This window comes from Symphalangus syndactylus, chromosome 18 (assembly GCF_028878055.3).
Source record: "Symphalangus syndactylus isolate Jambi chromosome 18, NHGRI_mSymSyn1-v2.1_pri, whole genome shotgun sequence".
Lineage (NCBI taxonomy): Eukaryota > Metazoa > Chordata > Mammalia > Primates > Hylobatidae > Symphalangus > Symphalangus syndactylus.
Genome location: NC_072440.2, coordinates 66,089,988 through 66,333,780, shown reverse-complemented (window position 1 = coordinate 66,333,780; position 243,793 = coordinate 66,089,988). Strand labels below are relative to the sequence as shown.

Below are 243,793 nucleotides of genomic sequence, written 5' to 3'. Positions count from 1 at the left end.
CAGCCCTGATCTTTCATTCTGTTGTGTTTTTGACTTCTTTTTTTTTTTTTTTTTTGAGACGGAGTCTTGCTCTGTCCCCCAGGCTGGAGTGCAGTGGCGCCATCTCGGCTCACTGCAAGCTCCGCCTCCCGGGTTCACACCATTCTCCTGCCTCAGCCTCCCAAGTAGCTTGGACTACAGGCGCCCGCCAACACGCCCGGCTAATTTTTTGTATTTTTAGTAGAGACGGGGTTTCGCCGTGTTAGCCAGGATGGTCTCGATCTCCTGACCTCGTGATCCGCCCGCCTCGGCCTCCCAAAGTGCTGGGATTACAGGCTTGAGCCACCATGCCCGGCCGTTTTTGACTTCTTATATTTTATTTTTGTTTTTTGAGACGGAGTCTTACTCTGTTGCCCAGGCTGGAGTGCAGTGGCATAATCCCAGCTTACTGCAAACCTCCATCTCCCAGGTTCAAGCAATTCCCCTGCTTCAGCCTCCTGAGTAGCTGGGATTACAGGTGCATGACACCACATCCGGCTAATTTTTGTATTTTTAGTAGAGATGGGTTTTCACCACGTTGCCCAGGCTGGTCTTGAACTGCTGACCTCAAGTGATCCACCCACCTCGGCCTCCCAAAGTGTTGAGATTACAGTCTTGAGTCACTATACCTGGCTGACTTCTCGCATTTTCTTTCTTTCTTTTCTTTCCTTTCTTTCCTTTCCTTTTTTCCTTTCTTTTTTTTGGTGGTGTCTCACTCTGTCACCCAGACTTGAGGGCAGTGGCACAATCTCAGTTCACTGCAACCTCCACCTCCTGGGTCCAAGCAGTCCTCCCATCTCAGCCTCCTGAATACCTGGAATTACAGGTTCATGCCACCACACCTGGCTAATTTTTGTATTTTTTAGTGGAGATGGGGTTTTGCCATCTGGTCTTGAACTGGGCTGGTCTTGAACTCCTGACTTCAAGTGATCCACCGCCTCAGCCTCCCAAAGTGCTGGGATTACAGGCATAAGCCACTGTGCCCGGCCTTCACATATTCTTTAGATTCTTTCTCAGAGTGTCTATCCCTGTTTCCATTTTCTGTCTGTAATCTCATGTTGTCCACTTTTTCCATTAGAGCCCTTAGCATATTAATCATAGTTGTATTCCATTTCTTGGTCTGATAATTCCAACATCTCTGCCATATTTGAGTCTGGCTCTGATGCTTGCTGTCTCTGCAAACTGCATTTTTTGGTTTTTATTATGCCTTGAAATTTTTTGTTGCAAGCTGGACATGCTGCACGGGGTACGTGATAAATGGGCTTTCTGTGTGAAATTTTTGTTTGTTTGTTTGTTTTTGTTTTTTGAGACAGAGTCTCACTTTGTCACCCAGGCCGGAGTGCGGTGCCGCCATCTCCGCTCACTGCAGCCTCTACCTCCTGGCCTTAAGCAATTCTCTGCCTCACCCTCCCAAGTAGCTGGGATTACAGGCACCCACTACCACGCCCGGCTAATTTTTGTATTTTTAGTAGATGGGGTTTCACCATCTTGGCCAGGCTGGTCTTGAACTCCTGACCTCGTGATCCACCCACCTCGGCCTCCCAAAGTGCTGAGATTACAGGCGTGAGCCACCGCGCCTGGCCTGTGTGAGGTTTTATGTTGCTCTGGTTAGGGGTTGGGCCATGTGTGCTGTTTGTTCTAACTGTAAGTGTCAGAGGCATAAACTTCCTCTGATGTCTTAGTTTTTGTCTCCCTGTTGTCTTTAGGGTTTCCTAGACATTTCTCAAATAAGTTGAGACGGGCCATTCTTTCACTTGTATCCCCTGTTATTATACAGGAGCCCTGTTGATGTGGCAGGAAGATGTGGGGAAGAGGAGCTGGAGCAGGCTGGGATTGGGTATGTTGCCTTCCTCCCTGGGGTTGGGTATGTTGGCATCTGGTAAAATCACAGTTGGCCTGGCTCTGGTGAAATTTTTTTTTTTTTTTTTTTTTTTTTTTTTAGGGCAGGCCTTGTAAAGAAAGACATATTTCTTTTTTTTTTTCCTTTTAGGCAGCATCTCGCTGTGTCACCTAGACTGGAGTTCAGTGATGCCATCATAGCTCACTGCAGCCTCGACCTCCGGGATTCCAGCAGTCCTCCCGCCTCAGCCTCCCAAGTAGCTGGGACTACAGGAGCACACCACCAAGCCCGGCTAAATTTTTTTGTTTTACTTTTTATAGAGACAGGGTCTCACTATGTTGCCCAGGCTGTAGAGGATGCCTGAATGAGTTTTATTATTTTATTTTTTCTTTTTTGAGACAGAGTCTCCCTCTGTCACCCAGGCTGGAGTGCAATGGCGTGATCTCTGCTCACTGCAACCTCCGCCTCCCGGGTTCAAGCCATTCTCCTGCCTCAGCCTCCCAAGTAGCTGGGACTACAGGCATGTGCCACCACGTTCAGCTGATTTTTGTATTTTTAGTAGAGAAGGGGTTTCACCATGTTAGCCAGGCTGGTCTCGAACTCCTGATCTCAAGTAATCCACCCATCTGGGCCTCCCAAAGTGCTGGGATTATAGGCATGAGCCACCGTGCCCAGCCCTGGGTGCCTTTTAAATCAGACTCTACTCACCCAGGAAGAGCCAGCCACAGGCCCCGCCCCAGTTGCCCACCCCGCCCCTCAGCCACGCCCCTTTCCATTGTGACAGGGGCAGCATGGCCACTGAGCCAGGGTGCAGTGGCAGCGGCTGTGTAGTTGGGGGTGGCGACATGAGCCGTGCCAGCTACCCTCCCACCTGGTCCCTGGGATTTCAGGTTATGTCACATCCCCCGCAGTGCCGCGGGTCTGTGGGCGTCCAGATCGACCAGCAGAGGCAGAGCCTGGACTTGGACCTGGGCCTGCAGTTCCTACAGCAGCAGTACTCGGAGTTGCTGGCTAAGCTCCACGAGAACATCGAGCACCTGAAGTGGGAGAACAAGGGTGAGCCCAGACACAAGGGCCTAGGCCTGCCCTGCCTCCCCAAGCACCTGAATACGCTGGCAGCCCGCAGAGCAGAAACACAGCGCATGAACTCCAGCACCTGCCTGGGCTCAGGGAGGACACAGGGCAGCAAGCTCATGCTAGGTCCTGCCATGCTGAGCTCTTCCCCTGCCCCAGGATGGAGACCCGCCTAGGCCCTGGGCGGTGCCCTCCTTGTCTGCCTGTCCCACCGGGGCAGCGTCATTTCAAACGCTGACCCCGCCAGCCCTCCCCTCTCCCGGCAGGGTCAGGTACACCTCTGTTAAAAACTTTGTAGAAGGAAAACATGCCCAGTGCCAGTGCACAGCTCAGTGAATTTCCTCCAACTAAACACCCCAGATCAGGAGCAGGCATGACCCCGGCTTCGCCTGTGCCCACACTGTCCTCGGGCTGGGCCTTCCTAACTGCACCCTTAGCAGCTCCTCACCCCCACTGCCCACCAGAGCAGAAAGAGGGCCCGCCAGGATGTGGCTCTGCTCCTCCCTCCCTGCTTCAGCAGAGGCTCCAGCAAGGGCACCAGTGCCTGCAGCCTCATTCCCTCCCCGCTCCCTGGTGCTGCCTTACCTGGGTGCTAAGTATTCCATCACCAGGCATCTGTTATGTCAGGACCCCCCTTCCCCATGTCTTCTTGAGCCTCTCCCCAGTCCCTGATGCCCACAGGGTCATGACACTGACCGCATTTGCTCATCCATGGCCAGGGGCTCCCGGAGCTCACCCCTGTACCGCTGGGGCCCGGGTCCTGCCTGGCTCCATGGGCGTCCTGTAGTCCTCTCAGATGGGAGGATGAGGCTGATGTGCTGGGTGGGCTCTGCCTAGGGAACAGGCAGGGTCATTCCTGCCCTCACATGCCCACAGCAAAGGTGTGGTGGAGAGCGGGACCCATAGGGCAGGGCCCAGTCAGCCAGTGGCGAGCCAGGACTCTCGGGGTTCAGCAGCGGGCAGTGGACAGCCCAAGCTTCTCTCAGAATGGCTGTGGCCTCACAAGTGATGAGAAGAGCATGTGCTTGATTTCAGATCTCCATTACAAGCTCATAATGAATGAGTCACAGGAGAAAGGTGAGACTTGGGCCCTTTCGTGCCTGATGGGAAGCTCCTGCCACCCTGGGGAGCCCCTCCAGACTGTCCTTGCCCACCTGGCTGCACTGGCCCCTGTATGCCAACCCAGTGAGGACAGGTTCTGAGGGACCTGGACAGATGCTGCTGCCCCTAGCCATGGCTGGATGATGTTATGCAGCCAAGCACAGCATGTGCTGCTCTCAGGAAGCCCAAGGGCTGTGGTCAGTGCAGTGGTGATGGTGGGCACAGGGTGCTTCCCAGAACTTCCCTTTTCTGAGCAGAGCTCCTGAAATGGGAGGGGACTCTGGGACAGCCCCTGCCCTGCTGGGTCTTTGCCTCAGATTGCTGCTGTGGCTGGGCCTAGGATCTCCAGCCTTGTGGCTCTGAGTCCTGATACCCTGGGAGAGGGGCTCTGGGCACACCCCATCCAGGGATTCCTTCCTGCCATCTCGGCAACAACTGCGGGGACGGGGGTAGGGGAAGTAACCAGAGTCCTGCTTCCCTGCCACTTGTCCAAGGCACTTCCCCATCCCAATGGTGGCCCCCACCCAGCCCAGGATTCTGGTTGAGTTCTTGAGCTCACTCTATTACCTTTGGGGCCAGGGCTGACATCAGGAGGACATCTGACTGGTGAATGGAGCCAGCCTGGGAACGTCCCAGCTGGGGCAGTGTCCAGGGTTCTCCCTTTTAGGGAGACATGGAGAATGGGGTTGAGTGAAGGCCCTTCCCTAGCTGCTGTGGCAACTCCAGTGAGCTGTTCTGGGCAAAGTGTGGCCCTGCAGTGCCGGGGACCCTGACAGGACACGAGAAGAGGCCATGCTCTCCCTCCAGACCTGCTGCTCCATGGGTCCCAAGCCCTCCCGCTTTCTGGATGGCCCCTCAGGAAACAATCTTTCTGGGGCCTCTGCTCCCTTGGGCACGCGCTGGGTCTGGGGCTGCCTCAGTGGAGTGTGGGTAGAGCAGGGAGGACACAGGCCTGCAGGCGGACGGCGGGCTCCTCCCTCAGGCAGGTGTGCGGGTGGCAACTTCCAGTCTGTCAAGTCCACCTCGAATTCAACGGTGTCAGGTGAGCAGGCTGATGTCCTCCATGTGCTCACAGGGGCGAGTGCCCCCACAGGGACCCCAGCCTGGGTGGTCACTAGGGGTGCTGACCAGGGAGCTGAAAGTCCTCTGCTGGGCCAACCTCAAGGATTTGGAGGTGAACGGGCAGCTGAAGGGAGCCCTGTAAGCTGAAACCACCAGGAGGGGCCTACAGTGGGGTGGGCAGGACTGGGGGCCAGTCACAGGGGCTGTCAACGCAGGGCAGCAAGGCCTCGCGGCAGGCACCCCAAGCCAGCACAGTAAGCGGTCAGGAGGGGCCTCTCTGGGTGGCCTTCTAGGGAGAAGGATGTACCCTGGCTGCCTGGCAGAGGCCCTGCTTGGCCCACGTCCCCCTCCACAAGCAGGATACAGGAGGGATGGCGCTGCCCACAGAGCCCTGGGCTCACGGCATCTTCTGCAGAGTGAGTGGGGAGTGGAGAGCCTCTTCTCCCAACTCTGCCTCCACTCGAGACCAGGCATCTTCCTCAGCCCCAACCCCGGCCCCTACCGTTCCTGTGATGGGCCCAGGCGTGCGATGGGCCTTGTCCTTGCAGAGGAAACCCATGCAGGCTTAGTCCCAGGCCTCGCATGAAGTTTTATTTTACCCAAAACGGAGCCAGCTTCCACTATATTGACTGTTCTAGAATGTTCACAGGCACCACCCATGGGCTTCACCCTCAGAACCTCATTTATTCCTCCCAGAACCCTCCAAGGCAGGCTTCCCTTTACAGAGGAGGGAACTGAGGCAGGGGCAGGGGCTTCTTGGGCACACACAGCTGATCCTGAAAGACTTGGGCAGCGGCTGTTGTTGCCTGCAATGACTAGCCCTGTTGGGTCTGACCTGCAGCCAACTCTCAAGGCAAGGACAGGCCCCAGCCGGTTCCTTCAAGAAACAAGACTCTAAAGCTGACTACCCCAGAAGGCAGACCTTGAAGAGGAGCCGCTACTTCACAACAGCAAGCTGGACAAAGTTCCTGGGGTGCAAGGGCGGTCCAAGTAAGGCTTGCCTGCACCCTAAGGGCCCCAGGACCACATTTACTAGGTTCCCACCCTGCAGTCAGCCAACTGCTGTGCCCCTTGCTCTAGGATCCTGTCTCCAGGGCTCATGAAAGCAATGGCCACGCTCTGTCCCTTGGGTGGGCACTGTCTTCTTCCCCTCCCCTGGGGTCCTGCAGATTACCTGTGCTGACCTGAGCCCACAAGAGGTGGCAGCAACAGCCCCTAAACCACTTTCTCAGAGAAAAGAAGACAAAGGAATCTTTTTACCAAGAAAAGTGAGTTGTGTTCCTGGGCCTGATTAGAATGGAGCTGGTCAGTGCCTGCTGCCCCTGGCCACAGCCTGCCTTTGGAGGGCACTAGGCTAGCAGGACCAGGCTCTGGTGCTCCCCAAGTTTCCGGGCTGCCCTGGGACGTTGCAGAGTGCACATTTTGAGCAGTGCAACCAGCAGGACAGGCTCCTGCATCTCTGCACATCCTGAGACCAGCCCTGAAGCAAGAAACCCCACTGGGTATAGGGTCATGACCAAGGGCAGTCTGGCAGCTAGCTGGTCACCCACTGAAGCACATCTGACCCTCAGGGCACCTTCAGAGGGTAGGAAGGGACAGGCCCCAGTCCAAGACCCCCATCTGGCACCCACAGCACTCTGGTCAGTGGGAGAAGGGAGCCAGGCCCTGTCCCCCACACTGGCCTGGGCACTGCCTGAGGAAGTATGCTGCGTGGACGCTCAGACCCACCTGGGCAGGTGATTTCTGGCTACTGTAATGACTTTCAGAGACTGGGAAGCAGAGGCCTCTAACACAGGGGCTGCCTGTTGGGTGGGCAGCCAGCACAGGGACAGGCAGATGATGGCATATTCCCCGATGACCCTGTCCCCACACCTGCGAAAGCCCATACTTCAGCAGTGCGAGTGGTCATCCACCAGCTGTGGAATATCAACCTCCTGCAGGCCCAAGAGGTGAGGCCCTGGGTGGTGGGGTGGCCCTGGGCAGCCTGGCGCCACCGCAGGCCCCACCACACCCCTGCCCCTGCCTTTCAGCTGCAGCACCTCAAGTCCCTCCTGGAAGGGAGGCAGAGTCCCCAGAGGAGGCTGCATCCAGCTCTCCCAAGTGAGTCCCCTGGTGCACCCCTGCCCCATCCCCAGAGGCCTGTCTGCTTCTCTTCCTTCACCCAGGAACCAGCAAGGCATGAAGTTCCCCAGGGTCTCCACCAAGAGCCTCTCCAAGAAATGTTGAGTCCACTGGCATGGGGATAGTGGAGCAGCCCTGCAACCTGGGTGCCAGGGAGGGAGGAAGGGAGGGAGGGAGCACAGAAGCAGAGCAGGCCCTGGCCTCACTGGGCCCTGGTGGAGGGCCACACAGCCCCGACTCCCAGCACACTCCACTCCTGGGGATGCTCAAGGTGACAGTCCCTCTCCCACCCCCAGCCTGCTTCTGAGCCCCTTGCCTGTGGTAGCACCTGTCATCTTGCCTGCATTGAAGCCAACCCTGAAGAACACTTTTGTCTCTCAGCAAAAGAGGCTGCAGGCAATGCGGACCAAGCGCCTGCACCACTCAGGTCCTTTGAGAAACCTGCATCTATGCCCACGGCTTTCCACTGCCAGGCCCACCAACCTCCAACTGGATTCTGGCTCTCTATAGCATTTCCTACTACTTTTAAGGCTGGCTAACTTCCAAAATAAATGACTCAAGATAAAGTATTTGATCTACAAACTGACAAAATAACAGCTAGTTTATTTTCTAGCTGTTATTTCGCTATTTGGCATTTACACAAAAGCACATGATGAAGTAACTAGCACCTTATCTGTTGAAGACTGAAAATAAAGCTTGTTTCTTTCCAAGTCGTGTGCTTGGATCCTCACTATTAGGTGCCCCTTCCCAGCCCCTGGTCCCTAGCCCAGCCCCTGCTATCTGCAGGGACCTGCCTGGGCAGCCAAGTCTTGCTCATCCCGGGATCTGGCAGCTGTCCTGGAAAAGAAGCGTTGCCAGAGCCGCGCCCACCCTCCCTGGAGGTGGGAGAGCTTTCCTGGTCCCCTGGCTGGGCCAGAGCTGCCTTCGAAACACAGGATCGCTCTGGGTCTCCTGCCCAGACTGCATGCTCCTGGGGGCAAGATGCCATCCTCTCCTGCCCTGACACAACACCGCAGATAGGGGGTCCAGCCAAGCTCACCTTCCTTCCTGGAGGGCCGTCTCCAGAGTGCTGTGGCCACACCTGCGCCACCCCTCCCACTACAGCAGCAGCTACAGCTGCGTCCATTTTCTGGGGGTGGCCAGCTTAGTGCCTACCCTTACCTGGAAGCACACAGTCTTCCCAGTCCCACGGCCCCACTTCCTTGGCATTAATCTCAGCCCCTTCCTACTTCAGGGAACAGGAACTTTGCCAGGAAGCTGGGGGATCAACCAGGCCAAGGAATGGGATGGTGTGTCAGACAAGGGGAGCTAAGGTCCGGGATGTCCAGGGCCAGACTGGACACTGCCAGCCCCAAGGCTGACAGCATCCTGACAGGACAGCGAGCCCAGATTCACGGAGAAGGGGACACAGTGATGAACAACTGACAAACACAGGAATAATAAATTTATTATAATCACAGATGATGGGGTAGTGCACGTAAAAAGGGGGGAACCTCTTCTCACCAGAGGGCTGGTGGCCGGTGCCCAGAGTGGCAGACAACATAGGGAGGCGCTCCCTGCATGGCCCCGGCCTGCTGCCAGGCCCACTCTCTCTGGGTGGCTCAGTGTGTGATGCTCTGAGGACACGGGTCCTGAGGGCCTTGCTCTTCATCCTTCACAGTGGGGACACGGCCCTCATGCCAGTGGCACAGGCCCCAACGCCCCTGCTCCCTGGATGCCCCACGGTGCTCAGCAGGAATGCCATGAGGGCTGAGGCCCAGCTGGTGGTGGGGAGCCGGCAGCGCCTATGGGCCAGCCCTCTCTCCAAAAGGCAGCCTGTGCCCTGGACTTGGGGGCTTCCCTGGGGGGGTGCCCCACCTGCCCAAAGCAGCATAGCCTGAACCCAAAACTGTGACCAGAGAATCCCATGTGTGTTTTAAGGGTTTCCTATGTCCTCTGTGTTCTCCTATAGGAACGAGTAGGGGTGTGTCTAGCACACACAAGACGCTCTAACAACACCCTGAGTGCACCCTCACACTGCTGAGATGGACCTGGACCGTGGACAGGCCATAGTGAGAGCAGCCCGAGGATCGCATCCCGCTCCTTGGAGGAAGTCACATGGAGGGCCTTCTCTAAGAAGTCGGCCAACGCCCCCCAAGCAACCCGCTCCACTGCGCCTATCCCAGTTCTGTACAGGTGTGGGATTTCGTTTGGCAGGTCCCCAAGGCAGAAGATAAAAGCAGGAAAGCTAACCTAACCCCAGGCTCTCTAAGGAAGCCAACACCTAGAAGTGCCTGACAGGAGGCATGTGTCCTTGGCCCCGATGAGGCTGCGGGCCATCCCTGCAGTCTTGGCTAGGCGGCTGAGAGGCAGGCCTGGTGGACACTCTGGGCCCAGGTGTTGAGCAAGGCAGTGACCGAGTGCTTGTCCGGGAGCTGCAGCAGCCTGGAGGTCATGCAGCGGTGCACCGACTGGAGGAAGGGGTTGGCGTCTGCAACAGAGCAGCGGGTGTGAACCTAAGGTGTCCAGCGCTGCGCTCGCTCCTGGCACACCCGGCAGTGCTTTGGGAAGGGGTAGTCCCAGGCTCAGGCCAAAGCACCAGGAGGTGATATGTCCTGCACGCTGCCCGGCCTTCGGACTCTTCTCCCAGAGCCTCATCGTCAGTGAAGAACTGAATCTGAACAGGATCTAGGGCTCTGCCTCTAACAACCTTGGGGACCCAGCCCAGCTCTGCTGTGTGCCAGCTCTGGGCTCAGGGAGACTGCCCCCTGCCACCGTGGTTCTCTCTAGAGCCACATCACCCAGATGGGGCCCTGTGTGCCCAAGCTACCGGTGGAACCCGTCAGCCCTGCCAAGGTAGTGGCCTCTGGGAAGAGCAGGGACTGTCCTTGAGCCATGGGCTTACTCACCCCTCTCCCACTGAACACAACCACCCTGGAGAGCTGACCTGACACAAGTTGAAGAGGCGAAGGGACACAGTGGGAGCAGAGACCCTTTTCTCTCAGGCGACCACTGGAAAACCCGCTCCTATCCGTGCAGGAGGAGCCAGAAGAGGGGAGGGAGGGGCCTGAGCTGGGGAGGGGCAGGAGCACACAGAGGCTGTCCCTGCTGCAATGGAAGCCTGGTTTTCCACAATGACCCCTGCTTGCCCTGGGTCCCCAGACAGCTCCTCTGGGTCTACCCACCGTACTGCCACTGCCGGTCGATCCACAGTGGGCTTTGGGCAGGATAGTCAGCGGGCACACTGAGCTCCAGTGGTGGCACACTCGGGAGGTCCTTGTCATCTGCAACACAGAAGGCTCTGTGACCTGGACAAGCCCCAGCCTGCCCTGCCTCACAGCCCTGCTCTGGAACAGGACTCTTCACACCCGAGGAGGTTCTGGTGAAGCTTGTGGCAAAGCCTGGAGGAGGTCTCTCTGACTCTCAGATTTCCAAACGTGAAGCCTGGAGTGCCCTGCATTGATGGGTGCCCAGAGGTCCTGCCTACCACCTCCCTAGGGCCCCAGGCAAGCAGAGCCACATCTGTGTTGGGGAGGTGAGAGTGTGCGGGCTCTGGCAGTGGGGACTGAGGCATGGCCAGGCTGTCTGGGGCCCATGTGTGTGAGGATAGAGCAGACAGCCTGGCGGGGCATGAACACAGGGTGGGTTCTGGGCGCTGTGCCCTCTGGCTCGGACAGCAAAGCCCTGGGGCTGCGGTCAGGGCCTGCTTTCCCACGCCAGCCCCGGCCCTCTGGACACTCACCCAGCTTGCAGATCAGGTGGACAGTGCCATTGTTGCTGCAGTGAGAAGGGTCCAGGTTTACCAGGAACTTGGGGTCCAGCCTGGCCACCTCGCCCTGGAGCACACTGGGGATGCTCTGCCGCTCATCATCCTCAAGCCTGCGCTTCCGGGTGCACACCACTGGGGCCCTGGGGAGGCGGCATGGTGACCACACCGGGCACACTCGGCCCAGGGCTGGCCGCCCTCCACAAAGCCCAGCCCAGCTGGACATACGTGATGGGTGGGCCGTGAATGGCGGTCATGGCTGGAACGAATGTGCGGTACAGGGAATGGTTGAAGACAGGTGAGCGGATGTTGGCCAGGACGGCATCCAGGAGCGGCTGGCATAGGTACTGCTGTTTGGTCGGTGGCACCGGGGGCGGTGGGGGAGTGGGCTGGAGGCAGGATGGGCACGGTCAGCAGCCCGGGACCCGAGGGTTCCCCATTTAGGGGGCCTTCACACCCCTGGCCTGTCGTCACTCACAGTCAGATTCCCGAGGCCTCTCTCATAGCCTCCTCCATTGTGCAGACAATGTTGGCTGATCCTGGGAATGATCCCCCACCCCCACAGCCTATCCTCTCTACAGTCCCTGCCTCCTCTGAACCGGGTGGAGGAGGCGCCCACGGGGGCCGTAGACAGAGGGTGACTTCTCTCATGTTCCCACCCAGCACAGCAGACCTGGCCTGGAAGCCTCGTGGGCAGGGTCCAAGATCAGGCCCAGCCCCCGCTCAGATGCCCTGACCTTGAAGGCCCCTCTCAGCAGCGCTCCCAGGAGCTCTTAGGGGAGCCCTGGTTCCCCTAGGGGTGTCTGGCATCCCACTCACCACCGCCATGTCATTCTTGAGTTTCTCCAGGGCAATCTCACACTTTTGCAAGGTCTTCAGGGGACACCTGCAGAGAGAGAGGACTTGGGCTGACCTCTGTGCTGAAAGAGTGGAAGACATGGCAGTTCTCAGGCTCAGGTCTGGGATCCCAACTACTGCCACTGGGCCTCGGCCATCAGAAACCTCTGCAGGAGCTCCTACCAGTTGATCAGCTGTTCCAAGACCCAGAGTTGAAGGCAGGCAGCCCTCAACCCCAGGAGCTGCTTGTCCCTGGTTGGCAGAGTGAGGCGATGGGTCAAGAGAAGGGACAGTGGCCAGGCCCCTGATCAGGCTGGGAATGCCTCATTCTCATGTAGGCCAGTCCCTGCCCCGCTCATCCCTATAACCCTAACAAAGGATCAACCCATGAAGGCCTGGAGGACCACCCAATAGTGACTGGCATTCTATCCAGACAAGCAGAACAGAGACCCTTCTAGACAGGGGTTGGGGGATAGCCTGAGTTGAGGTGAGAGGGAGGTATATGCCAATGCCCATGCAGTTTGGAGGCACTGCCCGAGCTCTGATCCTCATAGCAGCCTGTGGCCAGCGGCCCTGCCTTCCACCTGCTTCTCACCAGCGCTATCCTGTTTCATTTTCATGACAGCACACATGGGCTATAAGTGGGGTAACTGAGATACAGTCGCCTGCCCATGGTCACCGGCAAGTCAGGGGCAGAACTCCAGGTCAGGCTCAGGCCCATCAGGGCCAGCTGATGGTCAGGCCACTGCAAGTTGGCCCCTGGCTGCTGGCTGGATGAGGTCTGGCTGTGATGGCCTAGCATGAGGGCCACAGCAGCAGCTAGGAGTAGGGCAAAGGCTGGGCACGGGCCAAGATGAAGCCTGGGCTTGAAGCCCCAGCACACACCAGAGTGGAGCCTTGGAGGCCTCTGGCCAGGGCCCAAAGAGCTGCCTGGTGCCTTTGTTAAACCCACATCATCACCAAGTACCCATCCATGGCTGGGCTATCCGTGCCCTTGTGGACCCTCCGTGGGCTGTGGGCAAAGCTCACCGCTTCGAGGGGTCTGTCAGAATGTCCAGAAGGCTCTTCATCTTACTCAGGTCCTTTTTTCTGTCTGGGAAAGGAGAGGGTACACTAAGACACAAGCCCGGCAGTGTCCCCAGGGTGCAGGCCCCTGCACTGGCTGCAGCCTACCTTCGTTCTTGTCGATCTTGTTGATCATGCGGCGCAGGGGCTCAATGTACTTGGACAGCTGCTTCAGCTTGTCCAGGTACTGCTGCTCCTCAGCCTGGCTGGAGCCGGCTGGGCTCATGACAGAGCTGGGGTTCACTGCAGGACACAGGCGGGTGAGGCCACAGCCCTTGACCCTCAGGTGGGGAACTTGAGCTCTGAGGGCCCCAGAGCTCGCACACCCAGTATGAGCTGAGGCCTCGTAAAGGTGAGGGGTGACCTCAGCACCTCAACCCGCCAGGCTGAGTACAGGTCACACGATGGGCTGTGGACCCCAGGCCCAACTTACCAGGTGTGTTTAAAGGTCCAGGTGAGGGGACACTGAAGTTCTGTGGGGTCCGTGCCGTCACTGGGCTCTGGGAGGGCTGCGGTGAGGGGCTGGGCAGGAAGCTACTGGGGGACGGGGCAGGGCCAGAGCTGCAGCCAAGTGAGAGAAACATATGAGCCGGGGTCCAGGCAGGGCCGGCCTCGAGGGCCAGGAAGGGAGGGGCACCCCAGGCCAGGCCTACCTGACGTTGGAGTTGGGCTGTGAGCCAGGCTGGCCGGGCTGCGGGGACGGCTGGGGGGGAGGGGGCATCGACTGCGGGGTCTGCACCTGCTGGCCCGGTGACGGCGAGGACAGCATGGGGAGGCTGCTCTGGCTGACCTGGAAGTGGAGGGGCTCAGCCGGCGCACTGCCACACGCCCGCCCGCCTCCACACCACCTGCCCACCGCACGCATAGGCCCGTCCTCCCGCACAGCCTCACCACACACCTGTGTCTTCATCCAAATGCCACCTGGACATACACACAGGCACACTCCCCCAGCCTGGCACACAGCATGAGGTGACCAAGGGGCTGGCGGGGGGTGGGGGCGCCCAGGCAGGGCAGCCCTTGCTCCTTGGCCAGGGGCCCACAGGGACACAGGCTTTGAGGGCTGTGTAGTGGGAGTGTGAGGAAAACGGCAGTCTGGGAGGCAATGCCCTCGGCTGGCACTAGCCTGGCCTTCCCTGACACGCCTGCCTGTCCTGTGACATGCTCCTCTGTGGGTTGGTGAGGACCCTGCTCTGCTGACCAGTGGGACCGTCTTCCCACATGCTCCCACAAGCCCCCGCAGCCCCCAGGCTGACTGCACCAAGGACAAGCCCAGTGGCTATGGCCATCTGTTGTGGTTAACACATACAGCTGCAGGGCTGGTCCCAGGCTGTGTCCCACCTGGACCTGCTTAATTGGAGTGAGGTGGCCCAGGGAGCCACACACACACCCATGGTGGCACTGGCATCGGCCCACACCAGCACCCCTGGGAGAGGCGAGCTACTCAGTGTCAAAGACACCTGGGCCCACAGCCTGGTTCTGCCATGCAGGTGTGCACCTGAGTCCTCTGAGGCCCTGTGTGTCTGCAGAGCAAGGCTGCTGCTCTGCTCCCCAGGCCTTGCTGGCCACCACACAAATAAGATCAATCACCCCAGTGTCTGCACCAGGGACACCACTGTCTTCATCCGTAAACTCTAGGGATGAAACCACACCACCCAGGCATCAGGGATAAGCATGTGTGAAACACCCACACCTTCCTGGGGTAGAGCACAGATGGCAGCTTTGATGGGGAGGACAGCTGCCTGCCAGCCCTGGGCGTCTGGCCTCGCCTAGAGGGACTCTCAGCAAAGAGGGATGCCTTGTCACACTGCAGGAACCCTGAAGGCCCTGCTAACTTCAGAGGCCCCCAAGGGCCCTGGTGACATTTCCCACACCCTAGTCAACCCCCTGCATGCCGAGCATCCCCTCATAGCCCGTCTAGGAGCCAGGCCCCTGGACCATCCATTTCTGTAGACCAACTCAGTGCTTCTCCTGGGGCACTCTGGCCATGAACGCCTGTCTGGGGCCACGACTCACACCACCCCCCAAGCACCTCCACCACAGTGCTGTGAGTACTGGGATAGGACAGCTGCATTCTAAGCTCCTTAAATTGGGGACCAGGCCCAGAGCCCCCAAACAGAACGCTGCCCTCCTCACCACCCCACCAGGCAGCAGAGGGCAGGGTGGCGCTGCCCTTTCAGCGCCACCTGGACCAAGCTCCTGGAGCAAAATGCTCTTTCTGTCCTGCCTGTTCCATAGGGTGTGCCTGACAGTGCTGCAAGGGATGCTGGGTGCAGGCCGCTCCTGAACCATATGTGCTGGGAGACCAGGGGGTGGGGGGCTAAGGCACAGGGCGTGACCACAACAGGGCACTTCCAGCACGGCTGGGTCAGAGGTCCCTATCCAAAGCCACTGGCCCAGTGGGACATCAACCGATGGAATGGACTGTTCCCACTGTTTTGTGGTCAAGACACCTCTGCCTGGGAGAGGAGGGGCAGAGTGCAGGAGCCCCAGCCTCGGCCTGCCAGGCCTCATCCATCACTCTACCTAGTGGAGCAAAATGGCTCGTGGTGATTCTCGCAAAGGTTAGCAAGGTCAGAAACGGGGAATGATGTGACTTCATTTGCTAAATGCTGAGTTGAACAAGTACAGAGATTTCTCCCACCAAAGTCCTGTGCATTCACGGTGCTGGGGTGCACAGAGCCCTAGCTGAAGGGGAGTGAGGGCATGTCCCAGACACCGGAACACATGTTCTAGACTCATCCAGGTGTCAACAAAATCCCAAGGCCAGAAAATTCCATACAGAGAACCACAGACGGCACCGAGGAGTGGGAAACAAAAACTCTGGGCCCCATGCTCAGCCCAACTCTGCCTTTCCTGACCCATGCCTGACTTGCTGCTACTCTCTATCTGCACCCAAGAAAGCTGTCTCACAAGGTCACCTCTCTTTCTGCTTGAAGGTCAGGGCCCCTCCCCTCGCCTCTCCCTGACTGCCTCTTCCAGAGAGGCGCCTGTGCCTGAGCAGCTGCCCCTTCTAGAAGATGGTCAGCTCTTTTCTGCAGCCTAAAGCTCAGTGCTTCTCTGAGGAGCAAGGCAGCTGCAGGCTGGGCAGAGGCCGCCAAGCAGGGAAGGCCACCACACAGCCCTCATTGCCACTCAAGAGTTCTCATCTGCTCTCGAACCTCAGGAAGCCCAGCACCCACTTTGGCCCTGAAGCGACAATCTCACCAGCCACGCCTGTGGGGCCTCCAAGCACCCACCCAGAACTTAGGTCTATCTCAGTTCTTCAGCTGCCCCAGGCCAAGGCAGCTGGTGGCCAGCAGAGACCACAGGATGGGAGACAGGGAGATTTCTAGTGGGAAGAAAAACAAACGAAGGGCACCCTTTCATTTCCAAGAGCACGAGAGCAGGAAGCCAGGCCCTGTGCCCAGGTGTGAGTGGTGGACAGTCCAAGTCCAGCACCTGGGATGAGAAGCAGCCCCCCAAAGACTCATCTGAAGACAGAACTGGCTCTAGGGAGGCAGCCAGAGAGGTTGGGCGCCGGTGTGTCACAGCTAGCAAAGGCCCCAGGACAAGAATGTCACACCTCCTAGGGAAGGAGCTTCTGAGTGCACACCACCTGTCACCTGAGTGTCACAGGTTGGGAACAGGGAGCTCAGAGGGAAGTGACTTGCTCAAGGTCACCCTAGTGATGAAGGGAGCTCAGGCACGCTAAACATCAACATCCCAGCAACACCACCCCCCCAGCAACAATGGCATGAACTGCATTTCTGGGAAAGGGACCCACACAGCAGCCTGGAGCTGAAGGCAGGTGGACACCGAGTGGGCCAGAGAGGAGGTGGGAGGGCAGAAAGGCTGGTCCAGGGAGCTCCATCCCACGAGGAACCCTCAGGCAAGGCTGGCGGCACTGCATGCTCCCCACGCCCGCTCCCACATACTGGGAACCGTTCCTTGCTCCTGGCTCCAGCACTCAGTGTGTCCCCTGGAGGCACTCCCCAGGGTGCAGTGGAACACGGGTCTCACCCTGGCAGCTGGCAGCCAGCAGAGCCCAGAGGATGGGAGGCAGGGAGATTTCTAGTGGGAAGAAAAACAAATGAAGGGCACCCATTCATTTCCAAGAGCACAAGAGCAGGAAGCCAGGCCCTGTGCCCAGGTGTCAGTGGTGGGCAGTCCAAGTCCAGCACCTAGGATGAGAAGCAGCCCCTCAAAGACTCATCCAAAGACAGGCTCTAGGCTCTAGGGAGGCAGCCAGAGAGGTGAGAAAGAAACCTCCCAGTCCTTGGGCTCATGTCAGGTCTGGGATTGGAGCAGGGAACAGTGCCTCTCTAGTCAAAGGACAAGCCCCTAGTGAGGAAGACACTGCCTGCTTACATCTGCCAAGGGAGGATTGTGGCATGGGCCATGCCACCCCCTGGGCCCCTGTGCTGGGCACTGTGTCCAGAATGCACCAAGCACAGAATCCTGCTTGGACCTGGTAGCCTGAGTCTGTGAGGCATGCCCACCGTAACAGGAAGATGCAGCCATGAGCCATCAAGACAGAGGGAGGGAGCCTGGGCCCTGCCCTCTGGAGAAGAGCCCATGGGGCACGTACGTTCCCACTCTTTCAGCTCCACCTGTTTTCTTGGACCCAATTTGTTGCCACAAGGAAAGAACAAGAGCAGATGGGCAGTGTAGTCTCCAGACTGTGTCCTGCTGACTGCTGAGGGCAGGTGGCTGGAGGGACAGTGGCCACAGGATGGCCACCTGGACACACTGGAGACAGCAGGTTCTGGCTCCTGAGAGCTCAGATGGGACACAGTGGGGCAATTCCTGGTGAGGTCAACAGATTGTTCCTGAGATAAGCTCTCTTTTCTCGGAAGGGACTGGATTGAAAGATACTGACACAAAAGCAGCAGCACACCTCTGGAGCCGCCTGGTGTGGGCAGGTGAATGCCCTTGGTACACGGGGCCCAGCATGCCTCATGTCCCCAAGACTGGCCCACAGCCAGGTGTGGGAGGCTGTACCAGGGAGCCTGGTACTGCAGCCCGATGTAGAGGGCTGAGCTGGGGGAGGGCCCTCTGCAGGGAAGGCCAGGACCAGAGAGGGCTGCAGAGCAGCTGCCTGGGCAGTAGGGAGGCTTCCACTCCAGGGTGTCCCTCTATTCGCTTTTCTCCCTCCCTTAACTCCTGCCAGTTTCCTTTCTTGCAGCTAACAAGCATGAACAAACCTGCTTTAAAAACACAGAACAAGGCTGGGCGCAGTGGTTCACGCCTGTAATCTCAACACTTTCGGAGACCGAGGCGGGTGGATCACCTAAGGTTAGGAGTTCAAGACCAATCTGGCCAACATGGTGAAACCCCATCTCTACTAAAAATACAAAAATCAGCCAGGTGTGGTGGCAGGCGCCTGTAGTCCCAGCTACTCGAGAGGCTGAGGCAGGAGAATCGCTTGAAGCTGGGAGGTGGAGGTTGCAGTGAGCCAAGAGTCCGCCATTGCACTCCTGCCTGGGGGACAAGCGCGAGACTCTGTCTCAAAAAAAGAAAAACAAACAAACAAACAAATAGTAACAACGACAACAAAATAACAGAACAAAACCAGAACCTTGCCCCAGTTCTGTGACTTCCTTCCTCTTTCAATAAATCCTGTGGCTTTTGTCTACTGCCAGGACAAGGAATACTTTCTAAATGCTGCCACATTTGTCCTCAGTGAACAACCCCAAAGGTTCAGGGGTGCGTCCCTCACTGCCAGCGTGAATGGGCGGAACCTGGTGACTAAATATGTGTGCAGTTAGCCGGCATCTTCCCATGACAGCGCTCTCACCCCACACAGTGCGATGAGGACAAACCAGAATTCTCCATGGCATTTATTCCGAGGCACTAACTTTTTCGGCTTCATCATCTATTTCTCTATCCTTCCTCTGCTCCACCTTACCTCCTTGCCTTTGGGGGTTGGAAGCTTCTAGAGAGAGTGAGACCTATTAGCTGGCATAACTCAGGGCAGACTTAATCTAAGGGCCAGGGAAGGCTGGGGAGGGAAAGACTGAGTGGGTCTGGGAACTGGTGGGAAGGATGGAGGGAGGGGCCGCCTGTGAGAAGTCTAGGTGGAAACACCAGCAGCTGGGTGTGGGGAGTGGCCAGCCCACAACAGAGTATGGGCAAGCCAAAGCCCAGGACAGAGCCTGGTCTTGTGGGGGCATGGAGGGAGCCCATCCAGGAGTGCCCAGTAAACAAGGCGGAGGAGCCAGGCCATCAGCCCAGCAGGAAGGGGAGTGAGGAGTTTCCAGAAGAATCCTGCTGAGAGGCCAAGGCGTAAGGGTTTCACTTGAGCCCTCGATCTTGACTTGGTGGCTCCCTGGGGGCACTCTCAGTCTGTAAAAGGGGCTAAATGCTCAAACTATGACCTGCTGCAACAAGAAACAGTGAGGCTCTGTACACAAAGAGCTTAGCTCAAGGTCTGGCACGTATCGCACACTGAAAACATTGGGGACTTTTTATGTTTATAAAAATCAGTCCTGCATGCTGCTACTAAAGTCATTCCTCCACATACAGCAACCCAATCTGATTCTGTGAACCCAGTGGATACTGAGCCGGAGGCTATAGGAAAGGAGGAGAAGCAGTTTTAGCAGACAAGAGCACAGAACCCAAAAGGGTCTGGTCAAGGAGACACCAGCAGCATGTGAGCAGGTCGTGGAGCTCACAGCCTCCAGGCCATGGGGAACTGCACCCTGGCTTCTGCCCACACTGGCCTCCTTTCCACCACAGCTACACAACCTACTCCCTCACCCCAACTCGCGCTCCTCTGGAGAGCTCTTTCACCAAAGCCTTTCTACCAGCAGATTCCAGGCACTTCCTCCCGCTGTAATTCAACAACTACCAAAAAGGAAGTCCCTGCCAAAGAACCTAAGTTCCAGTCAGTAACTATGTGAATGGCACATCTGGGGTAACCCAGGGGCTTAGTATGCAGGGAGGGCAAAAGCTGAACATGCCCCAATGGGGGCCCAGGCCACTCTCTTGGCAGTGTGTGGTGTGTGGCACCGGGCTTGGGGCCACACGGACTAAGGGCCATCCTGGCTCAGCCTCCACTTCTTCCTCTGTAGAACAGAGCTGCAGAGACGCCACTGCACAAGCCAGGGTGGTGGCAGTGCCTGCACCTGGGCGTTCAGGGATGGGCAGGGACCACTGTCTGCTAGGATTATGGAGGCATTTCCCCTAAAACAGAAACTGAATTGTAAAGTTATTTTGGCAAATTTGAGGTTTTCATAACAAATCCACTAAAATGGAAAGCCTGTATGATGAGAGAACTTCAGCATAATTTTATTCTCAGAATCTTAGCACAGTGCCTGGCACACAGAATGCATGTGGTAACTATTTGTTAAAAAAATGACTATGCCATGGAGTAATTCCAAATTTCATACAATAAAAGAAGCCGGGAATTCATATCTCTGAAAAGCATAATGTACACAGAAGTCTACCTCTACCTAGAAAGGGGATGTGTGTTACAAATTACACACTCTACACAGCAAACTCTACAACAGCATGGCCCAATACCACTTTGGCCACACTGGCCACGTTCTGGAGTCTGTGCTGTCCACTGCAGCAGCCACTAGCTTCCCTGTGGGCAAATGAGGGCTTAAAATTTATTTGGTGCGACTGAAGAACTGCATTTTTTCATTTTATTTAATTTTAGTTGACTTGTAGTTTTTTTTTCCATTTTTAAAATATATATATTTATATTTTTTTTCCATTAAAAAATACATAATTAATTGGAGATAGTATGTTGCTAAGTGAACCAGGCTGGTCTCAAACTCCTGGCCTCAAGTGATCCTCTCATCTCGGCCTCCCGAGGTGTTGGGATTATAGCCATGAGCCCCTGTGCTTGGCCTAATTTTAGTTAATTTAAATGTAAACAGCCACACATGCTTAGTGGCTACATTATTAGATAGCACAGCTCTAGAAAGCAAAACTTTTTCTTAGCTTCCGTTTTATTTTTACCATGAAAATGCGTACAGTATAACTATTTTAAGCTGAAAAGACCCAGATATTTATTCATATCCTCTCAAGAAGCACAAGCTGGGCTTGGCTTCATTTAAAAAAAAAAAAAAAGGGACTGTGGGTTTGGCACTCTGAAAGCCACCATAAAAGAAGTCACCGGTGATGATAATGACAGGTGCGCTTTACAAAGGCGCTCAGAGGACGCCCCGAGCTCCCAGCCGTGCCCTGGGTGCTGCCCCGTAAATACCTGTGACATGGGCTGTCTGCCCAAAGGGATGGAGCTTGACGGGACGGCAGACACAGCGGTGGTGGGCGGGAACCGGGCTCTTATGTGCATCCCACCTTGGGCCAAGGCTTCCGTGATCATCTTTGAGGACAGAGGGACAACAGACAAGGTGATCACAACAAAGAAACTCAGTGCCTGGGCAGGTGGAGAGGGCACCTGTAGCCTCTGCAAGAAGGAGCACCAGGGCGAGGAAACCTTGGGCAGCTCGGGGCAGCCTGGGAGGGGAGGCCACCCACATGTTCAAGCCCACAGCACCTCCAGGTCTGTCTGGGCATTGGGAATCTAGAAGATTTGCCAAGAATGCTGCTTCCAGACCTTTCTATTCTACTGGCTGCTCTCCTGCACTGGTGTCCTCAACACACTTCTGAACACACCTCGCTAACAGATCAGAATCCTACAGCCCACAGAACCATCAGAGCCAGACCTTGAGGGCCTGAGCTGGTGTTTTTGGAGACCAGGCTCCTGGGGACAGACGTCAAGAGTACATTCCACCAAAGCCTGTGATAAGAACACTCGACTCCCACTGAACCATGAGCTCAGTTAAGCCTGCTCACAGCATCCTTCCTTCTCAGTGGCACACCTCTTACAGCCCGAACCCAAATCATCCTCCTCTCCTCCTCCAGGCCTGAGGCTGATGGTCCTGGTATCTATCGAGGAACTGGTTTTCTTTCATAATAAAAATGGGCAAAGGTGAGCAAGAGAAGCCTGGGGGGACTGCTTGGCAGGCCTCCGCCCTGACGAGGAAGTTCACCTCTACAGGGATGCGAGTCAGGAACTCCAGCATGAGCCAGGACCATTCCCCTCATCAATGGACACTTCTTGAACTACAAAGGCAGCAGGGCAGCTGAGCACTGTTGTGGGCCCGGGCCCGACCACTCTTGCTCTGGGTTCTGAGTTGGGGGTAGAGCCTGAGTCTCATCCCTGGAGAGCAGGGCCTACAGGCACTTAGGACGGTAACAAACTAGAACAAAACACGCCAGGCTCAGAAAGGAGGACTGATCCACAGAAAAACAACACATCTCATGGTGGGAGGCTGTGCTCTGGGTCCCAAGCTCCAGGAGGTGCTGTCAGCCTTCGGTGCAGGCAGTGACGGGTGCCAGTAACAGGGCTCCAGCAGGAGAGTGGCTGCAGGGAGACCCGTGGCCTCACACACGGCCCACACTCACAATCATGGGCACACACAGGAGGCACTAGAAGCTGGGGTGACACGGCATAGCAGATGCCAACCAGAACCTCACTCATTCCTCCTGCAGCCAGAGCAACAAATGAACTAACTGGGGGTGAGAAACAAAGAAGCGATCCCAATGGGGTTAAGAGTCTATTTACCACTACCTGCGGCACTTCGGAGGAGCCCGTCTGAGAGTGCAGCAGTGCTCAACGGCACTCGTTCCACAAGGGAGAAAAGCCTGGAAGTAAGTCAGATGGTATGAGAGAAGCAAACTTTTTTCCAGGAAGAGAAAAACAAAAAAACACAAGGAATGCAAAGCTTAAGTCTAATGTACTGCTGACTGATGTTCTTATAATGGAGAACTGATAAGGAAAGCCCAATTTCTTTCAACCCAAACACACCAGTTATGTTTACTGGATCAGATGAGCCAGGCAGCTATCAACATTTCACTACTTCCCAACACACATCTACCCAGAGAGGAATCCAAAAAACCTCTCCCCCACCCCCAGGTCTGACTCTCCCCACTGCGGTCACTGTGCAGAAGGGTCCAGCAAAAAGAGAGAAGGTCCTCCAGGGTGGCCAAGGCTTCAGTAGAGCAGCTGTGAATCAGCAATGCCACATACATGTCCATAATGGGAGTCTGTCTTGGATAATTCTTTGTGACTTGTAAATTAGAGTTAGGTTTTCACATACTAAAAGAATAGAAAGTTAAACAACAAAGGTATAGGGACTGTTTGAAAATGAGATGCATGGCCAGGCACAGTGGCTTACGCCTGTAATTCCAGCACTTTGGGAGGCCAAAGCGGGCACATCTCTTAAGGCCAGGAGTTCAAGACCAGCCTGGCCAACATGATGAAACCCCGTCTCTACTAAAAATACAAAATTAGCCGGGCATGGTGGCGCATGCCTGTAATCCCAGCTACTTGGGAGGCTGAGGCAGGAGAATCCCTTGAACCCAGCAGGAGACTGCAGTGAGCCGAGACTGCACCATTGCACTCCAGCCTGGGTGACAGAGCAAGAGATTCTGCCTTAAAAAAAAAAAAAAAGAAAAAGAAAATGAGATGCATTCTGTCCTGTTTCTTGCTTTTTTAAAGAGACAAGAGTTTTGCTCTGTCTCCCAGGCTAGAGTGTAATGCTGTCATCACAGCTCACTGCAGCCTCAAACCCCTGGGCTTGCGCGATCCTCCCACCTCAGCCTCCCGAGTAGCTGGGACTGCAGACATGCACCACTCCGCCCAGCTAACTTTTTATTTTTATTTTTTTGTAGAGACAGGGTCTCACTGTGTTGCCCAGGATAGTTTTGAACTCCTCGTCTCAAGTGATCTTCTCACCTCGGCTTCCCAAAATGTTGGGATTACAGGCATGAGCCACTGTGCCTGGCATGTCTTGGTTTTATAGGGGAGAAAGAGAAGTCTGCTGTGTCCTGCTAAATCCCCTTGTGGGTGACATCGCCCTTCTCAGCTACATAAATAACACTGGAAAGAGAACCAGGTGTGCACAGCACAAGGCTGAGCAATTTTTCTAGAATACTCAGTCCCAGGCTACCCTTTACCACACCCAACACCACAGTACTGCAAGGGCCTGACAGGGCGCCTCTCTTTGGCTCTAAGATGGGCTTGAGAGACAGGGCATGGAGGGCTGCCTGCATGGGGGCCCCCAATCCCAGAATTTCATTCATGAACTCAGAGGCCTGTTTCTGCAGCACGCAGCAGCTCACACATACAAAGCTGCAACACGTGGTCACCACGTCCTGATGTCCACTGTGTGAACAACACAAGGGGAGCTCCAACCTGCATCTCTGACCTCCTGGTTAGATGGCGGCTGATCAGATCTAAGGCCCTCAAAGTGAACCATTAACTCACCTCCATCAGCTTCAGGAACAATCTAGGAACAATCTAGGACATCAAGATATGTGTCACTGGTAATAGCAAAAAATCGGAAATTATTACAAGGTCCAAGAACAAGATGGTAACTGAGGATGGCAGGAGACATTCACAGAGGGGTATGACAAAGAGTCCCTTGGCGTCGACCAGGGCTTTCTAATTAAAGGAGGACATTTCATCCCATATTGATGTGGAAGATGCTGCATAAAAACCCCAGGATAGCATGGCCTTGACTATGGGAAAGAACCAGAAAAGACACCAGACCTTCTCTCTCATGGAATGGTTCTCTTCTGTTCCTCTCCACTTTCTGGGTTCTACAGTTACCACACATACTTTTAAAGTTTTTAGATCAGAGTACTGTAGCCTCACCTGGTCACTGTGCCAATTCAAGTTTCGAAAGAAGATCATGAATCCAGATGGCCCCTCAGAGGGCTTGCTGTGCCCAACCCTCCCCATCCCCCAGCAGGGGGCACTGCTATTGGTGGAACAAGGTAGTGAGGGTGCCCAATTAGCCCCCAAGAAACTGCACTGCTTGCAACAAGGCAAGACCAAGCTCTGAGAGAAAACCAGCAGAATGCTGGTTACAGAATTTCAAGGTGCCACATCTGGACTGAGAAGCACCTCACAGATATGCCCTACCCACTGCTGGACTTTGAGAAACTACAAGCCTCCTCTGTCACTAGCACTTGGGAATCCCTTGCATGGCAGCACGTGGTGCCACAGGGCAGGTGGGCAATGATCCTTAAAACACCAAACTCAGCAACGAACCACAGTGGTAACCACTCTCCATCCTCCTTCCTGTGCCAGCCGGGCGGGGACGTCCACCTGAAACAAGGGGTGGAGAAACCGACAGGAAGACCAGTGGCCCAAGGACAGGCTCAGCATGGGCCATGAGCACACACAGCTGGCATCCTGCTTCTGGAAGGTGATGGGATGCCAGCGAGACTGCAAAGCGGACACTTCCTTGAGCTAGAAGCCTAACGAACATACCAGCTGGGCCTGCACCAGCTGAAAACACTGGCTGTTCCATGGCTATTCACTTTCCAAATACCAAGAAATGGAAAGAAAAGGAAAGTTCGGCTGGGCACAGTGGCTCATGCCTGTAATCCCAGCACTATGGGAGGCTGAGGCAGGTGGATCACTTGAAGTCAGGAGCTTAAGACCAGCCTGGCCTATCTCTACTAAAAATACAAAAAAAAAAAAAAAAAAAATTAGCTGGGTGTAGTGGCGCACGCCTGTAGTCCCAGCTACTTGGGAGCAAAGGCAGGACAATCGCTTGAACCTGGGAGACACAGGTTGTAGTGAGCCAAGATTGCACCACTGCACTCCAGCCAATCTAGCCTAGGTGACAGAGCAAGACTGTGTCAAAAAAAGAAAAGAAAGAAAGAAGAAAAAAGAGAAGAGAAGAGAAGTTCTAGGCTGGGCGCGATGGCTCATGCCTGTAATCCCAGCACTTTGGGAGGCTGAGGCAGGTGAATCACTTGAGGTCAGGAGTTCGAACCAGCCTGGCCAACAAGGTGAAACCCTATCGCTACTAAAAATACAAAAATTAGCCAGGTGTGGTGGTGTGTGTCTGTAGCCCCAGCTACTTGGGAGGCTGAGGCACAAGAATTGCCTGAACCCAGGAGGCAGAGGTTGCAGTGAGCCAAGACTGCAAAACTGCAATCCAGCCTGGATGACAGAGTAAGACTCTGTCTCAAAAAAAAAAAAAAAAAAAGAAATAAAGAAAAGAGCAGTTCTCACTTTCCTGCTGGGCTTGACCTGCAGTATAGAAGTTTCCAGCCGGGCACGGTGGCTCATGCCTGTAATCTCAGCACTTTGGGAGGCCAAGGCCGGTGGATCACGAGGTCAAGAGATCGAGACCATCCTGGCCAACATGATGAAACCCTGTCTCTACTAAAAATACAAAAATTAGCCAGGTGTGATGGCACGCGCCTGTAGTTCCAGCTACTCGGGAACCTGAGGCAGGAGACTCATTTGAACCCGGGAGGCAGAGGTTGCAGTGAGCCAAGATCGTGCCACTGTACTCCAGCCTAGCGACAGAGCAAGACTCCATCTCAAAAAAAAAAAAAAAGTTTCCATGAAGTGAGGTCCTGAACAGAGGATCAACGGTCCAAAGAGGCAAAGGCAGCAGCTTCCACTGGCTGGGCAGTCACTATGTACCACCACTAAGCTGACTGAACACACCACATCCTTCCTCTGCATGAGACCAGGACAAGGGAGCCCCTCCACGAGGCCTGAGGACATGCTGAGACACACAGGGAGGTGGCAGAGACCTCCAACCTCATCACACGAAGTGGTCAGCCTCTCCTAGCTGTAAGTAAATGTGAGTTCTGTGGTGTGTTTCATACAGGGCTCCACCTAAGTAAGAATGTGACATGGGGACCCTGGCCCCAAGTCATTTGGTGCCATGCCAAGGTGGGATGCTAACCTCAGCTGCAGCCAAACACCTCAGATTCCCTCCTCAGGCAGCTCCCCAGAGACTTAAAAGAGGTAGCAGGCACCATGAAGGACATTACTGAGCACCCCCCAGGTGTGAGATGAAGCCTGCCACACGGCACTGTGCACCCAGGCGCTGCACCCAGCAGGCCTGCAGAAAACCACAAGGCCAGGTACCCTTAAGACGACAGCAAAGTGCAAGCGCACTGCCAGCTGTGGGCTGGGACCCAGCCACAGTCTTACCACATCAACTAGCACATTCTGACTCTTTCTAAAGCCAACGCCCCCTCCGAGTCAGGACCAACAGTGTTTCCACCATCACGCGAAAAGAGGAAAAACTGAAGCCCCAGACTGTACGTCTCCCCGCAAGAAGGAGAGGAGGGGTTATAGGAGAAGGGACAGAAACCTTGGGCCTCCAATCCCAGGACACTAGGAGGCCAAACAAGGCCATCTGCATTCCACTGACAAGTGACACACAGAGACACACACACATTCCACACATGTGACACACCAGCAAGCTCAGCAATGTGGGAGCGGCACGCTTCTCACCACACAGCACCGGAGTCCCTGAGTGCAGGTGAGCACCAGGATGCCCTCTCCCACGCTCCTGATGCATGTGGCTCCCATCTGCTTCCGAGTGTCTAGAAAGCTGCCCTCCACCCTGGTCAGCTCTGTACTCAGACTCTCAAATGGAACATGAGAGGTGAGGAGAAAACTGCAGCCTTCTACTCTCTGATACATGTTCCCAGAGTCACTCAGAGTGGCAAGGAAGACGGATAACGGATGCCCAAGCAAAGCTGGAAATGACACGCACTATGCGGCTGGTGGGTCCTAGACATGACCAAGCACAGCTGCCCACCCCAAGGACTCCAGGGTTGTCTTGCAGAGTGCAAGGGGAAGAGAAGCCCCTGCTTTACCAACTTAGCCCCCAGCCCCTAATCCAACCAGAACCCTCGCTGTAGCACTCCATGCACAGGTGAACACGCACCTGCTGGTGACTATGGAGCCCTCCACCCCCAGGCCCTCACCTGGACTCCGGGAGCCACCATCTGGGCAGCCTGAGCTGTCTGTACTGCTGTCTGCTGCTGCACCTGGGGCTGCACTGGGGGCTGCTGCACCACCATCGGAGCTCGGACCTTGAGGGAGAAAAAGAGAATGTGATTTGGAGCCACCTGGATCAGAGAGCAGAGCCCAGTCTTCCTGTGGGAGCTTAGGAAATGGAGCCTTTCTTGAGATGAGGAATGGGACTTTCATGACCTCATGTGCTGTGATGTCACCTTACTGGCCATCTAGGATCCCATTAGCTCAAATCCAATTCTGGCAAGTGGCAGCATGGCCCTCCCACTGGGATGTCTCCACACATCCCTCAGCACCAGCTATCACCACAAGCACTGACGACTTCCAATGCAGAGCTTACAGACTAGCCTGCTCATCCTCTGAGCCAAGCATGCTGATGGTCTACAAGAGCCTCACTCAGCCTGATTCCTTGAAGGAAGGCTGGGTCAGCCGGCCAGCAGAGGGCAGGGTGTAGTAGCTCCTGTCTGTATTCTCAGCATTCTGGGAGGCCGAGGCCAGTGGATCACTTATGCCCAGGAGATCAAGACTAGACTGGGCAACACGGCCAAACTCCATATCTACAAAATACACAAAAATTTGGCTAGGTGTGGGGATGCACGCCTGCAACCCCAGCTACTTGGGAGGCTGAGGTGGGAGGATCGCTTGAGCGAGGGAGGTCTGATCACATCAGTGCACTCCAGCCTGGACAACAGAGAGAGAGACCCTGTCTTCAAAAAAAAAAAGTGGGGGTGGGGGGCAAGCTTGGGCAAAAGGGGCAACTGTGGAGCCACTGCATGGAGGGGCCTCCAGAAGGACGAGACAGGCCCGCGCCACCATGCGGGGGGCTCTTAGACATCTCCAAGCCACCAAGGCAAACCCTACCAGGGCACATTCCACCATGCAGCACACAAGGGTTTCAGTCCGCACAGTCCCAGGGGTCAGGCAGTGTGTCGACTCCCAGGTGACAGATGAGTGAGCATATCTGCTCCTCACAACTCTCCTAGACTTCCAGCCTGCCTATGAGGCCTCTTGTTCACCCCCACACTTGCCTCAGGCCCCATTCCACTCATGAATCACAAACAGCAAAGGCCACAAAAACCAAGGGAGCCAAAGAGTTGTCCAAATGGCCCCTTGATGCAGCTACCTTCATCCTGGTGATCATACTCTGTCCTCTGTGCCTGTCACTGAGTAGACTGGCTTTGTGCAGAGATACAAAATGAAACTGGGAATAACAGTATTTTATATTAATATTCCTCTCAAAAATATAGTAATGAACTTTGTTCTCCTGAGACTTGGCGAGTGTACAGGAAAAAAAAAAAAGATATTTGCTTAGAACATTAACTCTAAGCAGTTGGCAAACCACCAGATACTGACAGAGCTGGCACATCCTTTCACGTGGTGCTAATGAGTCGAAGTGCTCACACCCTGAAAGGGCCCACAGAACTGCTGCAATCAGCCACACTGCTTGGAATGCGACTTGGTGCCACAGCAGCAGCAGCAGCAGCACCAGCACTCTGTGCGGGGTGCAGAAGCAGCTCTCGGAACACAAAACACAAAACACATGCTTCCCTGCTGAGCCATGCTAGAGTCGGCAGGGCTGGCAATGGGCGGGGGCTGCCTGAAGTCTCAGCACTTGAAGAATAGGACATGCTAACTCTAGCCAAAGAGCCTAGAAACTACTGCTGACAGAGCCACAGGCTGCACGTGCTCCACTGCGGGCCACAGGTACTCACAAATTTCAGTGGTGGTTGGGTATACAACATTTGTCCAGGGAGAGCTTGTGCCTGCGACACCAAAGGCTGGGTCTGCGACTGTGGCGGGAGTTGTGATGGTTGGTTCTGAGCAACTGGAGGCTGCTGGGGCTGTGGTGGTGGCTGGTGGTGCTGTGGGTGATGCATCTGCTGCAGCTGCTGGGGCAGAGCCTGGGCGGGCGGAGGCTGTGGCTGCTGCATCGATGGCTGCTGAATTGGCGGCTGGGGCTGCAAAGCCTGCTGCTGCTGCTGCTGCTGCTGCTGCTGCTGCTGCTGTTGCTGTTGCTGGAGCTGCAGCTGGGCCATTCGCTGCAGCTGCTGTTGCTGCTGCTGTATCTAGAGACAGAACAAGCAGCACTCTGTTATCACTCATCTGCCTCTGTGGCACCAGCTCCTCCCTGTGACAGTCTGGGCCCCAGGAAGCCCAGGTGGCCATCTGCAGAGCCATCAAGAAGGCCTTCCTGGCTGGGTGCAGTGGCTCGCGCCTGTAATCCCAGCACTTTGGGAGGCCGAGGCGAGCAGATCACCTGAGGTCAGGAGTTTGAGACCAGCCTGGACAACCTGGCGAAACCCCGTCTCTACTAAAAATACAAAAATCAGCCAGACATGGTGGCTCACACCTGTAATCTCAGCTACTTGGGAGGCTGAGGCAGGAGAATCACTTGAACTGGTGGGGCACAGGTTGCAGTGAGCCGAGATCACGCCACTGCACTCCAGCCTGGGCAACAGGGTAAGACTCAAAAAAAAGTCTCAAAAAAAAAAAGCCTTCCTGGGCTGACAGGCTGACCTCTCACTCACACGGGGAGGGGTACATCTCCTACAGAAAGGCTCTGGGCCCCCGAGACCAACACCAGCTGCCTTCCTGACACCAAGGAGGCACCAAGTGTGTGCCTGGGCTCTGGTCTACCATTCTACTAGGATGGTTCAAAGGGCATATCTAGAAGCTTCAGCAAAAGGTGACAATGAATAAGTACAGCTCCATGGAAGCTAGGATAAAAGCTGCGGCAACTGCAGATTTCTGAAGCCTCTGCAACGGTGCTTGCTTTGCCCCTATAGGTCAGTGGCATAAGCCTCACGGTGACGGTCAAGGTCTGCCTGTCAGCATGAGAAGGAAAAGTGTGGCTGCAGATGCACTGTCAGCTCTGGGAGAGGGGCACCAAGATCCAGAGAAGCCCAGCAAGCTGTGGCCTGAAGGGGTGGGAGGGTGGTGGGGGCCCTTTGGGGCTTTCCTCTCCCAACCAAGATCTGCTGTGAGGGCAGATGTTTAACACGTCTAGACTCTCTATGGAAACCATGGGAAGCTGAACAACTTCTGAGAAGCAGTGCTGCTAACATGACATCACCGTCACCTCACAGAACACCAACTGGAGGTTGACTAACACTGAGCCCAGAACCCAAGACAGAGAGGTAAACAGGAGGCACACGTGTCCTCAGCCAAAATGGCCCACAATGGCTCAAGTAGTCCCAAGCCTCAGAGTGTTCGTCTCACTTCTTGCTTCAGCTCACTCTTGTTTGAATCCCTCGCAGCCCCTGAAGCACACAGGAGGCCCACCGCCAGATGCCCCAAGCCCAAATGGAAGGGCTCGATCACAAAACCTTCCTAGTGAGTCAGGGCCTGTTTCTCCTGCCTGTCCCAGACTTTTCTTTTCCCTTTTTTTTTTTTTTTGAGACGGAGTCTCGCTGTCGCCCAGGCTGGAGTGCAGTGGCGCGATCTCGGCTCACTGCAACCTCCGCCTCCCGGGTTCTAGCGATTCTCCTGCCTCAGCCTCCCAAATAGCTGGGATTATAGGTGTGTGCCACCATGTCCAGCTAATTTTTTGTATTTTTAGTAGAAATGGGGTTTCACCATGCTGGCCAGGCTGGTCTCAAACTCCTGACCTGGTGATTTGCCTGCCTTGGCCTCCCAAAGTGCTGGGATTACAGGCATGAGCCACTGGGCCCGGCCTTGTCCCAGACTTTTTGAGAAGCCCATGGAACAGGGCAGGCACACATGTCAAGAGAACCCTCGGCTGGCTCCAGGCACTGCACCCAGCATTGTGGCTGATGCCAGCCCAGGGCTCACACTGCAGGAGGGAGGCCAAGAGCAGGAACAGGGGACCTGGTACCTGTTGCTGATTTTGATGATGCAATTTAATTAGATGCTGCTGCTGCTGCTGCTGCTGCTGGAGCTGCTGCTGCTGCTGCTGCTGCACTACTGCTTGGAACTGCTGCTGCATGGCACTCTGCTGAGCCTGGAACTGCTGCTGTTGCTGCTGCTGCTGTAGCGCCGCCTGCTGCTGCTGCTGGAACTGCTGCTGTTGCTGCTGCTGCTGCAGCGCCACCTGCTGGAGCTGCAGCTGGGCTGAGAAAAGACCAGAGTCGCCAGTCAGTCCACACGGCAGATTCCCAGAAACGCTGCAGGGCTGCACAGCAAGAGACAAAACAGCCAGCAAAAGCCCCACTGCCACGGCTGCCGCTGGAATCTGAATGTTCCATTTACCACAGACAGAAAGATAGAATATGAAGTAGCATTTGTGTTGATTTTGGGATTTCCTATCATGAGTTACTCTATAATAACCAAAGAGAAAAGAAAAGGGACAACTAAGTCTTTTGGGTAGATAAGAAGCCTGGACTCTGGCAATCAGTAATCACCTCTCTGTCTCTATGGATTGGCCACTTCTGGACTCTTTGTACGAATGGCATTGAACATGTACTCTTTTGTGACTAGCTTCTTTAGCATAATATTTATGAGTTCGCCCATGTCATGGCATGTATCAGTTTTTCTGTGTTATTTTTATCGCCAAATAATATTCTACTACACCGATTTCCTGTGATGAACATTTGGGCTGCTTCTACTTTGTGGCTATTATGAAAACTGCTTATATGAACAGTCAATTACAAGATTTTCTGAGGTGAGGTTTCTTTTGGGGTGAACATAAAAATGTTCTAAAATTGTGCTGATGGCTGCGCAACTCTGAATTACACTAAAACCTACCGAGTGGAGCACTTCAGATGGGTGAATTGTATGCTAATGAGAATTATGTCTCAATAAAGCTGTATTAAAGAAATACAGAGAGATCCTTTGTATACTTTGCCCAGTTTCCTCCAATGGTAACATTCTACAAAATTACAAGGAACCACGATGTGTGCTCACTTGTGTGGGTGTGTGTACTAAGTTCTGGACAATTTAACCACCTGGGTGGGTTCAGTCACCACCAGTCAATACACTACACAGTCCCCACACTACAAGGATCCCTCGTGTTGCCACCTCTCTCAGCAACCCTGACCTGCAAACTCTGGCAACCACTGCAGCATCCTCCATTTCAAAAATTTTGTCATTTCAAAATTATATATAATATTTCAAAAATGGAACCATACAGTATGAACCTTTTTGGGATCGGCCTTTTACATTCAGTATACAGGTTGTAGTTCTAGCAACAGTACTGCCAGGGTATTCCATGGTACAAGCACCTCACAGTGTGTTTAACCATCTAAATGAAGGATATTTGGGTAACTGTAGATTTGGGCTACCACAAATAAAGCTGCTGTTAAAATTTGTGCATGGGTTTTTATGTGAGGTTTTCATTTCTCTAGGAAAAATACCCAAGAGTATAACTGCTGAGTTACATATTTCATTTTGAAAGAAGGTAAAACCACTTTACATTCTCACCAGCAATATGAGTGATTCAGTTTCTCTGTCACCAACACTTGAGGCTGTCACTATTCATTTTAGCAGTTCTGATGGGTGTAAGATTTTTTTTTTTTTTTTTGAGATGGGGTCTCACTCTGTCGCCCAGGCTGGACTGAAGTGGTACCATCGTGGCTCACTGCACCCTTGACCTCCTGGGCTTAAGTGACCCTCCTGCCTCAGCCTCACGAGTAGCTGGAACTACAGGTGCATGCCACCACTACCAACTAATTTGTAAAATTTTTATAGAGACAGTCTCACTTTGTTGCCCAGGCTGATCTCAAACTCCTGGGTTCAAGTGATCCTCCTGCCTCGACCTCACAAAGTGTTGAGATTACAGGTGTGGGTCACCGTGCCTGTGAAAAATTTTTAATTTATTTTGTGACAGATTTCTAACTCTACTTGACATTCATAAAACATGTATGACCAGTGGGGCGTGGTGGTTCTCACCTCTAATCCCAGCACTTCGGGAGGCTCAGGCAGGAGGATCACTTGAGGTCAGGAGTTTGAGACCAGCTTGGCCAACATGGTGAAAACCCATCTCTACTAAAAATACAAAAATTAGCGGGCATGGTGGCGCGCGCCTGTAATCCCAGCTACTCAGGAGGCTGAGGCAGGAGAATTGCTTGAACCTGGGAGGCAGAGGTTGCAGTGAGCTGAGATCACGCCACTGCACTCCAGCCTGGGTGACAGAGTGAGACTCTGTCTCAAAACAACAACAACAAAAAGTATGACAATACTTTTAAATTTTCTGAAATTGTTGAAGCTTGCTTTATGATTTATTTTTATAAACATATTGTTCCATCATATGCTTAGATTAAGTTGTTCATTACATTGTTCAAATTTTCTGTAAATGAATTTTTTGGTCTGTTTATCAATAACAAAGAGATGTAATTGAAGTAATTGCCCAATACATCTTTCTTCATCTTTTTCTGTTGTTGTTGTTTCTTTTTTGAGATGGGATTTTGCTCTGTCACCCAGGCTGGAATGCAGTATCTCCATCATGGCTCATTGCAGCCTCAGCATTCCAGGCTCAAGCAAGCGATCCTCTCATCTCAGCCTCACAAGTAGATGGGACTACAGGTGTGTACCACCACACTCAGGTAATTTTATTGACTGATTGATTAAGATAGGGCCTCACTGCAGCCCAGGCTGGAGTGCAATAGTGCAATCATGGCTCACTGCAGCCTTGACCTCCTGGGCTCAAGTGATCCTCTTACCTCAGCATCTCAAGTGTACCTACAGGTAATTTTTAAATTTTATGTAGAGATGGGGTCTCCTATTTTGCCGAGGTTGGTCTTGAACTCCTGGGCTCAAGTGATCCTCCCGCCTCAGCTTCCCAAAGTGTTGGCCTTTCTTCATCTTTTATTTTTAAATCCTTCCGCATGTTTTATTGTAGGTGTGTGTTTCTTCTAACAATAAAACAACTGTGCTGTTTCATTTCCATTTGTTCTCACATTTCCTATCTTTCAGCAGAAAAGCTTAGTCCACTCACATTTATTATGATTACTTATATTTTTAAACTTATTTCTATTAATATTTGTCTTTCCTTTTCTTTTTTTTTTTTTTTGAGATGGAGTCTCATTCTGTCGCCAGACTGGAGTGCAGTGGCGTGATCTCGATTCACTGCAACCTCTGCCTCCTGGGTTCTAGCAATTCTCCTGCCTCAGCCTCCCAAGTAGCTGGGATTACAGGCGTGCGCCACCATGCCCAGCTAACTTTTTGTATTTTTAGGAGAGACGAGGTTTCACCATGTTGGCCAGGATCGCCTCAATCTCCTGACCTCGTGATCTGCCTGACTCAGCCTCCCAAAGTGCTGGGATTACAGGCGTGAGCCACCGTGCCCAGCCTTTGTCTTTCCTTTTCTAAGCTTCTTTGTCTTTTTTGATTGCATTTTTGTTGGATGATTGGATTGAACTTATCTGGATTTCTGCCTTATCCTATTTTTTCTATTGATCTTAAATTTTATGAATTATTTCCATTGTTTTAGCAATAATTTTTCAATTTTATCACGCATATTTAACTTAAAGTATAAACCTCATCAATATTTTAACATTTCCCAAATTTACTACTTTTTAAAGTAGATTTTATATGTACACGACAGAACCAATATTCACGCTCTATCTCCCTGCTGACCTGCATTTATTTCATATTTTGTTGATCTTAACTCTTCACAGCAGACATTCTATTAAGAGGCTGGATGGATTTGAGGCTAGGGATACAGCCTCCTAGCTAGGCTGCCTGGACTCCAAACCTCAACTCTGTCACTGCTCATTGCCTCAGTTTCCCTGTTAGGAAACGCAATAGTATCTACTCCACACACTGGACTAAGAATTAAATAATGTATTATGTAAGTAAAACACTCAAAATAGCCCCTGGGGTTGGGTGCCGTGGCTCATGCCCGTAATCTCGCACTTTGGATAGCCAAGGCAGCAGATAGCCTGAGCCCAGAAATTTGAGACCAGCCTGGGCAACATAAGGAGACCCTAGCTCTATAAATAATAATAATAGGCCAGGCACGCTGGCTCATGCCTGTAATCCCAGCACTTTGGGAGGCTGAGGAGGGCAGATCACAAGGTCAGGAGATCGAGAACATCCTGGGCCAACATGGTGAAACTCCGTCTCTACTAAAAATACAAAAATTAGCTGGGCGCAGTGGCGCACGTCTGTAGTCCCAGCTACTTGGGAGGCTGAGGCAGAAGAATCGCTTGAACCTGGGAGGTGGAGGTTGCAGTGGGCCGAAATTGCACCACTGCACTCCAGCCTGTTGACAGAGCGAGATTCCATCTTAATAATAATAATAATAATAATAATAATAATAATAATAATAATAGATTGCGCCACTGCACTCCAGCCTGTTGACAGAGCGAGATTCCATCTCAATAATAATAATAATAATAATAATAATAATAATAGAAAAGAAATGAAATCGTGCTTGGAATGTGGCAAGTCTGTATGGAGGTTAGCCTGACTGTTTTATTTTACAGAGGTAAATTTTTATTTACACCAGGGATTTTCAACCTTTTCACTACTGACACTTGACCCAGATGATTCTATGTTGTAGGGGGGCTGGCTGTATTTGTAAGATAGTTAACAGCATCTCTGGTCTCCACCCATTACGCACCAGCAGCACCCCCACAGTAGTGACATCCCAAAATGCCTCCAGACATTGTCAAATATCCCCTGTGGTGGAACATCACCCTGGGTGAGAATCACTGGTTTAGATTTATACACATTTACTATCATCTATGCTCAACGTTTCTTTTCCCATTTTACCTTGTATCACCTGAGAGGGAAGAGGAGAGGATAAACAAAAGAATATATCTAAGAGTACAAAAGGCTTATTGGAAAAAGGAGAAAAAAAGATATATCCTTTAGAAGATCTTTTAGTGACGGTCTCTTTATCTAAAAAGCTTTATCTAAAAAGGCTTGCTTTCCACATCCTTGAGTCTTGCTGGCATACAAATGTGACTGGCAACTCTATTCTCAATGCTTTAACAATATTCTATTATCTTTCTGACTCCACTGCTGAGTGTACTCATTGCTCCTTTGCAGGAACTGGCTATTTCTAAGATATTCCTCTGGCCTTTGGTGCTCTGCAGTCTCACAGCAGATGAGATGGCTAAATTGGTCGGGGCCAGATGGGCTTTTCTCAGTAGTTATCCCCTCACATATTGTTTTCTTCCATTCTCTCCATTTGATCCTTCTGGGGCTTTGCTTGGATGCCAATTAGAATTTCTGATCTTATCCTCATTTCTTACCCTTGCTTTCACATTTTCCATGTGCTCTTCTCTGTGCTACATTCTAGATAATTTCTTCAAATGTAGCTTCTATTACACAAATTCTTTCTTCAGCTGTATCTAATGAGCTGTTTATTCATCCACTTTCTTCGTTCAATAATTATATTGCTCATTTCTACAGCTTTCATTTGGTTCCGTTTCAAATCTGCTTCATCACTCCTGATGATACTTTTTCATTAGAATTTCTGCTCTTTCTTTTCTTTTTTGTTTTCTATTTTTTCAGAGATGGTGTCTCGTTCTATCCCCCCGGCTGGAGTGCAGTGGTGCAATGATAGTTCACCATAGCCTCAAACTCCTGGCCTCAAGCAATCCTCCTGCCTTAGCCTCCCGAGTAGCCAGGAGTGTAGTTGTGAGTCACTGTGCCTGGCTCTCCACTTTATTTCTTTATATACCCCATGGCCCATATCTAACAGTTCCTGCATGTGTGGTCACTGGGCATGCCTACATGTGTCTATTATTTCTGTTCGCCTTCATGGTGTCTCTCCTTCCCTTCATGACTGGTGATCTTTGTATGCTGATTGCTTGACCTTAATGTGCAGCTGTCACAGGTCTTACACTGGGGACATGTTCCTCCAATCTGCACCTGCTCCAATCTGCACCTGCTTCTGGGGGGTATGGGGGGTGACACAAGACCCAGCACAAATCCTGGCTGATTAGAGGAATCCCAAGCTTTCTTTCCCCCACCTTGCAGCAGCCGAGGCTCAGGAGGACAAAGCCTCCCCAACTGCTGCAGGCCAGCATTCCAAAGTGCACCCTAACCAGGACCTAGTTATCCAGGAGGAGGACATGTCCTCAGCACCCTAGTCCATCACACAACTGGCAGTAGAAATTATTTTTAAAGTCGGCTTTACATGCACGTTATGTAAAACTCATTGAGAAACAAAAATGCACAGAGTGAAAAGCTTTGCTTCCAACTCTGTACTGCAGCCCCAGCCATAGGAACAACCAGCAGTTTCAGCCTTTTCCGACTAACCTGGGTCACCTGAAAACTATCACAATGTCCCCTGGCCTACCCTTTGAGAGTACCTGGCAAAACCTCTGACCCAGGCTCTGTCCTCTTGGTGGCACTAGATGAAGATCTGAAAGGGCCTTAATCATGCAGTAGTCTTTGGTAAAGGTGTCAAGAAGGGGTATCAAATGCCCATCAGGCAACACCATTAGTTTCAGGGAGACCAGGGAGGCAAGTGGTGAAGGGCAGGGAGAGTTGGTCTCTGACAAAGGTGGTAACAAGATCCTGAAGTAGAGAATCCACTGTAACTTTTTCTTTTTTCTTTTGAGACAGAGTCTCACTCTGTTGCCCAGGCTGGAGTACAGTGGCACGATCTCGGCTCACTGCAAGCTCTGCCTCCCAGGTTCATGCCATTCTACTGCCTCAGTCTCCCGAGTAGCTGGGACGACAGATGCCCACCACTATGCCCGGCTAATTTTTTGTATTTTTAGTAGAGACGGGGTCTCATTGTGTTAGCCAGGATGGTCTCGATCTCCCGACCTCGTGATCCGCCCGCCTCAGCCTCCCAAAGTGCTGGGATTACAGGCGTGAGCCACTGAGCCCGGCCCCCACTGTAACTTTCAACTAGTGCCACACAGAAGACCAGGCCCCTTGGAAGCTAAAAACAGGATGTGGGCCAAGGTCAGACTGGGGAGGGCGTGGGCAGGATATCAAGCTTCACCACTGAACTTCTGACAAAGAACTGGTTTAAGACAAAGTCTCTGGAGTGGGATGACAAGGCAACTCATGTGAAAATTCTAAACTCATACATTTAAAAACAATTTATTATCAAATATAAGTTCATGATTAAAAAAAAATGCACCCAGAACACAAGAGTAGAACATGACAAGGAACTTGAGCTGGCACTTCTGTGGGTCCTCCCTAAACCCAGCTGGTGTACTTATCTGATGTGCTAAAAAGAGTGAGGTAATGAGAGCTTGGGACGAAGAACCAGGCATATTGTTCTAGGATGAGGAAACCAGCATGTGCTGAGAGTCAGACAACAGGAAGTAAGAGGAGAATTAAGGTATGAGAAGGGAAGGTGGTTCGGGATGGAGGAAGATTCCAGAGCAAGAGTGGGTAGAAATGAGGATGCCTATGGCCTCAAAGAAGAGGAAACCTGACACAGGATAGGGTAGGAGTGTGAGGATGGGGTCAGGCAGCAGCTTCGATCCCAGCTCTTGGCCTGGGGTGTGACTCCAGTTCTCGTTAGCAGCTGCTACACTGACAAAGCAGAGGGGGTGATGCTGCCCTCTTCATAGGGTTATCATGAGGGATGTGTGACAAAAATATATTGAAGCACTGAAGCCTGTACAGAGATATCCACAGCAGCTTTGTTTGCATAATAGTAGCCAAAAGCAGGAAACAACCCAAATGTCCTTCATGGGTGAATAAATAAGCAAACTGTGGAAAATCCGTTCCATGGAACACTACTTAGTGATGAAAAGGAATGAATTACTGATAAAACCTGGGTGGATCTCAAGGGTATCAGACTGAATTTAAAAAGCCAATCTCAAAAAGTCACATATGGTATGATTCCATTTATACAACATTCACAAAGGGACAGAACTACAGAGACACACAACAGATCAGCAATTGTCAGGGCTTAGGGCTGGAGGGAGGGTGTGATCTCTGAGAGGTAACACAAGAGAGTTGGTTGGTGGTAATGGAACAGCTCCGCATGCCAATTGTGGTGATGGCTACTTGATTTGACATGTGGTAAAATCTCACAGACCTACCCATATACATATATGCAGCCCAAGAATAAGTGTAAAAAACCGATGAAGTTGGCCGGGCGTGATGGCTCACACCTGTAATCCCAGCACTTCGGGAGGCTCAGGAGAGATCACTTGAGGTCAGGAGTTTGAGATCAGCCTGGCCAACATGGTGAAACCCCATTTCCACTAAAAATATAAAATTAGCCGGGCATGGTGGCAGGCGCCTGTAGTCCCAGGTAGTCGGAGGCTGAGGCAAGAGAACTGCTTGAACCCTGGAGGCAGAAGTTGCAGTGAGCTGAGATCACACCATTGCACTCCAGCCTGGGCAACAAGAGTGAAACTCTGTCTCAAAAAAAAGAAAAAAAAACTGATGAAGTCCAAGTTAAGTCTCTAACTGAGGTGATTACACTGCCTCAACATTAATTTCTTGGTTTTGACAACGTTCTATGTAAGATATTATTATTGGGGAGAGCTGGGTAAAGGGCATGTGGGAACTCTCTATGCTATTCCACAACTTCCTATGACTCCTAAACTATTTTAAAAATAAAAAGTTACATGAAAGGAGAAAAAAAACACTAAAGCACTTTGCAGTGGGCACAGCACACTCTAAGAAATGTTGACGGGACCCAAGGATACATCAAGATAGGTCCTAAGGGCGGGCGCGGTGGCTCACGCCTGTAATCCCAACACTTTGGGAGGCCGAGGTGAGTAGATTGCTTGAGCCCAGGAGTTCAAGATAAGCCTGGGCAACATGGTAAAGTCCCATCTCTACAAAAAAATACAAAATATTAGCCAGGTGCGGTGCTGTGAGCCTTAGTCCCAGCTACTTGGGAGGCTGTGGTGTGAGGATCACCTGAGCCCAGGATGTCCAGGCTGCAGTGGGCCGTGATTGTGCCACTGCACTCCAATGTGGCCCACAGAGTGAGACCCTGTCTCAAAAGACAGGTCCTGGAAAGAAGAGGGAGGTTCTTTGCCTCCCCTTAAGAGCAGCTTTGGTTCACCTATAACACCTCATCACAGCCCAGTTTCCCACCACGGCAGCCGCGTGGAGAGGACACAGAGTCTCCTTCACAGAAAGGAAGCCAGAAGATAAACATGGCTGCAAGCCACACCCAGGGTGACCAAGGGGCAAGGGCAGCACTAGAAGAGATGGTGCCCAGAGCTCAGGCAGACAGTGGAGTTGTGGTTGCTGGCATTCAGCCCTGCCTTGTGGCTGAGAACCCTCTGAAACACACTATTTCAGCCACAAAACACAAACCTTTGGATGGAGTCTCAGGCCATCCCCACCCTCCTGCCCAGGGCTAGGAGGAGGAGGAGGGCCCAGGATCACTTAACCCTTCAGGGAGCTCAAAGAAAATTGGAAGCCTTTTCTCTCCACATACAACAAAGATTTAAAAACAAAAACAAAAAAAAAAAAACAGAGCGATTTGGAGCTTCTCCATGCTTTTCTTGATACCATCATAAGCACAGGAATAAAATGTGTTGTTGTTTGCAAGGAAAGTGGCAAATCCTCCAAGAAGCGTGGTACTCACTCTGTGGAGTTGCCGTAGACACGACAGTCATGCTGTGAGGGGCCATCCCCGAGGTCCCAGGAGGCGGCTGCCCTGAGAGAGACATTGGCTGTCCCATGGCACCAAGGCTACCCATCCCGCCCAGAGACTGTCCAGGGCCCCGAGGAGGCATGCCGATTCCGGCGGCTCCCGCGGCGGGTCCGCCAGTCAGGCTCTGGAGTGCATTCATAGGATCTGTGGGAACACAAGGGCAGAGCTTCTCAGGAAAGGGCCTACCGGACTGACCATGGCTTAAAGAGCGTGAGGCTCACAGAGCACAGATCTCTCCTACCTACAGGCTAAATCCCCTCACAGCCCCAAGCAGTAAGAGACTAGCCTCCTGGAGACTCCCAAATATGAATGGCTAGGACGCCAGGTGTGTTGGTCACTGCACGACCCATACCTCTAGCCTGGCCTGAACCAGGGTCCTAATGTTAAGGGACAAATGACCTCTCTGATGCCTGCAGATGCACTAAAGATGGGCTGAGGCCTTGAGGGCAGGTGGCAACCCCTGCCTCTCCTGGCTGTCCAGCCCTCCTGCTGGGTGAGCATACACAGCACGATGGGCCCTTCTGAGCAAGCGGAAACACAGTGGCCAGGGGATGCTCTCACAGGGAGGGCACAAGTCCACAGGCACACACAACTCCACTCCTGCTGTTGCAGAGTCCAACTCAGCCTGGGCCCCTGTGTGCAGGGCCACCATGCCAGGACAGCTGAGGGGTGCAGAGGAGGGCTCCACAGAGCACTGAGGAGAAATGTCCCAAGCCCACCAGGTCAGCAGCTCAGTGAGCAATGCCACAACCAAGGACAAGGATGCCATTGTCACAACAGTGTGGACTTCATAGCAAACAGATACCCACAGACAGGTATGCCCTGGCAGGACCGCCATGTCACACAACTGGGTGGTACCCAGGACCCCATGCTCTAATGCCAAGGGGCCCAGATGTTCTGGTCACATGCCCTTGCTGCTGCTCAGCCCCAGTTGGCCAAGAATCCCTGTCCTGGCTGAGAGGTGAGACCCACACGGGCAGAGACAGCTGGCATGTACAGCTCTACTGTCTAGGGCAGGGCAGACAGTGGCGTGCAGCCTGTGAGGTCAGTGCACTCCCTTCCCAATGGCAGAATGCAGTTAGCCAGGCTGGATCTGTTAAACCCCTTCCCTTGCAGCTTAGTCAGCAGAGACCAAGGCTGAATTGACAGAATTCCCCTTATGTGATAAACCCTGAAATTTAAAAATATGGATTTCTAAACTTTTTTGTTTTTTTTTGAGATGGAGTCTCACTCTGTCACCCAGGTTGGAGTGCAGTGGTGCAATCTCAACTCACTGCAACCTCAGCCTCCCAGGTTCAAGCGATTCTCATGCCTCAGTCTCCTGAGTAGTTGGGACTATAACGCGTGCCACCACACCCGGCTATTTTTGTATTTTTAATAGAGATGGGGTTTTACCATGTTGGCCAGGCTGGTCTCAAACTCCTGACTTCAAGTGATCTGCCTGCCTCAGCCTCCCAAAGTGTTGGGATTACAGGCATGAGCCACAGCACCCAGCCAGATTTCTAAATTTACAAAGAAACTTTGTAACTTAAAAAAGTGAATTCACAGCATTTTCTCAGAAATGCTACTACATATTACTATACTGAAAACAGCATAATAATCCTCTATCAGTGAGCTCAACACTTTTGGATAATGTCTTAATAGCTTTGTGAGTGTTTATCTTTTTGCTGGGCAAAGGCAGCATTTGTGTGAAACCGGATGGGGAGGATCACGTGACTTCATAGTCTGCAGGAAGACAAAAGGCTGGAGAGGTCAGGGCACAGCTGATCAGCCTCCTCCCTCCAGAGCTCTCTCCACAAGCATTCTCCTCTAGTGACAGGTTAACCCAGGCACATGAGGCATGCACTATGTCATTCTTGCCACCTCAAATCCAAAGTTGGGAGAAACTTTAACTCAAAAGGGAAAACTCTTACCACTGACGGAAGCTTGAGATTTCTTGTTATCTATATGAAAACACAAACAAAAAAACCAAAGTAAACAAAGTTTTATATAACCACATATTTCCATGGGTAGGTCAGTTCTGTAGGCATTTGCCCAAGCCTCAATCCCCACGGAGCTCCTAGTACTCCCCGCTACTGGGGAAAGTGTTTCCACTCTTGGCAGCGCTGACCCCACAAGGGACCTGGGGCCAGAGGGTGCAGAGTAGCTCCAGGGTCAACCTGGGGCCTTAGGGAGCTGCCCCCAGGGCTGAAGCACTCTGGGGTTGGGGACCCTGGGCCTACTCTGGCTTTCCTTTTTCCCAGGTCCAGAGTCTCAGCTCAGCCCTGAGCAAACAAATAACAAGAACACTACAGGAACCCACGGCAGGGCTGGAGTGGTGCTGAGACTTGACACTGCCTCCCTCTGCAGCCCACTCTGGTGAGGCAGTGTCTCTGTTACCTAGATGAGGAAACTGAGGCTGTCCACGGCCAGCTGGAAGCCAGTCCAGCTGACCCCAGTGCCCAGCGGAGAACTTCTGTAGCAGTCATGGGGCCTTGAGCCTCCTGCTCGGCTGCTCCCCATGACCCCATGAGCCCCACAGGACTGTGTGCACCAGCCGGGCCACTGTCCCTGAAAGCAGAACATGTGGAGTCTGCCAGCGCATCTGGGCCAGATCATCTGGGCTGCTCCTTCTCCTCTTACACATCCCAGCGACTTTCCAACACCACAGAGAAAGTGAGATCAGTGAAGTTCACTTTGCTGGCCATTCTGGTGAAAAGTTAGTGTGGAAAGAAGAAAAACCTACCAGGCTCTGGGGTGCTCAATGTCTCCCTTTGACCCAGCAACACACTGAAGGTACAGCTGCCTGTCCCTAACCCACAGGGGAATAGCAATAGGACTCGCCAGGCACGTGCTCCAAGGACAGGCCTATGTCAAGAGAAGCCTGCTCTGGTGATTATGCAGCGGCAGGGGGCAGGAGCCATTGTTGGCTGAAAACACAGAGCAGCTGCTGGCCCCAGTTTCCTTCATAGGCTGTGGTCATCCAGGAACACTTGGTGTCCATATACTCCCACGTAACACACACAAGCACCAAGACCCTGGCCCTAGGATGCAATGACAACTCACTTCTGTAGAGCTGGGGCCACTGCCTGACTGACAGAACCACACTGGGCCTTCTGAATCAGAGGAAGCACAACATGAGGTGAACACGGGGGCCCTCACCACAGCAGGGAGCCAGGGTGCAGACTCAGGAGGTCCTCCTCAGAAGCTTCTAGTCTGGAGGGAACATATGCCTAAGTGTCTCTGGCCTCCATGGGTCAATAAAATCAACTTTTAGGGAAAAGAGTTTCTGTTCCAGGGTAAACAGAACTTCCCAGAAGTAAAAACAACAGCCGTATGAAAAGGGAGATTAAGTGAGCAAGTGAAACAGCAACCCATTTAGACCACTTTGAGGACAGCATTTCCATGATGCTAGAATCAGCATTTTTGAGGCCAAGGCTCTGGGAGGATGGGGGATCTGGAATCAAATGCGAGGCAGTGAAGAACTTCCCAGAAGCAAGTGAGGTGACACAGACCTTCTGACTCAGGCACCACGGCCTACCCAGAAAGCTCCGCCGAGGCAGCGTCAGGGCTGGCCTCTCACAGAGATCTCAACAACCCAGAAATGCGAAATCTTACTTACGAATGTCTCGAAAATGGATAATGAGCCTGGCCACGAGAGAAAGGTATTCATCCTAAAAGTAAAAACAGGAAGCAGTTTAATCCCAGATGAAGCGCAGTCATCGGACTCCCCCTTCCCACCCCCTCGCCTGCTGGCGCCGAGCTGCAGCCCATCCTGCAAGGCAGACTCAGACGCTCGCTGGGCCTCCTCTGGAATCCGCCTCTCGGAAGACAGCCGTCAGTGCTCAGCTAGGCCGGCCAATAACAGGCACAAAGAAACAAGAAGGGGACAGAGAGCCTCCAACGGCCACTCCTCTCCCCTGATGGAAAGGCACTCAGCTGAGAGAGCTGGGAGCCATCTCGAGTGCCCTCTCTTGTCACAAAGGGGACAGGCAGGTTGGGGGTGATGAGGCACTGGCCTGAGGGCATAAGGCCTGTCAGAGGCAGCTGTGGGTGGGCCGCTGTGTCTTTGCACTATCTGTAGAGAAGGGCTTTCGTTTCTCAGCCCAGCCTGTTGCTGCCTTTTCACTGATGACGCAGTATCTGCTGCAAATCTGGGCGGCCCTCCCCTGGCTGTGCTTTCCGGGAGAATCTGTGTTCATCTCCATTTACGCACAGGCAAGGGAGAGGGTGAAGCCCACTCTCAGGTGAGGCCCGCTATGTGTAGGCTGCTGTGTTTCTGGGATTGCCTTGCAGGGCCTGCCTCCCACCCATTGTCCTCTTTGGCCCCAAGGACACTCACTCCCAAGTGTTTCAGGGAAATCACTACTGTGAGTTGGTCTTGTGGTCAATACACGGATGTCTGAGGTAAAGTCTTATTTCAGAGAAGCATCCTTGTCTTCTGCTGAAGTGCCCATCCTTCTGGCTGGGCAGCCTGGAAGGGGCAAAGCCCCGGCTCCGTGCCCTACTCACTCAATCTTCCTCCTCCTAAGTCACTGTGACACTCAGAGTCCATCCACTACACTCATAAGATGGCAGGGCAGAGGGAAGGATGATGAAAAGTGGTCTCAGATGAGTGTAAAAATATAAAGACACTTCCGAAATCTTTATCATCCCACATCTATCTCCAAACTCTACCCCGCTTCTTTTTTTCGGCTCGGGGAATTAGCACAGGACAACATGAAGAGGAAAGGCCCAGGGGAGAGGAAAAGCTGGGATAAGCAGCGGGGCCCGGCCAGAACAAGCAGACAACAAGGCGGCGGTTCGGTCAACACGCCCAGCTTCCGGCTATCCCCATCAATTCCTGATAGGAAAGCTGATGTGCGTGCGAAGGGGGCCCACAGGAAGCCTGTCCCTGAAGGACAGTGGTATGAGAATGGGGGCAATGGAGGTGTGGGAACCTGAGGACACTCAGGAACAGAAGAGAGGTGGCCAGGTATGAGGGGAGAAGGGCCTGGGGGCTAGCCAGGTCAACACTTCACAGCTCCTAAGGCCCTGGAGCATTTTTTAGGTCTGCAATACTTTAAATGAATTTGTTTTCTCCACATCCATAAAAGGTAAAACAAGGGGAAGTAGGTTTCAAAAGTAACAAGATACTTCTACTTAGACATAAGACACTCAAACAAGGCTCAGGACCATGTCCCCAAAGCCTTTCTGCATAACACCGGGGCTGAGCAAGACCCACTGCCAGCCCAGCACCTGGAATGCAGTGGGCAGGCGTCATCACCCTGCAGTGCCCAGCACCACTCCTGACCCACAGTAGCGGCAGCCACTGCCATCTGCTCCAGCTCTGCTACCAGATCAGCGTGAGGAAGCTTAGTGGAGAGCAGGGAGGGAGGGGACGCCTGATGTGAGAAACAAGCACAGGAAGCTGTCATGCTGCCAGCCAAGGAACTTTCTTGTGGGCGATGATACTTCCTACATTCCCCCAAAGGCAGGTTTATCTAGGAACATCTAGGGGCTGAACGCAATGGGTCAGCCACAACAACTCCTTTCCAGGGGAGAAAGCCCTGGATCTGAAACTGCGCCTCTGATCCCCCTGGCTGGGCTCTTTCACTCCTGACTCCTCACCATCTACCCCCACCCCCATCCAGATGGACAGATTATTATGCTCCTTTCTGCTCCAAAGCACACCAACTCCCCTAGAAATGCTGCAGAAAAAAAGAGCTAAAGAGTCAGGAACCTCCCTTATCTTCACTCGGTCTGCTCCATCTCCCCTGCTGGCTATCAAAATATGTGTCCAGCTGCACCTGAGGCTGAGTATTACAAACCATAAACAATGAACATCATGACAGTAACAGCTAGCACTTGGCACTTTATGGTGCCAGGCACAGGAGTCAACAATTCACATGCATTATCGCCTTGATTTCTCCCAACCACCCAGAGGCAGGTACTACTAACACATCCAGTTTACAGATGAGAAAACAGAAACGTTAAAAAACTCCATAGAGGCCAATCGTGGAGGCTCACATCTATTATTCCAACATTTTGGGAAGCCAAGGCAGGAGGGTCCCTTGAGGCCAGGAGTTTAAGACCAGCCTGGGCAACATAGTAAGACACCATCTCTACAAACAAACAAACATTATCCTGGTGTAGTGGCACACGCCAGTGGTCCCAGAGTGGGAGGCTGAGGCTTGAGCCTGAGAGATCAATGCTGCAATGAGCTGTGACCACTACACTGCACTCCAGCTTGGGCAACAGAGTGAGACCCCACCTCAAAAAGTTAAAAGCTTCATAGAATTTCCACACTTGCTTGACATGTGGAAATCTTGCACAAGTGCCTCACAACACATTGTGGAGTGAACACAAGAAGGAGAAAGGACAGAAACACGCGCTCCATGCCACATACACTGAATGACATACACCTTTTATATAAGACCTGGGGAATCTAAACACACATATTTGCTTAAATCTGCCATGAGAAACACTGGAAAGATACACCAAAATTGAAAATCGACAACCCAGCAAGTATCAGGAACTGGGCTGGAAATGTGCCCTCTCTAAACCCATGGTGTTATGGGTTTTCACTTTAGAAGCACATAAATCTTTTACTATTGAGAAGATAAAGCCAAATCAGTTCGGGCACGTTGGCTCACACCTATAATCCCAGTACTTTGGGAAGCCAAGACAGGAGGATCACCTGAGGACAGGAATTCAAGACCAGCCTGGCCAACATGGTGAAACTCCATCTCTACTAAAAATACAAAAAAAATTAGCCAGGCATGGTGGCACATGCCTGTAATCCCAGCTACTTGGGAGGCTGAGGCAGGAGAATTGCTTGAACCCAGGAGGCAGAGGTTGCAGTGAGCTGCGATCACGCCACTGCACTCCAGCCTGGGCAACAAGAGCGAAAGCTCTGTCTCAAAACAAAAAACAAAAAACAAACAAAAAAAACAAATCAAAGCTAGGCACAGTGGCACAATCCTGTAATCCCAGCTACTTGGAAGGATAAAGTAGGAGGATTGCTTGCACCCAGGAGTTCAGCCTGGGCAACTCAGGGGCAACTCAGTGAATTTTATTTCTCTAAAAAATATATATATTTTTTGAGATGGGGTCTCACTCTGTTGCCCAGGCTGGAGTGCAGTGACGCGATCACGGCTCACTGCAGTTCAACTTTCTGGGCTCAAGTGAGCCTCCCCACCTCAGCCTCCTGAGCAACTGGGACTACATGCACGCGCTACCATGTCCAGCTAATTTATTTATTTATTTATTTATTTATTTATTTATTTATTTTTATTTTTATTTTTTAGACGGAGTCTCGCTCTGCGGCCCAGGCTGGAGTGCAGTGGTGCAATCTCAACTCACTGCAAGCTCCGCCTCCCAGGTGGTGCAAGCTATTCTACTGCCTCAGCCTCCCAAGTAGCTGGGACTATAGGCGCTCGCCACCACGCCTGGTTAATTTTTTGTATTTTTTAGTGGAGACGGGGTTTCACTGTGTTAGCCAGGATGGTCTCGATCTCCTGACCTTCTGAACCGCCCACCTTGGCCTCCCAAAGTGCTGGGATTACAGGCGTGAGCCACCGCGCCTGGCCAATTTTTTGTATTTTTTTGTAGAGACACAGTTTTGCCATGTTGGCCAGGCTTGTCTTTTGCTCAGTCCTCAACCTCCAAGTGTTGGGATCACAGGTGTGAGTCACTGTAGCCAGCCTAAAATATTTTTCTAAAATGAAAAGTATAGCAAATCAAAAGAAAAAGGTACAATTCCTAAAAATTCCAAATAAACTAAAACAAATGAGCTGAATATTATGTTGGTGGCAGAATCATATAGGGAAAAGAAATCTTTTGAGAGGCTTTTTAAAAAAATGAAACAAAAAGCAAAATGTTCTCAATAAAAGGGATACATTTTAAGGACAATTAGAACTTCATGGTAATCTTAAATGTTTGGTCTACCTTTTGTTATCAGTGGTAATATAAACTGTTTATTCTGAAATGATTTTAAAGCAAAGCAAGCAAGTATGCTAATAATATTAGAAACCAAGATATTCATAGTAACAGAAAAGACATATGTTTAAAATGAAAGAAGTAAAAACCCTATATATAAGGTTAAATTTGAATTAGAAATATTAGCGTAAAATTATGGGTTTTTGTTGTTGCTGTTATTTCAAAAACATGTTTTTTCTTAGTTCTGTTCACTAACAGGCCCAAAGCAACGAACAGACCAGCACCCACGTAGCATGCTCCAAATGCCACTTTACCGGCAGAAGTCCCCAGGGTTCACTCCCTAGAGGAGCAGCCAATCTGGGTCTAAATGCCAACAGATTAAGAAAAACTAAAGAGGTTGTGTGAGGGCCCCAAGAGACAGGAGCTCCTGCTAGATGAGGATGGGACCATCTAAGCATCAAAATGAATGACAACAATGGACCAGAACACCCCAGCTACACAGCCCTGAGCTCAAAATGTCACTCAAAGAGAACCCATCTGTGGCCCTTGGGGGAACTCCTTAGACTGGAAAGATCAGAAAAACAGCATTCCTGGAGGTCCTGAACACACAGGGTTTCAAACAATCATCTAGCCCTGGCTGACGAAAGAAAACCTTTTTTGACAAAAAAAACCCAAAAAACTCCATGTAATGAATGTGGGAGAAAAGCCAGAATTAGTCTACAATCCCTAATTAAATGATGAAACCATCGGAAAGATAATAGGAGCTTTACAAGGGTCAGGCTGTTGTTGCTCTCCAAACCTCCAAATTGTGGTCTTATGGGAATATCAAGATGCCCAGAAATACAAATTAAGGCAATACTTCGGATATCTTTTTGCTAAAAGACCACGGCACCCTCTCTGCTCTTCGATTTAGCACCCAGTTCATAAGAAGGAGGGGGCAGGCAGGATGAATCAGGAGCTTGGGAGACATCAGAGCCCATGGGGAGGGCCGCAGGACAGCTGGGCTGCTCCTTCACCAGGCTGGGTGGGGCCCGAGGGGAGAAAAGACCCTCGTTTGGATCCTGATTCAAAGAAGCCAACTATTAGGAAAAAAGCGTTGAAACTTGAAAGAGGCCTTCCCATTGATGACAATAGTGACTCCATGTGATTGTCAGGTGGGGCCCTAGCACAGGCCAGTGTGGAGACACTCAACAGAGATACAACCCTGAGGGTGGGGATGTGCCCTCGACACTTCAGGAGGGACGCAGAGACAGCCAAGGGAAAAGTCACCAAACCACAGCAACTGCTGACTCTGGATTAGAGGAATATGACACCTCTGTGCTTTCATGTCTCAGTTTTCCTAATAGATTTTGAAATACCATCAAATTCCAGAAAGAGTGCTTCCATGATAGTATCCGTAGCCCCATGGGACCTTGGCCCCAGCCCATAGGACACACCATCAGAAACCATGCAGGGATGCGGCAGCCCCAGCAGTGCATCACATGGCCCTGGAAATCACATGGCCCTGACCTGGCCACCAAGGGAAAACAGACCTGTTATTCATCATTTTCACTCGTTCCATTAAAAATATATGTAATAGGCTGGCTGAGATACAATTCGCCCATTTAAAACATGCCATTCAATGGTTTTTGGTACTACATTCAGAGTTCGGCAGCATTACCAAAATCAATTTTAAAGCATTTTATTTCTTTTTTTTTTTTTTGAGGTGGAGTCTCGCTCTGTCACCCAGACTGAAGTGCGGTGGCACCATCTCAGCTCACTGCAATCTCCACTTCCTGGGTTCAAGTGATTCTCCTGCCTCACCCTCCCAAGTAGCTAGGACTACAAGTATGCGCTGTCACCCCCAACCGATTTTTGTATTCTTAGTAGAGGCGGGATTTCACCATGTTGGCCAGGCTGGTCTCAAACTCCTGGCCTCAGGTGATCCACTGGCCTCGGCCTCCAAAGTGTTGGGATTACAGGCATGGGCCACCGTGCCTGGCCTAATTTTAGAACATCATCTTCACTCCAAATGAAAACTCCATTTCCCTACAGCACCCTTGGCAATCACTAATCAACTTTCTGTCTGTGGCAGGCTAGATAACAGTCCTTAAATCAGGTCCTATTCCCTGGAACCTGTAAATGTTACCTTATTTGAGAAAAGGGTCTTTGCAGATGTGATGAAGTTAAAGATCTTGAGATGGAGGGCTATCCTGGGTTATGCAGGTGGGCCCTAAGTGCAATTGCATGTATCCTCCTAAGAGGGAGGCAGAAGGAAAGTTCACACACACAGAGAAGGTGATGTGAAGATGGAATACAGAGAATGTATTTACCTCGTGATGCTGGACTTGAAGACTGGAGTGATACAGCCACAAGCCAAGGAGTACCAGCAGTGACCAAAAGCTAAAAGATGCAAGAAACAGGTTCCTCTCCTATAGCCTCCCTGCTGCCACTGTGATTTTTACCCATAGTACTGACTTTGAACTTCTGGCCTTGAAAACTGTGAGATTAAATTTGTTGTTTTTTTTTTGAGACAGAGTCTCACTCTGTCGCCCAGGCTGGAGTGCAGTGGCGCGATCTCAGCTCACTGCAAGCTCCACCTCCCGGGTTCAGCCATTCTCCTGCCTCAGCCTCCCGAGTACCTGGGACTCCAGGCGCCCGCCACCATGCCCGGCTAGTTGTTTTGTATTTTTAGTAGAGACGGGGTTTCACCATGTTAGCCAGGATGGTCGCAATCTCCTGACCTCGTGATCCGCTCGCTTCAGCCTCCCAAAGTGCTGGGATTACAGGTGTGAGCCACCACGCCCGGCCTAAATTTCTGTTCTTTTAAGCCACCAAGATTGTAGTAACGTGTTATAGCAGCCACAGGAAACATACGAATTTTGTTACCAGGAGTAGAGTGCCTAAAAATGTGGCAGTGGCTTTGTAACTCAATAATGAAAGAGGGTTAGTAGAATTGTGAGAAGCATGATAGAAAAGGCCTAGGCTTCCTTGAACAGGCTGTGGGTAGAAATGTGGATGTTAAAGACTCTGTCACCCAGACTCGGCCTTAAAGGAAATGAGGAACTTGATACAGAAAGTCTGTATTATCTTCAAGAATACACATACTATCAAAAACAGAATGTTGGTAGAAACATGAAAATTAAAGGTGATTCTAAAGGAACAAAGGAAACAAGGAACATGTTACTGGAAACTAGAGCAAAGGTGATCTTTGTAATATAATGGCAAAAAGTTTAGCTGGATTGTGTCCTGTAGCTGTGTGGAAGGCAGAATTATAAGCAATAAGCTTGCACATTTAGCTGAGCAGACTTCCAATCAAAGCATTCAAGACTCAGCTTGGGCCGGGCACAGTGACTCATGCCTATAATCCCAGCACTTTGGAAGGCTGAGGCAGGCAGATCACCTGAGGTCAGGAGTTCAAGACCAGCCTGGCCAACATGGTGAACTCCCATCTTTACTAAAAATACAAAAATTAGCCAGGCGTGGTGGTGGGCACCTGTCATCCCAGCTACTTGGGAGGCTGAGGCAGGAGAACCACTTGAACCCGGGAGGTGGGGGTTGCAATGAGCTGAGATCGCACTACTGCACTCCAGCCTGGGCGACAGAGTGAGACTCAGTCTCAAAAAAATAAAAAAAAAAGACTCAGCTTGGTTTCTTCTTTCTGCTTGTAGTAAAATGCAAGAGGAGGCCGGGCACAGTGGCTCACATCTGTAATCCCAGCACTTTGGGAGGCCAAGGCAGGCAGATCACTTGAGGTCAGGAGCTCAAGACCAGCCTGATCAACATGGTGAAACCCTGTCTCTACTAAAAATACAAAAATTAGCTGGCGTGGTGGTGGGCACCTATAATCCCAGCCACTTGGGAGGCTGAGGCAGGAGAATCACCTGAACCCAGGAGGCAGAGGTTGCAGTGACCTGAGATCACGCCACTGCACTCCTGCCTGGGCGACAGAGTGAGACTCGTCTCCAAAAAAAAAAAAGCAACACGAAAGAGATAAATTAAGGGTACAATAAAAAGAATTTTAAAAATACACACACACACACACACACACACACACACATACACACACACACATACACACACACAAAAGAAGAGAGAGAAATTGAGGGAAGAACTGTTAAGCAGAAAGGAATCTAGACTTAATGATTTGGGAAATTCTCAGGCTATTTAGATTGGAAAAAACCAAAATGCTAAAACTAAGAGATTCACTGTTAGGAAAGTGTGTTCTGTAGAGAATGCCAAGGGTGTGGCATATCTTGCAAATTTTTCTAGTGCCAAAGAGATTAAACATGGGACTCATGAATCCCCTCAATCATCTCACAGAAGTGAGGAAGAGAGACGAAATTATCTAGGAAAGATCTGTGGAGAAACCTCATGTAATACTATGAATTCCATCATATATGCAGAAGTTCCACAAGGATTTTGAGAATGTTCTACCAGCAGAAACACTGCCAGCTTGGAGTAGAAAGTTTATAGACTAGGCAAAATCAAAGAAGAACTCCCAAAATTTTAGAAGCAGGAATAGGCTGATAAAACTACTCAGCCTCAAACATGTGCTACCCTTTAAGAAAGTGAGGGCAGAGACATGGGCTCAGAAGTCAGAGCCATGGACCCAGAGATAAGAGCCTCCAACTTTAATGGTAACTTGTTATGGCAGCCATGGGACACTAATACACTATCTCTATAGATCTGCGTATTTTCTGGACATTTTATAAAAACGCAACATGTCATCCTTTGTGACTGCTTCGTTTATGTAATGTTTTTAGCTTCATCCATGTTGTAGCATGTATCAGCCCTTCATTGCTTTGTGTGGCCACATGATATCCATTGTATGGATATTCTACATTCTGTTTATCCATTCATCAGCTGGTAGACATTTGGGTTGTTTCCACTTTTGGCTAGTTATGTTATAATGATGCTATAAACATTTGTGCATATGTTTTTGTGTGGACATGTTTTCTTTTCTCTTGGGCATATACCTAGGAGTGAAACTTCTGGGTCGTATGGTAACTCTACATTCAATTTTTTGAGGAACTGTCATACTGTTTTCCACAGCAGCTGTACCATTTCACATTCTCTCCGGCAATGTATGAGAATTCGAATTTCTCTGCCAGGCATGGTGGCTCACCACTGTAATCCCAGCACTTTGGGGAGGCCAAGATGGGTAGACCACCTAAGGTCAGGAGTTCGAGACCAGCGTGGCCAACATGATGAGACCCTGTCTCTACTAAAAATACAAAAGTTAGCTGGGCATTGGCTGGGCGTGGCGGCTCACACCTGTAATCCCAGCACTTTGGGAGGCCTAGGTGGGTGGATCACGAAGTCAAGAGATCGAGACCATCCTGGCCAACATGGTGAAACCCTGTCTCTACTAAAAATACAAAAATTAGCTGGGCATGGTGGCGCGTGCCTATAGTCCCAGCTACTCGGGAGGCTGAAGCAGGGGAATTGTTTGAACCTGGAGGGCGGAGGTTGCAGTGAGCTGAGATCCCACCACTGCACTCCAGCCTGGTGACAGAGCGAGACTCCATCTCAAAAAAAAAAAAAAAAAAAAAATTAGCTGGACGTGATGGTGTGTGCCTATAGTCCCAGCTACTCAGGAGGCTGACGCAGGAAAATCATCGGAATTTGGGAGGCGAAGGCTGTAGTGAGACGAGATTGTGCCACTGCACTCTAGCCTGGGTGACAGAGCGAGACTCTGTCTCAAAAAGAAAGAGAATTCCAATTTCTCTACATCTTTGCCAACACTTATTATTGTCTTTTTTAAAAATCATAGCCATTATAATGGAAATGAAGTGGCATCTCATTGTGGTTTTTATTTGCAATCCCCTAATGACTAGTGATGTCGAGCATCTTTTCAGGTGGTTGTTGGCCATTTGTATCTCTTCTTTGGAGACAGGTTTATTCAAGTATTTTGCCTATTTTTTATTTTATTTATTTATATTTATTTATTTATTTATTTATGAGATGGAGTCTCACTCTGTCGCCCAGTGTGGAGTGCAGTGGCGCGATCTTGGCTCACTGCAAGCTCTGCCTCCCGGGTTCACGCCATTCTCCTGCCTCAGCCTCCCGAGTAGCTGGGACTACAGGCGCCCACCACCACGCCTGGCTAATTTTTTTTTCTTTTTTTGTATTTTTAGTAGAGACGGGGTTTCACCATGTTAGCCAGGATGGTCTCAATCTCCTGACCTCGTGATCCGCCTGCCTCGGCCTCCCAAAGCGCTGGGATTACAGGCGTGAGCCACCGCGCCTGGCTGTATTTTGCCTATTTTTTAGTTGCTTTTTTTTTTTTTTGGTGTTGTTGAGTTGTAGGAGTTCTTTATGTATTCTGGATACTAAACCCTTACCTGATATGTGATTTGCATCACATATTTTCTCCCATCCCATGGGTTGTTTTTCCCTCTTTCGACAGTGACCTATGATGTACAAGTTTTTAATTTTGATGAAGTCAAATTTATCTACGTTTTTTGTAGCTTGTGCTTTTTTGGCATCATATCTAAGAAACTACTGCCTAATCCAAGGTCATGAAGATGTATGCCTCTGCTTTCTTCTAAGATATTTATAGTTTTAGCTTGTAAATTTAGGTTTTTGACCCATTTTGAGTTAATTTTTTAAAAAGTTTTTTAGAGACAGAGTCTCACTCTGTCACCCAGGCTGGAACATGTTGGTACAATCATAGCTTACTGTAATCTCAAACTCCTGAGCACAAGTGACCCTCCAGCCTCAGCCTGTCGATTAGGCAGGACTACAGGCACGTGCCACCATGCCTAGCTGGTGTTATTTTGAGTTAAGTTTTGTATAGGGTATGAAGCTGGGGCTCAACCTCAATATTTTGTATATAGTTACCCAGTTGTCCTAGCAACTACTGTGATTTATGTATTTAAAAATTTTATTTTTGGCTGGGTGCGGTGGCTCACGCTTGTAATCCCAGCACTCTAGGGGACCAAGGCCGGTGAATCACGAGGTCAGGAGTTCAAGACCAGACCGGCCAACATGGTGAAACCCCGTCTCTACTAAAAATACAAAAAATTAGCCGGGCGTAGTGGCAGGCGCCTAACCCCAGCTACTCGGGAGCCTGAGGCAGGAGAATCACTTGAACCCAGGAGGTGGAGGTTGCAGTGAGCCTAGATTGCACCACTGCACTTCAGCCAGGACGACAGAGTGAGACTCCATCTCAATAAAAAAAAAAATATATATATATATATATTTTTTATATATATATAAAATGTTTTTGATGCCCATAAAATGAATAATAGAACAAATGTCAATGGGCCCCTTACCCAGCTTAAATTTAAAAACAAAAAAGGACGCATACAAGCTTGCTCTCCCCTCATCATTCCTTTGACTTGCCCTGCACAAATAAACTGGGGGAGATGTCACAAGAACTAGATGGTGTTTGTGAAGTACTTCACTCTCAGTGCCTTAATATGGCTACTGAAAAACCAAACCATTAGAATTTAAAATTAGGTTTATGAACAAGTATGCTTACTAAGTATGGTGCAGGAGTCTCGATGGTCATACATTTAGATAGAGTGGAGCAAAGGAGCACTGCCTACTGGTAAAAATGACACTTGACTCTCATTCTGAACCAGCTGCATGCAGCGCAACTCACATCTTTCTAGCACGTATCAAAAGTTAATACATCACCTGTTCTATTTCTTTTTCTTTTCTTTTTTTTTTTTCTTAGGAATCTCACTCTGTCGCCTAGGCTAGAATGCAGTGGTGCAATCTCAGTTCAGTGCAACCTCCGCCTCCCAGGTTCAAGCGATTATTGTGCCTCAGCCTCCCAAACAGCTAGGAGTACAGGTGTGCACCACACCTAGCTAATTTTTGTAGTTTTTATATTTTTAGTAGAGACAGGGTTTCACCATGTTGGCCAGGCTGGTCTCAAACTCCTGACCTCAAGTGATCCGCCCGCCTTGGCCTCCCGGAAGTGCTGGGATTACAGGCGTGAACCACTGCACCCAGCCACATCTCTTAATGTACAAACCATGCTTTTCTCAGCTCTAAGACTAAGTACTGAATGCTGGGGCCAGTAATTGTCCTTGATTAATAGGTACAGCAGAAGATGTATTCAGATTTGGTGAAAAGCCTGAACCTAGGCTTGTGAGGTTCCCTGGAAAGGCTGAAGCAAGCAGGTGCAGTGGCTCACGCCTATAATCCCAGCACTCTGGGAGGCCGAGGAGGGAGGATTGTTTGAGGACAGGAGTTCAAGACCAGCCGGGACAAAACAGTGAGACCCTGTCTCTACAAAAAACATTTTAAATATAATTAGTCAAGCTTTGAATTATATGTTTTATGAAAAAAAAAAGTTTTTAAAAAATTAGCCAGGCATAGTGGTGCATACCTCCCAGCTACTCAGGAGGCTGGGTGGGTAGAGCAGTTGAACCCAGAAGTTTGAGGCTTCAGTGAGCTATGATCACACCACTGTACTCCAGCCTGCACAACACAGCAACACCTTGACTCAAACAAAAAAAAAAAAAAAAAAAAAAAGAAAGAAAGCAAGCTGAAGGTAGGGAAGCATCTTCATTAATCAGAGGCATGTTGGCATCTTTGTCCTCTCTTGCTCTCCTGGGGAACACAGTTGGGTCTATCTTTTTGCCCCTTGATTCTAGCTGTTTGGTTGTTCAGCCCAGGCCCTCCTCTCTGATGAATCCCAAGGTGGCTTCCCAGTTCTGATGCTCTCTCAGCCTCCCTAGTCCCTGAGTTTTACCTTAGCTCCTCAGTCAGGGTTCAGCTCTGTACCAGTCATTTCTAAACTGCAAACCAGAGACATGTAATACCTTTCTTTTCTTTTTTTTTGAGACGGAGTCTCACTCTGTTGCCCAGGCTGGAGTGCAGCGGTGTGATCTCAGCTCACTGCAACTTCAGCCTCCCGGGTTCAAGCAATTCTCCTGCCTCAACCTCCTGAGTAGCTGGGATTACAGGCACACCACCACCACGCCTGGCTAATTTTTGTATTTTTGGTAGAGATGGGATTTCGCCATGTTGGCCAGGATGGTCTCGATCTCCTGACCTTGTGATCCACCCGCCTCGGCCTCCCAAAGTGCTGGGATTACAGGTATGAGCCACCGTGCCCGGTCAGCATGTACTACTTTTCCATAATACTATGTTAAGTGGAAAATAGGTGATAGGAGTTTAATCTTTAACAGGTAAATTAAGCAAATGTCCAGAAATACATTCAGTTCCAGTAATGTCGACACCGCCCCTGTAGTGCTGACACAGAGGTGCCAGGACCCCTGATTGTCTTCTCATTCAAAGGGTGCCAAATCTTCCTGAACTTTCCTTCAGGAGGCTGGCTGGAATGTTTGGAGATGCCATTATCACTATCACCTACCACCCCCAGGCATAGCTATTTCTGTATCCCTCAGCCTCCCTTAGACAGAGAGTAGTCCCACCCATAAAAAGTGTTAAGGAATTAAAGTGGGTGTTTGGGTGTCTTTTGCTTTGACAGATGGGAGTCAGTAAGAGATGTGGCTAGGAGTGTGGGCTCTGACATCAGCCAAATGACATCCTGAGCAAAACAATTAGCATCTGCATGCCTTAGTTTCCTTGTCTGTAAACAGGAAAGAGTGGTACTGTATCCGAGTAAGGACCAAATGAGTTCACACGCATGAAGCATGCAGAACAGGGCCTTGCAGGCGGACATCACTGTAGAGTGCACAAATGGGGCCTAGCTGTGAGACCTGGAGCCAGGCAATGACAGGATAAGGAGGGCTTTAACTTGGGGTGCTAACACCCACACTCAAGGTATGAGCTCACTCCAGACAATTTGGTGAATTCCTTTAGACAAGTACACGCAAGGCTTTCCTTGCTCTGGGGTATACGCTAGATAGCCTGAGGTGCCCAATAGTGCCTGGTTTCCTTTGGGATGGGCACCTCCGGACTCAGAAGCCTGCCAGGACTGCAATGGAGAGTAATCCTCCTCCTCCATGAGCCAAAACCTCTCAGATCCTCTTGGGGTCTGGAAACAAGAGAAGCTACTCCTCCCTATCCTATTCCTTGCTCAGGGGTCCCACCTTTTACATTCCTTCACAGTTGTTCCAACAGGGTCTCAGGCAGCAGGGGCAGGTAACAAGTGTGCCCGGGCTGCCATCAGACCTGGGGAGTCCTACCACAGTCCACCTGCTGAGACGGTCCTCACAACACTAGCTGGCATTGCCTCCATGTGGAGCTTGAGCAGTAAGTAAAAAGATGGCCACCAGACAACATCCAAGTAATATGTCTGTCCCTGTAAAAACGATATAGGAAATTTCCAACAGTTCTTATACGTATTTGTCTTCCAATTAGTCAGAGCTTCTTCCTGGAGTTAGGGATTTAGTACTGGCTTGATAAAAGGAAATGGACTAAAATCATTATGGCACAGTGTGTGGGCTACAGTTAATTCAGGGGCCAAGGCAGAGCGAGCTGTCATAGGAAGGGGCAGTTGTTCTGCTGGACGCCTCCTCTGGGAGGGAAGGATTAATCCTCAGGTGCTGGGCAGGTCTCTGTGGTAGCTAGTCTCCATGGTGCTCCCAAAACAATCAATGGCCTGCCTATAGCCTGCTGCTCTTATCAAAAGGTAGAGGTAATTTACCCTCCCCTGAACCTGCACTGGCCTTGGGACTTACTGTTTCCAAGTGATGTTCTAGGAGCTGTGAGGACTGGCAGCCTCCACTTCTTCCTTCTCTTGCAAGCCAGCTGCCATGAGGTAGGGAAGTCCAGCTATGCTACTAAAGATATCACGTGGAGGCCATGTAAGGAAAACTGATGTGCAGCCTGAGTGAAGCCGTTATGGCCCTGCCAGCGTGGCTAGGCTGAGGGCAGAAAGCAGTCACATGAAAAGTCACAAGTAAGGCCGGGCGCGGTGGCTCACACCTGTAATCCCAGCACTTTGGGAGGCCGAGGTGGGCGGATCACCTGAGGTTGGGAGTTCGAGACCATCCTGGCCAACATGGTGAAACCCTGTCTCTACTAAAGCTGGGCGTTGCGGCGTGTGCCTGTAATCTCAGCTACTCGAGAGGCTGAGGCAGGAGAATCGCTCAAACCCAGGAGGTGGAGGTTGCAGGGAGCCAGGATCACGCCACTGCACTCCAGCCTGGCGACAGAGCCCTTATAAATCTGAGATAGCCCTTTTAAAAATTTATTTAATTATAAGAAAATACAAGCTGGCCAGACACAGTAGCTCACGCCTATAATCCCAGTGCTTTGGGAGGCAGAGGCAGGTGGATTGCCCGAGGTCAGGAGTTCAAGACCAGCCTCACCAACATGATGAAACCCTGCCTCTACTAAAAATACAAAAATTAGCTGGATGTGGTGGCAGAAGAATCACTTGAACCTGGGAGGCGGCGGTTGCAGTGAGCTGAGATTGCGCCGCTGCACTCTAGTCTGGGCGACAGAGTGAGACTCCATCTCAAAAAAAAAGAAAAAGAAAAAGAAAAAAGAAAAAAAAAAGAAAAAGAAAATATAAACTAACAAAAACAATTAAAAATGGTTAATTTTTTGAGATGGAGTTTTGCTCTTGTTGCTTAGGCTGGAGTGCAGTGGTGCGATCTCGGCTCACCGCAACCTCCGCCTCCCAGGTTCAAGCAATTCTCCTGCCTCAGGCTCCCGAGTAGTTGGGATTACAGGCATGTGCCACCATGCCTGGCTAATTTTGTATTTTTAGTAGAGACGGGGTTTCTCCACGTTGGCCCGGCTGGTCTCGAACTCCCGACCTCAGGTGATCTGCCTGCCTAGGCCTCCCAAAGTGCTGGAATTACAGGCATGAGCCACTGTGCCCGGCTAAAAATTGTTAATTAAAAAAAAAAAAAAAATAGAGTCAGCGGGGCGTGGTGGCTCACGCCTATAATCCCAACACTTTGGGAGGTCGAGGCAGGTGGATTACCTGAGGTCAGGAGTTCGAGACCAGCCTGGCCAACATGGTGAAATCTTGCCTCTACTAAAAATACAGAAATTAGCCAGGCGTGGTGGCACACGCCTGTAATTCCAGCTATTCAGGAGGCGGAGGCAAGAGAATTGCTTGAGCCTGGGAGACGGTGGTTGCAGTGAGCCAAGATTGTGCCACTGCACTCCAGCCTGGCCGATAGAGTGAGACTGTTTCAAAAAAACAAAAATAAAAATAAATAAATAAGGGCCGGGCGCGGTGGCTCACGCCTGTAATCCCAGCACTTTGGGAGGCTGAGGCGGGCGGATCACGAGGTCAGGAGATCGAGACCATCCTGGCTAACACGGTGAAACCCCGTCTCTACTAAAAATACAAAAAATTAGCCGGGTGAGGTGGCAGGCGCCTGTAGTCCCAGCTACAAGGGAGGCTGAGGCAGGAGAATGGCGTGAACCCCGGGGGGCGGAGCCTGCAGTGAGCCGAGATCGCGCCACTGCACTCCAGCCTGGGTGAAAGAGCGAGACTCCGTCTCAAAAAAAAAAAAATAAATAAAATAAATAAATAAATAAATAAATAAAATCCACCCATATATTTGCAAATTATATATTTAATAACAGACTTATATCCAAATGCATAAAGAATTATTACAACCCAACAATAAAAAGACTAACAACCCAACTTAAAAATGGACAGAGGATCTGAATAGACATTACTCCAAAGAAAATATACAAATGGCCAAAAAGCACATGAAAAAGATGCTCAACATCATTAGTCACTAGGCAAATGCAAATCAAAACAATGCAAATCACACCCATTACAATGGCTACAATTAAAATAGACAATAACAAGTATTGGAGAGGATGAGGAGAAATTGAAACCTCATTTAAGCTGCTGGTGAGAATTTAAAATAGTGCAGATGCTTTGGGAAACATCCGGCAATTCCTCAAAAGGTCAAATACAGAGGTACGATATGACCCAGCAACTCTACCCCTAGGTATATACCCAAGAGAAATGAAAACACAGCCCACACAAAAATTTATACATTTACTATTGTTCTGCTTATTCATAATAACCAAAAAGTAGAAACTATGTAAATGTCCACCAACTAATGAATGGCTATAAAATATGTGATATGGCCATCCAGAAATGGAATATTTGATAATAAAAAGGAATAAAGTTGGCCAGGCGCGGTGGCTCACATCTGTAATCCCAGCCCTTTGGGAGGCCTAGGCAGGTGGATCACCTGAGGTCAGGAGTTCAAGACCAGCCTGGCCAACATAGCCCCAGACCAATGCAAAACCCCATCTCTACTAAAAATACGAAAATTAGCCAGGCATGGTAGCACACACCTGTAATCCCAGCTACTAAGGAGGCTGAGACAAGAGAATTGCTTGAACCCAGTGGGTGGAGACTGCAGTGAGCTGAGATCGTGCCACTGCACTCTAGCCTGGGTGACAGAGCGAGGCTCCATCTAAAAAAAAAAAAAAAAAAAAAGAGGAATAAAGTATATACCAAACATGGTTCACGGACCTTGAACCTTGAAAATATTATGCTAAGTGAAATAAGCCAGCTGCAAAATAAAAACATATATTGTACATGGCTGGGCGCGGTGGCTCATGCCTGTAATCCCTGCACTTTGGGAGGCTGAGGCGGGCGGATCACCTGAGGTCAGGAGTTTGAGACCAGCCTGGCCAACATGATGAAACCCAGTCTCTACTAAAAATACAAAAAATTAGTCAGGCGTGGTGGTAGGCACCTGTAATCCTGGCTACTTGGGAGGCTGAGGCGGAAGAATCGCTTGAACCTGGTAGGCGGAGGTTGCAGTAGGCTGAGATTGTGCCACTGCACTCCAACCTCGACAACATGAGGAAAACTGTCACACACACACACACACACACACACACACAAAACAAATAAACAAAAAACCATATATTGTACAATTATATTTATATGGAAAATTCTGAATAGGCAAATCTACAGCAGTAGAAAGTATAAGTGGTAGCCGAGAGTTGAAGAAAAAGGGGGTGTGACTGCTAACAGGTATAAAGTTTCTTTAAAAATGCTGAAGGCTGGGCATGGTGGCTCACACTTGTAATCCCAGCACTTAGGGAGGCCAAGGCAGGGGGATAGCTTGAGATCAGGAGTTCAAGACTAGCCTGGGCAACATAGTGGGACCTCGTCCACAAAAAATAAAAAACTTAGCCGGGTGTGGCGGCACATGCCTGTAGTCCCAGCTACTCAGAAGACTGAGAAAGGAGGATCGCTTAAGCCCGGGAGGTTGAGGCTGCAGTGGGCTGAGATCATGCCACTGCACTCCAGCCTGGGTACAGAGTGAGACCCTGTCCCCCCTAAAAAAAGTTCTAAAATTAGGCCAGGCTTGGTGGCTCGCACCTGTGACCCCAGTACTTTATGAGGCCTAGGCAAGAGGATGGCATAGGGCCAAAAGTTTGAAACCAGCCTGGGCAACACAGGGAAGCTGCACCTCTTTTTATTTATTAATGAATGTTCCAAAATTAGATTTTGGTGATGGCCGCACAACTCTGTGAATACCCTAAAGACCATTGAAATGTAAACTTTAAAGGGTGAACCGTATAAAGCTCTTAAAGAAAAAGAAAAAGCTTATCAAACGTATCCATAGTACAGAGCCTACTCTACCCCACCTCAGTCACACGTATCCATAATACAGAGCCCACTCTACCCCACCTCAGTCACACGTATCCATAGTACAGAGCCCACTCTACCCCACCTCAGTCACACGTATCCATAATACAGAGCCCACTCTATCCCACCTCAGTCACACGTATCCATAGTACAGAGCCCACTCTACCCCACCTCAGTCCCTGTGCTCTTGCAGCTTTGCCTTGCACACACACGTGCACACAAGTGCATATGTGTTTTGTTCATTTCTAGTAAAATGGTTCTGTCCCAGGGAGCACACACAGATGAAAGGAGGTGGTCACATAAAGCCCTCAGTGTGGTGCCCCACCCAGGGACAGAGCCCACATGTAGTGGAAATCCTTCTTCTCCACTCCACCTGTGGCGAGTTCTAGATCAGCATCACCTTCTTCACTTAGCAAAAGGGGACAGGAATGCTTCTGGGCCCATGCCTCAGGGCCCTGTAGGGCTTAGGTAAGGACCCCTAGGAGGGACTGAGGACAAACCAGGTTCTTGCTCATGGCATTGATCCCCTCCACAGGACCAGCTAGGGGCCTGAGCAAGCTTCCCGTAGGATTCACAGGGGCTGACCACAGATGGAAGGTAACGGCAGTGAGGTATGGGGCCAGAGGCTGGGCCTGCATCCCAAATGCCCTCCCTGCACCATGGACACACAGGAGGACCCAGACTGCTGCAGGCAAAACCAACTGTGCCTGTGATCAATCAATGAGCAAAACCACCCCACCCCTACACCCTAGGACACCCAACAGAGGAGTTCCAGAGTCTGTGACGCTCTCCTCTCCAAGCCTCTCTGCCAGAGGGGCTCCACTTACTAGGGCCTTACCCGGGTCTTGGCCTTCAGGAAAACATGGCTCTCCATGTCCTTGCTGGATTTACTGTGTGCCACACCAGCTTTCCTCATGGCATCCTCGCTGAAACACAAAAGGAGAAGAGACGTTTGCACACACCAGTGACTCCACTGCTGCAGGGCCCTGGCCAACAGGCCCTGCATAGCAGCTGCCCCTGGTGACAAGGTGCTATCCCCAGCACACCAGCCTGGCTGAGGTCCAGGAGAGGCACATAGGAAGAGGCATTCAACAGAGAGCAATGATAGGCCACTGAGTGAGGGAGAAAGCGAACAGGGTGATCAGAAAAAAGGGACAGGAAAGGTGGCCGCCATGAAACAAAGAGAGAGCCCTGGCATGAGGGGACGGGGGGCTAGCCCCTAGGGATGGCTCACAACCAGTTCAGGATCAAGGAAGTACGCATTAGACTACTGGGTGGCCAGCTGACCTCTATTTCCTGCTCTCTGAGTGGCCTGTGTTCCCCATGAACTCTGCCAGATGGTAGCTCCCTGGTTCCAGATTCGATTACTCCTATAAAATGAAGGGGCCACATGAAGTCATCTCTCAGTCCCTCCCAAGGCAAGGGTCTGTCCCTATGTGGGACAATGCAGGTCCTATACGTGGGATCAAAGAGACAAGCTCCAACTTAACTTCTAGCTAGAGACAAGAGGAGAAAGACCACATAAATGTGAAAAATATCTTTAAAAACCCATTTACCAATAATTTTGTACTAAGAGATAGAATCCTATAAAGGGTTTTTCATCACACTGCTGCTCCACGCGGATAAAGAGCCAAGAGACTCCTTGAATGCAGCACATGCTGCCCCACCCCCCCACCCCCATCTCCCACACTCACACACGGAAAGACAAAAACAAGTGTGAATCTGTTAGAAAGGCCTGGCCTGTGGCTCCCAGGGGTGGGCTGCTCTGGTGTGCTCACTGCCTGCCTTCTTCCCAGTGGGATGGGTCTCTTCCTTCCCTGGCCTTCCACCCTGGGCTTGCTGATAAAGAAACAAGTGGCCAGGTGCAGTGCCACACGCCTGTAATCCCAACACTTTGGGAGGCCGAGGCGGGTGGATCATCTGAGGTCAGGAGTTCAAGACCAACCTGACCAACATGGTGAAACCCCGTCTCTACTAAAAATACAAAATTAGCAGGGTGTGGTTGTGCATGCCTGTAATCCCAGCTACAAAGGAGGCTGAGGCAGGAGAATCGCTTGAACCCGGGAGGTGGAGGTTGCCGTGAGCCGAGATCACGCCACTGCACTCCAGCCTGGGTGACAGAGTGAAACTCTATCTCAAAAAAAAAAGAAAGAAATAAACAGGCTGAGCACGGTGGCTCACGCCTGTAATCCCAGCACTTTGGGAGGCCAAGGCGGGCAGATCATGAGGTCAGGCAAGCACAACCATCCTGGCTAACACAGTGAAACTCTGTCTCTACTAAACACACAAAAAATTAGCCGGGCATGGTGGTGGGCGCCTGTAGTCCCAGCTACTCAGGAGGCTGAGGCAAGAGAACGGCGTGAACCCGGGAGGCGGAAATTGCAGTGAGCGGAGATCGCGCCACTGCACTTCAGCCTGGGCAACAGTGCAAGACTCTGCCTCAAAAAAAAAAAAAAAAAAGAAAGAAAGAAAGAAAAAGAAAATGAAAAAAGAAACAAGCAAACATGTCAGGGCTCTGGGGCCTTGCCTCTGAGTGAATTGAATAGGCTCAGTCCAGCTCATGCTAGAAAGCATTCTGACTACTCCAAGCAGCAACCAGCCAACCTCAGGAAACTGAAGGAATGTACACAGGGGGCTACAGCAATATGACTGTGATTCTTTTTTTTTTTTTTTTTTTTTGAGACAGAGTCTTGCTCTGTCGCCCAGGCTGGAGTGCAGTGGCGCAATCTCAGCTCACTGCAAGCTCCGCCTCCCGGGTTCACGCTATTCTCCTGCCTCAGCCTCTCCGAGTAGCTGGGACTACAGGCGCCCGCCACCACGCCCGGCTAATTTTTTTGTATTTTTAGTAGATACGGGGTTTCACTGTGGTCTCGATCTCCTGACCTCGTGATCCGCCTGCCTCGGCCTCCCAAAGTGCTGGGATTACAAGCGTGAGCCACCGTGCCCGGCCGACTGTGATTCTTAAAGACATCACAGAAAGGAGGTTTAATGCTGAGAGGTGCATACATCTGTCTTAATGTAAAAAGAAAAACAAAATGACATTGACCTACCACCCTGCTAGATTCAAAAAATAGTCCTGGGCTGGGCAGGATGGCTCAGGTCTATAATCCCAGCACTTTGGGAGGCCGAGGCAGGTGGATCACCTGAGGTCAGGAGTTTGAGACCAGCCTGGCTAACGTGGTGAAACCCTGTCTCCACTAAAAATACAAAAATTAGTCAGGTGTGGTGGCAGGCACCTGTGGTCCCAGCTACTCAGGAGGCTGAGGCAGGAGAATCGCTTGAACCCGGGAGGCGGCGGTTGCAGTGAGCCAAGATGGCACCACTGCACTCCAGTCTGGGCGACAGAATGAGACTCCTGCACTCTTGGAGTTCCTACCTCCCTGTCTGCTTCCTGAAGCCTGAATGGAGGCGAGGAGGCAGCAAGGGGTTTCTGCTCACAAGGCATCCAGGGGTGGAACAGACAAGTAAGGGGAGAGGTCACCAGGGTCACAAAAGATGAGAGAGTTAATAATTCAGGAGGATAATGACAACCAGCTCACGCGCAGTACTGGGTCAGAGTCCTGGGGAAGCGAGGCATGGGTGGGCTGGGAGGACCCTGTGCTCATGCTCTCAGGTTGGCGTGGGGCAGGGTCTCCACACCCAGAGGCTGAGATGACAGCTGCTAGGCCCCAAGAAGTCAGTGAGCATTTCTGATAGAAGTGGCTGCACAGGCCTGTTTTCTGAAGGTTGCCTCATCTGTGCCCCTCAAGGCAGGTATGCCCTTCAAGGGCATACTTGTTCTTCCCACCTTCCTTTTTTCTTTTTCTTCTTTTGTTTTTTTGAGACAACGTCTCTGTCACAGGTGCAGCGCAGTGGTGCAAACACAGCTCACTGCAGCTTCAAACTTGAGCTGGGCTCAAGTATCCTCCCACCTCAGCCTCCCAAATAGCTGGGACTACAGGCATGTGCCACCACGCCTGGCTAATTTTTTTATTTTTTACTTTTTTTGTAGAGACAGGGTCTTGCTTTGTTGCCCAGGCTGGTCTCAAACTCCTGGCCTTAAGTGATCCTCCACCTTGGCCTCCCAAAGCACTGGGACCAATAGGGAGACCCAGGGAAGAGCAGTAGAAACAGCAGGGGAGCACTTGCAGGCCAAGCAGGATGGCCTGGAGGCTGGCTGTGTAAGGAGTGGGGGAGGCTGTGGGTGGCAGATGTGGCCAGGAGTCAGAGAGGAAGAAGAGTGCAGAAGAGTCTGGGGAGTGACAACCAGTTACACAGATGGGCTCTGTGCCCACCAGCAGCGATCAGAGAGCAAAGCCAGGCTTGATACAAAAGCAGTCCTTTTGAGCTGCTACTGGCCATTTTTGAGAGTGTCAGCAGACTGGCAGGCCCCAGAAAGACTCTGCCCCAGCAGAGACACCTGGCACAGTCAGAGAGACAAGATCTAGAAACATAGCTTAGTGCAATAGCTTTGAGGTGGTGGGATGACCAGGTTGAAGAAACGTGCTTGGTGAGCTGAAGGCAAGGTGGCACCATACACCAGGGGATGTGCTGGCAGACGAGCCCTGTCCTGTCCTGGGTAACGTCACAGATGACATGGACACTGTAGGCACCGTCAGCTACTCAGAGCCTGAGGAGCATGGACCAAGCTGGAGGCCAGAAACAGGCAAGTCTTGACAGGCCAACACCAGGAGCTGGGGTAAATATCCAGTTCCACATGAGCTTCAGAGGGTCAGAGTGGGTCCAAGGAGCAAGGTGCTCCTCCAGCAAGGCTAGGGCTCAGAACAGCAGCACTGCGCCATGTCACTCCCACGTCTCTTCCACAGCATCCACCCAGGCAGGCCCAGCAGGTTTGGTGGCCAGTAATAGACCCTGTGCGGTTTGCAGTTCTGTCAACTGTATTTTTGAAAATGTCTTTGCTCCTGTTTCTAGTTTGAAGATCAAGTGCCACAAAATAGAGACAAAGCAAAAAAGAACCCAGGAACTCTGCAGCTAATCCCCCACACTTCCCTGCAGATGCCTGCCCTTTCCTCTCCAGCTGGCCTGGCGCTTTTCAGAGGCATCCCCTGCCTGGGCATTGACTCCCCAAGGGTACCCATTTCACACTCGTGCTGAGGTCAAGTCCCCGTCCTTCCTCCCTTAGACCTAACACACCCACTGCGGGAGGCTGCAGGCAGGACCCAGGCCCACCTTCAGAACAGCACTGGCTGCTCTCAAAGCCCTCTTCTGATCTCCCTGAGCTGGGCTCTGCTGCCATCCCCAGCATGCCTTCCTGAGCAGCCAGACCCGAATGGCTACTCCTCAGTCTCTGTCTCCTGAAAACAAAACTCCTAGAGCCACTGTCACAAAATGAAGGGAAACCATCACATAAGGAGACAGCCCCAAACATGGAGTAAGGAGCACTGCCTGAGACAAAGAACAGAGAACCAACCTGTCACGGTGAGCTCTTCCCCCACACAAGCAAGCCGGGAAGATGAGAGCCTGTCCAGCCAGAGGAGGGCAAGGAGCAGACTGGTGTCAGCTCACAAGGGAAGACCCTCGATGGCTGTCCTGCCACAGTCCTGTCCAACATAAGCAACAGGTTCGCAAACAGTACAGGCCTGAGGCGGCCACCAAAGAAACCAAGGCTGCCTGGGTGGTGCTCGCACTAGCTGAGGAAGGGGGCTGGGGGCCGCTCCCTGGTTGCGACCAGCCAGACCTCTGAACACAAGGACTGTTACCGGCTCAGAGCACACAGTCCCTTGCTGTGAACTGGGCTCCAATGCTCTGCCTTTGGCCATGGTCTAGCTGGTTGCCATAGCTATGTCTGTGCACTCAGTCAGGGTTCAACTGGTATCTAGCTTAGACTGAAGCCTCCCAGGGGACCGATTCATCATTACAGGCCCTTGGAGCTCCCCCACCAGGGGGTCTGAGGATGTCCTTACTGTCCAGAACTGTTTCCAGAACATGGTGTGTCTTAATGGCATTGCCTGACCCTGCCTGAGCAGCCAGCAAGGATACATCAAGAAAAGCTCTTGGTGTCTTCATCTCCCAGCACCAAGTGCCCATCCCAGAAACTTGGGAACCCCCTTCACTTTCTGACTGCCACCTTTAATTCTCCAAAGTTCAAATCTTTGCCCCAACTCCCACTGCATCTGTGGCAACTCCTCCCAAAGGGCCTCTGTCTCCCGTTCCCATTCCTACCTCCACACCCTTGCCAGCTCCCTAGGTCACATGACTGCCAGTGAGCGACTGCCACTGAGTGTGGGAAGCAACCCAGGCCCCTGCTTGCCTTGAGCCTCACTCCTCACCAGCAGAGCAGGCAGCCTGTCCAGGAGCCCACCGAGGAGCCTGCTCCTGCGCCTGCCCCGCACACTCTCCCCAGGGCCCCAGGGACGATGACCTACTGCCTGGCACATTGCCTGACTATCCCATCAGGCCTGTTAGAGCCTCCCACCCTGCTCCCACCCAGGCACCCCTGCTGTCAGCTGCACAGAAACCCTGTAGCCACCTCACCCATGTCCGTGGCACTTCCTGGAGGAATCTCTGGTTCCTGTGTGCCAGCCCCACTATACCAAGAACACCCTGAGAGCAGAGACAACGGCGTCCACTTTTGTGTGCAGCAGGCAGTCATCACTGCCAGGCAAAATAACTGGCTCTTTTTAACACAAGGAGTGGTACTGTCATGCATTTTGATGGGACACGACGTGCAGAACGGAGAATCAGCGTGGCAGCCATGGGAGAAACCAGGCCTCAAACAAGCACATCCTGGCAGTGGAGGCCAGAGTGCCTGGGGGAAGGCGTGTGCTGGGGCAGGCAGCTGGGCCTGGCAGGAAACAGACAGGAGAGGAGGGGCCTGGGCTCAAATTCCAACCTAGCCACTCACCAGCTCTGGGTCTTAGGAGAGGCACTCCCTCCCCTAAAGCGTGGCCTCTTCATAAAGGAGGGGCTCTGAGAGGCTGTAGCCAGGATGAAGGTGCACAGACAGGGCCAGGCAGTGAGGACAGGCCCACTGTTGGCCTGGTCTGCAGGGCATCTGCCCAGCATGGGCCTGTTGTTCCTCACCTCCTTCCTATTCCAAATTGAGAAACTGGCAACAGGAGTCCAGTCCCAGTCCTTGTAATCTGAATGAGACTAAGATAGAGCAAAAAACTGGCAAACTGAGCTTCCTAGGGAAGGAGCACAAGGCATCAAACTCAAAGCCTGCTAAGGCCAGGGAGGCCTGAGGCAAGTTGCCCCGGTCTGCCCTCAACCCATCTGGCAGCACCTCCCTATCCTTCCTTTGCACAAAGGGTGGGGACAGTGCTGACCTCACAGGTGGCCTTGAGGATGATAGTAGTTAATATTGTAAGGCACTGGACATACAGGAAGTGCTAGGTATGCGTTAAAGAAATAAGTCAGGCAACAACCTGCCCAAATGTGCAATAGGACAGCATCCCAAAACACCTCCACCATGTGTTGAGGTTATTGTTGACCCCTCCTCAGCAGATGATGGACCAATGAGCATGTGCAGCTCCCTCAGGCAGAGCCACCCTCCCACTGGAGCTCTGAGTCACCTGCAGTGTACCCTCAGGCCAGCTCCACAGCCCGCAGGAAGGACACTCACACAGGCATGTTGATGAGGCATGAACCGGCCTCCCCACCCCAACTCCCGCTCTGCTCTGCTCCACGCCCTGACTCTTCCTTCCACACCCGCCCTGTTTCCCACCCTCTCCCCTCTCAATGAGGCCTCTCCCCTGACCCCACCCTCTTTACCACTGCTCCCCCTGCCACACTGCCAGGCCCCTTTCCCTGGTCTAACTACTTTCCCATTGCTGAATGAGGGCATGAATTTCCAGGACAGCCAGCTCCTCTGTCCTCTGCTGGTGTCTAAAGCAGGAAGGTGCGTTCCTCCCTGGGGCACAGACTCACCCTCCTGACCTCAGGGGGGCAGGATGATTCCTCTCAACCAATTTATGTTCTGCTCGAAGGAAACTTCTGTGAGTTTCCTCTAATTTTGAGAAACACAACATCTATCAATCAAGTGAACTCTCATAGGGCAGAATAAATTTTTGGCAGCTCTACTTCACCCCACCCAAGAAGCCTGCTAGTAAATTGCTGCCTGTGTGTGCAGCCTGCTTGCCCACCTGGGACAGGAGCCCACAGCTTGTATGTGGGACCCTTTACCCTATGTGTTTAAAAACCTAAATCACAGAGGACCAAAAGACAACAGAAGGAGAGTTATACAATATCAGGATGATGGTTTCCTAAGCATGTCACCAGAAGCAGACATTATAAAGGAAAAAAGATTTTCCCATATTAAAAAAAAGATTTGGACTAGGTGTGGTGGTTCACGCCTGTAATCCCAGCACTCTGGCAGGTGGAGGCAGGTGGATCACTTGAGGTCAGGAGTTCGAGACCAGCCTGGCCAACATGGTGAAACGTCTCTACTAAAAATACAAAAATTAGCGGAGCACAGTGGCTCATGCCTGTAATCCCAGCACTTTGGGAGGCCAAGGCAGGTGGATCACCTGAGGTCCGGAGTTTGAGATCAGACTGGCCAACATGGTGAAACCCCATCTCTACTAAAAATACAAAAAATTAGCCAGGCAAGGTGGCGGGCACCTGCAATCCCAGCTACTCGGGAGGCTGAGGTAGGAGAATGGCTTGAACCCGGGAGGCAGAGGTTGCAATGAGCTGAGATCCCGCCACTGCACTCCAGCCTGAGCAACAAGAGTGAAACTCTGTCTCAAAAATAAAAATACAAAAATTAGCCAGGCATGGTGGCGTGCACTATAATCCCAGTTACTCGGGAGGCTGAGGCAGGAGAATCACCTGAACCCGGGAGGTGAAGGTTGCAGTGAGCCAAGATCAAGCCATTGCACTGTAGCCTGGGTGACAAGAGTAAAACTCTGTCTCAAAAAAATATATATGTAAATATAAAAATTATCTGGGCATGGCGGTGTGCGGCTGTAATCCCAGCTACTTGGGAAGCTGAGGCAAGAGAATCGCTTGAACCAGGGAGGTGGAGGTTGCAGTGAGCCGAGATAGCACCACTGCACTCCAGCCTGGGTAACAGAGTGAGACTCTGTCTCTAAATAAATAAATAACAGATATGAACCTCCAAGTTGAAATGAGGGACAAAACCTGCAAATTTAATTCCCTTCCATCTTAAAACCTAACTAAAACCACAGAAAAAACAAAAAAAAACAGGAAGAATGGAAATGGTGGCCTCAGCCTTTTAGAAGCTGCAAAGCTGATGGCCCAGTGGTAATGTACACAGCAAGAGGAACAAGAAACCAGTCTTAAGTAACAGTGAGGAGGGGGAGCGCCCACCCAGTGACAGCCCTAGGTCTCTGCCAGGTTGAGGCCAGGCTGCACCAAGTGCCCTGGGACAGAGGGTGAAAGCTATCCCTGCATCCCTCACACCCAACTTCACACTGTGGGTAGCTACTCCGGCACCAGGTGACCACAGGAGGTTTACTCTCTGGAAAAGCATGAAACAGATAGTCACTGGACTAGGGGGCCAACCCACCCAGTTGAAAAGGCACAGCTAGGACACTGAGAGAGGTGGGCTGTGTGGTCATCTGTGCTCTGGTCTAAGTGACTAGATCGATGCACGCTAACCACCGAGACCCACTGGCCCATCAGCCTCCTCCATCCCAGTGAGCAGCAGGCTGGCAGCCAGGTCTTCACCCGCAGCCTGGTGTCTGGAAGACCATGCTCTAGGGCAGGGTCCCCAACCCCTGGGCCACAAACCAGTACAGGTCTGTGGGCTGTTAGGAACCAGGCCTCACAGCAGTAGGTGAGCAGACGGTGTGCAAGCATTACCACCTGAACTCTGCCTCCTGTCCGATAAGTGGTGGCATCAGATTCTCATAGGAGCACGAACCCCACTGTAAACTGTGCATGTGAGGGATCCAGGTCGCATGCTTCTTATGAGAATCTAATGCCTGATGATCTGAGGTGGAACAATTTCATCCTGAAACCATCCTCATCTGCCGGTCTGTAGAACAATTGTCTTCTGTGAAACCGGTCCCTGGTGCCAAAAAGGTTGGGGACCATTGTTCTGGAGGAAGGACTCAGAATCTGCAGCCAGATGAGCCTTCAAGGAAGTTCCCAGTCGACAAGCTCCACATGCTGGAAGAGACTCCTAGGCTTTGGAGGGCCCCTCTCAGAGTGAGCAACCAGCCAACGGCAGCCAGACGCTGTAACATGGCCAATAAAGACCCCACAAGAAAAGAGTAATTTAGCAGTAACAGAAATTCAGCAAGAAGAAGGAAATGTAGAATTTATTAGGCCAGGTGCAGTGGTTCACACCTGTAATCTCAGGACTTTCAGAGGCTGAGGCAAAAGGATGACTTGAGGTCAGGAGTTTGATTTTTTTTTTTTTTTTTTTTTGAGACAGAGTCTCGCTGTGTCGCCCAGGCTGGAGTGCAGTGGCACGATATCGGCTCACTGCAACCTCTGCCTCCCAGGTTCAAGTGATTCTTCTGCCTCAGCCTCCCCAGTAGCTGGGACTATAGGCACACGCCACCATGCCCAGCTAATTTTTGATTTTTAGTAGAGACGGGGTTTCACCACATTCACCAGGCTAGTCTCAAACTCCTGACCTTGTGATCCACCTGCCCTCGGCCTCCCAAAAGTGCTGGGATTACAGGTGTGAGCCACTGCGTCCAGCTGAAGTCAGGAGTTTGAGACCAGCCTGGGCAACATCACAAGATCCTATCTCTACGAAAGATAAAAATATTTGCCAGGAGTGGTGGTGCATGCGCCTGCAGTCCCAGCTACTTGGGAGGCTGAGGTGGGAGGATCACTTGAGCCCAGGAGTTGAGGGACAGTGAGACATGAACACATCACTGCATTCCAGCCTGGGCAATAAAGTGAAAATTTATCAAAAAAATAGTAGAATTTATTATAGTATATATAAATATTATACTACATTGTATTCATTTAACAGGAATGGGTGCTATAAAAAAAGTCAGATTACAAAAAAGGAAGAAAAGGAGTTATTGGAAATAAAAGCATGTTAGCAGTGAAAGGTCAAAGACAAAATTGAGGAAATCACTTAAGAGAGCAGAGCTAAAAGAAAAAGAGATAGAAAACAGGAGAAAAAAATAAAACTAGAGGCCCAAAGAGTGAACATTAAACACTCCAGCACAGGAAGTGTTAAGGAGTGAGATTCCCCTGAAATGACTCAAAGGAACTTCCCAAGTAGAGCAGGACTTGGGTTTGGGGATCAAGACAAGTCATGTGAGGCTGAGAGCCAGCACCTCAGGAGACAGAAGCACAAGCCAGCACAATGGCAGCGCAGTGTAACATTTTAAATCCCCCAGTTAGCATGTCCCACCAGGCGGCCTAGATGCACTCAAACTGGCATGGTCTCCAGAAAGTTAATTCCCAGGAGTCCCTTTTCAGGAAGCTAGCAGAATGAGGGAATAAATCACAAAGGATGAGACACAGGATATAGAAAACAAGGGACCCGACAAAGGAGGACAACAGTCCTAGTCTGGACAGACAAACAATAGACAAGCACGCTGTCACACCACGCCTGCGGCCACTGCCTAGAGGGTTCCAGAAGGGAGGTCCAAGAGGGTCACCGCCCGCCTCCTTTGGGAGGCCGAGGTGGATGGATCACTTGAGGCCAGGGGTTTGAACTGAAACTGACAGCCCACTAGCACTGAGCCTGAAGATAACTGTACTGAGAGGCAACTGGAAAATAAAGGAAGAATAGGAATAGATACACAGAAAACTGGGCATAGTGTTCAAAAGGCAATTCTTTCCTAGGAAAAAAATAACAAGCAATTGCAGTACACCACTATGCTCAGCTGTGGATATCATTTGTGTAGGCAGAAAATGTAAACATTCATTACTGATTTATGCAGAAAGTAGAATACTGGAAGAATGAGGGAGGAGAAGCAGAGATAATGGCGATGGAAAGGAGCTACAGAGCAAGCCAACAGATAATTTGTAAAACGCCAAGTTGCAAGAGCAGCATGCGCCTATTACCTAGAATCAGAGGTATATGCCGGAAGAAAGCTCAGATGTAAAGGCAGTTGCTACCTCTGGGGAGAACTCGCAGAATGGGAACCACGGTAGTTTCTTGTCTTTTTACAGTTCATGTGATATATTATGTTGATAAAATTTAAAGTAATTAAAAATTAAATGAGGCCGAGTGTGATGGCTCATGCTTGAGCCAGGAGTTCAAGATTCAAGATTGGCCTGGGCAATATAGTGAAACCCCATCTCTACAAAAAATACAAAAACTTAGCCAGTCATAGTGCTGCATGCCTGCAGTCCCAGCAACTCGGGGGCTGAGGTGGGAGGATTTCTTGAGCCCAGGAGGCGGCGGAGGCTGCAGCGAGCCAAGATTGTGCCACTACACTACAGCCTGGGTGAAAGAGTAAGACCCTGTCTCAAAAAAAAAAAAAAAAATTAAAATTAAAATTAAAAGACAAAATGCACATAAAGAGTGTCGTAGAGAAATACTCAGCGAACAATAGCTATTAAGAAGGGTCATGTGGCTGGGTGCAGTGGCTCACACCTGTAATCCCAGCACTTTCGGAGGCTGAGATAGGTGGATCACCTGAGGGAGTTTGAGACCACCCTGACCAACATGGAGAAACCCTGTCTCTACTAAAAATACAAAATTAGCCACGCATGGTGGTGCATGCCTGTAATCTCTGCTACTCAGGAGGCTGACGCAGGAGAATCACTTGAACCCGGGAGGCAGAGGTTGCAGTGAGCTGAGATCACGCCACTGTACTCCAGCCTGGGCAATAAAAGTGAAACTCCGTCTCAAAAAAAAAAGAGAAAGGTCATGTTCGGCCAGGCTCAATGGCTCATGTCTGTAATCCCAAAACTTTGGGAGACCAAAGTGGGCAGATCACTTGAGAGGCCAGGATTTCGAGACCAGCCTGGCCAACATGGCGAAACCCCATCTCCACTAAAAATACAAAAAATTAGCTGGGTGTGGTGGCCCACGCCTGTGGGACAGGGCAAAACTATGTCAAAAAAAAAAAAAAACTCATGTTCACCTTTCTTTTTTTTGTTTTTGAGACAGGCTCTCTCTGTCGCCCAGGGTGCAGTATGGTGGCGCGATCATAGCTCACTGCAGCCTCCAACTCCTAGGCTCAAGCAATCCTTCGTCCTCAGTCTCCCGAGTAGCTGGGACTACAGGCCTAGCTAATTTTTTCAAATTATTTTTTATAGAGACAGGATCTCACTATGTTGCCCAAGCTAGTCTTGAACTCCTGGCATCAAGCGATTCACCCACCTTGGCCTCCCAAAGTGCTGGATTATAGGTGTGAGCAACTGCACCCAGACCACTTTCACCTATCTAAACCTTCCTGTCTCAGTCAACACAGGGACAGGAAGCTTCTCCTCTATTAGCAATTTGGACCCCCAGGAGCGTCTCAAAAAACTGCCACAGGCCAGGGAACAGTGGCTCACGCTTATAATCCCAGGACTTTGGGAGGCCGAGGCAGGCGGATCACGAGGTCAGGAGTTCGAAATCCCGTCTCTACTAAATCCCGTCTCTACTAAAAATACAAAAATTAGCTGGGCATGGTGGCAGGCGCCTGTAAGCCCAGCGACTCCAGAGGCTGAGGCAGGAGAATCACCTGAACCCAGGAGGCGGAGGTTGCAGTCAGCCGAGATCATGCCACTGCACTCCAGCCTGGGTGACAGAGCTAGACTCCGTCTCAAAACAAAAAACAAAACAAAACAAAACAAAACCTGCCACATATTCCTTCTGCAAGTGGCCCCACAGTCAGAGTATGGATGGAGTTGGAAGGGACCTCAGGATGAGTGAGGCCAAAGGCACAGGCAAAGCAGCTCCTCCCACCCCCACCCCAACCCCCACCAATCTGAGAGGTGCCTTCTGGCTGCAGCTCAAATGCCTCACCACACTCCCAGCCAGAAAAGCCCCTTCCCTGTCCTCCATCAGTGCAGGGCTTGTTCTCATCCAGCCTTCTGACCTTCACTAGGTCTCTAGACAGCTACAGGGTGGCATCCCACACTGTCCTTGAACTTCTTCCAATCCTGCAGCCAATTTACTGCCCCAGTGCCCAGGTGGTTTCATCTCTAAGGCAGGAAATGATGAGATACTGATTGTTCAGTCATCAATGTAACCAAAGCCAACATCTGGCCTCTCCATCTCTCAGGCAGCTGGGAGCACATTTGTCAAACTGTATCCCCAACAGACTGCAACTTTTTCCTTTACTGAAACTTCTACATTCTGGTTCTTTTACTTTTTAAAGAAACATAAAAGTGTTTTTTTAACAAGATAAAAATATATACTTCAGAATTTAACTCTCCACCCACATGTAGGAATGGGTATTTTGGTCTTGCAGAAAGAAAATCTCGAATCATACCAATATAGGAGACTTCAAACACTGTACACCCCTCTGGGCTGCTTGATGACGCTTTCTTGCCTCTATCCTCAAGATCTCTCAACTCCCAGTAAACAAGATCATTGAAAGAACTAACCTGCAGAAAAGGCTGCTGCCCTTCAAACTGTGTACTGTTGTCTAAGCTAGTTCAGAAGAATACACGAGCTTCCTTCACGTACTCCAATCTGTTGGTTTGACTTCTAAAGAACCAGCAGAGCTGGAAAGGCCTCGAGATCTCTGTCCTGGTGCTGGCCTGGGGCTCCCCTAGGTGTAGCCTGAAAGGGTCCCATTCACCACCAGGCAAGCATGTGGCAAGGAGGAGATCTGACAACCCAAATGCTGATCTCACATGGCTCTGTGGTATTTGGTGGGGGTGGGGAAGCTCAATCTTTTAGAGATCTGCACTCAAGTACTCATAGTTGAAATCATCTGGTGTCTGGGATGTGATTTAAAATAGTCCAGGAGGTGATGAGGAAGGGTGGGTGAAGCAACACTGGCCATATGTTGCTAACTCTCAAAGTAGTTGGGAGACCATTTTTCTATTATCTCTACTTCTGGGAACACTTGAAAAAGTCCATAATGAATTTTTTTTTTTTTTTTAAAAAGGAAGTCAAATGCTTATCTCAAGCCCGTGGGATGACTGTGCATGATCCACACCTCATGTGAACCTGGGCTGTGAGCATGCAGGTCCCAGCCAGACTCCATCTGGGGAGAGAACACAACCTAAGCCATGGGAAACCCGTAACTCAAAACTGAACTCACAGTCTCAGCCTAGTTTCACTTTAAAAATACATGTGTATATATATTTACATATTTAAAATGCATACATACCAAGCTATAAGCACACACAGGACTGGTGGAAATATATCAATATGTCAGTAACAGCCAACTCTGGAGAGAGTATGGAAAACATCTTCCTGTTTTTCAGTCTTCCACAATGTTATCCGGAATGGAATGAAGTACTACACCCACAAGTCCTGAAGGTACTGACCAAAACAGGAGGGAAAGATGAGACCAGGGCTGCTGTGACTGGAGGCTGATGGGGCTCCACCATGCCCCATCCTCTCATCCCACAGTCTTCCTTCACATCTGCTCTGCCCACCACAGCCCTGCTCTGGAGTTCTCTGCTCTGCCCCTTCTGCCATCCCCACCTAGGCAGATGGGTTTCATCCAGCCTTCAGGACGGCCCACCCACTTGCTCCTGCAGCAGGCTGCTCTTCCCAGGTTTGCTTCCCCCATCTCCCACTAACTGTTGGAAATTTCACCCGCACCCACTCCCCACATCATCACCTTACACCCAGCCCTCAGATCAGTAGAGAGGCTGCGGCAGGAGAACTGGTGAAGTGCATACCAGTGGCTCCCTCCTCCCTTCCTCCTGCAAGCTCATATAAGCATGCACACGGAATACGAGTATTCACACATGGTATCACCAAATCCTACCACTTATTTCCTTATGAGCTCCCTCCCTCCATCCTTTCCATTCCTTTTTTTTCTTTTTTTAATCATCCTTTCCATTCCTACTGTCACTGCACCCAGTAAATTTCAGTGTGCATTCAAAATCAATGAGTGCCTGTTATACACAGGTTCCTTGACAATACCAGGTGTTGACAAGGATGTCTAGCAAGTGGAACTCCCTCACATTTTGCTGGTGGGAACGTAAACTGGTACCACTTGGGAACAGTGTTCAGCAGAACATGCTAAGAGACACATCCCCTGACCCAGTCCTCTATTTAACTTCTAGGTGCACAGCCCAGAGAATTAAGTGCATATATTTACAAGAAGACATGACCAAAGCCATTCCTGGGGTTGCCTTCATGTAGCCAACACCTGGAACTAACACCAGAGTTCATTAGGCACAAAATAAAAGAGTTATCTGGAACAGAGTCCTCCATGGAGTAACACATCATAAACAAGAACAGGCTGGGCACAGTGGCTCACGCCTATAATCCCAGTATTTTGGGAGGCCAAGGTGGGTGGATCACCTGAGGTCAGGAGTTCAACACCAGCCTGCCCAACATGGCGAAACCCCATCTCTACTAAAAATACAAAAATTAGCCAGGCATGGTGGTGCACGCCTGTAGTCCCAGCTACTCTGGAGGCCGAGGTGGGAGAATCATGTGAACCCCGGAGGTGGAGGCTGCAGTGAGGTGAGATTGAGCCACCGCACTCCAGCCTAGGCAACAGAGAAAGACTCTGTCTCAGGAATAAATAAATAAATAAATAAATAAGGCCAGGCGCGGTGGCTCACACCTGTAATCTCAGCATTTTGGGAGGCCGAGGCAGGGGGATCACGGGGTCAGGAGATGGAGACCATCCTGGCTAACACGGTGAAATCCCGTCTCTACTAAAACACACACACATACACACACAAAATTAGCCGGGTGTGGTGGTGGGCGCCTGTAGTCCCAGCTACTCAGGAGGCTGAGGCAGGAGAATGGTGTGAACCCAGGAGGCGGAGCTTGCAGTGAGCCAAGATCGTGCCACTGCACTCCAGCCTGGGCGACAGAGTGAGACTCTGTCTCAAAAAAAAAAAAAAAAAAAAAAACACAGACTGGGCCTGGTGGCTCATGCCTGTAATCCCAGCACTTTGGGAGGCCGAGGTGGGTGGATCCCCTGAGGTCAGGAGTTCAAGACCAGCCTGGCCAACATGGTGAAACCCAGTCTCTACTAAAAATATAAAAATCAGCTAGGCATGGTGGTATGTGCCTGTAATCGCAGCTAATCGGGAGTCTGAGGCAGGAGAATTGCTGGAACCCAGGAGGCAGAGGTTGCAGGGAGCCAAGATTGTGCTACTGCACTCCACCCTGGGTAACAGAGTGAGACTCCGTCTCAAAAAAAAAAAAAAAAAAAAAAAAAAAAAAAAATAGAACAACTGCTGCCTGTGAGGATAAATGAGGATAAATTTCACACATGACACACACGATTGCACAGAGGACTGTAATCCCAACACTCTGGGAGGCTGACGCAGGTGGATTGCTTGAGCCCAGGAGTTTGAGACCAGCCTGGGAAACATGGCAAAACCCCATCTCTACAAAACACACAAAAATTAGCAGGGCATGGTGGTGAGCACCTGTAGTACCAGCTACTTGGGAGGCTGAGGTGGGAAGATTGCTTGAGCCCAGGAGGTCGAGACTGCAGTGAGCCGAGATTGCACCACTGCACTCTACCCTGGGCAACAGGGCGAGACTCTGTCTCAAAAAAAAGATGGCACAAAGTGTGATTGCACAGAGATTCCAAATGTCTCCCTGGCCATGGAAGTCAGAAGAGTGGTGCACAGTTTGCCCTGGCTGGGTGCAGATCTGGGGAGTATCAACAGTTCTCTGGTGGCACACTCAAGATTGGAGGCACGCGTGTCGTTCACTGTGATAGGGATTATACCTCAATTTAAACACCCCATGAAATAAGCAAGAGCTCTGAGCCTGTGCCTCAGGACCCTGCCCTGTTCTTTGGTTGGCCTGAATGCCTACTGCAGAGCACTTGGCAGGGACTTCTCCCTCACACGAATCAAAGCAGACTGATAGCACTTGCAGGACGTATGGTGACCCAAAGGGGCTTCTGAGGACGAACGCTGAGTTCTACTTCACAACAGGGGCTCCATCTCACACACGGCAGACAGATCACTTCCTCGAAGGTCATGTCTGATGAGGAGGACTGAAAGGAAGCTTGGAAAGAGCAAAGAGCAGAAGAGAAGGGCAGCGGGGACGTGGGATGAGTCACTTCTTAACATACAAGCACTGCTTTCACCCAACCCCCAGAGCCCACCAACATAAGAAGTAAGGGGTACATAGGCTGGGAAGAACAGAAGTTCCAGGGGTAGGGGCCTTGCTGGTCCCCTGCCTTTGGCCCAGATGTCCCTCATTCCCCTTCAGCCCTCCAGCTCACACTTCACTCTTGTGTGAGCCCCTATCTCTCCCCCAGATTCATAGGCACAGAGCTCAGAGAAGCTGCTGGGGCCAAGGATTAAAAGTGAACAAATCTTGCCAAAGAGAAGGGCTAGTTAAAAAAAAATTAAAATTAAAAAGACAGAAACAAATAAAAGGAAACCGAGCCCAGAAGGAGGAGGCCCCCAGGGAGTATGGGAAGACAGTATAAGTGAGAATGAACTGGTGAATCCCAGGGAAGAGGATGCCTGAGTGCTTTTACTGTTCTTGCAACTCTCTGTACATTTGAAATATTCTCAAAATAAAAACTTCAGACCAGGTGCAATGGCTTACGCCTGTAATTCCAGCAATGTGGGAGGATGCGGCAGGCAGATCACCTGAGGTCAGAAGTTTGAGACCAGCTTGGCCAATATGGTGAAGCCCCATCTCTAATAAAAATACAAAAATTAGCCAGGTATGGTGGTACAGGCCTGTAATCCCAGATATTCAGGAGGCTGAGGCACAAGAATCACTTGAACTCAGAAGGCGGAGGTTGCAGTGAACCGAGGTCACGCCAGTGAGCCGAGGTCAGGCCACTGCACTCCAGCCTGAGCAACAGAGCGAGACTGTCCCAAGAAAAAAAAAAACCCTCAAAATAAGGAGACATGGGGCTTGGAAAGAAGGTAAAGCGTCTTCTCCAAGGACTCACTGCCCTAAATAACAGAGTTATTGCACCTCAAGCTGCTTAACCCAATCACGGGGCCTCTATTAACAGCCCTGCACCCAGGCTAGAAAGAGTCATTACTAAAGTTGAGGCGAAACATCTCCCTTATGGGGTGATGGTTTAGAGGTAATTATGCCTTGGCTGCTATTCTATTCCCCTCTGTTCTCTAGCCTGTACTCCCCTTTGTCTTTAAATAAATGTCTCAGGGCCAGGCACAGTGGCTCACACCTGTAATCCCAGCACTTTGGGAGGCAGAGGCAGCAGATCGCTTGAGCCCAGGAGTTGGAGACCAGCCTGGACAACATGGCAAAACCCTGACTCTACAAAAAAATACACAAATTAGCCGGGCATGGAGGCACACACCTGTGGTCCCAGCTACTTGGGAGGCTGATGTGGGAGGATCGCTTGAGCCCAGGAGGTGGAGGTTGCAGTGAGCCACAGTCACGCCACTGCACTTCAGCCTGAGTGACAGAGTGAGACCCTGCCAAATAAATAAACAAATAAATGCCTCAAAAAGAAAATCAACCATCACAAGCTGTAAGGGAAAAAAGTTCAAAATGAGAAGTTCAGAATGGTTTAGGTAGCACTGATGGACAAAACCATGGCAGGCTTTAATTAAAGCCAGCACTGCTTTCCACAACCCTACATATAATTATTATGTACTTCATCTAGGCCAAGATATTGTGCTAAGAACTACAAGAAACACAGAGCTGAGTCCAGGTCCCACACTCAAGCAATTTCCAGTGCTGTTGGCAAGGCAAAAAATAGTTAATCTGTTCAGTTCATGTCAGGATGCACTCAATGGGGGCTCTGGAGCCACCATAGGCTGAGCTAACCATCAGGGGTCATCTGGAGGGGATGAAGCCAAGGTCAAAGCTTCACCAGGGAAGAGGGTCACAGAGACAGAGGAACAGCCAGCCACTACAGCATCCAGAGAGGGCATGCTGTGGCACAAAGCTCTCGTGCCAACATGAAGAAAGGTAACTTGGAAGGACAGTATCAAACTGAAAGGGAAAGGGTCTCGAGCTCCCTTGCAGGGATGGAAAGGATGGAATCATCCTGGGAAGGCTGGTCTGGCATTGAGGGCCCAGGTGAGAGAGGTCACCAAGCACGCCAGCCTGGGCAACAGAGCGAGACTCCATCTCAAACAAAGAAAAAATTAAAATCATTCATACCAGTTAAAGACATCTGTTTAATAAAACTCAGCCTGTACCACGCATCCTGCTTGGTAACGAGAGCTTGTCGATGTTGACGCATTATGGCAGTCCCTCACGTCAGTGTCAACAGCAGCACAGAGCCCATCACCTGCAGCTACAACTCTAACCAAGCTCCCACTGTTGGTCTGTTTCACAAATCCCACTCCTGAGACAATGACATGGCAATGAGCATCCTCATCACCATCAGGCTTTGAATACTTTCCTGATTGTGCCCTTGGAGGAAATGGACATTTTTTAAGGTACTGGGATAAACAGTATTGCCAAAAGGCCTTCCAGAAAAAAAATGGATCTAATTTAAGTGCCCCCAGCTGAGCTGACTGGTTGCCTGCATCTTCCTGTGGTGTTTCTACCATCTCTACCTGAGGTGAATGTCCCCTCAGGACAGCCCCCATCACCACAGCAGCTGAAATGGGCCTACAGCAGTACTCAGGAAACTGGCACTGGACAGATCTAGGAATCCCCCTGCTACAGCACTTCTGAGAGGCAGGAAATGATTGATTCAAGTTCCTGCCCTGACGAGTTCAGACTAGGAGGAGATGAGCCTTCAAACAAACCAAGTGCAACCTGGAAACTCCTCACGAAGCCTGTGAAAAGAGCAGGGGGGTGGGGGCAGTGAAAAGAGCAGGGTCGTGGGGGCAACGGAAGGCCCAGTCTCCTTGGAGAATGGCTGCACCGCTCAGCCACGGAAAGGAAGGACCTTTTAGGCAGGCAAACAAACTGGACACACAGCAGGGAGCAAGAACTGAGATTGTCTGAGGATCCACTGCCAGCTTGGTGTGATGGAGCACAGGTCAAGGAACTGGCAGGCAGGTGCAGACATTGCACAAAGGATCAAGACTAAGAACAGAATCCACAGACAGTGGGCAGCCACTAAAACAGTCTGGGCATCAAAATAACTGGGGAGGGCCAGGCGTAGTGGCTCATGCCTGTAATCCAACACTTTGGGAGGCAGAGGCAGGAGGATCACTTGAGGCCAGGAGTTTAAGACCAGCCTGGGCAACAAACCAAGACCTGGTCTCTACCAAAAAAAAAAATAAGAAAATTAGCCAGCATGGTGGCGCCTACCCTTAGTCCCAGCTACTTGGGAAGCTAAGGCAGGAAGATCACTTAAGCCCAGGAGTTGGAGGCTGCAGCGAGCTATGATCGTACTGCTGCACTCCAGCCTGGGTAACACAGCAAGACCCTTTCTCAAAAAATAGTAATAATAATTGTGTGGAGGTCAAGTACATGAGACAAGAGTTGATAATCACTGAAGCAGAGTGGTGGGTATGTGGACATAGGGGTCTTTGTTCTATTTGGCTTTATGATTTAAATTTTTCATCTCGAATTTTTGAAAATTCATTAAGATTCCTTAAAATGTTTGCCCTCCAGATATTTAACAGAAATTACTGTCCCAAGGAATGCTTTAAAGGGGGCTAGTACCCCACAGCCCTGCCATGATAGTGGCAGGGAGATAATCACATGGTCATGGTCCTTCCTACCTCGGGATGCCCAGCATGGGTCCTTGACTGGCCACAGCCACAGCATCACAAACAGCAGTAATAGCTGGAAGACCTCTGGTCAGGGTGGATGTCAGGGCCTGCAACTGTGGTAGGCATGTGGAGTCACTTACAAAAGGGACCTGGTAGGGCTGGGGGTTAAGGTCTGGGGGGTACTGGTTGGCAGAGGCCAAAGATCAAAAGGGGCTTGCTAGCTGGCTCTTCCTCTGCTGTTAGGGTCCAAAAAACAAAAACAAAAAAAGGGGGTTTGTCTGTCTTGTACTGCTGTGGTTCAGCAACATTCATTTATTTACTTATTATTTATTATTATTATTATTTATTGAGACAGAGTTTCGCTCTTGTTGCCCAGGCTGGAGTGCAATGGCGTGATTGCAGCTCACCGCAACCTCCGCCTCCCAGGTTCAAGCAATTCTCCTGTCTCAGCCTCCTGAGTAGCTGGGATTATAGGCATGCACCACCATGCCCAGCTAATTTTGTATTTTTAGTAGAGACGGGGTTTCTCCATGTTGAGGCTGGTCTGGGACTCCTGACCTCAGGTGATCCACCCGCCTCAGCCTCCTACAGTGCTGGGATTACAGGCGTGAGCCACCGCGCCCAACCTACTTATTTATTTTTAATTTTTTTTTTTTTTTTTGAGACAGAGTCTCACTCTGTCACCCAGGCTGGAGTGAAGTGGCATGATCTTGATTCACTGCAACCTCCGCCTCTCAGGTTCAAGCGATTCTCCTGCCTCAGCCTCCCAAGTAGCTGAGACTACAGTGTGCACCACCATGCCTGGCTAATTTTTGTATTTTTAGTAGAGACGGGGTTTTATTATGTTGGCCAGGTTGGTCTATATTTTTTTTTTTTGAGACTGAGTCTCGCTCTGTTGCCAGGCTGGAGTGCAGTGGCGCGACCTTGGCTCATTGCAACCTCTGCCTCCCGGGTTTAAGCGATTCTTCTGCCTCAGCCTCCCCACCGGGACTACAGGTGCCCGCCACCATGCCCAGCTAATTTTTGTATTTTTAGTAGAGACGGGGTTTCACCATGTTGCCCAGGCTGGTCTCAAACTCCTGACCTCAAGCAATCCACCCACCTTAGCCTCCCAAAGTGCTAGGATTACAGGCGTGAGCCACTGTGCCCAGCCTTCATAAACTCTATTATGAGATTTTTTGGCGATTTTTTTTTTTAGCTCATCAGCTATCATTAGTGTTAGTGTATCTTATGTGTGACCCAAAACAATTCTTCCTACGTGGCCCAGGGAAGCCAAAAGACTGGACATCTCTGATTTACAACATGTAGAGTAACTCTAAGCAGCAGTGGCCTCTCCTCTAGGCCTCATTTTCCTCATCTTATAAATGGGAGTAAAATGTACATCTACTGACAAAGCAAGCATGAAGAGGGGATGAGTCAACATCTGTCAACTCCCGCAACAGGGCTTGGCATAGCATGCCTGCCGCATGTCAGCTGCTGTTGAGAAAGCCCTGAACTCCTGAGCAGATGACTGAGGGCTCAAGTCCCCTCAGGTCACTGTCACGACTGGCCTAGAGGCTCGACAACCACTTCCTATTTGCCCATCAGGAGCAGCCCTATGGGGTACTGGGGCTATGAATGTGAAGAGAGGGACAGACAGGGCCCCTAGCCTCAAAGAATGGACATTCTAGCAATAGGTTGTACACAGACACCTGTAAGCCAGTGCAGCCACTTAGGTGACAACCAGGCTATGAAGATGGAAAACAAGGGCTGGAACTGCATCAGAAGGGCACAGAGCTGTGAGTGGGAAAAGTCACAGAAAAAGCTCACCCAAGGCTGACTCACTGGCTTCTGCCTATGGCAAGGACCATGACCCACAGGCAGAATCTGGGCTTGCAAGTTTAAGGGCACTCCCTATCCTTCTGAAGACCTCTCCAGACCCTTGGAAGTTGCTGTTCAGTTGTATGTTTTGTCCCCTGTGTTGTCTTACTTGGAGCTCACGTCTCTCTGGAGGCTTCACTAGAAGAGGTGGCTGACCTGGCAGTTCCAGCTCCATTCCATGCTCCCCCTGAGCCCCTTCTGGCACTTCATCAGATACTGGACTGTCCTTCCCCAGCTGTGTCACCTCCTCTCTGTATTGTTTTGCCCAATGGACATCTATTTATTTCATCTTTATATGTGCAATCTGCTGTACAGAGGGGTGGGAGGGATAAAAGTCTCAAGAATAAGATGACAGAAAAATCAAAAAGAATTGAAAGAAAGTAGCTGATAAGGTCCTTTTGTTCATTCACAGCTTAAATATTTTCTACAAACCTGTATGACAGGTGCAGCACTAGTCATTGCAGATGCACACTTGTTCTCTGAGAGCTTACAACCCAGAGACAGGCTCAACATTAACCCAGCAATCTCATGAGGAAGGTCCAAGCCCCAGAAAGGCCAGTTAAATTGGTTCTAAGGGTGGCTTCTCCTGCAGTTTCTGCAGGGAGAGTAGATGTTCAATAAAGAGTCAACAAAGGCAAGCATGGTGGCTCACACCTGTAATCCCAGCCCTTTGGGAGGCCGAGGCAGGTGGATCGCTTGAGCCCAGGAGATCAAGACCAGCCTGGGAGACATGGTGAAACCCTGTCTCTTACACAAAATACAAAAATTAGCTGGGCCTGGTGGCATGCGTCTGTAGTACCAGCTACTTGGGAATGCTGAGGTGGGAGGATCGCTTAAGCCCGGGAGGCAGAGGTTGCAGTGGGCCAAGATCATGCTACTGCACTCCAACCTGAGGGAGAGAGCAAGATTCTGTCTCAAAAAAAAAAAAAAAAAAAGCCAACATGAACCTACTAACAATTTCCCAACTACCGTCCCCACAGGCTCCAATAAGGGTCATCAATTTCCCTAACCAGGCTTGGGGTATCAGGGTATCATCTTCATTCTCCAAGACTATAGAATCTCCTACTCCTGCAAGGGCACAGGAGGTGGTGGCAGGGAGCTCACCGAGTCCCAAGACCTCTGCAAAGGCTTGTACAGAGGTCTCTTCATTTTTCCCTTCTACCATATCTGTAAAACAGATTGGCTTCCTACCATTTCATTGATGAGGGATATGATTAAAAAAGGCTCGGCCAGGTGCCGTGGCTCATGCCTGTAATCCCAACACTTTGGGAGGCCGAGGCAGGTGGGTCATGAGGTTGGGAGTTCAAGAGCAGCCTGACCAAGATGGTGAAACCCCGTCTCTACTAAAAATACAAAAATTAGCCAGGCGTGGTGGCGGGTGCCTGTAATCCCAGCTACTCAGGAGGCTGAGGCAGAGAACTGCTTGAAGCCGGGAGGTGGAAGTTGTAGTGAGCCGAGATCGCACCACTGCACTCCACCCTGGGGCCCCACAGGGTGAGACTCCGTCTCCAAAAAAAAAGGCTAACCAGTGTAATAAGTGGAGAAAGCAGGGGATCCAGAGCTTCACAATGTACACTCGTTCAGGTAAAGAATACCACTGCATTGGAGAATCACTTGAGTCCAGGAGTTTGAGGCTGCAGTGAGCTATGATCATACCACCTACACTCCAGCCCAAGTGACAAAGCAAGACCCTGTCTCTTTAAAAAATAAAAAAATAGGCCGGGCGCGGTGGCTCACGCCTGTAATCCTAGCACTTTGGGAGGCCGAGGCGGGTGGATCACGAGGTCAGGAGATCGAGACCATCCTGGCTAACATGGTGAAACCCCGTCTCTATTAAAAATACAAAAAATTAGCCGGGTGTGGTGGCGGGCGCCTGTAGTCCCAGCTACTCGGGAGGCTGAGGCAGGAGAATGGCGTGAACCCTGGGGGGCGGAGCCTGCAGTGAGCCGAGATCGCGCCATTGCACTCCAGCCTGGACGACAGCGAGACTCTGTCTCAAAAAAAAAAATAAAAATAAAAATAAAAAAATAAAGAATGCCACTGTAATACAAGAGGTGACCCAGCCAGGTGCGGTGGCTCATGCCTGTAATCTCAGCACTTTGGGAGGCTGAGGCGGGTGGATCACAAGGTCAGGAGTTCGAGACCAACCTGACCAACATGGTGAAACCCCGCCTCTACTAAAAATACAAAAATTAGCTGGGCTTGGTGGTGCGTGCCTGTAACCTCAGCTACTCGGGAGGCTGAGGCAGGAGAATGGCGTGAACCCAGGAGGCGGAGATTGCAGTGAGCTGAGATTGTGACACTGCACTCCAGCCTGGGCAACAGAGTGAGACTCCATCTCGAAAAAAAAAAAAAATTAGCCAGGCATGGTGGTGGGTGCCTGTAGTCCCAGCTACTCGGGAGGCTGAGGCAGGAGAATGGCGTGAACCTGGGAGGCGGAGCTTGCAGTGAGCTGAGATTGTGACACTGCACTCCAGCCTGGGCAACAGAGTGAGACTCCATCTCAAAAAAAAAAAAAAAAAGAGGTGACTCACACAGCCCCCAAGAAAATACTATTCCACTCCTCAACAAGTGTGTTGTATACCAGGTACCAAGCTTCACATGTACGAGGTCCTATGGGAAACTAAAAAGGGCTGAGATAAAACATATCAGAGGCGGTGATCAACTTTAGATCAAGCAGGGAAGGATCCTCTGAGTATCTGATACTGAGCAGACAACTAAAAGAAGGAGCTAGTTATGAATACAGAGGTGGGGAGGAGTCTACTCATTTTTGAATACCTTAAACACTTGATAATAAATTGGTTAAAAAGAAAGAGCTCAGGGGCCAGGCATAGTGGCTCACATCTGTAATCCCAGTGCTTTGGAAGGCTAGTAGGGAGGATCATCTGAACCCAGGAGTTCAAGACCAGTCTGGGCAACATGGTGAAACCTCATCTCTACAAAAAACATAAAAATCAGTCAGGCGTGGTGGTGTGTGCCCGTAGTCTCAGCTACTCAGAAGGCTACGGTGGGAGGATGGTTTGAGCCTGGGAGGTCAAGGCTGCAACAAGCTATCATCATACCACTGCACTCTAACCTGGGCCACAGAGCAAGATCTTGTCTCAAAAAAAAAGCTTAGAATGTTCAAGAAGCTGAAAGACCAGAGAGGTCAGAACAGGGTAGGGGTAGGAGAAGAGGTGACTACACCAGGTCAGGGTGAGGGGCTGGGAGGGTGGGACATCTGGAGTTTTATTCTAATGCTAAGAGAAGTCACCGATTGTTCTGCAGCAGGGCAGTGGCTACACTTTAGGCCTCACCCTCACTTGTGCTGTTCAGGGAAGAAGGATGGGACTGGGAAGAGAGCAGGAGACCACAGCCCAGAATGGGCCCAGATGAGGTGGAGGCGGTGGAGGGCTAAGAGGCTGAATTGGAGAGTCCCTGCAATGGCTGTCTGGTCATAGCCAGCCTCAACTCAAAATCCCTTTTTCTCAGTGGGAGCCAGGAGACTAGACTATATACCAGCTTATGCTCTGGGAAATTGTTCCCTAGGCTCTTGGTAGAGACAGGTAACTAACCATCAGATGTCTTCTCCTCTGTCAAAACTTAGAATGCTTTCTTTTTTTTTTTTTTTTGAGACAGGGTCTTGTTCTGTGGCCCAGGTTGGAGTGCAGTAGTGTGAACGTAGCTCACTGCAGCCTCGACCTCCCAGGCTCAAGCCATCCCCCCCGCCTCAGCCACCAGAGTAGCTGGGACTACGGGTGCACACCACCACACCCAGCTGATTGTTGTATTTTTTTATGTTACCTAGGCTGGTCTCAAACTGGAGGCAGGAGAATGGCGTGAACCTGGGAGGCGGAGCTTGCAGTGAGCTGAGATTGTGACACTGCACTCCAGCCTGGGCAACAGAGTGAGACTCCATCTCAAAAAAAAAAAAAAAAAGAGGTGACTCACACAGCCCCCAAGAAAATACTATTCCACTCCTCAACAAGTGTGTTGTATACCACTCAAGCAGTCCCAGATCTCAGCCTCCCAGGGTGCTGGGATTACAGGTGTGAGCCACAGTGCCACAAGCAAGAAACTTTCTCTATCCCTTCATCAACTATGAATTACTTGGGTACAAAGCATTTCCCAAAATGGCCTAATTTAAACAACAGTGTAAAAACATGGGAGGAAGTTAAGAGTTAAAGGTATGTCCAGAATTCTAATGCAAATCTTTTTTTAAAGCAAATCTTTTTTTAACCCTATGAGCACAATAAATCAAGGCACCAAGAATCACGACTTTCAACATGAACCCTAGAGAGAAAGTGAACCCTAGAGAGAAAACAGACAAATCTGAGAACTGAGAACACCCACATCACCTAGGCAAGGCAACCTTTGCAACTGCTCCTCCCGGCTGTGGTAGGAGAATGCCCATCTCGTGCCTAATCCCTAGAACTTGTGAATATGCTACATTACATGGCAAAAGGAATTCCGCAGATGTAATTAAAATTACAAACTTTAAAATAAAGAGATTATCCTGGCTTCTCTGAGTGCACTAAACCTAATCTGAGCCCTGAAAAGCAGGATATTTTCTCTAGCTGAAATCAGACAGATGTGGCAGAAGAACTGGCCCTCGCTGGAGGGAGACACACAAAAAGCATGAGAAAGAATTCGGGCAGCTTCTGGGAACAAAGACTGACTCCTGGCTAACAGCCAGTAAGGAAAGAGGGCACCTCAGTCCTACAAGCTCAAGGAACTGAATATGGCCAACAGCATAAATGGGCTTGCAAGCAGGTTCCACCCCAGGGCATTCAGTAAGAAATGCACTCTGCCAACGTCTTGATTTCAGCCTTGATAGACCTTGATAGCAGAAGACCTAGTGGAACCTACCTGGACCTCTGACCTACAGAAACTACCAGATGATAAATGTGTGTTTTGTTTGTTTGTTTGTTTTTGAGACGGAGTCTCGCTCTGTCACCAGGCAGGAAATCAGTGGCGTGATCTCGGCTCACTGCAACCTCCGCCTCCCGGGTTCAAGCAATTCTCCTGCCTGACTCCTGAGTAGCTGAGACTACAGGTGTGCGCCATCACACCCAGCTAATTTTTGTATTTTTAGTAGAGATAGGGTTTCACCGTGTTGGCCAGGACAGGTCTCAGTCTCTTGACCTCATGATCTGCCTGGCTCAGTCTCCCAAAGTGCTGGGATTACAGGCGTGAGCCACCACTCCCGGCCAAAGGTGTGTTGTTTTAAGATGCTAAACTTGTGGTAATTCGTTAGAGCAGCAACAGAAAAATACACAAACAGCAATCTCGAAAAAAATAAAGAACTCAATTCTCCCAGAAGCAAAATAAAGCTGAGTTATGAAGTATCCAGTCACTCTCAACACCCATAAACTCCTCAATCACCCTCCCAGCCCTCTAACACTTCCCCTACCCCCATTTTCTTTGATGACAACTCACCCTTCCAGTTCTTAATTCTGGGCTTTCCCAAAGAAGAACCCTTGCCCTGGGGACTTTTCTTGCAGGAACCCTGAAGTGGGATATCTCTCAAGATTTCACCTACAGATAACTATAGTGTATCAGTAAAACACTGTTCACTGATTGTGCAATATCCCCAGAAATATCCCAAGGCTATTCTTCCCAAAGCCCATAGCTACCAACTCTACAGTCCCTACTCTTTCCACTGTACTACTGAAAGGTTTCCCAGCATTCAGCCCGGCTTCCTTCCTTCCACAATGCTTCACCCCACACCCCACCCCCCTCCATCCAGTTAGTCATCAAGAATTGTCTACATTCCCCTTCCTCTGGAATCTGTCTTCCTCTTTCAGTTTCTACCACTGTCTAATGCAGGCCTTTATAATCTCCCGCCCGACTAGGTCATGCCACAATCATTTTACGGAGTAATGTGGCAGGCAGTGAGCTAGCGGTGAGAATACAAGGATGAAAAAGGACAGGTTCCCCACTCCCTCCAAATGTTCAAACTCTCTTAATAGCTTAACTGGTCTCTCTTCTCTGTCCTGTATTCATCTCCAGGGACTCTAGGGATGTTCTCAACACTGGCATTTCACTACTCCAAAGAATGCCACATGCCAAACACAGGCTCAATTCCTTAGCACAACACCCCCACTAAAGTGCTCACCCTCATTCCATCATCTCTTGGGCTCTCTTACTCCTCCAGCCCCAGAACTCTCAGACTACAAGGTCCTCCCTCCACGCAGTAAATGCTCATGTTTCCTAACTCCTCAGCTTGGAATGGTGGCTATTTACCCTCCTACTTGTCTTTCTAGGACTCAATTTATTTGTCACCTACTCACTAGACTGCCCCTGGTCTGCTCAAGTTAACCGCCGCTTCGCAAGAAACCCCTGCAGTATACACATTACAGACTGACAAGACTGCACTGTGATGGTTCCTTTACCGACAATGCCATCCCTCAGGAAAGGGGCTGTGCCTCAGGCAAATCTGTAGCAAGCACAACACGCCAATAAGCTCAGTTAAAAACTGCTAATAGAAACAAGCAGTCGGTGGTAAGGGGCTAGAGTTCCTCTGAGCGGGGCCACTGACCCCAGCTCTTCACTCTCTCCTCCAGAAACGACGATCGCTTCCTGACAGCGGCTTCCTGCCATCCTTTGGCAAAGTCCACATTCTTTCGGGGGGGGGGGTCACCCTTAGATCCTCCGTCCCACCGCCCACACCCCAAACATCTACCTTCCCAATCTCATCTTACATCCACCCTCCTCCCATCACTTTCTTTCACCGTTGATGCGCTTTTCTGGAAGAGACCACGAAGCACCCAGCCCTGCTAAACCCACTACAGCAGGCTGCCTCTCTCCCTTTCCCTATTCAGTGTGGTTCAAAAAGCGGGGGAAAGTCTGCACCCAAAGCACACAAATGACGAATGAGAAAGCTCAAGACGATGATTCATAAGCCAGGGTTCGTTGGTTTGCAGAGCTCGGCCCCAGGAAAGCAAACGAGCGGTCCATGTCGGGAACGGAGGGGACAGACAGGGGAGGCCCGCGCCCTGGGACCCACGCAAGTCCCCGGCGCCTTCTGTCTCCCGGCGCCCTAGGTTTCTCACGGGTCCGGCCCTGGCCTCGCCCGCCACGCGAAAGAGGAAGGCCCCGCAATCCAGCCCCCTGCCCCGACCACTACTCACATTTGACTGACCAGCTTCTGCCGGAAGGCGGTGCTCCGCCAGTCGGTCTCTTGCCCCGAAACGTCCATGCCTGTTCCCCAGCTCCCGCCGCCCGTATCCCGCTCGGCCGCCACCGCCGCAGCCTCAGTCACAGAGCCAGGCCCAAACCCGGAAGCTGTCCGCAGTGCCTCGGCCGAGCCGGAAGTGAAGGGGCGCTTGTGGGAAATGGAGTCTCGCGCACAGGCCTGTGGGAAATGAAGTTCCCCGCCGGGGACGAAGCGGTCTCAGTTCCGCCCGGCTGGGAGACACAGGCCCCTCTTCCAGTGCAGCTGTAGGACACGGCAGGTGCTCCCGCAGCAGGCCCGCGCCTGACCGCCTGCGTTTTCTGCGACTCTTCAGTGTGCTGGCCTTATCTAGTCCCTGAGATCCAGACCCCTCCGGGATGCCGGGCCAAGCTGCCAGCTAACTACAGTAATGCTAGGGAGACAGTGTTTATTTATCAAATATGTGTGGGTACCTACTGTGTGCCAGTGCAACGTGATCTGCGATCTGCTTTCATGCAACTGCCTGCTAGCGCCACATCCGAAGAGCGACCAGATGGACTCTCATCACCGCTTCACTCTTCGATTTTTTGAATCTCACATCTCACCAATGGCTGTATTTGGGAGTTGGGGATGTGAGGCCCCTAAACCACGTTTATTAATTTTTAGACATGGGCTTTCCCCTTTGACCAGCAGCCATGTCCCGTTCATGGAGAACTCAGCCTAGCTAGTTGCTGGAAGCCAGATGTCAAACGAATTTGGTAGGTGAAGGTGAGCGAGCTGAAGGTGAGATGAGGTGTTATGGGGGCCTGAGAATACTTTTAGGAATGTAAAAGTTCTGCCTCCTTGGAACTATGGGGCCTTTATCTGTTACCCTGGGGAGGGAGGTGACGTGAGGAAAATCTGGAGCCCAAGTGGTCCATAAGCACCAGGTGGATACCAACCAACATGGGCCTCAGAGAGTGTGGACTGGCACCTACTGAAGCCTAAGTGCCAGGCCCCTGCTAGGCACTGTACACCCCTTACACTCCTTGTTACTGTGCCCCAGACAGGAGGTTAAGGGTGGTAGAGAGTGGGTGGGAGAGGAGTGAGCATTCTCCCCAAAGAGGCCTCTCTTGACAACAGGGTTTCAGGTCTTGTGTTGATGTGAGAGCTGTTCATGTTTTCAAACGTTTTCTGCTCTAATACTCCCAAAATTGTTTTTTTTTTTTTTTTTTTTTTTTTTTTTGAGATAGAATTTAGCCCTTGTTGGTCAGGCTGGAGTGCAATGGCGCCATCTTGGCTCACTGCAACCTCTGCCTCCCGGGTTCAAGCAGTTCTCCCACCTCAGCCTCCCCAGTAGCTGGGATTACAAGCATACCCCACCATGCCTGGCTAATTTTTGTATTTTTAGTAGAGACAGGGTTTCACCATGTTGGCCAGGCTGGTCTCGAACTCCTGACCTCAGGTGATCCACCTACCTTGGCCTCCCAAAGTACTGGGATTACAGGCATGAGCCACCGTGCCTGGTGGCAAAACTAATTTTTTTTTTTTTGAGATGGAGTCTCCCCCTGTTGCCCAGACTGGAGTGCTGTGGTGCCATCTCGGCTCACTGCAACCTCTGCCTCCCGGGTTCAAGTGATTCTCCTGCCTCAGCCTCCCGAGTAGCTGGGATTACAGGTGCCTGCCACCAAGCCCGGCTAATTTTTTGTATCCTTAGTAGAGAAAGGGTTTCACCATCTTGGCCGGGCCGAAAACTAATTTTTAAAAACTCTATCTAGAGTGATCATCTTGTCCGGGGTTGCCCAGGACATCTAAGGTTTTAGTGTTTTTTTCCTTGTTTTTTTTTTTTTTTTTTTTTTGAGACAGAGTCTCGCTCTCTCGCCCAAGCTGGAGTGCAGTGGCACGATCTCGGCTCACTGCATCCTCCGCCTCTCGGGTTCAAGTGATTCTCCTGCCTCAGCCTCCTGAGTAGCTGGGATTACAAGCACCTGGCACCACATCTGGCTAATTTTTGTATTTTTGGTGGAGACAGGGTTTCACCATGTTGGCCAGGATGTTCTTGATCTCCTGACCTGGTGATCCACCCGCCTTGGCCTCCCAAAGTGTTGGGATTACAGGCATGAGCCACCGTGCCCAGCCTTGTTTTGTTTTTTGTCTTGAGACAGAGTCTCGCTAGGTCTGCCAGGCTTGAGTGCAGTGGCGCGATCTCCGCTTACTGCAGTCTCCGCCATCCCAGGTTCAAGTGATTCTCATGCCTCAGCCTCCCCAGTAGCTGGGACTACAGGTGTGGGCCACCACGCCCGACTCATTTTTGTATTTTATTTTATTTTTTTTTTAGTAAAGATGGGGTTTCACCTTGTTGCCCAGGCTGGTCTTGAACTCCTGACAGGTGATCTGCCTGCCTCGGCCTCCCAAAGTGCTGGGATTACCGGTGTGAGCCACCGTGCCCAGCCCCAGGTTTAAGTTTTGAAAGTCCTGTGTTCTGGCTGGGCATGGTGGCTCATGCCTGTAATCCAAGCACTTTGGGAGGCCGAGGCAGGTGGATCACCTGAGGTCAGGAGTTCGAGACCAGCCTGGCCAACATAGTGAAACCCCGTCTCTACTAAAAATACAAAAGTAGTCAGGCATGGTGGTGCGTGCCTGTAATCCCAGCTACTCGGGAGGCTGAGGCACGAGAATCACTTGAACCCAGGAGGTAAAGGTTGCAGTGAGCTGAGATCATGCCATTGCACTGCAGCCTGGGCAACAAGAGCAAAACCGTCTCAAAACAAACAAACAAATGAACATGTTAATAGGATACTTAGGACAACCCTCCCCCTTCTGCACTGTGGTTCATGGAGCCTCAGACACATAATTCACAGACACAGACAGAGAGAGGCCTGGAACTTTGCCAGGAGTTTGTCATCACAATAAAATTGAGTGACTATTCCCTTTGCTGTTTTCCCCAGAGCTCTTTTTCTACTTGTCCCTGCATTGGGTTGGTGGTGCCCAGGGCAGTGATCCCTGGTGAGAGTCTGAATGGGTGACCTGGAAAGGTGGACCAAGGAAAGTAAGAGGCCACAGGAAGGTTGATCCTGAAGTGGACTTGCCCTCTCTTGACACTGTAGACCCTCCCGGGATCCCCCGTCTGGATGTTGGTGGTTTAGATGTCTGAGAATAAGTGATGGAGGAAGCCGAGGGTATGCAGAGGCCAGACCTGCATCCCACACTATGTTCTGGGGATCCTCATCTCGGGGCAGATCCTCACTGCTCATATGGCCATGTCTGTAGCCTGCGGGTTCCTGAAGGCTACCATGCCAAGGCTGGTTCCACTCAAAGGCCACATATTTCCTGGACACCATTCTGGGCTCTGCAGGAGGTAGGAGCTGGAAGCTTCCCAGGCAGCTCAAGCTTTCCCCTAGAGAGCTTAGCACGAGCCCTGCGAGCCTGTGGCTGTCTTCCTACAGCCTCACCTCCAATCTTCCTCCTTGTTTTGGCACTCAGTCCCTGGGAGGTGGTGACCTGCCCCACCTTCCATCCTAGCACCAGCCAGATGTAACTCCTCTGTGTGTTTGGCCTGGAGCCTGTAATCACTTATGTATGTGGAGGTAGGGCGAGAGTGGTTATTGTTTCTTTCTTTTTTTTTTTTTTTGAGATGCAGTCTTGCTCTGTTGCCCAGGCTGGAGTGCAGTGGTGCAATCTCGGCTCATTGCAACCTCCACCTCCCAGGTTCAAGCAATTCTCCTGCCTCAGCCTCCCAAGTAGATGGGACTACAGGAGCATGCTGCCATGCCTGGCTAATTTTTTGTATTTTAGTAGAGACAGGGTTTCACCGTGTTGCCCAGGCTGATCTCGAACTCCTGAGCTCAGGCAATCCGCCCACCTCGGCCTCCCAAAGTGCTGGGATTACAGGCATGAGCCACCATGCCTGGCAGTTATTGTTTCTAAAAGCCATGCATGGTAGAAACTTTAGAAATGCCCAAACAGTATGAATCTCATCATCCAGAGGCAGCATTGTCAATATTTTGATAAATTTTCTTGTCCTCTCTGTTTGTTTAAAAACTGTAATGGGGGCCAGGCACAGTGGTGCACACCTGTAATCCCAGCACTTTGGGAGGCCGAGATGGGCGGATCACCTGAGGTCAGGAGTTCGAGAGCACTCTGGGCAACATGGTGAAACCCCCTTTCTACTAAAAATACAAAAATTAGCTGGGCGTGGTAGCTCATGTCTGTAATCCCAGCTACTTGGGAGGCTGAAGCAGGAGGATCGCTTGAACCCAGGAGGTGGAGCTTGCAGTGAGCCGAGATGGCACCACTGCACTCAAGCATGGGTAACAGAGTGAGACTCTGTCTCAAAAAAGAAAACCGAAAAACCAAAAAAAAAAATGTAATGGATCATGCCGTAGATGCCATTTGGATCCTGTGTTGTAAACCTAATGTTAGTGCCTAAGCATTTTCATAAGTATTAATTTATTATTAACTAAAATTTTCATTAAAATTTAATTGTAATTTTGATTATAGAATTACATCATGGGTAAATCTATATACAACCAAATGTAACAGATTTAAAAGGCAATTTTAAGGCCGAGTGGGCCTGGTGGCTCATGCCTGTAATCCTAGCACTTTGGGAGGCTAAGGTGGGCGGATCACCTGAGGTCAGGAGTTTGAGACCAGCCTGGGAAAATGGTGAAACCCCATCTCTACTAAAAATACAAAAATTAGCTGGGCATGGGGGCGCGCGCCTGTAGAGGCAATAGAATTGCTTGAATCCAGGAGGTAGAGGTTGCAGTGAGCCGAGATTGCACCAGAGCCTGGTGTCACTCCAGCCTGGGTGACAGATCGAGACTCCATCTCAAAAAAAAAAAAAAAAAAGACAATTTTAAGACCAGTATCATATGTCATCTCTATGAATCTCTCACGTCTTGCTCACTCCAACATTCTTGGACATGTAAGTTGACAGTGTCATCTTGGTGCACAGTTTTAGAAATTGTCCTGAATCTAGCCTTTAGAAATGTATCCTGAGGCCGGACACAGTGGCTCATGCCTGTAATCCTGGCACTTTGGGGGGCTGAGGCAGGCAGATCACTTGAGGTCAGGAGTTTGAGACCAGCCTGGCCAACAATGCCAAACCCCATCTCTACTAAAAATAGAAAAAGTAGCCAGGTGTTGTGGCACATGCTTGTAATCCCAGCTACTCAGGAGGTTGAGGCAGGAGGAGGATCACCTGAACCCTGGAGGGGGAGGCTGCAGCGAGCAGAGATGGAGCCACTGCACTCCAAGCCTGGGCGACAGTGTGAAACTCCGTTTCCAAAAAAAAAGAAAAATAAAAGAAATGCATCCTGGGTCTGTCCATCCACTGGTGCTGATATGGTTTGGCTGTGTCCACACTGAAATCTCAACTTGAATTGTATCTCCCAGAATTCCCAGGTGTTGTGGGAGGGACCCAGGGGGAGGTAATTGAATCAAGTGGCAGGTCTTTCCCAAAAGTAAGTCTCACAAGATCTGATGGGTTTATCGGGGTTTCCGCTTTTGCTTCTTCCTCATTTTCTCTGGCCCTCACCGTGTTAAGAAGTGCTTTTCACCTCCCGCCATGATTCTGAGGCCTCCCCAGCCATGAGGGACTGTAAGTCCAATTTAACCTCTTTTACTTCCCAGTCTTGGGTATGTCTTTATCAGCAGCGTGAAGACAGAATAATACAGGTGCTGTCACGGCGGATGTTGCTTGCCAGTCAGGTGCTCCTGGACTCCAGTCTCACCATCCTGTCCTAGCGACTCGTGCACATGAAAGTGCTCATCCAGGTGGGATATGAGCCTTTTCCCCCAACAGGACAAAATATTTTGGGGTGGCAAGTATGTTAGCTTCCTGGTTTCTTTCGTTATGCTCTGAACTTTGCCAGCATTGACAGGAGGTGTGGGTTGTTCACAGGCTAAACTCCATGACTGCATTCGGGGGTCCTTGGAACTGTGGTCCGTGGTGAAGTTTTACAGCATTACCAGGAGTGTGACAAGGGTGAGGAGTTAGGACCTGGATATGAACAGAAAGAAATCTCGTCTTCCTTTGACCAAATTATCAAGGAAACAACTCAAGAGATGATCGCTTGTTCTGCTGCTGCCTTCATCACGTCCCTTCCATGTGTTCACTCTGAGATCTATGGCACAATTCACTGGGAGAGAATCCAAGTTCTGTGTACTTTGTGACACCATACTAACCATTTATCAGGAAGGGGGTGTCCTAGGATTTTTCCCAGGTCTTGTTCCTCACCTCCTAGGTGACTTTGTGGCTGTGTGACTCACTAGCCTACCACTTTGTTGATACCCATGCAATGGACAGTGGGGTTTCTACCATGAATGAAACGAAGAGTTATTCTCAAGCTGTCACAGGATTTTTTGCCAGTATGTTGACCTATCCTTTTGTGCTTGTCTCCAATCTTATGGCTGTCAACAACTGTGGTCTTGCTGGCGGATGCCCTCCTTACTCCCCAATAAATACTTCTTGGATAGATTGCTGAGGCATGCTACAAAGAAAGGAAATATGAGCCCAGGAAATAGCTTGTTTTTCCAGAGACAAGCCATTTGAGAAGAGAAGACTTTTTTTTTTTTTTTTTTTTGAGACGGAGTCTCGCTCTGTCGCCCAGGCTGGAGTGCAGTGGCGCAATCTCGGCTCACTGCAAGCTCCGCCTCCCGGGTTCACGCCATTCTCCTGCCTCAGCCTCTCCGAGTAGCTGGGACTACAGGCGCCCGCCACCACGCCCGGCTAATTTTTTGTATTTTTAGTAGAGACGGGGTTTCGCCGTGGTCTCGATCTCCTGACCTCGTGATCTGCCGCCTCGGCCTCCCAAAGTGCTGGGATTACAAGCGTGAGCCACCATGCCTGGCCGAGAAGAGAAGACTTATTGTTGTGACCTGAGAATGTTAATTTGAAGATGTGGGGCAGGGACTGTGACATTTCTATAGTTTCAGATGCACAGGATTATGGGAAAGAATGTTGATTTGTATATAATTTGGCATACTTTCTAAATAATCATTTACTCTTGGGGAAAAACAGAAATGCATCCTGGGTTTCAGGGACAAACACATTAAGGTTCTTTATATAATTTCACACATTACAGATATTACAGGATAATTTTTAAAAATAGGAGGCAGAGGTGGGAGGATTGCCTGAGCTCAGGAGTTGGAGGCTGCAGTGAGCTATGATTTCACCACTGCACTCCAACCTGGGTGACAATGAGACCCCATCTGAGGGAAAAAAAATCAAAAATAGGTAAAACTGTAACTCTTATACTAACTCATGTTAAAAAAACAAGGTTTCACCTGGGCCACAAAGCAAGACCTTATCTCTACAAAAAAATAAAATTAGCCAGATGTGGTGGCACACATCTGTAGTCCCAGCTACTCGGGAGGCTGAGGTGGGAGGATCACTTGAGCCCAGGAAGTTGAGGCTGCAGAGAGCTGAGATCGCCCCTGCACTCCAGCTTCAGTGACAAAACAAGGCCCTGTCTCAAAAAACAAAAACAAAAACAAAAACAGAAATTCCTCCCTCTTTTTTTTTTTTAAGAGACGGAGTCTCGCTCTCCCACCCAGGCTGGAGTGCAGTGGCACGATCTCGGCTCACTGCAAGCTCTGCCTCCCGGGTTCATGCCATTCTCCTGCCTCAGCCTCCCAAGTAACTGGGATTACAGGTGCCTGCCACCACGCCTGGCTAATTTTTTATATTTTTAGTGGAGATGGGGTTTCACCGTGTTAGCCAGGATGGTCTCAATCTCCTGACCTCGTGATCTGCCCACCTCTGCCTCCCACAGTGCTGGGATTACAGGTGTGAGCCACCGCGCCCGGCCCTCTTGTTTTTTTTAACTTCCATGCATCAAGCAATTCATGTTAGTTTGTTTGTTTTGAGACGGAGTCTCACTGCCACCCAAGCTGGAGTGCAGTGGTGCCATCTTGGCTCACTGCAACCTCCACCTCCCGGGTTCAAGCAATTCTTCTGCCTCAGCCTCCCAAGTAACTGGGATTACAGGCGCACGCCAGCATACTTGGCTAATTTTTTGTATTTTTAGTGGAGATGGGGTTTCACCATGTTGGCTAGGCTGGTCTCGAACTCCTGACCTCAAATGATCCCCCTGCCTTGGTCTCCCAAAGTGCTGGATTACAGGCATGGGCCACTGCGCCCAGCCATGCAATTCTTTTTTTTTTTTTTTTTTTTTTTTTGAGACGAAGTCTCATTCTGTTGCCTGGGCTGGAGTGCAGCAGCGCAATCTTAGCTCATTGCAACCTCCGCCTCCCAGGTTGAAGCAATTCTCCTGCCCCAGACACCCAAGTAGCTGAGATTACAGGCATGTACCACCATGCCCAACTAATTTTTTTTTTTTTTTTTTTTGAGATGGAGGCTTGCACTGTCTCCCAGGCTGGAGTGCAGTGGCACAATCTTGGCTCACTGCAACCTCCACCTCCCAGGTTCAAGTGATTCTCCTGCCTCAGCCTCCCAAGTAGCTGGGATTACAGGTGCCCGCCATCACACCCGGCCTTACTTTTCTATTTTTAGTAGAGACCAGGTTTCACCATATTGGCCAGGCTGGTCTTAAACTCCTGACCTCAGGTGATCCGCCTGCCTCAGCCTCCCAAACTGCTGGGACTACAGGGGTGAGCCCAGCCGCAATTCATTTTTATTGCACATTTTGCTCTTAGGTTGGATTGATAGTTTTATTATCTTTACCATTTAGTAGCGATAACATATAACTTGTTTGACTAGTCCATCAATTTTCTTTTTTTTTCTTTTCTGAAATGGAGTCTCGCTCTGTCACCCAGGCTGGAGTGCAGTGGCATGATCTCAGCTCACTGCAAGCTCCACCTCCTGGGTTCACGCCATTCTGCTGCCTCAGCCTCCCAGGTAGCTGGGGACTACAGGCGCATGCTGCCACGCCTGGCTAATTTTTTGTATTTTTAGTAGAGACGGGGTTTTGCCGTGTTAGCCAGGATGGTCTCGATCTCCTGACCTCGTGACATGCCTGCCTTGGCCTCCCAAAGTGCTGGGACTACAGGCCTGAGCCACTGCACCCGGCCTAGTCCATCAATTTTCAAACTAGCTTTATTTACTAAAGAATATTCTAGATCATGTAAACTAAAAAGCATTTGGATTAGTTTCTATTTTTCTTAAATTTTTGGTAATATTTAGCTTGTATGAATGCTCATTTACCTCCCTCTAAGACCAATAATCCTTTTAAGACACCACAGACAAAAGAGACATCTTCAAAGGAGGGTACAATTTGAATAGAACTCCTTTAAGGGATTTAAAAAATTTAGGCTGGGCGCCGTGACTCACGCCTGTAATCCCAGGACTTTGGGAGGCCAAGGTGGGTGGATCACTAGGTCAAGAGATCGAGACCATCCTGGCCAACATGGTGAAACCTCGTCTCTACTAAAAATACAAAAATTAGCTGGGCATGGTGGCTCGCACCTGTAGTCCCAGCTACACAGGAAGCTGAGGCAGGAGAATCGTTTGAACCTGGGAGGTGGAGGTTGCAGTAAGCTGAGATTGTGCCACTGCACTCCAGCCTGGTGACAGAGTGAGACTCCATCTCAAAAACAAATAATTCACTTAGTAATACTGAATATGGAGATAGAAAAAATATTATATATAATATTCAAACATACCTACACAGATATACACAAATATAAACACATAAACGTAAAAACACAAAGATCTTATAGCTTTCGTTCCAAAATGGTAGTCGTCAGTAAAACACAGTAATACAAACTCACTGGTTTCTCTCTCTCTCTCTCTCTCTCTCTCTCTATATATATATATATAGTATACATACATATATATACATACATATGTATTTTTTGAGATGGAGTCTTCTTGCTGTCGCCAGGCTGGTGCAGTGGTGCAATCTCAGCTCACTGCAACCTCTGCCTCTTGGGTTTAAGCGATTCTCCTGCCTCAGCCTCCCAAGTAGCTGGGACTACAGGGGAGTGCCACCACACCTGACTAATTTTTTTTGTATTATTAGGAAAGACGGGGTTTCACCATATTGGCCAGGCTGGTCTCGAAATCCTGACCTTGTGATCTGCCCGCCTCGGCCTCCCAAAGTGTTGGGATTACAGGCGTGAGCCACCATACCTGGCCCCAAAAAAAGACTTTTAAAAGAGTTTTCATTTGCCCAGTTTCCAAACAGTTTCATTTTTTTCTCTTTAGGTGGTTGTTTTTGCAGGATTTTAAGTCCCTTTAGGGGAGGGAGCCCTAATGTTTAAGTGACTGAAGTGCTGAAGTGGAAAAAGTTCTAGCAGGTTGGATGGAGGGCCAGAGTGGCCTGAATGGGGACATATCAAAGGAATCAAGGAAACTGGAGAAAATATCAAAGGTGGCAAAAGGAGGAAGGGAGAGCAGAAGCAAATGGAAAGGAGAAATCTCAGAGGGGCCTGTTTGGGGAGATGGCAAGTTTCCCAAAGAAACCAATGAAGTTGTCCTTTATCCTTAGCAAAAATCATGGCAATACAGAAAGGAAGCAGGAGGCAGAGCTGATAGAGGGCAGGGACTCCGGAAGAGGGGATTCAGGGGACCGAGAAGATCCCAGGGGAGAAGCAGGATCCAATAGACAGAATATCAACTTCCGATTATACCATCTTCTTTTTTGTTTTTTAGAGACAGAGTCTCAGTCTGTCGCCCAGGCTGGAGTGCAGTGGCGCGGCCTTGGCTCACTGCAACCTCCGCCCTCTGAGTTCAAGCTATTCTCCGGCCTCAGCCTCCCGAGTAGCTGGGATTACAGGCGCCTGCCACTGCGCCTGGCTAATTTTTTGTATTTTTAGTAGAGACGGGGTTTCATCATGTTGGCCAGGCTGGTCTTGAACTCCTGACCTCATGATCCACTCGCCTCGGCCTCCCAAAGTGCTGGGATTACAGGCGTAATCCCAGCTGGGCACTAAGCCACTGTGCCCAGCCCCGATTATGCCATCTTCTGATCATAGAGCTGTAAAAAAAAAAAAATCCTTTCAAATATCTCATTATCAGTTTTCAGCCAGAACAGATAGTACATATTCCTGGCAGTACTGAACACTCTTCCCTACCACCACCCTGCCCACCCACCACTTTTCTTCTTGTAAACCAAAGGTACCTACCAAGCAACTCAGAACCAAAACCAGTAAGCATTTTATGACTTAACCATGGACAAAAGAGACATCCTCAAGGCTGGGCACAATGGCTCATGCCTGTAATCTCAGCACTCTGGGAAGTCAAGGTGGGAGGACCACCTGAGGCCAGGAGTTCCGGACCAGTCTGGGCAAGACCCTGTCTCTTAAAAAAGAGAGAGAGAGAGAGAGAGAAAGAAAGACACCCTCCAAAGAGGGTGCACAAAGATTCAGCACTCTCAAATCCAGACCACTTGCAAAGACAAGTCAAAAGAAAGAAGGCACCTTTGGGTTTTTTTTTTTTTTTTTTTTTTTGAGAAGGAGTCTCGCTCTGTCACCCAGGCTAGAGTACAGTGGCGCAATCTTGGCTCACTGCAACCTCCACCTCCTAGATTCAACAGATTCTCCTGCCTCAGCCTCCCGAATAGCTAGGATTACAGGCATGCTCCACCACACCTGGCTAATTTTTTTTGTATTTTTAGTAGAGACGGGGTTTCACCATGTTGGTCAGGCTGGTCTCTAACTCCTGACCTCATGATCTGCCCGGCTCAGCCTCATAAAGTGCTAGGATTACAGGCGTGAGCCACCGTGCCCAGCCAGAAGGCATCTTTGTTGACACAGGTGACTAAGGATGTCATCTCGTACAGAACACTGTCACGTCTCCAGTCACGGACTGGTTCATCTATCACACCAATGAATACTGAGACAACAAAAACCCCTTATGGACTAGGCCCACTTATTACAAACTCCTCTGTCATGGTCAGAAAAAGAGAAGGTTCAGAACCTTCTCTTTGGCCGCGCATGGTCCCTCATGCCTGTAATCCTAACACTTTGGGAGGCTGAGACAGGTGGATTGAGGCCAGGAGTTCCTGACCAGCTTGGGTGAGTCCCTGTATCTTAAAAATAAAAGAGACCAGGCGCGGTGGCTCACGCCTGTAATCCCAGCACTTTGGGAGGCCGAGGTGGGCAGATCACCTGAGGTCAGGAGTTCGAGACCAGCCTGACTAACATGGTGAAACCCTGTCTCTACTAAAAATACAGAAATTAGCTGGCATAGTGGCAGGTGCCTGTAATCCCAGCTACTCAGGGGCCGAGCCGAGATCCCGCCATTGCACTCCAGCCTGGGTGACAGAGCAAGACTCCGTCTCAGAAAAGAATTAAAAAAAAAAAAAAAAAAAGAGACCACTCTGCACAACATGGTGAATCCCCCTCTTTACTAAAAATACAAAAAAAATTACCTGGGCATGGTAGTGTGTACCTGTAGTCCCAGCTACTCAGGAAGCTGAGGCAGAAGAATCGCTTGAGCCCAGGATGCAGAAGTTGCAATAAGCCAAGATCATGCCACCATGCCACTGCACTCCAGCCTGGCTGAAAGAGCAAGACTATTAAAACAAAAAACAAACAAATAAACAAAAACCGAACCTTCTCTTTTTCTGACCAGGACAGAGGAGTTTGTAATAATGCAAGCTGTTACTTGCAACCCTAACACAAGCTGTCCTAAAGCAAGCTGTCACTTGCACCCACTGGCTATTCAGAGATCGGGGAGAATATTCTCACTGGTCATAAAGCCAAGCTCTCAGGACACAAACAAAACAAACAGGAAAGAGTTAAGTGTGCCTGGGAGGAAAGGATCAATAACAAACGGTTACCCCTCAACCAAATTTAAGCAAGAGTCACAATCCGGACACAATATTTTCTTCCACTAATTTGAATTTGGAAAGGAAGAGACAAGAAGTTTTCACCTTCCACTCTCAGCTGAGTACTACAGGCAGCGATGTGAGACAGTCAACCTTGGTAAGAATGCTTACCTTTTGCCAGTTGTCCCAAGTGGGGTGTCTTTGCCACCCCACTTGTTTGTTGGGTGCCAGAAAGAGGAGGGGGAAAAGGTAATATTTTTTCCTCACCCATCACAAGGTTCCTGGTTGACACCCCTCTAACAAAGGACAGATTAACAAGAGAAAAGCATATCAATTTAATATAAATTTTATATGACACAGTAGCCTTAAGAAAAAAGCCCCAGTGTCCAGCGAGGGGTCCGTTCTCTGCCTTTTTCTTTTTTTTTGAGACGGAGTCTCGCTCTGTCGCCCAGGCTGGAGTGCAGTGGTGCGATCTCAGCTCACTGCAAGCTCCGCCTCTCGGGTTCACGCCATTCTCCTACCTCAGCCTCCCAAGTAGCTGGGACTACAGGTGCCCACCACCATGCCTGGCTAATTTTTTGTATTTTTAGTGTTAGGCATCACTGTGTTAGCCAGGATGGTCTCGATCTCCTGACCTCGTGATCCTCCCGCCTCGGCTTCCCAAAGTGCTGGGATTACAGGCGTGAGCCACTGCGCCCGGCCGATTCTCTGCCTTGAAGATGGTGCTTATTACAGTGTCCTCACCTGGCAAAAGTGGGGGATGAGCTCCTTCGAACCTCTTTTATACACTGATCCTATGGTGAGGACTTCACCCTCATGACCTAAACCCCTCCCAAAGGCCATACTTTATAATAGTATCACACTGAGGATTCAGTTCCAACATAGGAATTTTGGGGGTACCAACATTGAGACCACAGTGGCATTCCTTTTTTTTTTTTTTTTTTTTTGAGACGGAGTCTCGCTCTGTTGCCCAGGCTGGAGTGCAGTGGCGCAGTCTCGGCTCACTGCAAGCTCCGCCTCCCAGGGTCACGCCATTCTCCTGCCTCAGCCTCTCCGAGTAGCTGGGACTACAGGCGCCCGCCACCACGCCCGGCTAATTTTTTGTATTTTTTAGTAGAGACAGGGTTTCACTGTGGTCTCGATCTCCTGACCTCGTGATCCGCCCGCCTCGGCCTCCCAAAGTGCTGGGATTACAAGCGTGAGCCACCGCGCCCGGCCAACACAGTGGCATTCTTGTTGCTGCCCCAGGATTCCTTTTCCTCTCCTCTCTGGGTCCACCCTTACACCTGGTCCCATTGGGCCTTGGAGATCAGTCTTCCCCTACCTGGAGCCAAGCTGGGCCTCATCTTCCCCGAAACCTGCTCTTGCTCTGGCTCCCCTGTAGCCAGGGTGGGCCTACTTCCCCACCCATCTCCTGGGCTCATTCTTCACACATCACTGGGCTTATACTGGGGAACCTGCTTCCTTCCCAGGTTTCTAGCCTGCTCCACTCTCGTCTTCACTCCCTGCCTGTCTGAGACCACAGCACTGTGGCTGGCTCCCTACTCAGTCTTCCTCTCCACCATGTTGACATCTGCCCACCCTGGCTACAGGGTGCCCTCAGGGCTAAGTCAAGCCTCCAGAGGGCAGGGTCGGCTCTCCAACCTTCCCTTCAGGCTCAGAAAATTCTGGAAACCTCCACACCACTCACTTTGAAGGATCTCACTTCCACATTTGCTGACACTGTCGGCTTGCTGGAATGCTTTTCTTAATCCCAAAGTCCTCCTCTGTTACACAGTAGGGGGGTCTCCTCCAGAAAGCCTTTCTAGGAGGAAGCCCACTCCCATTTGGAACCTCTGCCTCTGGAAGCCAATCCCGTTCTCTTGATCCTTGTCTGGGACCCTCAGTTATCTCTCTGGACTCAGCCAGGACAGCAATTCTCTTCCGTGTATTTTCCTCCTTTCACATTCCCCTTCCACTTTTTTTTTTTTTTTTTTTTTTAGAGGGAGTCTCGCTCTGTCACCAGGCTGGAGTGCAGTGGCGCGTGATCTCGGCTCACTGCAACCTCTGCCTCCCGGGTTCAAGCGATTGTCCTGCCTCAGGCTCCCGAGTAGCTGGGACTACAGGTGCGCGCTACCACGACCGGCTAGTTTTTGTGTGTGTGTTTTGGTAGAGATGGGGTTTCACCATGTTGGCCAGGATGGTCTCCATCTCCTGATCTCGTGATCCGCCTGTCTCGGCCTCCCAAAGTGTTGGGATTACAGGCACCAGCCACCACGCCCGGCCCCACCTTTCTTTTTAACCATAAGCCATCTCCAGCCACATCCTCCCCCCACCACTCTCTCCAGTCCCTCTCAAATCCACAGTGTGGGACACTCCAACCTTATCCCATCAGGAGGCTCTGTGGCTCCAAGCTCTGGGCGCAGCCATTACGGATACGCCTTGGAGGATGGGACCTGCTCGGAGGTGAGGTGGAGAAAAATGAATGCCAAGACCCGCGCACGGACCTCTGGGACCAGGCTTTAAGACTGGGAATTAGATTTACTGCAAAATCTCAGTAAAGGAACAGGCACACAAACTAGCACCTGTTCACTCTGGCGGTGTTCGGCGATTCTCCCCGATATCCCGCAGGGGGCGCGCTACGGTCAGCGGCACCGACCGCGGAAGGTGCAGGCGCGGGAGGGAGGGAATGAGCGCGTGACGAAGGCAACAAGAGGAGGAGAGGAGGAAAGAAGGGAATCAAAGAGGGAGGGAGGCAATGGGAGAAAGGGAGAGGGAGGGAGGGAAAGAGGGGGGGAAGGTGAGACAGGGAGGGAAGGAATGAGAGAGGGAGGGGAGAACTAGAGTGAAGGAGGGAGGGAAAAGGAATGAGAGAGGGAGGGGATGAGAGGGGGAGAGGGAGGGAGTGAATGAGTGAGGGGGGAAGGGAATGGGGGTAAGATAGGAAGGGAGGGAATGAGAGAGTGAAGGAGGGAGGGAGGGAATGAGAGGGGGGAGTAAGAGAGGAGAGAAGAGAGTGAAGAAGGGAATGAGGAAAGAGGAGGGAGGATATGAGCGGGGAGGGAGATAGTGAGGAAGGGCAGGAGGGAGTGAGTCGAGGAATGAGGGCAGGACCGAGGCAAGGAAAGAGTCAGTGGATTCAGACGGCGCGACTCTCGACAAATTCGCTCATTCGTTGATTCGGCCCCGCCAAGTGCCAGGTGCCGCGCTAGTGCGGGGACTCACTGAGCCTTGGCGATCGCTGCTGTCCTCCGCAGAGCGCCGGAGGGGAACCGCCCCCTGTCTCCCCGCCCCAGGGCCGCCCCCGCGCTGCCACCGGGCCCGGCCGGGAACCCCCGGGCCTGCGTCCGGCCCGCCCGGCGCCTGCGCGGCGCGTTCACGTGACGGCCGAGGCCCCCGCCCCGCGCGCGCCTCTCGCCCCGCCTCCTGCCTCCCGCTTCCCGCCTCCCGCCTCCCGCCTCCCGCCTCCCGCCTCACGCCTCCCGCCTCCCGCCTCCCGCCTCCCGCCTCCCTCCTGCTGCGAGTGCGGCCTCGGCTAGCGGCGGCACCAGGTCAGCTGCGAGGCGTGAGCCGGCAGGGCCGGGCGGCGGCGAACGCGGGGGGCGGGCAGCAAGCAGGCATCGCTGGGCAGGGGACAAGCTAGCGGCGCGGAGTCCGAGGGGCGCGGGGGCGGGCTCGGGCCGGAGGCGCGGGGGCGGCGACCTGAGGAGAGCCTGCGGCCTGACGTGGCGGGGACGCGGCCGGCGGGATCCCCGGGCGCGGGCGCGTAGGGGCCGGGATCTGGCGCTCGGCCAGGGGCCAGGGTGCGAGGCCTCCTTAGCGCGGCTGCGGGCGCGCCGGCCTCCTGGCACCCGGGCGGGCCCTGTTGCCTGCTGCAGGTCCGAGTGCGGCCTTCCTGGCCGCGGCCCTCCGCGCTGGAGCGGGCGGCCTTGCAACAGGCAGGCGACTTGGGGCCGGCATGACGAGCCTCAGTTCCCTGGATCGGGCCTGGGGACTGCAGCCGTAGGAGCCCAGCCTCGCCGGCTTGCCCGGTTTCCTGAGAGGAGCCAGAGATCGCTCTGTCAGTGCAAAATCACCAGAGCGCGAAGCGTCGGCTGCCAGTTCTGACCATTTTAGATCCGGTGCGGGCCGAGCCGAGTGGATCTGGGGCGGGCAGCGGGGCACCGCCACCTTCCGCGTGAGCTCCTCCCTGGGCGCCCTGGCTCCGGCCCTCCGCGGGGCCGGGCCTGGGCGCGCCGAGTGCCTCCAAGTCGGCTCCCTGGGAGATTCTTCCAGAGCGCACCCTTTGGAAGGCTGCCCGGCTGGGAATCAGGACCCACTCCCTCTCCTCTACCCCAGCCGCCCCCTTTGCCTTTGTGGCCGACCTTGCTTCATGCTGCCAAGGATTGAGTTTCTTTGAGGGGATACTGCTCGTTCGGGGGCCCTACAGAAGACTGAGGGTATCTACTCAGTAAAATGTTACCGAACTGAAAGTTCCTCTGAAATGATTTTGACTGTGCCATCCATCACTTCATAAAAATTCATCTTATATCCTTCAGTTTGTAGCTATGTGGCACCTTAAGCTTCCTTTCTTCTCCCCACTGAAACTTCGAACAGTACAAAACAGGGGGAACTTGGCTTGTGATGACTAAAATTGGGGATATGAGACTGGGGAAGAGCTTCAGGCTAGAGTAGCCGTGTGTCAAGTGAAAATGGGGCCCAGGGGCGGGCGCCGTGACTCATGCCTGTAATCCCAGCACTTTGGGAGGCCAAGGCTGGCAGATCACCTGAGGTCAGGAGAGACTAGCCTGGCCAACATGGTGAAACTCTGTCTCTACTAAAAATACAAAAATTAGCTGGGTGTGGTGGTACGCGCCTGTAATCTCAGCTACTTGGGAGGCTGAGGTGGGAGAATCGCTTGAACCCAGGAGATGAAGGCTGCAGTGAGCCAAGACCCTACCACTGCACTCTAGCCTACACCATATAATGAAACCTCTTCTCGACAAAGAAAATTTGAAAAATTAGCCGGGCGCAGTGGTGAGCTCCTGTTGTTCCAGCTTCTGATGAAGCTGAGATGGGAGGATCACTTGAACCTGGAAGCTTGAGGCTGCAGTGAACCTCAAGCTGTCTCACCCCAGATAGCCAGGACTACAGGTGTATACCACCATGCCTAGTTAATTTTTAAATTTTTTGTAGAGAAAGGGTCGCGCTATATTGCCCAAGGTGGTCTTGAACTCCACCTACCTGGACCTCCCAAGGCACTGGGATTACAGGCATGAGCCACCATGCCCAGCCTACTTTGCACTTTTTTTTTTTTTTTTTTTTTTTTGGGAGGGACAAAGTCTGGCTCTGTCGCCCAGGCTGGAGTGCAATGGTACAATCTTGGCTCACTGCAACCTCCACCTCCTGGGTTCAATCGATTCTCCTGCCTCAGCTTCCCCCTTCCTAAGCCTTCCGAGTAGCTGGAATAACAGGCTTGCGCCACCACGCCCCGCTAATTTTTGTATTTTTAGTAGAGATGGGGTTTCCTCATGTTGGCCAGGCTGGTCTTGAACTCCTGACCTCAGGTGATCCTCCCATGTTGGCCTCCCAAAGTGCTGGGATTGCAGGCATGAGCCACTGTGCCCAGCCTACTTTGCACGTTGTTTTTTTGTTTGTTTGTTTTTTGGTTTTGAGATGGAGTCTCGCGCTGTCATGCAGGCTGCAGTGCAGTGGCGCTATTCTCCTGCCTCAGCCTCCCAAGTAGCTGGGATTATAGGCGCCTGCCACCGTGCCTGGCTAATTTTTTGTATTTTTAGTAGAGATGGGGTTTCACTATGTTGGCCAGGCTGGTCTTGAACTCCTGACCTCATGATCCGTCCGCCTCAGCGTCCCGAAGTGTTGGGATTACAGGCGTGAGCCACCACGCCCGGCCACTTTGCACATTTTGACTGTTGCCTAATGTTCTGTCAAATCACTGTGCCATGACATCTGTTCTCCTGAGGGCGGACGTTTTGGTGATTTAAAACCTTATAGATGTGGTTTTAAATGTTTTAAATGTTTCACCCTGTGCTGTGCTCCTTCACAGCAGAGAATTGATTCATTTTTTGGCACATCCCCCTTAGCCCCTAGTTAGGTTTCTTAAATTGTACTTGGTAAATGTGCTTTGCCTGCCCATGGACGATGCCTTTCTGTTTTACCGTACTCGTTCTTGCAGTAGGTGTTTAGGGAGTAGCTGCCATTTATCCCTTCCCAAGAGAGCAGAGGCACTACTATGCTCACATAAAGTGAGGAGCCACCTGGGGGCTTGATGTCTGTTGGGGTAGTCAGTTGTGGAGGTCACCCTCAGAGAAGGAGGCCCTCTTGACTCTGCGGTGGTCATGGTGGTGATGAGAAAGCTGAGGCGTGGATATATGAGACAAGTGCCCAGAGTCTGTCATTAGCAAGTGGTGCAGCCAGCCATGGGGGCTTTTGAGATGTTTGTGAGATAAAGCCTCACCCCTCAAGAAGCCGGAATCTCCTTGTGGTGGGTAAATAGGCAGGTTTGGGCTGGGCGCAGTGGCTCACGCCTGTAATCCCAGCACTTTGGGAGGCCAAGGCAGATGGATCACCTGAGGTCGGGAATGCGAGACCAGCCTGACCAACATGGTGAAACCCCGTTTCTGCTAAAAATGCAAGAAAATTAGCTGGGTGTGGTGGCGCATGCCTGTAATCCCAGCTACTGGGGAGGCTGAGGCAGGAGAATCACTTGAACCTGAGAGGCAGAGGTTGCAGTGAGCCGAGATTGCACCATTGCACTGTAGCCTGGGTGACAGAGCGAGACTCCGTCTAAAAAAAAAAGGCAGGTTTGAATGGTGGGGCATATTTGTCATGTTCTCTGTACAACGATAGAGGGAGAAGTAATTGAGCTAGACCTTGACCAATATGGGACTATGAGAGACAGAATGGCCTAGATGGGTGACGAAAGGTGTTCAGGGGATGATAGGTATCCCTTTTGGACTAAGGACTACTGATGGGGCTGAGTAGGTAAGGCTTGAAGGAGAACAGCCTGGGGAGGGTGAGACAAGAGGTAGGGAAACTGGTCAGACCACTGCTGTGGTCTGACCCAGAGTGGTGGCCCTGGAGGAGTAGAGGGTGGCTGTCTGAGATGGAGGAGAGGTGAAGGAATCAGAACTAGTGGGTTCATAGGGCACATGGGTTAGAAAGGAAAAATATCATTAAGACAGTGAGGTTTCCAAGATGGAAATGGTAGCTTTGATAACAAAATTAGACAAGTTGGAGGGCTTACTAGCTAGATTAGGCACTGAGCTGTAGGTGAAACTGGGAATATGAACCACTGGGAAAGACGGGTGGGCTCGAGCAGGGTGTGTGGGATGAAAGAGAGAGGTCAGAAAAGGGAGAATTATCATAGGTCAGAGTTTCCAGGCAAGAGAATCCTAAGTGAGAGGTGGTCATGGGGGATACACCTTGGCTCTGGCCATCTCTGGGGCCTTGGTGAGAAAGATGAGCCAGCCCAGGGACAGGGAGAGGAATGGGTGGGTGGCTGGGTAGAGGTCCCAGGTCCTGGAGGCAGACTGAGGGGCAGGCACGGATAACTGAGTATGTTTGATGGGAAGCAGTGGAGCATCCAAGGGGTGGGGTGGGTGGTGACCCTGAGTCTCAGTAGTGAAGAGAGAGACTTCTTCTTTCTGGCAAGTTTTATATTAGCATCTATTTTTCATTTTTTCTTTTAAAGATATATAATCATGTGCCACACAGTGACGTTTCAGTCAGTGACAGACCAGACCACATGAAGGATAGTGGTCCCATATTTTTACTGTACCTTGTCTATATTTAGATACACAAATAACATTGTGTTACAGTTGCCTATAGTATTCAGTACTGTGATATTGTGAAATATATATTTGGTCTTGTCTCATTTCTTGGCATGCAACTTCTAAAATCTTTGGACTCTCCGGAGTAATGCCTTTTTGTATGCTGGCCAGCAGCCCCTAGGTAGCTTCAGGATGGGAGCTGGTGACAGGAAAGGCCAAGGCAGGCATAGGAGGGTTGGGACTTTCAGCCTCACCTCTCAACCTCCGGAGAAGGGAGACGGGCTGAAGATTAAGTTCATCACCAATGGCCAGTGATTTAATCAGTCATGCATACATAATGAAGCTTCCATAAAAATTCTAAATGACTGGGTTTGGAAAACTTCTGGATAGTTGAACACATGGAGGCTCCTAAAGGATGATGTTCCTGGAGAGGGCCTGGAAGCTCTGCACCACTTCCCACATGTCTGGCCCCATGTATCTCTTCATCTGTATCCTTTGCAATACCCTTTATAACAAACCAGTAGACATGAGTATTTGCCTGAGTTCTGTGAGTCGCTCTAACAAATTAATTGAACCCAAGAAGGGGATCTTGGGAACCCCAATTTATAGCCTATTGGTCAGAAGCACAGGTGAAACAACCTGGGAGACTCAGCCCTCAACCTGTGGGATCAGACACTGTCTCCAGGTAGATAGTGTTAGAGTTGAATTAGCGCAGGGGTCCCCAACTCCCAGGCCTCAGACCTGTATCAGTCCGTGGCTGGTTAGGAACCAGGTGGCACAGCAGGAGGTGAGCGGAGGGCAATCCAGCACTACCACCTGAGCTCCACCTCCTGTCAGATCAGAGGTGGCATCAGATTCTCATAGGAGCACAAACCCTGTTGTGAACCATGCATGTGAGGGGTCCAGATTATGTGCTCTGAAAGAGAATCTAGCTAATGCCTGATAATCTGAGGTGGAACAGTTTGATCCCGAAACCATTCCCTGACCCCGTGGAAAAATTGTCTTCCACAAAAGTGGTCCCTAGTGCCAAAAAGATTAGGGACTGCTGAATTAGAAGACACCCAGCTGGTATCTGTGGCAGAATTGATTGCTTGCTTGTTAATGGGGAAAAACCCTCACACATTTGGTCACAGAAGTCTCCTGTGTTTGTTGTTGTGGTATAAGAGGAGAGGAAAAACAGTGTGTTTTTTTCATTTGGAACTACAGTAACATGCTGTACAAGTATGTAGCTTAGCAGCAATTGGCTGTACCTTATGGCCTAGATGTGTAGTAGTCTCTACCATCTAGGTTTGTGTAGGTGTACCCTGTGATGTTCACACACTGAGGAAATTGCCTCCAGCGATGCATGTCTCAGAATGTATCCCCAACATTAAGTGATGCATGACCGAAGGTAGTTGGAGAGTAAACATATTTTGGGGAGAGGAAAGTAGGATGAAGTGAGGTGGAGAAGACAGATGTTCACATCTTGTAGCTGACTGTGCTGTGCCTATAGAGCCTGCAGCTTGGCCATGCCTTGCAGTGTGGGACTGGCCACTCCCTGACCTGAGCAGCTGGCTATCCACAGTCACTTTTGGTTGGTCCATGGCAAAAGTGCATTTGCAGTAGGTTCGTTTTACTGGTTAGGTTTTAGAGGCTCCTATTCAAATCAGTTTGCAGTTTTTGAACGTACTGACTCAATTATTAGAAGATAACCTTTAATTTAAAAGGCAATGCAGATGAATTTAAATGCATCAGGTTAAATCACAGTTACTGTGCTTGACTCTCAGAATTTCAGTAAAAGAAAGTAGGCCCTGGAAATGCCACCCCCTTGGCACCTACCTCCCAGACTCCTGGCTCTGTGTCTCCTGACCACTACTCAGGTCCTGCCATTTTTATGCATCCATTACTATGAGGAAGAACCCAATTTTGTTCATTCAATGGGAGGGAGGAAGAGCTCTTGAGAACCTGGTGTATGCTTATGCTTCAGGTTCATTGTTTTACCAATTTTAGAATACCCCAGTGGGGTGGGTACTTTTATCTCTCTTTTTACAATTGGGGAGCTCGAGGCTTAGTTTGGTCATGTTGTAAGTCCCTGTGGGGCTCCAACCCAGGTCAGTCTGTTTCCCAAAACCCTTCTGTTTGACTTTGCCGCTGAAGAAGATACAATGAGATAAAGAGTCTTGGGCATGATGGCACACAGGTCATCAGGAAGAAGGCCATCAGGAAGTTGGACTAGAGGTGGGAGAGGAGAAGGAATTAGGGGATTTGGAAATAGAGGGAAAACAGGTGAGCCTGAGGGAGGCACAGGAGCAAGGGGAGCAACAGAGCTGGCCAGTCCGTGTGTGGTGGGTCTGATGCCTGCCTGCTCACCCCTGTCCCCTGTTTTGCCAACTGTCAGGCCACAGTGGTAAGCTGTGGCTGTCAGGATGGCGGAGGAGCAGGAGTTCACCCAGCTCTGCAAGTTGCCTGCACAGCCCTCCCACCCACACTGCGTGAACAACACCTACCGCAGCGCACAGCACTCCCAGGCTCTGCTCCGAGGGCTGCTGGCTCTCCGGGACAGTGGAATCCTCTTCGATGTTGTGCTGGTGGTGGAGGGCAGACACATCGAGGCCCATCGCATCCTGCTGGCTGCGTCCTGCGATTACTTCAGGTGAGTTCACTAGAACTGTTTGTAAGAAGAATAACAAAGGTAATCCTGGCTCTGCTAGTAAAGGTACTGGCGGTGACAGTGGCTGGTCTCCTGCTCACCTCAGAGCCTCCCCTACTCCTTGTGGTTATGACTTAGTCAACAAGTATGAGAGACAGAAGGGGGTCTTAGAGTTCATTTTTCATTCAGCGATCCTGTCTCTTGGGCTTTGCCTCCCCTCCCCTCCCCTCCCCTCCCCTTCCCTCCCCTCCCTTCCCTTCCCTTCCCTTCCCTCTCTTTTCCTTTTCTCTCTCTTTTCTTTCCTCCTTTCTCTCCTCCCCTCCCCTCCCCTCCCTTACCGTTCCTCCCCTCCCTCAGTAATTATTGCTGTGTATGCATCACCTTCTGGCTCACACGTCTTATCCCTCAGGTGTTAGCCTCTGGCCCTCCCAGTGAGCTCTGTGGCCCCTCTGGGGTTTCTTATGGCCTCCTTCGTGACCCCATCCCAGCACTTGGCACAGTGTGAGGAACCACTGGCTTATCTGTCTTTTCCACTGGGTTGGAATCTGTCTCTTATCCCTAGCGCCTAACGTGGTTTTCACATATTCAAACAATACCCATGGCTTAAATGAATAAATTTATGTGCACAGATAGCAGATCAGTACACCATTTGCTCTATTGTCTGCACTGCTCTGCACTCAAGGAGGTGGGTGTCGCCACCCTTATTTCACATAGGTGGCATGAGCCTGAGAAGGACTGAGGGCCACTCGTGGTCCCCAGCAAGGTTGTCATGGGACTCCAAGCCTGAGGTGTTCCATTCTAGCTCTGATTCTGTTTGATCATTTTGTCTTCAAGGCTTGGTTGTAGTTCTCTCTCTCTTTCTCTTTATCTCTCTCTCTCTCTCTTTAATTAGGAACTATCAAGCAAAATATGTATGGTTTAAGTGCCTTCTGTCTCTAGAAGGAGTTTTGGAGAATGTGACCCAGTGGTGGCTTGGTGCAGATGTGTCCAGGAGCAGCAGAGTTCTTTCAGTTCACCAGGGAAATTCAGCTGAGGCCTTTAATAAGCATTAAGATAACATACAGGACAGTGGGTAGGGTAGAGGAGCTGAGGGCCCCCTGCAGGGGACTTAGGACCTGTATAGGAGAGGATGGCCAGAGGCTGCGGAGCCTGTGGGATCCCCTGGGCTCACTCTCTCAGCCCTTCTTGATTTAGTGTCATACCACTCTTTCTGAAGATAACAGTGTAGGCACTGCCTTTCCCTAATCTGTCAAAAACCTTATGTGGCTTTCCACGTCCTCCAGGAGCAATTTCTAGCCCTTTCCACAGCCCCCCCTTGGGTAAACCTCTTATGAGAGGTGTCCTGCTCTCCGAGACGATTACAATGCATCACTAACACCCCCGCATCCCTCCATTTCCATTGGGAAGGGGAGCGGGAGAGTGGCAACATTATTGGAAGAGCCCAGAGTCATCTCAGAGGTGTGTGTGTGTGTGTGTGTGTGTGTGTGTGTGTGTGTGTGTAAATAAGAAATAGAGGCCAGGCGCGGTGGCTCACACCTGTTAATTCCAGCACTTTGGGAGGCCGAGGCAGGTGGATCACTTGAGGCCAAGAGTTTGAGACTAGCCTGGCCAACATGGTGAAACCCTGTCTCTACTAAAAAAAAAAAAAAAAAAATTACCTGGGTGTAGTGGTGGGTGCCTATAATCCCAGCTACTTGGGAGGCTGAGGCAGGAGAATTGCTTGAACACGGGATGCTGAGGTTGCAGTGAGCCGAGATTGCGCCACTGCACTCCAGCGTGGGCGACAGAGCAAGACCCTGTTTCAAAAAAACAAAAAAGAGGCTGGATGTGGTGGCTTACGCCTGTAATCCTAGCACTTTGGGAGGCCGAGGCAGGTGGATCACCTGAGATTAGGAATTCGAGACCAGCCTGGCCAACATAGTGAAACCCCGTCTCTACTAAAAATACAAAAACTAGTGGGGCGTGGTGGCACACGCATGTAATCCCAGCTACTTGGGAGGCTGAGGCAGGAGAATCACTTGAACCCAGGAGGCGGAAGTTGCAGTGAGCTGAGAAAGAGGCCAGGCTCGGTGGCTCACTCCTATAATTCCAGCACTTTGGGAGGCCGAGGAGGGTGGGTCACTTGAGGTCAGGAGTTGGAGACTAGCCTGACCAACATGGCAAAACGCCGTCTCTACTAAAAATACAAAATTAGCTGGGCGTGGTAGCACATGCCTGTAATCCCAGCTACTCAGGAGGTTGAAGCAGGAGAATTGCTTGAACCCGGGAGGCAGAGGTTGCAGTGAGCAGAGATCGCGCCACTGCATTCCAGCCTGGGCAACAAGAATGAAACTCTGTCTCAAAAAAAAAAAAGAAAAGAAATAGACCATTCCCAAGTGTTAGCATGTTTATTATTTGTTTTAGTTACTTGTGAAATGTTAAAATGATAAAGGACTGTTTTTTTCCCAGTATGACTGGTAAAGATGTGTGAGAGGCTTGTAATATTTGATATAGACAAGGGTAGAGAGAAGGGCATTTAGAGGTGGGCTGGCCCATAGTTTAGGGCCCTACAGTTGTATGTTGGGTATCTATGTAGGTGTCATTCCCGTGGGACGATGCACCCAGTGCTGAAACATGGTGCAGGACAGAGCCCTTCTGTTCTGTGTTATCCAATGGAGCCACTTGCAAACTGGGCAATGTGGTGTGTCTACTGATAGGGAGTGAAAAACATCAGGACCTGGTGGAAGATGATCCCACCATGAAGATCTGGAAGGATCTTGCTGCACCCTGGGGACTGAGCAAAGGGCAAAGGGAGAGGGAGGCTGACTTTCTTCTGTTTACTGCATTGTCTGAATGATTTTACAAAAAAACATAAATTTCTTTTTTTTTTTTTTTTTTGAGACAGAGTCTCACTCTGTCACCCAGGCTGGAGTGCAGTGGTGTAATCTCGGCTCACTGCAACCTCTGCCTCCGGGTTCAAGCAATTCTCCTGCCTCAGCCTCTTGAGTAGCTGGGACTACAGGTGTGCGCCACCACGCCTGGCTAATTTTTTGTATTTTTAGTAGAGACAGGGTTTCACCATGTTGGCCAGGCTGATCTCGAACTCCTGACCTTGTGATTTGCCGTCCTCGGCCTCCCAAAGTGCTGGGATGACAGGCGTGAGCCACACCATGCCCAGCCTTTTGTTTGTTTGTTTGTTTGTTTTGAGATGTAGTCTCACCCTGTCCCCCAGGCTGTAGTGCAGTGGGGCAGTCTCGGCTCACTGCAACCTCTGCCTCCCAGGTTCAAGTGATTCTCCTGCCTCAGCCTCCTGAGTAGCTGGGATTACAGACGTGTGCCACCAAACCGGCTAATTTTTGTATTTTTAGTAGAGACGGGGTTTCGCCATGTTGGCCAGGCTGGTCTTCAACTGCTGGCCTCAGGTGATCCTCCTGCCTTGGCCTCCCAAAGTGTTCGGATTACAGATGTGAGCTACCATGCCTGGCCTCTTCTCTGCCTTTTCTGTGCTGTGGAATTTTTCTTCTTTGGCCCGTCTGAGATGCCTCCTCTGGAGAGCTTTCCCTAATTGTCCGTTGCTGTTTCCCAGGTGGAGGAATCTCAGTTTTCCTGAAGGACAGAGAGCTGTACTGCCCTGCTGCAGGAAGCCTCCTCTGCTCTTTCTGTGTACTCTGTACATGATTTAGGAGTTGGATGGCCAGACTACATCTTCTTTTTTTGACTTTTGTTAATAAGTTTTCATTGCACACTTACTTTGGCTCCCCTGACCCTACACCCACCTTGTATGCTTCTGAAGTGGTTTCTCCTCCCCTCCTGGACCCTTATAGTCTGAAGAGCCCAAGGGCTCTGTCCTTTTTATACAACCTCCACGGGTCACCTGGTCCCTCCCGTAGTTTTCATACCATCTGTGAATTATAAAAGACTGCTTTGCTGAACTCAATGTCTGTTACTTTAAAAGTTTGGATACAACTGATGATTTTATTTTTAAAAAATTAATAGCACTTTATCCCCAAAAGAGAGAGAAAGTTGTATTCCCCACAGAACACAAAGCCCAGATGTTTCCCAGGGTAGGTGTGCCTTTTATGAAAAGACTCCAATGCCATTTAAATTTTTTCAGAGCAGTTTCAGAAAAAGAAAAAAATTTGTTTTTTGATTAGCTGGGCATGGTGGCATGGCCTATAGTCCCAGCTACTTGGGAGGCTGAGGAGGGAGGATAGCTTGAGCTTGAGAGGTTGAGGCTGCAGTGAGCCATGATCACACCACTGCACTCTAGCTTGGATGACAAAGTGAGAAAGCTCTTTTCTCTTAAAAAAAAAAAAAAAAAAAAGGCTGAGCACAGTGGCTCACACCTCTATAACCCCAGCGTTTTGGGAGGCCAAGGTGGGCAGATTGCTTGAGCCCAGGAGTTCGAGACCAGCCTGGGCAACGTGGCGAAACCCCATGTTTACAAAAAATACAAAAATTAGGGCTGGTCATGGTGGCTCATGCATGTAATCCCAGCACAATGGGAGCCCAAGGCCGGCAGATCACTTGAGGCCAGGAGTTCGAGACCAGTGTGGCCAACATGGCAAAACCCCTTCTCTACTAAAAATACAAAAATTAGCTGGGCATAGTGGTGCACACCTGTAATTCTAGCTACTCAGGAGGGTGAGGCTCGAGAATTGCTTGAGCCTGGGAGGTGGAGGTTGCAGTGAGCTGAGATCACGCCACTGCACTCCAGACTGGATGAGAGAGTGAGATTCTGCCTCAAAAAGAAAAAAACAAAGCTGGGCACGGTGGCTCATGCCTATAATCCCAGCACTTTGGGAGGCTGAGGCGGATGGATCACCTGAGGTCCAGAGTTGGAGACCAGCCTGGCCAACACGGCGAAACCCCATCTCTACTAAAAATACAAAAATTAGGTCGTCGGCAAAGCCTGAGTCCTGTCCTCTCGCTCCCCTCCCCAGACAGCATGAGCTTCACCACTTGCTCCACCTTCTCCACCAACTACCGGTCCCTGGGCTCTGTCCAGGCTCCCAGCTATGGCGCCTGGCCGGTCAGCAGCGTGGCCAGCGTCTATGCAGACGCCAAGGGCTCTGGTTCCTGGATCTTCGTGTCCCGCTCCACCAGCTTCCGGGGCAGCATGGGGTCTGGGGGCCTGGCCGCGGGGATGGCTGGGATCTGGCAGGAATGGGAGGCATCCAGAACGAGGAGACCACACAAAGCCCGAATGACTGCCTGGCCTCCTACCTGGACAGAGCGAGGAGCCTGGAGACTGAGAACCGGAAGCTGGAGAGCAAAATCCAGAAGCACTTGGAGAAGAAGGGACCCAGGTCAGAGACTGGAGGCATTACTTCAAGACCATCAAGGACCTGAGGGCTCAGATCTTTGCAAATACTGTGGACACCGCCCGTATCTTTCTGTAGATCGACAATGCCCGTCTTGCTGCTGATGACTTTAGAGTCAAGTATGAGACAGAGCTGTCCATGCACTAGTCTGTGGAGAGCGACATACATGGGCTTCTCAAGGTCATTGATGACACCAGTGTCCCTCAGCTGTAGCTGGAGACAGAGATCGAGGCTCTCAAGGAGGAGCTGCTGTTCATGAAGAAGAACTATGAAGAGGAAGTAAAAGGCCTACAAGCCCAGAGTGCCAGCTCTGGGTTGACTGTGGAGGTAGATTCCCCCAAATCTCAGGACCTCGCCAAGATCGTGGCAGACATCCAGGCTCAATATGACGAGCTGGCTCAGAAGAAACGACAGGAGCTGGACAAGTACTGGTCTCAGCAGATTGAGGAGAGCACCACAGTGGTCACTATGCAGTCCACTGAGGTTGGAACTGCTGAGATGACAATCACGGAGTTGAGACGTACATCCAGTCCTTGGAGATCAACCTGGACTCCTTGAGAAATCTGAAGCCCAGCTTGTAGAACAGCCTGAGGGAGGTGGAGGCCTTCTATGCCCTGTAGATGGAGCAGCTCAATGGGATCCTGCTGCACCTAGAGTCAGAGGTGGCACAAATCCGGGCAGAGGGGCAGTGCCAGGCCCAGGAGTACGATGCCCTAGTGAACATTAAGGTCAAGCTGGAGGCTGAGATCACCACCTACTGCCGCCTGCTGGAAGATGGAGAGGACTTCAATCTTGGTGATGCCCTGGACAGCAGCAACTCCATGCAAACCATCCAAAAGACCAACACCCGCCAGATAGTGGATGGCAAAGTGGTGTCTGAGACCAACGACACCAAAGTTCTGAGACATTAAGCCACCAGAAGCAGGGTATCCTTTGGGGAGCAGAAGGCCAATAAAAAGTTCAGAGGTCAAAAAAAAAAAAAATAGCCAGGTGTCATGGCGCATGCCTGTAATCCCAACTACTTGGGAGGCTGAGGCAGAAGTACCGCTTGAACCTGTGGGGCAGAGGTTGCAGTGAGCCGAAATCGCACCACTGCACACCAGCCTGGGCGACAGAGTGAGACTCTCTCAAAAAAAAAAAAAAAAGAACAAAACAAAACAAAACATAAATTAGCCAGGCACACCTGTAGTCTCTGCTTCTGGGGAGGCTAAGGTGGGAGAATCGCTTAAACCTGGGGAGGTCGAGGCTACAGTGAGCCATGAGTTGTGAGTGTGCCACTGCACTCCAGCCTGGGTGACACAGCAAGACCTTGTCTCAAAAAAAATTGGTTTCATGCTAGGGAATTTGTCTTACTAGTTACATGCCAGGGAATCATGGCATTCATCAATTCATGGCATTCATCAATTCATGGCAACCCAACATATCTGCATACATGTCTATATAGCATATCTGCAGACATGGTGAGCAGGCATGTGATAACATTCAGCATCCATTCTCACAGTTAAAAAGTTTTTTGAGCAGGGCGTGGTGGCTTAAACCTATAGTCCCAGCTACTTGGGAGAGTAGGCCGGAGGATTGCTTGAGCCCAGGAGTTCTGGGCTGCAGTGTGCCATGCCAACAGGGTATCCACACTAAATTTGGCATCAATATGGTGACCTTCCTGGAGCAGGGTTGCCTAAAGAGGTGTGAACCGGCCCAGGATGGAAATGGACCAGGTCAAAACTCCCATGCTGATGAGTAGTGGGATCATGTCACTGCACTGCAGCCTGGACACCATAGCAAGGGTCCATCTCTCAAAAACAAACAAAAACTAAAAAAATTTTGGGCCAGGCAGGGTGGCTCACACCTATAACCCTAGCACTTTGGGAGACTGAGTTTCAGTTCTGGAGTTTGAGATTAGCCTAGGCAACATGGCAAAACCCTATCTCTACAAAAAATACAAAAATTAGCTGGGCATGGTGGCACACACCTGTAGTCCCCACTACTTGGGAGGCTGAGGTGAGAGGACTGCTTGAGCCTAGAGGTCGAGGCTGCAGTGAGCCAAGCCAAGATGGTGCCACTACAGTCCAGCTTGCGTGACAGAGTGAGACTCCATTTCCAAAAGAAAAAAAAAAATTTTTTTTTTTTTTTTTTGAGATGGAGTCTCTCTCTGTCGCCCAGGCTGGAGTGCAGTGGCGTGATCCCTGCTCACTGCAACCTCCGCCTACCAGGTTCAAGTGATTCTCCCACCTCAGCTTCCTGAGTAGCTGTGACTACAGGTGCATGCCACCACACCCGGCTAATTTTTGTATTTTTTGAAAGAGACAGGGTTTCACCATGTTGGCCAGGCTGGTCTCGAACTCCTGACCACAGGTGATCCACCCACCTCGGCCTCCCAAAGTGCTGGGATTATAGGCATGAGCCACCGTGCCCGGCCTATTTTTATGTATTATTGTTTTTTCGACTAGTCAAGTGCAGTAGTGAGAAGGGGGAACAGAGAAGAATAAGGAGTTTGATCTGTTACTGACTATGAACAATCAACTGAGATAACTCAGCTAGCTTTGGCCCAGCCAAACGTCTTAAAGAAATGTTTGGCGTAGGCAGGGTGTGGTGGCCCACGCCTGTAATCCCAGCACTTTGGGAGGCCGAGGCGGGCGGATCACGAGGTCAGGAGATCGAGACCATCCTGGCTAACACAGTGAAACTCCGTCTCTACTAAAAATACAAAAAATTAACTGGGCGTGGTGGTGGGTGCCTGTAGTCCCAGCTACTTGGGAGGCTGAGGCAGGAGAATGGCATGAACCCCGGGGGGCGGAGCCTGCAGTGAGCTGAGATCGCGCCACTGCACTCCCGCCTGGGTGACAGCGAGACTCCGTCTCAAAAAAAAAAAAAAAAATCTGTGTCAATCCAAGCACCCACACCCTGCTCAGGGCGGGCAGTGCTTGAAATGTTGCCATCTGCACTGCTGCCAATATAGTCCCAGAGGTGCCAGCAGAAGAATCAGACAGAAGTGCATGCACCAGCACAGTCCTGGAAAGTCCAGGAGAGCCAGCCAGATCACTATAAAGAGCATGGGAAAGTGTCCCGAGGGCTTGGCCATGCATGGAATGAAATGTCTGGGAATAAATGTAACAAATATGTGCCAGGTCTGTAGGAAGATGACTTACAAGACTTCCAAATAGACCCAGAGGATGGCTGGACAGTTAAAAAGGTCCACTGTGTCCATTATAAAAAGGCTATTTATCTCTGCATTAACCCAGATGTTTAACATAACCCCCCAAAATACCAAGAGGGTTTATTTGGGGCAATTACAGAAACTTGATTCTAAAATTCAAATGTAAAAAGCTTGCAGTGGCCAGGAAATTGTTGAAAACAAAAGTAACGAAAGGAGACTATTCCTGTCCTATGTGATAAAGATAGCCTCAAAAATTAGAGCAAGGGGCCGGGTGCAGTGAGTGACTCACGCCTGTAATCCCAGCACTTTGGGAGGCCAAGGCAGGTGGATCACAAGGTCAGGAGTTCAAGACCAGCCTGGCCAACATAGCGATAACCCCATCTCTACTGAAAATACAAAATTAGCCGAGTGTGGTGGCACATGCCTGTAATCCCAGCTACTCGGGAAGCTGGAAGGCAGGAGAATCTCCGGAACCCGGGAGGTGGAGGTTGCGGTGAGCCGAGATCGCGCCGCTGCACTCCAGCTTGGGCAACAGAGTGAGACTTCGTCTTAAAAAACAAAAATTATAGGAAGGAGGGAAGATGACAGAGTTGCCATCTAGAAAAACAAAGTTGGACCCTTGCTTCATACCTTATACCAAAATAAATTACAGGTGGATCAACAGTTTTAAATGTGAAAGATTCAATAATAAAAACACTAGAGGAAAATATGGGAAATGTTTTCTGAATAGTCTCAGAAAGAAAAAGCCTTTCTAAGTTTGACACAAAACTCAGAGGCAAGTAAATGATAAATCTGACAACATTGAAAACGAAGATAGGCTGGTCCGAAGGTAGTGTGAGTTACCTCAGTTGATTGTTCACAGTCACAGATCCAACTCCATGTTCTAATTTTTCACCTTCCCACTACTGCACTTGACTAAAGTTAAAAAAAAAAAAAAAAAGACAAATTTCTGCATGGCAAAAAAGCAATACAAAATCAAAAGATCAGGGAAACTCCTCATCAGAAAAAGGGCAGATTTCTTCAAATTGATAAGACAGTCTAACAGAAAACTGACTAAGAATCTGAACTGTTCAGAAAAGAAAATGGAAATGGCTCTTTAACATATGAGGAGATTTTCTGTACCTTATGTGATAAGGTTTTTCCCTCTTGTGGTGGTGAGTTAGAGCTGGTGTCTTCCTGGGTTGGGGGTAGAGGGTACAGGTACCAGGCCCTGCTATCAGGAATGATGTAAAAACAGCAACTTGACAATACTATCAAAGTATAAATGTATGCAAACCCTTCGACCCAGCAACTGTATTTGTGGAACTTAATCCTGGCATATGCATACTCAGCATGTTGTAAGGGTGAGGCTGTTCATCATGTGAAATAACTGGACATTACAAGTAACCTAAATATACCCCTGTAGAAGTGGGTTAAAGAAGTGAGAGCTGGCTGGGCGCGGTGGCTCACGCCTGTAATCCCAGCACTGTGGGAGGCTGAGGCGGGTGGATCACCTCAGGTCAGGAGTTTGAGACCAGCCTGGCCAATGTGGTGAAACCCTGTCTCTACTAAAAATACAAAAATTAGCCGAGCATGGTGGCACACGACTGTAATCCCAGCTACCTGGGAGGCTGAGGCAGGAGAATTGCTTGAACCCGGGAGGCGGAGGTTGCAGTGAGCCGAGATTGCACCATTGCACTCCAGCCTGGGCGACAAGAGCGAAACTCCATCTTAAAAAAAAAAAAAAAAAGTGAGACAGCCTTTGCAAAGAGTGAGGCAGTCCCGTGTACATGGACATGGATCAGTCTCCAAGCTATATTGTTAAGTAAAAACTGGGCTGGGGGCAGTGGCTCACGCTTGTAATCCCAGCCCTTTGGGAGGCCGAGGCGAGCAGATCATGAGGTCAGGAGATCAAGACCATCCTGGCTAACATGGTGAAACCCTGTCTCTACTAAAAATACAAAAAATTAGCCAGGTGTGGTTGTGGGCACCTGTAGTCCCAGCTACTTGGGAGGCCAAGGCAGGAGAATCAGTTGAACTCAGGAGGCGGAGGTTGCACTGAGCCAAGATCGCACCACTGCACTCCAGCCTGGGCAACAGAGCGAGACTTCGTCTCAAAAAAAAAAAAAAAAAAAAAAAAATGCGAAGTGAGATGTGGAATATGACTGCCCTGGGTATAGTGCAGCCCTGGGAGGGGAACTGACTGATGTCTGGGAGCAGAGGCAAGGGGACTTTCACCACAACCTGTACTGTATTTTTTTTGTGTGTGTGACAGAGTTTCACTCTTATTGCCCAGGCTGGAGTGCAATGGCACGATCTTGGCTCACTGCAACCTCCGCCTCCTGGGTTCAAGCGATTCTCCTGCCTCAGCTTCCTGAGTAGCTGGGATTACAGGCATGTGCCACCATGACCAGCTAATTTTGTATTTTTGGTAGAGATGGGGTTTCTCCATGTTGGTCAGGCTGGTGTCGAACTCCGGACCTCAGGTAATCCGCCCGCCTCGGCCTCCCAAAGTGCTGGGATTACAGGCGTGAGCCACTGCGCCCGGCCTAACCTATACTGTATTTTAAATCTGGTACCATGTATATGTATTACCTAGTCAAAAAAATAAATAAAATGTAAAAATAGCTTCTCTTATCATCTTCCTGTTGCTGTCATATTTAAACTTCAGCCCCAGTTGCCGGCCTCTTACCTCCAAACACCTAATCAGTGTCTACACTTGGAGGTTTCACAGGTATCTCACACTGATCACGCAATCATGGGACTCCCAGCAGTCCAGATTTTCTTCCATCAGTAAAGGGTCCTCATCGGCCCAGTAGAGGGCCTTGAGTCCTCCCAGGTCTTCCTAAATTCAGTCTGTCAGTAGGTTCTCTGTGCCATGTCCTAGGGTAGTCTCAGCTTCTGCTTTCTAGCTGCAATGCCTTCCCCAGGGCCAGGGTCACCCTTGGCCTCTAGGCCCACAGGAATCTCAGACCTAATTGGTCTTCCAGGGGCTCCTCCTCCAGCACCTGAGTCGGAAAGCCAGTCAGCTCACATCACTCTGTGGGTAAATTCCTCAAGAGCATCCCATAATGCTCAGATTTCAATCTGGACTGTACCTACCCTAGAGGTAGGGGGACCTGGCTGCAAGGCCTGCCTGCCCATCCCACCTTCTGCTCACTTCCTCGTCATCTTGGCTGCCTTGCATGCCAAGCTCTGCCTTGCCCCAGAACTTGTACACCTGTCTCCACCACCTGGAACTCCCTCCCCGGCTGCCTACACCCTCTCAGCCTTATCCTTAGGTCTCAGTTCCTCAGATGGGGCTGTCCCTGCTCCTTCTCATCATTCCACCTACCCCTCTTCTAACCAGTGACTCTCAGGTCAGATGCCCTGCTGGGTTCATTCTTAGCATTTATTTATATATATATATTTTTTGAGACAGAGTCTTGCTGTGTCACCCAGGCTGGATCGCAGTGGTGTGATCTCGGCTCACTGCAGCCTCCGCCTGGGTTCAAGCGATTCTCCTGCCTCAGCCTACCGAGTAGCTGGGATTATAGGCGCCTACCACCATACCCAGCTAATTTTTGTATTTTTAGTAGAGACAGGGTTTCGCCATGTTGGCCAGGCTGGTCTTGAATTCCTGACCTCAGGTGATCTGCCCCCCTTGCCCTCCCAAAGTGCTGAGATTACAGGCATGAGCCACCACGCCCAGCCAATTTTTGTAATTTTTGTAGAGACAGGATTTCACCATGTTGCCTAGGCTGGTCTTGAACTCCTAGGCTCAAGGGATCTGCCTGCCTTGGCCTCCCAGAGGATTGGGATTAGAGGTGTGAGCCACCGCGCCCAGCTATTTTACCAGTTTACTTGACTATAACTCCTTCTGCTCTTTGTTTTTTGTTTTGTTTTGCTTTTTGAGACAGTCTTGCTTTGTTGCCCAGGCTGGAGTGCAGTGGCGCAATCTTGGCTCATGACACCCTCTCTCTCCCAGGTTCAATCAATTCTTGTGCCACAGCCACCAAAGTAGCTGGGACTACAGATGCACAACATCACGCCCGGCTAATATTTGTATTTTTAGTAGAGACGCAGTTTCACCATGTGGGCCAGGCTGGTCTCGAACTCCTGACCTGAAGTGATTTGCCTGCCTTGGCCTCCCAAAGTGCTGGGATTACAGATGTGAGTCACCATGCCTGGCCTTCTCCTGCTCTTTGAATGATACTTGGCATTTGGTAGGAACTCCATAAATATACATTGAATGAAATGACTTTTATTAGTTTCCCATTAATTAATTCATTGCTTTGAAATGTGCTCTGGAGTTGCTACTGCTCCGATCCAGGAATTGTACTGATGAACACAGCAGAAGCAAGCTGCTTGTGGCCTCCCCTCCAGAGGCTCACATGGGACTCCTTGGGCCCATGAAAGGGGAAACAGGACAATTTCCAGGATGGCTGCCCAGACTTGGTCAGGATCCTTTTGTGGGATGGCTCATGCATGCACACAGTTCACTCAGAGCACAGAGAGGGTCAGCCCACTACCAGGGCCCCGCCACCAGCGCCAGGTTCTTCTCTGAATGCTGTCACTCTTGGCAACATAGGCTTGAGTCCTTGTTGGTATAACTCCATTTTCTTGTGTCTTCACTTTGCAGAGGAATGTTTGCTGGGGGATTGAAGGAGATGGAACAGGAAGAGGTACTGATCCACGGGGTGTCCTACAATGCTATGTGCCAAATCCTACATTTCATATACACCTCCGAGCTGGAGCTCAGCCTGAGCAATGTGCAAGAGACACTGGTGGCTGCCTGCCAGCTTCAGGTGAGGCATGTCTCGTCTAGCAAGGCAGACCCACACCCAGGTGGGGTTCCCTGAGATGCCCATGATGCCTGTCGGGCACCAGCATTGGCTTGAAGATGGGTCAGGAATGTGAGGAGACCAAGCAGTGACAAAGGCCATGAAGTGGGGAGGATTCTGGAGTTGTCCCTGGAGCTCAAGCAGAGCCACTCCAGACACTTCAGGCCTCTGCCTTTGCCCTCTTCTCTATTGCTGGTTGTTTCCCCACTGACTGAGTCTCCCTGTCATTGAAAACATCCTGCACATAAGCAGGTAGGCTGACCCGAGGCTGCATGTGGACGTCCTGTGTGCTTTGGGGTCTGGCAATGGGGAGCATCCACCAGCATCGCTGCCAGGGCCCTTCCTGCCTGTCCCCTCACTGGGCCACTTCAGTCTCTTGAAAACTTATGTGTTTTGTTACTGAACTTTATCTATCTATTTGTCCATCCATCCGTCCATCCATCCATCCATCCATCCATGCATGTATCCATCCATCCATCCATGCATCCATCCATGCATCCATGCATCCATCCATCCATCCATCCATCCATCCATCCATCCATCCATGCATGCATCCATCCATCCATCCATCCATGCATCCATTCATCCATCTATCCATGCATGCATCCATCCATCCATCCATCCATCCATCCATCCATCCATCCATCCTTCTATCCATCCATGCATTCATCCATCCATCCATCCATCCATCCATCCATGCACCCATCCATACATCCATCCATCCACCCATCCATCCATCCATCCATCCATCCATCCATCCATCCATGCATCCATTCATCCATCTATCCATGCATGCATCCATCCATCCATCCATCCATCCATCCATCCATCCATCCATCCTTCTATCCATCCATGCATTCATCCATCCATCCATCCATCCATCCATCCATCCATGCATCCATCCATCCATCCATCCATCCATCCATCCATCCATGCATCCATCCATCCATCCATCCATCCATCCATCCATCTATCCATGCATCCATCCATCCATCCATCCATCCATCCATCCATCCATGCATCCATGCATGCATCCATCCATGCATCCATGCATGCATCTATCCATGCATGCATCCATCCATCCATCCATCCCTGCATCCATCCATCCATCCATCCATGCATGCATGCATGCATCCATCCATCTATCCATCCATCTATGCATCCATCCATCCATCCATCCATCCATGCATGCATCCATCCATCCATCCATCCACTCATTCAATTTATTGGAGACAGGCTTTCTCTCTCTTGCCCAGGCTGGAGTGCAGTGGCACAATCACAGCTCACTGCAGCCTCAACCTCCTGGGCTCCAGCAATCCTTCTGCCTCAGCCTCCCAAATAGCTAGGACCTACAGGCATGCGCCACTACATCCGGCTAATTTTTAAATTATTTTTATAGAGATAGAGGCTTGCTTTGTTGCTTAGGCTAGTCTCGAACCCCTGGCCTCAAGTGATTCACCTCAGCCTTCCCGTGTTGAGATTACAGGTGTGAGCTACTGCGCCTGGCCTATTTTTTTTTTTTTAAAGACAGGATCTCACTCTGTTACCCAGGCTGTAATGCAATGGCATGATCATAGTTCACTGTAGCCCCACCTCCTAGGCTCAAGTGGTCCTCCCACCTCAGCCTTCTGAGTAGCTGGGACTAAAGATGCGTGCCACTGTGCCTAGTTGATATGTGTGTGTATATATATATATATATATATTTATAGGAATGGGGCCTTGTTATGTTGCCCAGTATGGTCTCAAACTCCTGGCCTCAGGTGATACTCCCACCTTGGCTTCCCAAAGTTCTGGGATTACAGGTGTGAGCCTCTGTACCCAACCTGTTATTGAACTTTAAGTACTTGTTTTCCTGCAGAATTCAAAAAGTTTTCTGAGGCTTTGACAGTGTGACTTATGTTTTAGATGATTATTCTCAGTGGTGTGGGTGCAGTTACATGGGACTGGGCCTGCAGGTGCCTTTGAGCTATCAGTCAGAGGCCTGATAGGAGTTGACAGTCACCTCTTCCCACATTTCTTAAAAGTGAAACAAAATGCTATGCTAAGGTCATCATTCTGACCTTTCTTCCCATGAGAGCAGGTTTGGCGCGATAAAAAAAAAAAAAAAAAAAACTCAAGTCATAGGAAAACCAACCTGTTCGGGGGCATGTGGAGGTGCCACCCCATGTGACAGGGTCTTGGCAGCCTCCCTGTGCCTTGTTCTCAGATTGGTGGATAGGACCTGGATGCTGGGTGGGTTGATCTGAGATGACTGACTTGTCTCACCATACCTGCATGGTGAGTAGATGGAGTTGGGTTTTACAACAAAAGAATTTCCCCCGTTCTTTTGTTTAGAGATCTCTTCTGCCCCCACATCCCTGTCATTGTTGCTTTGAGAACCCTCATCCAATTCTCCACCCTGGCAGCAGTTAACTCCTGATTCAGCTGCCTCTGAAACATCTCCCTCAGCATGGCTCAGGTCCAGCCGTCCTATCTCCTCCTCCACACCTGCCACTTTCTCAGAGCTCCCCTGTCAGTCCCTCTATTCTGTGTGTTCTGTGACCGTTCTGCCAGTTCCCTGGGCTCAACCTCCATGGCTCCTTGAGCCCGTCCACCTTCTTAATTCCCTGTGTCCATGTGAGGACAGGTCATCCTTCTCAGTATTGCTTGTAGCCATCTCTGTTCTGTGATTCCATTTCCTTCCCTTTTGCCTGGCCTCCATCTCTATGTTTCTGCCATTTCCTTCTTCTCCCTGCAATGATCACACACACTGAAACCAGATCATCTTTCTAATACCACTTTCCCTCTCTCACCAGTCAGCTTGGAGGCCTGCAGTCTCTCTCTGTTGGTTTGGCCAGTGCTCCCGACAGCCCTGGGTCTTCTCCCCCAGTGCCTCAGAGGTCATCTCAGAGGCAGCAGCCTAGCTTACTTTTTTAACATATCAGGCTTCTGGGTCAGGCTTGGAGGTTCATGCCTGTAATCCTAGCACTTTTGGAGGCCAAGGTGAGAGGATCGCTTGAGGCCAGGAGTTTGAGATCAGCCTGGGCAACAAAGCGAGACCTCTACAGAAGCATTTTAAAAATAGCCAGGCATGGTGGCATGCGCCTGTAGTTCCAGCTACTTGGGAGGCTGAGGTGGGAGAATCACTTGAGCCCAGGAGGTGGAGGCTGCAGTAAGCTGTGATCACACCACTACATGCCAGCTTATCTCAAAAAAAAAAAAAGAAAAACAGGCTTCTTTGCAATATTGTTTTATAGCAGGTTTTACTTGGCATAACCATGTCAAGTCCATAGGCCTGTAGGATCATGTATGTTCACATAGCTAGTGACTTTTGGAGGCTTCCCCCATGTGTTGTGCCCTGCACTAGGCCTGGGACCAGACTCTTCACGGTGTCCCCAGTGGCCTGAGTCTGATTCCCAGTAACACTGTCCTATTAGGTTACCCCAAGCAAATGCAGTCCCTTCTGTGAACCTTGTATGGGGCTTTTGCACATCCTGAGCCCAGGCTGGTTCCTCTGTGAGATTTCACTGAACAGAAGGCCCACTGCTCTAAAAATAGGACTGAAAAGAGAGTCAGCAGGGTCCTCTCAAGGAGCTGCTGCTGCCCAGGCTTCTTCAGGGCTGTTTGTGCTCACTCACATTCTGCCCAAAACTTGGTCTTCAGTACCCTGGCCCATGACAAACCAGAATTTTAGGAAAACCTAGTAGTTTGGGAAGAAGTGGCAAAGCAGAAGACTGGCAAAAGGGGAAAACAGAAGGTAAAGTGAAGCTGGTCAGGGCCTCGCAAAGCACCATGGGGATACCTCATATAGGGCACATACCTGCCCGACATTTGGGAGGTCTCATCCAGCCCTTAGCATGTCACCTTGCAAGCAATATTAGATGTCTTTTGAATTTTAAAAAAGTTAGTGTTTATTGATAAACTTTAAATACCTTGGCCGGGCGCCGTGGCTCACACCTGTAATCCCAGCACTTTGGGAGGCCTAGGCGGGCGGATCACGAGGTCAGGAGATCGAGACCATCCTGGCTAACACGATGAAACCCTGTCTCTGCTAAAAATACAAAAAATTAGCCGGGCGTGGTGGCAGGCGTCTGTTGTCCCAGCTACTTGGGAGGCTGAGGTGGGAGAATGGCATGAACCTGGGAGGCGAGACTTGCAGTGAGCCGAGATTGCACCACTGCACTCCAGCCTGGACAACAGAGTGAGACCCCATCTCAAAATAATTAAATAAATAAATAAATACCAGCAGAATTATTCCATGTGTAATGGTTAATTTATTGATGATCCTGGATAAGCCAGGTATTCCCATTTTTAGAGAAACTGATTTATTGCATTGAACCCATGGCTGGAGTTGGTAGCAGGGGGGTTCCCACAAGAGGGGACCCCACAGCATCCTGAAATGGAGCCGGTTTGGGATTCCAAAGAAAGAAGCATCAAACACCAGGGTGATCTGGCCAGAGCGTTTATTAGGGAAACTTATGTATAGAGTGGTGTAGCATGTCCTCAAGACAGACAAGGGAAAAGAGAGGCTTTACTCAGCCTCACCCACAGAGTGGGTTAGGGTATGGAGTTTCTATGAGGGTTTAAGAAATTTGTCTCAGGGCCAGAACCAGTTTTTCTTTCAGTGTTTTGGGTAACAACCTTGATGCTTTTGTCAGTGCCTGGGAATGTTCAAGGGCCTGGTTTGGGTTCAAGCCTGCTAGGAAAACCTGCAGCTGGCTGGGTCACAGAGAGGTCAAGGTACTCTGTCATTTTCAATCTGAACATGGAAAGAAAGGAGGTGGGCACTGGGGGGCCCCACTGAAACTCTAAAATCCTGCTTTCCTAAAGAATTTATCAATACCTGGTTTATTCTCCCAGGCAGTTTTCCCTAGGGCCCTTCCCTTTGTCTCCTATTCTCCCAAGATTTGGTTATCTGTTCACAGGGTGGCCTTTAACAGCCTGCTGGTTGTGGCCTTATTCCCACCTCTCTCCAGTGCCATTCTCTCTCTTGCCATCCTTTCAAACCACTAGTCCTTCCCCACGGCTGTGAAGTGTTGATGTGGCCGCCTGGGAGCCCCTGCACTTATTGGAGTCAAGTGGGTCTTGACCCAGCTGGGAACCTCAAGAACCCTGAGTCAGGGATCACTTGAGCCCAGAAGCTTGAGACTTCGGTGACCTATGATCTTGCCATGGCACTCCAGCCTGGGTGACAGAGCAAGACCCTGTCTCAAATTTTAAAAAGAAAAAGAATTCTAAATCAGGTTCCTGGGTGGGTACTGGTTAGGTGTCTGAGAGGCTCTGAGCACTTCTAGGGAACCAGGGTGGATGTTCTGGCAGGGGGAAAAAACCAGGTTTGTTTTTGGTCCCAGCACTTTTGGAGAGGCAGGCTCTTCTAGAGAATCCTAGGGTGGGGATGGGTATGGTCTTAGGTCCTTTCCAAACCGCAGATATATAACACAGTGACCATTTGTGCTGCTTCCTGCTTTTCTGGAGAGCCAGTACTTTTTTTTTTTTTTTAGATGGAGTCTCGCTTTGTCACCCAGGTTGGAGTGCAATGGCGTGATCTCAGCTCACTGCAACCTCCGCCTCCTGGGTTCAGGTGATTCTCCTGCCTCAGCCTCCTGAGTAGCTGGGATTACAGGTGCACACCACCATGCCCAGCTAATTTTTGTCTTTCAAGTAGAAACGGGGTTTCACCATGTTGGTCAGGCTGGTCTCGAACTCCTGACCTCGTGATCTACCCACCTTGGCCTCCCAAAGTGCTGGGATTATAGGCATGAGCCACCGCACCCAGCCGAGCCAGTACTTTTGATCTAAGAGGGAACTGACATATATCAAGGGTCCACTCCTATGTGCTCTCTCATTTTCATCATGTTCCTTTTCGCTTTAATGATCCCCGTTTTATAGATGAGGAGACTGAGGCTTAGAGAGGTTAAAAACATTCTGTACGAGAGGCTGAGGCAGGAGAATCATTTGAACCCGGGAGGGGGAGGTGTTAGTGAGCCGAGATTCTGCCACTGCACTCCATTCTGGGCAACAAGAGCGAAACTTTGTCTAAAAGAAAAGCAAAACAAAACCAAAAATAACATACTGTATATCCTGTCACCCGGTATGTTTCCGAACCAGGACTTAAACCTAGTCTGCAGTAAGCCCCAGTCTCCAATGTGTCAGAAAAGGTCGGGGACAATTAAGGAGGACTTCTCTTCTACTTTGCCTGGCCCACAGCAGCCCATATTTCTGCCATCGTTCTGTCTCCCACCCCCAGATGCTGTTTGCCAGCCCAGGCTTGAATGGGTGTCATTCTCTCTGCAGATCCCAGAAATTATCCATTTCTGCTGTGATTTCCTCATGTCCTGGGTGGACGAAGAGAACATTCTCGATGTCTACCGGCTGGCAGAGCTGTTTGACTTGAGCCGCCTGACTGAGCAACTGGACACCTACATCCTCAAAAACTTTGTGGCCTTCTCCCGGACTGACAAGTACCGCCAGCTTCCATTGGAGAAGGTCTACTCCCTCCTTAGCAGCAATCGCCTGGAGGTCTCCTGCGAGACCGAGGTATATGAGGGGGCCCTTCTCTACCATTATAGCCTGGAGCAGGTGCAGGCTGACCAGATCTCGCTGCACGAGCCCCCAAAGCTCCTTGAGACAGTGCGGTTTCCGCTGATGGAAGCTGAGGTCCTGCAGCGGCTGCATGACAAGCTGGACCCCAGCCCTTTGAGGGACACAGTGGCCAGTGCCCTCATGTACCACCGGAACGAGAGCCTACAGCCCAGCCTGCAGAGCCCGCAAACGGAGCTGCGGTCAGACTTCCAGTGCGTTGTGGGCTTCGGGGGCATTCACTCCACGCCGTCCACTGTCCTCAGCGACCAGGCCAAGTATCTAAACCCCTTACTGGGAGAGTGGAAGCACTTCACTGCCTCCCTGGCCCCCCGCATGTCCAACCAGGGCATCGCGGTGCTCAACAACTTCGTATACTTGATTGGAGGGGACAACAATGTCCAAGGATTTCGAGCAGAGTCCCGATGCTGGAGGTAGGACAGGGTGCTAGCTGGTCCCTTTGTCTTCAGGTGATGCGAGGGTGTGGAAGTCTTGGGCTGAGAGAGCTGGTCAGGTTCCCCCCAGCCTTTCACATGAGCATGACTTGTCATTGTGGAATGAAGTCTGGGTGAATTCAGAGAAGGTGGACAGCAGTGAGATAAGGGAAGGGGACATGTGGATCCCCTTCTTTCCGGCATGTCTCCTACTCAGAAACCCACTTACCCTGGACCCTTGCTCGGCCTCTTTGGGGCAGGCTAGGTTGTGAGTGCATTGTGCAGGAGGAGACGGGAGGAGAGAGGAGCCCACAGCAGGAAAGGCAGTCGGATGGGATGAAGAGGACCTAGGAGCAGTGCCAGCTGAGCAGCCTCACCCTCCATCATGCTCTCTCTGAGCTTTGATGCACGTTGTTTCAGTTTCCCTTCGCCAGTCAGCTTTGCTCTTCTCTCTTACCTGCTCACTAATGGTGGAACAGGCTTCCTACTACTGTGCCTGAGCAGCATGCAGTCTTCAGCCCAGGGGAGTGGTAAAGGCCAAAAAGCATCACCGAGCCTCGTGCTACATTTCCGCTCTGCCCTGCAGTCAGCCACGCACTTGGCAGTTTCCCCTGGGAAGAGGCAGTTTTCCCAAGAGAGGGTTTTGTGGACTGCTGTGGTCCGCAGGATGCGCCTGGCTCTATCAGTCACTTAGGCTGTGATCTCACAAATCCATTTCTGGGCAGAGCAAGGGACAGTGGTTCAGGCCCACAAGCCCCAGCTACCATTAGATTTCCAGGGACCCCTCCACCTTACCTTGGTGCATGTGAGAAATCTCCCTACCCTTCATGCTGAAAGATGGAGCTGTGCTGGAGAGAGAGAGATTGCCAACTATTTCCAGCAGCCATGAGCTAGATGCTGACTGAGTTCATGTTCATGTTTCTATTTTCTGGGGTCAGATTGGGGTAGGGCCTGGCCATGCCACTTGGAATCAAGCATAGTGATCCTGGCCAAGGAGGAGAAGGCCATTTGTCAGCCACCTCTCTACGCCTGGCCCCAGGAAGTGATCTCCTTTGTTAAGCTGATGAGACTCAGAGGTTTGCAATAACACATTGTGGTTAAATATGAGGAAGGGCAGGTTTCAGAAAAAAGGAAACAGCTACCTTCATTTCCTCTCTAAACAAAAGTTGTCCCCCCAGTGGGTGTGGCCACACCAGGTTTAGACTTCCCTTTGGCCAAACCTTAAACCTTCTTTTTTAGGGGGCTCGGTTTCCCAGTTAGGGGGCCAAGGCCAGACCACCCTGCTGAGAGCAACCTATAGACCTGCAAAGCCAATCTCTCCAGAGTGTTTTGGCTTCTGGCCCTTAGCAGAAGGTAGAGACAGCTGTGTGCCCGGCAGGAATGCTGGATGTTTCCACAGAGCTGTCCCTGGGAGGGTGACAGCTTGGGATTCGGCCTGCCCCTGTCCTCTGTCCGCCTGCTATGGGCCATTGATCTTACTTCCACTTACAGTAGGAGTCTGAATTTCCCCTTGTGAAGGGGTGTGAGACCAAAGCTGAACTCTGGGTAATGCTAATATTAGCCCCTGTAACCAATAACCAGTCCCAAACTCCTGTCTGAGAGTAGGATCACAATGGCAAGTGGGGTCGGCAAGACCTGCCTTGAGAGAGTAGATATCCACAGAGTGGAGGTGGTGAGAAGGACCACAGCCCTACTGGTTAACCCAGGGGTGTATCATCTCTCTAGAATGAAGGCGTCATTAACCTTCCAGTGGACTCAAAACTTCCAGATGAATCCTTAATTTGAATATTCTAAAATTTGGTTCTTTCTCTGTTTTCTCATTTCATCAGCCTTAGAACTGGTGAATTCTAAAAGCTATAGGCTTTTAGAATATAAGGAAACAAGATGTTGCAGTAAATTAGGCTTTGCTTTTTGAGGAGTTATTACTTACCAGGTTATATCTTAAAGCATTGATACAGAAACCGCATATTTAAAAACCTTACCTCTCTTGGAGCAAATGGTGCTTGTCTCCAAGATACCACTTTTTCTCTTTCATTCCTTCTTTCTTTGCATCTATATTATCTGCATCATTCCTTGTACCTTTCCCATAGCCATAGCCCTGTGGATTACTGAACACCAACTACATGGTATACCTAGTAGTAGCTGGTTACATGTTGCTATGTGTCCCGAACCTACTTAAAATAATAATTTAGGCTATGTGCAGATCATGTCAATAATCCCAGCACTTTGGGAGGCTGAGGCAGCAGGATCTCTTGAGCCCAGGAGTTCAAGATTTCTTGAGCCCAGGAATTCAAGATCAGCCTGGGCAACAAAGCTAGACCTCATCTCTACCAAAAAAAAAAAAAAAAAATTAGCTGGGCCTGATGGTGCGTGCTTGCAGTCCTGGCTACTTGGAAGGCTGAGGCAGGAGGATCACTTGAGCCCAGGAGTTTTAGACTTCAGTGAACTATGATCATGCTCCTGTACTGTAGCCTGGGCAACAGGGTGAGACGCTGTCTCTAAAAAAATTTTTTTAAATAATAATGTAATTTTTCCTTGGGCATTTTCATGGCTGCTAATATTTTAAAGTACATTTAATTTTTTTTTTTTTTTGAGACAGAGTCTCGCTCTGTCGCCCAGGCTGGAGTGCAGTGGCACGATCTCGGCTCACTGCAACCTCTGCCTCCCGGGTTCAAGCCATTCTTCTGCCTCAGCCTCCCGAATAGCTAGGATTACAGGTGCCGACCACCACACCCAGCTAACTTTTTTGGTTTTTTTAGTTTTTTTTTTGTGATGGAGTCTCACTCTTTTCTGCCCAGGCTGGAGTGCAATGGTGCGATATTGGCTCACTGCAACCTCTGCCTCTGAGGTTCAAGCAATTCTCCTGCCTCAGCCTCCCGAGTAGCTGAGATTACAGGTGTATGCCACCACGCCCGGCTAATTTTGTATTTTTAGTAGAGACAGGGTTTCACCATGTTGGCCAGGCTGGTCTTGAACTCCTGACCTCAGGTGATCCGCCTGCCTGGGCCTCCCAGAGTGCTGGGATTACAGGTGTGAGCCACCATGCCCGGCCATTTTTTTGTATTTTTAGTAGAGATGGAGTTTCACCATGTTGACCAAGCTGGTCTTGAACTCCTGACTTCAGGTGATCTGCCTGCCTCAGCCTCCCAAAGTGCTGGGATTACAGGCATGAGCCACCGTGTCCGGTCAGTACATTTAATTTATTTAAAAAATTTAATAGACATTAAAACATTAATAGTCATGAAAATGCTTAAGTCATGGAAATACAGAAGAAAAACAGTTTACTGAATGAGACGGAGTCTCTCTGTCTCCCAGGCTGGAGTGCAGTGGCGCGATCTCAGCTCACTGCAAGCTTCACCTCCCGGGTTCACACCATTCTCCTGCCTCAGCCTCCTGAGTAGCTGGGACTACAGGTGCCCACCACCACGCCTGGCTAATTTTTTGTATTTTTAGTAGAGATGGGGTTTCACCGTGTTAGCCAGGATGGTCTTGATCTCCTGACCTCGTGATCCTCCCGCCTTAGCCTCCCAAAGTGCTGGGATTACAGGCGTGAGCCACCGTGCCCGGCCACAGTCTACTGAATTTAACAAGAATTCCAGAATATTTTTGTACCAACTCTAGGGTTCCTGTCTGAGTTTACAATAGGATGATACAAATCTGAGTTAAAGCGACTCTCCTAGTCAGTTTCAGCTGCTATAACAAATACTATAGATGGAATGACTTAAACAACATACCTCTATTTCTCACTGTCTGGATACTGGGAAGTCCAAGATCATGGTATTGGCCAATTTAGTCCTGGTAAGGTCCTTTCTGTCTGTGTTCTCACATGGTGGAAAGAAGGAGCTGTAGTCTCGGGCACTAAGCCCATCATGGGGCTCCACCCTCATGACCTGATCACCTCCCAAAGGCCATGCCTCCCAGTACCATCACACTGGGGGTCAGGCCTTCAACTTAGCGGTTTTAGGGGAATCTAAAACATCTAGTCCATAGCAATAAGTAAAACTGTTTATATCTTTATATGCAAAAATAAAGCTTATTTTTATTAGAAAAATATTACTTGAGGACTTATTCTAATAAAGTAGAAAATTAATTCAATAAAGAAGAAGAGGGATACAGGACACAACAGGGAAATAAGAAATCAGTGGAACTTTGGCTATGTCTAAATTATTGACATATGGTATCACTGTTGGTGTCTTTTTTTCTTTTTTTTTTTTTGTGGGATGGAGTCTCACTCTGTTGCCCAGGCTGGAGTGCAATGGCATGATCTCAGCTCACTGAAACTTCCGCCTCCTGGGTTCAAGTGATTTTCCTGCCTCAGCCTCCTGAGTAGCTGGAACTACAGGCACACACCACCATGCCTGGCTAATTTTTTTATATTTTTAGTGGAGACGGGGTTTCACCATATTGGCCAGTCTGGTCTTGAACTCCTGACCTCGTGATCCACCCGCCTCGGCCTCCCAAAGTGCTGGGATTACAGGCGTGAGCCACCGCGCCCGGCCCTACATGTGTGTTTAAATTTGAAGCCACAAATCCACATGAACTCAGCTTAAAAAGCTGTGAGGACAATAGACTCGAAGGAGCAAACAAGAGCACATGGAGGGTCCTATCTCACTCTGGTTGCAGACACTTGGGGTGCAGATGGTGATTGAGCCAGACTGAACACAAGAGAGGAGAGACTTGTATATAAAGGAGCATGGCGCACAGGAAAGTCAGTGAACCCCAGCCAGTTGACAGGGCCCCTGTGAGTGCTGCGTCCCAAGCCTGGACTGCTGGTCCCCAGCCAGACCTTCTGGCTTGTGCCCCAGGTCATGCAGGTCTCAGACCCTGCCTTCTCAGGAGGCCTTTCCTGATCACTGCAAGGGAGCTCTGCCCTCCCCAGGCCCCGCTGACCAGCAGGTCACTCATCTCCTTACCTCCCTTTCTTTCTTTCACAGTGTCTGTCATTATATCGAGCACTCGTTTGCTCTGGTTAGCCTGTTTCCATTCTGCAGGGGAAGGCAGGGCCCTGACCTCTTGAGGCTCCCTCTGGATGTAGTGCTGAGCACTGTGCCCCATCCACAGTGGGAGGCCTGGGAATGTTGGTAGAGTGAATGAATGATTCATTGCTGATAATCTTATTCCTTTGTTTAATTCATTCAGCAGACAGAACATAATCTGTCCTGAGCCAGAGGCTACACTGAGGTCTAGGAATATAGAAATGAACCCTGATCCATTAGAACCCCCAAGTTAACAAGGACCCTTTTCATGCTCGTCTTTTATGATTCCTCTTGATAGCTTTTCTAGGCAGGTGATATCACCTCATTGGACAGGTGCAGAACTGAGTGAACCCCAAGAGATTAAAACTGATGCCCAGGCACACCCAGCTAGACAGGGAAGAGCCCAGGATTCACACCAGGTCAGGGAGACCCAGGTGTGTGTTCCCTCTCCTGTTGGCCCTGCCTTCTGAGGCTCCTGTTTGCTGCATTCCTGGTAGGCGGCGGGGAGGGGCTGGCCACACTACAGGGGCTGCAGGAAGCAGCTGCAGAGCACAGCTAACTTGTGCTTTGGAGCAAAGGATGAAACTGATCTTTTCACTGACCAGCGTAGGGCACAGGCCAAAGAAAACTTTGGTTACCCTCTTGTGAGCCAGTTGGAGTTAGACTTGTTCTCTTTGGAATAAGTCTTCCTCTGCAGAAATAAAAACACTTGTCTGAAAGAGGCTATAACTATCGTGGGCTGTTAGGCAAGGATGCTTCAGATACTGGCTTTGAGCTCACTGGGTCCTGGCCCCTCATGGGTCTGTGATCATCTCTGCTCCACATTACAGGCCACGCTCCCTGTTGGTGCTCAGCCCAGGAGCCCTCCTTGGGTCTTGGCCAGACTCCTCTACCCTCGTGGGCCTGCTGCAGCCAATCTAGTGCCTTTTCTCCTATGGGGGTCCCTGGAATCTCACACACCCTGCCCTTACAGAGCCTGCAGTCCAGGGTGGGAGTTAACCCTTTCCACTTTCCCAGAGAGGGAGACCTTGAGTGGAGGGGAGGTCAGGAAACTCAGGGCTGGCAGCATGGTGGGAGGAGGTGAAAGTATGATGACCAGAGCCTTGTGTGTGCTGCTGTTGACAAAGCTGAGGGTATGATGGGTGCTGTGTACAGGGCGTGCCTGAACAGACCACTCCTGATGGAGTGGTGGGGGAAATTCAAGGCTGGGAGGCCAGTGAGGGGGCTGATGGCACCCATCCAGTGGAGAGGCTGTATTTGGAGGCCCTCTTGAGTGGGAGCAAGGCTATGTGGATGATGAGATGAGGTAAGTGAGATGGAAGTGGCTGTACAAACAGCCATTGAGGCTGAGGCAGGAGGATTGCCTAAGTCCAGGAGTTTGAGACCAGCCTGGACAATATAAGTCCCAGGTGTCAAGATCTTGTCTCTAACAAACAAAAAAATAGCTGGCGTGGTGGTGTGCACCTATAGTCCCAGCTACTTGGGAGACTCAGGTGGTAGGATCACTTAAGCCCAGGAGGTTGGGGCTACAGTGAGCCATGATTGTGCCACTGCACTTCAGCCTAGGGGACAGAGAGACCCTGTCTCCACAAAAAAAAAAAAAAAAAAAAAAGGAAAGAAAAAAAAGAAAAAAAAAAGAGCCATTGGACAGCCCAGGTGGACAGTTAGGTGGAAACACAGGAGGCTCCTGGCCATTCCTTTCATGCTGTGTGTGGGGGAGCACCTGTGCTCAGGTGTGTAACAGCCTGCGGGCCTGGCTGTAGATCAGTGTTGCACTGGTATGTGGGGCAGTTGGGGAGGGTTCAGGCTGGGCTGAGGCAAAGCAGAAACGGGACCAGAACAAGAGGTGCAAGCCTGCGGAGCAGCCTCCCTGCCTAGTCAGTGCTGTTCTTTCCTCATGTCTCGGCACAGGTATGACCCACGGCACAACCGCTGGTTCCAGATCCAGTCCCTGCAGCAGGAGCATGCCGACCTGTCTGTGTGTGTTGTAGGCAGGTACATCTATGCTGTGGCGGGCCGTGACTACCACAATGACCTGAATGCTGTGGAGCGCTACGACCCTGCCACCAACTCCTGGGCATACGTGGCCCCACTCAAGAGGGAGGTAAGGAAGCCCTCGAAGAGGGGCCTTCTTCTGCCTAATTTCCTTCCCCAGGATGTACAAAGAGTGAGAGGCCCAGGTATCAAGGCCTCTCCCAGGTCAGGGAAACAGGCTCAGTGAGCAGAATCCATGCTTCTCCAGAGACCCTGCATTGAATGCATTGATGAGGCCCCATGAGGTTCAGCCAGTCCACCTGGGGAGTCTCATCAAGGATCCAGACCCCATTGCTCAGAATTGTACCCCACTTGTGAGTCTCACATGCTGAGACCTTGTCACACCACCTTGACCCTGGCAAGCTGCTTTAACCTTGTAGTTAAAATGTGGGTAGAACATTTGCTCTTTGTGCAGCTGAGATGAGCTGGGACACTTCCAGAGATGTTAAACAGGAAGGGACCCTGAGAGCTCACTGGCCTATCCTCAGACCTCTTCCCTCTAGGTCCCCTGAAGGGTAGGGCCTTCCAGAGCCAAGAAGCACTCTAAGGTTTTATTTTTTATATTAAATCCTATGTTTGAATATTGGGACAACTCGAAAAAAAAATCATGTGCATCCTATATAACACCTTGGTTTATTCCAATTTGAAGATGTTTAAAATTATGTTCATTGTGGAAAAGTGATGTTTTAGGGAGGTGCCTCTCTTTTATCTTACGACTTTGGGGTACTCGGGCCTGGTGTAACAACCAGTCATGGGATCCCAGGGAAGGAACAGGCCTTGCTGGGCCCCTACTTCCTGGGTCTCAGCCTCTGAGAACAGGGTATGCACCCTGCTAGTACTGGCATAGCATTTGTGGAGCACCTGCTATGGGCCAGGTACACCTTTGGGGATTCTCGAGCACCCGAGAGGCAGAGGATTGTATGGGGGGCAGATTCTACCTGCACTGCCTCAGGGAGTTTAGCAAGAGCTCTGGCCTTGGTAAGCCTCTTTCCAGTATCTCTCATGACCCCCAATTCCCCCAGGGACTTAGACTTTGACTTCAGGAAGTCAGGGCTAGTGTCTCCTCAATGGATCCAGCTCTTCTTTATCCAGGTCATTCACACAGCCCACACAAATTTCTGTCTCTTGGGCAGCTGTGAGCTACAACCTGTGGCCTGCTCCTTGCTCTCAGCTTCTTTGGGGAGAAGGAAGCCTCCTTGGAAGGACACTCCCTACCCCCATCCTGGGGAAAGGAGCAGATTTTGCATGGAGAAGATCAGGTGGTCCTTGAGACCAAGTGGACAAGGAGGGCTCTTGGGTTCTGTTCCAGGAGGGGTGTTGGGGGAAGCCTCCTAGGTGGGTGTTGTGGGAGGGGCTTAGCAGTTTCTTTGTCTGCGGCAGCTGGAGAAGCAGCAGTTCTCCAGCTTGGCCACAGAGGGGCAGCCTTGGCTTTCAACCAGCTGCATCCTGGCTGCCGGTGTTCCTTCCTTCATGCACGCATTCATTCCGCAACTACTAAGCACCATGTACCAAGTCCTGTGAATCCGGTGGTGACAAGAAATGAGAAAGACTCCCCACTCCATGGTGTTTACAGCCTTGTAGGAGAAACCACTCTTAACCAGCAAACAAATCAATAAAGTGGTTACAATTATGGTAAGTGAAATGAAGAGGGGGCTGAACTGAAGGATTTCCAGGGAGGGGGCTCTGGTAGGATGAATCTAGAGGGACTTTTTGGGGAATGTCCATCTAAGGAGATGTCAATTAGACCTGCCATTTACAGAAGGAGGAAATGTTACTGGGAATGTGTCCTTGGTTCTTGTCTTCTTCGTTAAAAGACTTTAAGCAAGAGACATGCATTAACGAAGATTAGTGTAAGGTAGTTTGTTGCAAAAGCGAAGGTACATTCTGAAGGCCGAGTCAGAGCAGGCTGCTCCAGAATAAGATCGCCCCAACTGGCACTGGGAAACCTCCCTTACGGGAGGCTTACATGATTATTCATAAATGGGCGGGAAGAGGTGTTACTCATAAGCATGTTTTGTTTGGGTGGTCTTCTAGCAGCGCATGCACTGTGGCTCTACATGCCAGTGCATTTATCGCATGTCCCATTAGCATCTTAAATCTTCACCCAGGAGGTGTGTTTTTTACCATTACAATGAACAAAAGGTTACTTTCGAAGCAAGCAAAACTGGGGCAAACTATACAACACAGGCTCCCGGGGGTGGAAAGTCCCTTGTGAGGTTAGTTCCTACTTGAGCTGAATAAGCTTAACTGAAAGAGGGGTTGGGGCTATTGAAACCCCAGGTGTGGTTAACAAGTCTCAGAGGTCATAGTCCCTCTGGGCATGCTAGGAGCTGAGGCCGACCTGGAGTCCACTTCCCTGCTCATATCTAACCATCTGCCTAGTCTAACAGAAGGACCTTCCAGGGCAGGAGAGGGGCTCACAGCTTTCCCTGAGCAGGAGAGGAAGCATGGGGCATGCTTGTAGAAGAAGAAAGCCCGAGGATCAAGAGCAGAGCAAGCGAGGCTGGCCCTGGGTCATCACGTGGTCTGGGCTGAAGACAGCAGTAGCCTATGCTGGAACACAGCTGTGGAGCTGGAGGGAGATGGGAGGGTTCAGAGTGTAGTGTGGAGGTTAACTGATCAGGCTTGCTTGATGGATCAGATGTTGGGGAATGAAAAAGGATAGGTCATGTTGGCGGGGCGCGGTGGCTTACGCCTGTAATCCCAGCACTTTGGGAGGCCCAGGCGGGCAGATCACCTGAGGTCAGGAATTCAAGACCAGCCTGGCCAACATGGTGAAACCCCATCTCTACTAAAAATACAAAAATTAGCTGAGCGTGGTGGCGGGCGTCTATAGTCCCAGCTACTCGGGAGGCTGAGGCAGGAGAATGGCGTGAACCCGGGAGGCAAAGGTTGTAATGAGCCCAGATCACACCACTGCATTCCAGCCTGGGCAACAGAGCAAGACTCTGCCAAGACTCCGTCTCAAAACAAACAAACAAAAAACCTCACTGGATTGGTACACTGAATATTACAAAAAGCCAATGAAAGAAATAAAAGAAGATGTGAATAGATGGAGAGACATACCAAGTCCATGGATTGGAAGAGTAAGAATAGTAAGAATGTCGGTTCTTTCCCAACCCAATTAATAATACATATATTAATACAGAATTCCTTATATTGATATAGTATTAATACAGGAATACTAGTATTCCTATCAAAATTTCAGGAAGGTTTTTTGTATTATTAAGGGAAAATGAAAATGGAAGCTGAGGTTTGGATATACCCCTAGGCCAACTGCCTGTAGCCATGTAACTGAAACTTAAGCTTTCCTCCCTCAGTGTGATAGCATTACAAAGAAAGCTTATGCAGCTCCACATGCACAGTAGGGAACAATATTCTTCCTCATTCAGGCTTTATAAACTGTGTTGTAACTGCTATGAATTGGGGCTTCATACCACTTCCAGTTTGGGTTTCCTGGTTCATGAACTCTTCTTTTACATGCACAATAAGCTTTTTAAAAATTTTTTTATTTGTTTTTTTTTTGAGACAGAGTCTCACTCTGTCACCCAGGCTGGAGTGCAGTGGCATGACCCTGGCTCACTGCAACCTCTGCCTCCCTGGTTCAAGTGATTCTCCTGCCTCAGCCTCCCAAGTAGCTGGGATTACAGGTGAGCACCACCATGCCCGGCTAATATTTATATTTTTAGTATCATGAGGGTTTCACCATATTGCCCAGGCTGTTCTTGAATCCCTGGTCTCAAGGGATCTCTCTGCCTCGGCCGAAGTGCAGGGATTAGAGAAGAGCCATCACACCCAGCCTAAAATTTTTTTTTATTGCCAGGCGCAGTGGCTCACGTCTGTAATCCCAGCACTTTGGGAGGCCGAGGACGGTGTATCACTTGAGGTCAGGAGTATCAAGACCAGCCTGGCCAACATGGTGAAACCCCGTCTCTACTAAAAATACAAATATTAGCTGGGTGTGGTGGCACGCACCTGTAATCCCAGCTACTTGGGAGGCTGAGGCACAAGAATCGATTGAACCCAGGAGGCAGAGGTTGCAATGAGCCGAGATTGCGCCACTGCACTCCAGCCTGGGCGACAGTGAGACTGTCTCAAAAAATAATAATAAAATAAATTTAAAAATAAATAAAATAAATTTTTTTATTTTGATTTAATTTTACTTGTGACATTAGATGTAAATGAGATTATTCTGAAATTTATATATAAAGGCAAAGGAACTAGAATAGCTCAAATAATTTTGAAAAAGGATGATAAAATGGGAGGAGTCTGCCCAATTTCAAGATTACTACATAGCTACAGTAATCAAGGCTGTGGTATGGATAGAGTGATAAGACACATAGATCAGTGAAACAGAATGGAAAACCCACAGACCTGGGTAAATATGCCCAGTCATGTTACACATGATTTTGGACAAAGGTGCAGAAGCAATCGAGTGGAGGAAAGATACCTTTCAGCAAATAGTACTGGAGCAATTAGACATCCATCGGCAAAAAAATGGATCAACCCAAGTCTCATACCATATACCAAAATTAACTCAAAATGGTTTATGGAGTTAAATGTAAAACCATAGAACTTCTAGGAAAAAAAAGAATAAAATCTTTTTTTTTGAGACCGTTGATTTTTAATATTTTCTTAAAAAATACAAAAGAAATTAACTCTGTAGTGCAGGTCAGTACGCTTCAGGGAAAGAGGGAAACATGGAATTTCAGAGCAAAGGTTGTTTAGGTTATCACATTCCCATACTCCCAATACCCATAAAACAAGAATTTCACTCCATGACACAGAGGAACATTGAATGATAGCTCAGAAATGTTGATAGCTGAGGTACTGAAACTAACAAAAGGATTTTGGTTGTCCTTGATTATTCCGTCCTGTGATGAATAAAATCTACACTAAAGGACAGGTAAGGAAAACTTATAGCAGAAAAAAGACTAAATGTACCAATCACAGCAGTACAAACCACTCCTTGGCAGAAGTGTGCTTCTAAAAGAATGGGGCAGTAATCAGGTAGCTGAACTACTAGGCTACTGTCACTCCCAGTCCATCCCCAAATAAATAGTGTGGAAGTGTAATAGTGTAGTAGTATTTGATTCAACAAAGAAAGGCTTTCACCCCCATTCAAGGCAAACATTGCCATGGCTAGATGACCCCTGGCAGGCAATAAGATGACTGTAAAATCACAGGTACTTCTAGTTTATCCCAGTGATACTGAACTCCCACATTTATGTCATCTTCTCTCATCCCAACATTTGTTCACTTTTTTATGCTGTCTCCAGTATGAAAGACCTTGGGGAAATAAAAAGATCATTCAAATAATATACCCTTCTCAGTCTTCCAGGTTATGTAATACTTCAGTGCTGTTCTAGGTTCACTTGCATTCCATCAAATTCATTTAATTCACTTATTCTAACTTCAGTTCTGATATACAAACCGTGACCTCCAAAAGAAGTGTCAGATGAGTCTCTCTCCCTTGCCCCCAAAGTTTTGTGGGGCTCTCCCTTTTGTTTCCCTTTAGAATGGAACTGTGTTGCCCCTAGCTACCTGTAGATTAGGAAATGTATTTGTTCCTGGAAAAAAAAAAAGACTTGGATTTTACCAAGTTTACTTAAATTGGTATCTTTTCAATCATCTAGGCTGGATATTGCTCACATCTAGTAGGCTATACTCACCTTAGTTCTTTGCAACATATGAGGCACAACATACATATAATACACCAAGCACGTGTATGAAGAAATGACAGGAAAGTGCTCCCCAAAGCAGTGGGAGAGGCAATGTGGTCTCTCACATCCATTCAGTGTGCATTCTTTTCCCTGGAGTATCTGTTACCCACCCTTCTCAGGAACAACAACCAGGACAAGCGGGAGTATGTGTCAAATAAGTACAATCATCACTGCACTGGTGCCTGTAATCACCCTGTGCACATAGTGAGAAACAGACATTCTGGAAAGGATTCTTGATTCTCCCACTAACTGTCCACTGGACTGGTCACTAGCTCTGGATGGTGCTCCAACAATGGTCACTTCTCGTGGAGAACACACACACCAGCATCACAGCGTTGGGTTCCCATGGATGTCACGACTTCCCAGCTGTCGATGATAGGGTCGTAACATTCAGTGCTACTTAGCAGGGACTTACGATCATATCCTGCAATTGCATAGTCTCCCCCGAAGCACTGTGGCCCCTACATAGCATCGTGGAGTGGTCATACTGGTGGCAGTTGTCCAGGAATCAGTGCGAATGTTGTATGCTTCAACGGAAGAAAGGTGGGCTGTACCATCAAATCCCCCCACCACATAAATACGGTCATTCAGCAGGGCTACTCCTCCACCAGAACACTTGGTGGCCATTGGTGTACCATTAGTCCAGTGTCCTGTATGAGCGTCATATTTCTCAACTGAATTTAAGATGCTCAAGCCGTCATATCCTCCTAGACAGTGGATCACTCCACTGGCCACTACGAGTCCGGCACCTTCCCAGGCTGTCTGCATATCTCCCAGCATGCTCCACTGGTCAATGTTTGGATCATACCGCTCCATACTGATCTGACACCTGCTTCCATCAAAGCCTCCAGAGACATAGATCAAATCTCCCAGGGTGGTGGATCCAGCAAGACTTCATTGGACATTCATAGGGGCCACAGAATACCAGACCCCATCCTCATCTGCTGTGTAGTCTAGACATTCCACTGAACTAAGGCAGGAACGGCTATCATAGCCACCAATGACCTAGATCTGGTCATGTAGGGACACTGAGGCCACATAACGTCTCTTACGAGTGATGCTTGGCAAAAAGCTCCACTCCTGAGTCTTGGGGTCATATTTCTCTACTGCATCGATGGGAGACTGCTGGCTTCCGAAGCCCCCAGCCACCAAAAGCACTTCATTGGCTCCTAGGCGAGCCCTTGTCCTGGGTCCCTGCATCTGACTCTGAAGTTCAGGCCTCAGATGAAACTTCTTTCCTTCATCAACCAGATCCCTGCGTTGTAAACCACAGCGGATGAAAGGCTCAGCATCTGTTACATCTGTGATATACCTGAGGGTTAGCAGGGGCATCCGCATATACTGTAGCCGGTTAGGCAAGGATTCTTTCTGCCCTTTCTTGACATGCTTCACCCAACTGAGGACAGCCTCAAAGACTGGTTCTTCAGGATCCATCTGAATTTCATCACACTCGATTAGCTTTTCCACCTCTCCTTGTCTCCGAAGAATGAACTCTTCATGCTGTACCACTTCAGGAAAATTCTTCTGGCTAAAAACCTCAGCTGCTTGTGTCAGGTCAACACAATTGTGGGTTTCAGCAAAATCCCTAATACCCAGGCAATTAGAAGGGTCCAACTGACTTTCTAAGAACTCACAGCAGGCTTGTTTCACACCTTTCAACTGAAGCAGACAGGCTGCAGGAAGCGGTTCTTATACATTCTCCATGTCACATGTACTGTTTCTGTGTACACAAAGTCCAATAAAATTTCCATGGTAGAGGCAGTCAAACCTTGGATGTCAACATAAGGTTTCCCCTTCTGTGAAATCTCACTAGTGAACATGGCACAGAAGTAATCACTACAGGCAGCCAGCACAATCTGATGGGCAGGGAAGTCTTTCTGCTCTACTCTCAATGTCACATCACAGAGGGTGTTGCTCTTCCCGAGGGAGTCCATTGAATTGAGGATTGATTTAGCATGAGTATTTGTCATTATGTCTTTGGGGGCCATATGCCTCCCATAAAGCAGTGCGGAGAAAGAACAAAAATGGGTCCTTGGATTCTGCAACTCTGCTCCTGAACCCACACAGCTGCGCCAGGGCCTGTCCCCAGCCTGTGGGGATGGAGTGGGGCGCGGGGCCAGCAGGTGGCTCAGGAGGAGCCGAAGCGTCGTCGTTGCCGCCGCCCCGGCCCGGAGGCTTTGGAGCTGTCTGGGTCTGGTCCCTGCGGCCACGCAACGTGATGACCAGAAGAAAATCTTGAGGATCTAGCTAGGGCTAGGCAAGGAATTCTTAGACTTGACCCCAAAAGCATGAGACATAAAAAGAAAAATTGATAAGCTGGACTTCAAAATTAAAAAATATTTGCAAACCACCTATCTGACAAAGGACTAGTATTAAATAAATACATATATAAAGAACTCTTAAAACTCAATAAAAGGCCAGGCATGGTGGCTCACACCTGTAATCCCAGCACTTTGAAAGGCTGAAGTGAGCGGATCATGAGGTCAGGAGTTCGAGACCAGAGACCAGCCTGGCCAACATGGTGAAACCCCATCTCTACTAAAAATACAAAAATTAGTCGGGTGTGGTGGCACACGCCTGTAATCCCAGCTACTTGGGAGGCTGAAGCAGGAGAATCGCTTGAACCTGGGAGGCGGAGGTTGCAGTGAGCTGAGACCATGCCATTGCACTCCAGCCTGGGCGACAGAGTGAGATTCCATCTCAAAAACAAAAACAAAAAACCTCGGCAAAATACTGCAAATAACCCCATTAGAAAGAGGGCAAAAGAAGCCGGGCGTGGTGGCTCACACATGTAATCCCAGCACTTTGGGAGGCTAAGGCGGGTGGATCACGAGGTCAGGAGATTGAGACCATCCTGGCTAACACGGTGAAACCCTATCTCTACTAAAAATACAAAAAATTAGCTGGATGTGGTGGCGGATGTCTATAGTCCCAGCTACTTGGGAGGCTGAGGCAGGAGAATGGTGTGAACCCGGGAGGCAGACAGTACAGTGAGCCGAGATTGTGCCACTGCACTCCAGCCTGGGCGACAGAGCAAGACTCTGTCTCAAAAAAAAAAAGAAGGCAAAAGAGTTGAAGAAACATTTCACTGAAGAGGATATACAGATGGCAAATAAGCATATAAGAAGATGTGTAACATTATTAGCTATCAGGGAAATGCAAATTAAAGCCACAGTGAGAACTACCTCAGGATGACTAAAATAAAAAGTAGTGACAATACGAAATACTGGTGACTGTGCAGGGAAACTGTGCTCATGGATTGCTGATAGGAATGTGAAATGGTACAGCCACTCTGGAAAACAGATCCGGCAGTTACCATCCTGGGTATTTATCCCAGAGAAATGAAAACTACTCTGTATACGTTAGCCAGGCATGGTGATGCGTGCCTGTAATCCCAGCTACTCCGGAGGCTGAGGCACAAGAATTGCTTGAGGCAGAGGTTGCAGTGAGCCAAGATTGTGCCACTATACTCCAGCATGGGCAATAGACCAAGACCCTGTCTCAAAAATTTAAAAAATAACTTATCCGTACGTGAATATTAATAATAGCTTTATTGGTAATAGCCAGAAACTGGAAACAAATCAGGTGTTTTCAACAGTGAATGGTTAAACAAGCTGTGGTAGATACACATGGAATACTACTCAGCAACAGAAAAGGAACTAACTATTGGTACATGTTGAATGCCCTTTATCTGAAATGCTGGGGACCAGAAGTGTTTTGGATTTCAGATTTTTTCAGATTTTGGAATCTTTGCATTATAGTTACTGGTTCAGCATTTCTTACCCAAAAGTCTGAAATGCATTTCCTTTGAGTGCCGTGTTTGTGCTCAAAAAGTCTCAGATTTTGGATGTACTCAACCTGTACATGCAACAACCTGGTAGAACCTGGGTTGGGGTAGAAAGCCAATGTCAAAAGGTTGTATACTGATTTAATTCAGACAACACTCTTGAAGTTACAAAATCGTAGAAATAGAGAAGAGATTGGTGGTTTCCAGGCCTCAAGGAAAGGATTAGGGTAAGGGAGGTGAGTGGATGTCACCCTAAAGGGCAGCCCCTCGGGATCCTGGTGGTGATAGGACAGTTCTGTGGCTGTGTCCACGTTAGCATCCTGGTGGCGCTGTGATAGAGTGACACAGGCTCTTACCATTGGGGAAAGAAGGCACGTGAGACCTCTGTATTGTTACTTCCAACTACACGTGACTCTACATTTATCTCAAAATGAAAAGTTTGATTAAAAAGAAAAACCTCGGCTGGGCGTGGTGGCTCATGCCTATAATCCTAGCACTTTGGGAGGCCAAGGCAGGCGGGTCATGAGGTCAGGAGATCGAGACCATCCTGGCTAACATGGTGAAACCCTGTCTCTACTAAAAATACAAAAGTTAGCTGGGTGTGGTGGTGGGCGCCTATAATCCCAGCTACTCAGGAGGCTGAGACAGGAGAATCATTTGAACCTGGGAGGCGGAGATTGCAGTGAGCCGAGATCGTGCCACAGCACTTCAGCCTGGTGACAGAGCGAGACTCCATCTCAGAAAAAAAAAAAGAAAAACCTCCCCAGACCCCTACTGGTGATAGGAGAAGACCCGAACCAAACCCCTAGTGTGTGTCCCTCCTCCCCACTGCTCTGTCCACCTCTCTAGACTCTTGTTTTCCCACCGCATGGCCTCAGGGTTAGTGACTTGCCCGGTAACATAGCTCTGGAGCCTCCACACCCTGAGGGGCTCCTCTACCCTCAAAACACCCAGGGCCTTGCCTTGGGGCCTTCTGTTGGCCTGCTGGGTGTGAGTGGGTGGGTTCTGGAAGTGGTAGGGCCAGAGTAAGAGGTGCCCGTGATGGGGGCAGGCTGGGCACTGTGGAGATAGCCCACCAGAGGGAGGGTAAAAAGCCCACAAAAGGTTCAGGACCAGAATCAAGAACCATGTGTATTTTTCTCCCCACATCATGAGTTTGGTGTCAGATATTATTTACAAACAGATTTTAAAAGCAGTGCCAGCAGGCCTGGAGGATTGCATGTCCAGTGGGAGTAGGGGAGAGGTGGAGGCCACTGAGGGCGGGTCAGTGGTCCCCAGGGTTCTGTGGCTTCTTCCAGACTGGCTTGAAAAAAATGCTTTTATTTTCTTGGAGTTCCCCCATGCAGATGTTAACTTTAGGGGCAAAGGAAAGACAAAGGTTACATTTCATCTCTGAGTCTATAGATGTATCCCCTATTGGGAAGAGGTTAGAGGTCAATGACTAGGACAGTATGTCCTGTGAGAATTGAGGGAGGATTCTTATCTGTATGTGAGGAGTAAGTAGGAAGTGGTGAAGCCTCACAGCGTTGTCAGGCAGGTGTGGGGTGGTGATTGGCCTTGACAGAATACCCAGCCACCCTTCCTCACTGCCGTCTCACGCCATTTCTCCTGGTGGCTCCACACAGGTGTATGCCCATGCAGGCGCGACGCTGGAGGGGAAGATGTATATCACCTGCGGCCGCAGAGGGGAGGATTACCTGAAAGAGACACACTGCTACGACCCAGGCAGCAACACTTGGCACACACTGGCTGATGGGCCTGTGCGGCGCGCCTGGCACGGCATGGCAACCCTCCTCAACAAGCTGTATGTGATCGGGGGCAGCAACAACGATGCCGGATACAGGAGGGACGTGCACCAGGTGAGTGGGGCCTGGGGCTGTCCACACCCGTCATCATTCCCAACCCTCTCAGTTGTTACTGATGGAAAATGTAATTGAAACATTGCCTTTTTAAAAGACTATTTTTTAGAGCAGTTTTAGGTTCATAGCAAAATTAAGTGGAAGGTACAGTTTCCATACACCCCCTTTTCCCCCCATACACATATAACCTCCCCACTGCAGACCTCTCGCTCCAGAGGGGTGGATGTGTCACAGTTGTTGAAACTGCATTGATGCGTCACCATCAACCAGAGTCCACAGTGTTCACTCTTGGCACATTCTATGGGTTTGGACAAATGTCACCGTGACAGTATCACACACATACATGTCTACCTTTGCTTATTATTCTTAAAAACTTTTAGGCCGGATGTGGTGGCACATGCCTGTAATCCAAGCAGTTTGGGAAGCCAAGGCGAGAGGATTGCTTGAGCTCAGGAGTTTGAGACCAGCCTGGGCATCATGGCGAAACCCCATCTCTACAAAAATACAAAAATTAGCCAGGTGTGGTGGTGCATGCCTGTAATCTCAGCTACGTGGGAGGCTGAGGTTGGGGGATGGCTTGAGCCCAGGAGGCGGAGGTTTCAGTAAGCTGAGATCACGCCACTGCACTCCAGCCTGGGCGACAGAGCCAGGCCTTGTCTCAAAAAAAACAAAAAAACAAAACTTTTAGAGCCAGGCTGGCAGCACATACCTGTAGTCCCAGCTACTCAGGAGGCTGAAGTGGGAGGATCCTTTCAGCCCAGCAGTTGGAGGCTTCACTGAGCTATGATCACACCGCTGTTCCCCAGCCTAGGTGACAGAATGAGACCCTGTCTCTATTCAAAACAAAACAAAACAAACAAAACAACAGAACAAAACTTTTATTATAAAAATATAACCACATTGCAGGAACTTTAAAAAATAGAGATGGGTGGCCGGGCGCGGTGGCTCACGCCTGTAATCCCAGCACTTTGGGAGGCTGAGGCTGATGGATCACGAGGTCAGGAGTTCAAGACCAGCTTGGCCAAGATGGTGAAACCCCATCTCTACTAAAAATACAAAAATTAGCCAGGTGCGGTGATGGGCACCTGTAATCCCAGTTACTTGGGAAGACTGAGGCAGGAGAATCGCTGGAACCCGGGAGGCGGAGGTTGCAGTGAGCTGAGATCGCATGACTGCACTCCAGCTTGGGCAACAGAGCAAGACTCCATCTCAAAAAAAAAAAAAAAAATAGAGAAGGGTGAGGAAAAGCATTCATAATCAGGCCCCTGCAGCACTGTTTTTCAGTAAGATCATTTTCAGTATTGACTGTGTATGTTTTCTGCCTGATCGTAGTCAAGGAGCATCCCATTCTGAGCCGGGCACAGTGGCTTACGCCTGTAATCCCTGCACTTTGGGAAGCCAAGGCAGGTGGATGGCTTGAGTCCAGGAACTGATACCAGCCTGGGCAACATGGTGAAACCCCATCTCTACTAAAAATACAAAAAAAAATTAGCCGGGCATGGTGGCTTGCACCTGTGGTCCCAGCTACTTGGGAGGCTGAGGGAGAATCAACTGAGCCCAGGAGGTTGAGGCTGCAGTGAACCATGATGGTGCCACTGCACTCCAGCCTGGGCGACAGGGCGAGACCTTGTCTCAAACAAACAAACAAAAAAGAGCATCCCATATCCCATTCTGCTTCTGTCAGTGACTTTTGTCCTGGGCATTTTCCAGTTTAACACTCAATCTTCATAATCCCTTCTTGTGTCTAAGTTTTAACTATTCCAAATAACATGACAAGTAATAGTTGCTTTGTTGAGTTTTTCAGGTATTTTGGATTATTTCCTTAGGTTCATGCAACAGTTCTCAAAGTGTGATTCTCAGACTAACAGAGTCGCATCACCTGGGAACGCTGTGTTATGAAGCACCTCAGAGCCACTGATTTGGAAGCCCTGAGGGTGGGGCTTGGCGATCTGGGTTTTAACAGGTCCTCTGCTTGTGAGATCCTCTGGGCCAGTATATTAGTTTTCTATTGCTTCAGTAACCTATCACCACAAACGTAGCAACTTAAGATAAATTTATTCTGCATTCATAAGTCCTCTGACATGGGCCTTGCCAGGCTAAAACCAGGGTGTGGTCAGGGCATCTTTCCTTTGTGGAGACCCTAGTGGGGATCTGCCTCCCTGCTCAGGTGGTTAGAAGAATTCAGTCCCTGGCAGTTGCGGTCCCATTCCCTTGCTAGCTGTCAGTTGAGGGCCTTCTTGGCTTCTAGAGGTCCCCACTTTTCCTGGCTTGGGGACACTTCATCTTCAAAGCCAGCAATGGCAGGTTGGGCCCTCCTCACTTCCCAGCTCTCTTGTCTGGCTTTACCCTTCCTTTTTTTTTTTTTTTTTTTTTTTGAGATGGAGTCTTGCTCTGTCACCCAGGCTGGGGGGCAGTGGTGCAGTCTCGGCTCGCTGCAACCTCTGCCTCCTGGTTTTAAGTGATTCTCCTGCCTCAGCCTCCTGAGTAGCTAGGAGGACTACAGGTGTTCGCCACCACACCTAGCTAATTTTTGTATTTTTAGTAGAGACGGGGTTTTGCCATGTTGACCAGGCTGGTCTCAAACTCCTGACCTCAGGTGATCCACGCACCTCAGCCTCCCAAAGCGCTGGGATTACTTACAGGCGTGAGCCACCACCCCCGGCCTCCCCTTCCACTTTTTTTTTTTTGAGACAGAGTCTTGCTCTGTCGCCAGGCTGGAGTGCAGTGGTGCTCTTGGCTCACTGCACCCTTCGTCTCCCGGGTTCAAGCGATTCTCCTGCCTCAGCCTCCCGAGTAGCTGGGGTTACAGGCATGTGCCACCATGCCCAGGTGATTTTTGTATTTTTAGTAGAGACGAGGTTTCACCATGTTAGCCAGGATGGTCTTGATCTCTTGACCTTGTGATCAGCCCGCCTTGGCCTCCCAAAGTGCTGGGATTACAGGCGTGAGCCACCACGCCCAGCCTCTCCCCTTCCACTTTTAAGGGCTCATGCAATTGGATGGGTCACCTGGAAAATCCAGGAAAACTGCCCCATCTCAGGGTCTGCACCCTTAATCCTTTTTTTTTTTTTTTTTTTTTTTTTGTATTCTTGTACCCTTGATCCTATCTGCAAAGCCCCTTTGGCCACTTAAGGTAGCATATTCTGGAGATTAGGAACTAGACATCTTTGGGGGCCACTATTCTGCCTACCATAGCTAGAGAACCAAAAACGGCTAATCAGTCAAGAAGGTAAGATTTTTATGGCTCTTAATACTTATTGCCAAATTCCTTTTCTGGCTGTCAGACAGATACATAGTAGTATGGCTTTACCACGCCCTCAACAGCATTGGGTTTTGTGATTTTTCTTCCCTGCAGTGGTTGCTAGTTAACAGTTGAAAAATTTGTCTCTGTTGTTTTGATTTTGCATTTCTTGAATTACTAGTAGGTTGAACATTTTTCCACGTCTTTGTTTACTGTTTTGGACAATTTTGAAGACAAGAGAATATTGATGTTGATTACTCCGCAAAGAATTACTTCCACTTTCTGTCTCCTCCCCCTGTCCTACTGCCTGTGCTAAGTGCTGCAGGGGAGGTTAAAGACATTTCAGTGGAGTCCATGTCTCTCAAGCAGCTTCCGTTTCCTGGAGGGGAGAGAAGCAGTGCCCTCAGACATGGGGAATGACCACATGCTGATGGGGGCACAGCCACACACTCAGAGGCAGAGACTGGCTTAGGGCCGGGTGGCCTGGAGGAAGGGCTGGGCTCGAGCAAAGCCAGAGGGAATCGGATCATTCTAGGGGAGGGCCCAAAAGACAGCCTCCTGCAGACTCGGCCATCCCTGGGCGAGAGAGCAGCAGCCTGGCCCATGGACAGGATGTTTCAACACTGGCCCTGTGCCATCCTTCCAGGGGGCCTGACCTGTCAGAATGGTGGGTAACTGTGGCCACCTTGGTCAGTGGGCTTGTGGGGGAGCTGGCAGCCTCGTCGCAGCGGGTGCTGGGCTTTATTCTGGCCTTGGCTTTGCAGGTGGCCTGCTACAGCTGCACATCTGGACAGTGGTCATCCGTCTGCCCACTCCCTGCTGGGCACGGTGAGCCTGGCATTGCCGTGCTGGACAACAGGATCTATGTGCTAGGTGGCCGCTCACACAACCGTGGCAGCCGCACAGGCTACGTGCACATTTACGATGTGGAGAAGGACTGCTGGGAGGAAGGGCCCCAGCTGGACAACTCCATCTCAGGCCTGGCGGCCTGTGTGCTCACCCTGCCCCGCTCTCTGCTCCTCGAGCTGCCCCGCGGGACCCCTGACCGCAGCCAGGCCGACCCGGACTTTGCCTCTGAGGTGATGAGTGTGTCTGACTGGGAGGAGTTTGACAACTCCAGTGAGGACTAGGCTCCCCGTGCCTGGTGTCAGAGAGAAAGGAGGCTGGGGCAGCAGGGCAGTGAAACCCACGCAGCCTAGGCCAGAGCACTTTACTCCAGGGCAGGGCCCCTGCCCCTGTTGGCCACAGCTTACGGGCCCTGCCCTCTTTCTTCACACCAGCCCCTTGGCCAGCCTGCCGCAGGCATCTCAGGGCTGTGCAGATCCCAGGCTGTGGATTACGTCACAGCAGGAACTGCTTCTGAAAGGCTTTGGCCTTCCTCAGTAAGCCCTGGAGGGGTTGGCCTTCTCTCCTCCCTGCCTAGATCAGTCCTTCTCCAAAGGGACCTGGGAACTGGCAGCCTGGGCAGGGGGGCTGAGGCACGTGGTAGCCCTCTTTCTGTGAATGGGGTGGGGCTGTGGGAGCAGCTGGGGTTGGAGGATGAGAGCTCCTGAGGGGCAGAGGAGCAGAGATGCATCAGCTCACCTGGGACTGGCTCTGTGATAAAAAGACCCCTCCCTCTGGGTTTTCAGACCCCATGTTGTTGATCAATGAAATAAAGCATCTTACAGAAGGTGTTAACTGTTTTTCTGTAGCCACAGCCTCAGTTCCTTTCCACAGTGCACCCAAGCTGCATCCCCAGGAAGCGTGGCTTCTGGGGTCAGAGCTGCCATCTGGGAGAGGCTGTGGAAGCCCAGGCCAGAAGCCAAGTGGCACTGGGAAGACCCTGCCTGAGAGGGAAGCACAGTCAACTCCACAAGCTAACAGGGCATTCATTGGGAAAGCTGGAACTCGCCCTGGTCTGGTGACAGATGGTTGTGCAGCCACTGAGTGTCTTCTCTGGTGTGGAACTTGTCTCCCAACCAGGGCAGCACGCAGAGTTTCAATCCAGCTCGTTAGGAGTCTCTCAGCCTGCCTAAGGGTCAGGGAGCCAGAGCCTCAGCACCTGGGAGCGGGGCAGCATCACGGGGGTGTGGGGGGTGGCCCCTCTGGCCTGTGCCCGGCTCCTCCCAACCTCCTGAAGCTGAGTGTGCTGGGAAGGGGAGCTGCATGTGCTACAGGTTTTCCAGGTAACCCTTAGGCACTCAGTCTCAAGGACCACACTGGCACAGCAGCTGGGACCCTCACCTGTTCACCTGTCCCGGTGCTTTTCTTGCCCTCTTGAGACTGCCAGGCTTAGCCTGCACCCTGCATGGATGGGCTGTGAGTCCACACCAGCCTCACCACAGGGCTGCACTACGTGAAGCTTTCTTCCATCCAGATGCCCTCATAGGGTCTGCACCTGCAGACTCCTACTATGAGCCTTGTGCCCAGAGCCATCCCGCAGACAGGGCTGTAACTTGCCAAGGCCCCATCCTTTCCCAGTTGACTGGGCAGAGTGTGGGGACAGCCATGTGTTCCTGCTGGCATCCTGTCCCAGAAGAGAAGGGGCATTGTGCGCTCCTTGATGAGAGGAGAGGGGATGGGGAGGGGGGACTATCAGTCACTCTGGGCTCTCCTAAATGGATACCCCAAGGATTCCTGAGGGTAGAGGCAAAGCCCTCAGAGTTGGCCTGTGCCCCCAGGGCTGTGGTATGTAGGTGTGTGTGTGACCTGAAGACCTTCCTCATTGTCCTGGGCCCTGAGTACCCCTGAGGAAACATGACATCGCCTTCGGGTAGCAGATCCGGTGTTGAGCCCTAGTGGGGTGGGATGGCTACACAGTCCAGTGTCATCCGCCTTTCTCCTGAGGGCGAGGCGCAAGAGCATGGGTTCAGAGTAGGAACTCCACTCTGTAGGTCTCAGACCCAGCACTTCCTGTGTCTCTGCTACCACCTGGCAGGCCAGGGCAGTAGCTCCTGCAGACCTCAGAGGTTTCTGGAAAGGAGGAGCACCAGACATGCCCCACCACTCTCCAGTGCATCCTGACACCATGCTGGCTGGCACAATCTCACCTGAGCCACCAGCCACAGCCATAGGTTTGCAGGAGGCCTCTGGTCTGCAGGGGCAGGAAGGGCTCACTGAGGTCCTGTGCAGCCTGGGGAGGGGTGGAGAGTGCCTTGGAGTTGGGCGCAGCCTGGCCCTGCCACTGTCAGCCTTGGGGCCAAGCTGGGTTTCTAAGGGCTACACCTCATACCCCTGAGCTGAGGCAGCCCAACTTGTGCTCTCCAGTGTGGCTAGGCTCTTGGTCCCTGCTTTCATGCAAAACCCTCCTCAGCCTTCAAGGTCCACTTCCTTCTGGCAGCCATCCTGGCCAAAACCAGCAGGCCAGGGCCCCAGGCTCCAGCAGTTTGCCTGCGTGGCGGTCAATTGTCTGTGGTTTCCTTCTACATCCTGGTGCCATGTGGATGATCCTTCATTCCTCCCATACTTCTCAGTCTTCCCCTAGGGGTGCAGTGGTGGTTGAGACAAATGAGGGCTCTGCCCATGACACCCAAAGTTGCCATCTACTGCAAGGGTTGTATGCACCGGGTCATGAGGTGAGACCGGGGACGGTCCTTGTCCTGAGAGCAGTGGTGGATAGCCACATGTGAGATTAAAAAGACTACTCTCGGTGGCAGACAGGGCTGGGCAGAGATCTAAGACATTTAGGAGGTCCTGGGGGATTGGGGAGGCACCATCCAGGTGGTGCCCTCCCTGTACAGAGGTGGCACATGGGGGTGGGGACAGGTCTGGGGGAAGGAGAAAGGTGATGGAATTTGATACGGTTATTCATGACCTCCATCCAGCTGAGGTGAGTGTCCCCTCCAGCCCAGGGGGTCAGTGCCTCTAAAGCCGGGAGCTGGGCTGGGACAGACCTTGCAGCCACTGGGACCCCGGCTGGCCTCTAGGAGCAGCAATCTGGATCCTCCGTGGGAGGGGCCCAGCACTGGGAGGGCACTGCTGAGGTCAGGGCTGTGCCCAGGCTGAGCTGCCCAGAAGTGGTTGGCCCATTTATTTGTCCCCAGGTAGTTGCATTCGTGTCCACACTAGTTCCACTTCTCTTTCAGCCCACCCCACCTCCCTCCTGCACCAGCATGGCTGAGTGAGGGGCCTGCTCCTCCCCATCCTACTCTCTGCCTGTGCCAGCCTGGTGATGCCCATGGCCTTGGGCCTTTCAGTGGCTCCTCCTCCAAGCCCCCTCCTCCAGCCCCACCCGTCGGGGCTATCTGGCCACACCTGGACAGAGTCTGCCTGCCCTCCCTCAGTGAGCCTGTGGGCCACATGTGGCCTGCTTCCCAAAGAACGCAGGTGCCCTCTCCCTGCTCAGGCCTTCTGCCAGCTCTCAAGTCCCCAAAAGACAAGCATCCTCACTAGGACCTGGCTACACACGGGACATTTGTGCTCCCTGCCCAACTTCCCAGCTCCTTGGGCCTGAGAGTCGGTCTGCCCCAGTTGCCCCTGGGGACCCACACCCTGCTACCTCCCAGTCCAAGTCCAGCTTCCCCGCTGGCTCCCTAGGGCCTGTCCCTCTGTCTTGCTCCCTTCCCACACCTTCCCTCTGCTCTGTGCTGTTACCCACCTTACCTGATGCAGGAGTTCCCACTCTCTAGCCCCAGCCTCTCCTGGAAATCCGACAGCCAGCAGAATTCTGGCTGGCTGTGAGTGAGGAGCCCCTTCACTCCTCAACTAGGATTGCAGGGTTTCCATCCCCGGGGTCTCCTTCTGTCTTTACCTCTACTTACTACCGCAGTCCACATGCTGGCCATTCTACTTCCTCTGCATCTCTCCCATCCGTCCCTACGGAGACCCCTTACCCCAGGCCTCTGGTCCGGACCAAGTCTACCACAGGCCTCAAGCATCCTGCTCGGTCCGCCCCTTGCGAGCTCTGAGTGCGCAGGAGTGCGCAGGAGAGCTGACCGCACATCCCAGCACTGCAAAGACTTCGCGGTGGGGTGCTGTGGAGTTGGCTTTCGGCCTCGACCTGGGCTGTCTGCGGGCCCCACTCCCTTGGCCGGTTCCGAGGCGCTGGGGGCGGGGGTGGGCTTGCGGAGTCGCGTCCGTGTCCCCGATCCGCCTTCCCGTCCCGGGCCTGGCCTATGCAGTGGGCGCGCAGGGGCGGCTGCTTCGGTAGATGTCTAGGGAGCGGAGGGAAAGGCGCGGAAACCGGGGATTCCTCGAGCGGACCCTCCCTCCCCCAGCGCTCGGCGGGCCTCCTCCAAGTTCGCCCCCAAGTTTGCGAGCGGCCGAATGGGGGCGGGGGCTGCGCGGAGGGGCGGTGGCTAGGCCAGAGGGTGGGGTCTGGCGCGCGGGGCGGGCGCTGCCGCCTGGCCGGCCGCGGCTGGCCCGGGATCAGGGAGCCGATGTGGAATTTCCTGCCCGGCTCGGCGCCCCTCCTGCCGCCCCCCGCCCGGCCTCGCACTCCGCTTCCGGCCGCTCTCGCTGCGGCCGCACCCGCGCCCGTGCCCGCCCCGCGCCTGCCCCGCGCCTCATGGAGGGCGCAGGGCCCCGGGGGGCCGGGCCGGCGCGGCGCCGGGGAGCCGGGGGGCCGCCGTCACCGCTGCTGCCGTCGCTGCTGCTGCTGCTGCTCTGGATGCTGCCGGACCCCGTGGCGCCTCAGGAACTGAACCCTCGCGGCCGCAACGTTTGCCGTGCTCCCGGGTAGGAGCCGGCCTGGCTGGGGGAGGGGCCGAGAGGAACGCTCTGGGCAGTGGGGTGGCGGCGCCGGGCATTGGGAGGGGGCTACCGGAACCTCCCTACACCAAGTATGGGCCCCTTCGGCTCCTTCGCCAGCGCGGCTCCGTTCCAGGCCCAGCCTCGGCCATGGCCCACGACAGTGCATCCCAGGGAACCCTGGACGAGAAGTTACCTGAGGGGAGGACGGAGTGCCGTGGGCACCCAACACGCGTTGTCCAGGATGTCAGGAAAGACCTGGAAAAAGGGACCCTTGCCCGAGTTGTGAAGTCCGCGGGGAAAAGCTGGGGAAGGGCATTCAAGCCAAAGGAACTGCATGTGCTAAAGCCCCGCACTAGTCCGACTGGAGCTGGGAGTGGGAGTGAGGAGGAAGGTCAGGGGAGGAGGAGCGGTGCTAGCCGGGGAGGTCCTGGAGCAAGCCAGACTTGGAAAGACAGATTCGTGTCTTAGAGCGGGCGCGGGTGGAAGGGTGGTGACCCAGGCGAGCGTCGAGGAGCCGGCGCTCAAAGTGGACCAGAAGCGGGAGGCGGAGGGACTATGACAGGCACAGGCGACGGGAGGATGTGGGAACCCTGGCGACAACCAGGTGGGGATACTGGGTGCAAGAAGGTGCCGCGCAAAGGTGGGGCGCCGGCTGGAGAAGCCAGTGGGGGACAGGCAGGGGACAGGCCCGGCCGGTGGGGGAGCGAGCCCGGGAGCTTGCACGGAGGGCAGAGAGCTGAGCCCCGGACGCCAGGAGTTGGGAGCTGGGGTCGGGGGAGCCGGTGGGTTGGCCAAAGGCCACAACAAGATCAAGAGCATCTCCACGCAGGGGTGAGGAGCGGGCGTGTGGGGGCGCCTTGGCGCGGATTGGAGACGCCGCACGGGCTGGCAGCCGCAGAGGCGGCCGCCGTGCTCCGAGCTGGGTCGCGTCGGGGCGCCTGAGCCACGGAGCTAGGGCAAGCCGAGTCCAGGGGCTCGGCGCCGGAGACAAGGGGCTGCGAGGGGGCCGCGCGGGGTTTCCGAACTCTGGTCCCGAGGCGCGCAGACCCCTCCCCGCTGCGAGCCCCGCCTCCGGGGCTGGGGCCGGCCTGGCCCGCCATCTGCTTCGCATCGATGCCGCCGCCGCCGACTCCCGGGCCTCCCCGGCCCCAGGAATGCAGCGGCGGCGGCGGGCGGGGCGGTTCCTGGAGAGGGGGAGGGCGCGATCGCCGTGGGCTCTGTCTACTCACTCCAGCCCTCTTTCCCCGACAGGCCCGGGACCAGGAATGGGGGTCCGGTGCCAGGCTCTAGCTGTCCGGAGCCTGAGAGCCCTTTGCTCCCGCTCCCCTTGTCTGCAGACCTCCCAGGAGGCGCCTGCTCCAGGAACCGAGACTGAGTTTGGGTTCCCACCCTGGTGCCACCCCTACACAGCTGTGTGGACCTGGGCAAGTCATTTGACCTCTCTGGGCCTGTCTCCACCTCTGTAAAATGGGATTAGTGATCACAACCCCCTCATGGGGCTAAGTAGGGATCGCTGTGGTCATGAGTGGCAAGGGTCGATGGGAAGGACAGCCACTCTGGGCACTGCCCACCTGGGGTCTAGGTCATGTCTTTGTTGTCCTCCCACGTCTTGCAAGGCTTCCATCAGCCCTTCCCTTTCCTGGGAGGCAGAAGGATGGGGAGAGAAGAGTGCAGAGCCAGTAAAATCCTATGCACCTACACTGTGCCAGGCCTGTATTGGTGTAGGGAAGCTGCGGTGGAGACCCTGACCCTATGGCAGAAGAGACACACAGTCCAGAAAAGCAAGTGTGTCTAGACATCTAGCAAGAGCTGGGAGGTGTTGAGTTGGGGAGTGCTGTTTCCTTTAGGGTGTTCTGGGGAGACCCGCTGAGAATGTGGTGAGTGAGCACAGGCCTGCAGAAGAGCACGGAGGCCCTGTCGGTGTCTGGGGCAAGGTTCCCAAGGCAGAGGGCTTGTGGAAGTACAGGAAGGATCCAGGAAGCTGGGCAGAGTCCAGGAGGGGCTGGCGGAGGAGCTGCCAGAGAGTGAGGGTGGGCAGGCCACCGTGGGCTGCCACTGCTCAGAAGACTTGGGCTTTTCCTCTGAGGGCCATGGGACCCCCTGGGGGCTTTGCACAGAGAAAGGGTGGGATCTGACCAGGATTGGCTGCCAGGTGGCAAACACTTCACACCCTGGGGGGCAGGGGGTGGAAGCTGCGGCCAGTTACAAAAAGCCAGGGAGAGGGAGGGTGGCTCTCACAAGGCTGGGATAGGGAAGGAGGAAGTGATCCCATTTTAGATATCGTTTAGAAGCTAGAGCTCAGCGTCTTTTTTCTCAATGGATCTGGTGTAGACAAGAAAGAAGAGTCAGAGATGCTTCTCCAGGTCTCAGCCTCCCAGCCTGAAAGGACAGGCAGGGTTATCTGAGACAGGGAAGACTCAGGGTGCAAGGAGGTCAAGAGTTCAGGTTTGGGCTGGTTAAGCATGAGGCCCATGAGGTCTCCCTCTGGTTACATCATCTATTGAGCAGTTGGATTTGCAAGTCTAGCATTGACGGGGAGAGCCCTGCTGGAGGGTCCAAGGTGTTGTCGGTGTTCAGTGAGCTTCCCGAGGGAGCTAGTGTGGACAGAAGAGAGACCTGAGGATGGGGACAGAAACCAGAGGAGAGATGTCCGGGCGGGGCAAGAGGAGGGTCGGGCAGGTGTGGGGTCTGAAGGGTGTGGCAGGCAGAGAAGCTTTTCTGCCTGGATTTGGGGGAGAACATGGACAGGTATGGACACCATAAGCCAACTTGAAGATGTGAGAACTCACAGTGGGTTTGAATCACAGAAGAACTAATGCTCTATGAGGGAGAAGCCTACGGCATGTCTTGCTTGCTGAGGGGCCTGGGCCCAGCCTATGGCCTGGCTCCTCAGCGTCTTGCCGGCTTACAGGGCAAGCGTGGGCGTGGCCCTGCAGCAGGCTATCTTTCCCCACCCGTCTTTGTAAGATCTTCAGAGAGAGTGGGCTTGCCACCACCACCTGGCCTTTTCTGCCAGCCCTTCCAAGAAGGAAAGCATCATGTTCTTTTTTTTTTTTTTTTTTTTTTTTTTTGAGACGGAGTTCACTCTTATTGCCCAGGCTGGAGTGCAATGGCACAATCTCGGCTCACCGAAACCTCCACCTCCCGGGTTCAAGCGCTTCTCCTGCCTCAGACTCCCGAGTAGCTGGGATTACAGGCATGCATCACCATGCCCAGCTAATTTTGTATTTTTAGTAGAGACAGGGTTTCTCCATATTGGTCAGGCTGGTCTCAAACTCCCGACCTCAGGTGATCCGCCTGCCTCGGCCTCCCAAAGTGCTGGGATTACAGGCGTGAGCCACCGCGCCAGGCTACATCTTGTTCTCAGTGAACCCAAATGTGCTCTGTCCTGCTGGTGGCCATTAGCTCTGCTGGGGTTAGGCCTGGGTGCCCACTAAGCCAGGGATGACCGAGTGTGCTCAGAGGCACTGCAGCCTGCCCTCAGGATCCTTTGTGTTTAGTATGTGCCAAACCACTTCATAGGTCTTGGCGCGCGCTCTCTGTGTCTGTCTGTCTGTCTTTCTCTCTCTCCTATCTCTATCTCTCTTTTTGAGACAGGGTTTCACTCTGTTGCCCAGGCTGGAGAGCAGTGGTGCCATCACAGCTCACTGCAGCCTCAAACTCCTTGGGCTCAAGTGATCCTCTTGCCTCAGCTTCCTGAGTAGCTGGGATTATAGGTACTTGCCAGCACACCCGGCTAAAAACACCTTGGCTCTCTTAATCTTCCTACAGTAGGGCCCTACTATATAGCTAAGAAGCCTGAAGCTCAAAGAGCTTAAGCTGCATGCCTGAGGTCACACAGCAAGTGGCAAACCCAGACATCAAACCTAGCTGAGTGTGGCCCTAAAACTAGGCTTCTAGACACAGAGCCTCATGTCCAGGGCAGAAGGGGGTTAGTGCTTCCGGGGCAATTCCAGCAGGCCACCTGGCAAAGCTCCCCACAGGAGGGACACCTGCAGAGGCTCTCCATCCGGTGAACATGGTTCAGAAGTAGACACAATTGGGTGGGTGATGGCCAGCAGACCTGGGTCTCCCTGCAGATGGGCACTTTGGTGCCCCCAGGTTCAGGGCTGGGTGGGTGGAGACAGTGGGGGCAGGGGCCAGGAAAAGCCAGGCCTTTGAATTCCTGTCGCTGGTTTCCAGTTTTATTTGTGGCAAATACACTGGACCAATTCCCCAAAGTTTAGGATTTTATGGTCCTGTTTGCCAGGTCACATCTTTGGCCTGAAGGAGAACCAAGCCTTGTTCAGGAGGAGGGGCCTCGAGGCCTAGGTGCTCTGTGCAGGGGGTGGAATTCTGTCTAGCTGGGGAATGGTTGGGGCATCCTCTGAAGCCTGGGCAGGAGCATGCCAGGCACGTACTATCCTGAAATGCATGGTGTGGGGCCAGTCTATCCCATCCCTCTAGGGTCTTCAGGCTTCCTCCCAAACTCCCCCCACCACCATGTCCTGGTTCTAGATTCAGATACTGAATCCAAGTCTGCTTGTGAAGAAGCGTGCTCCTTTTATCTAAAGTGCGAATGGCTGTTACATGCCTTTAGGATTGAGGCGAAGTTCTGGGTCAGTTGGGACCCTAGGATCCTGCAGCCTTGGTGGCTCTTCCTTCTCAGTCTCCTCTGCCCCTGAATGTGGGCTAACCCCAGCTCATCCCCTAGGAACCCTCTGTAGCCATCATGGCTTCACTCAGGCAGGGCCTTCAAACCTTTGTGCTCACACACCCCATCCACCCAGGGTTTTAGAGGTTGTGCTCTCCTGAAGTGCTGCGGTAGCATTGTATACGCTGTAAAGCCAAATCAAACGGAACAAGAGGAAGACAATCAGCATAAACAGGCCGGGCACGCTGGCTCATGCCTGTAATCCCAGCACTTTGGGAGGCTGAGGCGGGCGGATCACCTGAGGTCAGAGTTCAAGACCAGCCTGGCCAACATGGCGAAACCCCGTCTCTAGTAAAAATACAAAAATTAGCCATGTGTGGTGGCAAGCGCCTGTAATCCCAGCTACTTGGGAGGTTTGAGGCAGGAGAATTGCTTGAACCTGGGAGGTGGAAGTTGCAGTGAGCCGAGGTCGTGCCACTGCACTCCAGCCTGGACAACAGAGGGAGACTGTTTCAAAACCAACAACAAAGGCATAAACAGATGCTCTAGTAGCTCCTTCCTCCACCCTGGTCCCTGAGTCCTTCTGCTACAGTTTGACTTTCCTCCTGCACATGGGGTACTCCACGTGTGCCTGCTCCTTCCCTAGTGGCTGGGTGGGCCTCACCCCACCTCCCTCCAGAAGCCCCTCTGCCAAGTGGTCACCTCACTGTGTCTACATGCCACCCCACATCCCCCTGTCCAGAGGCTGCCCCTCCCCACTGGAGCTCAACCCCAACTGGGCATCTAGGTGTGTCCTTGTGGCCCAGCCAGTCCTAGTGCCGTCCTCATCATGTCACATCATATCACATCTGGATCCATGACACCCATTAGGCTGGGCCCTCCACTTGGAGGGATGCCCTAGACCCTCACGTTTGGGCAGGTCCTGAGGCCCATGGTCCTCTCCCTGGCTGCTACCTCACTGCTGTCCTTCCCGGGACTCCAAGGCCACTTTTCTCAGGCCTAATGGCTGTGGGAGGAGGACATAAAGGAGTTAGGTGAGATGGGATGGGGGTTCTGGGCTGGAAAGTTCTTGACGGTCAGGTCTGTTTGTGGCAATCCTCCACCGCCAGACACTGCCTGGCAGGACCTCATTAACCACCCCCCTAGGACAGGAGCGCAACTGCAGAGGCAGGGAGGCTGTGCAGAGCCTACAGAGGAGCCCGGAGCAGATGGGGACTGGGGGAGGGGCATCGGGCTCAGATGTCCTCCCTCTGCTCGCAGCTCCCAGGTGCCCACGTGCTGCGCTGGCTGGAGACAGCAAGGGGACGAGTGTGGGATTGGTGAGTGGGTCATCCCGGGGACCTGGGGCGGGGGCGGGGCGGGGATCGGACGCGCAGCAGCTCTGGCCTGTCTCGTCCACAGCGGTGTGCGAAGGCAACTCCACGTGCTCGGAGAACGAGGTGTGCGTGAGGCCTGGCGAGTGCCGCTGCCGCCACGGCTACTTCGGTGCCAACTGCGACACCAGTGAGCGTGGGGGGTCGGGCCGATATTGGTCGGTGGGGCGGAATCCTGGAGAGATGGGGCCGGGTCCAAGGTGGGGCGGGGTCGGATCCGCCTTCGGGGCGGGTCCCCAGAGGTAGCGGCTGGAGTGCGGGACGCGGGCAGGTTCCGGCTGGCTGGGGGCACCTACTTAAGCACCGGGGCCTTCCACCCCCTCCGCTCCTCCCCTGCAGAGTGTCCGCGCCAGTTCTGGGGCCCCGACTGCAAGGAGCTGTGTAGCTGCCACCCACACGGGCAGTGCGAGGACGTGACAGGCCAGTGTACTTGTCACGCGCGGCGCTGGGGCGCGCGCTGCGAGCATGCGTGCCAGTGCCAGCATGGCACGTGCCACCCGCGGAGCGGCGCGTGCCGCTGTGAGCCCGGCTGGTGGGGCGCGCAGTGCGCCAGCGCGTGCTACTGCAGCGCCACGTCGCGCTGCGACCCACAGACCGGCGCCTGCCTGTGCCACGCAGGCTGGTGGGGCCGCAGCTGCAACAACCAGTGCGCCTGCAACTCGTCTCCCTGCGAGCAGCAGAGCGGCCGCTGTCAGTGCCGCGAGCGTACGTTCGGCGCGCGCTGCGATCGCTACTGCCAGTGCTTCCGCGGCCGCTGCCACCCTGTGGACGGCACGTGTGCCTGCGAGCCGGGCTACCGCGGCAAGTACTGTCGCGAGCCGTGCCCCGCCGGCTTCTACGGCTTGGGCTGTCGCCGCCGGTAAGCGCGGTCTCTCGGCCAGGGAGGGAGGAGGTGGAAGGGCGGGCCGCCGATGGGGGCAGGGGTGAGGCGGGTCCCAGCCTTCCCTAGCCTCCGACCCCTCCCCCAGGTGTGGCCAGTGCAAGGGCCAGCAGCCGTGCACGGTGGCCGAGGGCCGCTGCTTGACGTGCGAGCCCGGCTGGAACGGAACCAAGTGCGACCAGCCTTGCGCCACCGGTTTCTATGGCGAGGGCTGCAGCCACCGCTGTCCGCCGTGCCGCGACGGGCATGCCTGTAACCATGTCACCGGCAAGTGTACGCGCTGCAACGCGGGCTGGATCGGCGACCGGTGAGCAGCCCTGCCTGCGTCGGCCCAGACACGCAGTCCCCCGCCCTGCCTCCCTAACGAAGGCCCCTCTGTCGAGGGCGCTGTGGTCCGTTTGCCTCCATTTCTGCTGACGCCTCCTCCCCTCTTTCCAAGGTGCGAGACCAAGTGTAGCAATGGCACCTACGGCGAGGACTGCGCCTTCGTGTGCGCCGACTGCGGCAGCGGACACTGCGACTTCCAGTCGGGGCGCTGCCTGTGCAGCCCTGGCGTCCACGGGCCCCAGTGAGTGCCCCGGGACCGGGAGGGGGTTGGGGACTTGTATCTGCCACAGAGGGGGGTCCAGCCAGACCCCAGGGGCCGACGAGGTGGCCTCTCCACCCTGAGCTGGGTTATCACCTCAGCCTTGGTCCCTTACCCCAGCTAGGGGGTGACAGTAGGCTCTTTGGGGCCAGTTTCCTGCCCGGATGTCGGGGAGCTCACGTTCAGCGCAGGATCTGGTGACCAGTCCAGCCTGTGTCAGTGGGCTCTTGAGGTGACCCCGAGTTGGTATAGAAGGACCAGGGACCTCCGCTTACAGCAGCCCCTCTTCCCACCTACCCGAGTCAGCCCCAGCAGTGGGCGCTGCCGCGCGGCCACCACGAATCCTATCCCCTAGGCCCCCCAACTGGTGTTGTGCAACATTCCTTTCCAAAACATCCACCACCCAATATATGCCACGGGCGGGGCGGGGCTTCGATCCCTAGACGACGAGTGGAGCGAGAGAGAGCCCGGTTCTGGGACCCTGGACCCTGGGCCCTGGCCGCGGGTGAGGGGTGAGGGTAGGGGGCATCCTAGGGGGGCGGCTGCGGCCTGCCTTGACCCTATGTCCCGGCAGCTGTAACGTGACGTGCCCGCCCGGACTGCACGGCGCGGACTGTGCTCAGGCCTGCAGCTGCCACGAGGACTCGTGCGATCCGGTCACTGGTGCCTGCCACTTAGGTAAGTGGATGAGGGGCGTCCCGTTAAGGAATGCAGGGGTGCCAGAAACCGCGCTGACCCCATAACCCCCCACAGAGACCAACCAGCGCAAGGGAGTGATGGGCGCGGGCGCGCTGCTCGTCCTGCTCGTCTGCCTGCTGCTCTCGCTGCTCGGCTGCTGCTGCGCTTGCCGCGGCAAGGACCCTGCGCGCCGGTGAGCCCAGATACTGCCCCGCTTTCGCCTGGGTTCAGGCCGCACCCTCTGGGTGCCACCGGACCGAGATCCAACCCTTCCCCGCCCCCGCCCCCTTCTGTGCTCGGCTCCGGCCGAGATCTAATCGCCCCTGGGCCCCACCCCTCCGCTCAGACCCCGCCCCCGCAGGGAGCTTTCGCTTGGGAGGAAGAAGGCGCCGCACCGACTATGCGGGCGCTTCAGTCGCATCAGCATGAAGCTGCCCCGGATCCCGCTCCGGAGGCAGAAACTACCCAAAGTCGTAGGTAAGGATGACAGCGCGGGGTATCTGGGAGAAACACCTCTCGACGCAGGAAGCTGCTGGGAAATGGGTGTGAGGGGGTCCAGATCTCAGTGAGGAAATGGGGGACCTTGAGTGTTGATGTGCGTGGGCGCGAGGAGGTGCGACCAGAGGGAAGGTAAGAGGTGTGGCAGCTGCTGAGGGCGAGGCCAGGTAGGAAGGCAGGAGTCCTAGGTACGCCAGCTGATGTGGGCATACGTCAGAAGGGTTGGCCCTGAGAGTGATCGCATCAGGGGTGTGTGGACATCTGGTTCCCGCAGGCTCCCCCAGTCTGTAGGAGAAGGCTGTATATCCCGGCCAGACCTGCTGGGGGAATGCGTGGGCACGGGAGTGCCCTGCCCCACGGAGAGGACCCGCCCTCCTGCCTACATCCCCAGCAGTACCCAGAGATCCTCCTGGAAAGTGGGCAGGCTGGCCCCCACCCACCAACAGGATGGGGGTGGGTGGGGTGTGCCGCTTCTCTCCATGCTGACTCGCACCTGGGTGGTGCGAGTCACCACTTCCTCTCTTTCCCACTTATTTCTAAAGATGGAGGGGAAGGGGGCTCAGACTCTTGGGAGATGAACAGCTGAGAAAACCCCTTAGCCAAGCCGGGCACGGTGGCTCACCCCTGTAATCTCAGCACTTTGGGAGGCTGAGGCAGGTGGATCACCTGAGGCCGGGAGTTCAAGACCAGCCTGACCAACATGGAGAAACCCGGTCTCTACTAAAAATACAAAAGTAGCCGGGTGTGGTGGTGCATGCCTGTAATCCCAGCTACTCCGGAGGCTGAGGCAAGAGAATTGCTTGAACCTGGGAGGCAGAGGTTGCAGTGAGCCAAGATCACGCCATTGCACTCCAGCCTAGGCAACAAGAGCAAAACTGTCAAGAAAAGAGAAAGAAGAGAAGAGAAGAGAGAAGAAAGAGAGAAGGGAGGGAGGGAGGAGAAACCCCAAAACTGTCGAAAGAAAAGAAAAACCAAGCAAACAAGAGAGAGAGAAAACCCCTTGGCCCACCTAGCAGCATGGCATCTGGGGACATAGGTGTGGGGAGTGGACCCCATATCCCTCTGTGGAATGGAGGCCAGTCTAGCCAGCTTCTGGGGCCCCGTTGTGGGGTCTGCATCTCTGGAGGCCAGGCCTAGGGTGCAGCTTACTGAGATGGGCTGAGCCAAAGGGCAGCCCTGCCACTGCGCATTTGGGCTCAGAAGTGCTCCAAGGCTCCCTGAGTCGCACAAGGCAGGGCCTAAAACAGAGCTTGGAGGCCTTGGTGGCCTGTCCCAGCCAGGTGTCTTCTACAGCCCCATCTCCCACCTTTCTGGTCTTTTCTCAACACGTCAGCCCAAACTTTTCCAGCTCCCTGGCTGCACACACTTGCCTTGCACCTTAACACATGTTGTGCCCATGTTTCTTTTCTGGGTTCACCTCTACTCATTCTCCAGTCCTGGCCCAGTGTCACTGTACCTGTTGAGTTGCCTGTGCCCCCTGCAGTCCGAGAGTAGGGCTGGTCTTGGTCACCCCATCAACATTTGTCACAGCAGGGGCTAATGAGGGCACCGGCTGGGGCAGAGTGGACCCCTGGCAGCTCTGCCTCATCCTTCCCCAGTGGCCCACCACGACCTGGATAACACACTCAACTGCAGCTTCCTGGAGCCACCCTCAGGGCTGGAGCAGCCCTCACCATCCTGGTCCTCTCGGGCCTCCTTCTCCTCGTTTGACACCACTGACGAAGGCCCTGTGTACTGTGTACCCCATGAGGGTAAGTAAGGCCCTGCCTGGGCATCACTCCAGCCCAGTGAAATGTTCCCATGGAAAAGCTGTGTTCTGGGGGGGACACAGGAGAGGGTCAGGCAGCATGGAGAGGAAGGGCTTGGCCATGCTGGTACCTGAGGGTTGGCCACGGAGCTGAGGCCATAGAGCTGGACTCTGCTGTTCAGTACCGGAGACGGGTGTGGGGAGACGGGTAGGCCACAGCCCAGGGTTGCTTCTGGGGGAAAGTAGGCAGAGAGAAGTTTCCGGGCTTAGGTAGGGGGTGGCAGAGGAGACAGGAGGACGGGATCCACAGAGTATGGGGGTTGGATCCACAGCCTTGGATCCACAGATAGCAGAAAGGAGCCTGACTGGCTGGGATTCTGCCCTGTCTCCTCCCTTGACCGTGCCCCCAGATGCCACAGGCAGGTGACCAACTTGGAGCCTCAGAAGCCTTATCGCTCTCTCTCTTTTTTTTTTTTTTTTTTTTTGAGACGGAGTCTGGCTCTGTCACCCAGGCTGGAGTGCAGTGGCATGATCTCCACTCACTGCAACTTCTGCCTCCTGGGTTCAAGCAATTCTCCTGCCTCAGCCTCCTGAGTAGCTGGGATTACAGGCGCCCACCACCACGCCCAGCTAATTTTTCTATTTTTAGTAGAGATGGGGTTTCACCATGTTGGCCAGGCTGGTCTCAAACTCCTGACCTCAGGTGACCTCAGCCTCCCAAAGTGCTGGGATTACAGGCGTGAGCCCCCGCGCCCGGCTAGAAGCCTTCTCTCTTAAAGAAGGATAATGGAACCCCTGTGGGGATGTTCCAGCCTCAAATTCGATGATGTAGGCGCCCAAGGCTGGAGGGGTGTCGGGGCAGGGCTGCCAGGCTAGGCCAAGGTTGGGCTTCAGTCGCGGGAATGCGCCCATCACTCCTCCAACAGCCTGAGTTCAGAGTCAGCCGCATAGCCCGAGGCTCTGAACTACACATGTGTGGTTGGTGCTCTGTGCCAGGCACGTCTAGATGCCAGGGTGACACAGTGCCAAGGCGTGGGTAGAGGAGGAAAGGTGAAGGTTTGCGCCTGGAGGTTGGAGCCCCTAAAGGTATTCCTGAAGGCTGTGACCGCCCTGCTCTTCCCTTGCCAGAGGCAACAGCGGAAAGCCGGGACCCCGAAGTCCCCACTGTCCCTGCCGAGGCGCCGGCGCCATCCCCCGTGCCCTTGACCACGCCAGCGTCCGCTGAGGAGGCGATGCCCCTCCCCGCGTCCTCCGACAGCGAGCGGTCGGCGTCCAGCGTGGAAGGGCCCGGCGGGGCTCTGTACGCGCGCGTGGCCCGACGCGAGGCCCGGCCGGCCCGGGTCCGGGGCGAGGTTGGGGGCCTGTCGCTGTCGCCATCGCCCGAGCGCAGGAAACCGCCGCCACCTGACCCCGCCACCAAGCCTAAGGTATCCTGGATCCACGGCAAGCACAGCGCCGCTGCAGCTGGCCGTGCGCCCTCACCACCGCCGCCAGGCCCTGAGGCGGCGCCCAGCCCCAGCAAGAGGAAACGGACGCCCAGCGACAAATCGGCTCAGCCAGTCGAGCACGGCAGCCCCCGGACCCGCGACCCAACGCCGCGGCCCCCCGGGCTGCCCGAGGAGGCGACCGCCCTCGCTGCACCCTCGCCGCCCAGGGCCCGAGCGCGGGGCCGCGGCCCCGGCCTCTTGGAGCCCATGGACGCCGGCGGTCCCCCGCGTAGCGCGCCCGAGGCTGCCTCCATGTTAGCCGCGGAGCTGCGCGGCAAGACTCGCAGCCTGGGCCGCGCCGACGGGGCCCTGGTCGCGCAGGGCCCCAGGGAAAAGCCGGCGCCCCCACAAAAAGCCAAGCGCTCGGTGCCGCCAACCTCGCCCGTCCGCGCGCCCCCAGCGACCGAAACCCCGGGGCCTGAGAAGGCGGCGACCGACATGCCCCCGCCTGAGACCCCCCGGAAGAAGACCCCCATCCAGAAGCCGCCGCGCAAGAAGAGCCGGGAGGCGGCGGGTGAGCTGGGCAGGGCGGGCGCGCCCACCCTGTAGCAGGCTGTGGCTCCTCCGCGCGCAGCTCCCTCAGTTTCGCAGCGCCGCCTGCCACCCCATGCCTCCCACGCGACTGGGCACGGGCGGCCCCCTATTGGCCGAGCACCGCGGCTAGCGGAGGTTGCGTCTCATTGGCTCAGGTCCTGCAGCCGCTCCTGGATTGGAGCAGTGTGCTCTGGCGGGAAGGGCCCATCCCGTTGGTCGAGGCCTGACAGGCGCTTAGCGAGCGACTCCCTCCCCATTGGCCGAGTTATGGAGCGCTCCGACCAGGCCGCGTCTCATTGGCCAAAGATGGGAGGGCTCCGCCTAAAGACCGTCTCTTACTGGCCACGAGTGGACTTGGTTAGGGCTACCTTCTCATTGGTTGCGGCCAGAAGCACTTCTGCCCCGGCTGCCTCTCCCCTGCTAGGGCCTGGTGCCTCTGGCTGGAGGCTCCCTCCCTTGGCCGTCCCAATAGAGCCCGGGGGTACTTCCACTGGCCGGGCTCCCGGGCATCTGGTTGACCCCAGCCTGGGGAGGAGGGCTGGTCTCCGCTCCTCAGGGGCTTAGTCCGTCCCACCCCTTCCCTTCCTTGGCGCCCCGAGCCCCGGCCCCTCAGCTGTCAGCTGGTTTTGATGGCCTCCCACTGCCCCACATGCCGCGGGACCTCCGGGGCGACTCTAGTGGCCTGAGGAGATGTATTTATAGGCCCCCAGCAGGGCTGCTCCCCCCCGGCCGGTGCCCCAGGATGGGCTCCTCCCGGCGGGGGCTTGGCCAAAGCTTTCTTAATAAAATGCCTTTCCCCTCATGCTCTGATCACTTCCTGTCTGCAGGCTTCGGCCAAAGATGCCCCCCAGAAGTAACTTTATGTGACGACCTGTCCTGCACTCTCCCCCACCTCTTATCTCAGTGGGGAGCCCTGGAGCTCCCGTGGGTCTCCCGGGACCATGGTGGAGGTGGGCTGTGTCAACCCACATGCTTCGTTTGTTTATCGAGTTTATGCGGCCCCGATCCGGCCTGCCCCATTCTGGACTGGTCACGGGGAGGAAGGCTGGGTGGGGGCACATCAGGAAGAGTCCCTGACTGAAAGGCACTGGCGATGGGCCTGCCTCGGATCCAGGCCTTTTCCCCTGGCCGCCGCTGTTAAACTTGGACCTCAGAGCTGTTGGTGGCAGCTTGCGGGGGGTGCAGAGGCTGAGGCCAGGGGGCCGCGGGCGCTTACTCCAGCCGGGCCTCCTCCAGCACAAACAAGCCGGTCTCCTGCTGCACAGAGCCCTGCTGTCTGCCTCAACGGGTTCCTTGTCCTCAGCCGGAAACTCTCCTGCCTGTCAGCCCCGCCTGCTGCTGCCGGAGGTTGAGGGAGACGGAGGGAGCGCCCCGCGCAGATCCCCCGCCCCCAAGCCAGACCCTGCTGCCTGGCCATCTATCTGTGACCATCTGTGCCCTACGGCCTCGCTGCTCCTGACCCGCCTACCCTCCCGAGCAGGCCTCCTAAGTGACCCTCCTAAGCCACAGACCCTCACCTTCCATGGCCCCTGCTGTCCCCACACTAAGTTCCCCCAGCTCCTTCCTGTCTAGTCTCCTCCGGCCTCCTGCCTCTGCCCAGCAGGCCTCTTCCTGTTCTCCTGCATCTCATCTTTTGATGCCCAGCTCAAAGTCTTCCCCTGCTGCCAGGATCTTCCGATCACCCTGCAGCAGCCACACAGCACTCATTGGTCTCACGCTGGCAACTTGGGGCTCTCGTCCTGGCCACACTCTCATCCTCTGGCCAGATGCCCCACTGAGGTCACCTTTGGTCGCCCATCTCAGAGGGGTCACCCATCTCAGAGGGCCCAGACATCTGAGTGGAGACTGCGTCCTGCCCTGGGTTGGCCGTCCAGAGCAGCTGGCAGGGCAGCACGTGGAATGCGGGATCCCTGCCTCTGGGCCACACTGCTTCCCTGGAGCCAGCTGGGCACCCTCCCAGCCATGGCCCTGTGGCTGGAAAGCCTCTGCTCTGTTCGGGCACTGCGCCATGCAGGCTGCTGGGGTTAAGGCCAAGAGGGCAGATGCTCAGCCGGGCTTGGCGAGGGCAGGACAGTGCCTGCATGTGGGTGAGGGGTAGGCAGTGCAGGGGCTCAGACCACATTCTTGCCTAGGCGGTGCCCACCCCCCACAACGATGAGGGTGCCACACTGCTGTTCCCTGAACCCCCAAGCCCTCAGCTCTTGCTAGCTATCCTCCCCCAGCCTGGACCAGCACGATTTGGAGAGAACAGGGATGTCCCAGTGACCAAGCCTTTCTGGGGACCTCTCCTTGCCCTTCCCTGGGAAGCCCCCTAGTTGTCGAAGACTCTACCTGTGGGTGCCTCACAAAACAGGGGACCTCCCCACCTACCACCAGCCTTCCCTTCCCCCCAGGAGGGTCCCAGTGGCTGCTGGGAGGAGCTGCTGGGACCCCTCCAGCCTCCTGCCTCCCACCACCCGCTTCTCCCCACCCCCTCGGGGCTCACAGCAGTGCCAGCTCCCAGGGCAGGCGCCACAAAAGGGAACCGCGGCTGCTGGAACCTCCGTTGCCATGGGGATGGGGACCACAGGACCCACATCTGGTAGCGATTGAGGAGGAAAAATTATGAGTCGTGGAAAACGCAAATATTTTTTGTAGCACACAGCACAAAGGAGTGGGAGGAATGTGGGGACCAGGCCCAGCCTGGTTTCAAGCAGACGCAGCCCACAGCACACAGAGGCCTGCAGACACTAACCCTATGCCGCATGCATGCTCCTCTAGACTCAGAAACACCAACACAGACACACAGCCCGAAACGCAGACGTGCACACACAAAGCCAGCAGAATCCCACAAACACAGAGACGGCACACACGCTGCAACAGACGCCCACACAGCACTGGGCCCAGAGGAACACAGCCACTCACCTGCCAACACACACACACGACACTCCACCAGACAGAAACACTCACTCTCCAATACACACACACACAACCCACTGCTCACAGAGACAGATGCGCTGCAACACACACACAGCCAGCCCACTACTATGGAGGACACTCACCCCACACCACGCACATAAAAATGGAAAAAAAGACTCACTCTGCAACATACAGCATGTATCACCAGACACAGAAACACCGAGACAGAGACTCATTGCAGCACACACCATTGGCCACAAAGAAACCACAAGACAGACACAACCCTGCGACACCCACACTTCACCAAAGTCAGAAGCAGATATATATCATACAAAATACACGTGTGGCTGGGCACGGTGGCTCACGCCTGTAATTCTACTACTTTGGGAGGACGAGGCAGGTGGATCACTTGAGGTCAGGAGTTCAAGACCAGCCTGGCCAACATGGTGAAACCCTGTCTCCATTAAAAATACAAAAAATTAGCTGGCATGGTGGCAGGTGCCTGTAATCCCAGCTACTCAGGAGGCTGAGGCAGAAGAATCGATTGAACCCGGGAGGCAGAGATTGCAGGTGAGCTGAGATCGCACCACTGCACTCCAGCCTGGCGACAGAGTGAGACTCCGTTTCAAACAAACAAACACACAAAAAAACACACACCTGCACATGACCCGACACACTCAGATACTGAGACAAACACATTCCCTGCAACACACACAAACACACAATCCATGACATACCGACAAAAGAGACACTCATTCTGCAGACACACATCTTCCACCAGATACACGGAAACATGAGAGAAACACATTAAACACACACAGCAAACACACTATCTGCAGCACATAGCTCACCACCAGACAGAAATGCAGACAGGCTGGGCGCAGTGACTCACGCCTGTAATCCCAGCACTTTGGGAGGCCGAGGCAGGCAGATCACTTGAGATCAGGAGTTCAAGACCAGCCTGGCCAACATGGTGAGACCCTGTCTCTACTAAAAATACAAAAAATTAGCCTGGCGTGGTGGCATGCGCCTGTAATCTCAGCTACTTGGGAGGCTGAGGTGGGAGAATTGCTTGAACCTGGGAGGCAGAGTTTGCAGTGAGTGGAGATCGCATCACTGCGCTCCAGCCTGGGCCACAGGGTGAGACTCTGTCTCAAAAAAAAGAGGGAAAAAAAAAAGAAATGTAGACACAGACATGCACCCTGCACCCACCACACCACACTCACAGAACACACCTTATCCTGCAAAATACACACACACACACACACACACACACACACCCTCTGACACACAGAAACACCAAGAGACCCTCACTCTGCAACCATAGATACCTTCCACCAGACACACAGAAATAGCAAGTTATACAACCCGCAACACACACACGTGCCACCAGAGCCGTCTGAATACTGAGACACACACATCAGCCGACACACAGAAGTGTACCCATCCTACAGACAGACGGCATACACAGCATCCACGCCCTACTAAGCATGGAGGTGAGCACCCACCCTAAAATGCACTCACTGCACTAGAAAAAGATCACGAGGCCCGGCGTAGTGGCTCATGCCTGTCATCCCCACACTCGGGAAAGCCAAGGCAGGAGGCTTCATTTAAGTAGGTTGGATTGGCTGTCATATGCACAGGTAAGCAACACACCCAACAGTTAGTATGCTTGAAAATAGGCCTGTTCCTTGGGTGGGGCTAACATGCAGATGATTGGTAAAGCCTCCTGAGAGGGCGGTGGGGTCAGGGCTGGGGTTAAGAGGGCAGAGGTCAGGGCTAGGGTTAGGAGGGCAGCCTGCAAGAGTTGAAAACAAGTTAGTGAATTTGTGGTGGTTGGGCTGCCAGGGAGGAAGAGGAGGAGTGGGAAGGGTAGGAGGAAGGCCTTTGACAGGGGTACAGTAGGAAGCAGGGTGTAGAGGAGTCGACCCGGGGCCAGCTCAGTTGTTGTGTGGACGGTGGACAGGAGTCATCTATCTTCGGGTGAGGTCATTGTCTCGATGAGTCCAGCTGCAGGGCTGAGGTCACTCACCTGGTAAAGAAGCTGGTTGGGGTGAGCTCCTGGGTCTCCCTGAATTTGCAGTGACCTTCGCCCAATAATGGACCTCGAGACATCTGTTAGGGAGTCCTAGAACCACAGGACTGTGGTTGGACAGTGCTAGTGAAGAAGCCATTGTCCCAGTGTCACATTGGGGATACTATAATTCCAAAGCTGCCTGCTGCACACACCCCACCTGAGGTATTCCAGCGGCTGCTTCCTATTAATAGTCTGACATGCATTGTGAGGGGCAAAATGTGCACGAGTGACACTCATTCGAGAGCCTCAGCAGTGGGCATTCCAATTACACTGTTGCTTCCCGTGTGTGTGTGTGCGTGCGTGTGTGTGTCGGGGGGCCTCCTTTATTTTCTTCTGAAGCAAAAAAAAATTGCTTAAATTACTTATTTGGCCGGGCGCAGTGGCTCACGCCTGTAATCCCAGCACTTTGGGAGGCCAAAGAGGGTGGATCACTTGAGGTCAGGAGTTCGAGACCTGCCTGGCCAACATGGTGAAACCCCGTCTCTACTAATAATACAAAAATTACCCGGGCGTGGTGGCGCCTGCCTGTAATCCCAGCTACTCACTGCAACCTCCGCCTCCCGGGCTCCAGCGATCCTCGTCCCTCAGCCTCCCAGTATTTGCTGGTTTTAGAGGCGGAGTCTCGCCAGGTCGACCCGTCTGGAGCGCAGAGGCTATTCCCAGGCCCGATGCCACTACTGACGAGCTCCGTTTCCAACTGGGGCTGCCTCGCCTCTCCCTAGGCGTCCTGGTGGCAGAGGCCACCATACTGATGCCGGCCTCAGTGAGGACCTGGATCGGCACAGCGCACTGCAGCGCAGAACTCCCGGTCACGCGATTCTCCTGCCTCAGCCTCCCAAGCAGCTGGGACCGCAGGCACGCGCGGCGCCGGCCCTTGGAGCTCAGAATCGTCTTTAGGACTGCATCCGGCACCAGGCAGCCAGCGGCTAGGGGGCCATGGAATCGTGCTGCCATCTGGTGGCTGGATGGGTAGCTGCTGCTTTTTTTTTTTTTTCTTTTTGAGGCACAGCCTCACTTTGTGGCCCAGGCTGGAGGCAGTCAATCAATAACCGCTCACTGCAGCCTCCATCCCCCGGGCCCAAGACATCCTCCCATCTTAGCCTCCCAACGTGCTGAGATTACAGGTGTGAGCCACCGCACCGGGCCGGTACCACCTTTTTTTTTTTCTTTTGAGACAGAGTATCCACTCTACCGCCCAGGCTGGAGTGCAGTGGTGCAATCTTGGCTCACTGCAACCTCCGCCCCCCGGGTTCAAGCGATTCTCCTGCCTTAGCCTCCTGAGTAGCTGGGATTACAAGCGCGTGCCACAACGCCCAACTAATTTTTGTATTTTTAGTACAGATGGGGTTTCACCATGTTGGCCAGGCTGGTCTCGATCTCCTGACCTCAAGTGATCTGACCACCTCGCCCACTAAAGTGCTGGGATTACAGGCATGAGCCACCGCGCCCGGCCGGTAGCATCTTTGAAGAGCCTAAACAAGTGTGGGTGACAGCCTGGAGGAACTTCGGCGCAGTTCTGTTTGTGCGGCCCGGTGGGGCCTGCTACAGGTATGTGGTGTCCCAGGCCCAGATTATCCCCCAAAGTAGGCATAGCCAGGTGAGGAAAGCCAGAAGTCAGCGACAAATACTGTGCAGTTCCGTGTATGTGGAGTATCTAAAGGAGTCAAATTCGTAGAGACAGGCGGGGTGAGGTGGCTCACGCCTGTAATCCCAGCACTTTGGGAGGCCGAGGTGAGTGGACCACCTGAGGTCAGGAGCTCGACACCAGCCCGGCCAACATGCTACTAAAAATACAAAAATACCAAAAATACAAAATTTACTAAAAATACAAAAATTAGCCGTATGTGGTCGTGTGTGCCTGTAATCGCAGCTACTTGGGAGGCTGAGGGAGGAGAATCAGTTGGATCCAGAAGACAGAGGTTGCAGTGAACCAAGACTGCACCACTGCCACGGCACTGCATTCCAGCCTGGGTGACCAGCAAAACTTTGTCTCAAAGAAAACAAATGAACAAAAACAAAACAAAACAAAAAATTAGTAGGGCATGGTGATGTGTGCCTGTAGTCCCAGCTACTTGGGAGGCTGAGGCAGGAGAATTGCTTGAACCCGGGAGGCAGAGGTTGCAGTGAGCCGAGATCGTACCACTGCGCTCCAGCCTGGGAGACAGAGCTAGACTCCATCTCAAAAAAAAAAAAAAAAATTTTGTAGAAACAGAAGGTGGAACCGTGGTTACCACGGGCTGGGAGGTATGGGAATTAGTGTTTAATGGGTGCAGAGTTTGAGTTTCAGATGATGAAAAGATTCTAGAAATAGATGGCAGTGAATGTACTTAATGTCACTAAACCGTACACTTTAAAATGATTAAAATAGTGTTCGCTTCGGCAGCACATATACTAAAATCAGAATGATAGAGAGAAGATTCTCATGGCCTCTGCCCAAGGATGACACGCAAATTTGTGAAGCGTTCCATATTTTTATTTTTATTTTTTTATTTATTATTTATTTATTTACTTTGAGATGGAATCTTGCTCTGTTGCCCAGGCTGGAGTGCAGTGGCGCAATCTCGGCTCACTGCAAGCTCTGCCTCCTGGGTTCATGCCATTCTCCTGCCCCAGCCTCCCGAGTAGCTGGGACTACAGGCGCCTGCCACCACGCCTGGCTAATTGTTTGTATTTTTAGTAGAGACGGGGTTTCACCGTGGTCTCGATCTCCTGACCTCATGATCTGCCCACCCCGGCCTCCCAAAGTGCTGGGATTACAGGTGTGAGCCACCACGCCCGGCCAAAGCGTTCCGTATTTTTAAACAGATATATAGACCAATGGAACAGAACAGGGACCTCAGAAATAACACCACACATCTACAACCATCTGATCTTTGACAAACCTGACAAAAACAAGAAATGGAAAAAGGATTCCCTATTTAATAAATGGTGCTGGGAAAACTGGCTAGCCACATGCAGAAAACAGAAACTGGACCCCTTCCTTATACCTTATACAAAAATTAACTCAAAATAGATTAAAGACTTAAATGTAAAACCCAAAACTGTAAAAACCCTAGAAGAAAACCTAGGTAATACCATTCAGAACATAGGCGTGGGCAAAGACTTCATGACTAAAACACCAAAAGCAATGGCAACAAAAGCCAAAATTGACACATGGAATCTAATCAAACTAAAGAGCTTCTGCACAGCAAATGAAACTATCATTAGAGTGAACAGGCAACCTACAGAATGGGAGAAAATTTTTGCAATCTACCCATCTGACAAAGGTCTAATATCCAGAATCTACAAGGAACTTAAACAAATTTACAAGAAAAAAATAACCCCATCAAAAACTGGGCAAAGGATATGAACAGACATTCTCAAAAGAAGATATTTATGTAGCCAACAAATATACAAAAAAAAGCTCATCATCACTGGTTATTAGAGAAATGCAAATCAAAACCACAATGAGACACCATCTCACACCAGTTAGAATGGCAATTATTAAAAAGTCAGAAAACAACAGATGCTGGCGAGGCTGTGGAGAAATAGGAACACTTTTACACTGTTGGTGGGAGTGTAAATTAGTTCAACCATTGTGGAAGACAGTGTGGAGATTCCTCAAGGATCTAGAACCAGAAATACCAGTTGACCCAGCAATCCCATTACTAGGTACATACCCAAATGATTATAAATCGTTCTACTGTAAAGACACCTGCACATGTATGTTTATTGCAGCACTATTCACAATAGCAAAGACTTGGAACCAACCCAAATGCCCATCAGTGATAGACTGGATAAAGAAAATGTGGCATATATACACCATGGAATACTATGCAGCCATAAAAAAGAATGAACTCATGTCTTTTGCAGGGACATGGATGGAGCTGGAAGCCATCATTTTCAGCAAACTAACACAGGAACAGAAAACCTAACACCGCATATTCTCACTTATAAGTGGCAGTTGAACAATGAGAACACATGGACACAGGGAGGGGAACATCACACACTGGGGTCTGTCTGAGGATGGGGGGCTGGGGGAGGAACAGCATTAGGAGAAATACCTAAGGCATGCAGGGCTTAAAACCTAGATGACGGATTGACAGGTGCAGCAAACCACTATGGCATGTGTATACCCATGTAACAAACCTGCACGTTCTGCACATGAATCTCAGAACTTAAAGTAAAATTTAAAAAAAAATAAAATTAAAATTAAAAAATGATTAAAGTAGGCTGGGCATGGTGGCTTAAGCCTGTAATCCTAATTACTCAGGAGGCTGAGGTGGGAGGATCACTTGAACCCAGGAGGTTGAGGCTGCAGTGATCTGCAATGGCGCCACTGTACTCCAGCCTGGGTGACATAGTGAGACCCTGTTTCAAAAAAAAAAAAAGAAAGAAAAAGGTTAAAACGGTAAATTTTGTTATATATTTTACCACAATAAATAGAATGGGAGTAGAGGCTGAGAGGCTGTTGAATTGGGTACTGTGGAACACTGCAAGGAAGCAAAAATAGTAAAATATTGGCCAGCAAAAGACTGAATGGGCTCCATCCTTTCAGCCTGCAGGGACTGGGGCCCCTATGGCCCCCTGGGTTAAGGTTTCAGCATCGACGGTGAGATGCCATTTGTTCTTTTCCATTTGAAGAACACGTCAAATCGGGCTGTTAAATGGAGAAACAGAGGGGATAGTCACCCCTTCACTCAATCCTTGAAGTCCCTGTTTTAATTTATTTTGGGTCATATTAATGATTTTAATGGCTTGGGCAGGTCCTCCGGGTCTCGTCTGCCAAGACTGACAGTAAGGGACAAAGTGTGGGTTTTATTCCAGTTGGAGCATCCGTCCCAGTGATGGAAATTCAAGAGCAGAAAGAATTGAGACCACTGGAATATTCTGCAAATCTATTGCACCAGTGACCAGGCTAAGGCGGACTTGTTTGCCTTCAATCTTAACAGAGAGAGTTCCTCCCTTACATTTAGTGGGGTCTCTGGGGAAACAGTGTCAATTAAGGCCATAGAAGTTTGCTTAGTGCGTGGACCCCCAAGTTTGTGAGACCAATTGTCCTCTGTAGTGGCGAGGGTCAAGGAGTATGCTGTGTCCCTAGCAAGGCTGGAGTGGTCACGGGTGCTCTATTTTGGGGGATGTGATGTGGGCTCACATCTTGAGGATTTGGGTTTGGATTCTCTGTATAACTTGTTTTAGAAGCGCCTGGACCTCTTTGGGGTCTTACCGTAAATCTGATTATTGGGGAAGCCCAGGTTGCAAAGTTGCCAATGCCAGGGTTGGGGGGTGGCCATGGAAGTTCTGAAATGGGGGTCCTTTCCTTGTCAGTAGGGTTTGGTGCTTTGGGATGAGAAGACGGGGTCCTGGAATCAATCATTTCAGGCCATCGCGGGCCTCTGTAGGAGTAGTCACATGAGGCCGGGCATGGTGGTTCATACCTATAATCCCAGCACTTTGGGAGGCCAAGGTGGGATGATTGCTTGAGGCAAGGAGTTCAAGTCCATTCCGGGCAACACAATTCTGCACAATTGTGCTGTATATAAATTACACCTCAATAAAACCTTACCCCCCAAAACACTGGATTTCAGATGAGGAGGCAGAGATGAGGACAAACGCTGAGAACACACCCCTAACTGAGGCATGCAGGCATGAAGGATGACGATAGCCGAGGGAAGGAGAAAATGGGCTGAAACAAGGCTCCAAGCCGGGTGTGGGGGCACACACCTTGGTCCCCCAACTACTCAGGAGGCCGAGGTGGGGGATTTGCTTGAGCCCAGGAGTCAAAGGCTGCAGTGAGCTATGATTGTGCCACTTCACTCCAGCCTGGGCGACAGAGCGAGACTCCGTCTCAAAAAAAAAAAAAGAAAAAGAAAAAGAAAGAAAAACAAAAAAATATCTCCAGAGGTATCAGAATATGGTGCTGGCCAGTGAGGCTGTCAGAGGCTTCATGGCTTCAGTGTGGGGAGCATCAGCCAGCAAGAGTAGGGTAGGGTCTGAGGCCCGCACAGGCCTTTTTGGTGGGTATTTCTGGCCACTGGGAGAAGTCCATGTCCAATGAGTCATCATTCTGCAGGGAAAGGAATAAAAAACCCAGACAGTATGCATTGGAATCAGATGCTGATGTGGTAATGACACTAGCAGAGAAGTCAGAACAGACCACACAAGATGTCCCAGGAGACAGAACAACTTGAACTGTGAGTGTGAATGAGACTGTCAAGAGAAAATGCCAAAGGTGACGTGTACTCAGGAGGGTCAACTGGTTATTCAGAGATCTAACAAGCTAATATTTTAGGAATAGGAATAACACATGCACACGGGCCCTACCACCTAGAGGGAGCTGCATAGACACATACAGACATACATACATGCACACACATTTTTTTTTGCTGAACCATTTGAAGGTAAGTTGCAGACATCATGATGTCTCACTCTACAGTCTTCAGCTTGTATCTCCTGTGGATATTCTCTTACATAATCACAGTAGTATTATCACACGCAATAAATTTCCTATTGATACAATATGACCTAAGATACAGCCCATTTTCAAATTTCCTCTTGTCCCAAACTGCCCTTTATCAATTTTTTTGGATCTATCCCCTAAGCAAGGAACATGCATTGCATTTGACTGTCAAGTTTCTTGAGGACTATAAAGCATTGTGACACACTACAGAAGTGAGGCACAGCTCACAATACACGTTTTGCAGCTGTTTCTAGCTGGCTATAATCTGCCATCACCTCTTTTGAGTGGCAGACTGACAAAATCAGAAAATGCTAAAAAAATAAAAAACCCAAAGACCCCTTATCCTTCCAGATCTTTCACCCTACTGTGCTCTTTTTGTCAACTGCACCCTTCTAAATACAACCACGGGGTGAGGTGGTTGCGGTAGAAAAACAAAATGAGGTACAGAGTCCACAGTCTGTAAAAGGAGGGATCTGGGTCCCACTTGGCTGCAGAAGTGCCCAGGGCCAATTCCTTGCTGAGCCCCCGGATTCTCTAAATCTCCAGGACTCTCCATGAAGGCCCCATGCCGGGGGCCGGGTACAGAGGAAAGCACACAGGGATGTGTCCCCTACCGCCACTCTTAACCCAGTGCTGCAATCCAGCCCTTCCTGAGCTGCTCCACGTGCCCCTGTCTGATTCCATCCCAGTAAACCAACCGTGCAAACATCCTGCACCAACCCCTGGCCAGCACGTGGATAGGCAAAGCGACCCCATGTGAGCCGTCATCTACTCTCTCAGGTTCCACTAAAACCACTCCTCTGAGCTCCCAGCACAGCACTGGGCAGAGAGATCCCCAGCAACTGACCCACTGAATTGGACTGGACGAGACATTCGATAGAGTACATCTCGAGGGCACACCTCGGGCAACATCTGGACTCTTCAGTTGGAGCTGTTCCCACTGCCCAGAGCTTCCTGAGAACCGGCCAGCAGGTACCCGGGTGAAGGTCTGTGGAAGGCTGACGATCCAGGACTGGGGAGGGAATGTGCCAACCCTCTTCATAAAGAAGGAAGAACACACAGCCACTCACCTTGGACCTGGCTTCGGGAAGACCCCAAGCTGATATATCCTCGAGATTCTCTTTCAGGAAAAGAGCAGGATCCTGAAAGGAAAGAGCTGGGGAAGGAGAAATGAGTCAAGGCCACGGCTACCAGGCTCACGGCTGAGCTTAAAGCCCACCTGGCGTGGCACAAGTGAGAATCAGAGAGGAGGCAGAACCTGCCAGCAAGGCAAGGTGGGGAACGAGCCCCAATAGCTAGCACCAACTGAAACAGCATCGAGGAATAATTCTGCCTGTGTCTCAGACACTCCAATTCATGAAGAAAAGAGCTGCTACCCCCAATCAAGCACGTCCAAGTGGGAACAAGTGGTTGGGCACAGGGAAGAAAGAAGCAAGAGGCCAGGAGCGATGGCTCACGCCTGTAATCCCAGCACTTTGGTAGGCCGAGGCAGGCTGATCATGAGGTCAGGAGATCGAGACCATCCTGGCTAACACGGTGAAACCCCGTCTCTACTAAAAATACAAAAAATTAGCCGGGTGTGGTGGCGGGCGCCTGTAGTCCCAGTTACTCCAGAGGCTGAGGCAGGAGAATGGCTTGAACCTGGTAGGCGGAGCTTGCGGTGAGCCGAGATCAGGCCACTGGAATCCAGCCTGGGCGACAGAGGGAGACTCCGTCTCAAAAAAAAAAAAAAAAAAAAAAAAGACGAGTCTGGCTCTGTTGCCCAGGCTGGAGTGCAGTGGCGTGATCTCGGCGCATCACAATCCCTGCGCCGCCCCCGGGTACAAGTGATTCTCCTGTCTCAGCCGCCCGAGTAGCCAGTACTACAGGCGCGGGCCACCATGTCTGACTGAATTTGTATTTTTACCAGAGACGGGGTTTCACTAGGTTGGCCAGGCTGGTCTCCAACTCCTGATCTCCTGATCCGCCCGCCCCGACCTCCCAAAGTGCTGGGATGCGTGAGCCCCCACTCCTGGCCACTATTTTTTCTTTCTTTCGTGTGTGTGTGTGTGTGTGTGTGTGTGTGTGTCTGTGTGTGTGTGTGTGTGACGAAGTTTCGCTCTTGTTGCCGAGGTTGGAGTGCAATGGTGCTATCTCAGCTCACTGCAATCCCGGCCTGAGCAGGAGAGCAGGCATCTTCAGTGATCCACTGGCGGATCTGCAGCCATTGTGCGCGCCAGGTCTTCCCATGCCTTTTGTGCGCGCGCCTCTCCTTCCAGTACCTATCCCGCGAGCGTCCCCCAGCCTCCCGCCATTGGCAGCAGGTGCTGAGATCGCGCCATTGCACTCCAGCCTGGGGGACAAGAGCGAAACTCCATCTCAAAAAAAAAAAAAGGATGAAAATTTTGGAAAAATATGGAAGAAACCAAATGGATTTGTAGCTCAACTAAATCGTAATTATTCAGTGTCTGTTTTTTGCAAGAAACCATGTATTTCATGTCCACAATCAGGGCCACAGTCCTAGCTCTCAAGTGTGGGTGTTTCCTAAGCAAATTGAAGAACACAGGCATAAAAGTGCAGTAAATTAACAAATCTTTTTCTCTCTGTCTCTCTCTCTATATTTTATTTATTTATTTATTTATTTTTGAGACAGAGGTTCGTACTGTCACCCAGGCTGGAGTGCAGTGGCGAGATCTCGGGTCACTGCAAGCTCCGCCTCCCGAGTTCACGCCATTCTCCTGCCTCAGCCTCCGGAGTAGCTGGGACTACAGGCGCCCGCCACCACGTCCGGCTAATTTTTTGTAGTTTTAGTAGAGACGGGGTTTCACTATGTTGGCCAGGCTGGTCTCCAACTCCTGACCTCGTGATCCGCCCGCCCCGACCTCCCAAAGTGCTGGGATGCGTGAGCCCCCACTCCTGGTCACTATTTTTTCTTTCTTTCGTGTGTGTGTGTGTGTGTGTGTCTGCGTGTGTGACGAAGTTTCGCTCTTGTTGCCGAGGTTGGAGTGCAATGGTGCTATCTCAGCTCACTGCAATCCCCGCCTGAGCAGGAGAGGAGGCATCTTCAGTGATCCACTGGCGGATCTGCAGCCATTGTGCGCGCCAGGTCTTCCCATTCCTTTGTACGCGCCCCTCTCCTTCCAGTACCTGTCCCGTGAGCGTCCCCCAGCCTCCTGCCATTACCAGCAGGTGCTGAGATCGCGCCATTGCAGTCCAGCCTGGGGGACAAGAGTGAAACTCCATTTCAAAAAAAAAAAAAAAAAAGGATGAAAATTTCGGAAAAATATGGAAGAAACCAAATGGATTTCTAGCTCAACTGAATCCTAATTATTCAGTATCTATTTTTTGCAAGAAACCATATATTTCATGTCCACAATCAGGGCCACAGTCCCAGCTCTCAAGTGTGGGTGTTTCCAAAGCAAATTGAAGAACACAGGCATAAAAGTGTATTCAATTAATAACCATCTCTGTCTCTCTTTTTTTTTTTTTTTGAGACGGAGGTTCGCATTGTCACCCAGGCTGGAGTGCAGTGGCGAGATCTCAGGTCACTGCAAGCTCCGCCTCCCGAGTTCATGCCATTCTCCTGTCTCAGCCTCCGGAGTAGCTGGGACTACAGGCGCCCGCCACCGCGCCCGGCTAATTTTTTGTAGTTTTAGTAGAGACGGAGTTTCGCTATGTTGGCCAGGCTGGTCTCCAACTCCTGACCTCGTGATCCGCCCGCCTCTGCCTCCCAAAGTGCCACCGCGCCCGGCCTTTTTTTTTTAAGACAGAGTCTCGGCCGGGCGCGGTGGCTCACGCCTTTAATCCCAGCACTTTGGGAGGCCGAGGCGGGCTGATCACGAGGTCAGGAGATTGAGACCATCCTGGCTAACACTGTGAAACCCCCGTCTCTACTGAAAATACAAAAAATTAGCTGGGTGTGGTGGCGGGAGCCTGTAGTCCCAGCTACTCCACAGGCTGAGGCAGGAGAATGGCGTGAACCCGGTAGGCGGAGCTTGCGGTGAGCCGAGATCAGCCCACTGGAAACCAGCCTGGGCGACAGAGGGAGACTCCGTCCCAAAAAAAGAAAAAAAAAAGACAGAGTCTGGCTCTGTTGCCCAGGCTGGAGTGCAGTGGCGCGATCTCGGCGCATCACAATCCCTGCCTCGCCCCCAGGTTCAACTGATTCTCCTGTCTCAGCCACCCGAGTAGCTGGTACTACAGGCGCGTGCCACCATGTCTGACTAAATTTGTATTTTTACTAGAGACAGGGTTTCACTATGTTGGCCAGGCTGGTCTCCAACTCCTGATCTCCTGATCCGCCCGCCCCAACCTCCCAAAATGCTAGGATTATAGGCATAAGCCACCACGCCGGGCCTCTTTTTTTTCTTTTTCTTTTTTTTATTTTGAGACGGAGTTTTGCTCTTGTTGCCCAGGCTGGAGTGCAATGGTGCGATCTCAGCTCACTGCAATCTCCACCTCAGCAGGAGAGCAGGAATCTTCAGTGATCCACGGGCAGATCTGCAGCCATTGTGGGCACCTGTTCTTCCCGCAACCTTTGTGCCCGCGTCTCTCCTTCCAGTACCTCTTGCATGCGCCCCCCTGCCTCCACGTCCGCCGGCCGCCATTGCCAGCAGGTATCTTGCACGGGTATCTTGCAGCGATAATTAATCCGTTAAGGTCGCTCTGTCACTCGCGCCATTCTGTGCACACACACCCACTGCCTCAGCTTTAAAAGATGCGTTGCCCGGCAAACTTGCCGCGCTAATCTGTTAAGGTCGCTCGCGCCGGTTCTTTGCACGTGCAGCCACTCCCTCAGGTTTAAAAGGCGCGTTGCCCGGCAACAGAAGAAACTGCTGGCTTAGCGGTTGGCCGAGTTGGCAGCTCGACGTGGACGCTCAGAGCCCAGCTCTCGAGAGTTCAAAAACGACGGTTCCCCACTGCTCCCAGGAGCGGTTACCTGGGCACTCTGTGCCCCTCATTCCTGTCCGGGCCCAGGCCGAGGACCTGCCAGTAGGGCTCAGTTGCCTGGAGCCCGTTCAGCCCATCCCCCAGTTCACTTTGCTTGTGGGATCTCCCCGTTGCTCCTGCCCCTGGACTGAGTGGCAGGCCATCCTACAAGCACCCGGACACTTCGCATCAGTGCTGTCAAGACAACTGTAAGAAGGTTTTCCGTGATCCTGCAAGCCCTGTGTTCCTTCCTGGTGATACTGCCTTTAATTTCATGGCACAGGTACCACAGCAAGCCAGTGCTGTGTGCTCCGAGTTCCAGGGCATCCTCCAGCTCAGCCACTGCACTGAGCACAAGGACTGTCTGTGGGGCCCAGGAGCAGGAAGTCACCCCTTTGGGGCCCACAACACCCGGCCGTCCCCACACTTGTGTCCAGGGAAGATCATGTCGAGGGCCCTGAAGGAGAGTGGGGCAGGGATGCCTGAGCAGGACAAGGACCCTAGAGTCCAAGGGAGTCCTGATTATCAGAGAAGGGTCCCCGAGGTCACCGGGGATGCACGCTCTGCATTTAGGCCCCTGCGGGACAATGGAGGCCTCTCTCCCTTTGTGCCCAGGCCCGGGCCTCTGCAGAGAGACCTCCATGCCCAGAGGTCAGAAGTCAGATATAAGCAGAGATCCCAGACCTCCTGGACGAGCTCATGCACCAAACGCAATGCCATCTTGAGCTCCTACAGCTCCACGGGAGGCTTCCCGTGGCTAAAGCAGAGGATGGGGTCAGCCTCATCCCACTGCCAGCTGACCGTCAGGTCCTCAAAGACAGCGAGTGAGGACAGGCCTCAGGCTGTCTCCTCAGGTCACACCCGGTATGAAAAGGCGGCAGATATAGCACCAGGGCAGACACTTGCCCCCAGGAATGGCTCCCCAAGATCCCAGGCCTCTAGGCCCCGTAGACGCAAGTTTCCCCTGAGGCCACGCAGGCGAGGGGAGCCCCTGATGCTGCCGCCTCCCTTAGAGCTGGGGTTCCGGGTCACTGCTGAAGACCTGGCCCGGGAGAAGGAGGCGGTGTTCGAGTGCATCAACAGTGTACTGCGGGGTGAGCCCAAGGCCATCTGGGACTGCAGAGCCTCACGGCCTTCCCACGCTTCGTCCTCACTTGCAACAGGGGCTTCTGGTCTGCCTGCTGTCTCTAAAGCACCCAGTATGGATGCACAGCAGGAGAGACACAAGTCCCAAGACTGCCTGGGCCCAGTGGCCCCCCTAGCATCTGCTGCAGAGGTCCCCTCTACAGCTCCTGTGTCTGGGAGGAAGCGCAGACCATCAGGCCCCCTGTTCTCCTCCTCAGATCCCCTTCCTGCCACCTCTTCCCACTCCCGGGACTCAGCCCAGGTCACCTCGCTGATTCCTGCCCCCTTCCTATCTGCAAGCATGGATGTGGACATGAGAAGCCCAAGCCCTGGCACTTCTGGAGCCAGTTCCAGCCCTCCAGCCACACCCATGGAAATTGAGAGTAGTGAGGTCGACCCAGGTCTGCATTCCGTCAGAAGAAACCCTTTAAAGAGAAAGGCCCAATGGTAATAGGGCACGGGGGCGGGGGGCCTGAACACCAGGGGGCCCCCAAGGCAGCGCACTTCCATGGTGACTGCGGGACCTGGCACGGGGAGCAACTCTGTTGGGTGGCACTTTTGTCTTTACTTTCCATCACATCCCTGGGGGACCATTTAAGCCAACACCCACAATTGCAAGTCGGGGATCCAGTGCCACTGCAAACAAGGCAGGCTTCACGTGCAAGTGTGGCCCAGCTTCTGACCCTAGCAACCCCACTTCCCGCGTGGGCACAGCAAGGAGGAACCTGGCCTCTAAGGCTCCCTCATGCGCTGTCAGGAGTTCTGCTGGACACAGGTCCAGTGGGCCATCCTCCAGATCATCCTTCTCCATGTGGGGCTTTTGAGCCCGTCATAAATTCCTTGCTTAGAGTGAGATCCAGAAGAGTTTTCTCTAGGTTTCCTTCCAAGATTTTTGTAGTTTCGTATCTTAACATTCACATTTAAGTCTTGAATCTATCTTGAAGTGATTTGTCTATATGCTGAGAGATTAAGGGTCCAGTTTCATTCTGCATGTGGCCATCCAACCCTCCTAGTACCATTCATTGAAGAGGGTGTCCTTTCCCCAGCGTGTGTTTCTGTCAGCTCTGTCAAAGATCAATTGGCTGTGAATGTGTCTGTCTTTCTGGGTTCTCTCATCTGTCCCATTGATCTAAGTGTCTAGTTTTATGCTAGGATTATACTATTTTGGTTACTATGCACTTGTCAAAAATTTTGTAGTTCTAATTTGCAGTGAAATGGGATGCCTCTAGTTTTGTTGTTTTTGCCGAGCATGACTTTCGGTCTTTGAGCTCTTTTTTGGTTCTTTTTTATGAATTGTAGGACTTTCCAATTCTGTGAGTGATGACATTGGTATTTTGGTAGGGGTTGTATTGAATCTCTAGACTGCTTCGGGCCGTGTGGTCATTTTAATGCTATGAATTCCTTCCATGAGCATGAAATGATTGTCCATTTCTTTCTGTCCTCTTAAACATTTTCATCAGTGTTTTGTAGTTTTCCTTGTAGAAATCTTTCACCTCCTTGGTAAAATCTCTTTTGTGGCATACATTTTTCCATGTTGTTGCTATTGTAAATGGGATTGCCTTCTTAATTTCTTTCCCAACCAGACCATTATTGGTGTATAGAAATGCTGCTGATTTTGTTGTTGTTGTTGTTGATTCTGTATTCTGCAAATGACTGTATTAATTTATTTATCAAGTCTAGGGGTTTTCTGGTGGAGCCTTTACATGTTTCTAGATCCAAGATCACATCTTCATCAGACAAGAAGAATTCGATGTCCTCTTTTCCAGTGTGGATGCCTTTTATTGTTTTCTCTTGCCCGATTGTGTGATGTCGAATAGGAGTGGTGAGAACGGGCATCCTCGTCTTGTTCCTGTTTACAGAGGAAATGCTTTCAACTTTTCCCCATTCTGTAGTAGGTTAGCTATGGCTTTGTCATATCAGCTTTTATTATTTTCAAGTACGTTGTTTTGTTTGTTTGTGTTTTTTGAGACAGAGTCTCGCTCTTGCCGCCCAGGCTGGAGTGCAATGATGTGATCTTGGCTCACTGCTACCTCCGCCTCCTGGGTTCAAGCGATTCTCCTGCCTCAGCCTCCTGAGTAGCTGGGATACCTGGCGCATGCCACCACGCCTGGCTAATTTTCGTACTTTTAGTAGAGATGGGGTTCCACCACGTTGGCCAGGCTGGTCTCGAACTTCTGAAATCCGGTGATCCACCCACCTCAGCTTCCCAAAGTGCTGGGATTACACTCGTGAGCCACTGCACCCAGCCCTGCCATTTTCAGGTATGTTTCTTCTATACCTAGTTTATTTGTTCCTTTTTTCAAGACATGGTCTTGCTGTGTCTTTCGTGTTGGAATACAGTGGCATGATCATAGCTGCAGCTTTGAACTCCTGGGCTGAAGCCACTTCAGCCTTCTGAGCAGCTGAGACTAGCAGTGCATGTCACCAGAGCTGGCTAGTTTTTATTTGTTTGTAGAGATCTATGTTCCTCAGGTTGGCCTTGAACTGTTGATCTCAATTGATCCTCCCAGCTCCGCCTCCCAAAAGCACTGGGACGACAAGCATGAGCCACTGCCTGGCCCAGAGTCACATTTTAACATCACATCCTCACTGCTGGGCTCAAGTTTTGGCAGTGACTGAAAACCCTAAGGGAGAGTTTCTGGTCAGGGCCGGCCCAGTCTGTGCATAGGAGGGGAATGGAAAAATGGCCCGTGGATGGTTCTTTTGGAGAACTGGCCAGACAAGCACTGAGATGCCGTTTCCTGGAATACAGGGCCGTGCCATGTCCAGACCAGCTGCCAGGTCCAGGGCCCTCGGCATCATCTAGTTTGGGAGCTCATTCAGAAGTGGCCTCATTTACCCAAAGCAGCTGGTCTCCCTTCCAATCTGGTCCCATTTGAGAGATGCAACTGGGCCCTGTCTTCCAGGAAACCATTTCAGTGCGTGTCTGTCTTTGTCCCCGCGCTGGCTGGCCTCTCTGTACCGTGAGAACTTGGGTTATGCAAGGCTCTGCCTGTCAGCTGAGCACCATGAAGCAGCTCTCTTCTGTTCCAGTGAGGCCAACCAGGCTCCAACACCCCTGCCCCGGGTCTGACCATTCTCCCCCTCACCCAGAAGTGACCTTCAACCCGATCCTGCTCCCTGTCTTCTGGCAGCTGCTCTGGGGAAGGGCATTTTGGCCTCAAGGGCTTAGCATGTCATTTTCTGTTTTCTGTTTATCTTTCCAGAGCTGTTTGAGATAGCCCATGTGTTAGTCCATGTACTGCTTCTTCAGAAGGCAATCAGGGCTTTCTTTCAGGGGTGGGTATAAAAGTTCTTGTGGCCAGGCGCGGTGGCTCACGCCTGTAATCCCAGCACTTTGGGAGGCTGAGGCGGGTGGATCACGAGGTCAGGAGATCGAGACTATCCTGCATAACATGGTGAAACCCCATCTCTACTAAAAATACAAAAAAATTAGCTGGGTGTGGTGGCGGGCACCTGTAGTCCCAGCTACTCGGGAGGCTGAGGCAGGAGAATGGCATAAACCCGGGAGGCAGAGCTTGCAGTGAGCCGAGATCGCACCACTGCACTCCAGCCTGGGTGACAGAGCAAGACTCCATCTCAAAAAAAAAAAAGAAAACAAAACAAAAAAAAGTTCTTGTGACATTTGTGTATGAAATCAGCCTTCACTACATGGATAGGACCAGCACGCTTCCGCAGCACGACTCTGCAATCTTACTACATTAATTTTTTTAATTTTGTATTTTATTTATTTATTCCTTTTGAGACAGAGTCTCACTCTGTCACCCAGGCTGAAGTGCAGTGGCGAGATCTCGGCTGACTGCAACCTCCACCTCCTGGGTTCAAGTAATTCTCCTGTCTCAGCCTCCCGAGTAGCTGGGACTACAGGCACATGTCACAACTCCCAGCTAATTTTTGTATTTTTAGTATTTTAGATGGGGTTTCGCTATATTGGTCAGGCTGGTCTCGAACTCCTGACCTCAGGTGATAGACCTGTCTTAGCCTACCAAAGTGCTAGGATTACAGGTGTACATTTATTTATTTCTTTGAGACAGAATCTTGGTCTGTATTTATTAATTTATTTGAGATGGAGTCTTGCTCCATTGCCCAGGCTAGAGTGCAGTGGTGCAATCTCAGCTCACTGCAACCTCTGCCTTCCAGGTTCAAGTGGTTCTCCTGACTCAGTGTCCCGAGTAGCTGGGATTACAGGTGCCTGCCACCACGCCTGGCTAATTTTTGTATTTTTAGTAGAGACAGTGTTTCACCGTCTTGGCCAGGCTGGTCTCGGACTCCTGACCTCAGGGACCACCTGCCTTGGCCCCCAAAGTGTTGGGATTACAGGCCTAAGGCACTGTGCTTGGCCATATTTATTTATTTAATTATTTAGAGACAAGGTTTTGCTCTGTCACCCAGGCTGGAGTGCAGTGGCGCCATCTCAGCTCACTGCAGCCTCCGCCTCGGAGGTTTAAGCGATTCTAATGCCTCAGCCTCCTGAGTAACTGGGACTACAGGTACGCACCACCACACAGGGATAATTTTTTCTATTTTTTTGTAGAGACACAGTTTCACCACGTTGGCCAGGCTGGTCTCGAACTCCTGACCTTAGGTGATCTGACAGCCTCGTCCTCTCAAAGTACTGGGGTTACAGGCATGAGCCACCGCACCCAGCCTCTCACTACATTTAAATGACGCAGTGGCTCACAACTGTAATCCTACCACTTTGGGAGGCCAAGGCAGGTGGATCACCTGAGGTCAGGAGTTCGACATGAGCCTGGCCAACATGGGGAAACCCCGTCTCTAGTAAAAATACAAAAATTAGTCAGGCGTGGTTGTACAAGCCTGTAGTCCCAGCTATTTGGAAGGCTGAGGCAGAAGAATCACTTTAACCAGGAGGCAGAGGTTGCAGTGAGCCAATTTCATGCCACTGCACTCCAGCTTGGGTGACAGAGTGAGACACCGTCTCAAAAAAAGAAAAAAATATGATGCCGGGGCGTCTCGGCCTGAATACCTGCACGAGCACAGTCACGTCCAGGCCAGGGCTGCCGGTCGAGGTCCAGCCCCATCCTTCCAGCAGAAAGGGAGCAAGTTGCGGTGCGGCTGGGAGACAAGATCCCAGGATCTCAGCCTCTGCTCATGGATCAGCTCTGAGATCCCGAGTGAGCTGGGGGTGCTCTGTGCGCATTGGTTTCCCCAGCTGTCAAGTAAAGGGATTGGATGAGGGAGTCTTGTCGAGGTGGAATGACCTCAGATTTGGGGCAGCAGCGAATGATCCCGCTCCCTGGGCCATGCCAGTGGCCCAGCCTCGGCTGAACACAGCCCCAACACTCTGGAATGGGGATGAGGGGGCAGTCAGCTCTTGCTCCTAGTAAGAGAGATGCAATAGGGCTCTGTGGCTGAGCTAGGTGCCTTGCCTCACACCTGTAATCCCAACCTTTGAGAGGCCGAGGCGGGAGGATTGCTTGAGGCCGGGAATTTTGAGAATAGCCTGGACAACATAGCCAGACCCCATGTCTACAAAATAAGAATAAAACAGGTGCAATGGCACACAGCTATAGTCCAAGCTACTTGGCAGGCTGAGGCAGGAGGGTCCCTTGAGTCCGGGTATTGGAGGCTGCATTGAGCTATAATCGCACCACTGCACTCCAGCTTGGGTGACAACGTGGGACCCTGTCTCTGAAAGAAAAAACAAATCGGCCTGTGAGCATGGGTTTGATTTTCAAACAGGACCCGGAGGGTAGGGACAGACAGTGCTGTCACCCTTAGGTGCTGAACACTCAGAAACCCGCCAGTGGCAGCCCTTTCCTCCCCTGCAGACACAAGATTGCGCAGAACAGCACGTGGCACTGGTAGCTCTTGCAGTGAGGGCAGAACCCAGTGTCAACCCTTCTGCGTGTGGGAGGGGCTGCGGAGGCCTGCGGAGAGGCCAGGGTGGAGGCTCGTCCCCTTGTCCAGCCCTTGGTGTGGTCTCCACCAGGTCCCCAGCCCACCAGTGCAGGGCGCCCGTGAGCCTGCTGCTGCCACGGGCCCTGTCTCTACCCAGGACGTCCCCACACCCTCGCAGTGTCAGGGAAATGATCATGGTGGTGGTGGTGACACTCCGCAGGCAGGGCTGCTGAGAGAAGCTGAGAAGGGTCACACTGCAGGCAGGGGCCCGTGTGACAAGCCCCTCTCACCCCGAGAGAGCTGACCAGGCCGCTCACGAGCAGAGCCACATCCCGGGAGTCCGAGAAAGGTCCTGGCTGGGCTCAGCCACCTCACCGGCCACGGGCAGCCTTTGTCGTGTGAGCCTTGCTCTCCTGGGGAGGCTCAGGCTGATGGCTGACGTGGGCATTGCCGAGGGCAACCTGTGGCCCAGTGGATGTGGCCAGGTCTCCTCAAGTTGCATTCATTGAAGCAGGACCCAGGGTGCATGCCCATCTCCAGCCCAGGGCAGCTCCCCTGTAAGTTGGGTGAGCTACTGAAGCCAAGGCGGGAGGCAGCTGACAACACCCAAGGCCCATGCGGAGGTGGTGGAAAGGCTGGACTCAGCAGCAACACCAAATCCCGGACCAGGCAGAAACCACCCAAGACTGAGGGGCTCGTGCCAGAGCGGTGGCCACAGGTAAGAACCCGGGCCCAGGCTGTGCGTGGCGGGAATCCTCCATGTCCCAGGGCTCAGCACAGCAAAGGAAGACCAGCCGGGTCACCCTGGTGGCCATCTGTCCCTGTCCCACCTGCACAGTCAGAACAGCCTCTCCCCAGTGGGGATCATCTCTCTCTGCCAAAGCAACAGCGGTCCCTGCCCCAACCAGACTACCCCACTCAGTGGAGTTAGGGATGCTGCTCCAGCATCCTCACACTGCCCAGCTGGCACCTGCCTGTGCTCACCCACACCCCCCAGGCCGGCCTTCCCTGCAGCCTGGGCTTGGCCACCGTGGCCTGATTGAGCACTGAGGCCTCCTGGGCACCCAACCCCATCACTGCACCTGCCGCTTCCAGCCCCACCCCACCGGCTCAGGGCTTCTTCCCAGCGGCGCTCATCATGGAATCAATATGCACGCAAGTCGTCTCAGGAAACTTTTTAATGAAAGTGTCGGCAGTTCTTTCCCCCACGGTGGTGTGTAGGTGGCTGAGCTCAGATTGCAGCTGCTAAGACACCAGCCACTTACCGAGAGGAAGCCAGGCTGCTTCAAACCCAGGGCCCGAGGCAAAAAAGCATCACTTCTGGTCGGGGAGTCTGGAAGCCATGCCTTGTGGGAGGTCACACTGGCATCTAGGCCTTTGCCTGCACTGCAGAAGGAGAGCCGGGTCCCCCTCCTGGAGAACGCCGTGTTCCCCAGCCCCGCACCGGCTTTGCCACCACACAGGCTTTCGAGCCAGGAGGCGGGTAAGACGTAGCTGTAGACCCAAAGCAACCATCAGCCCTGGGGCCCTGCGGGAGAGGAGCACTTTTAGAACATGGAAAAGTGTGGTCATCCCATCATTAGACAGCACACATCCTACATAAATAAAAAGTCGTAAGAGGAAGGAGGTTGGAGAGGGAACAAAAATTGGCACAGACATTGATAGACTGGTTTCCAGTTTCAAGGTAACAGATGCACATCATGAGACCAGAGGAGACCGAGACAAGGGCTGGATTTGGCTTTTCTAAGCAACATGTGTTCCTGCACAGGGCTGGATGGTCGCTGAGACAGAGATGGAAGCCAGGACAGGGGAGCCCACCGGGCCCAGATAGGTACAGACAGCAGAGGCTCCTGTTCTGTCCTCGCCACCCACGAGGGTGACACTGCTTGTAAATGGTGGCTGTGCTCTCCCAGCAAGAAAAAAGCACAACTAAATCCACACTGCACACAGAGGCAGACAGAAAGCCTTCAAGTTGCTCTGTTTTCTGCTCCCTGAATCACCAGGTCCACAAGCAGAGAGGAGTGTCAGGCGCATGGCCCCGCTGTCAGGCTCCCCAGTGAGCTGTGGGCTCAGCAGGAGCTGCCCACTGACACACAGGGGCACCCACTCCTCCCTGGAGTCCTGGGCTGCCAGGGGAGAGCTGGGCTACCTTTTCAGGTGGTCCAGAAGGAAAAGGAAGGGGAGCAGGTTGGCCTCCGGCAGGGACAGCAGCAGGTTGAGCATGCAGCTCTCCTTTGCAACTGGGTCTGAAAGAGCTGCAGGAGGCGGTGGGTTACTCCTCAGGGTCACAACGAGCCAGAGACCTCTCCCGAGGTGGTCACATGGAGCACCTGGGGCTTGTGTCCCTGCACAGCCCAGGCTCGTCGTCATCCTCAGTCTCACAGCTCTGGCCCCCAGTGAGGACCCTGTGAGGGGCGCTGGTGTGGGGTATGAGCCACCTGAACGCCTTTTCTCTACCTCACACGGGTCAGCAGCACCCGGCGAACAGCAGCAGGAGGAGCCGCGAGAGCAGCCGCTCATGGGCAGAGCTGCCCTTGGACAACTCCTGCCACCACCCCCTCCTCAGAGGAGCCCAAGGCAGCGGAGGCTCGGCGTGGAATGAAACAGGGGAGTGAGGGACACAAGGAGGTGGGAGGTGGGAGGTGGGAGGCCCCACCAAGTACGCAGAGACCCCCTCGTCGTCCTGGACACCACAGGGGCACCTGCAGGCTGGGAGACCAGCTCCTCTGTGCATGGGCCTGGGAGGCAGACCTGCCCTAAGGGTGATGCAGAGGCTCCAGGTGCTGCACGTGCCAGCGCCCACTCTAGACATCAGCCTCCAGGTTGACTAAGGGTCAGGCCATGTTTGAACCCATGTTCAACTGGGCCAGGACCCGTGGCTAGAGCACCTGGGCACCCTCCTTCAGCCCTGGTCTGCAGGAAGGAAGCAGACTTTAGGACCCCACAGCATGGCAGTGCTGACTATTTCAGCCTCTTGGTCTCCTTGAGGAATAAGGACCGGGAGCCCTCTGGGGATGGGCGAGGCCTTCCGGGACAGGCTGTTCTGGTCCCCTGCTTTCTGAGGTTGGGTAAAATGCCGACCATGGCAGAGGGGGCACAGCTCGGGTTCCCACACCTCACCTTTCACAGCCTCCAAGGGCAGCAGTGCACGTGGAGGAGACGTCTCCCATGAGGCCAAGGCCTCCAGTGCTCACTGATGCCCTCCGCGAAGTTGGGGTAGAACTCGTCAGTGAAGAGGGGCTCGGGCAGCTCACGGAAGTACAGCTTCAGCATGCCTGTGATGGCGTTCACGTCCATCTCGCTCATCATCACCGACACGTCCTTGTTATCTGGAAAGAGCACAGAAATGCAGCGGCCTCCCTGAGGATCCCGAGTGAGTCACCCGCCATCCCTGCCTTGGCTAAAGCACCATCCCTGCCACACTGACCATAATGCGGGTCCCTCCAGGGCTTTGAGCAGCTCATCTGACTCCTCCCAAGAGCTGTGCATGGTTCTGTGTCTGCAGAGTTGATGGGGGTGTGTGGGCATTCCCATTCCTCTCCCCTGCTTGGCCCCATGTGATGGCCAGGAGGAGGCCAGTGTGGCAGGACACAGTGCCTGCGTGGGGATTGGGTGGCTCTGCCCTGTACATAGCAACCACCCCTGCACCTGTGCCTTCTGATAGCAGGAAGGCCATGGGAGAATCTGATTGGTTTCAGTGTTTGAACCTGTGTCTTCCTTTGGACCCAATTGGCCATTGGTGTTTACATCCTCACCACAGGCCAGGTCCATTCTGGGCCCCCAGAGGGAGCTGAAACTACCACAGGGCCCTCCCAGGGATGCTGGGCATTCTAGGGATCCTGGTCAGGGTGGGTGGTGTGTGCCCCAAAGAAGGGTCTGCAGGCACAAAATCCTGTTGCTTTGAAGATGCTGGGCAAGGACCCTCTGGGGTCTCAGTGCTCTCCCCTGGCATTTGGGGCAGCTCCAGATCTTTCATAGCCTCTGAGGGTTGGTGAGATGGAGGCAGAGATGTTAAAGCCCCGGTGTGAGCTGGGTCCCATCAGTGCCTTCTGCCCTCCGCATCCTCAAGCAGGGCAGTGGACAGACTGCACTGAGTCCTGGGCTTCCACCTCCTGTCCACCCCCAAGGCAGGAAGGCCAAGGCCCTGAGGAAGCCTCTGGTGCACCCCAGCAAGCAGCATCTGTAGCTAGGATGGTTTAAAAACTGGCCTCTACAGAAGCTCCTTCTACAACTCTTGTCTTCTCTTTCTTAAAAATAATAAAACAGTAAATGAAGAAAAGACACAGAGAAGGATGTGACATGCCCTGGCCATGGAGCGCTCTGAGATCTCATCGTGGACACCGCCGCCCACACCTCCATCCCATCCTGCGGAGGCCGACACTCACTGACGTCGAAAGCTGCCTCCAGTGCCTGGATGTCCGTGGCCACTCTGGATACGCGATAGATGCCCACCTCCTCCATGCCGCGGCGCTCGATCTCCTCCACACACTGGCACACGATGTAGGGCACCTTGGACCTCTCTCTCCTGCAGGAGGAGGGAATGTTCTCAGTGTCCTGACAGCCCTGCTTGGGCCACAGCACAGGAGACCTGCCCCCTATCTGCACACCCGGAGGTGGGGTGAGGACGGTGACGAAGGTGCCCAGGTCTGGGGCTGCACACAGAGCCTTGTGCACGCCTGTCCTCCCTCTGCAAGCTCGGTCCTCATTGCAAGTACTTTCTCAGGACTTTTCTAAGAGGCTGAAGCAGCCAGACCCTCTGCAAGTCACACATGATCTTTGTGGGATGGTCAGGAGGCCTAAGTCAAGTCAGCACAGGAAGGGCATCTGAAAGATTCCAGATCTGGGGTTAGCAACCTGTGCTCCCAGCTGGGAGATCAGGCCCGGTGTTGGTCCTGCCATCCACGTGCTGCGTGAGAGGAGAATCCCCTGACCCCTGCCCTGGGCCGAGGCCTAAACATCCCATGAAAAAAGGGTTACCTCAGCACCAGTGCCCCAAGTCCTGCGATGCTAAGTGCATTTCTCCTCTGAGTCTTAGCAATGAACAATTCCAATACCTCCACACAGGACACTAGAGTAAGAATACTTCAAAGTCAGAACACAGTGCTGTGCAGAGGCCTTTAGTTCTGTTTTGCAACTGGATTTAGCAGCACATCAAAGCAGCTTCTCAAGCCACCCTCATTAGCCGTGTTATTTGGAGGGGCTGCTGATGGAGTCCTCGCTGCTCATGCCCAGAGCCCTCTCAGAGTGCTACCAAGTGGCTGCCATGCAGTTGGGGGTGGGGAGTGGTGTTTAAACACAGAAAGGAGTCCAGGGTATGACTGATGGAGGCCCTGGCCCACGTGACCAGCAAGGTCAGGGGCCCAGATGGATTCCATCCTGGGGAAGCAAATGAATTCTCTAAAGAAGTGATCTGTGTCTGCAAGAACTGCTCTCAAAGCAACAAACAGGCTTCTCTTGGCAACTGACTCCTGACAAAAGGGCGGGGGTTAGTTACAACCATTCAACAGGAACCTGGTACCGTGACAAATTCCAAGCAAGGGCAGAAAACCCTGCATTTGGGCAGTTCCTGGAGCCAGCCTACTGCTTCCAAGCAAGGCAGCAAGGACATTCCTGAGCTGGTTTGGTGGAAACACAGGAGGTAGCTGAACACACCAAGTGTTCCCTGTCGCCTGATCTCACTGTGCAGCGGCCACGCACAGAGAGGAGAGACCCACACATGCTCTTTTCTGCAGAAACAGCTGAAGGGACAGGCGCCCTCAGTGCATGAGCCCAAGCCCCTCTGCACTCACTTGGTGACCACAGCAATCTTGACTCTGAAGACCCCTGTCTGTTTTCGGGACGGCATCCTCTTCAAGCTGAACTCCCTACTGGTGAACTTGACCAAGAGCTTTACTTCAATCTATAGTGGGGAGAAGGGGCACAGTCCTCTAATGCTCCTGGTCCTCATAGCCCAAGGTCCCAAGGGCCCCTAGAGGACTCATCAAATATTTCTACCCACAAGGCATGCAAAGGTCTCAGGGTGAGGTGAAACTGCCCCTCGGGGAAGCCCCTAGTCTACTTCAGAAAGAGCAAGGATTTTGAATGCCCACCTCGGCCTCCCAAAGTGCTGGGATTACAGGTGCGAGCCATAGTGCCTGGCCTTTCTTGGAGTCTTATACCATTAGGAGGCATCCAAGGATTGGAAAGAAATTTTTATGCAAAATCTGAGGCTTACCCCGATTTGCCTGTCTCTGTTCCTGGATTTTGCCTTTCAACTTAGAAACACTCTGGAGGCCCCAAACTCTAACCTCTGTGTCATCAGCCCATGAAGACTACTGCTTTCTTCCTGAGATCTATTTCTCTGTGCAAGTTTTGAATTTTTATTGGCAAGAGAGTTTGTCTGATACAAACTACTTTGTGATTACTGAAACAGGTTTTTGTTTGTTTGAGACAGGGTCTTGCTCTGTTCCCCAGGCTGGAGTGCAGTGGCACAATCACGGCTCACCACAGCCTCGACTCCCGGGTTCAAGCCATCCTCCCACCTCAGTCTCCTCAGTAGCTGAGATTACAGGCACACAACACCATGCCTGGCTAATTTTGTATTTTTAGTATAGACGGGGTTTCTCCATGTTGCCCAGGCTGGTCTCAAGCTCCTGAGCTCAGGCAATCCATCCGCTTCATTCTCCCAAAGTGTTGGGATTAGAGGCGTGAGCCACCACGCCAGGGCTGGAACAGTTATTTAAAATAGTTTTTCAGGCAGGATGCTGTGGCTCACACCTGTAATCCCAGTACTTTGGGAAGCCAAGGCAGACAGATCCCTTGAACTCATCAGGAGTTTGACGCCAGCCTGGCTAACATGGTGAAACCCCATCTCTACAAAAAATAACAAAAGTAGCTGGGCATGGTGGCACGCCCCTGTGGTCCCAGCTACTCTGGAGGCTGGGGTGGGAAGATCACCTGAGCCAAGGAGGCCAAGGTTGCAGTGAGCCAAGGTCGCACCACTGCACTCCAGCGTGAGTGACAGAGTCAGACTCCATCTCAGAAACCCCACACGCCAGGCGCGGTGGCTCACGCCTGTAATCCCAGCACTTTGGGAGGCCCAGGTGGGCGGATCACGAGGTCAGGAGTTCGAGACCAGTCTGGCCAACATGGTGAAACCCCATCTCTACTAAAAACACAAAAATTAGCTGAGTGTGGTGGCGCGTGCCTGTAATCTCAGCTACTCAGGAGCCTGAGGCAGGAGAACTGCTTGAACCAGGACCCGGGAGGCGGACGTTGCGGTGAGCCGAGATCACACCTTTGCACTCCAGCCTGAGCAGCAAGAGTGAAACTCTGTCTAAAAAAAAACCCACACAAAAATAAAATCTTCCACTTTAAAAATGCTTTTTGTTGATTAAAGTAGGCTGGGCATGGTGGCTTAAGCCTATAATCCTAATTACTCAGGAGGCTGAGGTGGGAGGATCACTTGAACCCAGGAGGTTGAGGCTGCAGTGATCTGCAATGGCGCCACTGTACTCCAGCCTGGGTGACATAGTGAGACCCTGTTTCAAAAAAAAAAAAAGAAAGAAAAAGGTTAAAACGGTAAATTTTGTTATATATTTTACCACAATAAATAGAATGGGAGTAGAGGCTGAGAGGCTGTTGAATTAGGTACTGTGGAACACTGCAAGGAAGCAAAAATAGCAAAATATTGGCCAGCAAAAGACTGAATGGGCTCCATCCTTTCAGCCTGCAGGGACTGGGGCCCCTATGGCCCCCTGGGTTAAGGTTTCAGCATCGACGGTGAGATGCCATTTGTTCTTTTCCATTTGAAGAACACGTCAAATCGGGCTGTTAAATGGAGAAACAGAGGGGATAGTCACCCCTTCACTCAATCCTTGAAGTCCCTGTTTTAATTTATTTTGGGTCATATTAATGATTTTAATGGCTTGGGCAGGTCCTCCGGGTCTCGTCTGCCAAGACTGACAGTAAGGGACAAAGTGTGGGTTTTATTCCAGTTGGAGCATCCGTCCCAGTGATGGAAATTCAAGAGCAGAAAGAATTGAGACCACTGGAATATTCTGCAAATCTATTGCACCAGTGACCAGGCTAAGGCGGACTTGTTTGCCTTCAATCTTAACAGAGAGAGTTCCTCCCTTACATTTAGTGGGGTCTCTGGGGAAACAGTGTCAATTAAGGCCATAGAAGTTTGCTTAGTGCGTGGACCCCCAAGTTTGTGAGACCAATTGTCCTCTGTAGTGGCGAGGGTCAAGGAGTATGCTGTGTCCCTAGCAAAGCTGGAGTGGTCACGGGTGCTCTATTTTGGAGGATGTGATGTGGGCTCACATCTTGAGGACTTGGGTTTGGATTCTCTGTATAACTTGTTTCAGAAGCGCCTGGACCTCTTTGGGGTCTTACCGTAAATCTGATTATCGGGGAAGCCCAGGTTGCAAAGTTGCCAATCCCAGGGTTGGGGGGTGGCCGTGGAAGTTCTGAAATGGGGGTCCTTTCCTTGTCAGTAGGGTTTGGTGCTTTGGGATGAGAAGACGGGGTCCTGGAATCAATCATTCCAGGCCATCGAGGGCCTCTGTAGGACTAGTCACATGAGGCCAGGCATGGTGGTTCATACCTATAATCCCAGCACTTTGGAAAGCCAAGGTGGGAGGATTACTTGAGGCGAGGAGTTCAAGTCCATTCTGGGCAACACAAGGAGACCTTATCTCTACAAAACTAAAAACAATTACCCAGGCATGGTGGAGTGTGTCTGTAGTCCCAGCTACTCAGAAGGCTGAGGCAGGATCACTTGAGCCCACAAGTTCGAGGCTGCAGTGAGCTGTGACTGCGGCACCACACTCCAGCCTGGGTGACAGAGGGAGATCCTGTCTCTAAAAAAAAAAAATAAAACAAAAGTGTAATCACTTGACTAGTTAGGGGAGCGCCACCATGCCTAATTTTTTTTTTATTTTATTTTCAGTAGAGACAAGGTCTCACTATGTTGCCCGAGATGGTCTTGAACTCCTGGGCTCAAGCAATCCTCCCTCCTTGGCCTCCCAAAGTGCTGGGATTACAGGTGTGAGCCAGTGCGCCCAGTCTGGAAACAAAAAAATGAATCTCTGTAACTGAAGTCCCAAATAGGAAACTCTGAGCTTTTGCGGATACTTAATTTTTTCATCTCCTAAAATTTAAAGTGGCAAATGAGGATGATCATGGTGGCTCTGGCCTGTAATCTCAGCACTTTGGGAGGCCAAAGTCAGGAGTTCGAAACCAGCCTGGCCAACATGGTGAAACCCCCATCTCTACTAAAAATATAAAAATTAGCTGGGTGTGGTGACGCTTGCCTGTGATCCTAGCAACTCAGGAGGCTGAGGCAGCTGAATCACTTGAACCTAGGAGGTGGAGCCTGCAGTGAGCTGAGATCGTGTCACTGCACTCCAGCTTGGGCAACAGAGTGAGACTCCATCTCAAAACATAAATAAATAAAGTGGCAAATGAGAGAGGAAGCAGGTTTTGGAAGTGCGTAGATGCCTCAACGGTCAGCATTTGATCTTACTGCCTGCAAGTTCCCAGTAAAAGCAGAACATGTGAAAGGACTCTGAGGCACAAAAATACAGTTGGATAGTCCTGGGCAGGCAAGAGGAAAGTTAAGTAAATGTGTGTCTAAAACGTGCATTTCTAGGCTGGGCACAGTGGCTTACACATATAATCCTAGCACTTTAGGAGACTGAGGCAGGAGAATCACTTGAGCCCAGGAGTGCGAGATCAGTTTGGGCAACATAGTGAGACCCTGTCTCTACAGAAATAAAAATTAGCTGTGGTGACGAGTACCCATAATCCTAACTACTCAGGATGCTGAGGCAGGAAAATCACTTGAGCCCAGGAGGTGGAGGCTGCAGTGAGCTGTGATTGCACCATTGTTGCCCTCCAACCTGGGCAACAGAGCAAGACCTGTTTCTAAAATAACAACACAAAAAAAATAATAAAATGTACATTTCTAACTTCATTTCAAAGTTAAGGCCAGGTGCAGTGGCTCATGCCTGTAATCCCAGCATTTGGGAGGCTGAGGCAAGGGGATCACTTGAGCCCAGGAATTCGAGACCAGCCTGTACAAAACAGTGAAACCTTGTTTCTAAATTAAAATAAAAGTAAACGAAGTCAAACATTTTTAAAAAAATCAGAACAGAAACATTTAACTGCGTACTTCTAGGCCCAACAGAGTAGGGGTTAGCACAGGCGCAACCAGGTTGCCTATCTATATACAATCAGCCCTGGCAGGAAGGACATCTTTTTATTCCAGGCTTAACCACTCTAGGAGACCCAGATTATTTTAAATTATAGTGTCAACAATTTAAAGCAGGTTTTACTGTAAGGCACAATTTCAATAATTAATAGGGCAATATAATGAACACATAAAAGCTCAGACTTTTATGTCTGAGAAAACAAGAGAAAACAAGACTCTTGAATGGGCCTGGAAGTTTTGCCATGTCCCCCAAAGTACTCTCAGTTGCATCCTTCGGAACCTTTCAACACATACACATACACCTCCCTCATCCTTTTGTGAAGAGTGTATTCATCACTAGATTAAGAGGATTTGGATAAAATTTATAAATGTACAAACTTTGCTACCAAGGACTCACATATTTACTTTTCTAGCTCATCAGTTTACGTCCTAGAAAAACTCCAGATCCAAATTAACCAGCTGTTTTCTATTTTTCATTTTATGATGCTGTTTCCACTTTCACCTGCAAAGTGAGTAATAGTAATACCTATTACAGTAATTTAAGTAACACCATTTAGAGTAATTTCATCTTTAGTACTGTATTTATACTACTAAGAAAGCTGCCAACGATTCAAGCTGCACTCACTGGTGAAACCCTATGCTATATATGTAATTAATTTATTTCCTAAATTCTTACCTCCCTCCACCCCCTCCATTGGAAAATAAACTCTAAAGAATGCAAAAGTTTTTGTGTGTTTTTGTTCAATACTTAAGAGCAGTGCCTGGCACCTAACAGTCAATATCTGCTAACTTTGACGAATGAATGGTATATTTGTATTAAGCAATATTACTATGAAGCCATGAAACACAATGAGTTAGAGTGGTACCAGCTAATTTAATGGAATTTCCAGAAGTATGAAGTTAAGAAAACAAGAAGAAAAGTGTCAAAAATAGGATCCCACTTTTTTTTTCTTCCCTGAAACAGAGGCTTGCTCTGACACCCAGGCTATAGTATAGTGCTGCCATCATGGCTCACTGCAACCTCAAACTGCTGGGCTCAGGGAATCCTTCCACCTCAGCCTCCCATGTAGCTGGGACTATAGGTGTGTGCCACAACGCCCAGCTAATTTATTTTAAATTATTTTTTGTAGAGACAGGGTCTCCCTATGTTGCCCAGGCTGGTCTCAAACTACTGGGCTCAAGTGATCCTCCCACCTCAGCTTCCCGAAGTGTTGGGATTACAGGTGTGACCCACTGTGCCCAGCCTAATTCCATTTTTTAAAAATTACACCCCCAAATCCATACACTCGTGAGGAAGTGGAGAACGTGGAATCCTCATACACAGAATGTAAAATGGTACAGCTCTGGAAAACATTTTAGCAGTTTCTCAAAATGTTTAACATAGCTACTACACGACCCAGCAATTCAACTCCTACATATATACCTAAGATAACTGAAAGGGTTATGTCCACACAAAAATTTGCAGAGGAACTTGTACACACTTGTTCACAGTAGCATTATTCACGATAGCCCAAAGTGGCAAAAACGCAAATGTTCATCAACTGATGAACAAATAAGGTATGAACTATCATTCAGACATATAAGAAATGAAGTGCTAATACATGCTACAACAGGGATAGACCTTGATAACATTTTGCTAAATGAAAAAAGCCAAACACAAGGTCACATGTTGTATGATTCCATTTACATAAAATACCTAGAATAGGCAAATCCATAGAGACACAAAGATCAGTGACTGCCCAGAGCCAGAGGGAGTGGTGAATGTGAAATGACTACTAATGAGTACAGACTTCTTTTTGAGGTATTGAACATATTATGGAATCAGATAGTGGTGATCAATGCATAACTTTGCGAATATACCAAAAATCACTTGAAAGGTACATTTTAAAAGCCTGAACTTTAAGGTATGTGAATTTTATCTCCATAAACCTGTTATTTTGTTAACATATGCTTATTTGCAAATGAATACATGGATAATGAGGAATAATATGAAAGGTTAATGACAACCTTGGTGATAGGGTACAGACTGGGAGAGGAAGGTAAGTGTTGAGGTAGAAGAAGACAAAAAATAAAAGACTGAAACAATAATCCAGGGCCAGAGGCCATGAGTTAGGAGATGGAGCAAAACTAAGTGTACAAAGAAATGAGCATAAATCATAAAAATGAGGGAACTAGGGTTGAAAAATCCATCAAGTAGTTTGTAATGGGGGAGACGAAGCAAACCTAAGTAACTGCAAGGATTCAACGGAGTCTGCAGAAAATGCAGAAGGGAGAGAAAAACAATGAAAAAATGGATCAGAAGATTTAAAATTGGCTCTACCCCACCAAAGTTTAAAAAAGCACGCAAGAAGAAAATTCAATTGCTCCTGGGCAAGAATTCTTGGGCCCAGTGGGGTAGAAGCAAACCATGATAAGGAGACACCAGTGTTTTGTAAGCAAGAGAATATATTAAGCAGAGAAAAGCAGCATTTATCGGGAGAAAAGGTCTCACTGTGATTGTTCTGGAATAAAGTAGCCCCATCAGACTGCCTCAGGAACTCATGGTGGAAGAGGTGCCACTGGAAAATGGCTTAGTCGGGATCTTCCCCAAGAACACTAGAAGAGACAGAGAAAGAATAGAATAGCTTTAAATTTTAGCAGATACTTCTTTTTCTTGTTTAACTAAAATAAATCTTATTGACCTAATATTTTTGAGACTGGGCTCTTGCAATGCTGCCCAAGCTGAACTCAAACTCCTAGGCTCAAGAGATTCTCCCACTTCAGCCTCCTGAAAAGCTGGCACTACAGGTGCGCACCACTGGGCCCAGTATAATGGCTATTTCTTGACAAATCTTGACAATGCCACCAGTATGTTTTTCTTTAGAGACAGAGTCTCGCTTTGTAGCCCAGGCTGGAGAACAGTGGTGTGATCCTAGCTCACTGCACCGTCAAACACCTGGACTCAGGATATCCCCCTGCCTCAGCCTCTCAAGTAGCTGAGACTACAGGTGCGCACTACCACACCTGGCTGATTTTATTTTATTTTTTTATTATACTTTAAGTTCTAGGGCACATACACCTGGCTAATTATAAAATGTTTATTTGTACAGACAGGGTCTCATTATGTTGCCCAGGCTGGTCTCGAACTCTCAGCCTCAAGCAATCCTCTCCTCTTCACCTCCCAAAGCCCTGAAATATGCCCACATCCAGCCTGCCACCAGTTTCTTTGCATATTTCTTTCCTAGGCTTGACCAAGACCTTTACTTTCTTTTGTGTACAGCTCAGCATTAAAAAGAAAAGTTTAGGCTGGGCACAATGGGTCACGCCTGTAATCCCAACACTTAGGGTGGCCAAGGCGGGAGGTTTGCTTGAACCCAGGAGTTCCACACCAGCCTAGGCAAGATGGCAAGACCACGTCTCTCCAAAACAATTTTTGTAAAATTAGCCAGGTGTGCTGGTGCGGGGCCTGCAGTCTCAGCTAGTGAGAAGACTAAGGCAAGAGGAACCCTTGAACCCAGGAGTTCAAGGCTACGGTGAGCTGTGATCACCACTCCAGCCTGGGTGATAGGGTGAGACCCAGTCTCTGAAAACAATTAAAAATAAAAAAAGTTGAATAATGAGTCTTCTTTTTAGAGACAATGTATTTTTCCTCTTTAACTTTTTGTTTTCCTTAGGCTATATGCACAACAGACAAAGTTGAAATTTAATCTTAATCTCTTAAACCCTTACTGTCCAAACACATCAAACTCAAAAAAAAAAAAAAAAAAAAAAAAAGGTGAAAGGTGTACAAGAGAAAAAAGGGAAGTAATCTGTGCCAACTGTACATTCCTTCCACAATTTGGGACAAAAATGATGCCTACCTGGTCTCTGGGTGCCAAAATAAGACATTAGAGACACTCCTCTCCTTGAAGAAATAAAATTGGAATCAGACACTAAGATACAATTAAACAGACTTTGAAAGTCGGTATGCTCTACTGGGAGGTGTCTCACAGCTGGCAGGGTCAACTGCAACTAGAATAAAAGCTCCTACGGGCAGAAACTAAGTGGCTCACTTCTTCCTCTGTAACACTACCGTGCCCAGCACTGTACCAGCACCCCAGCAGAGTCAACAACTTTCCGTCAAGCCTCACACTTACGGTCTCATCGTCCAGTGGAGGCCGCAGACGAGACACAGTGTGCCAAATCCCAAATGCACAGGGTGCCAGACAAGTCTGCAGGAGGCAGGAGGACTAGGGAAGCCTTCCAGGCAAGGTGATGCCTGAGCTGAGTTGTTTTTCTTTTGAGTTCGGAATATTAATTTAATCGGAGGAAAACAAGGGACATGAAAAGGGCAAGGAAATAAGAAAATGAGCTGAGTTTTGAAGGCAATGATCAGATGAAGTGAGAGAAGAATATTCCAGCAGAGGGAGACAAGGAGACTGCAGAGGTTTCAAGGGGCCAAGAGCTGTTCGGTGCAGCTCAGTGAAGCACCTAAACAGAGGTGGGGTAGGAGAACAGGGGTCAAAGCCCAGTATTGAAGTGTTCTGGATACCAAGCTAAGGAGACCTTATTACGAAGGTAGTGGGGCCGTTGAAGGGTTTAAATGGGAGAGTGATTGTGAACAGATTAATAGTTTGGAAAGATACAGGCAGAAGTAAACCTCTGGATTTAACCAAAAAATAAAGGACAGAACCACAATGAAGATGTTAGAAAAGATCTGGAAAAACACGGTTAAAAGATATTCACTCTCTTCTCTTATTTACAGATTTCCTTTATGGAATTACCAAATTATTCTTTGAAAATAGAAAACTCAGAAGTGGCTGAGAGCAGTCAGTCAGTCTTCAGAATGTAAAAACTACTATTCTGAAGAAGTAGATATTACATTATTAATTTCATTTCAAGATGCTTTAAAAACGAGCCTTTTGATACACACTGCAGGTTTTAAGAGTATGTCACAATAACTCTAAATCTTATTTGAGATTAACCGAAGAAGAGCACTATAAATTTTAAAGGCTTCACAGACAGGGATCATCTGTTATGTTCACTTTGGAACAGATCATAATTGTCCCTCCCCCTCAACATACCCAAAATACATTGTTTAAGGCTACTTTCTTAATGGTCATGTTATTTCACAGCAAAAGACTGAGGTCACAACGATTTCTGAGCTGGCAGAAAACCCCATGGGGGTTCTTTACCTCGCAGCTAGTCTATTCAGCACTAACAATTCCAACCACCAGAAAGAATTTCCCTGCCTAGGCTTATTTTGTTGGCACATCACAACACAAAAAAATCTCCTGGGGCCGGGTGAGGTGGCCAGTGCCTGTGATCCCAGCACTCTGGGAGGCCAAGGCAGGCGGATCACCTGAGGTCGGGAGTTCCAGACCAGCCTGACCAACATGGAGAAACCCTGTCTCTACTAAAAATACAAAATCAGCCAGGGGTGGTGGCACATGCCTGTAATCCCAGCTACTTGGGAGACGGAGGCAGGAGAATCGCTTGAATCCGGGAGGCGGAGGTTGTGGTGAGCCGAGATCATGCCATTAGACTCCAGCCTGGGCAACAAGAGCGAAACTCTGTCTCAAAACAAAATATCTCCTGACATTTTATATCTAATAAGAAAAGATTTAACAATGATCAGAATAGGAACATCTTTAATGCCAGGCAAATTTAACAGCTTTCTCAGTGGATTTCTCAGTAGACTGTGACAAATCACCTCAAAATAAACTCGTATTTACTCTTAAGAAATATTCTATATTTGAATCTTCTTAACAGCAAAAGCCCCAGGAACTTTTTCCTGAACTCCCTAACAACAGCAGCAAAACAAGAGATTCTCAGCTCTCCTTATTTTTAAAAATCACAATAACTACCCTTGTATTTACTATTTACGTTTACCATATATCACCATTTACTATCACCATCATTTCATAAAAGACGCTTTATTTTAACACCAAGAAAGCAGAACTTTTTTAAAGAAAGGATAGTCCTTCAATCGAATAAACTGAATTGTATAAAAGACTCCCAATATTGTCCTTTTTTTCTTATTTCTGTTCCCTTACTGAGCTGAGCAGTTTGCATAATACCACACACAGGTTAGTCATGTGATTTAAATATGTATACGATAGTAATTTTGATACTATCACTTAAGTCATTTGAAATATCAGATGCACTGTGTGTCAAGTCAGTTACAGAGAACTACTGCTTCAGAGAAATCACATCTGAGGAGGAAACACCGCAGATACACCCCCTAAAAGTTCACCTTTGAAACAGAAATTTTGATGCAAACTTCGCTTTAACTACAACTGTAATTGTAATTATTACACTTATTCTCCACTCACTAGATACTGTACTTGACACTCACGTTATTTGGTTGGCTACCAACGGGCACCAGTGATAAAGCTTTCCTATGGCACAACATTCACTTTCTTACTGAAAATGTCAAGAAAACCCCTACACGCCTGCAACCATTAGGAAGCATTCTCCAGCTATCTAAAAAGCCACACTGAGTCGGCTAAGCGACTCTGTGTGGTGTACACTAAATCAAAGGAGAAAAGGTGTTTTTATGGAGGAAAAAAATACTGGATCAGCCATTTATTCATAGAAACAATTTTACCCTCAACAATACTTCTCCTTTCACTATATACCCTTCTATATTGGTTTGGTTATTTTATAACATACTTGCATATTGTAATGGCTGTTTTTTGTTTGTTTGTTTGAGACAGAGTCTCATTCTGTGGCCCAGGCCCAGGACAGCAGTGGCGAGACCTCGGTTCACTGCACCCTCCGCCTCCTAAGCAATTCTCCTGCCTCGGCCTCCCAAGCCGCTGCGATCACAAGCGTGTGCTACCAAGCCCGGGGCTAATTTTTATATTTTTTGTAGAGACTGGGTTTCGCCATGTTGTCTAGGCTGGTATCAAACTCCTGACCTCAGGTGATCCGCCCGCCTCGGCCTCCCAAACTACTGAGATTACAGGCATCAGCCAGGGCGCTCAGCCTTATTATGTCTGGTTTTTGTTTTTTTGAGACTGAGCCTCGCTCTGTCGCCCAGGCTGGAGTACAGTGGCGCGAACTCGGCTCACTGCAACCTCCGCCTCCCGGGTTCAAGCGATTCTCCTGCCTCACCCTCCTGAGTAGCTGGGATTACAGGCGCGCGCTTTTTGTATTTTTAGTAGAGACAGGATTTCACCATGTTGGTCAGGCTGGTCTTGAACTCCTGACTTCAGGTGATCCGCCCGCCCCGGCCTCCCAAAGTGCTGGGATTACAGGCACGAGGCACCGCACCTGGCCTGGTTTTTAAATTACGAAGAAAAAATTACTATAGTCCCTTTGGTATCACCTACATTGGCAAAACTGCAGTCCCGCTCCACTCCCCGAAGCCACCAGAAATGACTGCTGTTGTCTACAAAGCCTACAGCTCTGATTTTTTTTTTTTTTTTTTTTTTTTGAGACGGAGTCTCGCTCTGTCGCCCAGGCTGGAGTGCAGTGGCGCAATCTCGGCTCACTGCAAGCTCCGCCTCCCGGGTTCACGCCATTCTCCTGCCTCAGCCTCTCCGAGTAGCTGGGACTACAGGCGCCCGCCACCATGCCCGGCTAATTTTTTGTATTTTTAGTAGAGACGGGGTTTCACCGTGGTCTCGATCTCCTGACCTCGTGATCCGCCCGCCTCGGCCTCCCAAAGTGCTGGGATTACAAGCGTGAGCCACCGCGCTCGGCCTCTGATTTCATTTTAAGATGTGTCCTACTGGCTGACAGCAAATGTCATTTTTTAAAGGCTTGTATCTGTTATAAGCTTGGGAAATATTATCAATGGCTTAAGAGGCTCTTTTGACAAAAGAAAACGCTGTTCCCTGAAATCACCTGGGCTGTATTCACGGGAATCTTTTCCTCGCCCTTCCGGTATTTCGGACAAATGATCAAGGATATCAACAAACCAAGGTTCCCTGCATTTGAATGATCACAGAATTTTTGCGTGTTCTGTAAATGGGCTAAAACTACTGGAAACTGATTTCTTTTCGTCATCTCCAGGGCAGCTTGCCCAGCGTGCCGTGACTATGATGTCTTAGACTTAACTACTTAAGGTAATACAATTACCAAATTCCTGGAAACGCAAAATTTCCTCAGACAGGTACCGGATTATTCACATCCAACCTGATGCAACTAACCACGTCTCAAGAAGAAAGGACGTTCCGTCGGCCTGGGGCGCCGGCCACAGCAGAAGCAGCACCAGCAGCAGGCCTGGGGTCCGCCGCCCGTGGCCCCTGCTCCTCCGCGCTGCGCCCTCCCGGCCACTGAACAACGCTGTCCCCGCCCCAGGCAAGGGACCCGGGCGACGGGGCGGCAGCCCCAGCCTCTCCCGGAGCGCCGAAAAGGCAAGCACGAGGGTCGCACCCGGCCTGTCTGCACACAGACAAGCCGCAAGCGGGGCCCCAGAACCAGCTGAACCCCAACACCAAGGGACGCAAGCCCGTGGGTCTCGGCGGCGAAGCCTGCGGGTTGTCCCAGGAGCCACGAAGCCCAGAACTAGGACGGCGCGGGAAGGGAAACGCGCAGGCGCGGGACACACTGGAGGGGCCCAGGAGCAGGGACGGCGCAGGCGCGAGGCCTCCCGGGGTCTGCGGGGACGCCCGGGCGCGGTCGCGCGGGCGGCGCTGAGGCGATAAACCAACCCGCCAGCGGGAACCCGGCCGTAACTCTTACCGCGCGGCACCGCATCGCTCCCTCGCAATCTCCTGGTTGGGGCTGGGCGGTGAGCGCGCCCGGTGGCTCAGCCGAGACCCGTTGAGTCCGGTCTCAGGGAAGCAGCCAACCCCGCGGCGCCGCTTACCCGGCCCGCCCTGCCTCCCTCGCGGTCCCCGCCTTTGGCCAGCCCCTTCGGGCCCAGCAGGGCTGCGGCCGTCTGCGCAGGCGCCGTGGAGGCCCCGCCTACATTCCTTCACTGCGCAGGCGCAGCTGTCCCCCACCACCACCCCCTCCCGTTACCCCATCTCCGGCTCGCGTCCGTCGCGGCACTGGGTCGCGCAGGCGCCCTGCAACTTGGCCGGTCAAGAAAAAACAAAGTAGCCGGCCAGCCAGTGCGCATGCGTCAGGTCTTGGGCTGGAGCCTGGCAAGGCGGATCCCTTCAGAGGTCCCACTGGGCCCACCGGAATGATGCTCAGAGTCCGCTAGTCCCAGAGGTTCTCCTCAACGTGTTTACCGTGTGCCAAGGACTGTGCTATGCATGAGCCCGACAGTGGTGAGGATCGCTTCTCGGCCTTTTGGCTAAGATCAAGTGCAGACAGTGGTGAGGAAAACACAAAGCCCTGTCCTCCTGGCACTCCCGGTACATAAGGGAACAGACAAAAAAATAAGTGAGCAACATATATATATATATATATATATATATATATATACACACACACACATATATACATATCTATGTATGTATATATATAATATTAAAGAAATTCTGGTGGAGTTCGAGTTCCATCGGCCCCCATCCGGGCCACCCTGCCGCCTTAGTGGCTGCTCCTCCCCAGAACGCTGATGCCTAAGAAGAACCGGATTGACATTTATGAACTCCTTTTTAAAGAGGAAGTCACGGTGGTCAAGAAGGATGTCCACATGCCTAAGCACCTGGAGCTAGCAGACAAGAATGTGCCCGGCCGGGTGAGGTGGCTTACGCCTGTAATCCCAGCACTTTGGGAGGCCGAGGCGGGCGGATCACGAGGTCAGGAGTTCAAGACCAGCCTGGCCAAGATGGTGAAACCCCGTGTCTACTAAAAATACAAAAATATTAGCCGGGCACAGTGGCAGACACCAGTAATCCCAGCTAGTCGGGAGGCCGAGCAGGAGAATTGCTTGAACCCAGGGGGCGGAGGTTGCAGTGAGCCGAGGTCGCGCCCCTGCACTCCAGCCTGGGCGACAGAGTGAGACTCGGCTCAAAAAAAAAAAAAAAAGAATGTGCCCAACCTTCACGTCATGTGGTCCCGAGGCTACTACGTGAAGGAACAGTTTGCCTGGAGACATTTCTACTGGTACCTTACCAATGAGGGTATCCAGTATTCCGTGATTACCTTCATCTGCCCCTGGAGATTGTGCCTGTCACCCTACGCCGCAGCCGTCCAGGGACTGGCAGGCTTGGGTCTAAAGTTCTGGAGGGTGAGCGACCTGCAAGACTCACAAGAGGGGAGGCCGACAGAGATACCTACAGAGGGAGTGCTCTGCCCCCGGTGCCGACAACAAAGCCGAGGCTGGGGCTGGGTCAGCAACCGAATTCCAGTTTAGAGGCGGATTTGGTCGTGGACGCCGTCAGCCACCTCAGTAAAACTGGAGAGGATTATTTTGCATTGAATAAACTTACAGCCAAAAAGACTTAAAAAAAAAAAAAAGAAAAAAATTGTATTATGTCGCAAATGAACCTGTTGCAATGTGATCATACAGGTTTTTTCCTTAGAGAGTTTGTACTATTTTAATAGTTTTTTCTTTTATTACATCATCTTAGTTTCCTAGGAAAACCCCAACTTGGTCGTGATACATGTTTAATCCATTGGTGGATTATTTGCTAATATTTTATTTAGCATTTTTGCATATATGTCCGTAAGAAATTAGTCTATACTTTTGCCTCCTTGTACTATTTATGTCTGGTTTGGTTTTAAGCCTATACTAAATTCACAGTGAGTTGGGGAGAATTCCATTTGCTTCTTTTTCTGAAAGATTGTGTAGGCTGGGCACTGTGACTTAGGCTTGTAAAACTAGCACTTGGGGAGGCCGAGGCGGGTGGACTACCTGAGGTCGGGAGTTCAAGAACAGCCTGACCAGCATGGTGAAATCCCATCTCTATTAAAATACAAAAAATTAGCCGGGCGCACCTGTAATCCCAGCTACTCTGGAGGCTGAGGCAGGAGAATCGCTTGAACCTGGGAGGCGGAGGTTGCACTGAGCGGAGATCACGCCACTGCACTCCAATCTGGGCTACAAAGCAAGACTTCCCTCAAAAATAAATTAATTAATTAATTTTAAAAAATTATGTAGAAGATAAAAACTTTATATTCTTTTTAATGTTTGCTGTCTATAAAATCATCTGGGCCAGGTGCTTTTCTTTGGTTTTGTCTTTTTGTGAGATTTTTGAGGGGATGGGATACAGATTTTAAAATAAACATTCAATTCCTTTAATGGTTCTAGATCTAGACAAACTTTTCTGTTTCTCCCTACTTCATTTTTATGCAGTTATATTTTTCTTTTGAGACAGAATTTCTCTGTTGCAGTCACGTGATCTTGGCTCACTGCAACCTCCGCCTCCCAGGTTCAAGTGATTCTCCCACCTCAGCCTCCCGCATAGCTGGGGTTACAAGCATGTGCCACCACGCCCAGCTAATTTTTGTATTTTTAGTAGAGTTGGGGTTTTACTAGGTTGGCCAGGCTGGTCTCGAACTCCTGAGGTCAGGTGATCTGCCAACCTCAGCCTCCCAAAGTGCTGGGATTACAAGTATTAGCCACCCCACCTGGCCTGAAGTTATATTTTTCTATAAAACTGCCTGTTTTGATATTTTAAAAAAAATCACTGGCATAATGTGGTTTATGTAATGTCCTTATGATTTTTGTCTTAATATTATTTATTTATTTATTTTATATATTTATGTAGAGATTGAGTCTTGCTCTATTGCCCAGGCTGGAGTGCAGTGGCCTGATCTTGGCTCACTGTGACCTCCACCGCTCAGGTTCAAGCAATTCTCATGCCTCAGCCTCCTGAGTAGCTGGGATTATAGGCACCCACCACCACCCCCAGCTATTTTTATGTGTGGTTTTTTGTTGTTGTTGTTGTTTCTTTTTGTGAGAAAGTTTCGCTGTTGTTGCCCAGGCTGGAGTACAATGGCACAACCTCAGCTCAGCACAACCTTCATCTCCCAGGTTCAAGCAGTTCTCCTGCCTCAGCCTCCTGAGTTGCTGGGATTACAGGCATGCGCAACTACACAGGCTAATTTTATATTTTTAGTAGAGATGGGGTTTCTCCATGTTGGTCACGCTGTTCTCGAACTCCTGACCTCAGGTGATCCGCCCGCCTCAGCCTCCCAAAGTGCTGGGATTACAAGGGTGAGCCACGGCGCCTGGCCATTTTCGTATTTTTAGTAGAGACGGAGTTTCACCAAGTTGGCCACGCTGGTCTCAAACTCCTGACCTCAAGTGATCTGCCAGTCTCGGCCTCCCAAAGTGCTAGGATTACAGGCAAGAGCCACCGCACCCGGCCTAGCCACCATGCCTGGCCCATTTATTTCTAAATAGACAATACATTTGTATATTTCAAAATTCGGAAGGCACCATCTCAACCCCGTCCCTATTCCTGTAGTTTCTCAGATGCAACCAAATAGATTCAGTTTCTTGGTATCTTTCTAGAGGTAGTTTATGAATATAAACAAATATCCAAATAAACAAATATGTTCTTTTGCTTTTTTTTTTTTATACAAACTTTATTATACCTATTGATCTGTTCCTTTCTCTTTTTTTTTTATTATTTTATTTTATTTTTTGAGACAAGGTCTTGCTCTGTGGCCTAAGCTGGAGTATAGTTGTGCAATCTGGGCTCACTGCAGCCTTGACCTCCCAGGCTCAAGCGATCCTCCCACCTCAGCCTCCCGAATAGCTGGGACTACAGGGATATGCCACAAAGCCTGGCTAACTTTTTTTATGTGTTGTAAAGGCAGAGTTTCACCGTGTTGCTCAGGCTGGTCTCAAACTCTTGGCCTCCCGCGATCTGCACAGGTAGGCCTCCCAAAGTGCTGGGATTACAGGCATGAGCCACCACGCCCAGCCTCCACCTCTTACAGTGGACCTGATATTATAATGCCCACTTCCTATGATGAAAAGGAACTGAATGAGTGTGGAATCTCTAGGACCACGCTGGCATATAATGGGCCCTTGGGGTTTAGTTTAGTAGCAAATTAAAAGGTGCCCATTCCTCAAAACCTTCTATAAACATCTTTCAGGAAACTGCCATGGATAAATATCTGCAAATCAAAGCAAAACTTTAGGGACAAACTACATCAGTCTTCACCTGTGAATTTTGCATCTATGATGCAAATGACACCCCCTCTAAGGTGTTACCCTTCTGCAGTGCACTACCTGTGCAACTGTCCTCAGCAAAGATAATCTGCAGTAACTGAGTGGTGGCTGCCCCCCTTACAGAGGCATAAGTTCTCAACTTGCCACAGTCTGCACCATTCCACTTTGTGCTGTGCCTGGTCCATTTTACTCACTGATATTACCCAATCTCTGAAGGTGTTTAAGTTTGACCATTGACCTCTGATTTCATAGTGAACATCAGAGAGGTGAAAGGATTCACCCGAGATCACTCAGCAAGTGTGCAGTGTCAGCAAGTTAGCAGTAAGTTGAAACTAGGCTTTAAGGCTCTTGTCACTTCAGAGCAGTACTCTTACTGCCATGCAGCTACCTCTCTCACCAGGTGGTCCAAGGCATTTGGTTGTCTCTGGCTTTGGTGGTTGTGGGGAGGGGTGGATCAGAGATGCCCTGGGCCACGTTATGGCTCTAGGCCACATGCAAGCAAGCTGGAAACTGAATTGCCTCTGCAGCTGCAGAAGACTAATTTCTATATTGATATTTGGAAAAACTAACAGCTAGAAAACACCAAACTCATTCTCAAAAATACGATCATATTAAATGACGTTACATGCATCATTTATATATTGCTCGCAGCGCCAGCATCCTCAAATATGGTTTTAATTTTAGTAGATATCTTGCTAGGGGGAGCACATTTCTAAGTTATCCAGATATAGGGCCCTCTTTCCTTCTCTTTCTGTCCACATGCAACCAGATGCTTTGTGGAGTTAAAGTTGACATTTATTTAAATGCCACTTGGTGTCTGGTTTTTTCATCTTTAATTTAGGGTTTTCTATCTGGGATGTAAAAGAATCACTTGGAGGGATTTTTCAAAATACCAATGGACAGGCCACTATCCAGTCAATCAGAGGCAAAATCTCCTTGGATGGGACCTAGAAGTCTTTACAGTTTTCCAGCATTTTAATGAACATCCCTGATTAAGACACACCGGGTCTTAAGAATGTGGCATATGCATTATTCAAGTTCCTAGAGGCTCTCTAAAACAAACAAAAAAAAATCTGCTTTATTCTCTGCCTGGTGTTGATGCGTCAGTCTCTTTAGCCATTGGTCTGATCCTAGAAATTTACGGTCATAATTTGATGAGCAATGTTGGGAATGTCTTCTTCTTCTTCTTTTTTTTTTTTGGTTTTGAGACAGAGTCTCACTCTGTCGACCAGGCTGGAGTGTAGTGGTGCGATCTCCGCTCACTGCAACCTCCACCCCAATACTTTCATTTTTAAATATTATTTATGGCATCCAGATTTGCATAAGATGGACTGCGTCAATGGCCATGCCCTTTATAAATCAATATTCTTAAGTTCTGCAAATTCAGTTTCCTAAAGAGCCAGATCACATCCTACTCATCAGCAAGGCGGGTAGACATCATTTTCACAATCACTTCTAATTTTCCACCATTGTAAAAAAAAAATACGTAATCAATTTCTTATTGTAAAATAAACAATTTACTTTTCCAGGACCCACGGCCTCCCCGCTCCCTTTTTTTTTTTCAAACGACCTTGAACCCTTTGTCAGGAGTCAGTTGCCAAGAGAAGCGTGTTTGTTGGTTTCAGAGCAGTTCATGCAGACACAGATCACTTCCTCTGAGAATTCTTTTGCTTCCCCGGGATGGAATCTGGCTAGGCCCCTGACCTTGCTGGTCACATGGGCCGGGGCATCCATCAGTCATACCCTGGAGTCCTATCTGTGTCTAAACACCACGCCTCACCCCCAGCTGCACGGCAGCCACTTGCATAGCACTCTGGGAGGGCTCTGGGCATGAGCAGCGAGGACTCCATCAGCAGCTCCCCCAAATAAGCCCTGCTAATGAGGGTGGCTTGAGAAGCAGCTTTGATGTGCTCCTAAATCCAGTTGCAAAACAGAACTAAAGTTAAGGCCTCTGCACAGCACTGTGTTCTAACTTTGAAGTATTCTTACTCTAGTGTCCTGTGTGGTGGTATTGGAATTGTCCATTGCTAAGACTCAGAGGAGAAAAGCACTTAGCATCGCAGGACTTGGAGCACTGGTGCTGAGGCAACCCTTCATTCATTCGTCGGATGTGTGTTAAGGCCCAGGCCCAGGGCAGGGGTCGGGGATTCTCCTCTCACACAGTACGTGGGTGGCAGGACCAATACCGGGTCTGATCTCCCAGCTGGGGGCACAGGCTGCTAACCTCAGGCCTGGAATCTGTCAGATGCCCTTCCTGTGCTGACTTGACTTAGACAGGCCTCCAGACCTTCCCGCAAAGATCATGTGTGATTTGCAGGGGTTCTGGCCGCTTGAAAGGTTCCTGAGAAAGTACATGCAATGAGGACAGAGCTTGCAGAGGGAGGACAGGCATGCAGAAGGCTCTGTGTGCAGCCCCAGACCTGGGTACCTTCGTCACCATCCTCACCCCGCCTCCGGGTGTGCAGATAGGGAGCAGGTCTCCTGTGTTATGGCCCAAGCAGGGCTGTCAGGACACTGAGAACATTCCCTCCTCCCGCAGGAGAAAGAGGTCCAAGGTGCCCTATATCATGCGCCAGTGTGTGGAGGAGATCAAGCACTGAGGGATGGAAGAGGTGGGCATCTACCACGTGTCTGGAGTGGCCGCAGACATCCAGGCACTGAAGGCGGCCTTCAACGTCAGTGAGTGTTGGCCTGCGCAGGGTGGGATGGAGGTGTGGGCAGTGGTGTCCGCGATGAGATCTCAGAGTGCTCCATGGCCCAGGCATGTCACATCCTTCTCTCTGTCTTTTCTTCATTTACTGTGTTATTATTTTTAAAAAAGAGAAAACAAAAGTTGTACAAACAGCTTCTATAGAAGTCAGTTTTTACACCATCGTACCCACTCATGCCACTTGGTGGGGTGGACCAGGGGCTTCTGCGGGGCCTTGGCCTTCCTGCCTTGCGGGTGGACAGGAGGTGGAAGCCCAGGACTCAGTGCAGTCTGTCCACTGCCCTGTGTGAGGATGCGGCGGGCAGAGGGCACTGATGAAATTCAGCTCAGGCCGGGGCTGCAGCATCTCCGCCTCCATCTCACCAACCCTCACAGGCTTTGAAGGACCCGGACCTGCCTCAAATGCCAGGGAAGGGCACTGAAGCCCCAGAGGGTCCTTCCCAGTATCTTCAAAGCAACAGGATTTTGTGCCTGCAGACCCTTCTTTGCAGCACACACCACCCACCCTGACCAGGACCCCTAGAATGCCCAGCATCCCTGGGAGGGCTCTGTGGTAGTTTCAGCTCCCTCTGGGGGCCCAGAATGGACCTGGCCTGTGGTGAGGATGTAAACACCAATGGCCAATTGGGTCCAAAGGAAGACACAGGTTCGAACACTGAAACCAATCAGATTCTCCCATGGCCTTCCTGCTATCAGAAGACACTGGTGCAGGGGTGGTTGCTATGTACAGGGCAGAGCCACCCAATCCCCACGCAGGCACTGCATCCTGCCACACTGGCCTCCTCCTGGCCATCACATCGGGCCAAGCAGGGAAGAGGCATGGGAATGCCCACACACCCCCATCAACTCTGCAGACACAGAACCACGCACAGCTCTTGGGAGGAGTCAGATGAGCTGCTCAAAGCCTGGGAGGGACCCGCAGAGTGGTCCTTTGGTCCTCCTTTGAAGCTCTTGTTCTAGTTGCCATGACACTGGGACAGATCTACTACCTGCAGAGAGTCTTTGAAATTCAGAGGGTTATTTAAAAAGCCTCTTCCTGACCGGGCACGGTGGCTCACGCCTATGATCCCAGCGGATCACGAGGTCAGGAGTTCAAGACCAGCCTGACCAACATGGTGAAACCCCATCTCTACTAAAAATATAAAAATTAGCCGGGCATGGTGGCGGGCGCCTGTAATCCCAGCTACTCAGGAGGCTGAGGAAAGAGAATCGCTTGAACCTGGGAGGTGGAGGTTGCAGTGAGCCGAGTTCACGCCACTGCACTCCAGTTTAGGTGACAGAGTGAGACTGTCTCAAAAAAAAAAGCCTCTTCTTGATGATCCTAAATTCTGAATTCACTGTTTACCAAACACCTTGGTCATAGTAATATCATTAGTTTCTCCATTTTTATTTTCTGAACTATACATTCACAACTTATGTTTCTTTGTGATTAATAGATATTGGGATATTGGGGGGAAACACCTTTTTAGGAAAGTTTTGGTGAAAATTTGACAGTGGATTGGCATAATTTCATATTTAAATGCTGCCTCCATTACATAGGTTCTTCCAGGAACTCAAACACTGTTAAGTGAAACATGGGGTATAGTTTTTATTATTTCTTCTTTTTGTTTTCACAATAAAACTCTGTTCAGGAAATCGGCACAAAGCCTGTACTTTACTAAAATGACTGCATTCTTTGGATTCCCTCATTCTGTGGTTCAACTCACTATCCATTTTTGTTGAGTCCTTATGAGAAATAACGGTATGAGTCTTGATGGTTTCTGCCCATCCTAATGGCAGAGCTCTCTGACTCAGGCGTATACTGCCAGGCTGGGTACTTTTATACTTTGTTTTCTTGTTTTGCTTTAAAGCTACAACTCAGCATACATTTTGCCCCATACATTTTTACGTTGAACCTTAGGACTCAATCACTGCCACTTAAATTGGTGACACAAGCAGCTAATAACCATTTCTGGGTTTCTGCCTAACCTTCTAATTGTCTGTTAAAGCCAGTTCCTTGGGTGAAAGAATTGAAATGACTTTCTCTTGTTCTCTGATGATGGGTTTAAAATTGCCAGTGAATGGTGGCTCTTCTTTCCACACTGGCACATCCACTTCCCTCACTCTTCGCACGTAAGAAATAGGCATTTACATAATTAGAAAAATCTGGATTTCTGATGCCAAAGGGTTAAGCCTCTTGGATTTCATTGCAGTGATATACAGCCACTATTTTATTTTTGCTCAGTGGCCTTTGTTTAGGGCATGTCAGCACTAGAGTTTTCATTTAGGTCTTTCTTTTTTGGCACATGTGAATTTTGCTTTGTGTAAAATGAAATGACTTTCTCTTGTTCTCTGATGATGGGTTTAAAATGAAAAGAACATCTGGTTTTGGTATGGGGATGATCCAGGATTATGTTATGACTGATATATATTAGTTGTACATTTTTTTTTGGATCTTTGCAAGGGGAAAACTACAAATAATTACTTTTATATAATTAAGTTTGTTACAGGTTTTCACGTTCAGGATAAACAATTTTTCACCCTTGGGTGAGAACACTTGCAACAGTTTATTGAGAGAAGGTGACTTTCACCTTAGTACAACTGTTGCATGCCAATTTGTGTGTGGGTGTGGAATACTTCAAAATTGATTTAAAAGATGTAAACTTAAAATTGGTTGTATCTAATATGCCTCAGGTTTGGTAAATAAACAATTCTTTTTAAAAACAACAACAACATTCCAGTGTAAGTTCTACACTTACTAGCACATCTCAAGTGTTCAAGTCATGCATGGGCAGAGCAATGTGGCAGTCTCTTTTTGCTCTCATTCTGTGGCATTTGTCTGCCTGTCTGTGTTTTCTCCCCTCCTACACTATCTTAATTACTATAATTTTCATGATGAGTTCTGATATCTGGCAGGCAAAAATGTCTTCTTAGGGGAGTGTTGGCTAACCTTGGCTTTTTGCATTTCCATATAAATTTTAGTTGTCAAGTTCTCAAAAATGTAGTGGGATTTTCATGGAGATTCTGTTGAATCTGGATATCTAAAGTCCCTGATATGGTTCTGGAATCCTAGGGTGAATACAAATAAATTCTGGAATAAACAAGACCTGAAAAACATGAACAAAACCAAAACAGAGTCTCTGTCTATCTCTAGCAGGGGCCTTGTGCCCTGTGAGCTCTCAGGGGTCATGGTTCTTGCACTCACTTTAACCCAGGGCAGGACTTACCCTCTTTGAGAACAGATGAGGTGCTTCCCACTCCTCACTCCCCTCTACCTTCTCTGTCTGTGGCCCTACGGTTTGCGTTGTGGCTACAGACCGAGTTCCATGGAGAAGCCAGGGACAAATGTAGAAGCTTAGGCAGTCTGGCTGATCAGGAAGGGAAGGAAAGGAGCAGACTGTTCAGAGAAAGAAAATAGAAGAGGATTAACAAGATGGGAGTGAAGGCAAAATACAGATGGCAGTAGGTGACCAGGATCTGGCCATGGAAAGGGCTCCTGTGACTTACTGAGGCTGAATGCTGGTTTGCCGTTGTCTTGCTTCTCTTTGTCCACCAGGTCAGGCTGCTGAAGCCATGGTCCTGGCCATTCTGAACTGCACCAAAACTGCTCCAGGAGCAGGAAAAACATCTCCAAGATGAGATCTTTGAATCGCCAGGTCTGGTTGCGGGTGGCGGGGCTGGAGGCTGGGGACTAGAAAGAAGCAGGGCTACAAGGAGGAGTAGGGGGATCGATAGGGGAGTGACAGGAAAAAGCTCAGGGACCACAGCATTCGCAAGCAGAGCTAGAAGAAGAAGTAGAGGAATAGATAGAGGAGTCACAGGAAAGAGTTCTGGGACTAGCGTATTGGGAAGCAGGGCTAGGAGGAGGAGTAGGGGGATAGACAGGGGAGTGACAGGAAGGAATTCTGGGACCACAGCACTGGCAAGCAGGGCTAGGAGGAGGAGTAGGGGGATAGATAGGGGAGTCACAGGAAAGAGCTCGGGAACCACAGCTTTGGCAAGCAGGGCTAAGAGGGCTAGGGGCATAGATAGGGAAGTTGCCAGAAAGAGTTGTAGGGCCACGGCACTGGCAAATAGATGGTCTGTAATGAGTAGCAGAAGAGCAGGGCAGGAAGAGTTTTAGGGTAGGGTAGTGGGGAGGGCAGGCATGAGCCACAGTGGGATAACAGTGAGGGCAGAAAATTGAAAAATCTATATACTTCTGGAGAAGAGAAAGAGGCCTGGCAGATTGAGGAAAAAGAGGGGGTAAGTGGGTTGGCTTACGAGGGTGGGATGGACTAGGAGGGTGTGGAATCAAACTGGGTATTGGGTGGGGTGGAAATTGCAAAATTGGAGGGAGCCTTGTTGTCATGTCTTCATTGAGAATTCTAGTTAATCACTAGTCCCAGTAACTGGGGTGTTGCCCAGACCTACTCCATCATTTATCTCACACCCACCCCTCGCATCATACCATGTCCGAATGCCCATTATGATGCCAATGTGCCCCTCCCTTTTGGTCTAGGGAGAGGGCCCCACCAACCAGGGGAAGGGTCCCAGTCTCTAGGTTTAAGAGTATCATGGCAAATAGCAAAGAGAAGAAATGGGGGCTGTAATATTAGTCCCTGTTCTGGGGATACCATGTAGTTATGCCCCTCAGTAGGCAAAGTTTGATCAAAGGGCCAAGAAGGAGTTAGGGGCTTGGGGCCTAACACAGTGGTTCTGAAACAGGACTTGGGAAAATGGGAAGAAGTCAGTGCCCCAGTCTTTCACTTACATTTTTCAAAGTACTTTCACATCATTTATATCGCTGCATGAATGTATGTGATTGGAGGAGAGATGCTATGTTCACTGGATCAATGAGGACACTGAAGACCAGAGAGGAAGCTGCCATAGGAGGGGTGACAAAGCAAGTGGGACTAGAACTTGGGCCAAAAAGAGGCACAGGTGGGAGGGACCACAACATAGCCGAGAGTGCTGACCAGCGGGCCTCAACTCCTCCTGTCTCTCTGGACAGGGTCCTGCAGGGGGCGCTTCAGAGCACAACTTGACTTTCTGTAGTAACCTCTTGGTCCCTGTGCCCCTGTACTCTTAATGGGAACCATAAACGTAGGGCCAATGCTAGCAGGAGGACTCCCTACTCCTGGACACCTAATGACTAGATTTAGACTTTCTTGCTGAGATATCTGACTCCATGTGGGATGGCTAAGAAGGCCCCTGCACACTCCTCCATTCTTTTGTCTGATGGAGCAACCCTCCCTGCTGAACATTCCTGGTTTCTGTGATCACAGTTCAAACCCTAAACCCCTTTGTTCTCCCATTCTCTCCTGCACTCTTATCACTACATTCTGAATTTTTCTCCCTTGGTCCAGCACCCGTTTCCCCCCACACTGCACAAAATGTTCAGTTGTCCTCTCTGGAAGTCCAGCCGCATGACAAGCCAGTGTCCTGATTTCCTTTGCCTGCTCTGTCATTGACAGTTCCTCGTATCTCCTAGCTATAACTGTAATCTGGATTTCCCTCGAGGGCATTGCTTCCCTTGTATGTCAACTAGATAATACACATTCTCTCAAACTCCAAAGTACTTCAAGTACTTCAGGTGGGAATGTGGTTTATAGATTCTCCTTGCTCCTTCCAATTCCTTCGGAATCATTATTTCTCTCTTCCTATTAGAAAATCTCTTGCTCTTAGACACATGTGCTACCCACCGCCACTGCCAGTTCCCTGGCACTGCCACCTTCAGATCTCTTGGAGATTTTCAATGAAAACTTTCAAATTTCTCCCAAAGTCTTATACTTGAGTTCATCATCCTGACTGACTTCAATGTCCATTTAAATGGCCTGATTTAATTCTGTGGCCTCTGCTTTTCCTGATTTTTGTTTGTTTGTTTACTTTTAAGAAGTCTTCTGTATTTTAAAAAGTTTTATTTTAATTGATATGTAATAATTGTGGATATTTATAGGATACAGTGTGATGTTTCTCTACATGTGTGCATTGAGCAATAGTCAAATCAGGGTATTTAGCAGATCTATCACCTCAGCATTTAGCATTTCCTCGTAGTGAAAACATAAGTCTTTCCTTTGAGTTATTGTGACATTTTTCTCACATATTCTGAACATTAACTCTCCTTGTTATATGTATAGTTTGCATTTTGTCACCAAAGTCCATCACCTACATTCTAGTCCTTTTCATTACCCAAGAATTATCCCACTTCTGAAATCACTGATTCAGACATGCTGTTCTGGCCACTGCCTCCTGTCCTTAGAGTATAATCATTAAACTGCTCTCACTTCACTGCGGGCTCCAGCCCACTCTTCTTTTTTTTTTTTTTTTTCTCATGACAGGGTCTCACTTTGTCACCCAGGCTGGAGTGCAGTGGTACAATCTCAGCTCACTGTAGCCTCGACCTCCTGGGCTCAAGTGATCCTCCCACCTCAGCCCTCCAAGTAGCTGGGTCTACAGGCCCCTGCCATCACACCCAGCTAATTTTTGTATTTTTAGTAGAGACAGGGTTTCACCATATTTCCCAGGCTGGTCTCAAACTTCTAAGCTCAAGCAATCTTCCTGCCTCAGTCTCCCAAAGTGCTGGGATTACAGGCATGAGCCACCACACCCAGCCTAACCCACTGACTCTTTATTTACTCCTCTGAAGAGAAAAACCCAACCTGGTTGATTCCAAGTATTTGCCTTCCCTGTGGTTCTGAATGCTGCTAGACAAAATTTCATACAATCTGAAAATTTTCACAGGACCTGGAAGATTGATACTAGATTAGTTATCTAACCTTTATGCTCTGTCCTAAATAATATCCACAATATTCAATACCTATGAGAATTTTCATAGAAATACTGTGTATTAGAACAGAAAAATTAAAACAATCTGAAAGCTTATAAATAAAGGTTTAAGTAAGTTATCATGTAGCCATACCATACAACGTGAAAAGAAAATTTACAAATACAAAAAATAAATAGAAGTAGATAGTTGAGGTGATATTGTGGCAATCGAGGATGGGGGTGGGTGAGTTATTAAAGTTGATAGTTGCTAGCAGCTTAAGTTTTTCTGCCTATCTAGATGGAACTAAAAAAACTATTATCACAGAAATAACAAGGTCTCTAGAATCCAGGTTTTTTTTTAATTAAAGTTTACCTTACCAAATTGAAACCCTGAAAATACATATTGCCATGGTTTTGAATCCAAAATTTACTTAGTGTGGAAAACCACAGGTGACAATTTAAATTGGTTCCAGGACAGTGTCAACTCAGGTGTTAGGAGGATGCAAAGTGTATCACTCTAGGAGCATGACCATAACCTAGGCCACAGGACTTCCCACAGGAAAGCCCCACTTAAGATGACTTCACAATCCAAAATTACAAAACACATGAGTAAACAAGTCACATGAGGGATGGTCAGCAGATACACAAAAGAACAGATTTATACATAACCCACGAAGAGTTTTATGTAAGTAAAGGCAAATATAAGGATTTAAAGTTCAAAAAAAAAAAAAAACCCACCAAGATTCTGAAGAACAGATGGCAAAAAAATGCAGAATGAAAACTATTGTAATTGAAATAATAAAACCTAGTGGACAGGATAAACTAAAGACTAGACACAACTTTCTAATACCAGAATTAAACAAAGATCATTGAAATACTAACTTAGTGAATAGGATAAACTTGACATTAAAAAACCATTAAAGACAGAAAAAAAGAATACATTTGAGGAAATTATCAAGAGATAGCAGAAAGAGATGACAATTTAAAAATATAAAAGGTTAAGATGTGTGTAGGATAGAATATAAAAGTCCAGAATATGTTTACAGAGAATACCAGAAGGAAAAACTAGAAAATGAACAAGAGGAAGAATTTAAAGTGATACTGGCTGAGTTTACTTTACAAATAAAAGAACTCATTTTCAGATTCAGAACACACAGTGATAGCAGAAAACGTAAGAAATGCACATCTAGACGAAACAGTGAAACTGTCAAACATTAAAGACAGAGAGCGGAATCAGTAAAAGGATAGGCAGATTATTTACAAAGAAATTAAACTAGAAGCAAACTTCATTAAAAAAAAAGACAAAAGTGAGGGGAATAATATCTTGCAAGTCTTGAGAGGAATTAGCTGCCAATCTAGAATTTTATACCCAAATTATCATTCAGAAGTGGCTGCTCAGTAAAGACACGCTCATCATTAAAGACCAAGTGCTAAACAAAGACAGAATTTACTACTAATAAACCCTCATTAAAACAATAAAAGAGGCCGGGCGCAGGGCTCAACGCCTGTAATCCCGGCATTTCGGGAGGCCGAGGCAGGCGGGTCACCTCAGGAGTTCGAGACCAGCCTGACCAAAATGGAGAAACCCCATCTCTACTAAAAATACAAAATTAGCCAGGCATGGTGGCGCATGCCTGTAATCCCAGCTACTCGGGAGGCTGAGGCAGGAGAATTGCTTGAACCCGGGAGGCAGAGGTTGCGGTGAGCCAAGATCGCGCCATTGCACTCCAGCCTGGGCAATAAGAGCAAAACTCCATCTTAAAAAAAAAAAACCACACAATAAAAGAATGAGAAGAAATTTGATCCCAGGAGGAAGAAAATGCAAGAAGCAAGGCTAGAGAGCAAGGGATTCTGAGCTCAGATTGGTAAGAAGGAAGCCCCACTCCAGAGTGTCAGCAAAACCTCTTGCAGGGTGCATGCACACTGTTGCCAGAAGGATTAAGAAGACAACAATGGAAGAACACAGGAACCAGAAAGAGAAGCCACTTTCCTCTGCAGTGAACCTGTTTTCCCTTACTGACCTAGTATAAGATGGTATTGTATCAACTGGTAAAGGAGAAATACAGGTATACAGGATCCAGCTCCAGTATCAATAAACAAGACAACCAAGCTTAGTTTGGGAGCTGAGAGGCAGTAAATTCATAACTGGCATAGCAGTGGGTAAAGAAACAAACTGGTAAACATGGGTAAATCTGAATAAGCACCTTAGGAGCATAATAATGGTGATAACCAGCTTGGGCAATAGAAAAATTGAGGTGAAAATAAAATGCTGGACAACAGTAACAGGAATGAGGAGGAGGTGATTAGTGCTAAATTACTCTTTCTGGCTGGGCACCATGGCTGACACCTGTAATCACAGTACTTGGGGAGTCTGAGGCAGGAGGATTGGTTGAGTCCAGGAGTTTGAGACCAGCCTGACCCACATGGAAAAACCCTGTCTCTACTAAAAATAAAAAATAATAAAAATAAATTAGCCAGGCATGGTGGTACACGCCTGTAATCCCAGACTCTTGGGAGGCTGAGGCATGAGAATTGCTTGAACCTGGGAGGCAGAGGTTGCAGTGAGCCAAGATCACACTACTGCACTCCAGCTTGGGCCCCCGAGCAAAACTCTGTCTAAAAAATAAAATAAAATAAAATAAATAAAAAAAAACTTTGAAAATTTCTAACAGTTTGCTATAAGTGAATCAACTTCCAAGATGCCTCATCTCATGGCCATTGGTGAGAAGACTGAGCTCCTTGTTGATTGTTTGTGGAAGACCTTACTCCCTTACTATGAGGACCTCTTTCCAATTATTTTTAAAAAGCCATAATAACCTTAACACCAAAACCTAACAAGGACATTATTAGAAAGGTAAACTATAGGCCAGTATGAATCATGAACAGAGATGCAAAAATCCTAAACATGATATTTCCTAACCTAAGCCAGGGTAGTTCATAGAAAGGCCAATACGTCAGGATGATGATGGGTTATTGCAGGACTTTAAAGTTGAATTAGGCCAGGCGCAGTGGCTCACACCTGTAATCCCAGCACTTTGGGAGGCCGAGGCGGGCGGATCACCTGAGATCGAGAGTTTGTGACCATCCTGGCCAATATGGAGAAACCCTGTCTCTACTAAAAATACAAAATTAGCCAGGCGTGGTGGTGCATGCCTGTAATCCCAGCTACTAGGGAGGCTGAGGCAGGAGAATTGCTTGAACCCGGGAGGTGGAGGTTGCAGTGAGCTGAGATCGCGCCATTGCACTCCAGCCTGGGCAACAAGAGCGAAACTCCGTCTCAAAAAATAAATAAAGTTGAATTAACATTTGAGAATCAATTAATGTAATTTACATCATGTCTTAGGCTGTTTGACCTGCTTTAACAAAATATCACAAAGTGAGCACCTTACAAATAACAGAAATTCATTTCTCACAATTCTGGAGGCTTGGAAGTTCAAGGTCAAGACACTGCCAGATTCCATGTCTGGTGAGGGAGGGACCACGTTATGGTTCCTAGATAAATAAAGGTTTAGGTAAGTTATTATGCAGCCATAGATGCTACCCTCTTGCTGTGCCCTTATGTGGTGAAAGGGATGAGGGGTCTCTTGATCCTCTTCTGTGAGGGTTCTGCTCCCAAGACTAAATCACCTCTGAAAGAGCCCACCTCCTAATGCCAATGCTTTGGCAGTTAAAATTTTAATATATGGGCTGGGCATGGTGGCTCATGCCTGTAATCTCAGCACTTTGGGAGGCTGAGGTGGGCAGATCATCTGAGGTCAGGAGTTCGAGACCAACCTGGCCAACATGGTGAAACCCTGTCTCTACTAAAAATACAAAAAATAGCTGGGCATAGTGATACATGCCTCCCAAGTAGCTGGTGGTAATCCCAGCTACTCAGGAGGCTGAGGCAAGAGAATCACTTGAACCCAGGAGGCAAAGGTCGCAGTGAGCCAAGATCACCCACTGCACTCCAGCCTAGGCAACAGAGGGAAACTCTAAAAAAAAAAAAAAAAAAAAAAAATTACCATATGAATTTTAGGAGACACAATTAGACTGTAGCACATTAAGAGAACACAGATGAAAAGACATCATCTAACAGATGCAGAAAAAGCATTTGATGAAGTTCAATTATTCATCCATTTATGATTAGAAACTCTAGAAAATTAAGAATGAAAGAACTTCCTTAATCTGATAAAAGAAAAATTTTGTTGAAAACTATGGCAAACCATAGTAAAGCAATGAAAAATTTTCTTTTGACATTGCAAATGAGACAAAAACCTCTTTTCATCAGCACTTATTTTCATCATAATAGTGAAGATCCCAGGATTAGAACAAGGCGAAGAAAAAAAGGTATAAAGATTCAAAAAGGAGAAACAAAATTGACATGATTATGTACAGAAAATCCAAAAAAAATTAGAGATTAACCATTAGAAATAAGTAAATTTATTACTGTCACTAGAACAAGCTCAAGATAAAACAATTGTATGATTTCCTACCAGCAATACAATTAGATTAATAACTATTAATTTGACTATTAAATATCAGTTGATCAATAGAAAATAATTTAAGAAATCATGCCATTCACAATAGTATCATCAAGCATCTTAGAATAAATAAAAAATGTGCAAGGCCTCTATAGAGAAAATTACCAAATATCATTGAGAGAAATTAAAGGAAAGCTAAGTAAATGGAGGCAGATACCATGTTTGGTGAAAGACTCAATATTATAAATATGACTTCTCAATTACCTAAATTTTGATAAATAAATATAGCAAAGAAAATAGTTTTTTTTTCTTGTTTTGTTTTGTTTTTTGAGAAGGAGTCTCATTCTGTCACCCAGGCTGGAGTGCACTGGCGCGATCTCAGCTCACTGCAGCCTCTGCCTCCCAGGTTCAAGCGATTCTCCTGCCTCAGCCTCCTGAGTAGCTGGGACTACAGGCATGTGCCACCACACCTGACTAATTTTTGTATTTTTAGTAGAGACGGGGTTTCACCATGTTGGCCAGGATGGTCTCGATCTCCTGACCTTGTGATCCACCCGCCTCGGCCTCCCAAAGTGGTGGGATTACAGGCATGAGCCAATGCACCCGGCCAAGTTTAGTTTTTTAAATAACAAATTGGATAGTGGTTGGAAATGAAATATTGACTCCAGGAGATACATGGATACGCACAGGATTAAGAACAATCAAAATAATTTTGAAGGAGAATATAATTAGAACATTTATCCTGGTGGATATCAAGCCTTATTATAAATAAGGCTTAGAATAATTACAATGCATGGTATTGTGTAAGAAAGAGAAAAATAGACCAATGGAAAAAAGTGTCCAGAGATAGAATTATGCATATATAGACAACTGATTTATTATGGGGGCACCACTGCAGAAAACAGGGTGCTGAGGTCATTGAATATCCATATGGGAAAAAATAAAATGGGACTCCTACCATTTGTTTGTCTTTTTTTTTTTTTCATTAAAAAGAAAACAAAAATCCAAGAAATTCTAGAGAAAATAATTTAAGACCTGGGAATAAGAAAGGATTCTTAAAAAGGACCTTATTCATTAAGCATAAAGAAAAAAGGATTGATACAGCAGGCTGTGTTACAGTTAAGAACTTCTAGTCATTAAAAGACATCTAAGAGTGAATACAAGTAAACTATGTATTAAAAAAAGCTTTTAAAAATTTCTCTAACATGGTTGCACTCTACGTGGGGGGACTCAATAATGATGGTGATTGACCATATCAAAACCAAGCAAAGCTGTAGTTCAGTGGAACAAGAGTTGTTTCACTTACAAATAATGCAGATTTTTAAAGGAGATGTGACTTTTTTTTTCTTGTGATAATTTTCTTGGAGGGGAAAAGTATGGTATTCAGTATTAGATTATGAAATGCTTGCTTTTAATTATGTGAAATACATTTTTTAATGGAAGTAAATTATCTGCCAAATTATGTTTCCTAAGCTGTAGAGATACCTTAGTTCTTAGAATAATTTTCAAGGCCAGATGAGATGTTCTTTTTAGACAGTTATTGAGTTAACTCAGTAGCAGTGGAAAATCAATACATAGATGCTTGCTCTGAATGATTGCTTAGGCCAGTGGCAGCTGTGCCTTTATGTATTAAGTTATCTTCCACTCAGAAGTGACATTCTGTTTGGAGTTATGTAAAGTGAAGTAAGCATGAGTCCACTTGTTCCTCTTATTAGACAGCCTTAAGGATATATATAGCCACAGTTGTCCCTTTCCTGACTGACATCTGTATGATCTGTTGTAGCTTAGAAAGGTTTTCACATCATGTAGTTCATTCATTATCTTATTTGACCCTATTACCTGTACCCACATTTTACAGATGAGATAGGCATGAAGATGTTAGATTAGCCTAGGCCGTAGTGAAATTCTATCACTCAGATCTTCTGAATCTCTATCAACAGGTTGCTCTTTCCATGATCATATTTTCCTTATTCTGTAGCTATTCAGCAGCACCCTCTAACAGCAGCCCATGGTTAATTATTATTAACCGTGTGTGTAGTATTACGCTAGCTACTTTATCTCATTTCACCATCAATACTGTAAGTTAGGTATTCATATTACACAAAATACAACTGATATTCAGAAATGTTCCCATCCATACATGGCTACTAATGGCCATTGGACTTGAAACCCAGTCAATTTGATCCCCAAGTGTGAAGACAACTTATTTATCATCTTGGCATCCTCATTGCATTGAAATCAGGAACTTGCATACTTTTACATTTAAATGTATTTTTAATTGAATTGAATTATCAAGAAGTCATGGTATAGATTAAGATATTTGAGGAACAGAGGAAATGAACTATTTATGGATTAATGATCAATGTCCGAGAAATCATCTTGTTGAGAATGTATATTTCAAGAATCAATCTAGGAAGAGGTGGTATTTGGTACTTTGATCTTTAAGAATCCTTCTTAATCTCATGAATCCTTCATCTTTCTGTCTGGTTCTATTTATTCCTCTGGTCTCAGCTTAAAAACATAGTTCTTCCAGAAATCTGTGTCACTAGTTCCTCCTACATATCCTCAAAGAATTGATGTGTTAATTACCTGTTTAATCACTTTTATCCTCCTCAGTCCAAAAGTCTTGTTCAATGTTTTCTATTTTGAATCTAGCAAAATACCTGCCACATATTAGGAGCCAGTCATTATTTGCTGCAAAAATTAATGAGTCAGTGACTCAAAATTAGCATCAGATGAGTGCATTCTAAGAAATAGATGATAGTATGTAATAGCAGTTTCAAATACTAGGAAAAATAATAAGTGTCTCTTAGAAACTAGAGAAATTAAGTTAAATACTTGGAAGCCCCATGAACAAGCTTGCATGTGGGTGCAGATCCTGTCTGCCCGTGCCTATGTCCTGATGAAAACATAAGAGGGATCCTAGTGATCTATTGGGGAACTAGCAGGATTAGTGGTGTTTTACTGCTTTTTACCTCTGTAAATCACACTAAATTAAATGCATTATTGTTTCTTAATGTTTAAATTATCTAAAGGCTTTTGATAAAGAATACATTAATAAGATATTATGAATAACAGTGAAAGAAAAGGAAAATGGGCCCACATTGTCAGAAAGTGGAACAGGACACTGACAGTGGAGTGAGAAAGGACAGGACTAGACAGCACCACATAACTTCTTAATGGTGGTAGTGCTCAAATGCAAAAATATGGAATTGGAAATGTAGAATATCATTCAGTGAAGTTCTAAATTAAAATTTGACAAGAAGTGCTATGCTAATTCTTTTCTTTAAATACCAACTTCTTCCAGTGAATCTGAGCTCTGTGACTGCTTGACTCAAAAAACATGTTAGAAACGACACTCTGGTGGCCGGGGGCGGTGGCTCATGCCTGTAATCCCAGCACATTGTGAGGCAGAGGTGGGCAGATCACTTGAGGTGAGGAGTTCAAGAACACCCTGGCCAATATAGCAAAACCCCATCTCTACTAAAAATAAAAAAATTAGCTGGGCGTAGTGGCTTGTGCCTGTAGTCCCAGCTACACGGGAGGCTGAGACAGGAGAATTGCTTGAACCCGGGAGGCAGAGGTTGCAGTGAGCCGAGATTGCACCATTGCACTCCAGCCTGGGTGGCAGAGTGAGACACTGTCTCAAAAAAGAAAAAAAAATGACACTCTGCTCATTCTCATTTCCAGGCTCAGGTCTTAAGAGACTGAAAGCTTCTACTTTCACTCTCTTAAGATAGTCATTTTTAGATACACATACTGTCCTGAGAAGAATAGAAAATGCTAGCCCACTGCCCTAAGCTGATATTCAGTATCAACTTAGCCGTACAAATGAGCCATCTTGAAAATGAACCCGTGTGCCTTCTTGGGCCAGGCACGGTGGCTCACACCTGTAATCCCAGGACTTTGGGAGGCCAAGGCGGATGGATCACCAGGTCAGGAGATCCAGACCATCCTGGCTAACATGGTGAAACCCCATCTCTACTAAAAATATAAAAAATTAGTCAGGCTTAGTGGCACGTGCCTGTACTCCCAGCTACTCAGGAGGCTGAGGCAGGAGAATCGCTTGAACCAGACAGGCAGAGGTTGCAGTGAGCGGAAATCGCACCATTGCACTCCAGGTTGGGCAAAAGAGCGAGACTTCGTCTCAAAAAAAAAAAGAAAAGAAAAGACAAAAAAATGAACCCTTCAGTCCCCCAGTGAGCCATGGAAGCTGGCCCCACATGGAGCAGAGTCAAATTTGCCCCACCTAGCTCCACCCAGTCTTATGACAAAAATTTTACTAAAATATGGATAAATTTTCTAACAAGAGCCGTGGACTTCAGACAATCTATGTTACCAAGTAAGGGTAGATTCTTGTTTTGATGATAAACATTATCCGTGGGTAAAATGAATGCCCTCTTATGAAAATGCAGTACTAAGGATAGAGTAATCAAGATATGCCCAAGTAATTAAATGTGAGAATCAAGCGAGTGCTTGGGCATGGGACTAGGATTTTCTTGGGAAAAATCTTGCATTTACCTTAACACGTGAACAAATAATCAGTGTGTAGCTCAGAGCTCTGTAGAGCATAATATTAACATATTTTCACTGGAAATCAAGGTTGGTTTGGGGCATGTAAAAGGGCTTCATAAACAAACTATTCTATACTAATGCAGAGTGATGTCATTGCCATTACTTTTAGTATGATCATTATTCTCTTGGAGATTGGCTGGGATTTACAAAATCATTTCACTTGTCCTGCTTCCTTGTACAAGTATTTTCAAATGAGGGGTTTATCATTATTAATAATGGTATGAAAATCAGGAGTAAAAAATATTAAGAAGGACTGCACTAGGAGTCTTCTTGAGATCTTGCCTTAATTATGGCCTGCCTTCTAATAGTTTTGCTTTAAGTAATTTGTAGAAATGACTGGCTAATACATGAACAATCATTTTATGTAGTGTTCTTTTTTTCTATAGAATTAACTGTATTGAGAATTTCAGTTCACTGTTTAGAAGTTAAAGTCTATTAAAAAGTTCATACACTAAGAATAGGGAATAAATTCAAGTTAGAAAAGAGTATATACATTCATTTAAGCAAAACGTGTTTTTGTTTTTATAAAATGTATGTATTTTTTTTTTTTTTAAGACCGAGTCTTGCCCTGTTGCCCAGGCTGGAGTGCAGTGGCACGATCTCGGCTCACTGCAACCTCTGCCTCCCAGATTCAAGCGATTCTCCTACCTCAGCCTCCCAATTAGCTGGGATTACAGGCGCCTGCACCATGCCCGGCTTATTTTTGTATTTTTAGTAGAGACGAGGTTTCACCATGTTAGCCAGGCTTATCTTGAAATTCCTGACCTTAGGTAATCTGCCCACCTCGGCCTCCCAAAGTGCTGGGATTGCAGGCATAAGCCACCACACCCAGCCTGAGAGGTGCTAATTTTTTATGTTTAACTTGCCAGAGTAGAAACTCAGTTTCTGGGCCAGGCATAGTGGCTCATGCCTGTAATCCCAGCACTTTGGGAGGCCAAGGCAGGCAGATCACGAGGTCAGGAGTTCAAGACCAGCCTGGCTGACATAGTGAAACCCTATCTCTGCTAAAAATACAAAAATTAGCCAGGCATAGTGGCATGCACCTGTAGTTCCAGCTACTCAGGAGGCTGAGGCAGGAGAATCGCTTGAACCCAGGAGGCAGAGGTTGTGGTGAGCTGAGATCGTGCCCCTGCACTCCAGCCTGGGCAACAGAGTGAGACTCCGTCTCAAAAAAAAAAAACTCAGTTTCTGGTTACATCTGATCTTTATTTTTTATATATCACCTAAGCTATAAAGTTATATTCACTATTTGTGATCTTAAAAGAAGGACTCCAGGAAAGTGTTCAAATATTCATATATCTAAACTGCAACATATGTTTATATTTTTAAAAGTAGCCTGAGGAGTTGGCAACTAAAGTCATGTGTTGAATGATCATTTCTCAAGAGTTTCATTTTATGGTCTTTCTCTTTTTCTGTAAAATGGGGGCATGGATAGATATAAAGTGCCTGGTGTCCATGCTTTTGTGAAATCCCTTCCTCTTCCATGTGAGTGGGACCTGTGACTTTGTTCTAACCCAGAGAATACAGCACAAATGATGTGATTTATCTGAGTCTATTGATTACATCGATTAAGACTTCCCTTGACCACATTATTTAGGACT

At 50.5% G+C, this 243,793-nt stretch overlaps 5 protein-coding genes, 2 long non-coding RNA genes, 2 other non-coding genes and 6 pseudogenes across 37 annotated transcripts; 10 read left to right on the top strand and 5 right to left on the bottom strand.

Annotated features, from left to right (window-relative positions):
* Positions 1 to 2,697: 2,697 nt before the first annotated feature.
* On the top strand, positions 2,698 to 7,926 carry LOC129467262 (coiled-coil domain-containing protein 74B-like; annotated as a pseudogene).
* Positions 7,927 to 8,643: 717 nt separating this feature from the next.
* LOC129468523 (mediator of RNA polymerase II transcription subunit 15) lies at positions 8,644 to 110,270 on the bottom strand. 11 transcript variants are annotated; one of them, XM_055254181.2, is made up of 18 exons: positions 110,088 to 110,270; positions 64,408 to 64,495; positions 44,769 to 44,820; positions 43,081 to 43,110; positions 41,099 to 41,311; positions 31,499 to 31,734; positions 29,376 to 29,729; positions 27,615 to 27,722; positions 21,058 to 21,177; positions 13,517 to 13,653; positions 13,297 to 13,424; positions 12,972 to 13,106; positions 12,828 to 12,891; positions 11,781 to 11,847; positions 11,190 to 11,350; positions 10,938 to 11,104; positions 10,381 to 10,479; positions 8,644 to 9,686 (listed from the first exon to the last, which is right to left on the bottom strand). In XM_055254181.2, the coding sequence occupies exons 2-18, from the start codon at positions 64,483 to 64,485 to the stop codon at positions 9,550 to 9,552; spliced, it is 2,286 nt and encodes a 761-aa protein (XP_055110156.2). In that variant the 5' UTR covers positions 64,486 to 64,495; positions 110,088 to 110,270; the 3' UTR covers positions 8,644 to 9,549. The 11 variants fall into 11 exon arrangements, with proteins under 11 accessions (XP_055110156.2, XP_063479622.1, XP_063479621.1 ...); XM_063623552.1 differs by lacking the exon at positions 110,088 to 110,270 and adding an exon at positions 94,145 to 94,348 and having other exon boundaries at positions 13,517 to 13,602; XM_063623551.1 differs by lacking the exon at positions 110,088 to 110,270 and adding an exon at positions 94,145 to 94,346 and having other exon boundaries at positions 29,376 to 29,723.
* On the top strand, positions 99,841 to 101,122 carry LOC134733427 (mitochondrial carrier homolog 2-like; annotated as a pseudogene).
* Positions 110,271 to 110,440: 170 nt separating the features above from the next.
* On the top strand, positions 110,441 to 160,819 carry KLHL22 (kelch like family member 22). 5 transcript variants are annotated; one of them, XM_055254190.2, is made up of 7 exons: positions 110,441 to 115,122; positions 116,409 to 116,493; positions 117,012 to 117,266; positions 136,796 to 137,514; positions 144,402 to 144,594; positions 155,660 to 155,893; positions 159,899 to 160,819. In XM_055254190.2, the coding sequence occupies exons 2-7, from the start codon at positions 116,431 to 116,433 to the stop codon at positions 160,262 to 160,264; spliced, it is 1,830 nt and encodes a 609-aa protein (XP_055110165.2). In that variant the 5' UTR covers positions 110,441 to 115,122; positions 116,409 to 116,430; the 3' UTR covers positions 160,265 to 160,819. The 5 variants fall into 5 exon arrangements, with proteins under 5 accessions (XP_055110165.2, XP_055110164.2, XP_063479651.1 ...); XM_063623581.1 differs by adding an exon at positions 130,321 to 130,486 and having other exon boundaries at positions 110,443 to 115,122; positions 116,409 to 117,266; XM_055254188.2 differs by adding an exon at positions 130,321 to 130,486 and having other exon boundaries at positions 110,443 to 116,493.
* LOC134733567 (keratin, type I cytoskeletal 18-like) lies at positions 117,583 to 123,729 on the top strand (annotated as a pseudogene).
* On the bottom strand, positions 150,426 to 152,426 carry LOC129468527 (kelch-like protein 12; annotated as a pseudogene).
* Positions 160,820 to 164,446: 3,627 nt separating the features above from the next.
* SCARF2 (scavenger receptor class F member 2) lies at positions 164,447 to 178,025 on the top strand. 3 transcript variants are annotated; one of them, XM_055254179.2, is made up of 11 exons: positions 164,447 to 164,792; positions 170,701 to 170,759; positions 170,842 to 170,943; positions 171,153 to 171,672; positions 171,782 to 172,000; positions 172,133 to 172,261; positions 172,854 to 172,957; positions 173,033 to 173,150; positions 173,319 to 173,434; positions 175,054 to 175,206; positions 176,331 to 178,025. In XM_055254179.2, the coding sequence occupies exons 1-11, from the start codon at positions 164,623 to 164,625 to the stop codon at positions 177,236 to 177,238; spliced, it is 2,598 nt and encodes an 865-aa protein (XP_055110154.1). In that variant the 5' UTR covers positions 164,447 to 164,622; the 3' UTR covers positions 177,239 to 178,025. The 3 variants fall into 3 exon arrangements, with proteins under 3 accessions (XP_055110154.1, XP_055110152.1, XP_063478798.1); XM_055254177.2 differs by having other exon boundaries at positions 173,304 to 173,434; XM_063622728.1 differs by lacking the exon at positions 164,447 to 164,792 and having other exon boundaries at positions 170,459 to 170,759; positions 173,304 to 173,434.
* A 3,763-nt stretch (positions 178,026 to 181,788) lies between these two features.
* LOC134733629 (uncharacterized) lies at positions 181,789 to 183,070 on the bottom strand. The gene is made up of 2 exons (XR_010117284.1): positions 182,744 to 183,070; positions 181,789 to 182,249 (listed from the first exon to the last, which is right to left on the bottom strand). It is a non-coding gene; the product is annotated as an uncharacterized lncRNA (long non-coding RNA).
* Positions 183,071 to 184,494: 1,424 nt separating this feature from the next.
* Positions 184,495 to 193,243, bottom strand: LOC129467581 (uncharacterized). The gene is made up of 3 exons (XR_010117165.1): positions 193,136 to 193,243; positions 189,708 to 189,793; positions 184,495 to 188,244 (listed from the first exon to the last, which is right to left on the bottom strand). It is a non-coding gene; the product is annotated as an uncharacterized lncRNA (long non-coding RNA).
* LOC129468664 (U6 spliceosomal RNA) lies at positions 184,566 to 184,672 on the top strand. Its single transcript, XR_008652748.1, has one exon. It is a non-coding gene; the product is annotated as a U6 spliceosomal RNA (small nuclear RNA).
* Positions 193,244 to 193,812: 569 nt separating the features above from the next.
* Positions 193,813 to 201,997, top strand: LOC129467577 (putative POM121-like protein 1). Of its 3 annotated transcripts, none has more exons than XM_055252088.2 (3): positions 193,813 to 195,117; positions 196,643 to 201,250; positions 201,628 to 201,997. In XM_055252088.2, coding segments are annotated over exons 1-2 (1,299 nt in total). In that variant the 5' UTR covers positions 193,813 to 193,819; the 3' UTR covers positions 196,644 to 201,250; positions 201,628 to 201,997. The 3 variants fall into 3 exon arrangements, with proteins under 3 accessions (XP_055108063.2, XP_063479660.1, XP_063479659.1); XM_063623590.1 differs by having other exon boundaries at positions 193,813 to 196,492; XM_063623589.1 differs by having other exon boundaries at positions 193,813 to 201,250.
* LOC129467578 (breakpoint cluster region protein-like) lies at positions 201,693 to 219,575 on the bottom strand. Of its 11 annotated transcripts, none has more exons than XM_055252094.2 (8): positions 219,380 to 219,413; positions 213,219 to 213,322; positions 209,235 to 209,375; positions 206,322 to 206,431; positions 204,918 to 205,057; positions 203,727 to 203,861; positions 202,682 to 202,787; positions 201,693 to 202,060 (listed from the first exon to the last, which is right to left on the bottom strand). In XM_055252094.2, the coding sequence occupies exons 4-8, from the start codon at positions 206,375 to 206,377 to the stop codon at positions 201,847 to 201,849; spliced, it is 651 nt and encodes a 216-aa protein (XP_055108069.1). In that variant the 5' UTR covers positions 206,378 to 206,431; positions 209,235 to 209,375; positions 213,219 to 213,322; positions 219,380 to 219,413; the 3' UTR covers positions 201,693 to 201,846. The 11 variants fall into 11 exon arrangements, with proteins under 11 accessions (XP_055108069.1, XP_055108072.1, XP_055108064.1 ...); XM_055252097.2 differs by lacking the exon at positions 209,235 to 209,375 and adding an exon at positions 207,951 to 208,052; XM_055252089.2 differs by lacking the exon at positions 209,235 to 209,375 and having other exon boundaries at positions 219,380 to 219,532.
* Positions 219,576 to 219,610: 35 nt separating this feature from the next.
* On the top strand, positions 219,611 to 221,105 carry LOC129467580 (small ribosomal subunit protein eS10-like; annotated as a pseudogene).
* LOC134731318 (U2 spliceosomal RNA) lies at positions 219,922 to 220,116 on the top strand. The gene has a single exon (XR_010117295.1). It is a non-coding gene; the product is annotated as a U2 spliceosomal RNA (small nuclear RNA).
* A 5,003-nt stretch (positions 221,106 to 226,108) lies between the features above and the next one.
* Positions 226,109 to 226,881, top strand: LOC129467529 (uncharacterized; annotated as a pseudogene).
* Positions 226,882 to 243,793: the final 16,912 nt, after the last annotated feature.

Coding starts and splice junctions, on each gene's coding strand:
- LOC129468523 (XM_055254180.2), bottom strand. CDS start 94,212: ATGGACGTTTCGGGGCAAGAGACCGACTGGCGGAGCACCGCCTTCCGG. Junction 13,654..21,057: donor GCAGACAGCCCATGTCACAG/GTATTTACGGGG, acceptor CTCCACTTCCAG/GTCAGCCAGAGCAGCCTCCC. Junction 9,687..10,380: donor CGACCGGCAGTGGCAGTACG/GTGGGTAGACCC, acceptor GCTCTGTTGCAG/ACGCCAACCCCTTCCTCCAG.
- KLHL22 (XM_063623581.1), top strand. CDS start 117,040: ATGGCGGAGGAGCAGGAGTTCACCCAGCTCTGCAAGTTGCCTGCACAG. Junction 117,267..130,320: donor GCGTCCTGCGATTACTTCAG/GTGAGTTCACTA, acceptor TTCACTTTGCAG/AGGAATGTTTGCTGGGGGAT. Junction 155,894..159,898: donor ACAGGAGGGACGTGCACCAG/GTGAGTGGGGCC, acceptor TTGGCTTTGCAG/GTGGCCTGCTACAGCTGCAC.
- SCARF2 (XM_063622728.1), top strand. CDS start 170,480: ATGGGATGGGGGTTCTGGGCTGGAAAGTTCTTGACGGTCAGGTCTGTT. Junction 173,151..173,303: donor GGCAAGGACCCTGCGCGCCG/GTGAGCCCAGAT, acceptor CCCTCCGCTCAG/ACCCCGCCCCCGCAGGGAGC. Junction 173,435..175,053: donor GAAACTACCCAAAGTCGTAG/GTAAGGATGACA, acceptor ATCCTTCCCCAG/TGGCCCACCACGACCTGGAT.
- LOC129467577 (XM_063623590.1), top strand. CDS start 193,820: ATGGCACAGGTACCACAGCAAGCCAGTGCTGTGTGCTCCGAGTTCCAG.
- LOC129467578 (XM_055252089.2), bottom strand. CDS start 213,248: ATGGGGCTACTTTATTCCAGAACAATCACA. Junction 206,432..213,218: donor TTTATTCCAGAACAATCACA/GTGAGACCTTTT, acceptor TCCCCACTATAG/ATTGAAGTAAAGCTCTTGGT. Junction 203,862..204,917: donor GGAGGCAGCTTTCGACGTCA/GTGAGTGTCGGC, acceptor TGCTCTTTCCAG/ATAACAAGGACGTGTCGGTG.